General features: G+C 45.4%; 10 protein-coding genes and 3 long non-coding RNA genes across 19 annotated transcripts in view; 6 read left to right on the top strand and 7 right to left on the bottom strand.

Annotated features, from left to right (window-relative positions):
* The window catches only part of ZHX2 (zinc fingers and homeoboxes 2), a 54,755-nt gene extending 16,033 nt beyond the window's left edge, over positions 1-38,722 (top strand). For all 3 annotated transcript variants that reach the window (XM_081012613.1, XM_081012611.1, XM_081012612.1), the window contains 2 exons: positions 32,831-35,388; positions 37,568-38,722. In XM_081012613.1, the coding sequence (XP_080868739.1) occupies positions 32,990-35,383 (2,394 nt within the window). In that variant the 5' untranslated portion in view covers positions 32,831-32,989 and the 3' untranslated portion in view covers positions 35,384-35,388; positions 37,568-38,722. The remainder of the gene's footprint in view (positions 1-32,830; positions 35,389-37,567) is intronic.
* Positions 38,723-42,131: 3,409 nt separating this feature from the next.
* Positions 42,132-59,137, bottom strand: DERL1 (derlin 1). Its single transcript, XM_081012920.1, has 8 exons — positions 58,859-59,137; positions 54,505-54,616; positions 53,163-53,227; positions 51,268-51,294; positions 48,451-48,546; positions 46,795-46,847; positions 45,358-45,468; positions 42,132-43,946 (listed from the first exon to the last, which is right to left on the bottom strand). The coding sequence occupies exons 1-8, from the start codon at positions 59,009-59,011 to the stop codon at positions 43,808-43,810; spliced, it is 756 nt and encodes a 251-aa protein (XP_080869046.1). The 5' UTR covers positions 59,012-59,137; the 3' UTR covers positions 42,132-43,807.
* A 2,442-nt stretch (positions 59,138-61,579) lies between these two features.
* Positions 61,580-97,256, top strand: TBC1D31 (TBC1 domain family member 31). Its single transcript, XM_081012537.1, has 22 exons — positions 61,580-61,735; positions 62,457-62,603; positions 63,134-63,249; positions 64,077-64,255; positions 64,634-64,785; positions 65,987-66,146; positions 67,092-67,292; positions 68,003-68,179; positions 69,339-69,418; positions 69,706-69,852; positions 70,056-70,189; positions 82,647-82,780; positions 82,889-83,068; positions 85,245-85,477; positions 87,057-87,209; positions 89,224-89,359; positions 90,230-90,322; positions 91,008-91,148; positions 91,674-91,868; positions 93,271-93,421; positions 94,991-95,122; positions 96,970-97,256. The coding sequence occupies exons 1-22, from the start codon at positions 61,659-61,661 to the stop codon at positions 97,107-97,109; spliced, it is 3,258 nt and encodes a 1,085-aa protein (XP_080868663.1). The 5' UTR covers positions 61,580-61,658; the 3' UTR covers positions 97,110-97,256.
* Positions 97,257-104,521: 7,265 nt separating this feature from the next.
* On the top strand, positions 104,522-115,207 carry FAM83A (family with sequence similarity 83 member A; the record flags this gene model as incomplete). Its single annotated transcript, XM_081012854.1, has 4 exons — positions 104,522-105,004; positions 107,678-107,845; positions 109,610-109,734; positions 114,376-115,207. 4 exons carry the CDS (start codon positions 104,522-104,524, stop codon positions 114,923-114,925), a joined length of 1,326 nt encoding a protein of 441 aa, XP_080868980.1. The 3' UTR covers positions 114,926-115,207.
* Positions 115,208-117,889: 2,682 nt separating this feature from the next.
* LOC308480835 (uncharacterized protein C8orf76) lies at positions 117,890-129,024 on the bottom strand. 2 transcript variants are annotated; one of them, XM_081012730.1, is made up of 6 exons: positions 128,848-129,020; positions 127,273-127,368; positions 126,136-126,279; positions 121,990-122,501; positions 120,454-120,586; positions 117,890-120,001 (listed from the first exon to the last, which is right to left on the bottom strand). In XM_081012730.1, exons 1-6 carry the CDS (start codon positions 128,962-128,964, stop codon positions 119,828-119,830), a joined length of 1,176 nt encoding a protein of 391 aa, XP_080868856.1. In that variant the 5' UTR covers positions 128,965-129,020; the 3' UTR covers positions 117,890-119,827. The 2 variants fall into 2 exon arrangements, with proteins under 2 accessions (XP_080868856.1, XP_080868857.1); XM_081012731.1 differs by lacking the exon at positions 126,136-126,279 and having other exon boundaries at positions 128,848-129,024.
* A 7,061-nt stretch (positions 129,025-136,085) lies between these two features.
* Positions 136,086-258,658, bottom strand: LOC308480937. The gene is made up of 3 exons (XR_013988325.1): positions 258,641-258,658; positions 136,579-137,823; positions 136,086-136,217 (listed from the first exon to the last, which is right to left on the bottom strand). It is a non-coding gene; the product is annotated as an uncharacterized lncRNA (long non-coding RNA).
* Positions 138,499-149,692, bottom strand: ZHX1 (zinc fingers and homeoboxes 1). Its single transcript, XM_081012573.1, has 2 exons — positions 149,255-149,692; positions 138,499-142,068 (listed from the first exon to the last, which is right to left on the bottom strand). The coding sequence occupies exon 2, from the start codon at positions 141,830-141,832 to the stop codon at positions 139,238-139,240; it is 2,595 nt and encodes an 864-aa protein (XP_080868699.1). The 5' UTR covers positions 141,833-142,068; positions 149,255-149,692; the 3' UTR covers positions 138,499-139,237.
* On the bottom strand, positions 152,093-182,569 carry ATAD2 (ATPase family AAA domain containing 2). 2 transcript variants are annotated; one of them, XM_081012488.1, is made up of 28 exons: positions 182,437-182,569; positions 178,637-178,779; positions 175,457-175,506; positions 174,613-174,781; positions 173,643-173,745; positions 173,297-173,387; positions 172,520-172,624; positions 172,060-172,177; positions 171,521-171,628; positions 170,094-170,202; positions 169,771-169,886; positions 169,182-169,356; positions 169,014-169,102; positions 167,939-168,098; positions 167,007-167,097; positions 165,862-166,170; positions 164,296-164,422; positions 163,391-163,577; positions 162,292-162,477; positions 161,730-161,865; positions 161,406-161,602; positions 159,605-159,764; positions 159,232-159,354; positions 158,368-158,520; positions 156,796-157,176; positions 155,911-156,044; positions 155,276-155,404; positions 152,093-152,744 (listed from the first exon to the last, which is right to left on the bottom strand). In XM_081012488.1, the coding sequence occupies exons 2-28, from the start codon at positions 178,729-178,731 to the stop codon at positions 152,712-152,714; spliced, it is 3,834 nt and encodes a 1,277-aa protein (XP_080868614.1). In that variant the 5' UTR covers positions 178,732-178,779; positions 182,437-182,569; the 3' UTR covers positions 152,093-152,711. The 2 variants fall into 2 exon arrangements, with proteins under 2 accessions (XP_080868614.1, XP_080868613.1); XM_081012487.1 differs by lacking the exon at positions 182,437-182,569 and adding an exon at positions 180,774-181,307.
* NTAQ1 (N-terminal glutamine amidase 1) lies at positions 183,983-194,839 on the top strand. 2 transcript variants are annotated; one of them, XM_081012864.1, is made up of 6 exons: positions 183,990-184,424; positions 187,135-187,234; positions 189,622-189,672; positions 191,069-191,217; positions 192,677-192,801; positions 194,605-194,839. In XM_081012864.1, exons 1-6 carry the CDS (start codon positions 184,318-184,320, stop codon positions 194,709-194,711), a joined length of 639 nt encoding a protein of 212 aa, XP_080868990.1. In that variant the 5' UTR covers positions 183,990-184,317; the 3' UTR covers positions 194,712-194,839. The 2 variants fall into 2 exon arrangements, with proteins under 2 accessions (XP_080868991.1, XP_080868990.1); XM_081012865.1 differs by lacking the exon at positions 189,622-189,672 and having other exon boundaries at positions 183,983-184,424.
* Positions 198,530-203,410, top strand: LOC308480935. The gene is made up of 2 exons (XR_013988318.1): positions 198,530-203,055; positions 203,091-203,410. It is a non-coding gene; the product is annotated as an uncharacterized lncRNA (long non-coding RNA).
* On the bottom strand, positions 205,266-238,569 carry FBXO32 (F-box protein 32). The gene is made up of 9 exons (XM_081012752.1): positions 238,261-238,569; positions 224,808-224,920; positions 223,406-223,455; positions 222,227-222,319; positions 211,997-212,090; positions 210,250-210,434; positions 209,951-210,133; positions 208,598-208,741; positions 205,266-205,746 (listed from the first exon to the last, which is right to left on the bottom strand). The coding sequence occupies exons 1-9, from the start codon at positions 238,383-238,385 to the stop codon at positions 205,657-205,659; spliced, it is 1,077 nt and encodes a 358-aa protein (XP_080868878.1). The 5' UTR covers positions 238,386-238,569; the 3' UTR covers positions 205,266-205,656.
* Positions 213,292-218,106, top strand: LOC308480965. Its single transcript, XR_013988365.1, has 2 exons — positions 213,292-215,667; positions 216,510-218,106. It is a non-coding gene; the product is annotated as an uncharacterized lncRNA (long non-coding RNA).
* Positions 258,659-274,219: 15,561 nt separating the features above from the next.
* Positions 274,220-282,869, bottom strand: KLHL38 (kelch like family member 38). 2 transcript variants are annotated; one of them, XM_081012663.1, is made up of 4 exons: positions 282,638-282,867; positions 279,987-281,448; positions 278,645-278,750; positions 274,220-275,068 (listed from the first exon to the last, which is right to left on the bottom strand). In XM_081012663.1, the coding sequence occupies exons 2-4, from the start codon at positions 281,334-281,336 to the stop codon at positions 274,782-274,784; spliced, it is 1,743 nt and encodes a 580-aa protein (XP_080868789.1). In that variant the 5' UTR covers positions 281,337-281,448; positions 282,638-282,867; the 3' UTR covers positions 274,220-274,781. The 2 variants fall into 2 exon arrangements, with proteins under 2 accessions (XP_080868789.1, XP_080868790.1); XM_081012664.1 differs by lacking the exon at positions 274,220-275,068 and adding an exon at positions 276,524-278,247 and having other exon boundaries at positions 282,638-282,869.
* Between the last annotated feature and the right edge of the window lie 2,168 nt (positions 282,870-285,037).

The following is a 285,037-nucleotide window of genomic DNA, read 5'->3' as shown; positions in this document are numbered from 1 at the left end:
TTAATAAAACTAAAACTATCAATAAAAATCAATAAAACTAAAACTATACAAATATTAAAGTTGTATTAAAAACTACATGTAATTACAATCAAAACAGCATGGCACCTCCCTTTTCGTTAAGAGCCTAATGGAGCAAGATACAGTCGTACCTTGGATCTCAAACGCCTTGGCTCCCAAACAAATCAGCTCCCAAACGATCGAAACCTGGAAGTGAGTGTTCCAAATTTCGAATGATTTTCGGAAGCTGAACATCCGGCACAGCTTCCAGTTGGCTGCAGGAGCTTCCTGCAGCCAATCAGAAGCTGTGCTTTGGTTTTGAAAGTTGAATGGGCTTCCGGAACAGATTCCATTCAACTTCCAAGGTACGACTGTAGTTGGAGGGACAGCAAGGAGGGAGCCAGTCTAGCTTCTCTAGGGAGGGAGTTCCAACTTTTCGTTGATTGGGATGGGCTGTTTAACCTTTGTATCCAGAAGGCCTCTCCACAAGGACTGAGTTTCCACATCAGTCAAAGTAAAGTTAACAGGGTTCAGTCTTTTCAAACCCTTTGCAAGTCCCAGTTCTGTGTCTGCAATCTGAAACTAAATACTGGCCAGTGTTGCACCAGTCTGTCTCTATTTTGTTATCGCTGCACCGAGAGTTGCTTTTGGCTCTGCAATTCTGATTATTGCTTGAATAATAACTGACAAGTCAATTGCAGTGAACTTTGAGAAGACTCTTTATTAAAAATATTTTTTAGAAAAAAGTGTTCTTCAACCCCAACCCAAGTTTATTAAAGGCTTTTGTTCCCTGAACCAAACACCATTGCATTGCATCAGGGCAGGCGTTGCTTGCAGTTGTCATAGCCCCATGAGTTGAAGCACCCAAATACAGCAACAAGGAGCCATAGCTCGGTTTTCCCCAACTGGGTGCCTGTCTTCCAGCTGTTTCAAACTACAACTTTTCTCCACCCCAGACAGCACAGCTGAATACTGTGAACACTAAATTCTCATTCCGCCACTGACTAGCTGACTCACTGGCATATATTTATTTGTTGTTGTTTTTTCGAAAGACTTACAGCGTATCGCTTCTTTGATTTCATAGGCCCGATGTGGATTTTAATTGCAAAGCATAATTACCTTGTGCTGAAAATGTTTTGACTATCATAAATAAGGGGCTCAACTGTCATAACAGAGAGCTATAATCTCATTAAGGGTATAAGAAGCAGAGATTACTTTTTAAGGCAACAAGAGGCAGAATTCCTTTTGTTAAGTTGGCATTTGTACCTGGGTGCTTTAGCCCAGGATTAAGGAACCTGTAGCTCTCTAGACGGCTGCTGTAGCATCAGCTGATTGCTTGTACCGTATGGTTTTTATGGATTTGATATATTAATTGTGCAAATTGCCTTGGAACCAGATTTGGTGAAGGGCGATACATTGAGGTTTTAAATGCAACATTATTGTTTATTCTGTTGGTGAGTTGCCTAACACCGAGCGGTCTCCAGGCAACTCACAACAATTTAGAAACATGCAAAAATCTTAAGGCAACTAATATAAAACGACATTTTAACGTTGCCAAAAACACTACCAACAGCACAAATATGCGGTAATTATAGCATAGCAACTAGGACATCACATGCCATCTAAAAGTAAGCAATATCTTCTCACAATATCTGGATGGGGGTCCTGTGGCTAGCACTCTCATCATTTATTTTAACCTTTAAATCACGAACTTTGTCAAAAGACCACCAGTTCTAGGTTCTGCGTTTACAACATAATAAACTTGATGTGTCAGTACATAACATAACATCCGCAGGATGCAAATTAAAGCATTTATACAAATACAATTCAATAATCTGAACCATACAGCCCAATAAATAATACACAACAGTGCATAATATATATCGAACCTAATAACTAAATACGAAGCAGCAATGACAAATTATGCACAGTATCATCCCAGCAGTAAATTTTACAACCCCGTGAAATAGAGTCTCATAACATGTTATTACCCACTTAAATTGGATGCAACTGTTAAACATAATGCACATGTAATAGCAAAGGCCTCTTGAAAAATGAGGGGGAAATCAGCAGCAGGATATCTGAAATTCAGAAACAGTGCACAAGTGCTTATACGTCTTTCTTCAAAGCTGGGTCAGGGTTGTCGGAGGAACCCTATGCCCCTTCTGAAAACTACAATTCCCAGAGTTCCTTGAGAAGAGGGGTTGATTTGTAGCTCTGTGGGAAGACTAGGCACCTCCTAACAACTCTCAGCACCCTTAACAGGCTACAGTTCCCAGGAATCTTTGGTGAAGCCATAACTGTTGCCAAGGATACCGCTTTGAGCGTGATGGGAGCCTAGATCATAAATGGCCATTGGCCATGCAGCTGATGAGAGTTGGAATTCCAGCAGCATCTGGAGGGCACCAGGTTGGGGAAGACTGTTGTGTAGGGGATTGGGGAACTGTGGGAGAGGAGAAACCCTGCTCCCCTATTGAGTCATTTTGGACTCACAGCTGTCCATGGAGGCGCAGGTCAATTCTGTATCCAGGGCAGCTGTCTACCAGCTCCACCTGGTACGCAGGCTAAGACCCTACCTGGGGTCTTGCCAGAGTGGTGCATGCTCTAGTTATCTCCCGCTTGGACTACTGCAATGCGCTCTACGTGGAGCTACCTTTGAAGGTGACCCGGAAACTACAACTAATCCAGAATGCGGCAGCTAGACTGGTGACTGGGGGCGGCCGCCAAGACCACATAACACCGTCTTGAAAGACCTACATTGGCTCCCAGCACGTATCTGAGCACAAATCAAAGTGTTGGTGTTGCCCTTTAAAGCCCTAAACAGTTTCGGTCCAGTATACCTGAAGGATCATCTCCACTCCCATCGTTCTGCCCGGACACTGAGGTCCAGCGCCAAGGGCCTTCTGGCGGTTCCCTCATTGCGAGAAGCAAAGCTACAGGGAACCAGGCAGAGGGCCTTCTTGGTAGTGGCGCCCACCCTGTGGAACACCCTCCCATCAGATGTCAAAGAGATAAACAACTACCTGACATTCAGAAGACATCTTAAGGCAGCCCTGTTCAGGGAAGTTTTTAATGTGTGACACCTTAATGTATTTTTTGTCTTTGTGGAAGCCGCCCAGAGTGGCTGGGGAGACCCAGCCAGATGGGCAGGGTACAAATAATAAATTATTATTATTATTATTGCTGGAGTAACCCCAAGAGTCTTGCATTACTTTACAGCTGGCATGGGAGAGCCTTTGGTACTTGCTAGAACATCTCCCATCACCCTGGACCATTGGCCATCTGGTTCAGGGCTGATGGGTGTTTGCAGTGCATCATACCCAGACGTTCATCTGCATCCCTGTTGCTTTCTTCAACTACCTGCATTCCCAGTGCCCTTCCTGTCTTGATCCAGAGAGTCTGAGAGAGGGAGCGAGATCATCCAGATAGGAGTTGATTGGCAGTTTAACACGCCGTCATGAGTCAGCAGCTCCATCACAGCCACCTGGCGCTAGTTGAGCTTTCCCTGGTTGCCATGGCAATGTTATTTTAACAAACAGCCTCTTAATATTTAACGGAAGCCCTGCCTCTGGCAAGGCCGCACATGGGCGCTGTATCGCTGCTGCATAAGAGCTAGCGGCAAAGAGCGGTTTGGGAGCCAAATCTTTTGGCATCAAACCCTCTGCTCCCCTGACGAATCGCTGCAATTCATTAGCTGTCTGAAAATGTATGCCTGTCCCATAGCCAGAGACCAAATGCAATTTAAAGGAAAACACAAGTACTCCTCAATTGACGGCAGTTACTTTAAAAACCCCCCAAAAACTAATGCATGAATCCTCTGATAGTATTTACTGAGAACAGCTGAAATTCCCATCCTGCCACTTCCTGTTTTCTAAACTCTGAGCTGGGTTTAGTTCAGGCTTGATTTTCTTCGTTTGCCGCATCGATTTTTCTGCTTGAACATAAAGTGTGGGTTGCTGCGCAGTTGGAGAGAGGGGCAGTGGAGGGCAAGAGGGAGAGCCTCAATCGGCGGACGCGATATTTAGGGAAACGAATCTTTTGCAGGAGACTTAAAAACAGCAGAAAGAGGACTTTGGGCTCGTTCTTGCAGATATTCACGGAGCCTGAATAATTCACTCAGCTTTCATATTTTATGCAGGAACTTTTGCTTCGGAACATTGTGTCTCAGACAATGGGCTCAAAGGCCGCCGGCTCCTTTTCCTCTCCTACGGGAGTCGTGACTTTTGTTGCGGTCGCTGAGTAACAGAGGTGAAGAGCAACGAGCTTTGGCTGGGGGAAGTCCAGCTTGCGATGGACTCTGCAGTCGTTGCTTTGGGGGCAGGGGTGGGGGGCAAGCCGCTAACGCCTAAGCTTGTTTGGACCCAAGGTACTTGATACTCGGGTCCAAATAGTTGGGCAGGCAAGTACTGGACAGGCAGGTAGGCCTGTAATAATAATAATAATAATAATAATAATAATAATAATAATAATAATTTATTATTTATACACTGCCCCTCTGGCTGGGCTTCCCCAACCACTCTGGGCGGCTTCCAACAGAATGTTAAAATACAATAACCTATTAAACATTAAAAGCTTCCCTAAAGAGGGCTGCCTTCAGATGTCTTCTAAAAGTCTGGTAGTTGTTTTTCTCTTTGACATCTGGTGGGAGGGCATTCCACAGGGCGGGTACCACCACCGAGAAGGCCCTCTGCCTGGTTCCCTGTAACTTGGCTTCTCGCAGTGAGGGAACCGCCAGAAGGCCCTCGGCACTGGACCTCAGTGTCCGGGCTGAACGATGGGGGTGGAGACACTCCTTCAGGTATACTGGACCGAGGCCGTTTAGGGCTTTAAAGGTCAGCACGGAGTGTGTTACTTCCGGGTTTCGCCACTCGCGCATGTGCAGATGGTCAAAATTATGTCATGTGCATGCGCAGAAGCGGCAAAACGCAATGCACTGTCGCGTCTTACGTTCTGTTCAGGATGCGAACAGGGCTTCGGAACAGATCCCGTTCGCATCCTGAGGTACCAGGATTTGCAAAACGGACTAGAAATCTATACCTCTCTCCTAAATCGCAAGGAGAAATAGACTTCTTCCAGACGGTTGGTTTGGAGAGTTTCAAGACAAGGCTGTCCTCTGTCTGCATTGGTACTTGATTTATGTTTCGAACCACTGGTATGCACAGTGTGACAGAATAGGTGAATTAGTGGTTTTGTTCACGAGCAAGTAGAATTTAAACAAGCCTCGTATGTGGATGATTTACTGTAAGTTCTTAGTAGGCCCGAGGCATTTGTACCAGAGTTAATAAAAAAATAATTAATAGTTTGGGTAGAATTTTGTGGTATACAATTAATTGGTCAAAATGGGTAATAATGCCAGTGGGCAATAGATTATTTGTATACAAAGAGGTGGTTTGTTGGTGCCCAGAGCTCCTGACAAACTTGGGTGCTTTGATTCCAAGAGATATTTCTCAAAGGATTAAACTGAACTGAAACAAGTTGATAAAGGAGGTTTCTAGCGATTTAGAACAATGCACATTACTTAAATTTAGCATTTGTGGTAAGGTTAACATACTACAGATTAATATTGCCACGGATAATATTAGTGGTATTTTGTTATCTATTCCCCAAATATATTCCCCCCCCAAAAAAAAAATTTGGTTATTTGGGAAGTTAATTCAGGACAATAAGATAATGCAGCCACCAGTAACTGAAGGTGGTTTTGATTTTCCAGATATTAGTATGCATCTTAAGGTGTGTCAGCGTGTACAAATGATTGACAAGTTTCTCCTCCTATCAGTGCCCCAGCTTGAGTGATTCTAGAGATGGTTTATTTCACGCTTGTTCTTGGATGGCTAATAATAGTGTCTAAATATGGTAAAAGGACCTGTAGCACCTTTGAGAGAGAGGGAGGGAGATGGCGTATGTTGGCCTGTCAACTACAATATGATCCACACGCTCACACTAAATTAACTTTATGTGGTAATCTAGTTCTGAAGATAGACAGGCAGTCTTTTTTTCTTTTTTTTTTACGAAAGGAATGGGTGGCATGTGGAATACATATATTAGACCAGCTGATAGACTCAGATACAGGATGTTTATCATTTCTTGTTTTACAGCTTAAGTGTCAATTATCAATGAGTGCGAGAGTGGCAATATTTTCAATTACAACATCTGCTGGTATCTATTTATGGCCCATCTGCTTTGAGTACTTTGGCATTTCCTAAACTGTTAGAGGGAATTATTGACTACTTACAGAAAACCAAACCCATAACCACTGTTTATGAACTCTTAATGGATTTTGGTAAGGTAGACGTTCCGGAACTTAGAGAAACGTGGAAAAGGGAATTGGAAGATAAGCAATGGGAAATTGCTTTAGAATCCATACAGAATGGTTTCCTTGGACCTGAAATTGAGATTGATACAGCACAAATTGATATTTCTAGTACATTGGACTTTACGGCATTTGTATAGGAACTCTTTGTCTAATGCAGATAGATGTTGGAAGGTGTAATGCTGAGAAATGCGCCTTTGAGATATAAGATCCGGGTTTGTCCAGTGATACATTTCTTTGGGACTGAGGTGGTTATTTACATCAATTTTGTGCTGAAAAACTTCTTGATATTTGCAGGAGCTCATGTGCTTTTAAACTATATCCCTGTGGGATGGGAACTATCAGACAGACAACAAAAGTGGGGTTTGTGAACCCTTATGGTGGATAAGAGACTTCAATTTTGAGCCTGGAAAAATAAATACCCACCGTCTATTACACAACAGTCTGAGCACCTGACAGGCCTGGCAACATATTTCATATAAGCATCTATCTCATGTGGAATCTAGGGGGCTTATGTTTGCTTTTAAGATTTGTGTACTGATTGTCATTGTATCCACAATGTGAGCTGGTGGTGGTCTACAGTTATTAGTATTATTCGGATACAGTGGTACCTCGGGTTAAGAACTTAATTCGTTCTGGAGGTCCGTTCTTAACCTGAAACTGTTCTTAACCTGAGGTACCACTTTAGCTAATGGGGCCTCCCACTGCCGCCGCACAATTTCTGTTCTCATCCTGAAGCAAATTTCTTAGCCTGAGGAACTATTTCTGGGTTAGCGGAGTCTGTAACCTGAAGCGTCTGTAACCTGAGGTACCACTGTATTATTATTTAAGTGTTTTTGTTTTATTTTTTCCTTACCTTGTTGGATTTGCAAATAAAAAGTAATAACCTGTTGGGAAAACTGAGGAGTTACCGTATTTTTCGCTCTATAACACGCACCAGACCATAACACGCCCGTAGTTTTTAGAGGAGGAAAACAAGAAAAAAAATATTCTAAACGAAATAGTGGATATATGATTTTTGTGGTTCATGCTGTGGCAGACATGTGATCTGACAGTGAGTTTGGAGTAGCCCAATGCAAAAATCCTGAGGATCCATGCTTTGTAACCACGGAGGAGGGAAGGAAGGGGAACCATGGATCCTCTGCTCACGACTGCAGCAGATCCCCCCCCCCGCCACCCACAAGCATTCACTCCATAACACGCACAGACATTTCCCCTTACTTTCTAGGAGGAAAAAAGTGAGTGTTATGGTGCAAAAAATACGGTACTTTCTTTACTGTCCCCCCCCCCCCATATGTGCCCTGGAGTCTGTTGTGGACCTTTTGTATGAAAGCTATTAGACCTAGCATTCGCTGCGCACGTTTTGACTTTCAACTGTGCATCTCTGTGCCTAGCCAAGGAGACTGTCATCCTCCATGTTTCTTGGGTCTGTTTAAGCCTGGAGATATCCTGCAAGACCTGGACGTGACCCAGTTCCAGAAATGAGGTTCAGTGCACTTCTGATCTCCCAGGAAGCGGGTGGTGGTGGTGATTTTCACAGAGACTGAACTGGAAACTCTCGCCCTGTCATATCGGCCGTGCTTCAACTTCGCCAGTTCAGACCGTGGCCTAATTTGGTGATTTCATTCTGCCTCATTAGCTGTCGCTGCCGTAGCAAGAGGGGACACTTTTTCCTGGAACATTTCCTTCATGCGTGTCTTTCAAAGGTTTCATTGTTTCATGGGTTCAGCGCAAGGGTGGGGAGACACGTGCCCCCTCCCCAATATTGCTGGAATGTAATTCCTATCATCCCTGGCTGTTAGCTGTACTGGCTGAGGCTTATGGGAGTTGGAGTCCCAATTGCATCTTCATGGCCACAGATCCCACATCTCTGGTTTTGTGGAAGAACCACTCCTAATACAGTGGTACCTCAGGTTAAAAACTTAATTTGTTCTGGAAGCTAAGGGACCTCCCGCTGCTGCCGCGCTACCGCCGCACGATTTCTGTTCTCATCCTGAAGCAAAGTTCTTAACCTGAGGTACTATTTCTGGGTTAGCGGAGTCTGTAACCTGAAGCGTCTGTAACCCGAGGTACCACTGTAAGCAGATCTGTAGCAATATAATGTTCTACTCCTGGTTTCTCATATTTCTCCAGGTCGCTCAGATACCTGCATTAGAAGACTATGGAATTAATAGTATTGCGTTTCCATTCCTTTTTAGATGGCAATGTGTATTACTTAAGTTAACTTCAAAATGGTAGCCATGGGTGTTTGATGCAGTAGGGGATAAGTCTCTCCCCCAGAATGAACCATAACCTCCAGATTCCCAGTTTTCATTTTAAAAATAAGACCTAAGTTTCTAGCTTTTGTAGAACCTGAAATATGACGCAAAAGGCACAGGCAAAATTCTGTGTGTGAGAGAGAAACTAGCTTGTCTGCTGCAGCCACCCATTGCTGTGTTTTAATTTGCCCCCTGCTGGAAAAATCTCTGCAGAGGCCCATGATCTTGCTGTTTTTTGGGGGTGCTCCTACTCATCTTCCTAAGCAAGGCCTTGATATTGTTCCCTTGCCAGGTCTTGCCTTGATAGTGCCCTTACCAGAATGTATCACGGCAGTGTGTGCATTTGTAAATCTCTTTTATTAGTTATTGTTTCTAGTTCAGCTGAGATACATGTAGTGAAATTAATTTTGAATCTGATATGAATGCCCAAGTGATAACATGTTGTGAAAGTGGAAAGATATTGATTTTTTATATATATTGTAGCTGCAAAAGGAAGCTTGTAAACGGAACTAAATTACAGTTTCAATCTTGTACACTCTTATTTTGGGAGCACATGCTGCTGATCCCAGTGGCACTTATTTGTCAGTAAACATGCAGAGGATTGAGTAGCGTAGTTTATACGCTAGAAGGGTATTCAGGCTTTTTGTAATTTCTTGCATTAAAATAGTTTTGAAGGTCTTTAAAAGTCCGCTGCCCAGGAGCATCATTTAAATTAGTCAATTGTTTATTTATCTCCTGCCTTCCAAGAGCCTAAGTTGGCATACATGGTCCTAAAGGTAAAGGTAAAGGGACCCCTGACCATTAGGTCCAGTCGTGGCTGACGCTGGGGTTTCGGCACTCATCTCGATTTATTGGCCGAGGGAGCCGGCGTACAGCTTCCAGGTCATGTGGCCAGCATGACTAAGCCACTTCTGGTGAACCAGAGCAGCGCACGGAAACGCCGTTTACCGGTACCTTCCCGCTGGAGCGGTACCTATTTATCTACTTGCACTTTGATGTGCTTTCGAACTGCTAGGTTGGCAGGAGCAGGGTCCGAGCAATGGGAGCTCACCCCGTTGCGGGGATTCGAACCACCAACCTTCTGATCAGCAAGTCCTAGGCTCTGTGGTTTAACCCACAGCACCACCTGCGTCCCTACATGGTCCTAACCTCCAGTAAAATTACAGTATAGCAATCTTTTATAGCACCAAGAATTTCTCATCCCTGATAAGACCACTTAACAGACTGAACATTTTGTGCATTGCAATGCAGTGCGAGGGGTTGGATCCCTGAAATCTCTTCCAGGTCTGTTTGCAAAACCTGCACGTGTGATGATGTTGTTATTGTGCCAAGAGGAAAGGGAATGCAGCTCTCAGACTGAGAAAGGCTCCCTTCTTCTTGCCATAAAACAAATGAAAACACAGTCGGAAGCTTTTGTGATTTGGATGGCTTCCAGGTAAAGTCTAAAGGATGTCTGTTTATGTTGTATGAGACCATGATGGTTCTGTTACAAAGCAGAGATGGAGAACTTGTGACCTTCAGGATGTAGTGGGACTGTCGGTTCCCAAACCCAGCCAGCGTGGCCAGTGGTCAGGCATAATGGGAGATACAACCCACCAACGCCAGGAAGGCTACAAGATCTTCATCCCTTGTCTTAAGGGTAATCAGGCATCAAGCTGTGCTGAATCATAAGAACAGTTTTGCTGAATTAAATCAAGGTCCATTTGGCCCTAGGTTCTGTTTCCAACAGCAGACTCCAAAACTTTATAGATCATAGGGTTGCATCCAAGACTCATCGTCCTCAGAGTAGACTCATTGAACTTATGAGCATGACTACCTGAGATCCATTAATTTCAGTGGCTTTACTGTGAGTAAAACATAGCTGGATACATCCTGGAAAAGGGTTTTCTGACTCTAATGACTCACTCCCAAAGACCCACCATCACCAGAGTCTTCTCCTCAAGATTAATGGGGCATATTGAGAATCTGCTGACTGGCGAATGACTCGTTGGCACCTCTGCCTTCATGGCAACTTGTAACAAATAAAGCTTTTGACATTGCTGTGAGAACAGATAATTATAAATCTCCTTTTAGGGGTAGGGATTATTGAGGCTAGTCATATGTTCATTGGTACAATGTGGTCACATCTCATTGACATTACCATATTAGTTCTACCAGAGTCCAGCCAGGGAGTCTTTGACACATCGTTTTTCCCCCATAACCTGCAATTGGGGTACAGTGGTACCTCTGGTTACGTACTTAACTCGTTCCGGAGGTCCGTTCTTAACCTGAAACTGTTCTTAACCTGAAGCACCACTTTAGCTAATGGGGCCTCCCGCTGCTGTTGCGCTGCTGCTGCGCGATTTCTGTTCTCATCCTGAAGCAAAGTTCTTAACCCGAGGTACTATTTCTGGGTTAGTGGAGCCTGTAACCTGAAGTGTATGTAACCTGAAGCGTATGTAACCTGAGGTACCACTGTATATGCATTTTTTGATGGCCTTGGTAGCCAGCCAAAATTTGTGCTTCGCATGGCCGCCTGGTCAGGTCCTATACTAAACACAGTGGCTCAAGGGTTTGGTCAGTAGGCCTGAGACTGCCATTCACGTGAAGGAGGAAATGTTTTGTATCGGTAAAAAAAGAGTGCACAGATTTGCACGTCCTAAACTGTGGCCAGTTCCACAGTTCCTTCTCGTGGTTCTTGTCTTCAACCCTTGCAAACTGAAAATGGTCTCCTTTAAATTAGGACATGTGGGCACCCGAGGGTAGGCCTCGCAGGAAGAGAAATACAGGTGTCACACGATGGAGACAGACTGAAGGTCCCTGCTAGGGTAATTTTATTAGGAATTGGAAAAGTATCCTCTGGTCCGCAACAATACCGAGGTTCTGATGAAAGTCTGTAGATAAAAGTGCAGAAATTGCATCAATCTTTTTTTCTGAAAAGGAAAGGGGGCAAGGTTTCGCTCTCTCTCTCTCCCTTCTGTTTAAATAACAGCTCTTTGTTCCTCTCCATTTTATTTTATTTTTTTCAAGCGCTTGCCGCTGCGGTACATACAGATCCAAGAGTCTTTCATCCCCAAATTCCCCACCTTTACCTTCTTCTTTTTAGCAAGCCCCAATTACAAGCCATTGATTTTCTTCTGGCTTGCCCACTGAGAAAGATTGACCTGCTGCGGCGCGTCTTCAGAGAGCAGCCCTCTTTGAGCTGCTCTGAGGTCAGCAGCAAAAGCAGGAGGCCAAGTTAAAAGATCGTCTCTTCTTCTTCTTCGCGTCATCCTTCACTTCCCTCCTGCTTGGGGGCTGCGCTTTTTGGAAACGACGATCAGAGGCACTATTATTAGACACCTTCATTTCAACGTTTCTTTTTAACAACCTTGAGGAGCCAAGGGGGAAGCAAGATTCCTTTTGTGAGAAGCCTTTACGATTCCTCGCTTTGTGCCTAGAGGAAATCATGTCCTCCTTGTTCACCTTTCTTTGGTTTAAAATCCTCTGTGTCCTCCTGTTAGCCTCCACCATCCTTTCCTCAGTTTCCTGTGATGGGGCCAAAATCACAGGTGTTTTCATGTCTTGCGGTGGTCCTCCAGGTATTGCTATCAAAGATCCTCCCATGAATGATGTTGTCTTTGGGTTCAAGGAGTCAGGGAATGGTTGTTGCTCAGGGCTAAAGCCTCTGTCCTGCATGCAGAAGGTCCCAGGTTTGAATCTCAGCATCTTCAGGTAGGGCTTGGAAAAACCTCAGTCTGAAATCCTGGAGAGCTCTTTCCATTTTTTAAAAAACTGTGTTAGATGAGCCAATGGTTTGACTTGGTAGAAGGCAGTATCTGGGACTGGGTGGATAAAAATCAATGGTTATTTTTTTTTAAGGATTTTTTTTTAAAAAATCGGATTTTTAAAATAGAATGCTTTTGGAGGAAAATCTTTCTAAAGATCGTTTTCTATTTAAGTTACATTCTAGTCCAAAGACTATTCATCAGTAAATAAGGATTTGTTTTAGGTTTTTCATGTGTGCTAAAATTCAGTCTTAAGGATTTTTGTTTTGATTTTTAAATGTTTAACCACATCAGGTTAACAAACATGGATACATATGCTATAATGTTATTCTTTTACTTAAATAAATTGTTTAAATTGTTATTAAGGAAAATATTGTTTTTCTCCTTCCAACAAAGTACAGCAGAAAAGTTGCCCAATATAAACAGTTAACTTATTAAACCTCACAACAATTTCATAATTATTTGTATGTATAACCAAATCAGTAATTTTTGATATAACTGTAAAAACTACTCTGAAAATTTATTATTCCAAAAATGAAACCTTCATCTGGTTGTAAATATTAAGATTATACCAGCAAGAATGAGTCTTTCTGTAAAAAAATTTGATTTCAATCAAGTCTTACTGACTAGTGATTTAAATCGTGATTTAAATCAAATCCACCCTGGTCTGGGAGTTGCTTCTTTTTGTTCCCCCATCTATTACTTATCAATAAAACAATTTGGTGTGGCATGAAAGTGTGGCCCAGAGAAAAAAGTTGAAGAACCACTGAGATAAGGAAAAACCTTGGAGCAGAACAGACAGGTGCTCGTTCTGAGGCAAAACCTGAGCATATTCGGTCAGACTTGCAGGCCTCTTTTTCTTCATTAGTGCCAACTCTCTGGCGCTTTACTTTCGGATTTTATCATTCCCACCAGGGCTCTTTGGCAGATCGTTAATTTCTCATTCTCTTCAAAGAGAGATGCCCTTTCAGCACACTCTGCAAAAGTGAGTAGTTCGGGTTTTTTGCAGGCATATCCCCTGTGGCTTTCCCTTCCAAAACTATTTAGCTGGCCCAATGCAGGCTTGTCATTTAAAAAAAAACAAAAAACAGAATTCCAAGTATGCTGCATTGAGGAAGATCTTGAAATGCAGGGAAAAAATCCTTTTGTTTATATTTTCACACCAGGCTACACCCCTTCACAGTCCACCCTTCGCTGTATTTTCAACATGGGGTAATTAAAAAGGTATCCCGTCTTGTCTGGAACAGAGGGGCTGTTGGAGTGAAAATGTCAACAGAACCATTGTGCTTGAGTTGCGTTGCAGACTCTCTCGGCCGTTGGTTTTTTGAGAGCTAGCGGTTTATCATGTTGGATTTCAAACTGTTTGTTTATTTGCTCATGATTTATATCCCACTTTTCCTCCTAGGAAGGCAAGGCAGAGTACACAGTTTTCCACCTCCCCATTTCATTCTCACAACAGTCCTGTGAGGTAGGGCAGGCTGAGAGGGGGGATTTGAACCCTGATCTCACCTCAGGGATTCCATGTTAGGTGCAATTTTATGGTACGAGGTAAAAAAAACCAGCAGCTGCCACAAGTCTTGTATTGTTAATGTTTCAAAATGTGAAAGCCAGCCTGTCCTATAAAGCATCTTTTACCAAAGTGATTAATGATTCAAAATCGCTAACACGAGGCCAAGATGTAACTTTAAATATGTACAACTAGCAACAGGAGAGGACTTTCCAATTATGTTTTATGTGACTTCCATCCCACCCTTACCCCTACCCCAATAGTGCCAGTCAGAAATAAGGTGATTTTTTTTAAAAGGGGTTTAGAACATTACATTGTACCATGCAGAGGCTTTGAACTCAATGATGTGATTTTTATTTTTATTTTAAGCACAATTTTTACACCTGCTTCGGTGGAGATGGTGACTTTTGTACAGCTTTGAAATTTAAGTTTGTTTATGATTCTTTCATTTTGTTTCCTCTTAAGTTGCTAGGCTAGCAGTTTGCCAGGCTTGTTTGCAAACTTGAAGCTCCACTTGATTTTCCATTCAATCTCTTGATTTATAATCATCGAGAATTGTGTCTGTAACATTTTTATGTTCTGTTTAATTAGTTCGCTATCCAGATTATTAAATAATTCTTTTTCATTTCTTCCCATATCTCCTTCTTTTTCTTCTCGCTGATTTTCTTTGGGTATGCATTCTGTTGTATAAAGAACCCTCTTATAACAGCTTTACTCGCATCCCATGCAGTTTTAATGTCAGTCCCTTGGTTCAGGTTAAGTTCAAAGAATTCTTTTAGTGTCAACTTTGCTTTTTGTAGGACAGTTTCATCATTTAACAGACTCATTTAGTTGCCATCTTCTTGCTTTTCTTCTCATCTCCTTTCAGCCATGCCCATACCGGGTTATGGTCTGAGATTGTTCTTGGTTGGATTTCGACCTTATTTACATGAATTAGAAGTTCTTTTGAGGCCCAAATGGGGGCTTTGAAATTTAAGTTAGGGGCCACTGCTGCTATCTACTTGCTGTAAAGTGCTTCATGATCATAGAGTTGGGTCACCTAGTCCAACCCCCTGCAGTGCAGGAATCTCAACTGAAGCATCCATGACAAGTGGCCATCCAACCTCTACTTAAGAACTTCCAATGAAGGAGAGTCCACAACCTCTGAAGCAAGTCTGCTCCACTGTCAAACAGCTCTGACACTCAGAAAGTTCTTCCTGAGTTTAATCAGAATCTCCTTTCTTGTAACTTGAATCCATAGCAGGAGAAAACAAGCTTGCTCCATCTTCATGTGACAGCCCATATGAGTATACATGGGCAATGTTCGAAATTAGCCAGGCACCAGGTGCATTTTGTATCTGGATTTCAACTACAGTGGTACCTCAGGTTAAGAACTTAATTTGTTCTGGAGGTCCGTTCTTAACCTGAAACTGTTCTTAACCTGAGGTACCACTTTAGCTAATGGGGCCTCCCACTGCCGCTGTGCCGCCGCTGCACAATTTCTGCTCTCATCCCGAAGCAAAGTTCTTAACCCGAGGTACTATTTCTGGGTTAGCGGAGTCTGTAACCTGAAGCGTCTGTAACACAAGGTACCACTGTACATTATTATTATTATTATTATTTATAACTCGCCCATCTGGCTGGGTTTCCCTAGCCACTCTGGGCGGCTTCCAACAAAATATTAGAATACAAAAGTCCGTCAAACATTAAAAGCTTCCCTAAACAGGACTGCCTTCAGATGTCTTCTAAAAGTCTGGTAGTTGTTTTTCTCTTCGACCTCTGGTGGGAAGGCGTTCCACAAGGCGGGCGCCACTACCAAGAAGGCCCTCTGCCTGGTTCCCTGTAGCTTTGCTTCTTGCAGCGAGGGAACCGCCAGAAGGCCCTTGGCACTGGACCTCAGTGTCCGGGTAGAACGGTGGGGGTGGAGACGCTCCTTCAGGTGCGACCCTACAGCCAACCCAAGTACAGATGTCTGGCTGCCAGGATGGCGCCTGACATCATAATAATAATTATTATTATTATTATTATTATTATTTATTTATAACCCACCCACCTGACTGGGTTTCCCCAGCCACTCTGGGTGGCTTCCAAAAGAATATTAAAATACAATAGTCTATTAAACATTAAAAGCTTCCCTAAACAGGGAGCATTGCATTTGGACTGTTTTCACACACGAACGCCCCATCCTGTAGAATTCTGTCAGTTATATTTTATCTGCACAATTGGAATGAATTTCTGGAACCAAAATGCTTTTTTCTGTGCAGCCTGAGCAGAAGCAGTCGCCATTAAGGAAAAAGGGGTTGGAATAGGCCAATATCTATGAGGACTTTCCCTGGACCAAGTGACTTTCCTTCTTTAAGTTCTCGAAGTCATTAACCGAGCTCAAGGTTGTCATCTGAACTGGCCAGATGTTTAACTGAGAATCAATCACAGTCAGTCCATCATTTGAAAAATAAGACACTAGAGCTGTCTTGCCCCCAAATGGCAACTATATATTTTGTTTTTGCGACTGCAACCTTGGTTTAAGGAGCCATTTGGCACCTAGCTTATATACCTGAGATTCTAACATTGTAGTCAGGCCTTCAGAATTTCAGTTGAATTTGCCTGTTCATTCAGGCCCCTTTTCATTCATGTCTTGCTGAGTCTTACTTTTGCCACGGCCCCAGCCACCACTGGTATATGGCCCTCAAGACGTGGCCCAGAAGCGAATGTGGCCCTTACTGCTGAAAAACATTCCCTACCTCTGAGATTAGGGTCTGAGATTAGGCCCCTTTGTCTAAGGACTGAAGCTGTTCCAACGGGTATGATTTAAGCAAGTGTTCTGAAATCTAACACTTGCTTTTTCATTCTGCTGGATGCCAGGGAGAAAAATGTGCTTTCATGAAAGCTTTCTGCCAATTCAGACATATACTGGGACATACAACAAGGAACAAAGATGTTCAGATGTACATCTGAAATATATGTGGGTGTAGCACAGGGAGAAGTGAGATTCTTACTGCTTTGTAAACAGCTGACAAATGTTGAAGTGTTATTACAGACTCTTAAAGATGATACATTAAGTGAATGAAATTTTTAGATTTTTTTTTTTAATGCTCTTAGTCTTACAGTTATTTTGTCTCTTTCCATTAAGTGCTCTAAACGACATTAGATCTGAATACAAAGGTTCAGGGAGTTGGGCACCAAAATAATTTATTGCTCTTTAATGACAAGAGCTTTAAAAAAAGGCAAGTAGAATCAATGAACTCTCTTCTTTCTTCATGAGTGTCAGGGAACTGACATCGGAGCTAGAGGCGGAGGGAAGGCTCTCAAATGATGCTGGAGAAGGGCCCAGCAGGGAGAGAGGCAGCTCAGCAGATGGGGAAGCAAATCAGCGCAACACCAGGAATAAAGGGGGGCAGATGGGGGAATCGGCGAGAGGGCTCCCAGACTCTTCACCGGACACCAGCAGGGAGAGCACGGGTCCTCCGCTACCCACGCCCTCCCTGCGCAGAAGACTTCCGCGCAGAGAGAGTAGGAGGAGACTGGGTGTCAAACAACTTTTATGTTGGAAAAGGTTTAAGAAACGCCCACTGACGGATGCTGCTAGCGACTGAGGCAGTCACGAAGTGAAGGGCTGTCCAGACTGAGAGGTTTAACAAGTTGCCAGGAGAGGCGGCAACTTACGCACGAGCAACCCATACTCATTACAATGAGCTTAGCGTACAAGTTTAATGTTTTTGTGTGTGTTTGTAATGTATTGTACAACTGTGTCACTAAGTTTGTAGTGAACTCAGGAAATTGTGTACCAGTTTTTCTTACGACTAATCTACAGTGACAAGGAGCTGGAAACTTGATAATCAACTTCTGGTTAGAATTTCTGTCATATTTCATTACAAAAATGCGGGTGGTATATCTGCCCCTCTCTGTTTGTGCCACAACCCAAAGTATGTGCAGCTTTAAGGCATGGGTAGGCAAACTAAAGGACTAAAGGGACTAAACTAAAGGGACGCGGGTGGCGCTGTGGGTTAAACCACAGAGCCTGGGACTTGCCGATCAGAAGTTCAGCGGTTCGAATCCCCGCGACGGGGTGAGCTCCCGCTGCTCAGTCCCTGCTCCTGCCAACCTAGCAGTTCGAAAGCATGTCAGAGTGCAAGTAGATAAATAGGTACCGCTCTGGCGGGAAGGTAAACGGCGTTTCCGTGAGCTGCTCTGGTTCGCCAGAAGTGGCTTAGTCATGCTGGCCACATGACCCGGAAGCTGTACGCCGGCTCCCTCAGCCAATAAAGCGAGATGAGCACCGCAACCCCAGAGTCAGCCACGACTGGACCTAATGGTCAGGGGTCCCTTTACCTTTACCTAGGCAAAGTAAGGCCCGGGGGCCGGATCCGACCCAACCGCCTTCTAAATCCGGCCCACAGACGGTCCGGGAATCAGCGTGTTTTTACATGTGTAGAATGTGTGCTTTTATTTAAAAATGCATCTTTGGGTTATTTGTGGGGAATAGGAATTTGTTCATTATTATTTTTCAAAATATAGTCCAGCCCCCCTCAAGGTCTGAGGGACAGTGGACCGGCCCCCTGCTGAAAAAGTTTGCTGACCCCTGCTTTAAGGAGTCAACATCGGCTGCATACACACCATATATTTCAAGCACGTTTCCCCTCCTCCCCAAAAATAATATTCCTGGGAACTGTAGTTTGTTAAGGGTGCTGGGAAATGGAGCTTTGTGAAGGGTAAACTACGGTTCCCGTGATTATTTGGAGGGGAGAATGCTTTAGATGCATAGTGTGCACATGGCCATTGCCTTACATAGGGGTTGGATTTGAATGGGGCAGTCACTCTTGAGTAGCTGAAGAGCTGTGAGCAACAACCTGAGGACTGGCTCATCCTAAAGCAGGGGTGATCCTCTAAATTTTGTTGGACGCCAGGTTCCATCAGCCCCAGCCAGCATGGCCAGTGGTCAGGAATGATGGGAGCTGTAGTCCAGCAATGTCTACAGAGCCTCAAGGTCCCTACCCCTTGCTGTGTAACGCTGTAGAGGAAGTTAAGTGGTGAAATAGTGGGAGCAGAGTGGGAAATGGCAACGGAGGAAACCGAGAGTGCTGTGGCTTTCCTTGCCATTTCAAAAAGCCCAAGGATTCAGAGAGATTTCATTCTGTGAAATTTGAACATACATCAGAAAAGCCCTACTGGACCGGACCAAAGACCTATCTAATCCAATGTCCTGTTTCCCATAGTGGGTAACCAGATATCCAGCCCTCTCCCACTTGTCGTCTCCTGCCAAGTGGAATTCAGATACGGCAGGTAATATAGGCATCGTGAGTCGTCGTGATCACTTGATGGCTCTTCACTTGGTGACTCACAAGCCACCTTGGATTCCTTTTTGAAGTACGGCTGGATATGATTTTCAAAGGTTGGTGACTCATCAGCTGATGACTCGGCACTGAATGTCTGAACCAGCTCCTTTGGGAAGCAGTCTTTGATGTGAGAGGTTGGGTGAGAGTTCTGTGGAACGTTTAATCCACGGGTGGGCAACCTAAGGCCCATCTTCTCAATCGGCCCACGGACGATCTGGGAATCAGCGTGTTTTTACATGAGTAGAATGTGTGCTTTTATTTAAAAATGCATCTCTGGGTTATTTGTGGGGCATAGGAATTCAGTCATATATTTTTTTCAAAATATAGTCCAGCCCAGCCCACGGCTGAAAAAGGTTGCTGACCCCTGGTTTAATCTGTAACGGCTCACTTCAGGCATACAGGTCACGCAGCTGTCAAGTGACGCATGTCCATCTATGCTAGCAGGTGGGGCACCTGTGGCCCTACAGACTTTACTGGACTGCTGTTCCCACTATCCCTGACCTTTGGCCAATGCCATCTAAAAGGCCACAGATTCCCCGCTCCTGAGTTCACCTTTTCCGCTGTTATTGGCATTCATCTGTCTCAGGAGACAATGGGGGTCTGGCTCTGAGGTGAAGTCCAGTTGCTGCAATAGCAGCACCAATGTGACCTCCCCAGGGCATAAGCCTGGGCAGTGTAACAGTATGGGGGTCCTGGGCTGCCCAGATGACAACAAAATCCATTTCAGCCTCACTGATGTGGTCCAAAGGAAAGCAGAACAAGATGGCGGGCACCAGCTTGGCTGCAGGAGTTGCTGGAAGGAGGTGTACAAGGTGCTATCCAATCACTTTAGGGTTTACTCCTTAGCCTTTTCTTCTCCTGAAGATATCCCACAAGGCAGCAGAGGTTTAGAGTCAAGAGTTCTCCTTCTCTAGATGGGCTGCCTTCCCAGGTGGATGAGCCCCATCTGCCCCTCACTTCCCTCCATAGCAGAAACCACCTTCTTGACTGTTGGACCCACTGTTGGTCTCATCTGTTCAATCCATCAGAGCCTGTCTATTCAGTACCCCACGGAAATACAAAAACTGACAATCTGGGGACATGGTGTATGTAACAGTTTGCTCATTGTTTTCCGGATGCTGTTGACACTGTATGCTTAGGCTGGTGTTTATTGATATATCCCATATTTATTGATATATCTTATTTGTATCCCCTTTTCCTCTCGCCCCAAAAACCCCACCTCAAGGTGCCCTGACTGTTATTGTATTCCACTCCATTTAATAATAATAATAATAATCAATAATTTCCTTAAGATGCACGTCAGTGGCAGTCCCCATGCATCTTTAGGAAGATAGGAAGCTGTGTTATACTGAGTCATAATACCATTGGCCTCTGACCCCATTGTTTCTTGAGATGGACAGATGCCAATGACCATTGGCCCGCCTGACAGGCAGCAGCTTTCCCATGTTTCGGGCATCATTTCTCTTCCAGCTCTCATCTGGAGGTGCCCAGGACTGCACCTGGGACTTCCTGAGTGCACAGCAAATGCTGCCGTGCCACTGAGCTGCAGCCGTTCCCCAATAAAGGAAGCTTTATTTGGGAAAGCCAGGCCTCAATTTAATTAATTATAAAGAAATATATCATTGGTACTTCTCCAAGTACCTTCTGGGTCATAATTAACTAGTGTGGCTTGCGTAAAAGCCACAGTTCAATATTATTATTATTATTATTATTATTATTATTATTATTATTATATAAATTTTTATACCACCTTTCATCTGAAGATCACTGGGTAGTTTACAATATAATACTTCTTGCACTACTGCAGGCAGCAGTTTTAACCAGCCCTCGGGGGTTTGTTTGGTTTTTTTAATGTACATCATTTTATTACAAAATTGTTTAAAAAGTAATACAATGCAATAGCATGCAAGACAAGGTTGACTACCAATTTTACTACCGTTTTTTTAAACTCTGCTCAAAATCAGGCTGTCACTAAATCCAAAGAACCATTAAATATGCCTGAACATTTTACAATATCAGCTTTTAAAAATCTAACAGTAGTGGCATTCAGGTGCTACTTACATTAGAATACAGGTCTCCCTACAATCACATTACCTATACACAATTCTGTACAGTTTTTATACTGAAGCTAACAATGAGCTGCACTCGACTTCACATTCTTAGCTAAATCATTGACTTTTGGGTACAAAATCTTTACAGCAGCTTTATAACTTCACTCTTCATCTTCATCTTCCTCCTCTTCTTAGTCTTCTTCCTCTTCATCATCACCTTCAGGTTCTACTTATTTCAAATGGGGTGGCTTCACCTCCAGGCTCTTGTTAATGCCCTCCAAAAACAAAAGCCCTGCTTCTCAAAGTCAGGTGGAGCTCAGATCCTCCATTTGTCTTTTTTTCACAAATCGTTAAGCCAAGCAGCAGGCGGTGTGTGGTGCCTCATGCTAATAAGCTGGCATCCTTCTTGCGGGCCCCATTTTGCGGGTGACTTTGAAACCTGGGAAGTGCAGCCCTCTCCTGTGGCAAAGGCTCTTTTTCTCCTGATGAAGCTGCCCTTCTCAGGCTTTGATGCCTTGAGAGGATGCTTCCATTCTAAGAGAGAGAGAGAGAGAATGCTGATACAGTGGTGCCTCTCAAGACGAAATTAATTCGTTCCGCGAGTTTTGTCGTCTTGCGATTTTTTTCGTCTTGCGAAGCACGGTGTCGGAAAAGTTTTGGAAAAGCTTCAAAAATCACCAAAGTCTTCAAGAACCTCAAAAAAGGCTACCACACCGCGTGCTATGAGTTGCTCCTCGAAGTCAAGTCGCAACTGTATTAACGGTGTTAAGAAAAAGGAAACAAACTTGCAAGACGTTTCCGTCTTGCAAAGCAAGCCCATAGGGAAAATCGTCTTGCGAAGCAGCTCAAAAAACAAAAAACCCTTTCGTTTTGCGAGTTTTCCGTCTTGCGAGGTACCACTGTATTCTGATATTCACTGGCACCCCCTGCAGAGAGCTCTGGGATTAAATGTGGCATCCACTCCCTAGCCATAAGGTGATTTTCTGGAGATTTGTCATACGGCCCCTTTATCCTTGCTGCCAGCACTGACTGGCACCTTCAGGGCAGCTTGCAAGAGCCACTTTTTTACCATCTTGATATACATTTGCCCTGATAAGATGTGAACTGCAGTATCCCAAAGCTTGACACCTTGACGATCTGGGCATTGGGACTTCTGTAGGCCTTGCAGGGATATGTTTGTGGTGAGGAGGTCAGAAGCACTAGTTTGGTTGTACATCCTGTCAGGGAACTGCCATCGGAAGGAAGGGAAGTGAAAGGGCTCACACAGGTTGGGAGAGACTCAGCAGCTGAAGAGGGAACCAGTAGGGGGAGAGGAGCTGAGCTGAGGGAAAGGGAGCTGGAGGGATGGCTCAGAGACACTTCCAGCGAAAACAGTGGGGAGGTTTCAGGACCTCCTGTAGGGACACCCACTCCTCGCCGGAAACTGTCACGCAGAGAGTCCAGAAGACGTGTTTCCGTTAAGGAGCTTTTATGTTGGAAGCGATTCCGAAAGCAACCACTGTCGGAATCTGCCAGCGACTGACGGAGCCATGTTTAAGGGGCTCCGTTACAGACAGAGGTTTGCAAACTTGACCAAACTCTGAGGGACTAGGATTTTACACACAAGCAGCTCATCGTCCCATCACAGCATTCCGACAGTCTTCGTGAGCAGCTTGTGCAGGAGAAGGCATCATGAGCAACCCAGCCGGAACCGGAGAAGCAGGAGCTGGAGCGGGTCCAAGCCTGGAAGAAAGGTACCGGGTGTTGGAGGTCCAGCTAGCGCTGCAGACGGCGAGGCTTGAGGAGAGGAGGGCTCAGGATGCAGACAAAAAGGGGAAAGACACCCAGCTCGTCAGAAAGGTACCAGGATTGGTGCAGAAGTTTGGGGGGGAGCCCAAAGACTATCATGGCTTTCGGACAGAGATGCAATATGCCCTCAATCTGCAGTTTGATGAATTCCCTGACGAGGAATCACGAGTGGCTTTCGTGATTGGGCATCTTGAAAAGGGGGCGAGAGACTGGGTTAGACCCCTGATGGCAGCGAATAGTGACGTCCTAAAGGACACGATGAAGTTCTTTCGCGCCATGGATCTGATGTTTTCCAGCGATATTGAACAGGGAGTGGTCCGCAGACAGTTAATGGCTTGCAAACAGGGGAGCCGATCTGTCCGTGAGTACTGGACTGAGTTCACCATGTTGATCCATAAATTGGGGTGGGATCTATCGGCGGAACCCATTCAAATGCTCTTTGAAGAAGGGCTTTCTTCGGCTGTGAAAGACGAACTTTCCCGGGCGCCCAGGGCGGAGTCTATGGACCAGCTGACCAAATCAGCGCTGACCATAGGAGCGCGCCAGGAGGCGAGAGCATTGGAGAGGCGGGAAGGGAAGGGGGAACGTTGGAAGGAGTTCCGCATTCCAGACATTCCAGAGCCAACTTTCCCGCCGGCAGAGCCGATGGAAATCGGAACAGCGCGCGCGCGCGCAGTTTCAAAGCCCAGTGAGGGGGGAAAGAAGGAGGGAAAAGGCGCCCGGAAATGCTATCTCTGCCAACAGCCAGGTCACTTTGCCAGAGTCTGCCCCCAGAGGAAGGAATGGCAAGGGATGGTAGGAGCTGTGGAGGGAAGAGAGGAAGAAATACCGAAGCAAGTAAAAGCCAACGCCTGGCTGCCACCGTCGGGGCACAGCAGCCAGGCCAAAGAGCAGTGAAAGTGCCCACGCCAGAACCTCCTAAACCCGCCCTAGTGATAGAAGTGGCGCTAGAGCTGCCAAACGGACACCCTCTAAAGATAAAGGCGCTGTTGGACTCAGGCAGCTCCTGCAATTTCATGAGCAAAGAGTTTGCAGCTGAACACCAGATACAGACGATCCCTTTAAGCAACCCCCTGCAGGTGACCACGATCGATGGCAGGGAGCTGTTGGGAGGAGAAGTCAGCTTGCAGACCGTCCCAATGATAATGAAGGTGGCAAGGCACACCGAACTGATAGCGTTTAATGTGGCCACCTTGGGAGGAGCTCCCATTATATTGGGGATGAGCTGGCTAGCGTTACATGATCCGCTGGTGGGCTGGCATCAGAGAGTGGTTTCTTTTGGTTCAGCACATTGCTTAGAACACTGCAAAGAGGGAAAGGGTTTGGCAGGGGCCCAAGCCACCCTAGCAGGGACTGAAGTAACGGAGAACGTGAAGGTACCACGACAATACGCAGATCTCCGCGACGTCTTCAGCGAAAGGGAAGCTGACCAACTACCCCCGCATAGACCCTTTGACTGTCAAATCAATTTACTCCCTGGGGCACAGCTCCCTGTAGGCAAGCTGTACGCCATGTCAGACAGAGAGATGCAGGAGCTAAGAGAGTTCATTGACAAGAACCTGAAGAGAGGGTTCATCAGAGAGTCCAGGGCGGTGGGGGGCAGCCCAGTGTTTTTTGTGGATAAAAAAAACACGAACAAGCCGAGGCTTGTGTGTGACTTCAGGGCCTTAAATGCAGTGTCAGAACCAGTGGCTTTCCCTATGCCCAGGATTGACGACATTTTGACAAGGGTCAGGAAGGGAAAGATTTTTACTAAACTGGACCTAAGGGGGGCGTACAACCTGATACGAATAAGGAAGGGGGATGAATGGAAAACCACCATGTTCACCCCTTTGGGGGCATTTGAATATTTAGTTATGCCCTTCGGCCTACAAGGAGGCTCCGCGTGCTTTCAATCGTTTATGAACCATGTCCTGGGGCCTTTGCTTTACAAGAATTGTGTGGCCTTCTTAGACGACGTGTTGGTGTATTCTGAGAATGAGGAGCAGCATGTGAGAGACGTCAGAGAAGTGTTGAGCAGGCTGCAAGCCAACCAGCTGTGGGTGAAACTGGAGAAGTGTCAGTTTCATACCAAGGAGGTGGAATTCCTGGGGTATCGCCTGTCAGACAAGGGATTGGCCATGGATCCCGGCAAGGTCCAGGCGGTGCTGGAATGGAAAACACCCAAAACAAGGAAGGATGTGCAGAGGTTCCTAGGATTTGGGAACTTCTATCGTAAGTTCATCCGAAGCTTTGCCCACCTGACGGCGCCCATTACGGACTGTCTCAGCAGTAAGAAGAAGTTCGTTTGGACTGAGGAGGCGGAGCGAGCATTTGAGGAACTAAAAAGGGCCTTCGCCTCGGAACAACAACTCCTGCATGTGGATTTACAAAAACCGATGAGAGTGGAAACTGACGCATCAGACAGAGCTATTGGGGCGGTGCTTCTGCAGCCAGGGAAGGAGGAGTCAGAGTGGAGACCGTGTGCCTTTTTTTCGCGAAAGCTGAACAAATCCGAGAGGAACTACACGGTGTATGACCGAGAACTACTAGCCATTCATGAGGCGTTCCGGAGATGGAGGCACCTGCTAATTGGCGCACAACATAAGGTGCAAGTGTGCACTGACCACAAGAACCTAGAGTATTGGAGGACGGCACGAGTGCTCAACCAACGGCAAGTGAGATGGGCCCAGGAGTTCTCCAAATTTAACTTTGAGATTTGTTACGTGCCAGGCCCAGAGAACATTAGGGCGGACGCTCTCTCACGCAAACCTGAATATTTGGAGGGGGAGGGAGCACCCGAAGAGAGACATGTCATTCCAGAGGACCGCTGGGTGTGTGGGGCGGCATTGGTGGGACAAAGAGAACTGGTAGAGGAAACAGAGAATGATGAATACGCCCAGAATAAGCTCAGAGGTCTTAGGGGTGAGGGAGAGGAACCAGGGGGTTTCGAGGAAAGAAATGGAGCTTTGTATTACAAGGGGGCACTGTATATCCCTGAAGGAGACTTAAGGGGGAGGGTACTCAAGCAGTTGCACGACAGCCCCACGGCGGGGCATTTTGGACAACACAAAACCATGTGGTTGGTCACCAGGGAATTTTGGTGGCCTAAGGTGAGGGAAGATGTACGGGAGTATGTAAGAGGGTGTGAGCAATGCCAGCGAGCCAAAGGGGAGAGGCGGGCACCGGCGGGGCTATTAGAACCCTTACCAACCCCAGAACGACCTTGGGAGGCAGTGTCGATAGATTTTATGACTGATCTGCCGAAGTCCAAGGGGAAAACAGCCATCATGGTGGTGGTAGACCTACTAACAAAGATGTGCCACTTTGTAGCCTGCTCGCATGCAGTCACGGCGGAAGAGACAGCGAAGTTATTTGTAGAACACATTTTTAGGTTGCACGGGGTGCCATTGAGGGTGGTCTCAGACCGAGGAAAACAATTTACTTCCAGGTTCTGGAGGAAGCTCATGAGCTTACTGCAGGTGGAGGTCAACTTTTCGACTGCCCGGCACCCTGAAACCAACGGGCAGGCGGAAAGAGCAAACGGGGTCCTCCAGCAATACCTGAGGTGTTATGTCAATGACAGAGAGAATGACTGGGTAGAAAAGTTGGCGCTGGCGGAATTTGCCTACAACAATGCCGAGAATGTGTCCACAGGGATGAGCCCCTTCTTGGCTAATTATGGGTGTCATCCCAGGGCTTTCCCAGGGGGAGAAGGGGAGAGATGGGGTGTCCCGGCAGCCGAGCATTTTGTAGAAGAAATGGAAGCAATCCATCGCCAGCTCCAACTCAACTTAGAAAGGGCGAAGGAAGAATACAAGAGGCAGGCAGACAAGAACCGAAGGGAAGGTGAAACCATAAGGGTGGGAGATAGGGTGTGGCTGTCAACCCAAGGGTTGCCGTTCAAAGGAGGTTGTAAGAAATTAAGACCCAGGAGATTGGGTCCCTTTGAGGTCATTCAACAGGTCAACCCAGTGGCTTTCAGGCTCCGGTTACCCAACCACATGAAACTGCACCCAGTATTTCACAGGTCGTTACTGTCACCGTATGAGGGGGGACGAGAAGGGATGGCCACTCGGGGACCGGTCATAGAAGAAAGGGAATGCAGCAGCCATGTGGCAGAAATCCTCGACGCCAGATGGAAGGGGGATCAGGTGGAGTATTTGGTAGCGTGGGAAGGAGAACCGGAGTCAGAAAACACTTGGGTAATGGCAGAAGATATCAATGACGAGGTATTGATAGAAACGTTCCATCAAAGGTTCCCAAGGAAACCTCAGCCTGTGGAGAGGTTCCGGAGGGAATACTTTGGGACCACCGATGAGGAGGAGGAGTTGGAAGGATTCTCGGAATCGGAAGGGGAAGGGGAGATGGACTCTGAGGAGGAGGAGTACTTCGAGACCAGGAACCGCAACAGGTGGAGAGAAGTGTTCGGGACATCGGAAGATGAAGGAAGTTCATTCCGGGGTTTTGCCTCCTCACCGCCCGTAGAGGAGGGGGCGAGAGGGGATGAAGGGGGCCCTGGAGGGGAGGTGGATGTCAGGGAACTGCCATCGGAAGGAAGGGAAGTGAAAGGGCTCACACAGGTTGGGAGAGACTCAGCAGCTGAAGAGGGAACCAGTAGGGGGAGAGGAGCTGAGCTGAGGGAAAGGGAGCTGGAGGGATGGCTCAGAGACACTTCCAGCGAAAACAGTGGGGAGGTTTCAGGACCTCCTGTAGGGACACCCACTCCTCGCCGGAAACTGTCACGCAGAGAGTCCAGAAGACGTGTTTCCGTTAAGGAGCTTTTATGTTGGAAGCGATTCCGAAAGCAACCACTGTCGGAATCTGCCAGCGACTGACGGAGCCATGTTTAAGGGGCTCCGTTACAGACAGAGGTTTGCAAACTTGACCAAACTCTGAGGGACTAGGATTTTACACACAAGCAGCTCATCGTCCCATCACACATCCACTGACAGATTAGTGATGCTTTGAAATGCACATCTCCGGAGGCCATAAAGACCTTGTGCGCTATTTATCCCTTCCTCTTGCCAGCAGGAGTCCAGCCAGGCCTGAAAGGATGCAGAGAGGGAAATCCCTTTGTTTTGCAGCGCTACTAAGGCAAGTTCCTTGGCAGCTGTAGAGAAACGTATTTGTGTCTCAATGTATGAAGAGGCAGCCTCCAAGATGTTGCTGGGCTCTGCTCCCATCAGCTGTAGGTGGCATGGCCAGTGGTCAGGGTTCTCCATCACGAATGTCTGTTTCCAGGCACTGTGATCATCTGCAAGGGATTCCCACACAGCAGGGCTGAGGTTGCCAGGCTTCATGTGACGTTTGCAGACATCTTTGTAGCGCAGAGTTGGCCTGCCAACGGGTTCCTGAAGCCAGCTCCCTTGGGGATTCGGTCGTGGAAACGGATCCTGGGATATCTACAGCTTCATGCGTTTCCACAGTGGGAGGCGGGTGGAGCTGTGGGTTAAACCACAGAGCCTAGGACTTGCCGATCAGAAGGTCGGCGGTTCGAATCCCCGCGATGGGGTGAGCTCCCATTGCTGGGTCCCTGCTCCTGCCAACCTAGCAGTTCAAAAACACGTCAAAGTGCAAGTAGATAAATAGGTACCGCTCTAGCAGGAAGGTAAACAGTGTTTCTGTGCACTGCTCTGGTTCGCCAGAAGTGGCTTAGTCATGCTGGCCACATGACGTAGAAGCTGTACACAGGCTCCCTTGGCCAGTAAAGCGAGATGAGCGCAGCAACCCCATAATCAGTCACAACTGGACCTAATAGTCAGGGGTCCCTTTACTTTTTTATGCATTTCCACATGAGTCTGACGAACGCAGTTCCAGCGAATTGCTTCGCTCATCAGCAGAAAGCCTTTTGGGATTTCCTCAGGAGCCCTCAGCACAAGAGAGAACTCCGTAGGTGGCCCAATTATTTTGAGCTCTCTGGGCTCCTCCAGGGAAGTAGCAAACATCTTGTTTCTTTAATATGCAAAGTTAATTAATCCAAAACTGCTACTGTGCAGAACTTTTTGACCAATTACAGTTCTCAATACGTTTCCACAAAGCTGAAAAAAGCAAGTAAAGAAATCACTGGACCGTCCTTAAAGAATTCTTTCTAGGAGTTGGGGAGTTTTCCTTGAGGACTTGTTCTCTCTTAAGCAGCAGTTTCTATCTCACTGATTAGTACGTTGAGGAAAACTACTTAAAACATCATCTGATCATCATCTTTGCTGAATTGGTTTTTGGCAGCTAACTTCAAAGTAGTAGCCGACCGTGCTGTGTTGTTAAAACCCTTAACCACCTTGCACAATTGAAATACTGTAAATAAAACCACCTTTCAGCTGTGCTAAACTCCAGTGGACTGTCCTTGGAGACAGCTCACTATAAAAGTGAAGCTCAGCCAGGCAGATACCGTTTGATATGTTTTGGTGGCCTCCTAAGAAAAAAAAATTTTTTTTAGATTCCTGTGATAAATGAAACTAAAGAATACCACAAGAAGCAAATCACCTTTTAGATCCAACGCATTAAGCTAAGAATATGGTTTTATCAGAAAGTGTCAAAATGGTGGTACATTGATTGACTGCTGCTTGACCATCCCTCAGTTACAAATTGGGAGGAGGGTGGGTGTCCAGAGTATGGGAAATGTTGGTTTTACTCATTTATATTTATTTAAAAGGGACGTGGGTGGCACTGTGGGTTAAACCACAGAGCCTAAGACTTGCTGATCAGAAGGTCGGCGGTTCAAATCCCTGCGACGAGGTGAGCTCCTGTTGCTCAGTCCTTGCTCCTGCCAACCTAGCAGTTCGAAAGCACGTCAAAGTGCAAGTAGATAAATAAGTACTGCTCCAGCGGGAAGGTAAACAGCATTTCTGTGCGCTGCTCTGGTTCTCCAGAAGCGGCTTAGTCATGCTGGCCACGTGACCCAGAAGCTGTATGCCAGCTCCCTCAGCCAATAAAGCGAGATGAGTGCCGCAACCCGAGAGTCGGCCACGACTGGACCTAATGATCAGGGGTCCCTTTACCTTTACCTTTAACAGGCTTTGTATACCAGTTAAGCATCAAAACATCTTAGTCAGGGGAGCTTTAAATCAGAAAACTTATGGAGAATGGAAAATGTTTAAGGAATATATAAGATTATATTGTAAAAATAATACCATCTTAGCAGAACTTGAATGATACTTGTGAACAAAAAGGAATGAAACAAATACTTTAGTGGAATGAATGAAAAAGGATATAGAGTAAAGCTGTGCGACAAAACCATGACAATAGAAACAGTATAATGAGAACAATTGGAAGTTTTATGCAGAAATTTTATTTGATGGATATGATTTTGTATAAATCTTTGATTTTTTTTCCTTTTCTTCCTTTTCTTCATTTTTTTTTAATTTTTATGTCTTGATGGTTTCTTTTTCAGTATTTAACTTTTCTATACTTACCTTCGTTGTACATTTGTATTTTAAAACTAATAAAGATTTACCATGAAAAAACAAAACAACAAAACAAAACATCTTAGTGTTTGATATAAAATATACATTAAAAGTACCAACAAAACCAGATGTTTAAAACAACTTAGCCTACTAACAGAAAGAATTGAAACCCAAACAAGTCACCCTGTTTCATTTTGGAAATAAAATCAGCAGATTTAAAAATACGTACTATAATATGACATATTTAAAATACCTGTCTGGGTAATAATAATAATAATAGTTGTTTATTCAGTATACTCCACACATTCAACTGGGTTGACCCAGTCACTCTGTGCAGCTTCCAACATAATATAAAAACACAAAATGGTTTTATTGTGCAGCAAAAACAGGCAGTTTAGTTGCTGCCACATGGAAGGGTCAATGATTACTTGAAGGTACAGAACAAACACGATGTGGCACTTGTGAAAGTTTGTCAGATTGATGATTATAATATGAGATAACCATGTGTCCAGGCAGACATTTTCAGTAAGGGGCAAAGAGTAGAATTCCTTTCCCCCAAAGCTGTGTTTGACTCCTTGCTTCCTTTAAGACAAGCCTGAAATAATTTTCCTTTCCAATTGTGCTTGGCTGAGATAAGCTGGAGTGGCTGGTATTCTGTGCCAGAAATGAGGGTGATGGCTCCGTTGGTGCTTTTATATGGTTTTCTTATCTGCTTGACTTGTCTAGTTAATCGGCTAAATTATGTATAGAGTTTTAACTCTTGCTTTTGTTGTTCTATTGCAGTCCTTTTACTGTAAGCCAGTTTGGCAGGATCTATGATCCAGAAGAGCAGCATTAAAAACCACTTTAAGTCTATTTACTTAACTAGCATAAAATACATTTAACTAAATAAGCTTATTTAACACAGTCTGAGCCAAGAGAAGGGAAATACCCCCTTTTTCATTAATTTGATTTGAATATGCTAGCAACCTGTTACGTACTGAAGTTCTCACCCTGGGCCAGCAGGGGGATACTGTAGATAGTTTTCACTCAGGTCCACATATGCAGATAAGGAATTGAAAGTGACGTTCAGTGATTGGATAGTTACAGAAAGTTGTTACTGTTGCCTTGTAGTTGAGCTCTGTATAAGCAGGCTGGCTGAACCCTTCAGCTCCGTTCTGTTCTGGCCTGTGAATAAACAAGAGCTGTTTGAAGAATCGCTGTGTCGTCTGATATGTTCACCCACAACTTAACACAACCGTACATAATGGTAGGAATTTTGTAAGAAAGATAATTTAAAGAATGGTGACAGGTGCAAAGCAGGTTTGCTTAACTTGATTTTAACACGCAAAGAGGCAATTTATTCCTTTCTTATTATGCTTGGGATTGAAGATTGGAGAAGATTTGGGCAGGACCCGGGGCATGCATGGGAAGAGGGGAGAGCAAAAATTCTCATGTGCAAGTTGAAATACTTGTGCTTACATAATGTTCAGAGGGCACTTCACTTGCATTTTTGTGTCCTAAAATGAGAAACGTTTCCAATAAATAGCCAGTGTTTAAGCAATGAATGGTTGATCCTCTGTAATAAAAGTTTTTAATGACACAGGGTTCGGGGCCGGCTTTCCTTGGGGAAGAGTTTTGAACAAATCACCGTTTCTAGATTGTATCCAAACTAGAGTATATTTCTTTAGGTTACTGACATCCATTCCAACAAAATTTTAGCTGGCAAATAATCGAGTTAATCCAGTTTATTAGATTTGTATGCACTTGCATAGGAACTAAATGTCAGTTTGCATTTATTGGTGCAGAAAGTATTGATCTGATGTGTAGAGATCTTTCCTATTCTAATTAATTCAAGAGGGTTCTGGAAGCTTCGCTGTGTGAAAGAAACAAGCAGAAGGTTCATGATGTTTGGGTTATTCCTTCAGAGAAGCTGAGTACAACTGGTTTAAACTGGTTCTCTTTCTGTCAAGGTCATGCTGCCTATAAAAGAAGGCCTAGAAGCCTGGGATTCACTTTCTCTATCTCTGTGGTGTTCTGTACATAGTATGCTTAGTGTTAAGGTTTAGACTTACTATAAGTTATGTTAAGTTTAAGTTAAGTCTGCTGCAACTGCATTATGGACCGTGCCAATCCTGAATGTATTGGATTTGTGACCATTAGGCTCATTTGCCTTCAAGTAGCAGTAAAGCTCTGCTGGGTGAAATATTATTTGCCTCTGGTCTATTTTTTGGGAATCCTGCAACATGGTTCAAGTTTTTACTCTGCTAACTATACGTTGGAATCTACTCTGGATCAATATTGAGTAGAATTCCACGACACTAAAAGCATGTATTTAAGATGATGTGTTTTATACTGTATTTTATGCTGTTTTTTGTTGCATCAATTGTTTTAAATTTGTTGTTAGCTGCCCTGAGCCCGATTTTCTGAACTGGGAAGGGCGGGGTATAAATAAAATTTATTATTTTTTATTATTAACAGCGCATGTCTTGTCTTGCAGGTGCCATGCAGCCCGATTGCTGTGGTGGCCAGAGCTGAAGGCCATGGCTAGAATTCTTTAGGACACACATCCTGGACAACATCACACAATAAGCCATCTCGGAGAGCACCTTGCCTGGGAGAAGAAGCTGCTCTTGCCGAGGACAGTTGCCCAGCTGCCATGGCTAGCAAAAGGAAATCGACCACTCCATGTATGGTTCGAGCACCTGAGGCTGAGGAAGCTCTCAAGGACTGTAGTGTGGGAAGGGAAGCAACCGGCACTCCAGAGCAGGATGCAAGCAATGGTTTGGTGGCCGGTAAGGAGAGCTGCGAAAACGACTGTGAGGTGATCGAAGGGAAATCCTCCCCGGCCAACCCGGCCAGGAAACCCCTCGGAGGCTACGAATGTAAGTACTGCCCCTATTCCACGCAGAATCTCAACGAGTTCACGGAGCACATAGACACCCAGCATCCTAACGTCATCCTCAACCCCCTGTACGTGTGCGCCGAGTGCAACTTCACAACCAAAAAGTACGATTCCTTATCCGAACACAACGCCAAACTCCACCCGGGAGAGAACAACTTCAAGCTCAAGTTGATCAAGCTCAACAACCAGACCGTCCTAGAGCAATCCATTGAGGCGGCGAGCAGCTCAGTTGCCGTGGAAACCCCTGAAATCGAGGTGGTTCCTGTCGGGCCTAGTGGTACAAGCAAGACCACCCCAGCGATTAACGTTGGGAAGCCTAAAGTCGAAGCCAGGAAAGTTTCTTTAGAGAACCACCTGGATGGGATCCCTCACCTGATTACGGAGGCCACAGAGCCTATCACATGCATTAACGGAGCAGAGCTCCTCCACGATATCCTGGCCCATGTGATGCCCTCTGTGCAGCTCCCGCCGAACATCAGCCTGGTTCCCAAGGTCCCCGTGCCGCTGAACAGTACCAAATACAATTCCGCGCTGGACACCAACACAACCATGATCAGCTCCTTCAACAAGTTTCCTTACCCGACGCAGGCGGAGTTGTCGTGGTTGACGGCCGCATCCAAGCACCCTGAGGAGCAGATCCGGATTTGGTTTGCCACCCAGCGTCTGAAGCATGGCATCAGCTGGTCTCCGGAAGAGGTGGAGGAGGCAAGGAAGAAGATGTTCAACGGCACTATCCAACCAGCGGCCCAGACCATTGCCGTTCTGCCCGCTCACGTCGCCGCTGCAAAAATGCCACAGCCGATGATCCAGACGGCTGTGCCTTGCCAGATACTTAGCCAGACCGGCCTGGTTTTGACGCAAGTCTCAAACGGGTCCAATGTTTCCCCCATTGCCCTTGCCGTGGCGGCCAACCAAGGGCAGAAACGGAGCATGCAGGCCCAGAAGGCGGTCCCGGAAGTCAAGCGCCCGCACGTCGTCGCCGCGGAGGTCTTGTCCAAACAGATCGCCCCTGCTGCTCCGACGAGCACGACCGCAGTGCCCTTGTCTCCTGCGCTGCTGGCGAATGATCGCAAGAAGACTAAGGAGCAAATAGCAGCCCTGAAGGCGAGTTTTATTGTCAGCCAGTTCCCCGATAACGCGGAAGTGTACAGGCTGATAGAAGTCACGGGCCTCTCGCGAAGCGAGATCAAGAAATGGTTCAGCGACCACCGATACCGGAGCCAGCGAGGGATTGTCCACATCACGAGCGAGTCGCTAGCCAAGGACCAGGTGGCTCTTGTGGCTGCAAGGCAGGCGCGGAACTATAATCCATACCCGGACTTTGCTTTCCAGAAGTTCAAAGGAAAATCCAGAGAACAGCTGGCGGTCCTGGAAGAAAGCTTTATCAAGAGTTCTTTTCCAACCCAAAGCGAGTTGGAAAGGCTCCGGAACGAAGCCTGCATGACTAGTCGAGAGGTTGAGGCCTGGTTCTCCGAGCGCAGAAAGCTCAGGGATAATATGGAACAAGCCGTCTTGGACTCGATGGGGCCGAGCGTAAAGAATAAGGAGGAAGGGGCTTCCAACGGTGCCATCGGTCCAACAGAGCAGTTTGACGTCTCCCAGGCACAGACCTCTTTGTCCAGGTGCTCGACTGCATTTGCCTCAAGTAGCCAAGAGCAGGCGCACTTGTTGAAGAGCACATTTGCAAGGACGCAGTGGCCAACTCCACAGGAGTATGACGAGTTGGCGGCTCAGACGGGGCTCACGAGGACTGAAATAGTGCGTTGGTTCAAAGAGAACAGGAGCTGCCTACGAACCGGGACGCTAAAATGGCTGGACCAATACCAGCAGCAGTATGCAGTCGATGGATATGACGAGGCAAAAGGACCAGCAGCCACCGAGACGGCGGGTAGCAGTAGCGAGGGTGTTCAGCAACCCAGTAAAGAGCATCTGAAGCCAGAGAAGCAGGACATAGAGGGCATGGAGAAGTCTGAATGCAGTGATCGAGGTAGTCAAGGCGAGAACAAGGGAAATGTAAGTTGGGTGGAAGTCACCATCGACGATGACGATGACGCTTCGGACTGTATGGACAGCTGGGGTCAAGCAGCGCCGGGAAGCAAAGCAGGTTTTGATTCTGAAAGTATACCTGGCGATACCTCTCACACCTAAGACAGGTAATGATGGGGATTGTTTGTTGACCTAACACTGGCCATGGTCCTCCTTGGCTCAGCGTTCTAATTCAAGGGTTGCATCCAGCTATAGCAGCTTCCACTTGTGCAGTGGGACTTCCTCCTCCTTACCCCGCACAGTTCCCAAATCTGCTCTGAAGTGTTAGAGGAACATCAACACACTTGCAGACAGTGGTGTGCAGTCAGTGGACATGGGGAACTAGGCTTGCCCCCCAAATGTTCCTGGTAAATTAGAGTACAGTCATATCCCTTGTTACGTTTGCTTCATGTTATGTTTTTTCAGGTTGTGTTCCGCGGCGACCCGGAAGTACTGGAAAGGGTTACTTCCGGGTCATGCGCAGACGCGGCAGATTGTAATCCGTGCGTGCGCAGATGCACCGCTGTGGATTGCGTTCCTTTCATGTTGCGAACGGGCCTCCGGAATGGATCCTGTTCACAACCAGGGGTACCACTGTATTAAAGTGTTAAAGCCTGGCACCTCCTTCCCAAAGCCTGGGAAGCTTCTGTGTGATGGTTCGACGGGGTCGAAGAGCCCTTCCGCCACCTCCCCAAAGCCTGTCCTGCTTTGGGAAGGAGGCAGCCGGGTTGCAGCATCTTGTCAGAGGCCTGGCACCTCTTTCCCAAAGCCCAGGAAGCTCCTGCCCAACTTAGGGAGGGAGCAATGATGCTCACACATGCGATGTCAACACGCCTGGCAACTTTCGAACACCGCATGTATTTGGCTCTAGATTGGAATCGAGAAAAATATTGATCTGTTTTATATGCTTAGGAGACAGCAGCCTCTGCTTTTCAGATCCACCTTAACTGATTAATCATAATCCAAGGAGTCTCCCAATTCTCTGTGTGTATTTTGATTTCATTTATCTGCCCCTGGCTTAGTGTCTTTTTAAACACTCCTCATTGCTGAAAACGCAAGCTTAGGCCCTCTAGTGGGAAAAACATACAAACTCTGACATGCTTATTAACATGGTCTCATCATGCTTTCGGGACACCATCCAGCAAAGAATTGGTAACACTTAAAAGTTAGCAGGTTTGCTATTGAAAATATTGTATTGTATTGTTTGTAAGCTGGGGTCAGGTACTAAAGATTTCTTTTTGATTGTAGGGTATCTTAACGCAGTTGCCACAGGAACTGCACACAGTGGAGCCCTGTAAAGGGCTGCTTAGTACCAGACAGAAATCTGAAAAATTAATTTGGTTAGCTTCAGCATTCTCCTTACTATTTCTGTTAGTAAAATTGGGAGTTTTCTATTCCCAGGTGGGCACAGTATGGCTTAATAAGGCAAGCACAGAATGCAGGGAATGAGAGGTGACGGGTGCGGATCACATGCAATATGCCAGGTGTGTTGCGCAGGTCTATCCTTTGGCAAGCATTTGGCATCCAGGTAACTTACTGGGGGCGAGAAGAGATGTTGTCTCTTACAAATACAGTCATACCTCGGGTTACAGACGCTTCAGGTTATGCTTTTTCAAGTTACGGACGCGCCGAAACCCGCAAGTACCGGAACGGGTTACTTCTGGGTTTCGGCAGTCGCGTATGTGCAGAAGCACTAAATTGTGCTTTGCAGATGCGCCAAATTGCAACCCGCGCATGCACAGACGTGATGCTGCGGGTTGCGAACGTGCCTCCCGCACGGATCACGTTCGCAACCCGAGCGTCCACTGTACGCTCCTCTGCAAGCTTGCTCAGAAATAAGCCTTGCTGAGTCCAACAGGGATTTAATTCCCAGGTAAGTGTGTGTAGGTTTGCAGCCAGGCAGAGCGACCCAGTAAGGGAGAATGAAGATGAGCTGGGGCGACTTCTTTTTACAGTAGCTTTTTATGGGCTCCAGCCCTTGTTTGTTTGTTTTTAAATCCTTACCACTGGTCTTGGTGCAAGGGGAAATTAAGTATGTCACTTCCAGGGCTGGCATACACCCTCCCCTGCAAAAATAAATAAATTTATGGGCATGTCTAAATGAATCCAGCCACTCCAAAGCCTTCCCCTACACACACAGCTATATTTGTTTCAAACCAGGTAAGAAGACCCATTGAATTTCATGCACCAGAATTAGTGCCCCACAGCCAAAAAGCACAAAGGAGGGTTGTTGCTGGTGTGCAAACTATGTTCCGTTTTGCAAAATAATAACCGTATTCCATGCACTCATTTGTTTATCTGTCTTAGGCATATCATTCAGCTTTCTAGACCTATCTTTCCACTCTTTGGGAGTACGCCGTCACTGACCCTGGGAGCAAGCAGGATCTTCGGAAGTAGGGAAATCCGACGGGTTTTGCCTCCCGGTTCAAGGCACGTGGGTACAGTTGCGGTGGAGAAAGGACAGTCCTGTGGAGCATCGCTACAGATCTCACGGTGCCAGATTTCCACCAGGGGGCTTTTCCAACAAGGGTCCTTGTACATAGGTTTTTCCCCGCAGCGTCCAACTTGCTTGCCTCCCATTGTAACTTCCCATTTACAACGTGGAGACGTCTCGCTGCCTTTCCTGGCTGGTGCGTACGCTGTGGATTCTCGTTGCCATCTCTCGGTTTTCTTGAAAATTAGTTACCGCTGCGTCTACATCCATGACGACTTGGAAACCTTTTTGGCCTCCTGCACATGTTTCTAAAGATGTGTTTCTATTTTCGCAGAGAGAGTTTACCCACCTCAACACATTTTTACCTGTTCAGTCTAGGGCTAGCTGCTCGTTGTGACTTTCTCAAGAGCCTTTTATTTGCAATTGGCTCCCTCTTGTTCCTCTGCATGCAGGAAAAGCAGCAAAAACATTTGTCTGGGAGAGACAGCCGATCTCTTTAACACATCCTGCATTTCACCGTTTGCCAAAACATCTGGATTATGGAGCTCCAGAGTTGTTGACAGTACGCCTTTGCTTGTTGCAAGCACCTTTTTCTACTACATGTAGTACAATCCTTTTTTTAAAAAAAAAAGACTTTACAATGGAGGGCTTAAGCTTCTTAATAACTGAACTTGCTCACAATTCTTTGTTTGGTGCAAATACAGAGACTTATTTTTGTCAGCCTTAGGTGCTCTAGTGCACAACGTGGTTTCTTGAACCCTCAGCCACTACATCTTTCATTTGTTTCTAGGTCCTCAGAATGCACTTTTCTTCTCCAAATAACTGCTGAGAGAGGGGACGAACTGTCACATTGGGTACAGGTCAAATGGTGAAGTTGCTTTGGTTTGGAGAGACGGATCCATTTCCTATCCCAACATACACTGCACAAATCTAATTGCTAGGGAGTTTGAATTAAAACAAAACACTTTTCTAACTTTTTGCTTGTTTGTTGTAACTCAGTAAAACAAAGGCTTTAATGTTTTTGGTAAGCTTTTCCTCTTGTCTCTCTTTCTTTCTTTTAAATGCAACATCTTCCTCACGCTGCTAAGTAGCTTTAAATACAGCATAGCATGCCTGCTCTTGAATGCTGAGTGGTAGCTTAAAGGAAGTTATCTGGGAAGAAGCAAGGCCTACTGTCATTCACAGCCATTATTTTGCCAGCTGGATTCAGAGACACTGAAATCCCACTGCTATCATTCTCTATAGTCAGAGGGAAGAACCTTTTTTCCCTCTCTCGGGCTTCCATTGCCTTGGGAGAAAATGGGCAGGGATGGAAAATGGATGTGCCCACACCCTTAAAATAGACACACACACACACTTAAGTGCACAAACACCAAGTTTCCAGTCGGATGATGAATGAGGAAGGACCAATTTTCACCCTCAGTCTAGCATGCAGGGAGGTCTCAACTTCGTCACCCAGCATGCAGCAAGCAGGGTGAAATTTAGGGTGCGGACTGGCGCTTGGACAGGTGATGAGGTCTGGCAAGGCCAGAAGTTTCCCAGGCATGTTTTGCATCGTGGATGGGGAACCTCAGGCAAAAGGGCCAAATGGAGCCTTCCACTCCTGTCTGGCCCTATCTCTGGGCTCTCCCCTTGCCCTGCTTTGCACCCTCTTGAGAGTCTCTGCCTGGTTAGAGTATTTCCTTAAACACTGGTGCTTCTTGCTTGCCTGAATGGAAGGTAGAGGAGCATGTGAAGAAACTAGCCTACTATATGAAGGTACATCCTTCTTTTGCTCCCACCCAGGATTGGGAGCGGGCACAGAAAAGGATCCTGCATTGCACCTGTGGAAGGAATTCTATGGATACTGCCACATGCCCTCTCATCCATAGGCTTGGCACGAGGAAGGGTTTTTCTCACAGCCTACAGATGGAATACAGATGGGACACGGGTGGCGCTGTGGGTTAAACCACAGAGCCTAGGACTTGCCGATCAGAAGGTCAGCGGTTCGAATCCCCGTGACGGGGTGAGCTCTCGTTGTTCAGTCCCTGCTCCTGCCAACCTAGCAGTTCAAAAGCACATCAAAGTGCAAGTAGATAAATAAGTACCGTTCCGGTGGGAAGGTAAACGGCGTTTCCGTGCGCTGCTCTGGTTCACCAGAAGCGGCTTAGTCATGCTGGCCACATGACCCGGAAGCTGTACGCTGGCTCCCTCGGCCAGTAAAGCGAGATGAGCGCCGCAACCCCTGAGTCGGGCACGACTGGACCTAATGGTCAGGGGTCCCTTTATCTTTACAGATGGAGCAATGCCGGAATTGCTCATAGATGGCCTTAGACAATGCATCTTTTAATGACCCGATATTACTACTCTGCTACATAGGACGTTTTGCAAGGTTGACAAAGACACAATGTAGGAAGAGCTCCCTGAGAAGTCGGCAATAATAATCTACTGCCCTGTGGGGAATTTTTACCGCTTTGTGAGAACAGCAGTATTCAATTTACGTCTGGGGGAGCACCTACAAAGCTCTCTTGAGGTTGCACAGTGAAGTCAAAGGCATGCAAAGCAGAAACAAATTCAGTGTCAGACAGGTTTCTAGAGTTTTACATCTTTAATTTAAAACTTTGCCAAGAACCAAAAAAAAAAAAATGGTTACAAAAAGAGAAATTATCTACAAAAAGAAGTACTCATTTCATAACAGAAGCTGCCAGTGGCAGTTTGAGAGGGGGAAGGGGAAAGTGCTTCGGGTGAACAAAAACCAAAGTAGTGCGAAGTGCCCAAAAGTGAGCTTTTAACATCCAGGAAAGGCACATGGTATAGATCTAGGATGGACACCAGGCTTGGATATGCACCAGTTGCATGTGGACGGCTAACATGCTAGTGAGAAGGCAGGCTAGAAGTCTTCCTGCTGTGTTCCCCATGTGCAGAGATGCAGGGACGCATTCTGATAGCCAAATCCAGCTTTGAGAAGAACTGGTCTTCCACGAGACTAGACCACTGCAAAAATCAACATGGGGTCGGGGGGAGGGGGAGGAGAATGTCACTGGCTTAGGTGTTCACTAACCAAGCCACCTCTCACATGCACTGCAACATGGTACAATTGCTGTACCATATGCCCTTCCTGAATATTTGACTTTTGCTTTAAGATTATGGTGCAGACATAAATTTCAGACACCGAATCTGCCCCCTTCTCTGCTCCTCTGGTGTGTTTTCTACTTGTAAAAGGGGTGGAAATCATTGCTCCGTTCAGGATGACCTAGCAGCTTCCTGCAGAACTAGGAGCTTGGGTTGGTAGGACAGCGATCCTCATGGCTTAGAGCCAAGCTACAGGTTCCCTTTAAAAACATGCTTGGTTCTTTGAGCCTCAGCAACCGCTGCAAGCAGATGAGGGGTGTCGATTTCCTCTTTCTGCTACCAGGGTTCAAGTGAGAAGCTGTGCAATGCAGGCTTAATAATGGTCCTTGTTGGCTACACAAGATTGTCAGGTCTCCTGATGCCATTGTCAGATGCCATTCAGCATCGGGGGAATGAATCTGCTAAAACAGTGTAAGAGATCTCTTAAATTAGAGCCAAGCAACACCATACAGAAGTAGTAGTATTTCCAACAGAGGCGGAAAACTGAATGAGTGGATTCCTCCACCTGCACAAGGACCCCAAAATATCCCTGGCTTTGGAATGCTAGCTTGCCAAGGAGCAATTATTAAAGCTATGGAAAGCTATTCTTCCTCCCTCTTCCCCTTCATGGAGTACTTCCTACATAAGAATATATTCAGAGCTGCGATTTCCCACCTACATTATGAAGTTGGCTGCACCTCGGGCTTAAAATGGATGCGTTGATTAGCTCTATGATCAGTATAGCTATGGGGTTGTAGCCAATTAGATTTGACTCAGAGTAGACTCATCAGAATTAATGGACCCAAATTAGTCATGTCTGTTCATGGATTTCAGTTTGGTTGTAATCCAATGTTCCATTCTACAGAATGGTCTTTGGGAGAAACTCAGCTTTTTCTACAGACCAACCACAATACCTCAAGCAATACAGAGACCAATTTCCCCTAGAATGCAGAGAAGACAAAATCCCAATCCTTAGAAGTATTCACAATGAGATCCTGTTTTTAGAACCTGGGTTGGGGTAACATTCAAAATTTACACAGTATGAAAAGAGAACAAGCAGCCTTGGGCAAAGAACTGCATACACAGCTGAAACTCTTGCTTTCTGGTTTCGGTACAACTGTTCCCACTGCTGAAGAGGCAAGCCTAGAGTGCAATGTTAAGAAGCTGCTTGACTCTTTGCCAGTGGAACCTGTTGTGTGAATGAACAGCAAGCAAAGCTGTACTGTCACCGTGCACATGGGGACAGCCAATTCACAAAACCACCAGGATTAATTCATGACAATATGCTATAGGACTTTGGGTTCCCAAGTGCTACAAGCCAGAATTAATGACAAATCTATTCTGGCCTTGGGGAAATGCCATCTTTTTTATTACAAATATGTATTTGTAAAAAAAGCAAGAGCCACCGGAAGGTTTATTACCATGAGGACACTGCTAAATGATTTCTTAATATATACGTTTTCCCACTATCAAGACACATAATTGCAAGGTTTCTGCTTTCCTCAATGAAGACTGCCGCAGTGGGTTCACCCTCTGGGAAAGCGAAATCTGGTGAAAATACCGCTCTCACCAACCCCACCCTACCCCAGTTGAGTATACAAATATACGCAGAGCAAGGCTAGACAACACAGTTCCCTCCAAATGCAGTTGGCCCTGATGATGGTCCGACAACATCTTGAGGGTGCCCCATTGGCTACACCTTTGATGCATGGAGAAATATCAGTAGCAATTGCAACCCAAAGCATTCATAATCACTTCTACAGCACTTTCCATGTTTGCAGTGCTATGGAAAGAGTGCCTACTTTGTGCAGCTGGGTGAAATGTTTTGCAGTCCCATTTTGCAGGTGGGAACACAGGTAAGCACAACCTGGTGTGGTTTGCTTGGGGATGGGGGAGAGAGGAGGAGGAAGAGGAACAAACCAGCGGATTGGGAGGACAAGGTTAGGTCTGCTTTCTCCTCCCTCTATCCAAATATCTCCAGTGTCACCCCACATAAAACAAGTCATCAGTCGTTTGATACCCATTACTCGTATTATAATCGAGCAGCTTAACTTGCAATGAAGGTTACTACTGAACATTCGCAGGTACCCAAATTTTCTTCCAGGATGAGAAATGTTGAAGCACCGGTTGGTCGGGAGTCTTGTTTGAAAACACAAAATCATTTTTGCTAACTCTCCAACTTTGTTTTTCACGGCTTGCCTTCCCCTTTACAAGATACAAACCCAAGCGTGATTACCTTACAGATTCCAAAGAACTGAGTTTTGTCTCGGTCCTATGCATGTTATTTACTCGGAAGTAAGCCCCACCAAGTGAGTGTGTGCACAGGACTGGCATTAAAGTGCCCCCAATCTACAGCTGAAGAGGCAGAGGCATTTAGATGGCCGCAGCAAAAATTTCCCAAGAGAGAGCTAGCGCTCTGCCTCAGTGGCCTAGGTTCGCATCTCCTCCAGTCAAAACACATATCTGATGCCTTACACAGGAAATTTTAGGCTCTGATCCTGCTAAATAAATACCAACATAGTTATCAATACCCGAAGAGCTCCTGCTAGTTAGTATTACAGCAAACTCTGAAGTAACCCTTTTTACCACCAGTTACTGTGTTGGACAATTCTCTGACCCAAGGAGTAGATTCTTACTGGACTGTAGGGCTCTTACGCAAAGAAAGGCGTGAAATTCAGATGCAACAACATAAAATTCACCTGAGGAGAGGTTGGTAAAAGAAAATACACTGTGCTAGACAATATTAAAAATGTGTGTTCTTTTTTTTTTTTTTAATGGCAGCACTGAGTTGAGCACTATTCAACAGCCTGGAGTAAAATCTATCTTGTGCCTTCCGTTGTGTCATCTTCCACCAGGAACGAAAAGAAAAAGTTAAGATTTCTTAATGGGCCAGACCCAATTGCCCTCGAGCAAACCCAGTTCTTGAGTACACTCCTCAGTAGGAGCCATTCCCGTGAATGGTTGAAGATGTCCCGCACACACAAAAAGGAAAAAAAGAAGAAGAGAAAAAGCAGGAAGTTCTTTCACTGATCGCCCAGCCGGAAACCCTGGCCCCAGTTGTGTCTCCCTTCGCCCTGGCGGTTCTCTGCAGGCCTGCGCATGCTGGCGGGGGGCACCCCAAATCCAGAGACTCCTCCTCTCCTGTTCGGCAGCCAGTGGTACCTGGGGGCCAAGGAAAAGAGCCGTTCAAATATGCCTGGTCTTTCTGAAATCAGGACTAGTTCCAGCTTTGTGGCATTGTGCGTGTAGAATCTACACAGTAAGAGCTATAAACTGGCCAAACAGCAAAATGATGGGATGACATATGGCTAAGATACTGTTCAATCCCACCCTGCCCCTTTGAGTGCAGTTTTAACCTAATTGGAACTGTTTTGGCAGACCCCCTAACAAGTCTGAAGTTCTTTTGTCAGTTTTCATTCTTTTATCAAACACTCAGGGATATCTCAAAAGCATTGCCCTTCCTAGCTTAGTGGGAGGGAAAGCATTGCATATTAATACATAAAAGGTAAAGGTAAAGGGACCCCTGACCATTAGGTCCAGTCGTGACTGACTCTGGAGTTGCGGCGCTCATCTCGCTTTATTCGCCGAGGGAGCCGGCGTACAGCTTCCGGGTCATGTGGCCAGCATGACTAAGCCGCTTCTGGCGAACCAGAGCAGCGCACGGAAACACCGTTTACCTTCCCGCCGGAGCGGTACCTATTTATCTACTTGCACTTTGACGTGCTTTCGAACTGCTAGGTTGGCAGGAGCAGGGACCGAGCAACAGGAGCTCACCCCGTCGCGGGGATTCGAATCGCCAACCTTCTGATCGGCAAGTCCTAGGCTCTGTGGTTTAGACCACAGCGCCACCCGTGTCCCTTATTAATACGTTAAGAAGTGTTAAATGCCCCAGTTTAAAAACGGACGATCTGTCACATTTGGCAGGATCTGCAAATGTGTCACCTATGGGTTACAGGAAGTGTTAGGCAGCTCTCTTAAGAGATACAGCAATTATTTCTCCCCTCGAAACGGTGTGGGTGTATCTCACTCTTTGGCTTTGAACTGGGATAGAACCAGTATGTTTTCTGAGAGAGAGAGAGATTGTGAGTATGTGTGCTTGCATCGAGGACTGGGCAAGATCTGGTTTTCAGCATTGTGATATATCAACAGCTAAATATTGATATATGCTGATATATCACGATGTCTGAAATGTATCTCTGCTGCTGCTTCCTCCCCACGTTAATTCAAAAAGGCATTTTTGAGTAAGCATGCGTAAGCCAGTTTAAGTTGAATTACTTGTTTTCAAACTTCATTTTACAAGTCTATTGTCATCTTCCTCTTTGATTCATGGCTTCTAAAAGTTTCAGTTGAAAAGCTCTCCTTATTGGTTTCGCTGTCAGAGATGCATGCTCTGATAAATGTGGAAGACCCCATCATAGATCCAGCAAACTGGAAAAGCTTGCTTGGGTCACCTAAATTCTCTAGTTATCACTGTTATAAACCCTTTTTTTTCAAATAGGATAACTCAAATGTTTCCTAATAAGCAACCTGATTTTCCTTTTAAAAACGGAGAAAACCTTATAAAACAACTTACAGGAACTGAGGCGTTGATAGGAAATTTCTTCCTCCCAAGTCTATTGGATATTTAAACATTAAGAAAAAGTACAGGTGGCCAACCAGGTTGCCAATCAGCTCATTGATGATACTGCAGGGAGAAGAGAATGGGATCAGCGTTGAACAATTCTGTAGTAAAGCATTTTCTGCTGCCGACCTGAAGGCAATCTATGCACACTGAACCTGTGAGGAGAACCTGAGCTTACAGGGTTAAACAGTGTACGCCCTGCCTACTATTTGGGAGGGGGGAGATTCTGCGTCATATCTGAGAGTCTCCAGCCTTTGTTTTTTTCTCTACTTTCGTTTTTGAGGAGAGTGGACGTGTTTTTCACGATGCTGTTCGACAATGGATAGTCTGCTGTAAATAAAACTGCTTTTAGCTGCTAAGATCCTGAGTGGACTTTATTTAAGCACACTGAAGAAAGCACTGAAGTTTGCAGCTTTCTCTTACCGCTGCTTAACTCTGCGTTTGCTCAGAGCATCGGAATGTGGCCCTTCGAAGTGCGGAGGCCTGGCCGGTAGCTGCGCAGCCGAAGCGGGCTGGACGCCAGGACTTATCTGAGCAATAAATCTTCTTGGTGGCCCCAACATACAGCCAAGGAGGCTAAGCTGGGGCTGGAGGGAGGGGCAGCCTTGGGCTCCTATCCCTAAGAGGAGGAGGAGTTTGGATTTGATATCCCACTTTATCACTACCCTAAGGAGTCTCAAAGCGGCTAACAATCTCCTTTCCCTTCCTCCCCCAAAACAAACACTCTGTGAGGTGAGTGGGGCTGAGAGACTTCAGAGAAGTGTGACTAGCCCAAGGTCACCCAGCAGCTGCATGTGGAGGAGCGGGGAAGCGAACCCGGTTCACCAGATTACGAGTCCACCGCTCTTAACCACTACACCACGTTGACTCTCCTGTATAGCAGCAAAATACTCCTATATTGCTATACTCCTATATGGCAGCAAAAAATGTACCATACATGCCCAAAGCTACAACTCCTAGCAGTTACCATGCTCAAAGGACAGGCTAAAAAATAAGGCAGACGGAAGAGTCAAACGGGCACAGGAAGTTCCTTTCCTTCTTGCATTCACTTTTTCTTTTGGAGAGAGAAGAGCACAGGAGCCTGCTGCTCATGCAGGAGCAACTGCAGCTTGAGCAGGGCTGGTACGATGGCTGGGACCTTTCGCCATGGAAATTGCTCACTGAGAAACCCGCCAGTGAAGATCTGGAGGTTGGGTCAGTGGAATTGCTGGGCAATGCAAGGGAAAGAGCGTCTCCTTGCCACTGCAAAAAAAAAGGCTACTGCATTCACACACATTCCTCTTAATTATCCAGATGTTTCAGATGTCCTTCGGGGTATGGAGGTAAGCCACATGTTACTCTAAGGACTGTATTTACTGTAATACAAAACAGGTATTTGGGGATACTTACGAGCCTCCAATGATATAGTTGAATCCCAGGATAACCCACGGTAGATAGCATGCCTAGGACAACAAGAGCACATGCAAACGTGCTGTGAACAAGGAAACTGAAGAGCGCAATTTAGTCTCTACCTGCTTCAGAATTCTCCAAATACAAGTCCCTGACGGAAATATAGCTAGCTAAATACATTATTGAGCATTTAATGTACAGGGGTTGCATCCAATGTTGATGACTTCCACTTGCACAACAGAGCTCATCTCCATCTGCTCATCTCTGAAGCCCACTGCACACCCTGAAAATCTGCTCCAGAGGGTTGGGGTCCATTTTGGAGCATATTTGAGGAGCAGAGAAAGGCAAAGTCAGTGGCTGGCTGGCCCCTGAGAGAGCAGGCTGCTGGACTAGGTGGGCTATTAGGCTGATCCAGCGGGCTCCAGTTGGATCAAACAGAGCTCCGCTCACATCACTGGAAACAACCCCATGGTTATTTCATGACATCATCATCAACATCATCATAATTTATTATTTGTACCCCGCCCAACTGGCTGGGTTTCCCCAGCCACTCTGGGTGGCTTCCAACAAAGATTAAAAATACATTAAAATACCACACATTAAAACTTCCCTGAACAGGGCTGCCTTCGGATGTCTTCTAAATGTTAGGTAGTTGTTTATCTCTTTGACATCTGATGGGAGGGCGTTCCATAGGGCGGGTGCCACTACCGAGAAGGCCCTCTGCCTGGTTCCCTGTAGCTTTGCTTCTCGCAATGAGGGAACCGCCAGAAGGCCCTCGGTGCTGGACCTCAGTTTTCAGGTAGAACGATGGGGGTGAAGACGCTCCTTCAGGTATACTGGGCTGAGGTCATTTAGGGATTTAAAGGTCAAGACCAGTGTTATGTGGTCTCGGCGGCCGCTCCCAGTCTAGCTGATATAGACGTTTCCCCCCCCCCCAACTATGGAGGTTTTGCTCTACCTAGTCGGTGACATGTAATTCACATTTTAGAAGTACAGTACCTCTCCCTGGGTTGCAACATGCTATCAGGACACCCAAGTTGCAGTTAAATCCCCTTCAGCTTTTTTGCTCCATCCCTTGCCTCTGCTGGCATAAAATCTCTCTCCCGACTCTGCCTTTCCCTCCCATCCTGCACTGCCTTTGCCAATATTTTCCTTGTCTGTACACCTCCTCATTGCATACCGGACAAGGATGACAAATCCCCTTCTCCAATCCTAACATTCCATGATAGCATAGACCCCACAACTACGTATCTGGCAGCCAAGAGAAAGCATGGCGATCTGACATGAGGTGGCTAGTAGCATCAGGGAGGTGGGTAAAGGTCAAGGCGCTCTGCTACAGGCCCCTGCCTGGCTGGAGCATCGCAAGGTGTTTCTAGAGCATACAATGTAGTATAAAGACATTGCCATCTCACACATAGGTCGACGTCTATTGTGGCCAAGGCACATGATATCAACTCCGAGGCTACCCTGCAGAAAGGCTTGGAAGTGAAACACCTTCAGAGGCAGCAAAAGAGATCCTCTGATGCCAGTATCCCTTTAAGAATCTGGAAGGGACAAGTAGTCACAGGGGGGAACTGTCTCCCTTCCTCAATGAGCGAGCAGTTCCTTTGATATGGGCAGAAGGCTTGAGGAAAGGGGAAAGCCCTTTGGCCTTACCTTAAACCGTGTCCCAAACCAAAATGTCACTATCATGTCTCTGTTCAGCTGGGCCCAAACGTAAAGTACGGACATGATCAAGGGAATCATCAGCAGCTACAAGGGAAGCAAGAGAATGAAGAGACAAAAAGATTGAGATTCAGTACAGGAGACCTAAGCAACTGCAGAAGGTTCACAATAAAAAAAAACGCAGAGGCCTGTTTAGTGTTCTCTCCAATTTGCACATAACTTCAAACCTGGATTTAGTATTATGGAAACAAGACTCTGGCGCGTGTCTCCTCCCCACTCCTGACATGGTTGCACAGGGGAGTTTGAAATCTCTGCCTTTTGTTTTTGATTAACTGCAGCATGTCACTTGAATCTGAGAACTGGCTATAACCTTGAGTTGTTATCACTAACTATAGTTACAATTATCCATAGCTTAGAGTTCAGCCAACACACTAAGCTGTGGTTCATATAAAACAGATGAAAACGTTTCTGGTCTTCTAACAGCTGTGCCAGAGCAAGCAGGAGAGAGAGCACAGAAGCCCAAAGCTTGCTGTGGCTCTTTAATGGATGCCTGCCACAGAGAGGTCTCTCCACACCTGACAGCACATCGTCATTGAAAAAATGTTTTAGAAAGGCGTTTTCCCTCTTTGCCCCAGGTTCCCTAATTTGAGATCTGCCAAGCAGAAAGCAGCCTATCACCAGACAGGACAGCATGCCGGGGCGCGAGAAATCTGGTTTTGCTGCCTGTCGCAGATAGCAAATACAAAGGCCTGTTGTCAAGATCGGTCAAACCACAATACATGGCTTGTGGGCTGCCTTCAGCTTAGTGGGTCACAAGTGATGAAGGATTGGTGCACAGAGAAATACTTGGTTCCTAGCCTTGTTTATTCCTAGAATTAAGTCCCACTGATTTTGCCACCATCTCACCAAGTGTATTTTCCATGGAAATATACCTCAGATTGCAGCCCTTGAGATTACAGGAGTCTGCTCAAATTATAGAAATAAAAATAGACTTTAAAATTAAGTCCAGCGATCCCCTCCTGATTCTGCACTGACAGAACTGAGCACAAACAGGGGGATTGCAGGTTTTTAGGCCTCCTTATTCATAACATCCGTGTTGGTTCTTGCGTAATGAGTTCCATCGCAAGAAAAAATGGTGTTGATTTACTTTCAACAAGATCTTTTTTAAAAAGCTAATGTGACTGAGAGATGTGATTGTGCGATTGGCAAGGACAGTTTGACAGAGGTGTCAGCACCAGGCTTGCTTAATTACCTGAAAGTTAGATTACACACACACACACATATCTTAAACAATTGGGGCTGACTGGCTATTTTAGATGCAAAGTTAAATACGATTCTTCTCTGCGGTGCAAAATGATGCATGCATTTGGGAGAACTGGGCACGAGTGGCCTAGAAGGCCCTGAGATGGAAACCCTCAGAGAGAGTAGGGAGAGGTTGGGCCCAATGCAGCTGGCAAGGAGTTCACGGATACAATCCCAAGAGGTGCTCTTATGAAACTCCCAGGAAATGGTTTCAGCCTCAAAGTCTCACAGTAGAGACGTAATCAAAAGCAGGAATGTACACCTCTCCCTCTTTCTGGAAATCAAAAGGTCTTATAGCTCCTAGAGCCCAAATATGGGAGTCTGAGTTTGAGAAGAACAGGGTGCAGTTGGAAACTCTGCCTGATGCTCCAGGCACATCTTGGAAGTTATTCCTATAAAGGGCAAAGGCTTTACGGCAGCTTCAGCTGAAATTTGGCTGAAAAGGAATGCACCTACCAAGTCACTGTTGACATTGGTAAGACTGCTTACCGCCTGGCTAACAACAGGCATAGAATGCATTCAAGGGGTATGATGTGGTTTATCATCATTACACCAGCGATGGAAAACTGGTGGTTTCCACATATATTGCTGGAGTGCCCAACTCCCATCAGCCACAGTCAGCATAAGCAATGATCAAGGACAATGTGGGTTGTAGTCATTTGGGTGGCCAGAGGTTCCCCAACCCTACATTACGTGAATAAGTCTTAGGCCTATGTAATTTCTCCTTCCAAAGCATGCCTGTGAGAAGATCAGAAGCCCTGGCCCCTATTTTCACTGTCCAATGCCTACTCTGCGGCCAGCTTCCTAAACCTGCTTCTTTCGGTCACACCACAGAGAAAGCACAATACACCCTGTGTGGACACGATGCAAAATTGCAGTTGGATAAGAACAGAAGGGAAAGCTTCCAATCTCTCCTCCTTGCAGCTGCGTGAGAGGAGCAGGGGAGCCGAAGAGACACGTCCACAAAACAGTATCGACTAATGTAAAATTTACCTTTGCACAGTAGACAAAACACCCACCCACACCCTTTTCTCTGTCCTCCAGGCAAACATGAAACATTATCAGAGTTCAAGGGCACCTTTCAATGCAAAGCAAGGCCAATCGTGTGCGAGACAGACAGACAGACTTGGGGAGGGTGTGGTTGGGGAATGTTCTGAGAGACAGAGAGACATGGAGGGTCGCAGCAAAGTATTGTTAAAACCTGAATGCAGCCATTTTCTCTCAAGGTTATTTCTCCTACAGTTTTGCACTTGGGTATCAGCAGAAAATTCACACCAAACTTGCTGGACAGGAATGCGGAGTGTTTTGCTTGGTGCTTTCAGGTGTTCAGAAACACAAACTGACCCTTTTTCTCCCTGCCAGCACACTGGTTTAGATGGGAGAGTATTGAATACACAGTACACATAATCCACTCTGATCTGAACTGGCCCACATGAATTCTGTACAAGTGGCACGAAAGACCTGGCACTTTAGAAGCCAGATTGCTTTGAAAACAGACATGCTTACCTGCATATTCATTGCCAAACCAGTAATCTTTCATTGTTTCACTAAGGAAAACCAAACTAAAACAGAAGACAAGAAGCGCAACCTTGTGATGAGGCACATTTAACTCAAGGGACTAAAAGAGATGGACAGAATCTGTCTGGAAACCCACAGCATGGCTTTGAAACAGCCTGTGGAAATATTGCTGGTGAGAGAGCAAGTGAATCAGATTCAACACAGTACAGTGCAGAAGAAAAAGTTCTGTTAGCCGGACATACTAGACACTGCCATTACTGTTCTGCAGGCAAGCTTCAATGGACTCAAGTGCAACAAAGGATGTGCCTGCTCCCCTCTCACCTCTCCTCCGGCAGGACCAGGAGGAAGACTTCTGCAAAGTTTAGTTCTGCTTTCAAAGAATCTCATCTTAGCATTAGGTACGAATGAGGTATCCTGGTGTAACACAGTTGCCAAATTTGAAGCTGCCACTGTTAAACCGTTAGTCATTTTAAGCCAGGAGTACTGTTTTTTTACAGAATGCGAAGCCAAGATTCCTCGAAAGCTAAACTCAACTTGGCAGAAGTCCTTCCCCTAGCTACACAAGAAGCAGACAGGCACAGGCCCAACACTTCACTCTGAGCTCATTAAGGCTCAGCCACTCAATCAGGGTTTAGTACAGGGCCAGTGATGCCCTATTCTAAAACTATTTATACAGCATCTTTCTGAGGTTTTTTTACCTGCAATCCTTACAACAATTCCTACACGTACAGTCAAACACAAAGCCACCAGATATCAAGGAGATAAAGAACGACACAACATTTAGAAGACATCTGAAGGCAGCCCTGTATCAGGAGCCTTTTAACGCTTGACATTTTACTATGTTTTATATGTGCTGGAAACTGCCCAGAGTGGCTGTGGAAACCCAGCCAGGTGGATGGGGTATAAATAATAAAATTATTATGAATAATTATTAACAAGACATCATAGTACAAAAGGGGCAGAAAGGAGTGAAGCAGATTAACTTGACTAAATGCTGGCTTTGACCTGTAAAGCCTTAAATGGTTCAGGACCACAACAGCTCAAGAACCGCCTCTCTCCATATGAACCAACCTGTGGTCATCACCTGAGGCCCTTCTTCATGTGCCCCCTCCACAAGAGGTCCACTACACGAGAATGGGCCTTTTCTGCGGTGGCTCCCCATTTGTGGAATGCTCCCCCAAGGGAGGCTCATTTGGCGCTGCCAGGCAAAAATATCACTCTTCAGCTGATTAAACAATGTATGGCCTTTTGAATGTGTTTTTGGGGGGGTATTGGGTTCTGTTTTTGATTATATATTTTGTGTTCTCGTTCTGTATTTTTACGTTATGAACCGCCCTGTGATCTTCAGATGAAGGGTGGTATACAAATTTAATAAATACTACTACAACTACTGGAGGATCGCAGGTGGCGCTGTGGGTTAAACCACAGAGCCTAGGACTTGCCAATTAGAAGGTCGGCGGTTCGAATCCCTGCCACGGGGTGAGCTCCCGTTGCTCAGTCCCAGCTCCTGCCAACCTAGCAGTTTGAAAGCACGTCAAAGTGCAAGTAGATAAATAGGTACCGCTCCGGCGGGAAGGTAAACGGAGTTTCCATGTGCTGCTCTGGTTCGCCAGAAGTGGCTTAGTCATGCTGGCCACATGACCCGGAAGCAGTACGCCAGCTCCCTCGGCCAATAAAGTGAGATGAGCACCGCAACCCCAGAGTCGGTCACGACTGGACCTAATGGTCAGGGGTCCCTTTACCTTTACTTTACTTTACTACAACTACTAAGGCCATGCAGTGGATATGTGACTGAACACAGATGAGGACCACACAACAGACTCTCACCCCTCTGCAGAACTCAAACATGCCAAAACGTTGGTGTAGCAAATAAAAAAGGATACAACTATGCAGATCCAATTAAAGAGAAGCATGAACATATAGTCGGCGGGTCTTCCATCGAAAGCGCCTGTGAACAAAAGAGTGGCGTTAGAGCGAGCTGAAACCTTGGCAGTTGTTTTGCATTGTTCCCCCCAGAGACACTGGGTGGATCTTAAGGGCTATGATTATATTGCACGACACAACTGCGGCTTTCGTTCAGAGGAAGAAACGAGAGGCTGATCCATTTCAGGAGCCCGCAGGAAGAGTCAGGGAAGGTTTTTCTTCCAGTTAAGAAATGCTTGGGGGGGAAACTGGCTGTTTTAATAGATACGACATATATCATCTCCACATTTGGGGAGAGGAAAGCCTCTTTATTTAGTATGGGTACCAGCTTTGGATCTAGCATTATTTTTCTGCAAAAAATACAGGAAACAACGCTGCAGTGCATCTTTGAGGTACGGTCATGCCTTGGAAGTCAAACGGAATCCATTCGACTTCCAAAACGTTCAAAAACCAAATCGAGGCTTCCGGTTGGCTACAGGAAGCTCCTGCAGCCAATTGGAAGCCATGGAAGCCCCGCCGGACGTTTCCAAAAGAACGCTAAAAAACAATCACTTCCAGGTTTGCGGCGTTCGGGAGCCAAAGTTCCAGGGCGTTCGGAATCCAAGGTATGACTGTACCAGTGAATTCAGACCACACAGTCTCAAAACAGCACCTTGATTCAAAATAACCAGCCTCCATTTTCCTCTCATTCCCAAAACCCTCACAGGGCAAGTGTCTGAGCATGCCCCAAAGACTAGCACTGCACACACACAAACACTTGGAATTTTCATTAACCTCCCATGGGTCCAGACTATCATGGGTACTCTGCCCAGGGCCCTCTCCCACTAGAGGAGAGAGGCTGTTTTCACAAATTCTCCCTGCAGCCTCATGCCCCTCAGAAAGCTGCCCCAGAAGGTGGCAGCTAGGAGGCAGCGCTAAGGGCTGCATGAAGAATATGCAGAAGTTTGGATGCAACCCTGCGAGTTCTGCATCCTAGCAAGATGAGATTCTCACAGCTCCATTGACAGAGACCCTGCCTCGCATGCATAGGGTCACAGACTCAATGCCTGGCATCTCCAGGTAGGACTGGGAGAGTCCCTCTGTTTTAAATCCTGGACAGCCACTGCCAGTCAGTGCAGACAGTACTGAGCTTGATGGACTAATGCCTTGACTCAGTATAGGGCAGCTTCTTATGTTCTTATATATGCATCCAAATTAGCATCTATGGCCACAAGAAGATTATAAAAGAAAATGGATGGACGGTAACTAGTGCCATTGAATGTGAAAACTAAATAGTATGTTATATATTCAATGTTACATTACCTGTTTCTAATCGTGATGAATACTGATACAAAAAATATAAGTTCACCAGGTAAAGAAACCCCGTTCCTGGGCCGACCGGAAAATAGAAGGTTGCTGTGATTGGCCTCCAGATCTGTTCAAACATTTTAAAGAGAGAGTATGAATTCAGAGGTTTATTACAGTGAAACAACCGAGAGTCTTGTGGCACCTTAACTACTGACAAATTTATTATGGCATAAGCTTAGCAACTCCACATGATGCATGGTATGTAAGCCTCACTTGACTAGCAGATGGGAGAGAAATGTAGGGGGGTGAAGTCAGAGTAACAATCATTTAAGACAAGAGCTTTCCAAACTGTGTGCTGCAACATGTTAGTATGTCGGCTGCAGTTTGTACATGTGTTGTGCGAATGCTCCCCATGCTCCTCCTGGGGCTGGAAAGAGGTTAGTTAAACCTCCAGCTTGCTTGTAAAACTGAATTACTGTGTCGCAAAATGATGCACGTCTAAAAAGTATGTCAGCGAGATGAAAAGTTTGGAAAGCTCTGATCCAAGAGCACGGCAGTACACAAGTAACTTCTCCTTGGAGGACCCAAATTTATACATGCTATAGAAATGAAGTATAGTGGTGCCTCGGGTTACATACACTTCAGGTTACAGACTCCACTAACCCAGAAATATTACCTCGGGTTAAGAACTTTGCTTCAGGATGAGAACAGAAATCGTGGTCCAGCGGCGCAGCAGCAGCAGCAGCAGGAGGCCCCATTAGCTAAAGTGGTGCTTCAGGTTAAGAAGAGTTTCAGGTTAAGAATGAATTAAGTTCTTAACCTGAGGTACCACTGTAATGTATTTCTATGAGGGTGGTTTATTTCATATATATAACAGCATTTAAATAACACTTAATATTTCAAAAATCTCCAAGCAGTAGGTGGCTACGTCCCCAGTGCTATATTGTAGGACTTGCACAAGCATCGCCTGTCTTTACACAAAAAATAGAGCACATTCCACCTGTTCTAGCGAACTCCCTGCCTATGTCATTTCCAGCCCTGCTAACTCTGAGTAGCAGCAGCCACAAAAAATTGCCTTGCCACAAGGGGCTGATCATGCTTGCATTTCTGACACAGAAAGAAGTCATCCACTTACAGTGAGGGGGGAAAGTATTTGATCCCCTGCTAAATTTGCCCTCTGACGAAGAAATGACCAGTCCATAATTTTAATGGTAGGTTTATTGTAGCTGTGAGAGACAAAATAACAACAGGAAAACCCCCAGAAACCCAGAAGACAAAAGACAGAGATTGATGTGCATTATAATGAGTGAAATAAGTATTTGATCCCTTTGCAAAAGATGACTTAGTACTTGGTGGCAAAGCCCTTGTTGGAAATTACAGAGGTCAGACATTTCTTGTAGGTGGCCACCAGGTTTGCACACATCTCAGGAGGTATTTTGTCCCACTCCTCTTTGCAGATCCTCTCCAAGTCAGTAAGATTTTGAGGCTGATGTGTAGCTACTCGAACATTCAGCTCCCTCCACAGATTTTTGATGGGATTAAGATCTGGAGACTGGCTAGGCCACTCCAGGACCTTAATGTGCTTCTTCTTGAGCCACTCCTTTGTTGCCTTGGCCGTGTGCTTTGGGTCATTGTCATGCTGGAATACCCATCCTCGATCCATTTTCAATGCCCTGGCTGAGGGAAGGAGGTGCTCACCCAAAATTTGATGATACATGGTCCTGTTCATTGTCCCTTTGATGCAGTGAAGGTGTCCTGTCCCCTTAGCAGAAAAACACCCCCAAAGCATAATATGTGCCCCTCCATGTTTGACGGTGGGGGTGGTGTTCTTGGGGTCGTAGGCAGCACTCCTCCTCCTCCAAACACAGCGAGTTGAGTTGATGCCAAAGAGCTCGATTTTGGTCTCATCTGACCACAACACTTTCACCCAGTTCTCCTCTGGGTAATTCAGATGTGCATTGGCAAACTGCAGACGGGCCTGTACATGTGCTGTCTTGAGCAAGGGGACCTTGCGGGCTCTGCAAGATCTCAGTCCTTCATGGCTTAGAGTGTTACCAACTGTTTTCATGGTGAGTATGGTCCCAGCTGCCTTGAGATCACTGACAAGTTCCCCCTTGGACAGCTCTTTGGTCTCGGTCATGGTGGCTACTTTGAAATCTGCTGGATTGATTGCTTCTGTCGACAGGTGTCTTTTGTACAGGTACTGTAACGAGCTGGGATTACAGATAAGACCTCTCCCTTACAGCTGGTACTTCTAATCTCAGCTCGTTACATCCAGTGAAGATACCAGGTAGCCTGACATCTGGCTGGTTGATAGGGGATCAAATACTTATTTCACTCATTATAATGCACATCAATCTCTGACTTTTGTCTTCTGGGTTTCTGGGGGTTTTCCTGTTGTTATCCTGTCTATGACATTCCTTCTTTTGGATGCCTCCTTGAGCTCCTTCTCTTCTCAAGATCTTCCTGAGCATTTTGATCAGGGAGATGATAGAAGGTCCCCAGTACTAAATTATTCTTGGGGTCCAATATCACCACCTAACAATTCTGTGGTGGAGTCTGCCCCTTTTGGGATTTCAATCTCACGGGACTCTGTGTCCTCTTTGACATGCAGAGCAACACCACCTCCAGAACACCCTTCTCTGTCCTTCCTATAGTCCAGATGCGGAGACAACTGTGTGCTACCATTGCCCACTATGCCCAATACATCTACTCTCTCTTTTAAAACCAAGCATTCCAGTTCATCCATTCAGAGGCTTCTATAATTAACAAATGAACATCTATTCATGATCTCTGTTTCCAAACGGATCTGGCACATACATTTTATCCTACTTTACTTTGGCCTCTTTGAATTCCTATAATGTCCCCCTTGCACGATACAACATGTTCATCGTCGCATATTCCAAACCAGCTGTTCCTCCAGTGACCAACTTAAAAGCTGCTCTGTTACAATGCTAATTTTAAGAACCGAGCTCTTCCCTGGTTCAATAAAGCCTGTCCCTTTATTGGAAGCCTATATAGTTCCATAATGTTTCCTCAGTGCCTAACAAATCCAGATTCTTGTCTCACAAACACATTGAGAATGTTTAGCTGGCTATGCATGTAGCATTTCAGAGAACACCACCTTGAAGGTGTTCTATTTATGGCTGCTTTACTGCTTTCTGAAGGTCCTGTAGGCCTAGCAAGGTCCAGAAGGAAACCTATTCTGCCCTGGCCTCCTCACCCTATTAATGGAACTGTTACCTTGACATTTCAATACTAGGGTAAAGACATTTTGTTAGCCCAGGCTCCTCCTCACGTGTAGAGCAAGCGCTGCGCACATGAATAAGCATCACATGCCTGCTTTACTCCTACCATCTTGGAAGGAAAAAACAACAACCTAACAAACAAACCAGAAAGCCTTCCGTCATAGTTCCTTATTATATGCAAACCAGAAAATGATTAAGCATAATGGTTTCTGAACAAACCAAGATGCTGACACAAAGCACTTGGCTTCATATACAGTCATACCTCGGGATATTTATGCTTCAGGATAAGTATTTTTGGGTTGCGCTCCGCGGCAATCCGGAAGTAACGGAGCGCGTTACTTCCGGGTTTCACCGCTCGCGCATGCGCAGACGGTGAAAATGACATCACTCGCATGCGCGAAAGCGGCGAAACGCGACCCATGCACATGCGTCTTACGTTCTATTCAGGATGCAAACGGGGCTCCGGAACGCATCCCGTTCGCATCCTAAGGTACCACTGTACTGTATCATTCACTCATCTGCACAAAAGGAGGGGATAAAGTGGCTGCACACAAAGTAACAATGTTTGATTTTGAGATATCGATGATGATGATGTTCAAGCTTCCAGATGCGGCGAATGAGTTTCAGGACTTACTGTGGGAATTTGAACCCACGATGGTAAAGACCTAAACATTCCCCACTAAAGCGTGGTAGTGTGCTTTGCTTTCAAGAAAGAGGGAGGAAGTCCTGGGCTCAAAACAAGGCACCTTTACAAGGGGTGTCCCGTCCCCCCAACAGGTGGCCATGACACAGCACTGACACTTCCCGCCTGTCTCCCTCGGGTGGCACAACGCGTCAGTGCGCCTGGCTGTCAACCAGAAAGTCGCTGGTTCGAGCCCACCCAGGGACGGCGGTAGGCAGCTGTCCTGCATCGCAGGGAGGGGGCTGGGCGAGATGAACCTTGGGGGTCCCCTTCCAACTCCGTGCGATCCATTGACAACCAGCGCTGCCGAGCCCCACGCCGACTCCCAATAAATCATGAACTACAACTCCCGGCATGCACAGCGCCGCGCCGCGGGTGATTCTTAAGCGCCAGGCTCGCGCCGAGCATGCCGGGAGTTGCAGTCCGCCCACTCGCTTACCTGGAAGCGGTTGATGAAGGCCTCGGGCCACAGGAAGAGGTAGAAGGGGCTGACGAGGCCTAGCTTGCCGACGAGAGGGACCGCGATGGCGCCGGCGAACCAGTAGCGGGTGATGAGCGGGATGCTCCGGAACCACTCCCCGAGGTCCGACATCTCCCCTCCGCCGCCGCTGCGAGGCCTGGGCGCCTGGGGCCTTCCGCTGCCCGACGCGCTCGCCGGAGCCGCTCCTATGACAGCGAAGCCGCGGGAGGTGGGGCGGTGGGAGGGGCCCGCCTTCCTCCGACGTGGCCGCGCCGAATTCGGCCGAGCAACGGCCGCTTCCGGTTTCCGCCTCTCTCTCTCTCTCTCTCTCTCTCTCTCTGAGGAGGGGCGGGGCGGAAGGAGCGTCGCCGGAAGTTCCGGCTCTTAAAGGGACAGCGGGCGCTGTTTCTCACCCCTGTTTACCCATACACGTGGGAGCGCGTTGGGGGGGGGGAGAGTAGAAACGCGGAAGTAAGCATACAGAGGCTTGAATTTATTTTTTTAACTGTTTATCCTGATCCCAACTCATCCCTGTTTGCTGCAAGCCGCGGCTCTAATGTTCAATTTAAATGCCAACTTCAAGCATATAATTTCCCAGACTGGCTTACTAGTATCAGAGGGAACAAAATAAAATAAAATAAAATAATCCTTTCCGTAGCACCTTAGAGACCAACTATCTTAGTTATTGGTATGAGCTTTCGTGTGCATGTTACTTGAAGGAATTTTTAAATTTAATTTAATTTGTTTTTTTTCAACTACGGCAGACCAACACGGCTACCTACCTGTAACTAGTATCAGATGGGTGTGTGACACTTTAGTTGTAGTGCATTAGTTTGTCTCTCTCTTCTCTAAGCCGATCTGGATGAATATAAATATTTAAAACATTTTGAGGGTGTGTGTGTGTGTGTGTGTGTGTGTGTATATATATGCGTGTGTGTGTGTGTGTGTGTATGTATATGTGTGTATATGTATATGTGTATATATATATATATATATATAACACACACACACACACACACATATACATATTATCCAGAGCTTATTATACATATATATATTATACATATGTTATACATATATATATTATACATATATTATACATATTATACATATATATATTATCCAGAGCTTACATGACACTTAACCGCAAATCTAGGGTTGCCATATTTCAAAAGGTGTAATTCCTGACTCCCGCAGAGTTGACCTTTTTTTAAGGAAACCACCAACGTTGTTGAGCTTTTGGGGGGAAACCTCAGTTACAAATACAGTACTGTAGTGGTTTTAAGCTTCTGGAGCTGTTCCCACTGCTTTTTCCACCACATTGTAATACTTCTGGGTTTTCCCTGACATTTTTCCGATTCTGCAACATTTCCCCAACCCCATTTTTACATTTTTACCCCGAAAGGCAGGGAGGGCATGTCAGGATTTTTCCTGACGTGTGGCAAGCCTAGGAAATCTCTACCTCTGCGTGGGTACTGGGAAGCTGCCCCTCTTGAATGTCTACCTACCACAATACATTTTTTTAAAGGCGCATGAACAAACTTCCAAGAGAGATGGTGGACTCTCTTGCTTGGAGGGTTATCGGTTTGCTTTGTTCTTGTTCTCATTATGCATTTTGTGTTTTTGTTTTGTATTTTTTTATGCTGTGAACCGCCCAGAGATCTTTGGATGAAGGGTGGTATACAGATTTAATAAACAAGAATAATTTTAAGCAGGGGTTGCATGGCCATCAGTCATGTATGCATTCGATGATATTCCTGCATTGCCGGGGGGGGGGGTTGGACTAGATGACCGCGGAATCCTTTCCGATCGATTATTCTTGCACCATGAGATGCTTCTAATTACAGTGGGCGGTTATGTCCACTTTATTTTTAAAGCAAATGATATTATTATGTATTTATTTATTATTAATGTTGCAATACATATATGAAATCTTTACTTAATGATACATATACATTATATGTGTAAATTCATATTTTCACATTATGTACCAACATTTATCCATTTCTTATTTCTTGCCCTGTGTCTTCCCTCCACTTGTGCGTGACTTTCTTATTATTTTATAACTTTATTACTGAGATTGTATTTTTGTATCTTAATAATGAAACATTCAGCCTAATGTATCTGCCTAGCTTAACTTAATTTAACTTTGTGAAATCATTCTATACGTATCAATAAGTGATATTATTATTATTATTATTATTATTACTGTATTATTATTTAATAAATTTATACACCGCCCTACACCCGCAGCTCTCCAGGCGGTTCACAGGATAAAATCAGAACATATAAACGCAGAATGCATACAATTAAATCGGTTTCTACCACAAAGAGGAGGAATAATGAGAACCCAAGACAACCTTGCAGCTAAACAATAAAAACAAACTTTAAAGCCTCCTGAATCTAACCCCACAGCCCTGGCCGTTAACACCTGAACCGGCCCGCCTCCTCCCAACGCCTCCCAAGCCAGTTTCCACCTGTGCGGGTGGAAAGAAAAGAAACCACACCTCCCGGCATGCAACGGGGTGGATTGGCCCACCCTGAGAAGAAAGCGGAGGGGGGATCGAGAGATAGAAGCCTCTCCTGCCTTTTGGCGTTCGGGAACCCTCAAAGAAGGGGAGGGAGGCCTAAACCCCCCCCGCGGCGGGATTTTGGTGCCTTCCGAAGTAGGCGGGGCCACGGAAGGCGAGCGGCGGTTGGCAAGGGGCGGGGCCAGGGCGGTTGGAACCTTTTCGAGCGGGAGGCGGCGGCGGCGGCTTCGCCTCAGTTTCCCGTCAGGATGCAGAGCTCGGACCTGGGGAGCCGGGAGGACGGGAAGATTTGGCACCGCAAGCCCTCCCCGGCCACGCAGCAGGGGTAAACCGTGCGGGGAAACGGGCTTTAGGGTGATGTGGGGTTTTTTTTGGGGGGGGGGGACCCTGTCCTTGGGTGTCATCAGTGGAGCTCCCATGTCCAGGAACAGGCTACCCTTTCGGTTCCAATGCAGTCCCTACTGAATTGGCCTTTCCTTCTCTTTTAAAATAATTTTTTATTAATTTTCAGCATATCATTTTCCACAGTGATAAAACATATACAGTGTTACATACGCTTCAGGTTACATACGCTTCAGGTTACAGACTCCGCTAACCCAGAAATAGTACCTCGGGTTAAGAACTTTGCTTCAGGATGAGAACAGAAATTGGCCTCTGGTGGCGCAGCGGCAGCAGGAGGCCCCATTAGCTAAAGTGGTGCTTCAGGTTAAGAACAGTTTCAGGTTAAGAACAGATCTCCAGAACGAATTAAGTACTTAACCCGAGGTACCACTGTATTGACATCTTATACACATTTTTTTGATTTGCAAAAAACGAACATCATGGCCACTGGCAAATAGAAGGGGAAGAAATGGAGGCAGTGAGAGATTTTACTTTCTTGGGCTCCATGATCACTGCAGATGGTGACAGCAGTCACGAAATTAAAAGACGCCTGCTTCTTGGGAGAAAAGCGACGACAAACCTAGACAGCATCTTAAAAAGCAGGGTAGGGGAAGGTGCTCTCACCACTTCTTAACACCATGCTGTTGACACCTTCTTGTTTTCAGAGTCATCGTAAATATTATTCACAGTGCCACAGGCTATCATTCCAAGACCATTCGCTTTTTGAATGTGGCTTTTGACAGTTCCGGAGATGCACTGCTTTCTGGAGATCATCAAGGGAATATCTATGTTTTTGACTTGGTGGGCAACAGGCAAGTGCTGCTTCTTTGTCTCTGATCTTTTGATGTGCTCTGATTAAAAATATATAAACCGTGGGTCAGTAGAGGGATACATACACTAGCACAGTTTTAAGCATGAAGTAGTGAGGTGAGCTCTTTCTAGATTACCCCTCCTGACCCTAGTAAGTTCCTATCCAGTTGTTTATATACTCAAAAAAACTGGGCTGATTTCTCTGTAACTCTAAAACATAGTTTAGTATTGCAAAAGCAAGCCTTAAGGAAGCCTTATCTCAAACACTGCCCACCCTGTTGCCAAGAACAGGCGCAAATAGCAGTTTGGAAGCTTTTGCTTCTGGTTTTTGCTAACCATGGTTTATTGTGTCGTTTCAACCTCACAAACTTTGGTTGATTTTAACAACTGTTATTTTGGCTACTATATAGCCTGTGATATAATCACAAAGGCTGTATTGAGGCATGTGTCTTACTAACAATCACTCTTTGATTTATGGCTGCAATGAGGTTTCCTTGTCCTCTGAAGTAATAATTTTGATTTGTACAAATAGGTTCAAACTGGTGCAACGAACAATGCAAGCTTGTACTGCTCTGGCGTTTAATCTCCGCAGGAAAACAGAATTCCTTGTGGCTTTGGCTGATTATTCCATTAAATGCTTCGATACAGGTACTGAGCACGGTTAACAAAACCTGTGTTCCTTATATATGACTGCGTCTCAGTGTCTATTTCATCTCATGTGTGTGATGATAAAACTAGAGCTGCGGTTTTCAACTTCTTTTTCTCACCGAAAATTCAAAACACTTGTAAATTGTTGAGGATCTTGGTGGACCACTTAATGGCTTTTCTGCCTGTTGTAGCAGTTGTAATGTGGTGATCTAGATGCTGTGTGATTTTTAGTTGTTTTATTTTAAAAACAGCAATCATACAGCAGTTAAAAAGCAATATTAATGTTTAATGCAAGGGGTGTCCAATCTCTTGTCTTCAGTCACAAATCCTCTAATACACCATGGACTCCCAGAATGACCCTCGTAGACCACTGGAGGTCCATGGACTTGTTTAGAAACCTCAGAACTGGAGTATTATTATCTTTGATCAAACCAGGAGTACGGAAGGAACCCTTTTCATCCTGAGGGCAGGATCCAGAACTGACCCAACCTCCACTGCTCTCCTTTTTAAAACAACAACACATTTTTATTAATAAGCCGAAGATAAAGAACATAACAAAATATGTGCTATGATAGTATTTCCACTGGTCGTTTTTGACACTGGGGGGGGTGCACCCGCTTATCATGTGACAGGTGATTTACCTTTCAGGCTGGAAGTAAATCTGGGTGGGAACGCTGTCTTTGAACCATCTCTGCCAGAGTCAACTCTCATATGGCTTCCCCTGTTTGCACCGGACACCGCTGAGACTTCCCCCAGAAGCTTGAATTAGACTGTGTGCTAGAAGGTCCCACCACGGTCTTATCTCTTTGCTCTTCTTCTTTCCTTAGATACCAAAGAACTTGTTAGTTGGATGAGAGGACATGAATCTTCGGTGTCCTCCATCTCCATTCATGGTTCCGGTAGATATGCCATCACGTCGTCTACTGACACAGCCCAGCTTTGGGATCTCGACACTTTTCAGAGGAAAAGAAAGCTGCAAGTCCGGCAGTCTGTGGGCATTCAGAAGGTCAGTCCAAAGAAACATTTCCTTTGCCCAGGTTGCCAACATTTTTGACACTTTCAGAGAGGCTTAGACAGTACCACATGGCCCGCTCCAGCCATAGTTGCGAAGTATTTGCTTTCAGTGATCACTTCCTGCATTTCCTCCTTTTGCCAGAGCTTGATTGTGCTGCACAAATTCAAGCCTGACTTCCCCCATTTCCCAGGTTCTCCTGGAGTCCTAGTGCTTGGGTACCTCAAAGCTCATGTGGTCCTACCCCATTACAGAAGTGTAAGAGATTAAACAGTTGAAATCTGGAAGCACATATTTTAGAATCCTGTACCTTGGAGGTATTTCCTGCTCAATGCATGGACTCTTTCCAAGTCTTCCTCCCTGTGATTTCAGGTTTTCTTTCTTCCACTAAGTAACACCATCCTCAGCTGCTTTAAAGATAACTCTATTTTTGCCTGGGAGTTTGATACCCTTCGCTGCAAGTTTCAGCTGCCTTCGCCTGTTGAAGGATCTTCGTTGAGCTACAAAGTTTTTGCTGTTACAAGGTAATTCACACTACAACCATGCAGAAGTCCTTCTAGGTAATGCTGAGTTATGGTTAGATTATCTGGCATCCATGTGTCTTGAGAGACAATAGATTGTGCCTTTGGTGGTGAAGTCAAACTGTTGGAAGGTTACAGTTCGTACTATGACTGTAGAGACTGATATGGAGAGGGGGAGGCGGCCTATAGGAAGGAAGTTGAGCAGTTGGGGGAGTGGTGCGGGAAAAACAACTTACTCCTTAACTTAAAGGCCTGATGAAGAGAGCACAGTAGAGGTTATATTTTCTGAGAATCATCCAGAAAAATAATCTCTCAGAGGACCTGTTGATGGCATTTTACCATTGTACTGTTGAGAGTGTATTAAGTTATGGTCTGTGTGTGTGGTTTGGGAGTTGAACAGTCAGGGAGAAAACAATGCTGTCCAGGGTTGTAAAGACTGCGGAGAGAATAATTGGGTGCACTCTTCCCACCTTGGATCAAATCTACGCTTCCAGGTCTCATAAGAAAGCTGCAGAGATAGCGCAGGATAGTGCGCTCCCCGGAAATGATCTCTTTCAGCTTCTGCCTTCTGGAAGAAGGTACAGGGTTATAAAGACTAGGACTAGCCGTCTGAGAAACAGTTTTTATCCAAATGTGATTTTTGTTTTAAGTGCAGTGTAAGGTAGTCTCTGTGAGAGTATATTGTATTTAATTATAGGGTATCAGAGTTTTTAGGGGGTTAACCAGGCTGGGATAGCAGGCTTGTTGGTTTTTGAATGATGTAGATTTTTTCAATTTCGTTGTTGTGTATGGGACAATGACAATAAAGATTATCGTATCATATGGGAGAGATCTGTTTTATTCCAGCTGGGGCAGATGAAGGCGTCTGGTTTTGCTGGTACAGGTGTACCATGGGGATTCTTCTCTCTGCACTCTTCCCAGCAGTCATTCCTCCTCTGGTCAGTGTCTCATCCCTTTTGATTTATTTTTCGTCTGCTGTTGGCCAGAGGTGCTTGCCTCCAATCAGCTGGCAGAGCCGGGTGCATTTTACTGAGTCAGACTGTTGGTCCACTTGGCTTGGTATCAGCTACCCAGACTAGCAGCGGTTATCCAGACAGTCAGGTGGAAGACATCCACACCTTCTGGATGCAAAGCAGGTGTTCTACCACTGTGCTGTGACTCTTCCCCGCCATTCACATCAACTATGTCTTGTTTTGGGATGCAGAGACGGCCGTGTCCTTGCAGCGGGGGGCAAATCAAACCACCTTCACTTGTGGTGCTTGGAGTCCAAGCAGCTGCTTCGGATCATCCAGATGCCCACCAAAGTGCGAGCCGTTCGCCACCTCGAATTCCTCCCAGACAGCTTTGACGGTGGTTCGAATCAGGTGGGTGGCAGAGTTCGAAACAGAATGGTGTTCACTAAGCTCCTGATAGCTGGCACATACCATATTTTTCCACGTATAAGACGCCCCCATGTATAAGACAAGCCCTATTTTTTTTAACCCATAATTAAGAAATTAAATTGTTTAGCTTTTGGGGGGGTGGGGGAGGTCACTTCCACCAATCGCTTGCCCTAGCCACTGCCAATCACACAGCTTGCCACAGCCACCAATTGCCTGCCCACCCACTGCCACCAACAGCTCACCCGCCCACTTGCCCCAGCCACCAATCACCCGCCCAATCACCGCTGCCAATCTCCTGCTTGCTGCTGCCATTAATTGCACGTCCCCACTTTGCATTCACTATCTGTGTATAAGACGACGCCCAATTTTTGCATAATTTTTTTTTTAGCAAAAAAGCATCATCTTATACAGTGGTACCTCAGGTTATAGACGCTTCAGATTACACGTTTTCGGGCTGCGCACCCAAGCGTCAAAGCCAGGGCACACTATATCAGCAGAGCGAACTGCACACACAGAATAGGCGTGAGGCTTGTGGAAGCATACTACAACTACAGATTTATTAATCATAAATCAGCACAAAGAAACATGTCGTCTTTCTCTTTGTCTTCTCAGAGAGACGGGGAAAAGCAAAGGCTATACACACAACAGAAGTTCCCAGCAAACTGTGCTGGAATGTAAACAGACATGTGACAACAGTTCCATGTCTGCATAATTTTTTAAAAAAAACTGTTGCATTAGAGTCTGCATATGTAAATGAAAACCATTTTCCTGCCTACAAAATATTACAGCATAATCTTACACATGCCTGCCCAGATAGAAGTCCTACTTAGGATCACAGCATTGTTATGTCAGTTTGCTTAATAAAGCAAATTAAGCTCTTTTTCCGTTCCACATTAGCTGTCTTACACCTTCTTCTTTACCCTCTAGGTTCTTGGAGTGCTGAGTCAAGATAATATCATGAGAGTCATCAACATAAGGACATGCAAGCTACTCTTTGATGTCGGCAGCCACGAGGAGGGAATCAGCCTTGTCGCCGTGAGCCCTAATGGGAGGTACATTGCAGCGGTCATGGAGAACGGCAGCCTTAACATATATAGCATCCAGGCACTGACAAAAGAAGTAAACAAGGTACATCAGAAGGATCCTTTTGAATCAGACCAAAGGCCCATGCAGTCCAGCATTCTGTTCTGACAGATGCCTTTAGGAAGTCCCTGCCGACTGTTGCTTTGGGCCTTCAATTGAATGTGTTTTCCTCTGGTCTGAGTTGCTTCCAGTTCCAATGCTCTGCTGTGGGAGATCTATGGCTTCAGTGTGGGAGGAGGGGGTTGCAGTGGAAAATCAATGGGCCAGGGACCCTTCCTCTCAACCAGTGATTTTTTCTCCCCTGCAAGCAACACCTCATGTGTGTTACTTTAGCAAATATACATCTCAGAGTTCTGACTTCAAACCAGGTGAAGAGTTCTCCCTGGAGGATAATGGCTTTGAGTTGATTTATGATTTAAGGTGGGTAGGAAACTACTTGATTTAGTCTGCACATTGACATACGCCATTCTAATGAATCGAGGGGGAAAATAGCTACCTTAAAAGCTTAAAAACGATCAACCCAGATTTGAGTCTTTGGAAAACTGCCTTATCCACTAATGCCTCTTGTGTGTTATAGGGCAGAATTTAGACAGGCTTCTAGAATTAGATAACCTCTACATTTCTTACTCAGCAGCATATTGGTTTGTATTTAGGTAGTGATCAGGATTATTTAGATTTTTAGCTGGGTTTTACAGAATACATTCTATATTCTGGCGTTGAAAGGTTTTTAATGGATCTCCTTCCTGAATTTTCAGCCTCCCCCACCTCTGTTTAAAGTGATTGAAGAGTCGTCCAAAAGCAAATTTGACACTACCAAGCTGACAGTGAGAGTGACACCCGGCATCTCAGAGAGACCCTGGCAATCGAAAAGGGGAAAGATCCAAACCAAAATGTTAAAACCACAGCCAGATGTGTCACATGAGGATAAAGAGGTAAGAACTTTCGACAGGGCAGGGCCAAGATCTGATTCCTGAAGTAGAAAATCCACACACACTACCGTGAGTTTCTTAGGGTGGAATTAATAAATAAAATAATAAGAAATAGAAGGTTGCCACTACTGTGACTGACTGTATGGAACAGCCTTCCCTACCATTGATGCCCTCTAGATGTGCTGTTGTTTTCCTAAACTACGACTCACGTCTTCCCTCACTATTGGCTATGCTGGTTGGGGCCAATGTGAGTTGGAGTCCAACATCTGGAGGCCACCAGGGTGGAGGAGGCTATTTCCTCCTTGGAAATAGCGCACCCAGGGTTCGAATTTCTGCTACGACCACTAAGGGATGCGGGTGGTGCTGTGGGTTAAACCTCAGAGCCTAGGACTTGCCGATCAGAAGGTCGGCGGTTCGAATCCCCGCGACGGGGTGAGCTCCCGTTGCTCGGTCCCTGCTCCTGCCAACCTAGCAGTTCAAAAGCACATCAAAGTGCAAGTAGATAAATAGGTACCGCTCCGGCGGGAAGGTAAACGGCGTTTCCGTGCACTGCTCTGGTTTGCCAGAAGCGGCTTAGTCATGCTGGCCACATGACCCGGAAGCTGTACGCCGGCTCCCTCAGCCAATAAAGCAAGATGAGCGTCACAACCCCAGGGTTGGCCTCGACTGGACCTAATGGTCAGGGGTCCCTTTACCTTTACTTTACTACCACTAAAGCCAAGGCAGGATCTCCTCCCCAATATGTTTCTGAGCAAAAAAAATTGGAAGATACATGTTTCATTCCACATTTTATTCCTTCCCCATTCCAAGCTCTTTCTCCCTTACAACTTGGCCGAGATGAGTTCTGCCAGAGAGATGCAAACATCCCAGTCTGGGAATACCCCTCTCGCCAAACATCTGGTGATTTTGCACGGTTGACTCAAAAGTTGTGCCTCACAGGGTGGCCACTCTAGGGCAGCACCCAGCTGGTTTTGAAAATCAATAGATGGCATTTCAAGGTGCAAAGGACAGAAAAGAAGGGCAGCTTGGTCATAACGAGGACCTGCAGTAGAGACTGCAAGGTGCAGAATTCAAAACGGAGGAAAGAGGTTAGAGAGGAGAGACAGGAAGTGCAGGAAAAGGCCATCTCGGTGCAAGAAATAATTTGTGATTCCTGTTCCAGAATGAGCTGCCCGATGGATTGAACAAGAAGCGGCTGCGAACCTTGCTGAAAGGATTTGGGGAGTATCCTGCAAAATACAGGTGTGTGGGGTGCAAACCTGATGTCTTTCCTTCTACCAAAAGTTGAGCCACTGCACCAGCCCCACAACAGGGGGGTTGCTGCTGCTTACTGCAAGTGAGGAAGCCATCGTGGTGCATATGCTCTGGTGGAGACACTCCTGCCGAAGCATTTGCACCCTGCTGACTTCTCCACTGCCTCATCCTTCGCAGTAAGCAACTGTGACCACACCTGTTGGGAAGCTAGCATTGTGGCTCTGCTGCTTCTGCACAAACTGGCCTGTGTCTGCAAATCTCCCTTGTCGTTACAGGATGTTTGTTTGGCGGTCCTTACTTCATCTCCCAGAAAACCACTTGGCCTTTAGCAGCCTGTTGGATAAAGGGACCCATTCGGCTTTTGTGCACCTTCAGAATGAATACCCTATTAAAAGCAGGAAACTCTTGAGAGTCCTACAAAGGTAAATATGGACATGTTTTCAGGTGGGAAGGAAGGGAAGATGAGCCCCAGCTAGCTCAGCCACACTGACTAGGGCTGATGGGAGTTATACTCCAACCATCTGAAGGGCGCAAGCTTGGTTAAGGCTGATTTTAACTCTTCACTAAATGAGATTCTTCTTGGCCAACGTTTTTCTGAGCACTTGCTTCTTCTGTCCATGCACAGGACCTTATCTGCTCTAGCTCACTGGTCTGCCATCTTTGGCGAGATGCCCTACGTCCCTCTGTTGGCCTTCCCTTTTGTCAAACTCTTCCAGAACAATCAGCTCATCTGCTTTGAAGTGGTTGCTACTGTAATAGGTAAGGCAGGAGCGCTCTTGAATGATGACACACTTCCTATACTGTGGGCTGTCTTTGAATAATTATATGTTGGTTCCGTTAAGCCAGGGTTTCCCAGACTTGAGTCTCCAGCTGTTTTTAGACTACAACTCCCATCATCCATAACCATCAGGTCTAGTGGTCAGCAATGATGGGTATTGTAGTCCAAAAACAGACGGAGACACAAGTTTGGGAAACACTGCAATTAAGCCAAGCTACGATTGTCCAAGCACAGGCACTGCCTTCCAAGAGACCGCTTGCAAATAGCAGAGAGCTGTGAATTGCTGGCGCAGCTATGGAGTCCAGCATCCACTCGATTTCCACAGTAAAGAATGTGTGAGTCCATTAAAGGGGGAAATTGTTGACTTCCGGGGGCGGCGCGAACGGCAATGGCGGTCCTCTTCTGAACGGGAGAGGAGGCTCCGCAGACAACGGGTCGTCCGCTACGGCGAAGCGGAGACCCATTTCGGAAAACCCCAGGCAGCAAGAGCCTGGGGTCTTGAGGCTCGGTGGGCGCCTTGAGCGACCCTCCAAGCGCTAAAGGAACCCCGTAAGGGGCTCCGGAGCGTGGAGGGGGGTTGCGGCGCTGAGAGCTGCTTCACAGTCTGTGGAGCGAAGCCGCGCTGCTGCTGCCGGTGAGCGCTGATCCCTTTTCCTGTCAAATTACGGATCCGGATGAAAAGCAACTTATTCGTGAGTAAAAGACTGAATCACTTGAAATTAGAGATTTTAAAGGAAAAATCCAAATTGGCTTGAACTTGGCTGAAAGCGGAGAGACGTGGAAACAGGAAGTCCGTCTTCCGCAGCCATTGAACTTGAAAAAAGCAATCAGCTGGAGGAGTGGAGGCTGAAAGAAAGAGATTCTAAACTTTACAGATCTAAGCATCTATTGAACTTGCAATTTAAAGTAAAGACTTTAAGCTAAAGATTTGGGATTATTATTTGCACTTGACTTTCCTCCTTTTATTGGATTACAAATTAGAAGGTGAAACCCAGAGTCAGGAGCTGCCTGAGCATTAAGAGATTGAGCTGTCAGTACTGCAGATTTGGATACTGTATATTGGAACTTGCAACAATCTGAGGGTATTGAGACCTTTTAAATTTGAAACATTCTTTTTGGAGATAAATAAGCACTGTCTGTAACAAAGTGACCATTTATAAACTCTGCTAAACATTTGTATCTGAAGGTTCTTGGACATTAAATTAGACTCTGAAAGACATTCTAAGCTCCCTCCAGAGGATTGGATTAAAACAGTGACTTTACATGTACATTTACTTTCGATTCCCTTGTTGTTTGCTTGCTCTGGGCCTTTCCATTCCCATGGGAATAACTCAGTGTGACCTTGACTGACAGATAACGTTGGAATGAGTGGCACAAGAAAAAGAGGGAGAGTTAGACAAACAACTTTAACAACTCTAACCTCAGCCTCGCAGACACGTAGATCATCTGTACCTACTTTGCCCTCAGAAGTAGAAGTTGAAGAAGTTGCCTTGTCACAGGCAAAAGAGGGAGAGGGTGAAGCAGAGCAGTTACAATTGGAAGATATGGCCTCAGGAGTATCTGTTTCTGTTCTAGACAAAATTTTTGAAAAATTGGAAGCTTTGGACAAGAAAGTAGATGTGCAATCAGCAAAGATTGACAAAAATACAGAATGTCTAAATAAACTAACCATACAAGTGGTACAGAATACACAAGCAATTGGACAGTTAACGGAGGCCTCAGCAGAAAATCGGAAATTGGCTGAGGACACCAGACAAAAATTGGAAAATTTAGAGCAAGAGGTAAGACCACTCACTAAACAAGTTGGGGAATGTCAGGGAACTGCCATCGGAAGGAAGGGAAGTGAAAGGGCTCACACAGGTTGGGAGAGACTCAGCAGCTGAAGAGGGAACCAGTAGGGGGAGAGGAGCTGGGCTGAGGGAAAGGGAGCTGGAGGGATGGCTCAGAGACACTTCCAGCGAAAACAGTGGGGAGGTTTCAGGACCTCCTGTAGGGACACCCACTCCTCGCCGGAAACTGTCACGCAGAGAGTCCAGAAGACGTGTTTCCGTTAAGGAGCTTTTATGTTGGAAGCGATTCCGAAAGCAACCACTGTCGGAATCTGCCAGCGACTGACGGAGCCATGTTTAAGGGGCTCCGTTACAGACAGAGGTTTGCAAACTTGACCAAACTCTGAGGGACTAGGATTTTACACACAAGCAGCTCATCGTCCCATCACAGCATTCCGACAGTCTTCGTGAGCAGCTTGTGCAGGAGAAGGCATCATGAGCAACCCAGCCGGAACCGGAGAAGCAGGAGCTGGAGCGGGTCCAAGCCTGGAAGAAAGGTACCGGGTGTTGGAGGTCCAGCTAGCGCTGCAGACGGCGAGGCTTGAGGAGAGGAGGGCTCAGGATGCAGACAAAAAGGGGAAAGACACCCAGCTCGTCAGAAAGGTACCAGGATTGGTGCAGAAGTTTGGGGGGGAGCCCAAAGACTATCATGGCTTTCGGACAGAGATGCAATATGCCCTCAATCTGCAGTTTGATGAATTCCCTGACGAGGAATCAAGAGTGGCTTTCGTGATTGGGCATCTTGAAAAGGGGGCGAGAGACTGGGTTAGACCCCTGATGGCAGCGAATAGTGACGTCCTAAAGGACACGATGAAGTTCTTTCGCGCCATGGATCTGATGTTTTCCAGCGATATTGAACAGGGAGTGGTCCGCAGACAGTTAATGGCTTGCAAACAGGGGAGCCGATCTGTCCGTGAGTACTGGACTGAATTCACCATGTTGATCCATAAATTGGGGTGGGATCTATCGGCGGAACCCATTCAAATGCTTTTTGAAGAAGGGCTTTCTTCGGCTGTGAAAGACGAACTTTCCCGGGCGCCCAGGGCGGAGTCTATGGACCAGCTGACCAAATCAGCGCTGACCATAGGAGCGCGCCAGGAGGCGAGAGCATTGGAGAGGCGGGAAGGGAAGGGGGAACGTTGGAAGGAGTTCCGCATTCCAGACATTCCAGAGCCAACTTTCCCGCCGGCAGAGCCGATGGAAATCGGAACAGCGCGCGCGCGCGCAGTTTCAAAGCCCAGTGAGGGGGGAAAGAAGGAGGGAAAAGGCGCCCGGAAATGCTATCTCTGCCAACAGCCAGGTCACTTTGCCAGAGTCTGCCCCCAGAGGAAGGAATGGCAAGGGATGGTAGGAGCTGTGGAGGGAAGAGAGGAAGAAATACCGAAGCAAGTAAAAGCCAACGCCTGGCTGCCACCGTCGGGGCACAGCAGTCAGGCCAAAGAGCAGTGAAAGTGCCCACGCCAGAACCTCCTAAACCCGCCCTAGTGATAGAAGTGGCGCTAGAGCTGCCAAACGGACACCCTCTAAAGATAAAGGCGCTGTTGGACTCAGGCAGCTCCTGCAATTTCATGAGCAAAGAGTTTGCAGCTGAACACCAGATACAGACGATCCCTTTAAGCAACCCCCTGCAGGTGACCACGATCGATGGCAGGGAGCTGTTGGGAGGAGAAGTCAGCTTGCAGACCGTCCCAATGATAATGAAGGTGGCAAGGCACACCGAACTGATAGCGTTTAATGTGGCCACCTTGGGAGGAGCTCCCATTATATTGGGGATGAGCTGGCTAGCGTTACATGATCCGCTGGTGGGCTGGCATCAGAGAGTGGTTTCTTTAGGTTCAGCACATTGCTTAGAACACTGCAAAGAGGGAAAGGGTTTGGCAGGGGCCCAAGCCACCCTAGCAGGGACTGAAGTAACGGAGAACGTGAAGGTACCACGACAATACGCAGATCTCCGCGACGTCTTCAGCGAAAGGGAAGCTGACCAATTACCCCCGCATAGACCCTTTGACTGTCAAATCAATTTACTCCCTGGGGCACAGCTCCCTGTAGGCAAGCTGTACGCCATGTCAGACAGAGAGATGCAGGAGCTAAGAGAGTTCATTGACAAGAACCTGAAGAGAGGGTTCATCAGAGAGTCCAGGGCGGTGGGGGGCAGCCCAGTGTTTTTTGTGGATAAAAAAAACACGAACAAGCCGAGGCTTGTGTGTGACTTCAGGGCCTTAAATGCAGTGTCAGAACCAGTGGCTTTCCCTATGCCCAGGATTGACGACATTTTGACAAGGGTCAGGAAGGGAAAGATTTTTACTAAACTGGACCTAAGGGGGGCGTACAACCTGATACGAATAAGGAAGGGGGATGAATGGAAAACCACCATGTTCACCCCTTTGGGGGCATTTGAATATTTAGTTATGCCCTTCGGCCTACAAGGAGGCTCCGCGTGCTTTCAATCGTTTATGAACCACGTCCTGGGGCCTTTGCTTTACAAGAATTGTGTGGCCTTCTTAGACGACGTGTTGGTGTATTCTGAGAATGAGGAGCAGCATGTGAGAGACGTCAGAGAAGTGTTGAGCAGGCTGCAAGCCAACCAGCTGTGGGTGAAACTGGAGAAGTGTCAGTTTCATACCAAGGAGGTGGAATTCCTGGGGTATCGCCTGTCAGACAAGGGATTGGCCATGGATCCCGGCAAGGTCCAGGCGGTGCTGGAATGGAAAACACCCAAAACAAGGAAGGATGTGCAGAGGTTCCTAGGATTTGGGAACTTCTATCGTAAGTTCATCCGAAACTTTGCCCACCTGACGGCGCCCATTACGGACTGTCTCAGCAGTAAGAAGAAGTTCGTTTGGACTGAGGAGGCGGAGCGAGCATTTGAGGAACTAAAAAGGGCCTTCGCCTCGGAACAACAACTCCTGCATGTGGATTTACAAAAACCGATGAGAGTGGAAACTGACGCATCAGACAGAGCGATTGGGGCGGTGCTTCTGCAGCCAGGGAAGGAGGAGTCAGAGTGGAGACCGTGTGCCTTTTTTTCCCGAAAGCTGAACAAATCCGAGAGGAACTACACGGTGTATGACCGAGAACTACTAGCCATTCATGAGGCGTTCCGGAGATGGAGGCACCTGCTAATTGGCGCACAACATAAGGTGCAAGTGTGCACTGACCACAAGAACCTAGAGTATTGGAGGACGGCACGAGTGCTCAACCAACGGCAAGTGAGATGGGCCCAGGAGTTCTCCAAATTTAACTTTGAGATTTGTTACGTGCCAGGCCCAGAGAACATTAGGGCGGACGCTCTCTCACGCAAACCTGAATATTTGGAGGAGGAGGGAGCACCCGAAGAGAGACATGTCATTCCAGAGGACCACTGGGTGTGTGGGGCGGCATTGGTGGGACAAAGAGAACTGGTAGAGGAAACAGAGAATGATGAATACGCCCAGAATAAGCTCAGAGGTCTTAGGGGTGAGGGAGAGGAACCAGGGGGTTTCGAGGAAAGAAATGGAGCTTTGTATTACAAAGGGGCACTGTATATCCCTGAAGGAGACTTAAGGGGGAGGGTACTCAAGCAGTTGCACGACAGCCCCACGGCGGGGCATTTTGGACAACACAAAACCATGTGGTTGGTCACCAGGGAATTTTGGTGGCCTAAGGTGAGGGAAGATGTACGGGAGTATGTAAGAGGGTGTGAGCAATGCCAGCGAGCCAAAGGGGAGAGGCGGGCACCGGCGGGGCTATTAGAACCCTTACCAACCCCAGAACGACCTTGGGAGGCAGTGTCGATAGATTTTATGACTGATCTGCCGAAGTCCAAGGGGAAAACAGCCATCATGGTGGTGGTAGACCTACTAACAAAGATGTGCCACTTTGTAGCCTGCTCGCATGCAGTCACGGCGGAAGAGACAGCGAAGTTATTTGTAGAACACATTTTTAGGTTGCACGGAGTGCCATTGAGGGTGGTCTCAGACCGAGGAAAACAATTTACTTCCAGGTTCTGGAGGAAGCTCATGAGCTTACTGCAGGTGGAGGTCAACTTTTCGACTGCCCGGCACCCTGAAACCAACGGGCAGGCGGAAAGAGCAAACGGGGTCCTCCAGCAATACCTGAGGTGTTATGTCAATGACAGAGAGAATGACTGGGTAGAAAAGTTGGCGCTGGCGGAATTTGCCTACAACAATGCCGAGAATGTGTCCACAGGGATGAGCCCCTTCTTGGCTAATTATGGGTGTCATCCCAGGGCTTTCCCAGGGGGAGAAGGGGAGAGATGGGGTGTCCCGGCAGCCGAGCATTTTGTAGAAGAAATGGAAGCAATCCATCGTCAGCTCCAACTCAACTTAGAAAGGGCGAAGGAAGAATACAAGAGGCAGGCAGACAAGAACCGAAGGGAAGGTGAAACCATAAGGGTGGGAGATAGGGTGTGGCTGTCAACCCAAGGGTTGCCGTTCAAAGGAGGTTGTAAGAAATTAAGACCCAGGAGATTGGGTCCCTTTGAGGTCATTCAACAGGTCAACCCAGTGGCTTTCAGGCTCCGGTTACCCAACCACATGAAACTGCACCCAGTATTTCACAGGTCGTTACTGTCACCGTATGAGGGGGGACGAGAAGGGATGGCCACTCGGGGACCGGTCATAGAAGAAAGGGAATGCAGCAGCCATGTGGCAGAAATCCTCGACGCCAGATGGAAGGGGGATCAGGTGGAGTATTTGGTAGCGTGGGAAGGAGAACCGGAGTCAGAAAACACTTGGGTAATGGCAGAAGATATCAATGACGAGGTATTGATAGAAACGTTCCATCAAAGGTTCCCAAGGAAACCTCAGCCTGTGGAGAGGTTCCGGAGGGAATACTTTGGGACCACCGATGAGGAGGAGGAGTTGGAAGGATTCTCGGAATCGGAAGGGGAAGGGGAGATGGACTCTGAGGAGGAGGAGTACTTCGAGACCAGGAACCGCAACAGGTGGAGAGAAGTGTTCGGGACATCGGAAGATGAAGGAAGTTCATTCCGGGGTTTTGCCTCCTCACCGCCCGTAGAGGAGGGGGCGAGAGGGGATGAAGGGGGCCCTGGAGGGGAGGTGGATGTCAGGGAACTGCCATCGGAAGGAAGGGAAGTGAAAGGGCTCACACAGGTTGGGAGAGACTCAGCAGCTGAAGAGGGAACCAGTAGGGGGAGAGGAGCTGGGCTGAGGGAAAGGGAGCTGGAGGGATGGCTCAGAGACACTTCCAGCGAAAACAGTGGGGAGGTTTCAGGACCTCCTGTAGGGACACCCACTCCTCGCCGGAAACTGTCACGCAGAGAGTCCAGAAGACGTGTTTCCGTTAAGGAGCTTTTATGTTGGAAGCGATTCCGAAAGCAACCACTGTCGGAATCTGCCAGCGACTGACGGAGCCATGTTTAAGGGGCTCCGTTACAGACAGAGGTTTGCAAACTTGACCAAACTCTGAGGGACTAGGATTTTACACACAAGCAGCTCATCGTCCCATCACAGGGAACATCAGATTTATCTTTCTATGATAGAACTGCGAAATCGTGAGAATAATTTGAGGATTAGATCATTACAAGAGGCAGAAGAAGGAAATCTAACTGAGTTTTTGACCAAAGAATTCTCCAAGTTCTGGAATTTGGAAGAAAAGGACTTTAAAATTGTGTCAGCTTTCAGACTTGGAAGATTCATAAAGAAGGAGAGGCCCAGAGACTGTTTGATAACATTGAGATCAAAGGAGGAAAGGGATAAGATTTTGGGCCTACACTACGGAAAGTCACTGGAGGTTTTGGATAGAAGAATTGAAATTTATAAAGATATCCCAAGACAACTGCTGGATCTTAGAGCCGCCTATTCTGAACTTGCTAAACTACTAAGGAGCAACGCAATTCCATTCAGGTGGGAATTTCCCCAAGGAATATCTTTTACCTTTAGAGGGAGAAAGGTCAAAGTTAGAACATTGGAAGAGAGAGACAAATTTTTGGTTGCATACGGAGAGGATCTTCAAAAAGGAATTGAACTACCTTCTGGGCCTGGGGCAACGCCAGCATCAACACCAGCACCTGGGGAACCTGAAGACTCAGAGAAGATACCACCCCTGGAGAAATAACCAGATTGATCCAGGATGTCTCTGCAACTGCTGAGTTGGAATATTAATGGTTGTAACATTCCGGAAAAAAGGAAGAAAATATTTCACATATTAAAAAAAGAACAATTGGACATTATCTGTTTACAAGAAACACATGTGACGAGGCTCCACAGAAAAGTGTTAATAAATAAAAGATTGGGCCAGGAATTTGTATCGTCGGACAAAGTTAAGAAGAGAGGTGTGGTGATATATGCAAAAGAGAGCCTGTCACCTAAATTCCTATTTAAAGATGAACATGGAAGAATCTTGGCTATTGAGATACAATATCAAGGAGAGAAACTGTTGATATTAGGAATCTATGCACCTAATGAAGGGAAATCGGAATTTTACAAGAAGCTGCAGGAGACAATGCTGGACTATCTGGATTACAACAACATCATAATGATGGGAGATATGAATGGGGTCGTATCAACTAACATGGACAAGTCACAAAGTCAAAATGTTACAAAAGACGGCAGACTACCTAAAACCTTTTTCGAAATGACTGACAATATGGATTTGATTGACATTTGGAGGACAAAGAACCCACTAGGAAGAGAGGGAACATTCTTTTCTGAAGCCCAACTGACCTGGACAAGAATCGACCAAATATGGATTTCTAGAGGCCTGGCACCTAAGGTCAGAAAAGTGGAAATCTGCCCAAAGACCTGTTCCGACCATAATGCAGTAAAGATGGATATGACACTATTACCAACTGGATCCTTTAGATGGAAGATGAATGACAATTTGTTCAGAGATCAGGAAATTACCAAGAAGGCCCAAAAAGTTTTGAAGGACTACTTTGAGATAAATATGAATAATATGGTGGAAAAAAGAATAATCTGGGACGCAAGTAAAGCTGTAATGAGGGGATTCTTGATACAACAGAATGCAGTAAAGAAAAGAACACAAAATGAGAAAAAAGATAAGATCTTGGATAAAATAAAAGAATTAGAGAAGAAATTAAGAGTGAATCCGAAGTCACAGCCAACTCTGAGAGAAATTAAACTTTATCAAACACAATATTCTAAATTGATAAATCAGGAAATTGAATGGAAGGTTAAATTAATGAAACAAAAAACGTTTGAGTCGGCGAATAAATGTGGAAAACTGCTAGCTTGGCAGTTGAAGAGAAGACAAAGATTAAATACTGTTACAAACTTATAGGGTTGATGGAAAAAACATTCAGAATCCAGTGGACATCAGAAAGTGTTTCCAGAGATATTTCAAAAAATTATACACCCAAGGGCCGCAAGACGATGTTGAGATTAAACAATTTTTGGCAAAAAACGGACTATCTAAATTGTCACAAGAAAATAGGACAATCCTGAATTCTAAAATAACACGACAGGAGATTGAACAAGCCATCCAGAACATGCAACTCGGCAAATCTCCAGGACCAGATGGGCTGACCTCCAAGTACTATAAGACATTAAAAGACTATTTGATACAACCCTTGATGGAGGTCAGCAATGAAATTATGGAGGGGAAGAGGGCACCGGAGTCGTGGAAGGAAGCGTTTATCACATTAATACCAAAGTCGGAAGCTGAAAAGACACAACTTAAGAACTACCGTCCCATCTCTCTTTTAAATGTGGATTACAAAATATTTGCAGACATTTTGGCAAATAGATTTTAAAAAGTTTTAAATGAAGTAATTCATAAGGACCAGGCCGGCTTTCTCCCAGGTAGACATCTGTTTGCTAATACAAGGAACATTATTGACATTTTGGAACTTTTGCAAACAGATATAAATACAAAAGCAGTTTTAATCTTTATAGACGCGGAGAAGGCCTTTGACAATATCTCCTGGAAATTTATGATGGGAAATTTAAAAGAGATGGGAGTGGGACGGGGTTTTGAGAATGGCATTGAGGCGATATATTCAGAACAGAAAGCTAAATTGATAGTTAATAATGTGGTTACAGAAGAGTTCAAAATTGAAAAAGGGACACGACAAGGTTGCCCTATCTCCCCTTTGTTATTCATTTCGGTTCTGGAAGTGCTATTGAACATGATTAGAGGGGATCGGTTGGTGGAAGGAATTCAGGTCGGTCAGAAACAATATAAATTAAAAGCTTTCGCAGATGACCTGGTTTTGACCTTGCAGAAGCCAGAGCCCAGTACGAAAAGAGTATTACAACTGATTAATGACTTTGGTCGGGTGGCTGGATTTAAACTAAATAAACAGAAAACTAAGGTTTTGGGGAAAAATTTGACTGATACAGAGTCAGAACGGTTTCAGAATGAGACGGAACTTAATGTGGTTAAAAAAGTAAAATACCTAGGGGTAAACATAACAGTAAAAAATCTAAGTCTATTTAAGGACAATTATGAAAAATGCTGGACAGAAATTAAGAGAGACTTAGATAGTTGGTCAAAATTGAAACTTTCTTTGTTAGGCCGAATTGCTGCTATTAAGATGAATGTATTGCCAAGGATGTTGTTTTTATTTCAAACACTTCAGGTTTTGGACAAAACGGAGTGCTTTCAGAAGTGGCAGAGAGACATTTCTAAGTTTGTCTGGCAGGGCAAAAAGCCCAGAATTAAGTTTAAGATATTAACCGATGCAAAACAAAGAGGGGGCTTTGCCCTGCCAGACTTAAAGTTGTATTATGAAGCCGCAGCGTTCTGCTGGCTAAAAGACTGGCTACTTCTTGAAGACACTGATGTGTTAGATTTGGAAGGGTTTAACAACGCTTTTGGATGGCATGCATATTTATGGTATGACAAGGTTAAAGCAAATAAGGCCTTTAAGAACCATATTGTCAGAAAATCACTGTTTAATGTCTGGACAAAATATAAAGACTTGCTGGAAAATAAAACACCAAGGTGGCTTTCACCTCTGGAAGCTAAGGCCCGAAAAAGACCCAATATGGAGGCTAAATGGCCAAAATATTGGGAAATACTAGAAAAGGATGGAGACAATTGGAAATTGCAGAGTTTGGAGAAAATGAAAGACAAAGTGCGAGATTGGTTACATTACGCTCAGATTAAAGAAGTTTTTAAAAATGATAAGAAACTAGGGTTCCAGGTGGAGAAATCGAAATTAGAAACAGAATTGTTAGAACCAAAGATTAAGGTACTTTCAAGGATGTATAACTTGCTGTTGAAATGGAATACACAAGATGAAACGGTTAAATCGGCTATGATAAGGTGGGCACAGGACATTGGGCATAATATCATGTTTGAGGACTGGGAGAGGTTGTGGAGTAATGGATTGAAATTTACTGCATGTAACGCTCTGAAAGAAAATGTAATGAAAATGATTTATAGATGGTATATGACCCCAGTCAAACTTGCCAAAATTTACCACCTGTCTGATAATAAGTGTTGGAAATGTAAAGAGTGTGAGGGAACGTTCTTCCACCTCTGGTGGACTTGCCCTAAAGTGAAGGCGTTCTGGGAAATGATTTATAATGAATTGAAAAAGGTATTTAAATATACCTTCACTAAGAAACCAGAGGCTTTCCTTTTGGGTATTGTCGGCCAAGGGGTGGCAAAGAAGGACCAGACATTTTTTATGTATGCAACAACAGCAGCAAGGATACTTCTCGCAAAACACTGGAAAACTCAAGATCTACCCACACTGGAAGAATGGCAGATGCAACTGATAGACTACATGGAACTGGCTGAAATGACCGGCAGAATTCGTGACCTGGGAGAAGAGAGGATTGAGGAGGATTGGAAGAAATTTAAGAACTATTTACAAAAGCATTGTAATTTGAGTGAATGCTAAATAAGATGCTAGACTAAAATAACTGAGCACCACCAAATTTAGAAGTTTTTAAGAAAATAAGTAAGACTGTGAAAAATTAGCTCCTTTCGAGAATTATAAGATTATGAAATATAGAAGGGATATAAGAATTTAAATAAGATGATAAATTGCTGACAAAATGTTACAACGATGAAAGTGGGAGCGGGAGATGTGAGGAAGTCCAAAGAAAATGTGAAACTATGTTAAGACAAATGTTATATTGTTTATTATGTCTACTTTTATTGTAAAACCCAATAAATTGCTTTAAAAAAAAAAAAAAAAAGGGGGGAAATTGTTTACCAGCTAGCAAAATGCCCCTTGTTGTGATGGCTGGCATGCTGAGGACTTGTGTGGGATGTGCAGCATACCTCTGTGTGCCCCGAACACAGGCACATTCAACCCCCAAGAGCCCCTCTGTCAATAAGGTTTGGGCTACCGAATATTAGGAAGGGGTGGGAGAGGTTTTGCACTGCTCAGAAGTGTCCCCAATCACAGCATGTAGCTTTTCCCAATAAGATTGAATGACGTCTATTCACATGCTAGCAGGAGCTGCATCAAAATGTCACAGCATGTAATGCTGTCATTGAAAAATGTCAAATGGGAGGCACATTTGGGATTCAATATCACTGCCCCCTTGTTGCATCCACCAACTTTTCAAACATGAGTTAGTCATTCGTGGGACCAAAACTGCAGATGAATTTGCATTTGTGTGCTGCTGTTAGGGCAATGAGCTGTTTCTGTTCCTTTTCTTTTTAGTTAATTGGTGTCAGCACTGGTTCGAGTTTTTCCCCAACCCTCCAATCAACATCCTCGGCATGGTGGAAAACATATTAGCACACCATGACAAAGAGCTGCTTCAGCATTTCATGAGCTACAATATAACATCACAGGTTAAAAATAAATACATATTCAACCTTCGCATGGAACAATATTAGCATGAGATTGTTCAATGTGTTGTGCTTAGGTGACCATTAATTGTCTTTGCCACCTGACACCAGGTTTACGCCTGGCCTCTTCTGGAAACCATGTTCTCGGAGGTTCTGACAAGGGAGGAATGGCTGAAAATGTTCGATAACATCTTCTCCAACCACCCTTCCTACTTTCTGATGGTGGTTGCTGGTTACATCATCTCTTCCAGAGCTCCTTTGCTTCACTGCAATCAGAAGGAAGACTTTGAGGTGAGCATCTTGCTGCTGGGTCTGCGTGTCTGTTCATGGGGCCTAACTCTGTTCGCTTGGGAGCCTAGATCTTACTGCACGACCCAGTCCACACTAGTAGATAACTAAGCTCTATATCAGGGTGACTAACCTGTGACCCTCAAGATGTTGTTGAACTACAGTTACTATAATCTCTAGCCAATGGCCATGCTGGTTGGAGCTGATTGGAGGCATAGTGGAGCAACATCTGGAGTAGGGAATGTGGGAGGAATCCACCAAATTGGTACTCAAAAGCATACTCGCCTGACTCAATCTGGGTGGATCACAACCTATATCAGATCGCGGATCCACTTCACAATCTGCAGTCTTGCCAGAGTCTTTACAAGGTAGGTTGACGGCTGCAGCACTGCCTCTGTTCTGATAAAAGGTATTTCGCACATTTTTCAAAAATGAGGTCGCCCAGCCACTCCCAGACTGTAGATAGGCAGATAAACTGTTTTTATAACCTCCTAAAAGGCAAGAAGGGACACGGGTGGCGCTGTGGTCTAAACCACTGAGCCTAGGGCTTGCCGGTCGGAAGGTCAGCGGTTCGAATCCCCACAACGGGGTGAGCTCCCGTTGCTCTGTCCCAGCTCCTGCCCACCTAGCAGTTCGAAAGCACGTCAAAGTACAAATAGATAAATAGGTACCACTCCAGCGGGAAGATAAACGGTGTTTCTGTGCACTGCTCTGGTTTCACCAGAAGCGGCTTAGTCATGCTGGCCACATGACCTGGAAAAACTGTCTGCGGACAAATGTCGGCTCCCTCGGCCAGTAAAGCGAGATGAGCACCGCAACCCCAGAGTCGTTTGCGACTGGACTTAACTGGCTGGGGTCCTTTACCTCTTAAAAGGCAAGAAATAGCTCTGCAGCCCTCAGACCATTATATAAGCCCTATTTGTTCTTTCTTCATTGCCTTTATGTTTCTGTGCAGATTTCTTAAGGATTTTCCTTTCAGAATCTGCTCAGCATTGGAGTGGAACAGGCTCGGTCCCCTCACCAGGCAGAACTGGGACAGACCAGATCCTAATTTGTCTACCCATCCCTAATCTGGAGAGACCCAGGTTAACCACCCTTGCTCTCAACCGGCATTCTTCAGCCTTGGGTCCCCAGATGTTGTAGGGCTAAAACTCCCATCATCCCCAGCCAGCTTAGTCCAGTGGTCAGGGATAATGGGAGTTGTAGTCTAACAATATCTGAGTACCGAGGGCTGAAGATCACTGCTCTAGGTGAAAGTCAGTGCCCCTTGGCATGAAGGGGGTCCCAACTGACAGCAAATCCCGAGCAGAAGAGGTTTCACCTCTTACCCTGTTATTCGCGTCATTGACAGAAGGTGGTAGCCCTGGAGGAAGGATTGAAATCTGCTAAATAAATGTAAATGAGAAGGACAGGACCCCACATGGTGACTCTTTTGAGAGGGAGAGCAGTTTCCCCCCCTCTTCTGTTGATTTGCACCCTCATGCATCTCTTAAAGGCATGGGACAGGGCCTTTGTGAGGGAAAACAGGAAATTTATTGGGACAGTGTGACTTTTGCAGCTGCAAAACAATGAACCAGGGACGGAGTATTGGAGAACTTCTGAAACAACAATGGGACACAAACGCCACCCAAGGCATGCTGGAGAACAGCAACAACTGACAAAAGATAGATATATTACAAGGACAGGAAGAAACACTACGGACAGAATAATTGTCACACACAGGAAAGAGAGAGTTTGAATGCTTCATCTGTAGGCGTAGAAATCCTTTAATGTGTCAATACGAATGGAAGTCGTTGAAATGGCAGTTGCGATATAAGGGATTGGTATTTTGACTGCAGCGTAATTGAAATTTGTAAGATTTTGGAACGCAGAAACAAAATAAATCATCAAACCATCAATTCTAGCACGCACGGGGGGGCAACAAAATTGTATAATTTCTTAATGCCTTTGGTGCAGGTTCTGTCAGGTTCAAGGCAGGGAGACCTTTGGCCCTCCAGATGTTGTTGGACTCCACCTCCCATCAGCCTCGTTGACAGTTGGGGATGGTGGGAGTTGTAGTTCAGCAGCGCCTGGAGGACTGAGGTCCAGTTGCCATAATCTCAGGAAAGTTGAGCCAGCTCTGAATAGGATTCTCCCTGAATTTATTTCTGTCCTAAACCAAAGGCCACCTTCGTTGCAGTATTTCTTCCACCATCGGAACAATCTCGACGTCGGCGCCGTGCTGAAAGAGGCCTACCACCTCATGGAATGCACCCCGGCCGACATCCACCCGCGCCGCATGCTGGAGGACTTTGTGCCGCTGACCAAGGGCCAGTACCCCGTCTTTAACAAGTACCCCAAGTTCATTGTGGATTACCAGGCTCAGGAGCGTGAGCGAATCCGACAGGATGAGATTGAGTACCTGAGAGAGAGGTATTGAACGGGTGGCAGCGGGGAATTAGTTGGGCGGCCTGTTTCGCAGATCCGATGGAAAGATGACTGGCAACTCGGGGGGCGGGATGGGAAACTGGACTGCCCTTCAAGAGGACAATGTAGCCCAATCTTGTAAAGCAGAACTTGGACCATCTTGGTTGGAGATCAGTTGCATTAGAAGATGCTGCGGTCCTATACAGTGGTACCTCCGGTTACGAACTTACTGTATTTTTCCGTGTATAAGACTAGGTTTTTTCCCTTTAAAATGTGGGGGCGTCTTATCACGGAGGCCATCTCCCCCCATTTTCTTAAACTGAAGTCCCCCAAAATAGGGGGCGTCTTATACGGGGGGGGGGGGTGCGTCTTATAGATGGAAAAATACAGTAATTCATTCCGGAGCTCCGTTCTTAAGCCGAAACTGTTCTTAACATGAGACGCGCTTTTGCTAATGGCGCCTCCTGCCGCCAGCGTGTGACTTCCGCTCGCGTCCCGGGGCAAAGTTCGCAACTGGGAGCATCTACTTCCGGGTTAGCGGAGCTCGTAACCCGAAGCGTTCGCAAGGAGGACGGTACGTAACACGAGGTACCACTGTATTTATCTGTGGCTCTGGACTAGAAGCAGTGGGTGGAAATTGCAGGGAAAGCAGATTTTGGCTAAACATTTAGGTGGCGCTTCCTACTGGCAAGAACAGTTTGACCGTGGAACAGCCTGCCCTTTGGAAGTAGTGAGGTCTGCTTTGCAAAGGTCGGGTGGCTATTTGACTGAAAGGGGAGGAGATGCAGGCACCATTGTTGAGTGACACTTGCAAATCACTGTTCCTTAGCCCATGTGGTTTGATTTCTAACTATGTGGGCAATGACATCCTTGTGTCATTTTGACAGGCAGGTGCCCCTGTGAAAGGGAAGAACTGAACATTTGAAGAGAAAAATATCTTGGGTTTTTGGACTTGCCCATCTATTGCCAGTACAGTTGTACCTCAGACGTCAAACGCCTTGCGAGTCGAACATTTTGGCTCCCAAACGCTGCCAACCCGGAAGTGAGTGTTCCGGTTTGCAAACGTTCTTTTGGAACCCAAACGTCTGGCTCGGATTCTGATTGGCTGCAGGAGCTTCCTGGAGCCATTTGGAAGCCGCGCCTTGGTTTCCAAACATTTTGGAAGTCGGGTGGACTTCCGGAATGGATTCCGTTCGATTTCCAAGGTGCAACTGTAGATAAATGTATAGCCTTTGGAACAATGGGGTTGTTTTTTAATGTACAACAAACTTTTTTTTCCTTTTCAGCCTGCATTGCTTTATAATCTAGGCCAGTCTATAGTGATCTATACTGCCTACGTATAGTATTTGAGATTAAAAACTATTTTGTACTTGGAACTGAAAGCATGATGGACTTGCTTGAACTCTTGCTTCATTAAACTGTCAAGTTTGAAATTAATAATAATAATAATAATAGTTTTGTTTTATTTTTTGGATCCTGTTTACTTCACTGTGTTACCCCACACATTGTGGGCGGCTTCCAACAAATGTAACATCAAAATGAAACATCAAACATTTGAAAACTTCCCTGTGATTGTTCTCTGCAGACAATTGGTCCAGGAGATAGAAGCCAAAGCAGCTGAGCGCAGAGTGGAAGATGAAACTTGGTATCGGAAGCAAGAACTGCTTCAGGAGGCTGAGGAGCAAAGGAGGAAGATTCTGCTTAAGGAAGAGGAGAAACTAGCAGAGCAAAGGCGGAGGTATTTTCCATTTTAGCATCCCTGGTACTGACCACAGGAATATTACTAGAAGAACTGCTCTTGTGCAGATGGACTTGTTTTGCAAAAAAAGTAATGTTTTATCTTGCAAAATATCATTTCCCTGTTTAGATTACATCTGTAAAAAGCTCTACGTTATTGGGTCACAGAGCAGGATGGATTTGATTTAAATCAAATCAATTTAAATCACAAGTCAGTAAGACTTGGTTTAAATCATTTTTTTAACAGACAGACTCACTCTTGCTGGTATAATAATATTTACAACCAGATGAAGGTTTCATTTTTGGAATAATAAATTTTCAGAGTAGTTTTTACAGTTACATCAAAAATTACTGATTTGGCTATACTATTAGAAATACACAGATAATTATGAAATTATTGTGAGGTTTAATAAGTTAACTTTATATTTGGACAACTTTTCTGCCATAATTTATTGGAAGGATGAAAATAATCATTTCCTTAATAACAATTCAAACAATTTTTGTAACTAAAACAATAACATTATAGCATATGTATCCATGTTTGTTAACTGATGTGGTTAAACAATTAAAAAAAACAAAAAAACCTTAGAGTTTTAGCACACATGAAAAACTTAAAACAAATCCTTATTTACTGATGCATAGTCTTTGGACTACAGTGGTACCTTGGTTCTTGAACAGCCTAGTTCACAGACAACTTAGAACCTGAACGTCGCAAACTCGGAAGTGAGCATTCTGGTTCTCGATATATTTTTTTGGAAGTCGGATGTGTCCTGAGCTTCTGGTTTTAATGTTTCACTTCCGTTTTAGAGAGATCGCACTGATTGGGCTGGTGAGGAGAAGTGTCCTGGCAGCGCTCTGAAGCCCAGCTGCTTTGACGAGAGAGAGATTGAAAGATCGTGCTGATTGGGGCATTGGGGAAAAGTGTCCCGGCAGCATTCTGCAGCTCAGCTGCTTTGACAAGGGGGCTGGCTGGCTTGGGGGGCAAAGAGAACTTTTGCCTCCCTTTCCTCCCCACCCCACTGAAACTCTCCTCTCCTGCATCCAGTAAGCCACCTCCTTCCCCCCACACACCCATGCGTGCACTTCGTCCCTCCAGTTTGAGTGTTTCCACACACACACACACACACACACCCCTTAAACTCCCCCTTCCCTTCTCATCCCTCCAATGGCAATGGGTAGATCACTACCAGTTTTTGATACTGGGTAGTAGATTGCAGCCTGGTTTATTGCTTTCATTTTCTGGATCAGTGGTCTCATTAGATAGTAAAATTCATGTTGAATTGCTGTTTTAGGGGTTGTTTTTAACTGTCTGGAACGGATTAAACCATTTTGCATTGCTTTCTATGGCAAAGCGCGCCTTGGTTTAAGAACGCTTTGTTTTTGTTGTTTTTTAAATCATTTTTATTGATTTTCCAATAAAAAACATCCAATTAAAATATAAAACTAAAATAAAAAAGACCAAATTATAGTCCAAATTATATTGATTAAATTTTCGGAGCTCCCCACGGTCTGGATCTCTGAAGCATATCTCCACATCTTAGTTTCTCAATCATGTCAAACATCATGTACTTTCATAACTACATTTGTTAATATATAAGAACGCTTTGGTTTTGGAACAGACTTCCAGGACGGGTTAAGTTTGAAAACCAAGGTACCACTGTGCAATGTAACTTAAATAGAAAACTATCTTTAGAAAGATTTTTCCCTCCAGAAGCGTTTTATTTTAAAAATCCGATTTAAATTTTAAAAAATCTGTTGTATTTTTAAAAAACTCTTTGATTTTCATCCCTGTCATAGAGTGAGAATTGCTACAGTAGGCAGCTGGAAGCTGCTTCCAGAATTTCACACTGCGTCAGTTTTTGGGCTACGCTTCCCATTATCCCTGGCACTGGTAGCTGGGGCTGATGGCCAGCTGCTTAGAAAAGGCTACTAATGCCCAGTGTCACTTCTGTATCACAAGAGGGTCACTTGTTCCTGTCCCCCTTGATTCCTGTCTCTTTGTTTGCATTTTGAAGACTCGCGGCTGTGAAGCGAGAGCTGAAAGTGAAGGAGCTGCAGTTACTGGAAGCCGCAAGGAGGCGTTTCCTGAAGTACCAGCAAGATCAGCGGGAAATGGAGCTCAAACGGCTTGATGATGAAATTGCAAGAAAGGTAAAGCTCTGTCCAGCAGCAACACTGGGAAGGGCCAAAGGCTCCCCATCTCAGCTTTACTCTTCTGCCTTTAAATGCCTCTCCTGCATCTTTCTCCTGCTTGGGTGTGGACCAAGCCGAAAGTGGATTGCAGAAGCCAGCAGGTGTCGCTACTTTGAGGGCTTTTGGAGCACTCTCTCATTTCCCAGGGCCAACTAACAGCTTTCTTGAGTTGGGTGAGCTGGTCTCTCTATGGCCAAGTAGCTATCGTTTGAGTGTGTGGATCCAGCCCCAAACAACTTCACTATGGGGTTGGGTTCACCAAGACCTGAAAAGTTAGACCCTGCTGGTCTAGATCCAAGTAGGAAAACTGTAAGGCAGCGGTTCTCAACCTGTGGGTCCCCAGTTGTTGTTGGACTACAACTCCCATCATCCCCGAGCTCTGGCCTTGCTAGCTAGGGGTGATGGGAGTTGTAGTTCAACAACATCTGGGGACCCACAGGGTGAGAAAGGCTGCTGTAAGGGGAGGCTGAGAGGTGGAAGATGCCTTTTTACAAGAAGCTGTATTGGTTAATGATACCGCTTCCCTCCACCCTGGTGTGTGGGTGGGTGTGTTGTTGTTATTTATTTATATATACAGTTGTACCTTGGTACTCGACCGTTTTGGCTCCCAAATGCCACAAATGGTCTGGTTTGCAAACGTTTTTTGGAAGCCAAACATCCGACGCGGCTTCCAATTGAGTGCAGGAAGCTCCTGCAGCCAATCGGAAGCCACGCCTTGGTTTTTGAACCGTTTAGTTCGAGAACCAAGGTACCACTGTATACGGAGATGCTGGCAACAAAAGGAGGACATCCTTGCTCTTCTGGGCTAACAATCTCTTTCTGTCCTAGGCGTCTATGAGAGAGCAAGAAACTGCTGCAACAGTTCAGGATGTAGAAGTGCGGCAGATGGAGCTCACTGCACAAAGGCGGCTTTTTGAGCAGGTTTGTGCGCTTCACTTGCTGGGACCCTGCAGTCGTATCTCATCTGAAGGCAGCCCTGTTTAGGGAGGTTTTTAATGTTTGAGGTTTTATTGTGCTTTTAATTCTGTTGGGAGCCACTCAGAGTGGAAGGGGAAACCCAGCCAGATGGGCAGGGTATAAGTAAATTATTATTATTATTATAAATTGTTGTTGTTGGTTGGACTATGCCTTGCCCTTGTTATTTCACTGTGGTTCGGTAGACATTTGATGCATCTCTACAATTGGTTAGAGCTTTATCCTCTTCACTGTCAAAGCTGAGATTGGATGCAGATGGAAATCTGAGTGGCTTGGAAAGTTTACTATGTTGGAGAGGGACCAAAGAGGTTGGATGGCCATCTGTTATGTATGATTTAGTTGAGATTCCTGCATTGCAGGGGGCCAGACACAATGACCCTCAGGGATTGCTTCCAACTCTGTGATTCTGTGCTGCCCGATCTGATTTTCAAATTGGCAACAGGCTAGAAATCCGGCTGCTCTAACCTGCAGAATCACTCCGGCTCCTCTTGTTCGGCATGGCAGTTCAGTACTTTCTGTACCTTTTGAAGATGCATCCCTGTTAGTGCTTCTGATACAAAACAAACTCCAGCTGATAAAAAACACTCTTCCACACCATCCTTGTTTCTAACCAAAGTTTCTACCTCGGCAGAAACTACTCAAAGAGCAGGAAAGTGTGGCTCAGGAAGTGAAAGGGGAGCTGGACGTGAGCCGGGCAAAAGCTGATCACGAAGACCTTTTCCTTCAGAGGCTGATTGAAATTGAGCAGGACGGAGAATCGAATGCAAAGCAAGTAAGAGCAGAAATCGTGGTAGCTCCTGATTTTTAACCTTGTGTTGAAACATAATTTCCCATAATTCATAATCAATATTGTGACCCGCATCTTGTGCCCACCCTGCCCCACACTATCTCAGTGAATGGTAGTGACGCTACTGTTGGGGAGTGTGACTCTGTGCCCCCAAACCAGGCCAGTCTCTCCTGGCTTCACATGCCTATTCATCTCTAGATGTCTTTTAAGCAAAGCAAGCTACTGTACTTTCAGGGTTACACAGAAAGTTCATGAAAGGTCTGTTCCACTTACCCAAATACCGTATACCCATTTATTATTGATTTGCGGATAATGGCGGGAGGGGGGGATTCCTTTTTGCAAAGCCTCCTTTTTTGATCGCCTGCCGGCAATTGTCACCCTTCATAGGCAAGCAATGAGGCTCTTCTTACAAACCTGGTGCATTCCTCGAGGGAACGGACTCAAAGCCTGTCTCCCTGATGCAAATGGTATCTTTTCTTTTTTTTTTTCTTTTTTCTTTTTTTTTTTGAGGTGGTTGAAGAATGCTTGGCCAAAGCCGATCAAGAGCACATTAACACGGACTGGCGGACTCAGGTCCTGCGCAAGCAACGAAGCGGCGACCTGGATCGTGACCTGCGATATCGAGAGCTGGCCAGGCACCTCCATAACAACAGAATGGCGGAGTCAGAGCTGTTTGGGGCAATGAAAGAGGAGGAAGCCAGAAAAGTGAGTGCTGAGAGGTTGGCCAGAGTTGTTTGTGCCTCTGGTGGTGGACGCGGTTGGGTCACAGGGCACGGGGAGGAACCACTTCTGTGACTGATGAACCGCACATTCAGTTCACCTCTTGCGTGGCTCTGGTTGGGCGACTTACGGTGTGTTGCTTCCTGTTTCTTCAAAATGCAGCAGCCCGTTTGCTCCCTCGCTGCAGTCCCAACTGTTGCATTCCAAAGGCAAGGAAGGATTGGACCCTGATTAATAAAATACACACGAGGCTTGGCCAGCAAGACTCTGGGAGGAAGTGCGTATAATAATCTGTCACACCCTGGCCCAGGTCCCTTTTATTAACAAAAGAACTTATAACCCAGTGCTGTAAAAACCAATCAGATGTCCTCTGAGCATTTCAAAAACATCCCCATGTGGGACAAAGTTAGATCAGAGAAATCCTTTTAACTACAAAGAAACTATTTCCTACTTGAGCATGCATACATAGTTCAGAGTAAATAAAATAGGAATCAAGGAGGAATGCTTTTAGCAAACCCCGGAGGTCATAAATAGCAGTAAACAGGAGAGGAAGGACAGGTAGTATTTACCATCTCTTCCTGAACTCTCTTCCTGGCCCTAAGATTAACAAAACTAACAAAAGCTATATCAAAAGCTGCCTTCTATATTTATGGCCCAGGATGCCTGGTGAAGCAACTGGCCTGTGTAATATGCTATACATGACTGTCAGGTAGAGAGAATGGACAGTAGAGAAAATGGGCAGAGATGCAGAGGCTCGTGGGATTTGATCAGAAATTATTGTCAGTGAATCAAGCCCAGGCAAAGCAATGCTTTCATCGCTGACCCAATGGCGTGCTCCATTTTTCATAATTCCTCATAGCAATCCCACCTGACCCCCACACCAACTGGGATCCCTGCACTTATGCCTCTTTCCATCGCCTTCGTAGAAAGCTCTGCAGGAATTCGAGGCCGGGGTAGGAGACGCGGGTGGCACTGTGGGTTAAACCACAGAGCCTAGGACTTGCCGATCCGAAGGTCGGCGGTTCGAATCCCCGCAACGGGGTGAGCTCCCATTGCCCGGTCCCTGCTCCTGCCAACCTAGCAGTTCAAAAGCACACCAGTGCAAGTAGAGAAATAGGTACCACTCCAGCGGGAAGGTAAATGGTGTTTCCGTGCGCTGCTCTGGTTCGTCATTCTGGCCACATGACCCATAAGCTGTCCGCCGGCTCCCTCGGCCAATAAAGCGAGATGAGCATCGCAACCCCAGAGTCGGTCACGACTGGACCTAATAGTCAGGGGTCCCTTTACCTTTACCTGAGTGCTGGTCCCTGATGCTGCTGCTTCCTTCTTCAACTGCTCTCTCTCCCTTTTTCAATACAGCATCTTCTCTGTGCCTGTTTTCTTTCAGTGGGAGGAACTCCTGGAAAAGCAAGAGCAGCTAGCAGCAGAGCAGGCTGTGACTGCTGCTTTGGATGCCAACAGGAAGCGCTTTCTAGAACGGGAAATGAACGATGCTGTAGAATTGGCTGAGAAGCTCCAAGACGAAGACAGCTATTTTGGTGAGTGCTTAAGCCTCCTGCATGCAGTCCACGTGTTTTGTTCATTTACTTCAGGCATTTCTGTAAAACGCACACACACACCCCTTAATACTACCTCAAACATCAAAGTTGAAGCACATGGTAACATTTGTGGTCCATTTGAAAGCTAGTGTGCTTATATCGTGGATACGATAAGTGTGAGCATCCTGTGGCTGTCCAAATCTCCTTGGGCAACAGATCGCATAATCCCTGACCATTGGCAGTGCTAGCTGAGGCTGATGGGAGCCGATTTTTAACATTTATATGCCACCTGTATCTTCCAAGGATCTCAAGGTGGCGTTTATGGTTCCCCTCCTCCCCCTTTCATCCTCGCAAAGAACCCTGCAAGGTAGGTCAGACTAAGAGATGGTGACTGGCCCAAGGGACACCCAGTGAGCTTCATAGCTGAGTGGGGATTTGAACCCTGAACTCCCAGATCGTAGTCCAGCTGTCTTAACTACAGTGGTACCTCGGTTTAAGAACAGTCCTGTTTACGAACGATTCGGTTTATGAACTCCGCAAAACCGGAAGCAGTGTCCCAGTTTGCAAACTTTACCTCGGTCTAAGAACGGAATCCGAACAGTGGAAGGGCACCGGCGGTGGGAGGCCTCATTAGGGAAAGTGTGCCTCGATTTAAGATTGGTTTCAGTTTAAGAACGGACTTCTGGAACGGATTAAGTTCATAAACCGAGGTACCACTGTATTACACAACATCAGGATAGTCACAAGTTTTGACCTTGGTCCAGGCACTAGTGATCCCCTCTGTCCTAAGTTACCTTGAGCCCAGATTCAAACTTCCTAAATGATTCTGTCAGGGTTAGAATGAAAATAAAATGGGATAACCCCCATTCACACCACCTTGAGGTCCTTGGAGAACGAAGGGGATTTCATAACAGTAGTACACTGGAATCATGCTGATAATATGTTCAGTGTGTTCAGTTTATCAATCTCTCCATCATTACTTCATTGTGTACAGACTAGGGGCTGGATAATCCTTGTGGACTGTCCTTCCCTGGAGGATTTTAAGCAGAGGTTGGGTGGCTATCTACCATGGATGCTTTAGTTGAGATTCCTGCATTGCAGAAGGTTGGACGAGATGACCCTTCGTGTCCCTTTCAGTTCGTATGATTTGATGATTCCTGGGTCATCCTGCTTCACAGATAACCTAGACTAGCTCTGTATTTCTGTGAGCCTTGAGGCTAGACTGACATGATGGAGTTGCTCTTGAAGATTGTTCTAAGGTCTTGGCTAGTGTAGGAATGAACCAAGGCGGCATATGAAAGCCTGTATTCAGTGTCCTGATAGTGTTCAAAACACAATTCCGGATAACACATGGGCAGGGTATAAAATTATTATTATTATTCAGATAATACGTTCCATGAATAAAAGAAGTGCTTTTGTATGACAGCTCCAAGAATGGCATCGTTTTCATCATGATTCAGGGTATAACGCTGAGGTGGCTTTGGTGTAAAATTGATAAAATACATTGGCTCAAAGTGTGCCTGTAACTTAGCAAGAACTTCCTGGGTCCCGCCTGTCCCCTTTCTGCAGAGAGACTGCGCGACTTGAGAGCCTCCCAGACCCGAAAGAGTTCAGAATCCCTCATGTCACCCAGCAAGACTCAATCACAGCCTGGCAACGTCTGCTTAAACGATTCGCCGGCAGGAGAAGCATCAAAACACTGTAAGTGGCTAGGCAAAGTCTTTTGGGCTCCTTCCGAACAAACAAATAGCTTGTTCTCCATCCTATGGATGAGATTAGCTGGGGACGAAATGGTTTGTTCTGATCGATCCCCCAGCAATAAAGATGTGGCGATCCAGCTTGATTTGCAGGAGCTTGGCCAGTTTGTTTTATGAACTTTGTGCACCTTCTGTGTCATCACTCTTGAGGCCAAAGGCGGGAGACGGATCCAAGCAGTTAGAACTTTTTCTGTCTAGTCCTGGATTCTCTATAGGATAATAAGAGGACACTCAGCACAACATCTCTTGTCAGGTTTCATTCATAGCCTTTGGCAAGGGACTTTGTCAAAACATTTTGAGGATTCAGTTGTATAATGTTTTCCCTCTACTTACCTGCTTACTGGCAGAATAAGTTTGTTAAGGGGTGGCTTATTTTCAAGAAGCCAAGTGATTTAAACTTTTAAAATCAGGGCCGGAGGAACCCTTGGCTAACTAGCTGTTGCTGGTCTGAAACTCATGCATACGTAATTTCATTTGTATCTTGCCTTTCTGCAATTCAAACCATGTTCAAGGAGGCTCACATCATGAAGAAAAGACCTAACTACAACATAACAAAAGTAGTCGTAAACAATGAATGAAACATGCAAAACCAAACTTAACAATTTTCACATAAATCACAACGAAATCTAAAATAAAGATACAAAAAAGCAACAGCAACACACACCCACACACCCCGAGCAGCAAATTGGGATAGCTCAGTCGGTAGCGTGTAAGATTCTGAATCTCAGGGTTGTGGGTTCGAATCCACTGTTGCAGGGAGATGAACTAGATGACTCTCATGGTCCCTTCTAACTCTACAATTATACGAACCCCAGCCCCAACACCATTGGCCATAGTGGTTGGGGTAGGTGAGGACTACAGGTTCCCATGCCTCTGTTAAAATACAGTAGTACCTCGGGTTACAGACACTTCAGGTTACATTCGCTTCAGGTTACAGACTCTGCTAACCCAGAAATAGTACCTTGGGTTAAGAACTTTGCTTCAGGATGAGAACAGAAATTGTGCAGTAGTGGTGTGGCAGCAGCAGGAGGCCCCATTAGCTAAAATGGTGCTTCAGGTTAAGAACAGACCTCCGGAACGAATTAAGTTCTTAACCCGAAGTACCACTGTATAATCTTCTACCTCCACTGTTGGAGGCATTATGCCTCTGAATACCAGTTACCAGGAATCACCAGTGGGGAGAGAGCTGTGGGTACTCGGGTTCTGCTTGCATCTGGCTGGCCACTGAGAGAGGTAGAAAGGTAAAGGACCCCTGGACGGTTAACTCCAGTCAAAGGCGACTATGGGGTTGCGGTCATCTTGCTTGCAGGTCAAGGGAGCCGGCGTTTGTCCACAGACAGCTTTCCGGGTCACGTGGCCAGCATGACTAGACTGCTTCTGGTGCAATGAAATACCATGATGGAAGCCAGAACGCACAGAAACGCCATTTACCTTCCTGCCACAGCTGTACCTATTTATCTACTTGCACTAGTGTGCTTTCAAACTGCTAGGTTGGCAGGAGCTGGGACCGAGCAACGGGAGCACACTCCGTCGCGGGGATTAGAACCACCAACCTTCTGATCGGCAAGCCCAAGAGGCTCAGTGGTTTAGACCACAGCGCCACCCGCATCCCGTCCACTGAGAGAACACAATGCTGGACTAGGTGCCCGATCCTGCACACTTGTCTTATGTTCTTTTCACTTTCCAGATAAAACATGAGTTTGTGCTGCTTTGATCTCCAAAAACTTGCTGTTCCACACTCGTAATCGGAGGAGGAGGGCTCTTAATTCTCATCTTTCCTTTTTTTGTTAGTTTCTTTAGACAGAGGACGGCAAGAGCTGGAATCCAGAGAGCAGGAGTTGCTGGTGGAAGTTAGACAGCTCAGGCGAAAGGTCATGTCACAGGCTCGTGGAAAGCAAGCCCCACCAACAGATGCACAGTGGAGCAGCTGAAGGGACAACATCTGCCTGCAGATGGACTTTTTCCACTTAGGAGCTGCATTTAAGAGATCAAAGGGACTGATTTTTTTAGACCATTTTTATTCTCAATGCCTTTAGAAATATTTTTGTACATAAAAATAAAATACCAAACGAAAGGTGTAGCTGTTTTCTAAAGCAAATCTCTAAAGTAAAGACACAAGTATTTTCAAATAAAACATCAGCAATACATGGTGCATAAAAGCATGCCGCTCGGTGTCCCTATCAGAAATAGGTCTGGTGACATATTTCGACCAAATCGTCAATACTGTAGTGCTTAGATACAAGCTTATTTGGCCCCATTGATTGTATAAAGAGGACTAAATCTACACAAATTCCAGTAACCCACCTTAATGGAATCTATGTGCAATCTCTTATATTACTGACAAAAATTGATGTTCACTGATGCCAAACAGAAGCATGTCACATAATGAGAAAACACATTGTTTCAGCCCCATAACACGTGGGGCGGGGTGTGGGTGGGTGTGGTTTGAATGTTCTCAAGTTCTCTCTTCCTCTAGAAACTTGCATGCCATAGAAGATAAAACCAGATCGGAAAATACAATACTCTCTGCTTAAAAACAAGAAATATAGACTGCACCGCCGCCATACAAAGCCATTTATAAATTTATTTGCTGGCCAGCTTTTAAGGCACAGCCTACCTAAGAGGGGCAGATTTAGGGCTGCCATATTTCAAACAGTGAAAATCCGGACAGAAAAGTTGTTGAGCTGCTTTTTTTTCTTTTTAAAAAACAGAACATGGGCTGCCATGCATCCGGACTGTCCTGATTTCCACCTGGACACTGCTGCCAATTGCAGTTTTCCAAATCTACAGTATGGCAACCCTAGGCAGCTTGCATCTCATAAAAGCAAACTGATTTTGAAAACCAACCATTTAAAACCCAGCAATGCCACAAGCGTATTAAAACAGAAAAGCCAGCTTAAAAATGACTGGGAACTGCAAATAGATGGGTTCAAAGAACAGGTTAACAGAGGTGGCTCAAACTTTAAAAGTTTTCTGGGTTTGTTCTTTTAACCTCACTTAAAATTTTGAAGAGTTTGGGCCAGCCACACCTCCATAGGGAGGGGATTCCTTAATCTTGAAGGAGGGAGGGGGACACAGCAGAAAAGGCCCCGTTTCTCCTGCCCATCAACATACAGTGGGGTGGGGGGGAGGAAATTCCTAAATGTATGGCTTGGTTTTGTGTTTTGAGAGGGTAAGTGCAAGGATGTGTGGGAGGCGAATGAGAAAAGTTTAGGAGCTGCTTGTCTGAAGGACTGATGAGCACTGGGTGCTTAAACAGTGGGCAGTGGCATTTTAAATTATGCTGATTTCTCCAAAGCAAAAGAAGACAGTATCCAATAAACATAGGAAACAGCAGGCTTCTTATCCATCAGATGCATGGGGCTTACTTTTGAGCAGGGTGGATAAAAATCAATGATTTTTAATATATCTGTCTATCTGATATTTTAAATTTAAATTGGGTTTTTTAAAATTAAAATTGGATTTTTAAAATAAAGTGCCTTTGGAGGGAAAATCTTTCTAAAGATAGTTTTCTATTTGTTACATTATAGTCCAAAGGTATTAATCAGTTATTTGTTTTAAGTTTTTCATGTGTGCTAAAACTCAGTCTAAGGTGTGTTGTTTTTTTAAAAAAATGTTTAACCAGATCAGTTAACAAACATGGATACATATGCTATAATGTAATTGTTTTAGTTACAAAAATTGTTTAAATTGTTATTAAGGAAATGATTATTTTTCTCCTTCCAATAAGGTACAGCAGAAAAGTTGTCCAAATATAAACAGTGAACTTATTAAGCCTCACAATAATTTCATAATTATCTGTATATATTTCTAATAGTATGACCAAATCAGTAATTTTTGACATAACTGTAAAAACAACTCTGAAAATTTATTATTCCAAAAATGAAACCTTCATCTGGTTGTAAATATTAAGATCATACCAGCAAGAAGGAGTCTTTCTGTAAAAATAAATAAAAATGAGTTAAATCAAGCCTTACTGACTAGCGATTTAAATCGATTTGATTTAAATCAAATCCACCCTGCTTTTGAGTGAGCATGCATAAAGCGGCTGACATATTGCAAGAGAGGATCCTGCACATGTCTACTCGGAAGTAAGCCGCATCGCTCCCAGGCAAAAGGGGTGCAGAGGTGTTGCAAACGTCAATTTTAAATGCATCCTCCATAATGAATACTTTCTGGGGAGTCCCTTTGATCTCAGTGGGATTTCTTCCGTGCACGTGCCCAGGATCCGGCCTGCAGGGATCCAACCAAATGTGAATTGATTAAATAAACGAATGAAAAAAAAACATGCTCTCGCCTAAAACCGTCCAAGCAGTTTGCTTGGATTTCCGCCCCTGTAGTTTGCATACCGTGCAATCTAGGTCAGTTTTGGTGCAGGCGAGGAGCTTCACGGGCGACCCTAAAAAAGGAAATTTGGGGGGCAAAGTGCGGCAGCGAAAGCGTTGCAAGGGTTGGGGTTTTGTGTGTGTTTTTTAAGGGTTCAGAAAAAAGTGCCGCCGTTGCCCCGTGTGAGGCTCGAACTCACGACCTTCAGATTATGAGACTGACGCGCTGCCTACTGCGCTAACGAGGCGCTCAGAGCGGTGTTTCTGCAAATCTCCATGTGAAACGGGGAAACACCCACGACGTCAGCTGATCCTTCCTGCCCTGTAAGGTGGGGAGGGGGCGGAGAGAGTGAGGTTTGCAGCTCCTGATCTTTGCAAGCTACAAAGAGTAGGGCTCTCTCCCTTCCCAGCCCCAAACCCTCTCTCTCCCCCACTGGTTTCAGATAAAATAAAATGCAAAACTAAAAGGATGGCCCTGAAATAAACAAATGCATTATGTTGCAAAAGAGCTGCCAATTCCTTGCTGTTCCAAATCGTTGCTTAGCAAAAATAGTTCCAGATCAGGCAGATCTGCAAAGGAGCATGCTGTTGTTGTTGTTTAGTTGTGTCCCACTCTTTGTGACCCCAGGCACTTCTGTCTTCCACTGCCTCCCGCAGTTTGGTCAAACTCATGCTGGTAGCTTTGATAGCACTGTCCAACCATCTCATCCTCTGTCGTCCCCTTCTCCTTGTGTCCTCCTTCTTTCCCAACATCAGGGTCTTTTCCAGAGAGTCTTCTCTTCTCATGAGGTGGCCAAAGTATTGGAGCCTCAGCTTCAGGATCTGTCCTTCCAGTGAGCACTCAGGGCCGATTTCCTTCAGAATGGATAGGTTTGATCTTCTTGCAGTCCATGGGACTCTCAAGAGTCTCCTCCAGCACCATAATTCAAAAGCATCAATTCTTCGGCGATCAGCCTTCTTTATGGTCCAGCTCTCACTTCCATACATCACTACTGGGAAAACCATAGCTTTAACTGTACAGCAAGGTGCAACCATAGCTTTGTCAGCAAGGTGATGTTAGCATACCTAATGGCTTTGTATCCATGACCAGAAGCTGCCAGGGAGTCCAGGAGCCAGGACGTGCTTGTCCTCCCTCCCATTGGAACCCGGAGGTTGACTGCTCCTGAGCGGGAGGCTCCATTGAGCCAAGAATCAGGGACAACCTTCTCTTCCACGGCTTTGCTCTTAGCCTCCCCCTCCTCCCTTTTAAAGTCAGCTACATACCTTGTGAGAATGAGCGACTTGCACCTTGTGTGGAATATTTTATTTTGCTGGTTCTGAATGCATAGTGGATGGAGCCCAGTTCTTGTAGGATATATGCAAGAGGGAGAAAAATGATTCCACTATCCAATTATGTCAAATGCTTTCAGAAGATCTCAATGATTTGCATGGCTTTAGATGTCCTTAATGTTTTAAAAATTAAGGGGGGGTAATTGCATTTTTAAATTTCGTTTTTGTTTAATTGCATTTTTAATTTTTTTGTTCCTTTGGGAAGAAGGGCTAGGATAGAAACTTAATATAACTACATCAGCAATAATACATCAGCAATTATTATTAATGGCTGCTGGCCATTAATGCTGAGAGGAACTTTTGAAAAGCTTTTGTAGGATCTGTGGGGGACACTCAGTGCTGGATTTATGTATAACTAAATAAGCTATAGCTTAGGGCCCCACTCTCTTGGGGGCCCCAAAAAAATTTAAAGGGGGGGGGGACTGGATGTACATTTCCAAAATATAAGATAAAAAACAAATAAAATAAAACCTACATACAGCAACAGTGTTTTGTGTTGTGTAGGCTCCTATGATGTAAGTAATGGGCCCCGCCTGCTAGCCTGCTCCCTAAAACATCACTGGTTTGTTCATATCTATATATAGGGTGCCTACATTCTGCATGGACTGGTTGCATGGCAACATGCGCAAATGGCTTTAGATACCTATTAGGTCCATAAATTACCATATAGCATATATTCAACGCAAAAAACAGCAACGATTTGTTCTTGACAAAGGACAGCTGGACATATAAAGGGCCCCATTCCCTTCAGTAGCTTAGGGCCTCATCAAACCTAAATCCGATCCTGGTGACTCTAATTGGAAAAGGACCACCCCCAGACCTTCAAGCAAGGGAAGGGGGAATTCAAATGTTCCTGAACGCAGAGCTCTATCAGGGGAAAGATTATGGGTCAGGGTGTGTGTGGAGAGCCTGTTTATAACAGTGCTAAGTTTTTGTTGTTGCTGCTGTTTTACTAACGTTAAAATTGTTTAATAGATTATCAATGCTGTATCGATTAGTTAATATGATATTTGCTTTAATTGTGATGTTTAGCTTATTTTTTTAATTGCTGCTTTGTTAGAAGTGTCTTATAGATTGAAATTGCTTCATTGGTGATTTATTGATTATTTTGTATTATTTATGTTGTACTGAAACTAAGTTAAGGTAAAAGTAAAGGTACCCCTGCCCGTATGGGCCAGGGTCACGTGGCCAGCGTGACGAAGCTGCTCTGGCGAGCCAGAGCCGCACACAGAAACGCCGTTTACCTTCCCGCTAGTAAGCGGTCCCTATTTATCTACTTGCACTTTGACGTGCTTTCGAACTCCTAGGTTGGCAGGCGCTGGGACCGAGCAACAGGAGCGCACCCCGCCGCGGGGATTCGAACCGCCGACCTGACGATCGGCAAGTCCTAGGCACTGAGGTTTTACCCACAGCGCCACCCGCGTCCCTACTGAAACTAAGTTAGCATTATACTATTGTCGACCATTTCCACACACTCAACTTTTCGTTCTTCTTCAGGACAAAATTCCATTTTCTATGCAGCTGGGGGTGGGGAGAAGCATTTGCTAACACAGCTGCTTTCTAGTCTCATGTCTTTTTTCCAATAGGTTTGCAACCTTCGAAGCATTTCTATGTATTTATCACAGACAGAGCCTCTAGGCTTTCCTTCAACAGCTGCATTACAGACAGCAATTGAACAGGCAAAGCATTTCCACCCCTGCCTTTCCATGCTGGGAAAATATTTAGCATTTGAATATTTGCCTTCCAGGCTCCTCTTAGGTGTAGGAAATGGGGGGAGCACACCTAGAAATTCATATCTACTTATGGCTTTTCATTGCTGAGCAATGCATGATAATACAGCCTGCATAATACAAAAGCATTTTAAAAGACCAAACAAGAAAAGGCCCCAGTAATTTAGGCATATGTCATACACTTTCACATTTCAGCTGGTCTGATACGAGCCGACAGGCCGCTATTTACCCATCCAGTTAATGATGCCAAATGACTCTCTCCCATGTAATTGCCTTTAGGAGGCTGCTGGCTAATTGCTTTTTTTGTTGTTCCTGGTGCAGCTGCAAGCAGATGTTGAGGGCAAAACTGTGGTTTGTTAATGTCAAGTTAACTAACTGGACCTCAAAGGCTGGTGCATGATTGAAAATGGCAGGGAAAGGATCTTTGTATATTGCTCCTTACATACACTTCTGCACTGGGACTTTCTGCTCAACCGTTTACAGCAGGCTGTGATAATTAGAATTGCTAAATGCCTTTCCTGTTTAAAATTGGCCTGCACAGCCCACCCCCATGTTGCTATTAATTACAATAACAATAAACTACTGACATATGTCAAACATAAATGCTCTTCATTAGAGAATAGACACATTTTCCTATAGTTTTATCCCTCCATGTGGTATAAAGGTAAAGGTAAAGGGACCCCTGACCATTAAGTCCAGTCGTGGCCGACTCTGGGGTCGCGGCGCTCATCTCGCTTTATTGGCCGAGGGAGCCAGCGTACAGCTTCCGGGTCATGTGGCCAGCATGACTAAGCTGCTTCTGGCGAACCAGAGCAGCGCACGGAAACGCCGTTTACCTTCCCGCCACTGTTTATCTACTTGCACTTTGACGTGCTTTCGAACTGCTAGGTTGGCAGGAGCAGGGACCGAGCAACGGGAGCTCACCCTGTCGCGGGGATTCGAACCGCCGACCTTCTGATCGGCAAGTCCTAGGCTCTGTGGTTTAACCCACAGCGCCACCCGTGTCCCTTCCATGTGGTATAACCTGGTTTAAAAAATAAAATCAAACCAGATCCCCTGTAACCTTAATACCAAGCTTTTATGCAGACATGGGTATGTGTGGAATAAACTTGCAACCTTCGGTGATTTAGTCTGGGCGTGCCCTCCAGATATTTTGGATGACATTGCTGTTGGATCCCTGGCAATTGGTTATGCTGACTGAGCGAGCTGTTATGGTCCAACACATCTGAAGAGCAGAAAGGCAAACACTGGATGAATCGAGAAGGCAGTAAGGGGTCTTCAAACTTTTCAGGAAACAAGTTTCCACATCCCTTGGTGATTCTCTAGCTGTGAACATCTTGCAAGGGAGCTGGACTAAACATGACCTGCACCACACCTCTTTAAATCTGTAGGTGTCTGTCAAGTCTGAGCTATTCTAATGTTATTCAGAAATGCTGCTTCTGCTTTCGCCTGAGCTCTGCCTTGCCTGACTGAATGACAGGAGAAAAGGAAATCAGTTGATGAAATCATAATTGGATAATGATCATCTGGTGGGTTGTGGTTTTCCCCCCTCCTTTCTTTCTTGGTCCACCCACCACCCACTTTCTTGGGCCCTGAGGAGAAGGTGTAGCTTTCTCAGATGAGCAGACGCATCAGCTTGGGACACCTGGAGCATAATTGTTACTGAAGTGCATCTGCTAAGCTTGCTCGACTTCTTCTCTTTAGAGAAACACCCGCACTGTGGAATCGAGAAGAGAGGCGGTTAGGACAATTCGCCTTAGGCGCTGAGGGTTTGTGGGTTTCTTCGCTAACAAATTATGCTCTTGACAAAAGAGAGTTTGCAACCCGGCACCTCCAGGTGTTGGATGTGGGACCCTACGCAGCTTGCAAGTGGTGTGTTGTTGTTTGCCTAAGCCAGTACCACGCCAGGCCAGACCGGATCCAGCCCTCTGTTCGAGCGCATGGGCCTGGTGAAGAACCATGAATCGATCAAGACACATGGGCAAGATCCGGAGGAGGCTGGAGGACGTCAAAAACTGGTCCTTCCGGCTGGCGAAACTGGATTTCAGTCACAACGAAAGTGTCCGGCTGGCCACGGACGCCCTCTTAGATGGCGGTCTCCAGTCTTATCTCAAGGCCTTGGACGAAGAAGGAGAAGTGGACTTCTTGTCCACAGTGGAAGCTCAGTACATCAAGAGGAACGCGAGGGAGCCTTACTACGCCAGCGACACGCACCCAGATGGCGAACCCGGGCCGAGGCAGAATAATGACACCAGGTCCCTCCAGTCAGGGACGTACTTCCCTCTCGTCTCAGAGAGCAGCGAACCGGCTCTTCTCCACACGTGGAGTGCGTCCGAGAAGCCCTACCTGAAGGAGAAGTCCAGCGCCACGGTGTATTTCCAGACGGATAAGAACAGCAATATCCGGGACCTCATCCGCCGCTGCATCAACAAGACCAGTCAGGTATGGCGGATGGGATTTGGGTGGGCAAATGGGCAAGCTTCAATATGCAGGCAGGCTAGGCCTGGAGAGGCAAGGCTCAAGGGCTGTGGTGGGTCAGGCAAGGAGACCCGGGTTCAAAGGTGCACTCAAGCTGTGAAGCTCACTAGGTGGCCTTGGGCCAGCCACAAACTCTAAGCCCAAGCTGGTTGTTGGGAAGATTATATGGAGAAAGGGAGAGCCATGTACGCAATCTCAGAGGAAAGGTGGGATAGGAATGCAATAATAAAACATTAAATGAGCCAAACGAAATAATAATAAATAAGCCAGAAGCTGTGTCAGAGTCCAGAGCTATTGTATGGTTTCTGATGTGGTGAGAAGGATGGTAGATAGTTCAGTCGGTAGAGCACGAGACTCTTAATCTCAGGCCTGTGGGTTTGAGCCCCATGCTGGGTGAAAGAATCCTGCATTGCAGGGGGTTGGACTAGATGACCCTCAGGGGTCCCTTCCAACTCTACAATTTTTATGAGCACAACATGTCAGCAGCACAGTGGACATTGTACCCTCTGCAATGCCGCAGGTCATTTGGGATATTAACTTATGGTCTCTGTGTGTGGTTTGGGAGCTGCATGGTCAGGGAAAATACAATGTTGTCCAGGGTTGTAAAGACTGCGGAGAGAATAATTGGGTGCACTCTTCCCACCTTGGATCAAATCTATGCTTCCAGGTGTCATAAGAAAGCTGCAGAGATAGTGCGCACCCTGGAAATGATCTCTTTCAGCTTCTGCCTTTTGGAAGAAGGTACAGGGTTATAAAGACTAGGACTAGCCACCTGAGAAACAGTTTCTATCCAAATGCGATTTTGGTTTTAAACGCAGTGTAAGGTAGTCTCTATGGCATAGCTGTCAACTTTTCCCTTTTCTTGCGAGGAATCCTATTTGGAATAAGGGAATTTCCCTTAAAAAAAGGGAAACGTTGACAGCTATGCTCTATGGGAGTACAGTGGCACCTCAGGTCAAGTACTTAATTCATTCCGGAGGTCCATACTTAACCTGAAACTGTTCTTAACCTGAAGCACCACTTTAGCTAATGGGGCCCTCTGCTGCTGCTGCTGCGCCGCCGGAGCACGATTTCTGTTCTCATCCTGGAGCAAAGTTCTTAACCTGAAGCACTATTTCTGGGTTAACAGAGTCTGTAACCTGAAGCGTATGTAACCCGAAGCATATGTAAGCCGAGGTACCACTGTATATTGTATTTAATTATGGGGTGTCAGAGTTTTTAGGGGGTTAACCAGGCTGGGATAGCTGGGATAGCCGGCGTGCTGGTTTTTGAATGTCTGATGTAGATTTTTCAATTTCGTTGTTCTCTATGGGACAGTGACAATAAAGATTATCGTGTTGTATATAGGAAGAACCTTAAAATGAATCATTGTCTTCTCTGATGGGCAGCAGCTCTCCAGGGTTTAAGGGAGGGGAAAGTCCCAGCTGCACCTAGAGATGTTGGGGATTGAATTTGGGACCTTCAGCTGCAAGGCAGATGTTCTACCTCTGAACTACGGTGTGCTCCGTTTGCATGGAAGCAGCGAAGTCCCCATCCTTCCTTGCTTAATATGTGGCTGGAGGGGACGGGTGGCGATAATCTTTGAGAAAACCTTGCTTTCAGATTTATGGTTATCTCCTCTTACATTTTAACCTGAATGAATACAGAGCTTCCTTTTGGCAGGGAAGGACCTGGTATTTGCCTTTTCAGGAGCTAGCTAGAAAGGCGGTGGGGAGAGCATTCTCTACAGCATTTTGCAAGGATTCCCGGGAGAAGGTTGTTTGCAAAGAATACGCATGATACCTTTGAAGCATACTTTGCAGGGCTGCTGGGAGGATGGCTAAGTTAAAGCTTGCTTTGAACGCTCAGCAAGTTCTGAATAAATACAGTGGTACCTTGGTTCTCAAATGCCTTGGAACCCAAACACTGCAAACCCAGAAATAAGTGTTCTGGTTTGCGAACTTTTTCCGAAAGCCAAGCATGCTCTGTTTTGAGTGTTATGCTTCTGATCTGAGTACAGTGGTACCTTGGGTTAAGTATATAATTCGTTCTGGAGGTCCGTATTTAACCTGAAACTGTTCTTAACATGAAGCACCACTTTAGCTAATGGGGCCTCCTGCTGCCGCCGCGCCGCTGGAACACAATTTCTGTTCTCATCCTGAAGCAAAGTTCTTAACCTGAAGCACTATTCTGGGTTAGCGGAGTATGTAAACTGAAGCGTATGTAACCCGAGGTACCACTGTACCACACTTCCATTTTGAGTGTTACCCTGAGATCTGTCTGTTTTTGCTTATTTATTTAATTTACGTTTCTGTTTTTGCGGCTCTTTTTTGTGTGAATGTGCGGAACCCAGTTCAGCTACTGATTGATTGATTGTGTGACTGCAGTACATTGCTCATTGCTTTCATTTTCTGTATCAATGGTCTTGTTAGATAGTAAAATTCATTTTGCATTACTTTCTATGGGAAAGCACGCCTTGGCTTTGGAAACGCTTTGGTTTTGGAACGGACTTCCAGAACGGATTAAGTTTGAGAACCAAAGTACCACTGTACTGCCATCGGTCTGCTTGGCAGGTACGATGCTCCCAGGTCCTCAGAGTGTATTTCGGCTTGGCCTTCATCTGCCTCCCTCCCTTCCTCCTTCTGGACCCCATCCCAGGTACTGGCTATCCTGATGGATGTGTTCACTGACGCTGAGATATTCTGCGACGTCTTGGAAGCCGCAAACAAGCGGAGGGTGTTTGTCTACCTGCTGCTTGACCACAGCAACCTAAAGCTCTTCACCGAAATGTGCGACAAGCTCCATGTGGCTGAGGGTCACTTCAAGGTACTATTGCAGTCTCTTGTCCATCCTCCTCCCCAAGCCCCAACCAGCTTGAATCAAAACACAGCAATAGAAAGGTTGTTTTGGTGCATGTGTGTTGTCTTGGCTTAGCTTGTTTTAAGTAAAGGAGTGGGGGGAAACCTCGTGCTCGTTATTTTCTGACGGCCACCAGCTTAGATGTCTTTAAAAGAAGAAGAGTTTGGATTTGATATCCCGCTTTATCACTACCCAAAGGAGTCTCAAAGCGCCTAACATTCTCCTTTCCCTTCCTCGCCCACAACAAACACTCTGTGAGGTGAGTGGGGCTGAGAGACTTCAGAGAAGTGTGACTAGCCCAAGATCACCCAGCAGCTGCATGTGGAGGAGCGGAGACGCGAACCCAGTTCACCAGATTACGAGTCTACAGCTCCTAACCACGCTGGCTCTCAGTGGACTTTCCCCCTCTAATTAATGGATAATCGGTGCAGGTCCACACCATGCTTTTAAAAGCACTTCGAACACATGTTTAAAGCCAAATAATCCTGGGAACCACAGTTTCCCCCTCGCCGAACTGCAATTCCCAGCACCCTTAGCAAACTGCAGTTCCCAGGTTTCTCTGGGGGTTGCCATGTGCTGGCAAACATTTCTGACAGTAAGAGCTGTTTGACAGTTGAACGTACTCCCTCAGTAGGTTGTGGACTTCATTGGAGGTTTTTTGACGGAGGTTGGATGTCTACCTGTCGGGGATGCTTTGGTTGAGATTCCTGCATTGCAGGGGGTTGGACTAGATGATCCTTGAGGTCCCTTCCAATTCTACAATTCTATGTGCTTTAAAAGTGACGCGGGTGGTGCTGTGGGTTAAACCACAGAGCCTAGGGTTTGCCAATCAGAAGGTCGACGGTTCGAATCCCCGTGACGGGGTGAGCTCCCGTTTCTCGGTCCCTGCTCCTGCCAACCTAGCAGTTCGAAAGCACGTCAAAGTGCAAGTGGATAAATAGGTACCGCTCCAGAGGGAAGGTAAACGGCATTTCCATGTGCTGCTCTGGTTCGCCAGAAGCGGCTTAGTCATGCTGGCCACATGACCCGGAAGCTGTACACCGGCTCCCTCGGCCAATAAAGCGAGATGAGCGCTGCAACCCCAGAGTCGTCCGCAACTGGACCTAATGGTCAGGGGTCCCTTTACCTTTACCTTAGCTTATATTACAAACCCATCATATGTGTGCCGAAAGCCTGGGATAACCTGGCATTTTGCTGCAGATCCCACTTGAAGGATAAAGCGTCAGGAGCTGGAATTTCACCTTCATACACCTGAAGGAACCTCAGATTTGTCGGGGAGATGGACGGTAGTGAGGTAGCAGAGGCAACTGGGAAAGCAACTTGGAAAATATCTGAGGGGCTCCACGTACTTTCATAATCCTCTGGCTGGAATGGGGCAGGTTTCTAGGGGAACTCAATGCATCAGAATGCAAGTGGTATTATTTACAAGTATCTATACAAGAGCACAAATAAATAATGGAAAACAATTAATAACAGCTTCCAGAGAAACAGGCACACTAGTCCTTTCGTAGCAAAACCAACCCAGAATCTTGTGGCACCTTAACAATTTTTTTTAAAAAATGGACTTTAGTCTGATTCGTGAGATGCACAGTAACCATCAATATTTATATGTCAACATTTTCCTCCAAGGAGCTGGTGGCTTTGCGTCATTTTAACCACGCAAAAACCCTGTGTGGTAGATCAGGCCAAGAGATTGTGACTAACTTGTAGCATTCTTTGATAACTTCCCAGAATATTTCCGTGAGGAGCGTCACAGGGGAGGTTTACTGTGCCAAATCGGGCCGAAAATTCTCCGGGCAAATCCAAGAAAAATTCATCATCTCAGACTGGAGATACGTTCTGTCTGGATCGTACAGGTAAGCTCACCTGCTACACCCATTCACCCCATTGCAAGAGGGTTGTTCTCACAGCTGTCTTCTGCGCTGAAGCTTGTAGGATAGAATAACTTGACAGTTTATTTGCGCCGCTTGGCTGGTGAGAGGAACAATTTAAGCAGATGAGCAGCAGCAACTGCTGCCAGGTTACTACACCTCCCTTGCTGCTATATACATTTTTTTAAAAAAAATCTTCTATGTGACTATATCTGAAGCATAAATATCTCTAATAAACATTAACTTACTAGGCTGCCAAATGCAAAAGTTGACCTGAGTGCTTCTGCGTATTTGGGTTGCCAACTTACTAAAATAATGTTTGAAGTTACAAGATGCATTTTAATCATGACGGGGACAACAGTTTTGAGTCCACTTCATGGGCAACCTTTCAGGAGAGCCCCCCCCCCCCAAAGCATATGCTGTATCAAACAAGTAGCCCCATCATATTCCTAAATGCATACTTGAAGCAACAGCACAGTTTAACAACATGTGTTGTTGTTTAGTCATTTAGTCGTGTTTGACTCTTCGTGACCCCATGGACCAGAGCACGCCAGGCACTCCTGTCTCCCACTGCCTCCCGCAGTTTGGTCAAGCTCATGCTGGTAGCTTCGAGAACACTGTCCAACCATCTCGTCCTCTGTCGTCCCCTTCTCCTTGTGCCCTCCATCTTTCCCAACATCAGGGTTTTTTCCAGGGAGTCTTCTCTTCTCATGAGGTGGCCAAAGTATTGGAGCCTCAGCTTCAGGATCTGTCCTTCCAGTGAGCACTCAGGGCTGATTTCCTTCAGAATGGGTAGGTTTGATCTTCTTGCAGTCCATGGGATTCTCAAGAGTCTCCTCCAGCACCATAATTCAAAAGCATCAATTCTTCGGCGATCAGCCTTCTTTATGGTCCAGCTCTCACTTCCATACATCACTACTGGGAAAACCATAGCTTTAGCTATACGGACCTTTGTCGGCAAGAAGATGCCTCTGCTTTTTAAGATGCTGTTTAACATCATACAGTATTAAATTTGAACAGTTAACCCGGTGTTCCAACAGCCTTCATACAGGTGTCATTGTTTGTGCCTGAACTTTTGCAATCACTGCTCTTTTTGGGTAAAATAATAATGCAGTGCCAGTACTCATGAGAGAGGTACTGGTACTCTATACCAGTGAGCACTGATGATAATAATAATAATAATAATAATTGTCAGGGGTTCAGGAGCAGAGGCAAGGGCAAGGGAGGAAACAGAGAGCGAGGGGGAGGAGGCAGAAGAAAAGATGAGTGATGACGACGACCCGAGATCTCCGAGTCTTTCCAGTGAATCAGAAGATTCACAGAAAGGAGCACCAGTGGCCAGGGCAAGGGGGGAGCCTAGGGGGACACCCCAGGAAGATAGAGCCAGAGGGGACTCAGAGGGGAGCAGTTGGAAATCGGGACCGGCGTCACCGCCAGAGAGCAGGGAAGAGGAAGGGCGCCAGGGATCAAGCGCTGGCAGCTCACAACAGGAGGGAGGGCACGAGTCAGGAGTGGCCACACCTCCATCGGGGAGCGAAGAAACGGTCAGACGGAAGGTGGAAGGTTGGGCGCGCGCGCCAAGTTCAAATGCACAGGAAGGTGGCGCAGTAGGCAGCCCGGAAAGGGAGCCAGGTCCTAAAGCCCGCCGAAAGGAGGGAGAAGAGTCAGGGGGGTCAGCGTCAGAGGAATCCCGGAAGGAAGAGACTCCGGGGGGCAGAGGGACCCAGAGAAGAACAGTCAGGCGGAAAAGGTGGAGCAGGGCTAGGATATTAAGTTGGTGTACAAGGGGCGGAGACTCAGATGGAGCTTCGCCGATCTAACCATTAGACGTAGGGTTGCACGCAGCAGCTTGAGAATGGAAACTGTAACTCAATAAAGACTTTTATTTAATGATCGCTGGCTAGCGTGATCCTCTGTGAGCTAGGATCGGGAAGCAACTCTGACAATAATAATAATAATAATAATAATAATAATAACAACAACAATAATCCCTGATTGCAATCATAGGGGATTGAGGAATGTGATTTAGAGGTGTACTATCCGAAACAAAGTCCCGCCTTATGCTGGTTCTTCTTTTCCCCATAAACCAACTTTAAACAGAACTATGCTAGCTTTGGGCTAGAAGAGATCTTCACACCCAATTAATTTTCGTACAAACACCCACAAATGCATCTGCCTCGTCATGACATTGATATGCAGCATTAAGCAATATCTGGCACACCTGCCTGTGTTTTAGCTATGCAAAGCTAAATTATGCAGAAACCTAAAATCTCCCCTCAAGCCCCCAAACGATGCATGTTGAAAAACAGCTGGTGACAGTAAGAAAACAAGCTGAAATCGGGATTTTCCTCCTTTGGTTAAGAATGGGCAGAGCCGGTTAGGGGATGGGAAGCAGGCGGGGAAAACCCCCTCAAGCTCTTGGGGATATTCCAGATCCCTTACAATTCTAGCCAGTTTTACTTGCAGAGGGGTAAAGAAAGCAACATTTATAAACCCATGCAAGCCATTTTTCCACCCAGTTGCTCAGCAAGAAGAAAACCTGGACACTTGGAACTTCTTTAGTCTAGTCAAAACACTTTTTCTTATATAGCCTGGGCTAGCTCAACCGGTAGAGCATGAGACTCTTGATCTCAGGGCCGTGGGTTTGAGCCCCGCCTTGGGCAAAAGATTCCTGCATTTCAGGGGGTTGGACTAGATGAACCTCGCGGTCCCTCCCAAAATCTACGAGTCTATGACTGGACCGCTTTCCTACAGGCATCTGGTTGGCCACGGTGAAAGTAGAATGCTGAACTAGATGGGCTTACGTTCTTAAGTCCACATCAGTCCCTTGAGTTATGTGTAGAAGAGGCTATGTGTTGGTGCGGACCATTAAAGTGTTGGTAAGGTAAAGGGACCCCTGACCATTAGGTCCAGTCATGACCGATTCTGGGGTTGCGGCGCTCATCTCACTTTATTGGCCGAGGGAGCCAGCATACAGCTTTTGTGTCATGTGGCCAGCATGACTAAGTTGCTTCTGGCGAACCAGAGCAGCGTACGGAAACGCCGTTTATCCTCCCGCCAGAGCAGTACCTGTTTATCTACTTGCACTTTGACGTGCTTTTGAACTGCTAGGTTGGCAGGAGCAGAGACTGAGCAACAGGAGCTCACCCCGTCGTAGGGATTCGAACCGCCGACTTTCTGATTGGCAAGCCCTAGTCTCTGTGGTTTAACCCACAGTGCCACCCGCGTCCCTAAAGTGTTGGTATTGACCTGTAAAACCCTAAATGACAACGGCCCAGTATACCTGAAGGAGCTTCTCCACCCCCATCATTCTGCCTAGACACCGAGGTCCAGCTCCGAGGGCCTTCTGGCTGTTCCCTCACTGCGAGAAGTGAGGTTACAGGGAACCTGACAGAGGGCCTTATCGGTAGTGGCGCCGGCCCTGTGGAACGCCCTCCCATCAAATGTCAAGGAATAAACAACTACAGTGGTACCTCTGGCTGCGAACGGGACCCGTTCTGGAGGCCCGTTCACAATATGAAAAGAACGCAACCCGTAGCGGCACATCTGCACATGCGCAGGTTGCCATTCGCCACTTTTTGCACTTCTGTGCATGTACGAGTGGCAAAACCTGGAAGTAACCCTTTCCGGTACTTCCGGGATGCCGCGGGACGTAACCTGAAAGAATGTAACATGAAACGGACGTAACAAGAGGTATGACTGTATCTGACTTTTAGAAGACATCTGAAGGCAGCCCTGTTTAGGGAAGTTTTTAATGTTTGATGTTTTATCATGTTTTTAATATTCTGTTGGGAGCTGCCCAGAGCTGCCCAGAGTGACTGGGGAAACCCAGCCGGATGAGCGGGGTATAAATAATAATCATAGAATCATAGAATCATAGAGTTGGAAGAGACCACAAGGGCCATCGAGTCCAACCCCCTGCCAAGCAGGAAACACCATCAGAGCACTCCTGACATATGGTTGTCAAGCCTCTGCTTAAAGACCTCCAAAGAAGGAGACTCCACCACACTCCTTGGCAGCAAATTCCACTGTCAAACAGCTCTTACTGTCAGGAAGTTCTTCCTAATGTTTAGGTGGAATCTTCTTTCTTGTAGTTTGGATCCATTGCTCCGTGTCCGCTTCTCTGGAGCAGCAGAAAACAACCTTTCTCCCTCCTCTATGTGACATCCTTTTATATATTTGAACATGGCTATCATATCACCCCTTAACCTCCTCTTCTCCAGGCTAAACATGCCCAGCTCCCTTAGCCGTTCCTCATAAGGCATCGTTTCCAGGCCTTTGACCATTTTGGTTGCCCTCCTCTGGACACGTTCCAGTTTGTCAGTGTCCTTCTTGAATTGTGGTGCCCAGAACTGGACACAGTACTCCAGGTGAGGTCTGACCAGAGCAGAATACAGTGGCACTATTACTTCCCTTGATCTAGATGCTATACTCCTATTAATGAAGCCCAGAATTGCATTGGCTTTTTTAGCTGCCGTGTCACACTGTTGGCTCATGTCAAGTTTGTGGTCAACCAAGACTCCTAAATAATTATTATTACTATGCCTTTCCAAGTTGTTAACCTGGATATTTTCCCCATCTTTCCCCCGCTTTGCACCCAACCACCCACCTCCTCTTGCCTCCCAGCTTCACGTGGTTGTGCGGCCAAGTCCACCGCAACTTCCTCTCCAAGTTCACGGGCCAAGTGGTGGAGCTGTTCGACGAGGAGTTCCGGCACCTCTATGCCTTATCCAAGCCTGTGGCTGGGTTGAGACCTCCGTCGCACACGTCCCTCTTCCTGCTGAACAAGAGCACGGCAGCCACCCAAGGCAGCCTCACCAACAGCAGCAACCAGGGCAGCCTCCACACCCCGTCTGACCCCTTCAGCTGCCCGTCGAACCACAGCGGCTCGCGAAGCAGGCAACCTCCCAAGGCTCCAGTCCGCAGCAGCCACCCAGCATCTCCGTCGCCTCTCAGCAGGGTCCATTCTTTCCACGGTTACACCACCTACATGAACCCGCAGCCAAACGGCATCCAGGTCAACTACTACCACCGGCAATACATCAGCGACTCGCCAGCGGTCCTTTACAACAAAGTCAACATCTACAGGCCTATGAGGATGAGGCAAGAGGATGTCAAAAGGGCACAGATGAACCCAGTCTGGAGGTGCCTTCACAATGCCAAGCTGATTGGATGACTTGACTGGGGCCAGGGGTTTGGTGTCTTTGTGGGAATGTTTAGGGGAGCGGGGGAGGATATATTGTCTAGGATATCCTATCCCAACTTGTCTTTACAAGTTCAACAAAATCAGCAGAGTTAACATTCCCCTTTTTTTAAACACACGCACAGCAGATAGCTTGCTCAGACTCGTTAGAGTCTCTGTAAATATTTCCTGGTATTTTCCCCGTTTAATCCCTCCTAAAATAAGACGCTACACAGTCTTCGGTAAAGTATAAAACGTTTACTCAAAAGTAATCATCTGTTCCCATCCCAGAAGGCAGACTTAAAAGGTTAGAACATAGTTTAAATGTGGTGACTATCTCCTTATGGGAGAAAGCTCCCCCTTTCTTCTCTTGGACTGGAGCTAAGGGTGCATCTTAGTAGTGCTGTTGTTAAGATGGCATTGATAGAGACAAGATGGTCGCCAGCCTGTGGTTCTGGTTCTTTCTACTTCAGGAGAGGCCACACCCATCTCAAATTACACATAGGAAGTTTCGTCTCAGTCCTGGAAAGCAGGAAGATCCAGCTGGAGGACTGAGACAACCTTCATGTCTACTCTAGCAATGTTGTGTTTGACTGCACCTGATTTTTACATTCCACAGTCTTTTCATCGCGATGAGCGTGAATGGTTTGAGTACGGTGAAACAGTAGCCCGAAATTGTGACCCGGTTGCTCTTTCCGCAGGTTGAGAACCTCAGTTGTCTTTTTTTCCTTTAAGGTGAAAAGTGTCAATCTCCAGGGTGGCTAAGCACCATGAGAAATACATTAGATGCAATGCTGTGATGGATAAAAATAATCCTAAAACTATACAGTGGTACCTCGGTTCTCAAACGTCTCCGTTGACGAATGTTTCGGAACCCGAACACTGAAAACCCGAAAGTAAATGCTTCTGTTTTTGAATGTGCCTCAGAAGTCAAACGACTTCCGCCGCATGTTTTTCAATTTTCTCAACTGAATTTGTAGACAGCCCTTTGCGCCTCAATTTCCGAACTCAAATGGTCTTCCAGAATGGATTACGTTTGAGAACCGAGGTACCACTTTAGTAGAAAGCTGATCAGGAAGAGTATGCAGTTCATGATTTTGAGGAGTCTGTGAAACCAAACGCTGAGTTCAGTTAGATGTAAACAGACTCCATATTCGTCAGTGGAGAATGAAATGCACCCTAAGAAAAAACCCAGAGGAGACCTTGTTCTTGCCAAACCCCGAAGATCAGTGTACAGGTCGAATTCATGTACACACAAACAACTCCGTGCATGTGTGTGTGAGAAAGAATACAAGACCTTAAGATTGCATTTGAAAATAATCTTGAAGTCTGAAGTTTGTATCAAAGTTATATTCAGAGCGGAGCTATTTAAAATTAACGGATCCAAGTTTGTTGTGCCCACCACTTTCAATGGGTCTACTCTGAGTAGGACTAACACTGGGTGCAAATCACGGAGAACACATGAAATCTTAGAACTGCTCATGGACTGTACCACTTCAGATCAATGATGAGAGAATCAAATGAACGAATGCTCCTCAGTTTAAATTTTTTAAATTAAAAATCCGTCTTTATAAACCAGTTGCCAGGGAGGAGTTCTAAACCTAGTCCTCTCCTGAATGTGTTAGCTTTGTAAAGGCCCCAGCCACCCCCAGCTCTGGTTACCCAGAGAAACATTTCAGAACCTCTTTGGACATCTGTGTGAACTAGGCCAGATCACTGTAAATACAATCAGATGCCTTTTAATTCAGAAGTCCTACACCTGGGTAAATACGCTTAGGGTTGCAGGATTAAGACTTCTTTACACAAAACTTAGGCTGAAGATGGTGCATTTTCTGCCCCTACGTATTCATCTATTCTGGGGGCTAGAGAAAAACATTGGGGAGGGGAAGCAGAGAGAACCTTGTTGCATTTCTAAGTGATGCTAATTTAGGCAAAACACCCACTCGCAAGATCTTTTTTCACCCACTCAAAAACCTGCAATCCCTGGTGCCGTATCCTTCTAGGTCGCTGGGGCTACGTATCCATGGCCTCTTCCTCATGTATATTGCTTTCGTGTATATCTGCTCATTTGTACTTCGTGTTTCAGCATATGCAAAATTAAAAAACCTTGCAGGAAACATTTCCGCCCAGCAAGCTGGAAATTTTTGCTCAGATGGAACATTCGGCATTGAATTCCACCCTATATATGTTGTCGGCAGCAGTCTGTCTTGAGAGACAATGGAGTGCACCTCTGGGGGTGAGGTCAAACTGCTGTATTAGCAGCCCTGAAGTGACCTCCTGGAGCGCAAGCCTAGGCATGTGTGTGTATAGAGGTCCTGGGCTGCCCAGACGACAAGACTCCCCTCTCCTTCTTGCTGATGTGGTCCAAAGATGTCTGGCACCAGCTTGGCTGCAGGAGCTGGAAGGCATACACGGTGCCATCCAACCAGCTTAAGCAGGGGTCAGCAACTTAAGGGCCATGGGAGGTTGTTTGACTGGCCCACAAGCCGCCCCCAAACCAAGCCGTCCGCTCGTGCGCTGTGCTAAACTGGCACAGTGCAGCGACTTGCTTCCGCGACGCCGGAAATCACGTCTCCGATCTGGCCCAGGGAAGATAAACCTTGCTGACCCCTGGTCTTAAGAGACTCCATTCCAGATTTGTGTAGGGTTTAATTCTTAGCCGTTTCTTCTCCCAAATATATCCCACAAAGGCAGCGGAGGTTTAGGATCAGAGTTTTCTTTCTCCTAAATGGGCTCCTTTTCCAGGTTGACAAGCCCCAGCTGCCCCACACTTCCCTCTGCATTTATGTAATAACAATAGAAAATCATTAAAAACAGTGTCCACTAGCTGATAGGGAAACATTTTGGAAGGCAGCCTTTTGAGCCGCAGCCCTCAACCCGCCTGTTTTTACACTTCAGCTACACCCATGTTGGCACACGGCCCCGCACCTACCCTGAAAAAAAAGTGAGCCACCCCCATTATTTTATTAGTATTATTTATTAAATTTGTATACCGCCCCTATACCTGTAGATCTCAGGGTGGTTACGACATAAAATCACAATATAAAAACACAAAATACATAATAAAAACAAAAACAACCCAATAATCCCCTTTTCCACAACACATTTAAAAGGGCATTAGATGTCAATCAGCCAAAAGCCTGGTTAAAGAGGAACGTTTTTGCCCGATGCCTAATATATGAAAAGTTGTGATGTAGAATGTCAAGGTAACTGGATCTCCCCGTCACCTGTTACCTGACTGTTTAGCTGGAAAATAGGAGGGACTGAACTATTAACTATCTGGAATGTGGACTATTCTGAGGTGGGAAGCATAATACCGTATTGGCCCAGATATAAGCTGCACCTGAATATAAGCCGCACCTTTAAAATTGGGGAGAGAGAAATTAACAGAATATAAGCCACTCGCTTTCCTTGCTCTCTCCCTTCCCAGCCTTGGGGGAGAGGACAGGGGAATACGCATGGGGAGGGCACCACTTTGCTGTGCTCTTGGCTACTTACCATAAGGTTGCAAATATAAACCGCACCTTAATTTTTCATGATCAGAATTTGGGGAGAAAGTGAGGCTTATATTCAGGCCAATACGGTAGATGTTGTTTTTCCCCTGCTCTGATCTGGGGAATGACATGAAGCAGCTCACAAGAAGTTATACTTACAGAGAACCAACCTCTAAGAAGAGGATCGTAGCACATGCAAGAGACAAATGGGAGACATGCCCCTGTTCAAGATCCCCCAGGGTTACTTTCCCACATGGACATCCCTTTTGCAAATGGGCAGGGAAGTTTGTCAAACCTTATTTGAGGCCCGCGCTGCTCTGCTATCATTTCACGAAGCAGATCCATGCACTGGGAGACACAAAAGTGAATGGGTCATGAACCAGCAGCAGGGAAATGGCTTGCTATGTTAGAATTCCTGCTCCATGATTGCAGTCATGGGACTTTTGTCTATCACATGACGGTGTATGTTTTGACTCCACAGAGTGGGAAGTGACAGAGACAGGATGTTTGTGTCACTGTGTTCCATGAAGTGGGACTATTGTCCTTTGTTCTTTTCTCTCTTTGCTGTCTGATGCTAGAGAGAGAGGGAGCCATGTTGCAGTGCTCCATGTGTGTTTATATGTAAATAAAGTAGATTAGCCAAAATGCTGAGTTGCTGAGGTCTGTCACGCAAGTTGTGCAAACTCTGCGGATCCCTAAGTGTGCTGATGTCTGTTGGCATCACTCGCTGTGGTGTTCGGGCTGAAGAAAGCTTATGAAGCTCCCGAACGAAAGACCAGGAGGGAGAGAACATGCCAGTCGGGCAAGTGTAGGCTGAACTCCTGACATGCCATTCATCAATCGCCTTGCCAAAAACAAGTTCATAACCTTCCCCATGCTGGCCAAGCCACTCTCATGTAACATTGAAGAGGGCAACCATCCCAGGCTCAGACAGATGGAATCAGTTTCAGAAGTGGAATTCTTCTCTGGCCAGCACAATCCTCTAGGCCAGGGGTCTGCAACCTTTAAGACAAAAAGAGCCACTTGGACCCGTTTCCGAAGAAAAAACAACTGGGAGCCGCAAAACCATTGCAACATTTAAAACAAATATATCTCCGGAGCCGCGATCTGACAGCGGGCGGGAAGGTGACGTCGGGGCGGTGCGTGACTAACGCACGCACCGCCCCCATGCAACGTCACAGCCAGTACAGCGCCCGCCACAGTGGGGAGTGTCGGGGCGCACAATGCACCTCCTCCCCTCGCTAGCATCCGCCCCGGAGCCGTGGCAAAGGTGTAAAAGAGCCACATGCGGCTCCGGAGCCGCGGGTTGCAGACCCCTGCTCTAGGCACTTACATACAAATCATCTTGATAACCAGGAAAAACCAAAAATGCATCCAAGAGTCTCCGTGCAGGCACACTGTGCTATGTGTGACAGTCCAAGTGTGGCAACTGGTCTCTGAGCTTCTGAAACCACTTCCTTTCAAATTCCACGGCAGTCACAGTCATCATGGATGCCAAGGTTGAAGCACCTAAGCATTTCACCTCTCCCTGAGCATCCTCCTTGAGCTTTTCTGGGACAAGGTCCTCTCCCATGACCTGCAGGGAAGGGGGGAAAAGGCGGGGTACATTAGCATGTAAGAAGAACCTGCTAGATCAGGCCAATGGTCCATCTAGTCTTCACAGTGGACAACTAGGTGTCCGTCAGAAACCTGCAAGCAGGACCTGAACACAAGAGCGCCCTCCCCTCCTGTGGTTTCCAGCAACTGGTATTCAGAAGGAAATTTGGCCCTCAGGCTGAAAAGGGGAAACCCAGCCAGATGGGTAGGTTATAAATAATAAATTATTATTATTATTATTCTATACATTCAGAGTGGCTTCTGACATTTTCTGGCAGGGGTGGGGAACCTGTGGCTCTCCAGATCTTGTTAGATCTTGAAGTCCTATCCGTTCCAGCTACCATGGCCAACGATCAGGGGTTATAGAGGCTGCAGTCTAGCCATAGCTGGAGGGCCACAGGTTGCCTAACCTGGCACAGAACTTCCACTCACCTCAGTCATCAAAAACAAGGCGTCGCCTTTCACGCCGAAGGATGTGATTTTGTCTTCAATTTCCTGCTGAGCCTTCAAGTTACGCTCTAACGCAAAGGAAGACTGATTCGACTGCATGAGCTGCAGCAAGAGCCTGGAGGAAAAGGAAAACTAAAGCTGAGTGAACACAGCGGAGTCGTAAGAGTTTTGACAGCCAAAATGAATATATGACAACGTTGTTGAATTTAAAGATTTCACAGGATGAGTTCCCAATATGGGAAGTTTGAGTGTTTTGCAGCTGAGCTATTTCTTTACAAATGTCCAAGTTGAAAAGAGTGTTAAAGAAAAGGTTCAAATGTAACACCCAAACACGGTTTAACACAATATCAAAACCATAAAAGAAAGATAAAAGATTTCCAGGGTCATGTCTCTTTCACCCCTAAGATAGCAATATGGATGATTTCTCCTGTGAACAATGTAGAAACCTGGACCAAAATTTATCAGCCAGGGTCATATGTATCCCAGTATCATAAGGTGCTCTTGCTAATACTACATGATTTTGAGCCAGTTGAGGCTTTGATTTTTATTTTTTTTAACTAATCACGTAAACCTTGTGTCTGTCGCAGAAGAAGTCAAGAGATGGCTTCACTCAACATCAACTTTTTTAAAAAGTAGGTAACCTTTAGAAATCTTTCAGCTGATTGCAGTGCCCCTCTTGGTTTCAAGCGTAGCTTGTTTCTAGGGTGTGCGATTTCCAGTGTGTATTTTAATAGGTTTTAGTTTCTAGTCTGACGTGTTTTCCTTTTATTGTGAGCCACCCTGAGCAATCTTCTGTTGGGAAGGTGGGATATAAATATTATTAATAAATATATGTCAAGAGGAGAACTGTATGTATTCTGCTAGAATGGGAAACAAAAGACGAGGAGGTCAAATCAGTCATGATCAAATGGGCACAAGATATAGGACATAATATACAATTTGAGGACTGGGAAAAACTGTGGAAGGTAGGTCTGAAATTTACAGAATGTTCTTTTTTGAAAGAAAATTACATGAAAATGATGTACAGATGGTATACTACACCAGTACAAATAGCAAAAATGTACAAAACCGGGTCAAACACATGTTGGAAATGTAAAGAAAAAGAAGGTACTTTTTATCATATGTGATGGGAATGTAGAGAAGTTAACAATTTTTGGGAAATGATACATAACAAACTGGAAAAAATGTTTAAAATGACTTTTGTAAAAAAAACCAGAAGTATTTCTATTAGGGATTGTAAGACAAGACCTGCCAAAAAAAAAACAAAGAACTTACTTATAACATGCAGAGAATAATATGTGCAAAGAAACCAGAGAGGGGAGCTGAGGGAAGTCCTGGGTGGGGCGGAGAGGGAGGGGGGGAAAGGGGGAAAAAATAATGTAACTGATTATTTGGATTGATAATTTGCTATGTTGAAATTGTCTAATTTTATTTTTTTTTTAAAAAAAAAAGAGGAGAACTGTATGGAATATTTTGTACACACACAGTGATAATTTTATAGACAGTGTTGCACATTACCTTGCTCTGATGAAGGAAGCACATGCATATATCCAAAGATCTTTAGACCCTTCTTGTCCCGAGGAATCAGGTACAGCCGCCTTGGTCGCATGCAAAGGTGCCTTCGTCCTTCCCAAGGCACCAAAATGCCCCTTTTCTGTTTGGCGTTCCTCACAAGATCCAAAGCTGTTGTTTGTCCAGGGAGAAAACTGCAAAGAGGAACCCTTCCTCGAGCTGTCTTTTTGGCAGCACTGGGATCTGCATTCCTCTGCCGAAGCTTTGAGACAGTTGCCTGCAGTCAAGCGATCGGGTTGCAAGAGATCCGCCTCCGACAGAGACAATGGGGCTGGAAACTCCAAGAGTTTCGCATAAGCTTCAGCAAGCAGCTTCCAGTTCCCTGGGTGAAAGGGGTGCAACAAAATCAGCGGCTGTAAGCACCCAATTATTTCTTCGACACGCTCCAGAGTCTGGTAAATGGCCAGCTGCAGCCCTAGTACTGTTGTTATGTGGTCAGTGTTTGTTGCTCCTAGTCTCTGGCAAGAAAGAAAAGAAATTCGAGGATTAAAAGGATGCAGTATTGACTTTTTTTATTAGAATCTGGAAAGGTGGGGGGACACATTTTCTTGAATAAAGATGCACCCACTCAGATGGCTGAAAAATAATATCCAAATTTAACAGGGCAAGAAGCAGCAATAGAGCTAACACCATGGCCATGATAGCACATAACGAAAAGCCAAAATTACTGCCTGAACAAGCTATTAGCTCACAGTGCCTCCTATTTCACTTGTTGCCTGGCAGAAGCATGGAAAGTGGAGACCTTAGGGTTATGTCCAAACCCAGCAAAGGCAAGATTTTGGCTTTTCTTTGCCTGAACAAACCATACCTGCGAACCAGCCTGAAACAATGGTTTGTAGTTGGCTTACCAATTGTGATTTGTTAGGGAGAAACGAACCACAACCCAGGCTTTGGGCACTGATGCTCAGCTATCCCTTTTCAGGCTTGTTTACCCATCTCCGCCAGGGGAGAGCGAAGTGGGATTGATCAAGGTAGAGATACCAGCACACAGCATACTGTTACATACAGATGTGGCCTTAAAGGTAAAGGTAAAGGGACCCCTGACCATTAGGTCCAGTCGTGACCGACTCTGGGGTTGCAGCACTCATCTCGCTTTATTGGCCAAGGGAGCCGGCCAACAGCTTCCGGATCATGTGGCCAGCATGACTAAACTGCTTCTGGCGAACCAGAGCAGCGCACGGAAACGCCATTTACCTTCCCACCGGAGCGGTACCTATTTATCTTTTGAACTGGTAGGTTGGCAGGAGCAGGGACCGAGGAGTGGGAGCTCACCCTGTCGCAGGGATTCGAACCGCCGACCTTCTGATCGGCAAGTCCTAGGTTCTGTGGTTTAACCCACAGCGCCACCTGCATCCCGATGTGGCCTTAGAAACCAGCTAAACCATCTTAAAACTGTTCCAGAGGACAGGTGCTATGCCCCATGTGTTAGGCACATGGAGCATGTGGTTTCCTCTACATGCCCGCAAACATATATGGCATAGCACCAGTGGAAACACTTCTGGAGAAACAATGGGTGGGGAATAATGGCATTCTTCTGCAAACTAAGTGACAGTCATGAAACTCAGTAAGGGGCCTTGGCCTATAGGAACTTAAGAGCCGGCAGGATCAGGCCAGTGACCCACCCAGTCCAGTATCCTGCTCTCACAGTGGTCAAGCAGATGCCGGTGGGAAACCAGCAAGCAGGATTCGAGCCCAAGAGCACTCATCATCATCATCATTGTCATCATCATCATCATCATCACTTTTAATCTGTTGTCTTTCTATCTTACAATACCCAAGGTGGTTTACAAGCTAAAGAAACAAAGAATATACACCTTATAACAATCTAATGCAATACAAAAATAATGATAAGACATAACTTTAAAATAAGCAACCTGTCAGTATGACTTTCAACCGATGTCAGCGACTGGGCTCAATAAATGGTTCTGCCCCGACTGGGCTAGGCGACTAAAGAACTTTCAGAGGCCTTCCAATTCTGGAAAACAGGTCCCAGTGCACTGGACCCACAAATGTGCATTGTGAGCACCAGACTCACTTAGAGTATAAATAACGCGGAAGCTAGCTGTGAAGCATAATTCCTTTTATTTCTACAAACTAACGAACTACTGGCTTGCATGAGTGTTACAGCCCATTCAACAATCATTAGAATAATATAGAATAATATTAAATATCAGCATATAAAAATTAAACAGAAATCTACTCTTAACAATTACAATAAATAATTTCTAAATGACAACAATGGCAAGCCACGGTGCATAAACTATTACAATATAAATTGAGAAGCAGAGACTGGAGGGTGGGGCAAGGCAGATGGAAGAAGGCCTTGCCTGATGAAGTCTCTCCCCTCACACTCCCCCTCCTGTGGTTTTCAGCAACACTGCTGCCTCCAGCTGTGGAGGCAAGAGCACAGCCATCATGGCTAGTAGCCACTGATAGCTTTTACCTCCATGAATGTGTCCAATCCTCTTTTAAAGCCACCCAGGTTAGTGGCCATAACTGTTAGAATTCCAGCTCCATGATTGCAGTCATGGGACTTTTGTCTATCACATGACGGTGTATGTTTTGACTCCACAGAGTGGGAAGTGACGGAGACAGGATGTTTGTGTTACCGTGTTCCATGAAGTGGGACTATTGTCCTTGGTTCTTTCTCTCTTTGCTGTCTAATGCTAGAGAGAGAGGGAGCCATGTTGCAGTACCCCGTGTGTGTTTATATGTAAATAAAGTAGATTAGCCAAAATGCTGAGTTGCTGAGGTCTGTTACGCATGATGTGCAAACTCTGCGGATCCCTAAGTGTGCTGGTGTCGGTTGGCATCGGTCGCTGTGATGTTCAGGCTGAAGAAAGCTTATGAAGCTCCCGAACGATCGACCAGGAGGGAGAGAACATGCCAGTCGGGCATGTGTCTCTGCTAGGGTCCTACTCGAGTGTAGGCTGAACTCCTGACAACTGCCTCTTGTGGGAGTGAGTTCCAGAGTTTAATTATACCCTGCATGAAGAAGTACTTTCTTCAGTTTGCCCTGTACCTTCCAATATTCAGCTTCATTGGGCGTCCACAAGTTGTGGTGTTATGAGAGAGGGAGAAAAGCTGTTTTCTATACACTTTCCTCCATGCTATGCATAAATGTCTCACCTTTTCTCTAGGCTAAAAAGTTCCAAATGCTGCAACCTTTCCTCACAGTGAAGTCACTCCTTTTTGAGGTAAGATGACTAGCACTGTACACAGTATTCCAAACGCAGTCACACCACAGCATTACGATATTGGTAATCATATTTTCAGTTCCTTTCCTAATGATCCCCCAACAAGGATTTTGCCTTTTTCACACACTGGGCCGACGTCTTCATTGAACTGGCACTCCCCTAATGAGTACATGCCATAAATCTGAAGCAGATTATTACCCCCAAAGAATACCAGGAAGTTTAGTTTACCCCTCAGAGAGCTACAACCTCCAAGCTACACTTCCCACAGTTCTTTCAGGGAAGTCATGAGCTTTAAATACATTGTGTGTATACCGCCTCAGTCTCCCTCGCAGCCTAACCTACCTCACAGGGTCGCTGTGATGATGAAAGCAGGGAGAGGGATAACAAGGTAGACCACCTTGAGCTCATTGGAGGAAAGATGGAATAGAATATATAATAATTTATAATTTATACCCTGCCCATCTGGCTGGGTTTCCCCAGCCACTCTGGGCAGCTTCCAACAGAACATTAAAATACAATAAAACAATTAAAAGGTAAACATTAAAAGCTTCCCTAAACAGGGCTGCCTTCAGATGTCTTTTAAAAGTATGCTAGTTGTTTATTTCCTTAACATCTGCTGTTCCACAGGGCAGGTGCCACTACCAAGAAGGCCCTCTGCCTGGTTCCCTGTAACTTGGCTTCTCGCAGGGAGGATGGACCTCAGTGTCCGGGCAGAACGATGGGGGTGGAGACAATCCTTCAGGTATACTGGGCTGAGGCCGTTTAGGGCTTTAAAGGTCAACACCAACACCTTGAATTCTGCTCGGAAACGTACTGGGAGCCAGTGTAGGTATTTCAAGACCGGTGTTATGTGCAACAATAAAAAAAAGAGGGGGGAAATGAGGAAACTACCAACCAGTGTTTCTGCGATCTCCAAGGCTTCCTTGTGTCTCCCCAGGTGAGCAAAGCAACGAGCCTGGCTCTCCTGCACATCTCTCCGCATGGCAGCGTTGCTGGGAGGCAGCAGCGCGAGGCAGCCGGAATATTCACACAGAGCCTTCTGAAATGAGATTTTGCAAATACCGAGCTTGAACTTAGTGCGACTCAGGAAGACTGAGTGGCCTGAGATCTGTGCGCAATCATTAGGCATAAAGCAAGATCAAGGCCCAAGCTCTAGAGTAAGAAATACAACTTCAAAACCAGCCTTGAATATATGTGTTCCTCGTCGCACCTTCCATGTGCACCGACCATAATTAAACACAGTTAACCAGGTTTCAGGTGGCGCTGTGGGTTAAACCACAGAGCCTAGGACTTGCCAATCAGAAGGTCGGCAGTTTGAATCCCCACAAAGGGGTGAGCTCCCATTGCTCAGTCCCTGCTCCTGCCAGCCTAGCAGTTCGAAAGCACGTCAAAGTGCAAGTAGATAAATAGGTACCGCTCCGGCGGGAAGGTAAACTGCGTTTCTGTGCGCTGCTCTGGTTCGCCAGAAGAGGCTTAGTCGTACTGGCCACATGAAGCTGTATGTCGGCTCCCTCGGCCGATAAAGCGAGATGAGCGCTGCAACCCCAGAGTCAGTCACGACTGGACCTAACGGTCAGGGGTCCCTTTACCCTTTACCTTTAAGACTTGAGGGTTAGACAGAAAAGTGTGGAGTGTGGCATTTGGCCTCTGAGGTTCCTTGTTTAAATTCTAAAGTGTGCAGTCCTATACACCCTTACTTAGGTGCAGGTCCCACTGATGCGCACAGGATGTTGCTGTAGCACCAGGCTAGCACCCAGCAGGCATTCTGACATCTCCCTGTCACCTTGCCCTTTACCAAATTCCTGACACCAAAATATAAAAATGAAAGTGGGCAAGATGCAAAATTTAAACGTACAATTAAAAAAAATCAAAGAAAAAACAGTGAGGGGAACCCTCTGATTTGAGTCATTATTTATTTAATTTTACGTTCAAAAAAACTGTCATCGGGATAAACGATATAAGCATGCTCTCATGTGCAAGATTCTATCATGTGCCTGAAAGATACACATGCAAATAATAGTATCCAGAATACCTTAAATTCTCGCTGCTTGTATGCCAAATCTCCTCTGAATTTTTTAATGTTGACACATTCGGCATCATCATCCCAGTCTGTTTCCTCACAAAACCACTGAGGGAGGAAAAGGGGAGAAAATCAGTTGTGTTGCTTGGGTTACCAATCGATTCCATAAATATCAATTGATTCTTGTATGCTGGATATACCCATCCATCAGACTGACAAAGCAGGCTCTTAGTTATGAAAACTCATGCCAAAAGAATAAACTGCCTACATTTTCAAAGTGGGGATTGGGAGACTGTGGTCTTCATTCCCATCAACTCCAGCCAGCAATAATCTGGTGAGCCACAGGTTCCACCATTCCTGCTGCAAAGAATTACAAGACTCTGATTTTACTCCCCCGCCCCCTACAACAGGCATACAAGGCTCTTTAAACAATTAGGAAGAGTCGAACGTTTTGCAAGAACTTTCTGAAGGTAAGAGCCGTTTGATGGACTGTTAGACTCTCCTTCATTTTTAAACAGAGTCATCTCTTGGGGATTCTTTGGCTACAATTCCTGCATTGCAGGGGGTTGGACTAGATAACTCTTGGGGGTCCCTTTACAATTTTGTGATACTGAGTTCCCCTCTACCTCATAAATCAGCCTTCCCCAACCTGGTCCTCTCCAGACAGGATTGCCACCTGTCCTGTATAATACAGCATTGTCCCGTATTTCAATGTAAAATGCTATGTCCTGTATTGATACAGTTTTGACCTGTATTTCAGGTCGTCTTTTTCTCTCTCATTCTCTCTCTCGCTCTTCCTACCCCCCCCCCAAAAAAAAGGTTTGGGATCCTTTCCACATGCATATGTTTGAAAGGATGTGTGAAAGATCACATACTTAAGCTCTGGGTAGCCACAGGCAGGTTTACAAATTTGTGTGTGCATGTGACAAATTCCAGAGGGGACATCCTGTTAGGCTGCAATAAGTTGTAATGGATTGCTTCGAAGTCCCTTTGTTTTTAATATTTTGTTGGGAGCTGCCCACAGTGGCTGGGGCAACCAGTCAGATGGGTAGCATAGTAATAATATTTACAATAATGATAATAATAAAATTTCAATAATAATAGCAACAATAATAATAGCAACAATAATAATAGCAATTATAATAATAGCAATTATAATAATAGCAATAATAATAATAGCAATAATAATAATAATAATGTAATATTAATAATAAAATAAAATTTGAAAAACACCAAATGGGGGAAAAACCACCCCCCAACCGCCTTGCCCCACATTTTGCCAGAACAAAGGCTGCAATCCCCAGATGTTTTGGATTACAATTCCAACCAGCTTCAGTCTGTTGGGAGTTTCAGTCCAAAGCATCTGGTGGACACCAGGTCAGGGAAGGCAGAAGCATGGACAGAACCTGCCCTGGGAGCTGCGTGGTTGGACCAACACCCATTTAAAGCCCATTTACAGCTTCCCCCAATGAATCCTGGGAAATGTATCTCTGTGGGGGAGGGGTTAAAAACTACACTTCCCAGGATTCTATGGGGCCTCCTCCCATCCCACGCCCAGCCTTTGCTCTCTCTCTCTCTCTCCCTCACCTCGGGCTCACAGCACCGGGGGCTGTAGCCGAGGGAAGGAGAGGCGGAGCCTCGTCCCTTCCCCTCCCGGCAGCGCCCCTCGAAGACCGACTCCTCGAAGTCGAAAGGCAGCGCCATGCCGCCTTGGGAAGAGAGGCGAGCGAGCGCGCCGGAAGCCCACGCTCCTAGAGAGGGTCCCGTTTCCGGATCACAGAGGACGCCGCTGCGCCGCAAACTAGACAGGCCTGAGTCACGGGGCGGGCTTACGGAGACAACTCATAGACTTGTAAATGAAGTAGAGCCGTACGCAAGGTGCAAGCTTCCGGGTCGGCTTGGGAAGGCATTCCTCGTCCACTGGCGCTTGGAACGCGGTGCGGGCAAACGGAGGCGCGGCTTGCGCAGCATCGATTGCACAGCATCTGTGACGTCCTCGCCGCACTTACACCCCACTCCCTTTTTGGTGTATCAGCAGTTCAAACGTCAAGTGCGGATGGAGGAAGCCGGCTTGCATGCAAAGCTAAACTCTGGATTTAGTCCTCGCTGCCATCTGGAGGGTGCTTTGCATCTCCTCCTCTGCTCTCTTGGGGTAGCCTCGACTTTCCTTGATATGGCTGGGCTGTTGTGAACTGTGGTCCACCCTAATCTGGAATATAGGGAGAAGAGCATTAGGATAGCATTGTTTACCAGTGGCCCATTTATTCCGGCATCCTGTTCACATCGGCTGACCAGATGCTTGTAGGAAGCATTCTGCAAGCAGCGCATGAGTGCCAAACCACTCTGCTGTGGGGGGTTTTAAGATGTTTCGTACACTGCCCTGACCCTTTATGACACGAGGGTAGAGAAATAGTTTTACAACTTGTTGTTGTTTAGTCGTTTAGTCATGTCCGGCTCTTCGTGACCCCATGGACCAGTGCACGCCAGGAACTCCTGTCTTCCACTGCCTCCCGCAGTTTGGTCAAACTCATGCTGGTAGCTTCGAGAACACTGTCCAACCATCTCATCCTCTGTTGTCCCCTTCTCCTTGTGCCCTCCATCTTTCCCAACATCAGGGTCTTTTCCAGGGAGTCTTCTCTTCTCATGAGGTGGCCAAAGTATTGGAGCCTCAGCTTCAGGATCTGTCCTTCCAGTGAGCACTCAGGGCTGATTTCCTTCAGAATGGATAGGTTTGATCTTCTTGCAGTCCGTGGGACTCTCAAGAGTCTCCTCCAGCACCATAATTCAAAAGCATCAATTCTTCGGCGATCAGCCTTCTTTATGGTCCAGCTCTCACTTCCATACATCACTACTGGGAAAACCATCGCTTTAACTATACGGACCTTTGTTGGCAAGGGGATGGCTCTGCTTTTTAAGATGCTGTCTAGGTTTTTCATTGCTTTTTACAACTGATATATATTAAATTGAAATACTGAAATTGAAATACTTTATTGTCACTTGTTCAACTTGTATACAGTGAGATTACACGTGCACCCCCCCACTCAGCTCTTTTAGTCTTAATTCCCCTCGTTTACTGACGCACACCCACCAAACCCGAAAGTCAGTTGCCCTGTTGTTATCTTTTCTTTCAGCAGCCTAACAGCCCACAGACAGAAGCTGTTCTTTACCCTGTTGGTGCGACTAATCATGCTTCTATATCTTCTGCCCGAGGGCAGGAGATCAAGAAAGTGCCGGCCAGGGTGTGAATCATCCCTGAGAATTTTCCTCACTCTCCTGAGGCAACATTCTTCCGCTATTTCATCCAGTGGATTCACAGGACAGCCCATAATATCTTGTGCTGTGTTAACCACCCTCTGTAGGCACTTCCTGTCAGTTGATGCCAAACCAGCCCAAGGTCACCCAGCAGCTGCATGTGGAGGAGCGGAGACGCAAACCCAGTTCACCAGATTACGAGTCTACCACTCTTAACCACTACACCAGGTAACAAAAGCTAAGTGCCTGCTGTGAGTTCTTTTATACCAGGCTTCCTCAACCTCGGCCTTCCAGATGTTTTTGGCCTACAACTCCCATGATCCCTAACTAGCAGGACCAGTGGTCAGGGATGATGGGAATTGTAGTCTCAAAACATCTGAAGGACCGAGGTTGAGGAAGCTTGTCTTATACAGTGAGACACACAAGCTGGCCTTCAAAAAAATAATACCACCAACCTATCACCCATATAGCTGTTTCAGGAACATCACAGGTACTGACTCCATACTGTGATGTGCATCAAAAGTGTAAAGGCAGTTCCTGATAGTGAAAATGCCAGCAGGGATCCATAGCTAAGGAATGTCCAAAGCTACAGATTTGGATGGTAATGATGTTATCTTCTGAGGACTGGCCACTTTAGATTTCATTTGCATGGGAAGTAAGGAGCAGATGGGGCTCGTCCACCTGAGAAGGTAGCCCATCTAGGAGAAGGTAAATTCTGATCCTAAATATTATGTACTGAGTTGAATAGGATTCAGAATGCAGCAGTCTGATTGGTCCACAGGAGCCACCCAATCCAGCTCCAGGTGAATCTGCAACCTGATTGGCCTACAGGAGAATCCCGGAATTAGCCAAGCAGGTGGGGCCCGGTGTGTAAATAATGTATATAAAGCAGACATTCTGGGGGAACTTCCATTCCTCCTGAACACTATGAGCTGAGTAAAGAGCATGAAATCCACTCTCGACTCCCAGTATATTTCACTAAACCTCCACAGCCTTGAGGGATAACTTCGGGAAAAGAAAAGGCGAAGGAGTAAACCCTACACCAACCCAGAGTGGAGTCCCTTAGATGGTTGGATGGTGCCTTGTACCAGCCTCCTTCTGACAGCTCCTACAGCCAAGCTGGTGCCAAACGTATTGCTCTGCTTTCCTTTGGACCACATTAGCAAGGCCGAAAGGGAGTCTTCTCAGGTGCGCATCCCAGGACCTCCATACACACTACCCAGGCTTGCACCCCAAGGAGGTCACTTTGGGGCTAACAGATTTTTGACTTCACCCCTGGAGGTGCACTCCATTGTCTCTGGAGACAGACAGATGCCTACAAAGTTTTGCATCAACCGACCCACAGAATTGCCGCCTGAAGTCTTTAATACAATGTGTTCCCTTCTGGATAGGCAATGTGATTTTGCTGGTCTATGAAGGCATTCGTTGCCGCAATGAAGTGTGATTTTTCACTTAGAAATCAGTGGAACAGAATTGCTACGGGATGCTCACCTTTATTATGAAAAGGCGCAAATCAAATATGGGCTGATTCCCCTCCCCAATTATCTCATAGCTAGCAAACGTCAGCTCAGCACCCTGTAGAAAGAAATGTAGATGCAAAACTCTTTACAATGGCAGGTAGTTATTACAGCAGTGGAAATGGGTAATAATATATAAATGTGTTAAAGGGCCTCATTTTGCAGTATATGAAAACATGTCAAACAAACTTTTGAAGTACTGAAAATGTTGAGAATTGCAGACTGATCGAAGATCACAATTGGCCAAAAGAAAAAAGAAAATCCAAACACATTAAGATTATAAGAGGAACCATCATAGCGCATGGTGGAGTTTTTGTTTTAATTACAAGTATTCAATAGAATCTACCTGCCACCCTGTTGTAAACATACACAAAAACCAACTCAACCACCGAAGAACAATTCAGTAGATAGCCTGATCCTTAAAACATGTTGCTGAAACATATTCCCATTGTTGAAACAATGGGGCCAGCATTAAACATATGAACAGTTTAGGGGGTGAAGCTTAACTTGGGAGGTGCTGGACTGTCACTTCCAACAAGACTTGTGGCAATTCTGGCTGAGGCTGATGGGCAGTTGAAGTCTCACAACATCTGGGCAGTTACAGGTCTTTCCCCCTGATTTAGTGGCAGAATTTAGAGAAAATGCTGGTTAATGTTACAATGAAAGAAGGTATTCAGTGCGCCTTGCTAGGAAGACCATTCAATGGGCCACCAGCCCTTAGGCAATGGCTCCATTAAGAAACACATACCCCCAGTTAAAAATCAGTTGGCTGCAAGGTATGTACGAGTTTGTACATCCCAAGAACATGGTGGGAGGAATGCAAGGCTATCTGTTTGTATGAACATGCTTTCTGGCTCTGTCCTGCTTCCATCCTGGAGGGGACACACCACCAGCAAGCAGATATTATTTCTCTTTGTCAACGTATTTGGCGCAGACTTTTTATTATTCCTGTGGCTGCCTTTGGGCACTTCTTCCTGTGTTCTGAGCTGCCAGCCATGTCGTGTCTTCTTCAGCTGTGTGGATCAAGGGAGGGTCCGGGTCTTTCCAAAATAATACAAATCTCTTAAAGCGACAGACATCCACTCTAGAAAACAGGCCGCACCTACATAATTCATCGCACTGCAGATGCTTGTGTATGAAAGTCCACTGCAACTTCCACCATTTTAAAAAACACACAAAAAACTGTATGTACGTACCTCTGTGCAAATCCTGATAAATAAGACACAGAAAATAGCCATTAAGTTTACTTGTTTCTAAGAACTTTTACTCTGTAAAATGTTTGGTCACTCAAAGCTATAAGCTTAAATCACATTATCAAAGAACACAGGCAGTTAAAGCCCATCTTTATATACCAAGAACATAGTTATCGGTACAAGCCAGATGAAAAATGGGTCACCAACTCTCCTTTCAATTAAATGTCTTCAAAACATTAAACTTCCCCTCCGCGTAGCAGAATAAAAACGGTCTGTATTAAAACCAGATTTTCCCCACCCTCCTTTGTACAAGTTGTCATTGAACCAGTCATATTACAGTGCAGAACTTTTGCCGTCTGAAGAAGTGTTTATTTTTAAAAAACTTTGGCACATCGTGGACAATCCAATCCTTGTGGCGTATTCCAGTCCTGGGGTTAGGTCTGTCCAGTTCTTTTCTTGCTTTCACAAAAGGTCAGGTAACTGACCACCGTCATTCACAGTAAACCATAGATGAGCAAGCCTGCCTCTCCCCCTCCCGCCCGCCCCCCCCAACGTGTTTACCCCTTCATCACTTTGGGAAGCAAGGAAGGGTGAAAACTGTGCACCAGTCAAGTAAAAATCCCAAAACTTTTGTAACAGCAGTGGGTCACCTGCTATTACGATAAACCAGGAAAAACAGATTTAGCAACTTGCTCAAACCTTTACTGGCAATTACCAAAGCACCATTCTCGTATCCCGAATAAATCGCAACACAGTAATTGCAAACTGCAAATCAGGATAAATAATATGCTTAGTGTACGTACAGGAAAAGCGGCAGCAGTTTCATGGAAGGAAAATCTGGGGACCCTTGAAGGGCTCAGTGCAATTCTCTCACCCTGTATTATACCCCAAAACACTTCCTAGGAAAAATAGCAAATTGCTGAGAAGCTTTTTTCCAGAAATTAGGAAGGAAGCCACTCTGAAAAAGAGCAACATAACAGGCAGCCCCACGCTTCATCTCATCACAGTGCTGGTCGTCACCTCGCAACCTTGTGCTTGCAACGCTATCATTTTTCAATATTTTCCTTTTTAAGCAGAGTTGGGGAAAGCTGGGCTGTAAACATATGCAAGCTGAAACAACATCCTATGGGTATCGTCAGGCCAAAGAAGCTTTGCAAAACAAAACAAAACAAAACGTCACCCCCATTTAAAAAACAGGAATGCAAACAGAAACGGCATCACTACATCGGAGGGCTTATTTAATCAGTGCTAAAATGCTTTTGCTGCTGGAAAGGGAAGCTGCTTGGGTCCCACACAACACACTTGAACAAAAATAGCAAACAAAAGAGATCTAGTATGAGCAGCCTCAGGCAACAGATCTCAAATATGGAGTTGATCTCTCTAGAGCAGAGTGGACAGTTCTTTGCAAGTTCCCCGTTGACCTCCAAACCCTCTCCAGTTTTGGTTGATGAAAGAAGTGAAGACATGGCATTTTTTAATCCATGTGCCCCTTGCTCTTAAATTGGTGGTGATGCTTGGGGGACAGACATACATTGTCTCCTAATTTTCAAAAGCACCCAAAATGTCTTAATAGGTGGCCTGTAGTCTGTCTTGCCAACCAAGAGAGAGATTTTGACTCAACCCGCTTTCTGAACTGACTGACTACATTTTAAATACATGGGCCTATTCCCAACAGCTCAATACAGGTCCCTCCCTCTCTCTCTCGAGATGGCGAAGTGTGAAACAGCCTGCAATTTAACAAACAAAAATTGCCACTCATAAAGAAATGCCACCCCCGAGAGGATTTATTTCCTATGGCATGCTGCCAGAACCAAAATAGCTTCAAAAACAAGTGCCAGTATCGATGTTCGCTTCCACTGAACTGGAATCATAGAGTTGGAAGGGACCCAAAGTCTCATCTTTAAGTCCCACCCCCTTAAAAGATGGCAAAATCCTTGTGACGGTTTGTTTTAACTGCATCATTTTCACAATACTCTTTTTGCAGATACTCATCATTTTCACAATACTCTTTTTGGAGACAGCAGGTTTTTTTAACCATGCTGGGGGGAGAGACCGAAGATCAAACCACCTGCTTCTGCTGTGAGGAGGGGAAATGTTTGTCACATGAAAGACTAAGGGGAAAATAGTTTTGTGATTACTTTCCCACATTAAAAGCACAAAACACAGGAACCATGCCCTCTTGTGCACTCTCCACAAATACTGCCCAAGTCAGCATCCTGAACAGTGTCAAAATCACAACCACCAGCCCTTGCGCATAAAGCATTGAGAGAAGGGATTGGATGTTGGAAACAAGTGAAAATGAAACACTGGCTCCCTGTAAACCATGGTTTACACATCAGCAGCATAGTGGCCAACTTACAGATTTGAAAATAAGGGATCAGAAGCCAAAATAAGGGATTTTCAGGGCACAGGTATGTTCAACTTCTGAGCCCCTCCGAGCCAAAAGCAGAAAGCCCAGCCAGCAGCCAAATGAAGCCTCAAGTGGTGGTTCCCACAGCGCAGCAACCCGGCAAAGGGGATGCAGCAAGGAAAACCACTGTCACCTCTCCGCTGGGAAGCGCTGAGCAAAGGCGAGTCCCCAGGCAACGCGGTCAATTTGATTGGCACAAGGCAGCAGGCTCCACCCCCCCAGTCGTTCTTAGACTCCTTATTGGGTGAGCAACGCAGCCAAGCAACACAGTTAGAGCCTCCCTCCTCCCTGGCCGGCAGAGAGGGAGGGAGAGGAGCTGCTTCCTTTGAAACCCGGGAAATTTAAGGGACATCATCAATAAGGGACAGCAGCGGGACACGGCGCTGGGATAAGGGACTTTCCCGCCAAATAAGGGACGGTTGACAGCTATGATCAGCAGTCAGTCTTTCTGAAGCAACTCTCCATCTCCCTTCCCTGACCGGCTTTAACCATGACTTAGCATTTCATATGTGCAGATACAAAACAACAGTCCTCTCATAAACCAGTTTGAAATGATAGTTTGGAATGAGTCTGTCCTAAGAAAACCTGGTTAAAGGTAAAGGTAAATGGACCCCTGACCTTTAGGTCCAGTCGTGGCGGACTCTGGAGTTTCAGCGCTTATCTTGCTTTATTGGCCGAGGGAGCCGGCGTACAGCTTCCGGGTCATGTGGCCAGCATGACTAAGCTGCTTCTGGCGAACCAGAGCAGCGCACGGAAACACCGTTTACCTTCCTGCCGGAGCGGTACCTATTTATCTACTTGCACTTTGATGTGCTTTTGAACTGCTAGGTTGGCAGGAGCAGCGACTGAGCAACGGGAGCTCACCCCGTTGCAGGGATTCGAACCGCCGACCTTCTGATCGGCAAGTCCTATGCTCTGTGGTTTAACCCACAGCGCCACCTGAAACCTGGTTAACTGTGTTTAACTATGGTCGGTGCACATGGAAGTGCGAGGAGGAACACATATATTCAAGGCTGGTTTTGAAGTTGTAAACCATGGTTTGCAGGACGTTAGCACTGCCTCTGCATTGGACCAGGGTCGTTTGAAAGCTGGCTAATTTTGACAAATAATTCCAGTGCATGGTTTTTAAGTTGGCCTGTCAAAGGTTTGGGGAAAGGGAGCTTTCTGGAGGCTAATACTGAACGCCACAAAGGATTTCCCCCCCGGCAAGTTAAAGGAAATAAATAAGGTAAAGAACTGAACTGGAAAGAAGAATGCTTGGCTGCGCTGCAAAGCTGCAGAAGTAATTGGCTGCCTGAATTAGTTACCATGAAGTCTGGTTCAACTAGCTGTGCAAATTCATCTGCTCGAGCTACAACTGCAAAGGAAGACAAATGAGGCAATGTTGAACCACACAGGCGATTTAGCCACACACCCAGTGCTGGAAAGGCAGGAAATGTCACAATTTTAAACCGTGTATGAATTCCAACACTGGCAAAGCAAAAAGGCTGTAAAAATAAACCCGAAGTGTTCTTGTATGGATCTTAGGCTGCGCTTTCTCTCCAGCTTGCAAAACTGTTTCGAGGTCCCTAAACTGGAGGGGTTGGAGATCTGCTGGGACACTGCAAGCTCCCCTGTCAACTCATCTCCATTTCTGACAGCCTGCATGGTCTACAACCAACTCCCAATCTGTATGTGGCTTGCGGGCAGCCACAGAATTTGCAGGGCAATGTTGCTGGACCACAAGAAGGGAAAAGGAGACAGGCCGCCGGTTCCTCTGTTGTGTTCTTTTTGCTCTATGCCGCTTAAAGCACAGCACACAAGCCAAGACACCTGGGGTTCCAGCTGTCCTTGTCTGCTCAGTTTGCCTGGTTGCAGGATTACAGACCCAGAGCAAGTTCCGCTAGCTGAGCTGCTTTGCTTGGTGTTATATTATACTGGGCGGGGGACTTCAAATCCACAAGTTCCTTGATAGGGGAATTTGGGAACCACTGTTCTTCTCAACCAAGAATTGGCAGTTCCCATCCAACTCTTGTCATTATTCCCATTCAACCCCTTACACCCATTTTGTGCCTGGAAGAAAGCAAATGGTGCCCCTTCTAAGCTGGCAAATGGCCTTCCGCCAGAGAGGTTAACCTCAAAATGGTGGCATATCTTGAATTACTGGAGTTGGAAGGGACCCGGAGGACCATCTAGTTCAGCCTTTCTCAACCTGTGGGTCCCCAGATGTTGAACTACAACTCCCATCACCCCTAGCTAGCAAGGCCAGAGCTCAGGGATGATGGGAGTTGTAGTCCAACAACATCTGGGGACCCACAGGTGGAGAAAGGCCGAACCCCCTGCAATGCAGGAATATGCAGGCATTCCTTACAAAGGATCAGACCTGCAAACTTGGTGTTATCAGCACCACGTTCTAACCACTGAGCTACCGTGACCAGGAGGATGCTTTTTGGTGTATTTCCCACGATAGACAGGATGCCAGCTGCGGCTTTCCAGTTGTTGCTGAACTACAACTCCCATCATCCCTGACCATTGGTCATGCTGCCTGGGGCTGATGGGACTGGAGTCCCAACAGTATCTGTTCTACAGGTTGGGCAGGCAGATTCTCCCCAGTCCAAGTTGCTTGATGGTGTGATGGGTGGGAAGAGTCACAATGGAGAAGAGAAGTAGAGGAGATGATGTCTAGGTTGGGAACTGTCAGGTTCCCCCAGGCTAAAGTATTTGGCCATTGCTCTTTAAAAACCAAGACGGCTGTTGTGTTGTTGTTTTTTAAGCTTTGCTCTTTTCCTTAAAGAAGCCTGCTATACATATTTTTAGGGAACCTTTCTGTACGGAGGCAAGCCATTATTGTTAGCGATTTCAAAAGAACTGCACGGTCAAAGACAAGTTTTGGTATTGGCTGCATTAATCGTATCTAGTATTTAAATATGATATACACTGATTAGTTTTAATATAAAAGCATACTTCCAACCCAAGCTCCCTGAACACAGCTAGAGAGACACATTCAATAGGACTTCTGTAAACCTAGCACACAGGCTTCGGATGTAACAAAGGTACTCCTTTTCCTCTATTGTCCTAAGAAAACACACAAAAACTGCAAGCCATCCTCACAGGCTTTTGCTGCTATTTGCCCTTTGGTATCCTTTACCCCCAACCCATCTTGTTTTTCTCTGGAAAATAAAATAAAATTGTCCTTCTGCTCAGAGGAAGGAAAATAGACATGCAGTTTTGCAACACGAAGCACGTTTTTCAAACATCGTTTTGCAGTTAATTTTCCTACTGTGGTTAAGAGGATTCTTTATTTTATTTTATTTTTTAAAAAAATCATCTGCACCCCTAAAGGATTTTTGGAATCAAACATAAGGCCATTAAACCAACAGTCCCTTATGTGGTGCAGCCTCGCCAGCAGAGATGTGGAGGAGAGCCAAATTTGTAAATTCCAAATCCCGGAACTGCTTGTTCACTTCGGCCAACCAAGGAGCAAATAGGCGATTGCTACAGGAGTCAATGACTCATTTCCCCCCTTCCAAAAGTGGAGAGAATCTATAGGGGCCACCAGGACTGGAGGGACAGCGTCAGTCATTTGGCACTGCACAGCCACGTCCCATGACCAAAGAACTGGAACCTCAGTCCGATTTTGAGAGCTTACGTCGAACGTGTCGAGGAGGCTCCCAGTTGTCGCTGTCGTCTGTTTCTTCGTCCTCCTCAGCCTCACCTTCGTCTTCGTCGTCCTGCTCTTCCAATGTCTCCTCCTCGTCGTCTTCCTCCTCAAACAACTCAAGGCCTAAGTCGGCTCTCCTCTGCTTTTCCGCAAACCACTCCCTGACCTGCTCGTATCCCATGTGCGATTTGGCCACCAGCTCGTCAAGGTCCTGCTCGTTAAGGAATTTGTGTTTCAGGTAATAATCCTTCAGGATGGCTTTTCCAGTTTTAAATTTGATGATCGGCGTCCTGTCCCAAGGCCTGATCCGTTTGTTGGCCCTCGGCCGCCCACGGGGCCTTCCCCTCCCTCTGCCTTTTGGCCGTCCTCTCCCCCTCCGCCTCGAATAGCCTTGGCCATTCATACCGCTTGCGTTGGCCCCTTGGTAGTAGTAGTACCATTTCAAGCCGCCATTTTTCCAGGCGTAACGCGTGTCTCCAAACCAGCTAACAATTTCTGTCCGGGGGAGCTTGGTCTCTTCTGCCAACTTGTCGTATTCTTCAGCGGATGGCCACTGCGTCCGGACGAAGGACATTTTGAGCATGTGCAGTTGTTCCGGCGACTTCTTAGACAGCTTCCCCGACTTCTGGGCTCCAGCTCCTTCCGCACCACATGCCTCAGCAGATGCTTCCTTCAAGCTTCCTGAATTACTTTCGGCCAATTCCTCGCTTTCGTCCTGCGGAACGTTAGGTTTCTTCTGTTCCGAAAACCAAGCGTCAATCTCCCGCCTGGTCAGCTTGGTCTCCGACCGTATCCTGTTCAGTTCATCATCTGTAAGAGCAGGGTTGTTGTGGAAACTGTCTTGGAGGACCTGAAGCTGCTCGGCAGTCTTCTCCTTAAATTTCTGGGGGCTGAGGTCAGAGGCATTCCATGACTGTTTCTGCTGCGGCTGCACCAGCGCTGAGGGCTCGTTCGTCTCATCGCTCGAGTCAATCACAATGGTGCAGGAGTCGTTGTTGAGATGGTTATAGTGGTTGTGCTTCGAGTTCCTCTGGTTGTACCGGGTGTCACTGAACCACTTCTTGATCTCCCCTTTGGTCAGGCCCGTCGCTTTCATGAGCCGAATGATCTCGGAATCGAGAGGGAAGTGGCTTTTCAGGTAGCTGATCTTCAGCGCCGTCAGCTGCTCCTTGGTCTTCTTCGTACGTCCCCCGACCACGTCCACGTTTGCCGCCGCCACCACCTCCGATTTGGTAAGCTGAGGGGCCGGGATGGCAGCCACCTGCTTGGTTTCGGTAACGGGCTGAGTCGCTTGCACCTGCGCTTTCTGCAACTGGGCCGGGTTCGGGACTCCGGCCACCGTCAACGCGATCGGGGCAGTCACCGGAAGCGTGCCGGCGCCCGTGACTTGCGTGAGCACCAGGCCCGGCTGGCCAACTATTTGGCAGGTCTGCAGAATGGACGGCAGGCCGTTGCCGGCTGCCGAAATGTGTGCTGGGATGACCGTAATGGTCTGAGGGACAGTGTGCACGGTGCCATTGAACTGCTTCCTCCTTGCTTCCTCCACCTCCTCCGGCGTCCAGCTGACGCCGTGCTTCAGGCGCTGGGCAGAGAACCAGATTTTGATCTGCTCCTCGGTGTATTTCGCTTGCGTGGCTAGAAGTGCGATTTCAGACACGGTTGGGTACGGGAACTTGTTGTAGGTGTTGAGCAAGAGGGGGTTGTTATCTAAAGCAGTGTTATAGGTCGGAATGCTATTGATAGGGATCAAGACTTTAGAAATCAAGTTTGAGTTCTGCGGAGACGTGATGGTAGTAATCACCTGCGCAGGCTGGATCACTGTGGTGGGGTTCACAACCGTGCTAATGGTTTCTGCCGCCAGTGAATTACTTGGGTTGGGGTCCAAAACGGCAGGAGCCGGTTTCTCTACGATTTCCTCACACTCCGGGTCCGAATCGGCGTCTTTCTCCTCCGCGGCACCATCCTCCGCCGCGTTGTGGAACACGGCGATCCGCTTCGATTCGTTCTTATTCTTCATCCTTTTCATAATTGGGGTTTTGCTGATCGAGATGCCCGACAGATGGCCCTCGGAAGCTTCCGACTCCTCCGCTTTCTCCTCCTGGACAAAACTCCCATCGAAAGTGAGATCGTTCACTGTCTGCTCAAAGATGGTCTGGTTGTTACGCTTCACCATGGTGAGCTTAAAGTTCTCCTCTCCGGGGTGGTATTTCATATTGTGTTCCGAAAGGGCGTCATACCTCTTGGTGACGAATTTGCACTCAAGACAGACGTAGGAGGAGCTCAGTACGATGGTCGGGTGCTCAGAATCCACGTGGAAAGTAAACATATTGAGATCAGGAGTCTGGAACGTACAGTATTTGCATTCATAACCCCCTTCGACTTTTTTTTTTTGCTGATTGTCCGAGTCCGCATATTCTTGAGAGTCTTCGTCACTCGAGACGCTCCCCACTGGCGTGATCGCAGCCGGTCCTTCCTCCACGTCAGAGACCACCTCCAAGTCTGGGTCTGTCTCACTCGCTAAGACCATGCAGGGCGTAGTGGATTTCCGTTTACTTGCCATTCTGCTGCGGCAAAGAGACTTGGCAGGTTTGAGTTGACGCGGCTCCCGCTCCGAGTCAAGCTTCCTGGAGGATTGTGTTACGATAATGGCTTTTGGTTCTCCGTCATCGCATGGCAGGTTCTCAGCATTATTCAGCCCGTTAGCAGCATCTCTGTAGTGCAACAAGGCAAGACGGCGACTTGCAGTGCAAAGGATAAAAGGACAAGCAGCAGCTTCTTAACTTCGGCGTCTACCACCTGCATTTAGAAAGAAAGAAAGAAAGAAAGAAAGAAAGATTTTAAAATGCATTGCTTCCGTTGTGTGAAACCAAATACCCTTGCACCTCTGGAATTATATCTTCCTGCTGACCCTTTCAATCCATTTCGGTTCATCCCTAACATTACAATTTGTTGTATTTGTTTTATGGATTTTGCATTGGAGCCCAACGTGGCCATACTTAGAGCAGACCCACTGAAATGAATGGGGCTTCAGGGATGACTCAACGGGACTAATGTAAGGTTACCAGATGTCCCTGTTTCCCAGGGACAGTCCCTGGATTTACAGATCAGCCCCCATGCAAAATCTATTGAAGTTGAAAAGTGTCCCCGGATTCATTGAAAAAAATATGGTAACCGTAGACTAACGCCCCCTTGATTTCAACAGACCTACTTCCAAGTATGCCTAATGTATTTTTATTTAATTTATTTATTACATTTGTACAGTCGTACCTCGGAATGCATTCCGGAAGCCCATTCAACTTCCAAAATGTTTGGAAACCAAAGTACGGCTTCTGATTGGGTGCAGGAAGCTCCTGCAGCTAATTGGAAGCCCTGTCGGATGTTCAGCTTCCAGAAAAACGTTTGGAAACCGGAACACTCACTTCTGGGTTTTGATCATTTGGGAGCTGAGGCATTCGAGATCCAAGGTACAACCGTATACCGAACTTAGTCCGAAGATCTCAGGGCGGTTTGTAGTATAAAAATACAAAACAAAAACCAACCAAACCAATAACCCCTCCTCACACAAACACATTTAAAAGGACATAGAATGTGAACTCATTGAAATAAAAATCCAGGCATAGATTATGCTTCAGATACCACCCCACCCCTTTCGACCATTTGTTTAGCATAATTTTCAGCTAGATTATTTCTCTCATCAGTACTCGTAAGTCCAGATCCAACTCTTTAGCTACTGTTTCATTAATATTAGCAGCACAGAAAGCTGCCTTATGCAGAGTCCAGATCAATGGGCCATTTAGGCCAGTATTGTCTGCACTGACTGGCAGCAGCTCTCTAAGATTTCAGACACATAGTCCTTCCCAGTCCTACCTGGAGATGCTGCAGACTGACCCAGTGCAAATGATGTGTTCTACCATTAAGCAACGGCTCTGTTATGCTCTGCATCCTCCTTGAATGCTTTGTCTGGCTGGAATCTGCCCTTGACACAATGATAAGACCTCTTGGGTTGCCAGGAGAGCCGATAGTGAGCAGTGTGCGAGTGGGTGTAGAAGCCAGCCTTGTGCACAAGGATAAATCTTACATTAATTATTTTCCCCCACTTCTGCTCTGGCCCAAGCCCCTGCTGGCAAGTTTGCTTAGAAAGTAACGTAGTCCTTGGACTAAATAAATAATTTAGGGCCATGTTTCCCAAACTTGGGTCTCTTTCTCCTTTTGGACTACAATTCCCATCATCCCTGACCACTGCTCTTGCTAGCTAGGGGTGATGGGAGTTGTAGTCCAAAAACAGCTGGAGACCCCAAATTTGGGAAACACTGATTTAGGGCATTTTCCCCAAACCACACTGCTGTACCGCTCAACATCCTGCAAACTCCTTCTTCTTCACAAATGCTCCAGGCCAAGTATGTATAGGAATCAGAACAGGAAAGTAAAAAAAAAAATACCCTGTGGGTTCATAACTTTTTCAGGCTTGTTTGCAAGAACCAGTCACCAATTTTTCATCTAAAGCCTTACTCCTCTACCGCTACCAAATGGTTGATATGCAAGATAAAGTGACCAAACTCCTAACTGTCACAATTTCAACTTATGCAGAAAGTGATGCTTAGTACTTTTCAATATGAATCTGTATCGACTAGACGCTGTTTGCAGGTCAGTTTTTGGACCGATGTATGCATGAAACCAGGGATGCGGGTGGTGCTGTGGGTTAAACCACAGAGCCTAGGACTTGCCAATCAGAAGGTCGGCGGTTCGAATCCCCGTGACGGGGTGAACTCCCGCTGCTCGGTCCCTGCTCCTGCCAACCTAGCAGTTCAAAAGCGCGTCAAAGTGAAAGTACATATATAGGTACTGCTCCGGCAGGAAGGTAAACGGCATTTCCATGCGCTGCTCTGGTTCGCCAGAAGCAGCTTAGTCATGCTGGCCACATGACCTGGAAGCTGTACGCCGGTTCCCTCGGCCAATAAAGCGAGATGAGCGCCGCAACCCCAGAGTTGGTCATGACTGGACCTAATGGTCAGGGGTCCCTTTACCTATGCATGAAACCAAGGCTCTGATTTTAGACATTTGGAATCTGTGTATCTGAAGAAGTCTGCATGCACACAAAAGCTCATACCAACAACAAACTTAGCTGGTCTCTAAGATGCTACTGTAAGAAATTTGGAAGTTGGGGGTGGGAGGAGGAGGAAGAGGGGAAACGGTTTCAAGAAACTCACTATATAAGCTAGGAGCCAAATGGCTCCTTAAACTAAGGTTACAGTCACCAAAACTGGTTGTCTAGTTGCCATTTGGGGGCTAGATGGCTCTAAAGTCTTATTTTTCAAATGGTGGACTGACTGTGATGGATTCTCAGCTAAACATCTGGCCAGTTCAGACGACAACCTTGAGCTAAGTTAATAACTTTGAGAACTTAAGGAAGAAAAGTCACTTGATCCAGGGACAGTCCTCATAGATACTGGCCTATTCCGACCTCTTTTTCTTAATGGTGACACAGATCATTCATAACCTAAGAATATTCTTCACAACCGTGAGCAGGGCAGTAGGATGGCGTAAGTGAAGACAAGAAACAACAATTAACTACGATGTTGTTCACTGCTCCTGCTTAGGCTGCACAGAAAAAGCTTATTGGTTCCTGAAATTCATTCTGACTGTGCAGATAAAACATAACTTCTACAGGATGATGTAAGGTAAAGGTAAAGGAACCCCTGACCGTTAGGTCCAGTCGTGGCCGACTCTGGGGTTGCGGCGCTCATCTCGCTTTATTGGCCAAGGGAGCCGGCGTACAGCTTCTGGGTCATGCGGCCAGCAGGACTAAGCCGCTTCTGGCGAACCAGAGCAGCGCACGAAAACGCCATTTACCTTCCCGCCGGAGCGGTACCTATTTATCTACTTGCACTTTGACGTGCTTTCGAACTGCTAGGTTGGCAGGAGCAGGGACAGAGCAACAGGAGCTCACCCCGTCGCGGGGATTCGAACTGCCGACCTTCCGACCGGCAAGTCCTAGGCTCTGTGGTTTAACCCACAGCGCCACCCGCGTCCCTGCCACAGGATGAGGTATTGGTGTGTAAAAACAGTAAAGATCCAAGGATCACCTCCAGATGGTGGAGATGTCAGGCCCATCCTGACACCCAGGCATCTTTACTTGGTCACAAGTGGCCGACAAACAGATGCAAAATGAGTGCTCTAACGCCAAGTTATTGTTCCTTCCCTAACAGGAGGAAGGGCATAAATTTGGGCAACGTGATGGCTCTGAACCCACCATCCATATCTCTCTTCCAACCTTCCGCCAAGAGAAGTGGTTCAGGATAATTCCACAAACAGATGAGCAAAGCATTCTCATTAGATTTCTGTTGTGGGGCAGGAGACGGATGTCACAGAACAGTGGTTCCCAATGAGTTTTGTACTGCGAACCCCGTTTTCCAAAAGCCAAGCCACGGATCCCCCCTGCTTTGGAAAACATTGGTAGTTTTTGTTATGTGAATGGTGCCACCATCCCTGCCAACCTGTCCCAGTGCAATACTAGGCTGTGCGTTTTCCAGACCGCATGCCTGCCTTAGTCATATAACACATGTGGTTTTTGGGCACCGCGATCTCGCACAAGATGCATGTCTGGCTGCGATTTTGCACGTTTGGGCGTGCTGTGATTGTCCCCCAAAATAGGATGTCCCAGACAGTTGACAGGTATGTGCCATGTGGTTCCCCTGGGTGGGTTACACGCCGTGTTAGAAACTCAGCTATATAGGCTCATCACCAAATGGCAGCTGAAAAACCTAGGTTGTGGTTGCCACACACAATGGTATGACTAGGTGCCATTCCTGCCCTCCGCCCACCAAAGTGTTTCTTATTATTTTTATTAATTTCATTTCTATACCACTTGATATTTTAAAGACTAAAATCTAAAAAAAAACAAATCCTTAGGGTCCGCACCATCAATTGGGAACCATTGTCATAAGTTCATCTAATCAGGACCTGCAGGTTAGATAATTTCACTGTACCACTTTAGAGATACCAAACTGCAAAGCTCGCACTCAGTTTTATATGTAAAAAACCAACTAAGTTTGTTCTTGGTATAAGCTTTTGCGTGCATGCACACTTCTTCAGATGCACACTTCTTCAGATGCACACTTCTTCAGATACACACTTCTTGCATGCACACGAAAGCTTATACCAAGAACAAACCTAGTAAAGGTAAAGGGACCCCTGAACATTAGGTCCAGAGTCGTGACCGACTCTGGGGTTGCGGCACTCATCTCGCTTTACTGGCTGAGGGAGCCGGCGTACAGCATGACTAAGCTGCTTCTGGTGAACCAGAGCAGTGCACAGAAATGTCATTTACCTTCCCGCCAGAGCGGTACCTATTTATCTACTTGCACTTTGACGTGCTTTCGAACTGCTAGGTTGGCAGGAGCAGGGACCGAGCAACGGGAGCTCACCCCGTCGCGGGGATTTGAACTATGCTCTGTGGTTTAACCCACAGCGCCACCCGCGTCCCTAAGAACAAACTTAGTTGGTCTCTAAGGTACTACTGGACAATTTTTAATTTTTTAAAATATATTTCAACTGCGTCAGACCAACACGGCTACCTACCCGACTCTGTTTTATTTCACTGGATGCATCTGAGAACACAATGGTTGGTTGAAATGTGTGAGACCCATTAGGAAATGTAGGTGGGTCTCAATGGGAGGTGGGGTGGGTGGGTGTTTTCCCCATCAAGTTCCATGTCCAGCGTAGCCCCAGAGGTCAAGCAAAGCCCAATATTCAATCTGTGTTCCTTCCTCTATACAGGGGAAACCTGTGGTCCTTCAGATGTCAATGAACCACAACACCCAGCTGCTCCAGCCAGCATGGCCAATGCTCAGGGATGCTGGGAGAGGGAGTCCGCCAACATCTGCAAGGCCAAAGGTTCTCCATCCCTGATCTAGAGCCTACCCACTTATATCAAAGCAAAGTAGAGCATTTCATTCAAACAGTGATTAAGGATGCCCAGTGATTTGAGGCTATTGGGTACATTGAATGTGCTCATTTTTAACACCTCCCTTTAGAAGCATCCACAATTCCTAAGATTCCCTGTGGAGACTCTTACACTCTGGGACCTGTAGCTTTGTGGTGGTGGGGGAACAGGGGTCTCCTAACAATTCTCAGCACCCATAACTACAGCTCCCAGAATTCTTGGGGGGGGGGGGGAGCCCTGACTATTTAAAATGATACCATAGTGCTTTGAATTGTATGGCGTCAATGTAACCTTGGAGTAAACAATAGTCAGATGGACCAATGGGTCTGACTCCTATGTTGTTGTGTTTTTTTAAGGGGGTTCCTGTGTTGCTTGAAGAAGGGGACAGGAAGGCAGAATGGGGTGTCAGGAGAGGGTTAGGCAAGAGAATCTGACAGTAGAGTTCTGGGAAGAAGTGGCAAATGCACAACAAGGGAAGAGGAAAAAAATCAAGGCGAGAGATGATAAAAGGTTTTAGCTGACTGGGCAGGCAGCTAAGGAACCCCAAAAGCTAAACCAGCCCTAGCAGCAAAGCGCTTATTGCTGAGTTCAGGTGTTCTTTCGGAAGCCTAGGGGATTGTCTGCAATTATAAACTTATTTTAAGTCTCCTTAGAGACTCCAGCGCTACATCCATCTGTTCTTGGGGGCAGGAGGAGGAGCATCATCATCTAGCACAACGACAAGGGCAGAGATGTTAGGCAGCCTGAAAAATAAAAATTTTCATGTGTTCGCCGTGCAAATGGTGCTGTAGTGTAGATTTAATTCAAGTCAAAAGGAAAGAGAACTCTGCAGGCTTGCACACAATTCCACAAACCTCCAAGTAGTTAACCAAAGAGGGTAACTTGTTCATGCAAACTGGGCCTCTAAATCCTACGATTCCTGTACACTTTTGTACAGTGGCTAGATGCTGGGAGGTCAGATTTAGAGGTTCAAATCCTTGCTTACTTACCCATAAAGCTGAATACGCTTGAGCAAGCCAGGCTTACCTCACCCTCAAGGGGGTTGTTGCAAGATCACCCCAGATTCCACCCCGGAGGAACGGTGCAGCACAAATGTGACACATTTAATTTGGCTGGTTTAATTTCCCCCGTAGCCTGTTGGTGAACACACACATACAGCTATGCTCCCCCCTCCATGAGCCACTCCCTCCTCAATGTATGTTGTAAGGGGCAAGTAAAAAACACAAAAAGCTCCCTTACTCCCAACCTAAAATATACACACGCACACGGTTATCTGTACAATCTGTGCTAGATAAAATAATTGTACCCTGTGTTTTTTCAGGGCAAATGCAGAGAGAAATGGAACTGCCAAGGATCATTACAGGATTTGGGGGTTTTGTTTTGTTTTTTTAAGTTAAGAAGCTCTCTCTTTTTCACCACAGGGCCCAAATTTTGACTACCACCTTCACCTCTCCGCTACCCAGTTTCCTAACTCCTTCAGAAGCACCATACAGCCCAAACACCACATGCACCCCTCAAACAATAGAGGCCAAGAGTACTGACCAGAAAGCCACAACAAATATCGAAAGATTGCCACCAACAATATTATTTACTTTCCATTTGCGATGAGAGCCATCCCTTTAATGTGGTTTTCTTTTATTATTATTTCTAGTTACATTTCCCCAAATGAATTATCCTCCTAATTAGAGCAATCCTCGTTTTCTCAGTGCCACACACAAAAATTAAAATAACATAGAGGGCCACCAAGCAGAAAACAGGGTTTCTCATTTCCTCGCCCCACGACTCCAAAAGAGTGTTTTTTGAAGATCTGAGGGACAGGAGAGGCCAGCTTGCATCTCTTAAATGCTAGCTTCGAAGGCGATGACTGTGGGACTGCTTCATGGAAGAAGAAAACGCTTTTGTAACTTAGCCCATCATTTATTTCTTTTTAAAGTCTGCTGGCCATTTCACGCCTGTAGGGACAGCCACCCCCACCCTCACCCCTCTCGCCATCCCGCAACACTCACCCGGAAGATTATTAAAGAACGAACAAATCCCTACCTTGCAATATTTTGCAAGCAGCTTTTAGAGACCTCTGCATTTCTGCTTCTTCAGTGCAAGTCCGCCATCTTGCATTTTAAAAAAAGAGAAAAACCTACTGCACTTTTTAGGGGGAGGAGGGGTAAGCGATGCTTTGTGAACTTTGAACTGGAAGCCAGCACTTTAAAGAATAAGACTTTAAAAATAAAATAAAAACAGAGAAGAGAAGCCCACCGCCCTCGTTCACTTTCCCCCCATGCAGCATGAAAATTAGAGATTCGTTCCTCTCCCTCCCTCTACACCCGATGACATCAATGAATATTTTCTATTTAAAAAAACAATAAAAGTGGAGGGGGGGAGGGAAGCGCCGCAGCAAACTGCGAATGTGTGCAAAAAGTCTCACATTCGCCCATAGGCAACCCAGAGAAAGGAGCCGGAAGGAACGGCGGAGAAAGGGCGGAGCCAATGGAAACCCTGCAAGAGGGCTTCTCTCCCCCACGCCTTCAACTCCTCCCCCCCGGACTGTGGGAAACGAGGGAGTGGGTGGGGTCACAGCCCCAAGTTGCAAGCAGCGGACCCAACAGAAAGCAACCCTCTGATTGGCCCCGGAGAGACTTGGCGCTGGCCATAGGGAATCGCGCCGCGAGGGCAGGGGAGGGTGAAAAGCAGAACAACACGTGACATTTTATTTTTTACTTAATGCACCTGCGTTATTTGCGCCACCTTCTTACGCACATGCACGAGGATCTGCCTTTTAAGTTTCTGAAAAGGAGGAGTGCAGCGGCTCAGGCTTTTCTGGGAATTCGCGAGCTGTTGTCTAGGGTGGTTAAAAAACAACAAACTGGTGGTGGGAAAGCGCTCTGCTCCCGCTGGCTGGCGATGAGCGCCCTGTTTTTTCTATATTCCATAGAATTGCAGAATGCAGGACTGTTGGTTGTCAGCCGCAGCAAAAATCAGGTCGGGTTTTGTTGCAGGTTCTAGTATTGTTGCTCAAGAGAAAAACACTACTGGCTTTCCCCACACCATGCATGTTATATACCTTTCATGGCTCCTTTTTTCTCTACTAAAAAGTCCCCAGTGTAGCCTTTCTCCAGCTGCTTTTTTTCTATTGCATCCCCAGTGTAAATAAAAACCCAGGCAGAAATACTAAGAGTAGTATCCATTAGCAATTATCAGCTGACACCAAGGAATTTGGCTGCAGAACAGGGGAGGCAATATTTGGAGATCCCTCCCTGCTGTGCCCCACACCCCTTCTAAATCTGTGGAGAGTCGTCCCCCCATCTCAAGAAGGTATAGGGCCCCCACAGGATGATTTGCTAAAAATCACTTCTCCCCATTCCACTGATAGGATTATTTTCCATCAGCTCATAGGCATCACATCTGAAGTTTAAAGCTTAACTGTGGCAGATGAAACTGATGGACTATATGGAACGGGCGGAGATGACTGGTAGAATCCGTGACCAGGGAGAGGAGTCGGTGGAGGAAGATTGGAAGAAATTCAAAGATTATCTACAGAAACACTGTAAAATTAAAGAATGTTAGAGTGATGTTGGATTGAAAATAAGTGGTTTCCAGCTGTACAGGATTTAAAGTTATAGACTAAGATTAAGGATTAGGATTAAAGAAGTTTAAGGAAATGGAAATTTGGCTTTTAAGAGGTAAAATTTTAATGTTATATTATATTAAGATTAAAGATTGGGATTAAAAAAGAGGGAAAGAAATTGCTGGACAAACAATTTGAACTGGAATACAAAAGAGGGAGGTATGAGGAGGTCCAGAAAACAAGTAAATTTAAAGATGGAAACGAAAAGGTGATATTGTTTTTAATTGTTCTTTTTTTTCTTGTATTTTGTTTTTTCTTTGTTCTTTTTGTTCGTTCTTTTTTGGACTATGTATTGTGCTTTTTTGAATTGTGTATTTTTCGTTTATGTTTTTCTGTTTAATCTTTTATTGAAACCTTAATAAATATCATTAAAAAAAAAAAAAAGTTTAAAGCTTAACTGTTAGGCCTACATCTGATTTCTTTTTCAAGGAAGTGTAAGATCTGAACTTGTAAGACAGGAAACAATGCCTTAAGATACGCCTGTCTTCCTATGCTTTCTACGTATTTTCTCAAACTAGGACTGATTTTTCATGTGGTGCTCAGACACAGCACAAGTACAGCATATACAGAGAGTGTATTATATACGAGTGGCACAAAACTGCCATTTATCCCTTTGGCTAATGTGTTACCATAAACCGATCAGGCAAGGACACATACGCAAGTGGGATGAGTTTAAATTTCACCCCCCCCCCCGTCTTCTTCATTCAAAAACAGCAACTGCTTCCACCGGACTCATGGGGAAAGCTGGGGGGGGGGGGGAGAGGAGATGACAAGCATCTGCCTAGCAGGGTTTTTTTTTGTGGCTACCACTAAGCTCCATCACTGCTGCTTGAGCTGTCCCTGCCAAAACCCAAAGCTCCCTCAAACAGGTGCTCTGGAGAGAATTGTCTTATCTAGTCTGCCAAGCAGATGTTGTTAGAACAATGTCCCCCACCCAAATTCAAAGGTACTTCCGTCGTAACATAATCATGGAGAGAAGAGCAACTGACGGTGCTGCCTGTCACTGAGGCAACTAGCTTGTCTAGCAGGAGCTTTAAAGCATGTGGGACTCGAGGTCTTTCCCAGAAGAAAAAGACTTAATCGATCCTGACTAAGGCTATTCACAACAGTAAAAGCAAGGTGGGCAAGGGAAGGGGGGAAGCTGATAAGAGCTGGGATTTATGAAAAAAGAGAAACTACAAACAGGAGAAAACAAAGAAGGGATTAATCCATGTCGTAAGCTGTAATAGTAACTTTAAAAAGGTATGCCAGCCAACTTTTTTAAAGAGTACAGAAATTTATTTTGTCCATTAAGATTTAACATATTCATATATTATACAACAAAGAGATTACAGATTGTATTAACACGAGAATTAGTGCAGTGATAGAAATATAGATTGTGTTAAAAACTTGAGGAAATAAGAATACTAGAATGTCCCATCACTCATTTTAAACCCATGTGAGATTTTAGAACACCAACTATATATTTTTTTAATAGAGGTTCAACATATATACATGATTTAATTGAAAAACATTTTGACATAAATTAGCATGTATTCATTTTACAGAGAAAAGTGGTGTAATGTGTGTAAATATTTTCAAAACTTTAATGAAAACTTCCACCAAACTTCTTTCTTTAAAGAACACACATTAGCACCACAAAGTTACAAACTTATTTTCAAAGAGAAGAAAAAAACCCCAAGCATACTGTATGAAAACTGTTAGGATGGACAGATCACTTGCATTATTTAGTTCTTTCATCCAGCTTGTTCAATGTCTATGGCTTTTACATCCATATTGAGTTGAATCACGAACATTTAGGCTTGTTATATGCAGGTATTTGATCCCAAATTAATAGGGGATAACATTTCAAACTAGATGATTTCATTAGCAGATTTAAGTAAAGGCTGCAATTTCTCTTGTCATTTCCTGAAAATGAATAATAGCATCAGTGACAAAACCGAACAGCATTTTATTAGGTACTTTTCTCCAAAATGAATTTGTAACCTAATTATATTCTCCAGATGTGATGTTTGCAGATTTACATTGTAAGCCTTCAGTGGAAAGAGCAGTCTCATCTATTGTATTTTAATTTAAGGTGAGGAACAATAATCATTGGGAGAGCTCTTATTTTAGGTATTTTAGGCTTCATTCACATATCAAAATAAAACATTGTTAATAGCTTACTGTGAATGCACAGATTTGAGTCACTTTCCCCCCACATGCTAGGGGTGGGGGGAGCAACAAATACAGTGGTGCCCCGCAAGACGAATGCCTCGCAAGACGGAAAACCCGCAAGACGAAAGGGTTTTCTGTTTTGGAGGCGCTTCGCAAGACGAATTTCCCTATGGGCTTGCATCGCAAGACGAAAGCCCATAGGGAAATGCTGGCGGTCGGGAGCAAAGACTTTCGCCCACAGCCGGCCTTCAGAAGAGGACCTCTTCTGAAGGCCGGCGGGGGGCAAAAGTCTTTGCTCCCCCCCGCCTGCCTTCCCCCCGCCTGCCCCGGGCGATCTTAAAATGCTGGCGGGCGGGAGCGAAGCGTTCGCTGCCGACCCCCAGCATTTTAAAATCTCCCCGGGACAGCAGAGAAGTCTCTGCTGTCCCGGGGAGATTTTAAAATGCTGGGCGTTCGCTGCCGACCCCCAGCATTTTAAAATCTCCCCGGGACAGCAGAGAAGTCTCTGCTGTCCCGGGGAGATTTTAAAATGCTGGGGGTCGGGAGCGAAGCGTTCACTGCCGACCCCCAGCATTTTAAAATCTCCCCGGGACAGCAGAGAAGTCTCTGCTGTCCCGGGGAGATTTTAAAATGCTGGGGGTCGGGAGCGAAGCGTTCACTGCCGACCCCCAGCATTTTAAAATCTCCCCGGGACAGCAGAGACTTCTCTGCTGTCCCGGGGAGATTTTTAAATGCTGGGGGTCGGCAGCGAACGCTTCGCTCCCGACCCCCAGCATTTTAAAACGCTGTTCCGAAGCGGGGCGGGGGGCGGGAACACCTGCCCCAGCCGCCCCACTTCGGAACGCTGTTCCGAAGCGGGGCGGGGGGCCGGGAACACCTGCCCCAGCCGCCCCACTTCGGAACGTGTTCCGAAGCGGGGCGGGGGGGGGGCGGGAACACCTGCCCCAGCCGCCCCACTTCGTAACGCTGTTCCGAAGCGGGGCGGGGGGCGGGAACACCTTCTGAAGGCGGGCGGGGGGCGAAAGTCTTTGTCCCCCCTGCCTGCCTTCCCAGGGGCTTTTAAATCGCCCCGGACAGCGGAGAAGTCCTCCGCTGTCCGGGGCGATTTAAAAATGCCGCCCGCCAGCATTTTAAGATCGCCCGGACAGCGGAGAAGTCCTCCGCTGTCCTGGGGTTTTTTAAAATGCTGGGGGTGGGAAGAAAAGCCCTTGTCGTCCCCCCCCCCAGCCTTCAGAAGAGGTCCGGGGACAGACTGTCCCCGGACCTGGTCTGAAGGCGGTTTCCCTAGGAACGCATTGATTGATTTTCAATGCATTCCTATGGGAAACCGTGCATCGCAAGACGAAAAACTTGCAAGACGAAGAGACTTGCGGAACGAATTAATTTCGTCTTGCGAGGCACCACTGTACTAGGGATTGTGTTTCATTTATCACACAAGCTAGCAGGCAGGAGCAAAGTAGGCTAGATCACTGGACTTTAGTAGTTATGTTGTGCTTTACATTATGTTTGAACTAATTGCTCTTTTATAATACATTAAGGCCTAACACATTTCATCAAGAGAAGAAACGCCATGGTGCATCTGTAGCAGCACAACTGGACGCCTTAACCTGCCCCACCTATGACAAAAGATGTCTCTCTCACATTGGTCTCTACAGCCACAGCAGGTGCTTCAACCTTCCAACAGCTTGACCTCACCCCCCAAAGGCACACTCCTTCACTGTCACAAGACAGATGAATGCCAACGCCAATTTTACACCCCCGCATTCAAAATCTTTGGTCCATATTGTCTAGATCAGGATACTTAACAGGGTCACAGTGGTGTGTCTGTGCATATGAAATACAAAATGCTTATTTAAAAAGCAGTCGTATCTCCAGTTCTCAGTGATGCTTTAAAACTGAGGAGAATCTGTGGTAATGGAAAGGCATCCACAGGGAAAACTCAACTGCTATGGAATAACCCATCACATAAGGACACGATATATGCTAATCTGAAAGGTACTATAGAAGCCAACAGTTTGACATACGTAGATTGTAAGTAACACAAACATCTTAAGAAAAAACTGGCATGAATGACTATGACCTCAATTGAAAATTGCAACATGGAGTCAAATGCTTCAGTATATTTGTGAAGTTTGACTTACTCAGTCTGCATACAAAAAGGACATTAAAACAGACTAATGGAACAGTAGCAAACTTAATGTAAAACACAACAAACTGAAGTGTCTTGATATCTATAAAGCAATGCAATTGGATCACAAGAAAACACCCGTAACATATCATACCTGCAACAATTTGGTTTTGTCATAGTCCTTGCGATGTCGATAAATACACTGGCTGAGCAAGGCATAAAGTTTTTCCAACTGAAGTATAGTGTAGTTCCTACTTTTCTCAGTAACAGTTTTCAGCAATTCCTGGAAAAGATGAGTTTAAAACAATAACAATCCTTTTTCTTTATTCTATTAACCACTGATTGTACAGTGTTGTAAAGAACACATTGAGACATGAGGTACAATGCAGAAGTCTAAGTGGCTGGTGCATATAAGCATTAAGTATCTGAATTTCTCTATTCCCATACACACTGCTACAAGCTCTTTAAAATTTAATTCCAATTTGGGTCCAAGAAATACTAAGCATGCATGAATTTCAGTTCACTAGACTAGCAAGAATGCCTTAACAAATGAGTTACAGCATTTATTTTCCAGCTGGGAATTGGAGCTCATTAGCAACAAAATACTACTTGAAGATAATTTAAAATAAGTTAATTGCTCAACTCATAGAAAGGAATTTTCTGCCAGTTTTTGCCATATTACCTGCCCCAAAGCATGCACCCATGACATCTGAAGCCACACATTAACCTAATTTTTAGATGCATTTAATCTCTTATTTAGTATTCAGTAGGAAGAGAATGTGTACGTACATTAAGTTTTCCATGGTCAACAATGAGTGGTGGTGTCTGCTCTGAAAGAATCTCCATAGCTTTCTCAACACTAATGAGATGTTGCTGTTCCACTTGAGAACGCCTTGCACGAGTCATGCGAAGCATACATACATCTAGAATAACAAAAATGAATCTAGAATAAGAACAACCAAATAATCTAAGAAAAATGAAAACCATGCAGCGGAAGCTGTTTGACAACGGAAGCAATATTTCCGGGTTTTTTGCGTTCAAAAACTAAAATGTTCGGCTTCTGAGACACTCAAAACCGAGCCCAAGTTCTTTCTCGCTAAAGAATATCATTTCCATGGAGTAGCAGAAACAGATTCAAACCAGACGATTTTTTTAATACAACTGTTTCGTTTTGTAATTTGATCTATCTATATAATATGTTGGCCTTGCTCTAAGTTCTCTATTAGGTCACAACAGCTAAGATTTTGCCAGGTAATTATGAAACCCATTAGTTATATAACAGGATCAACCCTGTGCCCATTTACTTGAATGCAATTCCCACTGAGTACAATAGGATTTACTCTCAGCTAAATGAGAAAATGTGTCATGCAAATCTAAGGCTAGGGAGTCTGTATCTGCAAAGTCGCAAGAAAGGTAACTTAAAAAACACAAGAATTCAAACATAAGGTTTTGAACAAAAGTCAAATTTGATACATTTGAAATGTCTGCTCCAATTAGCCGGGCATGATCAAAATTTCACTGAAATTTTCACCTTGCGTAACTGTTTTGAAAATATTTCCAGAGTTTTGGTGTGGTCATCTCTCAGAATTGCATGTATGTGGGGATGGGAGAATAATTAAGTAACTAAAGGAAATTATGTATTCAGATAATGCCAACAGATGACTCTCCACTTACCATTAATATCCTTATTTAAAGAATTCTCTGTTAGATCTCCATTACATCCTCTGTTTTGCTCTGAACAGTTAGTATCCTTGTTCTCCTCAGACCTACACTTAGCACCATTACTGGCAGATTGGTCACTCCCATTCTCTGCATCAGATTTGTTTTCAGAGCTATTTGTGTGCTGGTCTGGAAGCACAGCTTCAGATTCTTCCACTTCAGTTTGTTCCATGCTGGAGTCATGATTTCCAATGCATTCTTCTCCTTCACTCTCTACTTCATCTTGCTCTTCTCCCGGAGCTTTGTTCTCTTTATTGAAATGAGAAGTCTTTTTCCGCTTTGCTAGGTTACCCTGGCACCATCGGCTCTTTCTTCTGAGTTTTCTCTTTGATAAGGCTACAGCAAAGGTATAAATCAAAATTTAAAAACATATTCAAGATATTAAAAATAGTTTCATGTTTCCTAAATAAACACAACAATGCTGTTTATGAGGACCAAAGTCTTCCTGTGGAGAAATGGGAGAGAGGGTCAGGAGGTGGGCAAGTATGGGGGATACCCTGTGTCCTGAATGGGGTAACTGTGCCCCTAAAGGACCAGTTGCCCAGCCTGGGAGTCATTTGGGGCTCACAGCTGTCCATGGAGGCACAGATTAATTCTGTGTCCAGGGTGGCTGTCTACCAGCTCTATCTGGTACATTGGCTGAGACCTGCCTGCGCAGTGTCTCGCCATAGTGGTACATGCTCTGGTTATCTTCTGCTTGGACTACTGCAATGCGTTCTACATGGGGATACCATTGAAGGTGACTTGGAAACTTAATAATCTAGAATGCAGCAGCTAGACTCATGAATGGCAGCAGATGCCGAGACTACATAACACCAGTCCTGAAGGATCTGGCTCCCGGTATGTTTCTGAGCACAATTCAAAGTGTTGGTGTTGACCTCTAAAGCCACAAACAGCCTCAGCCTTGTATACCTGAAGGAGCATCTCCACGGACCAGCCTGGACACTGAGGTCCAACTTCAAGAGCCTTCTGGCAGTTCCCTCATTGTAAGACACGAAGCTACAGGGAACCAGGCAGAGGGCCTTCTCAGCAGTGACATCCGCCCTGTGGAATGCCCTCCCGTCAGATGTCAGACAGATAAACAACTATTTGACTTTTAGAAGACATCTGAAAGCAGCCTTGTTCAGGGAAGTTTTTAATGGTTGATGTTTTATTGTGCATTTAATACTTTGTTGGGAGCTGCTCAGAGTGGCTGGAGCAACCCAGTCAGATGGGTGGAATAATAATAGGAGATGGCACTTGATACAGTGGCATAAAGTAAAGATATTCTGAGATCAGCATTGCTTTACACAATTAAAATTCCAAATTATGTGTGTTGTCCTTGCATTGGGCTACTATCCAGTTAAATTTTACTCAGAGTAAATCCACTGAAATTTATGGATCTAAGTCATGTCTATTAATCCCAATAGGTCTACTCTGATTCACACTGGATACACCCCACTATCTCTCGTTTAAAGACAAGACTGACAACTTGAAATCAGTTCACAAATTGCTCGTTAAGTAAGAAATAATGTAAGTAACACTTACCATTAGAAGGGCAAGGAGAGCTAGAATCCAGAGGCACTGGTTGGATTTTCAGTTTCTCACCAAATTCAGAATCCAGTTTCTTGTATTCCAAGGAGGTATTCTGCTTTGGCATTACATAATAGTAAGAAGGAGCATATTTTGAGGAGCTGCAACCTTTAAAAAGAAATGAATTTTTGTAGGCATCTTTTATTAAACGTTACTGAACTATAATTATATTTTATGTTTGAAGATGAGGGGGTGTCATGGGACTTCCAGAGAATGCCGGGGAGGAGCAGGAACAGTCAGAGGGAGGTGGGCAGGAAGTGACGGATGGGGATGGGGGGAGAGCCAGGAGGTGCAAAGGCTCTCCGATGCTGAAGCAGAGCCCCAGCACCGCACCGGAAGTTCCGGCACTCATGGTGAGGCGGTGCCTGTTCCATCTGCTAAGGAGAGGAGAGAGTTAAAGAGGATGGGGGAGAGGTGTCACATGAAACTTCCCCGCCTTTTCTGTTGGAGGAAAAGCCTGCGAAGGCCACTCCCGGAGGATTCAGACGCATGATTGTAATGTGCTGCCTGTACAGATGTAAAATAAAGAACTGTAAATATCTCTGAGTCAGCAGATGTGCTTATTGCGAAGAGCATACACAAGCAATCACAGGGGGGATGGAGAATGTGGAATCCAAAGGGCTGCATTTAGACTTTTTAGATCTCCCCCAGCCCTTTGTGTGCACATTGCACACACAGCACTGGCTCCTAAAGAATATGGGATCCTGGAAAGGGGAATTTGAAACAGTCTAAGGGGCTGCAGCAGGAAATGGAAATTTGGCACATTCTTCTTAGATAAACTATAATGTAGTTGCTTTTTGAGTAAATATTATAACACACCTCTTTTTTTGCGAGATTCTTGAATTTCTTCACAAAGTTGTTCAAAGTCTTCATCCATTTCGTCCTTAATTATTGCATATGCTGTATCTCTGAGAGAACAGGCTCTGTGTCTGATAAGGCGATCTAACAATGCACACACAATAAAAATACTTTGTAGCAGCTTCATCAGTAATTTCCATTATACTGTAAAATTTATACTCCTTGCTGAACTACTGTGATTTATCGAAATAGAAGTATGTTACAACAAAAGAGTTCTGTAAAAAGAAAATACAGCTTATAAAACATTAACTGTCATTTAACATTTCTGATTTGGATATCATAGTAAGTTAACATTTTTTTCCTATAACAAATACAGTAGTATTTTTGTACTCACCTCCAGGGTCTCTGTCTGGATTATATTCTAATGCATTGCTACAGATCAAATCAATATCTTTTAGATAGTCTTTGGCAGAGAGATATTGATGAAGGTCAATTTTTGAAATAACTGTTGAAAGATCCATTGGTTGTTTGATAACAGTAACATAGTCTGGTACCTACAAATGTAACAAAAAACTTAGAAATCTCTCACTTAAACTAGAAAACAGAAATCTTGATGTTTTTAAGAATGTTTGACATCTCATTATGTTGTTCTTAATGTTAATAAATTTGCCTTAAAACTGTAACTTAAGTATCAGGATACTGGCAGGAAGCAGCAGCAAATAATTTGTCGATCAACTGGACTGCTTGTGACATGTTAAAATTCTCTCAATAAGATCAGATGAGGTTTAGTTCCTGTTATGTATGTTACAATGCTGCAGCAAGACTCCTTACGGGGTCTTCGCTGCGAGATCACATTCACCCGGTGCTATACCAGCTGCACTGGCTCCCGGTGGAGTACAGGATCAGGTTTAAGGTGCTGGTTTTAACCTTTAAAGCCCTATACGGCCTAGGACCCTCGTACCTACGGGACCGCCTCTCCTGGTATGCCCCACAGAGGAACTTACGGTCTTCAAATAAAAACATCTTGAAGGTCCCAGGCCACAGAGAAGTTAGGCTGGCCTCAACTAGAGCCAGGGCTTTTTCGGCTGTGGCTCCGATCTGGTGCTTAGCTGAGGATCTCTGTCACAAGAGACTAGGGCCCTGCGGGACTTGACATCTTTCCGCAGGGCCTGCAAGACAGAGCTGTTCCACCAGGCCTTTGGCCAGGGTACAGCCTGATTCCCTCCTTTGGCAATCTTCGCGGAGCTCTGGCCCAATGGTTGCCAGTGGCTTGAATTAATTAATTTTATAATGAATGATTTTAGAGTGTTGTTTATGCTGTACTTTTGTACTGTTTTATTGTTGTTAGCCGCCCTGAGCCCGGCTTCGGCTGGGGAGGGCGGGATATAAATAAAATTTATTATTATTATTATTATTATTATTATTATTATTATTATTGTTGTCAGCTATAGGAACTTGGGTGCCTCCTACATGCCACTCAAGGAAAATGCTTTCCCTGTGCTCCTTTCCCTTTTGAGCATTGAAAATACTCTTTATATTTTGAAGAGATACAGACAAAACACCCACACCCACACCCAGTATTATAAGCTGTGCATACAAACAACTCCTTTTCACTCACACATACACTTTAAAAGCCAAGAGGCACTTTAAACGCAATGGGAGTGAACCATGGGCTAAATATTATTTTTTCACTGGAAGTGTTAAACCAAGTCCTCAGGGGCCAGCGACAGAGAGAAGTAGGCATGCGAAGGAGGGTAAATGGAAGAGCTAGATGGGACAATGAAGGAGTGGTACAAAGGAAATTCACAGTGCAGGTAAATAAGAGCTTGGACAGCATTTGTAAGTTATTTATGGCACCTTCCTGTCACTGAACATAAGAGATTTCTAAATCTGAAGTTTTTCAAATAGGCTTTGCCTTCCATTGCAATTTTATTTAATTCCTAGAAAAGGCAGTATCAGCTTTGGATGGCATTTAGGATGCCATTTTGTGTCAGTTTTTGATTGCACTTGTACAGCCTGTTAGATCCACATTAGACAAAATGATAACTACCTTACTACATCACAGAACATGTTAATTATTGCAACATAAAACATATATGTTCCAAATAAAGTGGCAGGAACATACAGAGATAATTACTTTGGGCCACGTCATTGTTTACTTATTTGATGAGCAGAGATAAAATCCTAAGCATTACCTCATGTAAGTCAACTGGTTTTGTAAAAGCTCTGAAACGTTTGTCAACAGCAAGCCTGTGAGTAACGTTTCTTAAGAAAATTCTGAGTTCACGTAAAGTATCTTCTTCTTGCCCCTCAAGTTGTTTGACCTCCTCTTCTGTTAGCTGTCGTGGTTCAGGTGCTGCTGCTACTGGTAGCACTTCTAGAGCCTGCAAAACTGTGGGGGGGACGGGGCGAAAGAAAACATTTTGATGAGTTAAAGCGCAGATATTTTGACTGCAGTTATTTTCAACATCCCATCACCTTTACAGGGCTTTCTAGTTTTATGTGTTGCACATACTAACCTGCTTTCTTTTTTGATGCAGGTTGTTTAGCAGCTTGGTGAAGAATTAAATTCTCAAAAAACTTTCTTCTCTCGTCAGCACTAGGCAAGCAGACATCAAAAACTTCTCCATACGCTTTGTCAAACAATTCTTGTACCTTAAATAAATGAATAATATTGAAATGTACAAGTTCTTGTGAGAAGTAAATAAGAGAATCGAAAGTGACAGAAAAGATCTGAGTTCCAGGGCTATTAAACTACTAATACTGAATACTGAGGATCTGGACAAAAAAACTTTAGCTCAAAACTTGGCAGATATAAATAAATCTAATTTAAATTTATTTTACCTGAAAATTTACTAGAGTTGTGTTGGAATGCTTCTGTTCTGTAAGCAGTAATGGAGCACTGCAATTTTCTTGATAGCCTAAGTATTCCCTAATTGCTTCCATGTTTAGAAATATTTGGCAAACATTAAATACTCATTCATCTTTATTTATTATTTATAAAAGAAATCAAATGCTTAAGTTAGAAAAAGAAAACCCTGGATCAAAGAGATACCCTATGAATTCAATGACATAAAGTACCTCATTTGGCAAAGAAGCATGATGTACATCTGATGTTGCAAGGAGCAAAATTGGAGCAAAAGATGGAATGTTCTGTAGCAGCGCAGTAAATGTAGCTTGCAGCGTTTGCCCAATTGTCTCCCACCACAAATGAATATTTGGAATGTATATTATACTTGGAGCTGTTCGCTTGGCTTCACATATTAACTAGTAAAATACAAGAAAAATGATCAGCTGACAGGTCATTAGCACATTTGTCCTTTAATCATGACTTTTTTGCCTGAAAGACACCAAAATCAAAATCATTAACCGCTCCCATTCCCCAAATTTGTTAATTTTGGGACCAGCCCCCACCAGATTTTCTCAGATTCTCAAAATCAAAAAGGTACTTTTAGTTTGGGTAGTTATTTCCTGCCTATCTGCACTAAGTCCCAAAAATGGCTGATAGAACAGAAAAAAACATAAAAGTACAAGCTAAAACAAAAATCTATAAAAACAGGAAGGAACAATCAGCATAATGCCAAATGTTAACAAATTTGCTTTAGCAATACACATTTTCTCAGGGGTATTTTCTGAAAGTGAGGAATAGTCACTTGTCCATACCCCTTTTCTTGACTCTCTCATTAATCTTTATTTTAATTCATCACTATTTTCTGGAAGGCACTTTAAATCAAATATACTAGTCATCTGTTAAGCAGATTAATTATAAACAATTCAGATGCAAACAGTACAACACTAAAAGATATGAGGCATTGTCTGAAGGAATATGTAGCAACCCTGAAGTACTGTTAAGTTTTTCTGGGTCTGCTGGGATGGAAATACTGCCTTGAATTCCATCATGATAGAAGCATGATATGAATGAGCTAAAAAAAACCCCAATGAAGCATGACTGAAGAAAAGCAGCATTCATATTGTCAACCATAATTATAATTCTCAAACCTTAGCCAAACTTAAAAAAAAAATTTCCTCTGGGGCAAACCCACCCACACATGGAAGATGATCTGACATTCCAGTTCTCTAGAATTGTCTTCCACCAGAAAGTGGAAATGTTTTCAGCATTTGCTGAAAAATTCTGTTCTGTTAGCCTCACTTAAGTAGCACTACTACAAAGCTGAAATACCTGCGCACATGTTTCTTCAGGTGTTTTGGCACTGATTCCAAAGAGAATGGAAAGGTCTAGTGTATACACAGTGAACTTTTCCAAAGCATGTATCACTGCTGGAGCCAAATGAGAGGCTTGTCCAAATCCTGGTTCTCCTGCTATTAAAAGTCTTGGTCGGCAAGAGGTTGGCTGGTGATAAGCATTTCTATAAGAAGTGAGAAAATTGAATTTTCCTATCATGAGATTTTCTTCCTTTGGGTTTCCTGGAAGGCACCTCACTTCCTCATGAGGACACAGCCTATTGGAACCCACAGCCAGAGCCAACAAATTTGTATTTCCCTAGATTGGGGGGGGGGGGCGCTGCTCCAAAACCCCTGAACCAACACCCCCCAACTACAATACAAAAACACACTAAGCCACAGCTTAATATAAATTAGCACAAGTAAAATAAATCAAGTGATATGCAGCATGGGAGGAAATAGGCAGGGATTTAGGGAGCTGTCTCCCCCACACGTATGCCATTAGCAGAAGCTACAAAGCTATGGCAAAACAGAATCACCAGAGCTGATCCCAGAAATGGCACATGGAATGACTTGTGTAACAGAAATTCATAGTAAGGAACTTCCATTTTCTCCAGAACTTTCAGGAGGGCATTCAACATTCCCCTTGGCACCTGCCAAGCCCCCCCCCCCCCCCCCGGGCAGGCAGAAGGAGAGACAAGGAGAAAGAGCCCAACCTGCCACCCCACTTTAAGGTAAGCACTGAAGGGAGGTCAATACTGAATGACAGCCCACCTTTCAAGCCTCAGTACTGCTCATCAGGGAGAATGAGGGAGCAAGCATAAGACACCAACCACCTCAAGTGTGAAAATAATGAAGCTTCTTTTAAAGACCAACCAACAACAGCAACCTTTTATCACTTACCTGCTAAAAATCAGGAACATTTCTTTTCGTTTATCATATATTTTCTGAGAAGGTCCAGTTTCAGAAACTGGTAGTTCCTCTTCATCACTGTACAGCAAGTCACTGTCAAATACCTGACCAGCAAAATCTTAAAAATAAAACAAAACTCTACATTATTTCCTTTGGAATATTGTGTCTGATTTCTAAGGCCTGGTACTAATTTAAACATTCCTGTCCTTGATAACATTTTATGTGCACTGAATCCAAGTGATTCAACTCTGCATAAATGCAGTAACCTAAAATGCTTAAGGAAACTTTACTAATAATGTCAAGAAGCCAAGTGATATTAAACAAACAGAGTAACTCTGTGAATGAAGAGCAAATACTCCCTGATAGCTCAGTCAGTAAACAATTAGACTCTTAATCTTAGGGTCAAGGGTTTGAGCCCCATGTTGTGCAAAAAAAACCTGCATTACAACTCTGATTCTATGAAATGCTGGCAGTGCCCAGATTCTGGAATGCCCTCCCCAACAAGGAAGTACAACACCAATACAACAACTATTTCAGCAACTTCCCATTTGCCCAGGAATTTTGGATTATATTTTAGTTGGAATTTTGGTTTACTGTGCTTTTTAAGTTTATGGGTTTTTATCTATTTTTATTTTGTTGTATTTTGTTGCACTGAATTGTTTACTTATTTTGTAGTTGTATATTGTATGAACAAGTATTTTCATACTATTGAACCTATTATTGATGAAGAAACATTTTAAATAAAGTATGCTATGATTCATGACAAAATGAAGCTCAATCCAGGTAAGACTGAGGGTGGTTCCCTAGACTGGATGGATGGGAGACTGCTCTTGATGCGGTCACACTGCCTCTGAAGGCGCAGGTGGTACTCCTGGATCCTTTACTGTTGCTTGAGGTTCAATGGCCCTGCTGGCACAGAGTGCCTTCCACCAGCTTTGGTTGTTGGCCCAGCTGTGCCCCTATCTGAACAGAGATAGTATATTTTCTGTCTTCTGGGGAGTGGCAGAAATTGTTCTGCACCTTCCAAAGCCACCTCTATGTGTTCTGAGGTATACAACTGCTGTTCTTGCTCTTCTGGCCCAGAATCAGAAAATTTCTTGCAGGGTAGGAGTTTTGGGCCTCTAACCTGGGCATATTTCTTCCAGTCTCCGCATTTGAGCCAGTTATCATGAATCTTCACTTGTTATCAGTTGGCGCTTATATATTATTAGGATAGGTTACATAAACAAGAGTCATGGTTTGAGAACTTACTATTCTTTCTAGACTGCAGTTCCCTTTCTAAGAGATCATTTTCTCGAATGGTAGCATATTAGAGAAAATGTATTTGGCACAGAAAACAAATTTATGTATGGGTGAATTTATTTGCTAAATAATCAATCTGAAGCTTCAGTTCCTCACAAGTTTTAGTAGTTTTCTGTTTTTGGCTTGCAAAAGAGTAATTCTTAAAGGAGAGGACAATTTCAAGTTTCAGTTCTGTACTGTATACCACATCAGATTAATTAGATACGATATTCACTCATTCCCCCCCCCCATTAATGTAAATAAATGTGCACATACCTGACTTCCCTTTCTGTGCCAGTTCTGCATGTGGAAAGACATTCTGTAAGACTTCCAGGATTCTCTGAAGTGTATTTTCAAGGAGTGGTTTGGAAATGTTGGAGAGTCCTTGGCCGGGTGAGGTTACTGCCCTCTGAGAAGCAGGTATGGTCTTTTGCATAGCCACCACAAAATCCTTAGCTGTTATGTTAATAGACGAGATATCCAACTGCAACTTGACACTGCTGGTGTAAATCTGAGGATAACGTCGGCGCAAGGCACACAAAGCTGCTTCAGCACATATGGACTTAATGTCAGCTCCACAATACCCTACAAAAGGAAAAGCACATCTGTATGAAATTATAGGGCCTGCAAATAGTCTTATAAGCCACACAAAGATCTAATCATGATTTATACAAAAATAATTCTTCCTTTCTCAAAACTAGGTTATTTAGGCCAATTCCATGCAATATAAGAAACACAGATCATAAGTTGGCTATTTTAAGCCGTATTTTAATTAATTATTTTTCTTTTTTCCTATTACGTTTTATTGTAATTTATATTCAGTGTTAGCTGCCCTGAGCACGGCCCTGGCCGGGGAGGGCAGGGTATAAATAATTTTTTTTTCTTTTTATTATTATTATTAGCTATATTTTATAGAAGTTTCATATAGTGCTGATGTAAAACTGATGCCTACCATGCATTTGTAACATTAGCCTACTAGGTGTGCTACAATATAAAAGCAATCCCCAAAGAATGGATGTGTTACTTTGCATGGCAGACATTGTTATATGTAGCAGTTGTATTCTTTGATTAAATAGTATTCAACAACATTCTGTACATGACGTATTCCATGGCCACCGAGCACGCTCAGTCCTCACTGGACTGTTTCCAGGTTGTTGTTGTTCAGGGGGGGGGGTGTCCTAAAGACTGACTGTACTCAATATTGAGACCTATGTTCTCCACTGGGAGTAAAACGCTGTTATACTTCATCAGAAATAGAGGAACGATGGCATAAATTGCAAATTTCAAGGTATTTTTAAAAAATGCTCAAACCAGTGTTTTGGCTAATAAGCAGGTAAATAAAAAATATTGTTAAGAGGGTTCTACAGAGATGGCAGAAGTCTATTTTCAAACTGTCAAAAGTCTTATCATCATCATCTTACCAACACTTTTTTCAGCTAACTCTTCAAGGAACATCTCCGATGGCTTAGGTGACCATTCTCGGGTGTGAATCTTAAGGATCTCTCTCCTTGCCTAAAAACACAAACATGTATTTCAAATACATCTAGTTTCAAAAGAATACCATATATTTCCCTTTCAAATACTGTATCTTCCTTTCTAGTTACAGTAACCAACATTTTCAATATTACACTATTTACAAATGTTCTGGGGTGGGGAGTTTTTAAATTTGGTTTAAAAAGGAAAACACAGAAAACAAGCAAAACAACATTAAAAGTAGCAAGGAATTTGGAGATGGCAAGGAAAAAATGAACAACTATGAGGGAGTAAGGAGGATTCAGAAATGCTCAGTCACAAGACAAAGCAAGGAGGGAACTAGAGGCAGACTGAAGAGCTGGCTGATGCAATCATTTTGCATCTTCTGACCCCAACCTGCCTGTCCTAAGCAGTGGGATGTTATCCCACTATTTACTGCATGCTCCCATATATAATTCCAGGAAAAAAAGGTTAGTGTTCAAGCTTTTCAGGTTTGAGAAAGTTATTAAGGGGAAGTAACTGACAGAGGTTTATAAAACCATGCATGGTGTAAATAGTGGATGGAGCAGAGATAGCGAACCTGTGGCCCTCCAGATGTTGTTGGATTCATTTTTACTATCATAAGATTCATTCATTCATTCATTTTTGTTATAGAAAACCAAATTCCCAGTTGCTACAGCAGAACCTATATCATCTGGATGCATTTGGGATTTGTGAAGTGGCATCAGCTGTCTATGCCCACACTTTTCACATGTTAGTGTTCTCCACTCCTTTCACGTTACCCTACCAGAACAATTTTCAGTAGAAATCAACTTCCACCCCCTGCCATAGACTCTGGGTAGGTTAAAGCTAAATATGCATGAACAAAATTGAGTCTTACATCTTTATCTGGCAAGGTGAAAAGGAACTCTCTGTCGAAACGTCCGGGCCTTCGCAAAGCAGGATCTATAGAATCCAATCTATTGGTAGCTCCAATCACCACAATCTCACCTCTGTTGTCTAAGCCATCCATCAGTGCAAGCAATGTAGACACGATTGAACTTTCAAAAACAAAACAAAAATATTTTATTTTATCCACTGTGGCTTGGGCAAGATTCTGCTGGCACAACCAGAAGGAAGAAACCATGGTCCTTAGCCCCACCTGCAATCCCTGTTGCTCTAGAAAATTGACTCTTGGGTCAGGGGACACTCAACTTTTTCATGTCTAAGGGGCAGCATACAGATGAGGACTGTTTGTGAGAAATAAGCAACCCTCATATTTAATCTGAAAGTGGAAGGCATTTCGGCTTGTGCAGCAGTAACTTCGGGTCCAAGCCTGTATCATTTTCTACCCACTGAAGAGATCCGGTTAAAAGGAAACATAACTTTACTTTGTAATAGAAAGCTGTTCCCAACCTATAAACACTCACTGAAATTTCAAATGAAGTTTTGACTCATCAAAGATAAAATATCTTATGTGAGAGTCAATTAGTTACATGGGACAAATATTTCAAACACAACAAAATCATGCCAAAGCTGCACTTCCTCAAGACCTGGCAACACGGTCAAAATGTTGCACATTAGCAGATCTTATATTTCTGTCATGACGCCACATAAGTAACACATAAACCAGTTCTGAGAACTGGTATGAGAAACAGGAGAGTGTTGCTGAACCTCAAATTTGTGCTCTAACACAACTCACAGAGTGTGTATGTGTGTACTAAACCAATGTTGCAGTACACACGCAAAAGTTTGCCTGCATACCTGGAGGTTTATGTATCATTTGCCAGGAAGAACTGTTACTAACTTTAGGCAATTGGTTAAATACAAAGGTGCTTTAAGCACATCACAAATTTAAAGCTTACAAATCTACAATGGAAACAGTGACTTGTCATAAGAGTATCTGTACAAGAAGTAATGTATTCAGGGAAAAGGTTCAGGAGATTTGAAGACAAATATAGAAAACAAAGTTGTACCTGTGAATTTGATCTTGCCTACTGGATCGTACAGGAGCAAGACCATCTATTTCATCGAAGAATATAATTGAAGGACGCATCTGAAAGGCCTAAAACAAAAGCTCAAATGTAGAAATTCTGAAGGCGCTATACAGAATACACTATAGAGTAAGATAAAAGTATAATTACCTGATCAAATAATAAACGAAGCTGTCGTTCAGATTCTCCCACCCATTTACTGAGGCAGTCAGCACCTTTTCTCATGAAAAATGCTACTCTTCTATCACCTTTACTACACTCATTAGCAAGTGCCCTGGCAACAAGTGTTTTTCCAGTACCCGGCGGACCATAGAAGAGGCAGCCCCTATTAAAAGTATGAAATTGCAGTATTTTGGTTAGTAGAATGTTTCATAATTTTCAAAAGTATATCATACTTTACCTAATCATAATATAATTTAAGCTAACCTCATTAAATATGCTTATGAGTTTCTGTCTGCCTAAGAGAGATTTCATCCCCTCCCCCTCTTCTGGGTCCCACCAACAATTCATTTCAATATTCCTCTCTCCCCATTTAAAAAAGCAACTTGCATTCTGCTGGCATTGTGTTGAAAAAAATGTATGAACATGCTACATCTATGCAAAAGGCATTAACTATGCAAAAAGTAATCTTGTGTGGAGGGCAGGCTAAAAAAACCCCTAGCAATCATGAAGAGAAGATGAACGTTTACGATTGGGGTAAGTTCACTGTCATCCTGCAAACAAAATGTTTGCTTCCTACCTTGGAGGCTGAATTTTGAATCTCTCAAACACTTCTGGATAAAGTAGTGGGAAAACCACCATCTCCTTTAAAGCTGAAATATGGCTAGATAGTCCACCCACACTATCAAACTGGATCTAAGAAGGAGAAGCAGAATTAACAAATGAAGGTCAACAAAACACAGAAGTGAATAATTAAACCTTCTTACTTAAGTCTTTTAAAAAAATTAAATGAACAAAATAGCTACACAGCTCTCATTCAGGTTAATCAGCAAAACTTGAAAAGATGTGCTTATTTTAAGAGAGTGGTCAATAACAAAATGTACTAGGAAATTAAACACTCACTGAAGAATCTATTTGCATTGGATCAACATCAGCCAGGCTTGCTCCAATTTTCATTCGATCCTTGTGGATTCCCTTCAACTCATCTTTCCTAAAGTTTAGTGGAAGGCACCTAATTTGAGAATGAAGAGTTGTTTTAAGTAATAGAGAAGGAACAAGTTCATATTGAAACATGGAAATGGGGTTGCCTTTAAATTAGCAAAAGTACCACGAGATGTAATTTCAAATTAGAAATCTACTCCATACGATCTGTAAAATAGTGTAGAATCTACATTAGCTAAACATAAAACAGTTGTTGTGAATATTGTGGGTGAAATTCAATGCTGTACAATCATTCTGTCCGTGAAAGCATTTCTGCTTGCCAGACGGAACAATCTCTCTTCTCCTTCCCCCACACTTTATTCTGCCCCCCCAAACACTGATTTCAAAGGGTGCAGGGGAGGGGGGGGGAAAGCCCAGTTGAACTAGCATGACTCATTGTCCTGCCTCATGCTAGTGCAATTATTAAGTCAAATCCAGTCCTGTGTCTCCTCTGAACAAATTATTTAATCTGAGGAACCAGAATTCTCTAGGTTTCTCATTAACAATGTTTTAATCATCTAGTATCCAGATCAGGGACTCCCGAACTGTGATTTTAAGTTAAATTCAGGTGGTTTGTGGTGTGCCTGTAAAAGTAACATTAAAAATCATGCAGCATCTAGTACACGGGTTCCCAAATTTGCACCTCCGGTATGCCCCACAGAGAGCATCAAGGTCCATAAATAGCAACACCCTAGTGGTCCCGGGCCCAAAGGAAGTTAATTAGCTTCAACCAGAGCCAGGGCCTTTTCAACACTGGCTCCGGCCTGGTGGAACGCTCTGCCTCATGAGACCAGGGCCCTGCAGGATCTGATTTCTTTCCGCAGGGCCTGTAAGACAGAGTTGTTCCGCCTGGCCTTTGGCTTGGAGCCAATTTGATTCCCTCCCCGCCCCCTCTTTCTTTTTCCTTTTTCCTCCTGTGATGAGGCTGCATTTTAATATTTGAATGTTTCAATATTTTAATGTTGTATTTTAATCTTGTTTTTAAGTTGTATTCATTCAACTTTTTTTTATTATTGCTTGTTAGCCGCCCTCAGCCCGGCCTTGGCTGGGGAGGGTGGGGTATAAATAAAAAAAATATTATTATTACAGTTCCTATCATCCTGACCATTGGTCCTGCTAGCTAGGAATGATGGGAGTTGTAGTACAAAAAAAACAGCTGAAGGTCAAAGTTTGGGAAACCCTGATCTAGCACAACACATTACAACTGCCACAATAGGCAGAAAAAGTAGTCTGCCAAGACCCTCAGCAATTTTTAGGTGGTCTACTGAGAAAATGTTTGGGAACCACTGAGCTAGATAATAACGTATAATATGTACATTGTTATTCTGAGTCCAAAAGTTGCAGGATACCTGCTTAATGCTTTGCTCCGACTTCGTTTCCTACGCCTTTCAAAGCGTTGCTCGTCATCAGAAGAAGATGAAGATGTAGAATCACTATTGTGAATTGCATGTTTTCGTCTGTTTTAATTGGAAGACAAAACCTGTTAAGTAGTCACTGTGAAAAATTGCAGAATTAATTTACATGGCCAGTTAAGGAATCCAAATTATTCCATGTATCAGCAAAGTGGGTAAGCTGCATGCAGATGTGTTTGGTAGTAGATCACAGGCTCCCCCCCCCAAAGAAGCTCAACAACTTTGACATGAACCCCCCCAAAAGGGGGTAGATCACTGCCAGTTTTTAACTCTGTGAGTAGATCGCACTCTCTTGGGAGTTGGCCACCCTTGCTCTACACAATTTGCTATAGATGAAGAAGTCAACAGCAAGTACAACTGAAGGAAAGTGCAGCTGATTTGAAACCATATAGCCAGGTTGTTGAGTAAGTCAGGAGGAGAGAAAACATTCATGCACTGATAATGCTGGAGCACTAATACACAACAAATCAACAAACCTGTTAATCTTCTTACAATAAGGACTCCTTGATCCCGCAGGGCTGAAGGAAAATCTTCGTCTCACTGGAGAAGCAGCATCTGGATAAAACAATTTGGGCTTCCTCTGGTGCCTTGGTTCTATTAACAAACACCAAAGTAAGAACAGTTACATGTTTTCCCTTACATATTAATTGATGAGAATATAAAATGTCAGAATTTGGGAATATCATGGACTTATATGTTAAGTTTAGTTCTAACATGAACTAAGTTTGTGTTTTCATTTTTGGGACAAGACTTCTCAATCATTCAAACTGGAAGATTTTCTGGTAGTCACCTAGTGAAAACATGTATAATTGTGTGGCAAAACGTAAAGACAGCAAAAACAAAACAGAGGTTTATATACCAAAATAACGATGTTTTCCAAATATAATAAGCAAGGGTAAATAAACTCCAGGGAAAGATGGTATAGTGGACACCTACTTTCTGGTGAGGCCTGATAATGCACAACTGTTTTCCGCTGTCTAAGGTCGTAACGCTTTTGATTATCTTCTCCATCTTCATGGTCTTCACCTTCTTCTGAAGATTCTAAATAACAGAATTCTCTTTAGCTTAAAGAAAGAAACTTACTTGACTTACAACAGATTCTGGGGCTGTAAGTGCAGTTAGACACTGCCAGTCTTGGATTAGGAATAACAGCTTCACTACAGTAAAAGCTATTACAATTTGTTATTTTAAGAGACTGTAATACAGGCATCCCCAACCTTCGGCTCTCCAGAGGTTTTGGCCTACAATTCCCATGATCCCTTGCTAACAGGACCAGTGGTCAGGGATGATGGGAATTGTAGTCCAAAAAATCTGGAGGGCCGAAGGGTGAGGATGCTTGCTGTAATAGCATCTCCTCAGAAATCCCAATAAATTTTGTGAGTTTAGGACTACAAACTAAATGGATTTTTGGAGTAATTAACTACCATCTCCACATGTCATTTTCTAAATGTCTAAGGTGAAGGATGTTTCTATAAACAAAAAGGTTCCCCATTGTGTATACAAGTTACATTGGTCTAATTTGTATTTTGTTTTACTGAAAAACAATAAAAACATTTGGGGGGGGAAAGGTTTCAAAATGAAGCATAATTTTTATCCTATTGAAGTATACTAATTCACCCACTCAAAACCTAAAAGTATGCTGAAATTGTACTGCATTGTATTAAAATAATAAAACAGAATATAGCTCTAAAAAGTTAAAAGTAGCACAATAACCTGCACTTCCATCTTGGTTATCAGTGGTTTCTTCATCAATCCTTTGGATTGCTCTTTTTGGTTTTCCTCTTGAGTACACATTAAGGTTTTCCTAATAATAACAAGTGAAAACATGTAATTCAAGTCCTCCCATGACACGTATCATACATGCAATGAATCTATCAACTTTAAGGCCAGCTCAATAAAAGTAGCAAAACACTATGGAATAAATGTTTAAGCTTTCTATCTCCATCCCTCTTGCTCAGGGTGTAAGCAAAGCTGAAGTTAAAATTGCAAAATACATATTTAACAAAGAAAGAATAATAGCAATAAATTATTCTTTTACACAATCTGTATATACATGTACCTCTTCTCCATCATTAAACACTCCAAGATCCTCCAAATCCAGCATTCGTCGCCGACGCATCTTCTTCATATCATCCATTTTTTGTAGTACAGCTTCTGCAGTGCTTGACAAAGTGCAAGATGTAATCAAACACAACATGAAAAATATTTTAAAACACAAATCAGTTAAACAGAGCAAGCTATATATATATGCAAGGTTTGAAATGAATGGCAGCAAGATAAAAGAATTTCACTACAGTCCCACCTGAAAGTGAAATAGCAGAACTTTCTATTATTCAAGCACAAATCACAAAGATAACACCCTATCTTACAACAAAACTAAGAAACCATTGAAGCAGTTGCTGGTTGAGTGGGAAATCAGAGCATGAATCCATAGGTGTTAATGAATGTTTATTTTTATTTAGCATTAAGGTTGAACTAAAAGATTTACTCATATTTTGAGTGCTTCTATACTATTTTTCATCATATTTGGCATCAGGACATTTCACATCAATAAAAATATATGGTAATAATGGAACATGACAACATCAAAATAGTAAAATTCAATAAAAATTCCCACCCAGTTTCGTCTGCCATGTTTATATTGTAAGCTTACTGATAACAACAGTAATATTGAACTTACAATATAAACCTGGTTGGTTGACAGCGGGCAGGATCTTTTAAACTGAGTTTTAGCAACAAGTTTTATGACTGTAGTAACAATATAAACACTCCAGTAAACAACATAAACAGGCTACTATGCAGAGCCACATGTACACTCAACATAACTATTAAGTCCCATCTTTCCACTACAGAACATTTTAATCCCTGAAGTTACTCCTGTAGTTATAGAGCTATCCAGTATAATACAAGAAGCTGCAATCAGAAATTAAAAGTGGGGAAATACCATGTTTCACAAAATTTTCATTTCCACCACAGTTGTTCAAGAAAATGCTTTCTCAAGGCATTTTGACACTATAAAAAGTCCTTACTTTGTAATAAGCTTGTCAAACAAAACGGACTGGTTCATAGTACTAAAGCGGCTTCGCCTAATTCTGCAACTGCGGCGGACTTCAACATCCCCATTTTCTTCTGCAACATGTTCACCAGACTTCGAATTTATTCCTGTTTTCAAAGACCTAGTGACACGAACTACAGTTCCTATGTTTTCAAACAAACAAACAAACAAACAAACATTCTTTTCATTAGTCTGTTGCCTTACATAAAGAACAGATTTTTACGCATTATTCTTTGGCGTTGAGAATTGTTTCACAAATAAGTTTAGTATTTATGCAGTAGTCCTAGGTACTTCTTATGATGTCAATCATGTATTTCTGTGAGGTTTTTCAAAACTGATGTTTGGATGCAGTATTTCTGGGAGCAAAGTAAAATCAAATCCAGGAGCAATTGGCTCTCATTACCAAAAGAAAACATTATAATTTAGCATCAACTCTAAAATATCTGAAACTCCCCTTGTTCAAAAGTGTTATCCTGGCCCATTCACCTTGTTACAGCTGCCCTGTCACCTCTGCAAGCCACCCTCTACCAATGGTAGAGGGGTCCTCTGAAATGGTGCCTGGCGGGACACATTCATTTACCCTATCTCTAAAAATACAAAAGGAGCAATAGGTATTGATAAGTGGCATAGTTTTAGGTCAGATCGTTCTTGCTACAGCAGAACACAGTGCCTATGAAAGCTATGGAATGTCCTTCCACTGCAAAGGTACACAAATGTCAACCTTCCCCAGGCTAGGAGGTTGAATGGTATCAGTGGTGCACTGGATCATTTTACAACTCTACATTTCTATAATTCACAAGATTTGTATTTAGATTTACCATATTCACAATCTTCATTCTTTTTATCTGCTTGTTGTCTAGCCAGCTGCCTGCACAGAAACAAATAGATTCAAAGTTAAGACTTCACCAATTTTCATTTGGCTCAGCACTGGAACTGAGTTGAACTCTGGGACCTGCAACTCTTTAGGGTTCCAAATATGTTCTTTTTCCAGAATACTCCCATTTTCACCCATCCACCAGCTCAGTTCTCACTAGGATATTTTTGTTCTCTCCCACCACCCAAAAGGAAAATTTGTACTTATGCAAAGCTTGAGGGAATGTTTTAGCTTCATAAGGACTGGCGCTCTTGAGAATTTGAATTTGCTTAGTTTATGAAATCCTTTTTATTTGTTCAATTTTCAGTTATAAAAAGATCAATTCTAAAAGCTCAAGTTAACAAAAGGTAGTGCCAAAATCATTTTAAAATGTAATGTTGCTTGGACACTAAGCCTTTCTTTTTTTAAAAAAAAAAGTGAGTTTTAAAAATTGCTTATAACCATAGATCTCTACATTAGTAGAAAAGCGAACATTAAAAACACAGAATATTAAAATTAATCAGATAAAATTAACACCCCAGAAATGCTTCAAATAAAAATGTTTTTATGGTATGCCAAAACCCAGTGTCAGAATCTTCTCACCTCCACCAATGAGTCTTGCCTCTGCTAGAAGAGTAGCATAATGCATGGGCTACTATGCTAAATGCTATCTTCTGAGTAAAAATAAATCTGATATCTAGAGCGGGATCCACCACCAAAAGGTCAGCCCTGAAGCTCTATGACCTAGGCAGCCTATAGGGAGTGAGGTGCTCTTTAAGATACCCTGGTCCTAAGATGTTTAGGGCTTTGCACACTAGTACCAAATTTATTTGTATTTTTCCAGTCTTACTACATTTCTGTGTTAACTGTGGAGATTGCCCTCCACAAGCTGCAGTATAATTCTGGGGTATTTAGTACATAAATAATGCATTTTAAATGTAAAACATTTTAATAGTTTTCACTGATATAATAGCTACACTGCAATTTCTTTTCAATGAAGTTCTATTCTGCCAAGGTGTAGGAACTATTGGTGGCTGGTTCATATGTTCAGAGAGACTGTGTTCATTCAGTTCTAGAGTGGGTTGCCCTATTCCACTAGAATCAGGTGTGTAGTTTGAGGATGATTATAAATCCATTATTGCCATCCAATGCTCCAGTGGCATGTAAAGTACAGTATTTTGGACAGCACCAGTTACAGACTCTCCAGAGTAGATACATCTTGGCCTCAGTTATTAATTCTCCAGTAAATTCCAGATATGATTTACTGCAACATGCTCTTTTATGGGGCCTTTGAAGACATCTGAAAGTTCCAGTTAGTGGAGGACACAGCTGTTAAAGACTGCTAAAAGAAACCAGGAGGTAGGATAATAATCACACAGTTTGAATTTGCTCCCTATTACATAAAACTTCAGTTCAAAGTGCAAGGTACTTATTTAAAAGCTCTTCCCAACTAACAAACCAGTATCTACTAAGAAGTCTATTCCTGGATCCATCTGCCTGTGTGTCAAGAATTAGACCTGATACCTTTCTCCAGATACCCTCACCACTGGAAGCAAGGTGAGTGGCAAACAGGAGATAACCTGAAGCTTGCCTAGCTCCTACTTTGCTGTAAGTTTAGTACCAGACAACAACCTCCCCTTCCTTCAGGCTTTTAAACCTAATTTTTTATTTCTTCTAAGATGCGACAAGTTTTTATCCTGTGCTCTTATGTTTTATTTCTTTCACATTTGCACTTTTTACTATTTAGTAAACTACTTGGAAAATATTGATTGGCCACTGAAAAGTGAAATATTTAAAATAAATACATGTTCTAGTTCATATTGCTTACAGTCAATTTGCTTGGCATTGGTCAAATTCTCATGTGATAGTCATAAACCATTGCTTACCGCATGAATGAATCAAGTCAATCGCTTCTCCTGGCTTTACGAAACAAACCACCATCTCTGGCTTAGAATTATGTTTGAACACATTCTGTAGCAAAGATTTGTTCTTGGGCTTACTGAATGTGGTTTGTTGCATTGAAACAAACTACAATCCTAACTTCACCATGGATTGTGGTTACTTTTCAGTGCTAGCTGGGAGGAGCAAAATGGGGCACAATTCACTGGTGCATCATAAGCCAAGGCCCACCATATGTCAATGGAGTGGCTGCCTGTCCAGATATGTATGTCATATACACAATACTTAGTTAACAGGAAACCCTAAAAGAGATAATCTTTTCACATGATGGTAGTAGAAACGTATGATCATTCAAGAAGTCCAAGTTGTGAACACCTTATTTTTCACCCCATAGGACGCACCTAGTTTTTTTTTTTGGGGGGGGGGGGAAATAAAGAGAAAAAAATTATTTTCCCCCCAGGTGCGGGGCTGGGGAAGCCCGAGCTTCCCCCGACCCCCGAACAGGCTGCAAGCCGTGGGAGAGCTGTGCGACTTCATGCAGCTCTCCCACGGCTAGCGGAGAGCTACGCGAAGCTGGAAGCCTGGGGCGTGCTGAGCTCAGCGCGCACCAAGCTTCTGGGTGCCGGCAAGCTCTCCGCTAGCCGTGGGAGAGCTGCGCGACTTCGCGCAGCTCTCCCACGGCTTGCGGATAGCTTTCTGAAGCCTGGAGAGCGAGAGGGGTCGGTGCGGACCGACCCCTCTCGCTCGCCAGGCTTCAGCGAAACCCTGCACTCGCCCCATAGGACACACACACATTTCCCCTTCATTTTTGGAGGGGAAAAAGTGCGTCCTATAGGGCGAAAAATATGATATTTAAATCTTAAAGTATATAAGCCTGTGCCACCATCCTCAAGCAATTCAACCAAGAACTTTAGTTGAAATCCACCTCAGAAAAGCTGTAGTTTCTACACCACAATTTTCTCTAACAATGACCAAAGGACAAATTCACTCAAGAAGACAATTTCCAAGGCATGGAATACAAATAGCAATCAGCATAACTGGGCCCACTTAAGTTCTGGCAATGTGAGGTGCTCTACATGCAGTCAGATTTGTAAGCACTAATTTACTCTGCGGGGAGCACAGCACGTGTATAAAAAAACTCTGGTACTTAAGAGTGTAGGACTTAATAAACTAGGCTACAAGTAATACAGGTAGAACATAAAATGATCTTACAAACATATCTGCAAGAAGTAGAAAAAGTTATTACCTTGTAAAATGTTTCCTGTTAATACCATTCTCACTCAGCATTGTCACGCTTTTGTCAAAACTAGAGTCTGAATAATGTTGATTATTTTTCCTCATAGATCTTAAGGAATGTAAATGTTCACATTCTTTATCTGAAGAAAACTCCTGAAGAAGTAAAAACCAATTAGGAACATGCACATTGTACTATTTGCTTTTAATTTTTTGTATTATTGTATATTTTAATTAAGGATGCTTTAATATTATTGTGTATTTTAAATAATTATGGATGTTTGAATAGTTGTAAGCCACTTAAAAGCCAATTTGACATGTAAGTGGTATATAAATTAACAACTGACAAAAACCTCTCCATATTTTGTGATTAGTAGTTGCATATCAGCTCCTCATTTACATTAACTGAAAAGGATGTGACTGGCACTCCAAAGATAACATCAACTGAAAATTAAGAGATGAAAGCATTCAACAAATGCTCTTCAACTGTACACAAATAGTAAAAAGCCATGTTTACAAGTAGTTAGATATATAGTTAGATACACACATACATCCCGAAGTTCCAATGAAAAATTGGGTCTGTTCTCCACTATAGTCATGGCATGACCCACACAGTTCTATTCTGTCCCTTATGATATCTACATTAAAATACAAGTGTGTGATAGTTTGGAGGTTTAAAGTCAAGAACTATTTATCCATTACATCTGAGCCAAGATACCCAGGAAATGCAAAACCACCAGGCAGGATGAAGTCAAATAAGCAGATTCAATTCAGACAAGGCAGGTTGTTGGTAGGTAGGTACTCACTGGTACTCAAGACCACTCCTGCCTGAATGCTAGGACATGGGCTGTATTATGTTCTACTCAGAATAAGGTTACCAAATTTTTTTCAATGAATCCGGAGACACTTTTCAACTTCATTAGGAATGATAGGATTTTGTCAGGGGACTGATTTGTAAATCCGGGAAACGGGGACATCTGGTAACCTTAACTCACAATAGACCCACTAAAAGTAATAGGCATTACCAACTTACATTCATTGATTTCAGGTACGTCTGCTCACAGTGGAACTGACTTGGCTACACTCCCAACCAACAGCCACATTAGCATCACCAAGAAAAAAGCTATTGTCATCTACCTCACTCGTAGTTTGATCAATGTGAGCAACCATGCTGGATGGGGGTGTGTGTGTGTTTGCATGTTTGAAAGACTCTAAAGGAGCAATTGAGTGCCAAGGTGAGTAAAAGCAATGAAAGATAGCTAGAATCAGAGAAAGGGGGGAGGGACAGGGCCACTGCCCAACTTGGAGAGATGTTTAGAAAGGCACTCTGCATGACAAAGGAAACGAACAGGGCAATGATATACCCTCTGGGCAAGTCAAGCCCACAGCCTGCTGTTAAAAAAACCGCTTCCAAGACAAGCTCGAGGGGGCGGATTGCTCAATTTGCTGGAAGGCATTGTCATGCAACGGAGCTGAATCTTAGGGCGAGTTTCGGGACACATCGTTCCAAACTCGTGGCACTCGCTACCATGCAATATGGGCGATTGAGGCGGGCAAAAGGGGAATTATTAAGCTTGCCCGCCCCCACAAACCCCGTCTAACTAATGGCTGTGCGCTTTGGGTTCCCTGTGCCTATCAACATCAGGCTGAGTGGGGACAAGGATGACGAACTAGAATGGGCAACTTCGGTTTCTAATCCAGAGCCGTTCTCCCTACGCTTAAGACTTCGTAGCTTCTGGTGTGTGGAAAAAGCAATAAATAGTATTTACAAAACAACGACTTCCCAGCTTCTGGGTCACCCTACGGGGTCCCACCCCCCAACCCACATACAAAATGGTTGTTTTGTTTTTGGCCGCAACTTTCAAGATTTTCACGCAGCGTTTCGCCGCTTGTTATGAAACTTTTGCTGCCCAGCTGCGTTGTTTTGGAGTTGGTTTTATCGCGCGCTCCGGTTTTTCTGGGCAGCTGCTTCCAAAGCCTCTAGTGGCAAGGAGCAGCAGCCAGCAACTTTAAAAAATAGTAATAATAATGAATTCATTACACATAAAACAGACTCTGCCGCCTGGGGGAGGAGCCTGAATCTCCCTAAGGGACTTAATAAAAGTAAAAGGTGAGCCTTCCCCCCCCCCCGCCGCCGGTTTTCTCCTCACCGCGACGGCTCTCCGGGCCTTGTCTCCGCCGGCCGCTGCCGAGGAAGCCGACGGGAGCTCCAATGAGAGAAACTCGGAGCTCGTCTCCATCGCGTCGTAAGGCGACGCCGGCGTTGCGCCCCGTCGGCCGCCGCCTGAGTTGCTGCCGCCGGCGGGAGCGCCGCCCGGGCCTGGACGGCTAGGGCCGCCCGAGCCGCTTCGGAGCATCACCATGGCCCTCCCGTCGCGTCGCCCTGACAGCTGGACGAGGCCTTGGCCGCCACAGACGAGGCTCCTTCGCCGCCGCCGAATTCTGGCGCCACAAACCGGGAGGAGCCACTTCACCCAACCGCCATTCGAAACCCTCCGCACCTCAGCGCTTGCTTCTCAACCACACGGCAGGAAAGGAAAATACAAGACCCCTGCCAAATCTCATAGGCTCTGAACTACTTCCCCTTCCTTCCCTATTTTTACTACAGAACACTTTTTAAGAAAAAGCCTAAGGGTTAGTGAGTTCGCCGCTGGACAAGTAGTCCCAAACCGGCGGAGGGACACAGCGCTGTGTTTTTCCTCCGCAGTTTTGGCGCGCGCGAAGTTGTTTTGAGCAGCTTGTCCTGCTGCTGCTTCTGCGCAGCGATTGGCTGGCGGGGCCCGGCGCGCGCGGCTCTGCCTCACAGGCTCCTCCCACCCCCACCCCCCCCCGCTTCAAATCCCGCGCCTTCCCGAGGCCAGTTTGCAGAGGCGGTGCAGTGTGTGGGTTTGGAGGGGCCAAACTTGAAAAAATATTAACAAAATAAACATTGTGCAATAACTAGGAGGGCGCGCAGCCCTTGTTGCAAATGCAACGCGTTGCCCGATTTTTTATTTTTATTTTTTTTATATTGCATGTTATATCTGTACTCGCCACTAAACAGTTTTTGCTGGAAGGGTATCTATCCTGCAGCAACGCAAACACCGGCCCAAAGTATTGCATATCCTAATTAAGTGCATTGCGACGTAAAGCCTTAAAGCGGTCGCCTCGGTGGGCAGGAACCGCACATTGGAGAGACAGAGCAGAGCAAAGACGGGTGATATTTTTTCACAGCCAGCAGGCTCCTTTTTAAAAGATCCCGTCCGTGTGGGAGCGATCCGCCGCCAACTACTACGAAGTAAGCTGCTGGCAAACGAGGGAGTGCAAGAAAACAAACGCTTTTCTGTAAATAAGAGGCGGTTGCTTTTCTGCAGAGAAAACCCTGCCTGGCAGCACAACTAGCGCCCTTTCCCCCCCTATTCCGCTTACCCGCGAGTAAGCTCCTTGGAGCAAAGCGGGACTTGCTTCCAAGCCAACAACATGCACGCACATAGGAAAAAAGCATGTGCAATGCATGCTCGCCGTCATAAAACATGCAGGCCTATAAGAGGGGCACCAACTTGGGTGGCTTTTAAAAGGTGAGACAAATTCTTGGAGAACAAGTTGCCCTAACGCTTATTACCAGTGGCTGGAAACCGCAGGAGAGGCTCATGGGCTCAGGCCTTGTTTTGAGTTTCTCATGGGCATCGGATTGTGATGGGCCATTGGCCTGATCCTGCAGGCTCTTCCAAACGTGGCTCTTCCCAGGAATCTTGCATTTCCTTCATCCCTGTTGCCCTAGACTTTAACACGAAGGACGCCCTGCCCAAAAGCGTATTAAAAGACTTTTCTCACCGGTAAGATCCCAGGTAACTTTCGGAGCAGATCCCAAATGGAGATGCTCGCCTCTCCTGGATGGAAAACCAGCCTCTTCTCTCCAGCCCCGAGTCAGGTCTCAGGTCACGTCCCCAGACAAGACCTGCAAGATTTTCGCTCCCTTAAGGAAGAGGGCGGGGTTTTCCTCACCTCTTTATCGACTAAGAATTTGACCTCTTATCTATTAAAGCACTTAAGGGTACTGACATGCTCTGCATATTCCCCCCTTCCAGAATGGGCTACATCCGCGCTGATTGGATCTTATGCATTTAACTGGATTAATTTGTGCTGTTCATTCCTGCAGTTTTGGCCCCGCTTCCTAAAAATACTAGGACACAACACACACTTCCCTTTATTCATGATAAAAAGTTTGCTCTCCATTAATAGTCTCGTGCCTATTGGATAAAGTGGGTCTTTACCTCCCCCCCCACCCATGAAACCTGGCACCACAATACAAATGTATATGTTATTATTTATTAAAATATTGATATCCTGCCTTGCAGTGCAAGTTTTCTCATAAGGCAGCGTACAAAACAGCAATAGGAAATCACATCCACAGTTGAAGATGTACAACTCCAGCCCTCTAAAATTAGCAGTAAAAGCACCAATAAGACTCAGCGATTAATAAAATGAGACGGTGGAAAAGCAAGCATACTGAATGCCCTTTTAGCCAGGCGTACTTAAACGAAGGATCATGCATTGTGAATAAACATTGGGTGCACATCTGAAAATGGCAAAAATGAGAACAGCCCAGTTGAATCTTAAAAGCTGGCAAATTCACGACGGAATCGGGTTTCCTGGATTGGACTACAGGACATTCAGAATCACAGCATTGTAGAGGAGGAAGGAATCCCTTGGGTCCAACCCCCTGCAATGTAGAGGCAAGGGCCACATAAGGCTTTTCTGTTGTTTCTGCAGCCGCTGACCCGCACACAGCCTTGAGTTCCCATGGTGCGTCGTTGCGCTTCTCAACAGGTCCGCGGAGGACCTTAAGGTCCACAAATGACAACGTTTTGGAGGTCCCAAGTCCCAGGGTGGTTAGGTTGGTCTCAACTAGGGCCAGGGCCTTTTCAGTACTGGCCCCAACTTGGAGGAATGCTCTGTCACAAAAGACTATAGCCCTGTGGGACTTGACATCTTTCCGCAGGGCGTGCAAGACAGACCTTTGCTTTGGACTCAGTCTGACCCTTATGCTTCCGTCCCCTTGTGGTTTTGACTTTTAAAATGAGACTGCATTTTAAATTGCATTTTAACCTTTATTTTAAATTATACCCCCCCCATTATGTTTTTACTTAAATTTTATTGGTGTTAGCCGCCCTGAGCCCGGCTCTGGCCGGGGAATGAATGAATGAATAAATAAATAAATACATTTTGGGGGGGAAACATTGCATCGGAAGCGAGACTTGCTTTGTGCAATTGTGCAGGATTGCAGCCCTGCATCCGGAGCTGGTGTTCTCACTAGACTGGCTAGGCAGCAGCCTGGGGCGCAGTACTGTATCTTTGAGAGGCAGTTTCATACAGATTACGGTAGTTTTGGTGACGAATTTATTTGGGGCGGGCCCCCAAGCAACAGCATGCATGCAAAGCAAGGCTCGGGGTTAGCAAGGCCAAGGTGGTTTTGCTGAAACCTCCCACCAGCTTTTGCTTGAGGCTTCCCCCTTCCGTGCACAGCTTCGCTTCCCTGGGATTTCCAGTCTTTGCAACGCTGCCGCGTTTCCCGGGGAAGGACTTGCTTGCAACACAAGCCGCGCGGTGCTTCCCGGGTCTAAGCAGCTGCAGCGGCGCCGAAATGCACCAAGCCTTTCTTCTGGAAATGAGCCCCGCACAACCTTCCCCCTTGCTAGCTGAGTGAGGGTCCGAATGGATCAGGCAGAGCCGGGTCTTGCAGATGCGGCAGCTGCAGCGCCGGCTGGCTATGAGCCCGCGGTGCCTGCTCGGCCCGGTTGCGTCTACACCGGCTGCTACTGGTAAGAAAGCATGCAACACGGGGGGAGAGGAGGCGATTGCTGCAATGCTCCTAATAGAATAGGACATAAGGACCACTTAATTCTAGAGCATCGCAGCTCTGGAGAGGATCGCAGCAGCTGCTGCAACCTTTTCCAGAATATCGGGAGCTCTCCAAAATATTAGAAGCCCCTCCGAAGTTGATTCCTGGAGAATTGCTTCCGCAGAAATCTTCCCCTTAACGCCAGTGCAGGAAGTTGAGACAGCTAGTGGCCGGAGGTTGTGGAAATTGTAGTTGATTGATGCTGGCATCTGTCTATCTTGAGAGACAAAGGAGGACGCCGCTGGGGGTGAAGTCAAACTGCTGCATTAATAGCACCGAAATTACCTCTCCAGATGACAAGACCTGCCTTGCTGACATAGGTTCACTCTCCTTGAGGTTACCTGATCACTGCATGCAAACACCCCACATTTCATTGGGAAGTTATGAACTTCCATCAGCATTGTTGTTGTTTAGTCGTTTAGTCGTGTCCGACTCTTCGTGACCCCATGGACCAGAGCACACCAGGCACTCCTGTCTTCCACTGCCTCCCGCAGTTTGGTCAGATTCATGTTTGTAGCTTCGAGAACACTGTCCAACCACCTCGTCCTCTGTCGTCCCCTTCTCCTTGTGCCCTCCATCTTTCCCAACATCAGGGTCTTTTCCAGGGAGTCTTCTCTTCTCATGAGGTGGCCAAAGTATTGGAGCCTCAGCTTCAGGATCTGTCCTTCCAGTGAGCACTCAGGGCTGATTTCCTTCAGAATGGAGAGGTTGGATCTTCTTGCAGTTCATGGGACTCTCAAGAGTCTCCTCCAGCACCATGATTCAAAAGCATCAATTCTTCGGTGATCAGCCTTCTTTATGGTCCAGCTCTCACCTCCATACATCACTACTGGGAAAACCATAGCTTTTACCATACGGACCTTTGTTGGCAAGGTGATGTCTCTGCTTTTTAAGATGCTGTCTAGGTTTGTCACTGCTTTTCTCCCAAGAAGCAGTTGTCCATCAGCATACCTGGGATCAAAGGTGTGTGTTTGGAGTGGGCATAGATTCTGGGAGAAATAAGAAGGTCTCCAGAAAAAAATCTGCTGATTACATTAAACACATGCTTTTAAAAGTGATTGGATCAAGCTTTTCAGAGTGGGACATGAAAGTGGAATGAGGAATAAACCCTGTAAAGAATGGGTGGAGAATCCCAAGAACCCTGGGGCAATTGGGGCTCTCGATTGCCCTGAGGGGACAATTGCTGTCCTCAGTCTGATCCCTGAAACTCTCCCTCACTGCCCATGCTTCTCATCCCAAATGTTTTGGCCTGGTCAGAATGTTTCTTTGAACCCTGATAGTGCATCTTGCTTGCCTGAATGGAGGATAGAGGTGGGGGTTTATATGTGGAAACTAGCCTACTGTATAAAAGAAAATCTTACATTCATTGCTTAGACCACTTTTGCCTCTGTTGTTTTTTTAATAACTTTTTATTCAAAATTAAAACAAAACATATTATCCAGAAATATATCATCCTTATTTCCCCCCCCCATTTTTCCTCCCTCCTCCTCCCTTCCCCCACAGAACCCACCCACCCCCCGACTTCCCTCAGTTCCAGTCTTTCTCTAAAAATGCTGTTTTCTGCATGTTACACAGTTGTATAGATCCTCAAACTATTTAGCTGATTATTATCAATAAAAGGTTTGTGAATGTTTATTCAAAGCCAGCCAAGGAGTCCAATTCGCTTTGTTGCGTCTTCAAATACTTTGTAAAGGCTTCCCATTCATCTTTAAAGTCACAGTTATCCTTGTCCCATAGCTTATATGTCAGTTTTGCCAGTTCTGTATCGTCCATCAATTTTTCTTGCCATGATTCTTTAGTTGGGGTTTCTTCAGTCTTCCATCCTTGTGCTATTGAAACTCTCGCAGGGTGGTTAGATAGAAGAAGTTTCCAGGAAGCGAATTTTCGTTTAAGTTATTGTAAGTCAAATCAAGAACCTCCAGAGCTGGCAAGGAGCCAAATCCTCGTGGCAAGGAGTTAAGCCTGTTCATCCCCAGGTTCAAGTGCTTCAGCTTCTGAAGGCTGCTAATCTGAATTGGCAGCTCCTCAATCTATTGTTGAAAAAGTTGAGCACTTCTAAATTCCGGAGGTCTGCAATGTTTGCAGGCACAGTTGTCAGCTTGTTGTGACTGAGGACCAGCTGTGTGATATGGGACAGAGTGAACAAGCCAGATATGTCCAGCATGCAAGAGATCCCTCGATCACACATGTCCACCTCCAATATGTTCTTCTCCCTACTCTCCTCCACAATTTTTTTCAGTGATTTGGACATGGTTAATCGACGGGACGGGACCGGGGCGCTGCTGGCTGCTCAACTCCGGCCGGCCGGGCTCCCCGCTTCACGGCACACGCCCTGCTCTGAGGCGCCGCCTCCGTCGGCTCCCGGGGCGAGTGCCTCCCTTCTCAGTGCGCAGGCGCCCTCTCGCGGCTGTTGTCGCATACACTTTTGCCTCTGAACCCAAACTCCCCACTAGCAAGTGGACCTCAGAATGTTGTCCGGAAGCGAGTGTGGGTCTCTCAGGCTGGGAAAGGTTCCCTATTTAAAAAACAACATAAAGTCAGTGAATGCATGCAATATTGAAATTTTATTACTGGGGAGAACGTGGAATGGAAATGTAGTAGGTTGTGTTTCTCTGTTTTCTCTGCTACAGTGAGGAAAATGTGTGGAAGCTTTGTGAATACATCCAAAACCAGAATCTATACCCTTTAGAAGAATTTTATGCGGTTTTCATTTCCAATGACAGGAGGATGGTGAGTTGTAGCATTTTGAACTGATTCTGAAATGCGAAATGACATTTGCCACGGCAGCATCAGAAGCTGGGTTCTATGGAATATATGTGATAGCTTAAGTGGCTTATTTGCTACTGCATGCAGAATAGGATCCTGGTAGTTGTTTTAGGTTGCAATCCTATACCTACTTCTCTTGGGGGTAAGCCTACCTGAAATCAAGGGGACTTTCTTCTGAGTAGACAGGCCGAGTGGAAATAGGGTTTGAAAGACAATGAAGATCAGGCCCATGACCATTACTCCTGCCTCCTGTTTTCTTAGTGGCCAACCGGATAGAATCATAGAATTGTAGACTTGGATGGGACCCCAAGCCCTATGCGGCCTAGGACCCACGTACCTATGAGACCGCCTCTCCTGGTATGCCCCGTGGAGGACCTTAAGGTCCACAAATGACAACATTTTGGAGTTCCCAAGTCACAAGGTGGTTAGGTTGGTCTCAACTAAGGCCAGGGCCTTTTCAGTACTGGCCCCGACTTGGTGGAACGCTCTATCACGAGAGACTAGGGCCCTGCGGGACTTGACATCTTTCCGCAGGGCCTGTAAGACAGAGCTGTTCCGCCTGGCCTTTGGTTTGGACTTGGACTTGGTTGTTGGGATACTGCCAGGGAGACAAAGGCCATCATGCCTCCACGTCGATTCCAGACGATCCATCGATCTCCCGTAGATACAGTATCAGTCAATTAGCTACACGAGCCTCAGAAATACAGTGGTGCCTCGCAAGACGAAATTAATCCGTTCCGCGAGTCTCTTCGTCTTGCGAAGCACGGCTATTAGCGGCTTAGCGGCTATTAACGGCTTAGCGGCTTTAAGAAAAAGGAAACAAACTCGCAAGAACTCGCAAGACGTTTCGTCTTGCGAAGCAAGCCCATAGGGAAATTCGTCTTGCGGAACGACTCAAAAAACGCAAAACCCTTTCGTCTAGCGAGTTTTTCGTCTTGCGAGGCATTCGTCTTGCGGGGCACCACTGTAGCTTGCCACAATCCAGGGCTCGTGCACGCCCTTTCAGCAGAGTTTGCACAACAAAAGATGCACCCAGGAGAGCATTATTTACAACTTTATTCAGCGTTGGTCAGAACAAACGAAAAACATGACTGTCTGCCTGCGTGTGGAGGCACAGAGAGAGACAACAACAGCTATATACAAAAAACAGAAACATCCTGTGAACAGGAAATACGCAGACTGTGACACAACAACCTGCTCCCTTTTTAAGGTGGAACGGAAATATCCTAACATCCCTCCCCTTATGGTTTTGACTTTTAAAATGAGGCTGCATTTTAAATTGCATTTTAACCCGTATTTTAAATTGTTTCTTTCTCTCCCCCCACCCCATTATGTTTTTACTGAAATTTTATTGGTGTTAGCCACCCTGAGCCCGGCTCTGGCCGGGGAGGGCGGGGTATGAATTATTATTATTATTATTATTATTATTATCATCATCATTATTATTATTATCATCTAGTCCAACCCCCTGGAATGCACGTATCTCAGCTAAAGCACCTATGACAGATGCAAACAGGATCTGAACGGAATAGCATTCTCCAGACCTGTGGGTTTCCCAGCAAGTGGTATTCAGGAGCATCTATGCCATGAAAACAGAATACATCCATCAGGATTAGTAGTCATGGATAGCCTTCTCCTTCATGAATTTGTCCAGTTCTCTTTTTAAAGCCACCCAAGTTGGTATCAATCGCTCCCATCTTGTGGGAGCAATAGTTTACCTATGCGCCCTATGTTCAAACCAAGTCAGTGTTTTAGTTGATATTGACTATGATTTGTTCAGGTCAGCCAGTTTCATAGCATGGATGATGAAACCAGCTTGCTTGAACGTACAAACCACAGTTTAGGGTTTTGGACAACATGCTAAAATGAGCTCAATCTAAGTGGGAGCAGAAAATTTTAGAAGACATCTGAAGGCAGCCCTGTTTAGGGAAGCTTTTAATGTTTAATAGGTTACTTTATTTTAGTGTTCTGTTGGAAGCCGCCCAGAGTGGCTGGGGAAACCCAGCCGGATGGGCGGGGTATAAATAAATTATGATGATTAGCTTTCGATCGGCTCATCACGGCCACCCCAGAGGTGGAGAGGGGAGGGCGTGAGTCTGAGGTTCGCCGCGAAATGCTAAACTTGAAATGGCTAAACTACGTTCATGTTAGGAGCAAATCTTCCATGGGTCTTCAAGAGCTTTTCAGGCACTCGGCATGGGGATATTTGGGTCTCATCCTGTATTCCGATGAAAAAAAATCTTAGCTGCATCAGATAATATTTTTTTAAAGCCTAACTCAATGGCAATCTGAACTCTTTTATCTTGGTTTACCGTACTGAAATGCAGTCACCTGTTCTCTGTAATCCACAGGTGCCCCTTTGGGAGCAGCAAGCAGGCATGGTTGGTCAACCTGTGATTTGGGTGAGGAAATTCAGAGCTTCCTTTCTTAGTTTAATGTTACAATTGCCCCTTCCACTGTTGCTGGAAATGGAGTTTTGAAGGAGTTTCCCCCCTGTGTAAGCCTGACCTAAGAAGGACAAATGTCCCTTTCTTCTCATATGCTGTTTTTGTACCATTTACCTCAGTAAAGTATTACCTGTTTCTTCTCTCTCTCTGGACTCCGTCTGCTTTATCCTGGTCCCTCTGCTAACGACTGTTACTGCTACTTTTATTTTCTTTTTAAATGCACCCATTGCGTTAAAAAAAGGTGTCGCTCTAGAGAAAGTGAATTCTGTGACCCCATTTCAACCTCCCTGCATAACCCACAGTTAAAAAGCTGTAGATATGTCTAGATTTTACCCAGTATTAGGCTAGAGGCCTGTTTTAAAGCACTTAATTCTAATGCAATTCGCCCAGTCTAAAGATGGCTGCGCCTCATTCAAATATGTGACATGCGCTAGGCCAGTCAATGAAATATAGCCTTGCCAGGAATTTAAATATATGTCTTGTGTGTCCATGTCCAACACACAAGCCAATGTAGTATGATATGAATCCTAATTTATGCTCCTTGAGCCAGAGGTGGGAAACTTGTGGACCTTCGGATGTTGCTAAGACTACAACTCCCATCATGCCTGGCCATAGCTGGGACTGATGGGAGCTGGAGTTCGACAGCGTCCGGTAATATTTCTAGGTAAATGTATATTCTGACACCACTGGGTGGTATTCAATAGCTGAGATTCCTGCATTGCAGGGGGTTGGAATGGATGACCCTTGGAGTCCCTTCTGACTACTGCCTTTCATCCTAACCTACCTGTCAGGGTTGTTGTGAGGATAAAATGAAGAGAGGGAGAAGGTAAAGGACTCCTGGACGGTTAAGTCCAGTCAAAGGTGACTATGGGGTTGCGGCGCTCATCTCGCTTTTCAGGCCGAGGGAGCCGGCGTTTGTCCACAGCCAGCTTTCTGGGTCATGTGGCCAGCATGACTAAAAACTGCTGACCATGACGAGGGCCAGAGCGCACGGAAACGGCGTTTACCTTCCTGCCACAGTGGTACCTATTTATCTACTTGTGCTGGTATGCTTTCGAACTGCTAGGTTGGCAGAAGCTCACCCCGTCATGCGGCTTCGAACCGCCGACCTTCCAATTGGCAAACCCAAGAGGCTTGGTGGTTTAGACCACAGGGCTCAAAGTGTGTACTACACCAACTCAATTTCTTGGAGGGAAAAAAATGCAATAAGTTTTTTTTTCCATATAAAAAATATTTTTAAAAAAGTTGATTGTGTATGTTTTTGAATTGTTTTATTCCTAGATGAAGACTTCTCTCAGCCATTTGTCACAGATTCTTACAGTTAAGAAGTTGTAATACTGTCTACTTACAGGACTACCATGTTGTTTTGCTTCATGTGGCCAGCGGAAACCAGAATTTCATTTACGACCTCGATACTTTGCTGCCTTTCCCTTGCCCCATCGACACCTATATTGAAAAGGCTTTTAAATCAGACAGCGTTATTCATCCAGAATTTCAAAGGTGAGGGCAGACATTGCCTGTGCAACTGTAGTAACAACCAAGATTTTGGCCTACTCAAAACTGGCATGGCACATTACAGGTTTAGTTGGCCTCTGCTGAACTTCTGCACTTTGTATTTCAGGCAGTATCATACCACTCTAAATCATCATGGCTTCCCCCCAAAAAAACCCTGGGAACTAGTCTGTTAAGGGTGCCCATGGTTATTAGGCACCCCCTATTCTCCTCCCGATCCTACAGTTCCCAGGTTTTTAACAGCCTCTTCTTAGGGAACTCTGGGAATTATAGCTCTGTGGAGAGAACAGGGGGTCTCCTAACAACTCTCAGCTCCCCTTCGCAAACTACAGTTTGCACAAATGCTAACAGGTAAGTGGAATTGTCATAAAGTGTTTTTGTTTTTCCTCTTTTTATATTTCTGTTCATCATTTTTGTAGATCGTGGATGTAAACAATTTGGTGGCAAAGGAAGAATGGGATACCTTCCATAACCATAAAGCAGGCATAGGCAAACTCCGGCCCTCCAGATGTTTGGGACTACAGTTCCCATCATCCCTGACCACTGGTCCTGTTAGCTAGGGATAATGGGAATTGTAGTCCCAAACATCTGGAGGGCTGGAGTTTGCCTATGCCTACCATAAAACATTCTAAGGCACCAACAGATTTAGATGCTCCTGTTTTGACAGTAAAATAAAATAATAATAATAATAATAATATATTATTTATACCCCACCCACTGTGGGCAGCTTCAAACACGATATTAAAAGCATGATAAAACACCAAACATTAAAAACTTCCCTAAACAGGTCTGCCTTCAGATGTCTTCTAAAAGTCAGGTAGTTGTTTATTTCCTTGACATCTGATGGGAGGGCGTTCCACAGGGTGAGCGCCACTAATGAGAAGGCCCTCTGCCTGGTTCCCTGTAACTTGGCTTGTCACAGGGAGGGAACCTCCAGAAGGCCCTTGGAGGTGGACTTCAGTGTCCGGGCTGAACGGTGTGAGTGGAGATGCTCCTTCAGGAACTATACAATGATAAAGCAGGCTTTTGCCTACAAAAACATTTGCAGCAGTGCACTTGTTAGTCTTTTAAAGTGCCACAGAGAGAGAGTCTCATGGTTTCTTTTGCTTCCAGGTCAATTCTATGATTTCTACTTGGACGTAAGCCCAACAGTGATCAGTGGGGCTTTATTCTCATATAGGGCTCTGCGGCCCTAGGGTGCACTCCCTTAACCTGAAAGTTAAGCCCCATTGCATTGCGATTTAAACCATACTTCAAAAATGTAATTTGCGTGTTTAAAGTGGATTTCCTTTTAAAACAGTTCACGGTTAACTACATTTGAGGAGTTTGATGCCTAACGATCCATGTTTGGTCCAGCTGTAGCTGAAAATACTAGGAGCAGAGTCAGCCCTGATGTTTCCATTGCGGACTATGCAATCCCCGTCACATAAGTGTTTGGCTTGTTTAGAAAAGTCCGATTGGTTCGAGCCGACGTGTACCTGAAGACGTTTGCTTCTGACCGATCCCACATGAAAGATGCCAGCGGGAACTGGCAAAAGCCGCCTCCATTATACCCGTGCATCGAGACCGCAGGTAAGAAGTTGTTTTAGACACCCGCTACATCTGCTGTCTTAACATTCCCTTTGCAGGCTCAAAGCATTTCATATATTTGACAGCATGGACGCATCTGCATTACACATCCAGAGCAGTATCACACCAGTTTAAACAGTCCTGGCTCCCACCAAAGTATCCTGAGAACCGTAGTCTTAGACACTGTTAGGACACTCTCAGTCCCGTTTGTTGTTGTTGTTTAGTTGTGTCCAGCTCTTCGTGACCCCATGGACCAGAAAACAAATGGACAATGCTACTTAAAACTGCTTTCAGATGGAGCCATACTTTGAGGGGGATTTTATATTGAGATAGGGGTGATTATTAAGATATGCCATAAAGTTCCATCAAATACCCCTGCAAAATCTTCAAGAGCTCTTCAGTTTCCTGCCGCACGTAGAGATGATTGAGTTTTCCCATGGCTGCAACATGCACAACCTTTTTTGAGTCAGTTATTGCTGAAATTTCCCTCTTAAGTCTTCCCTTCTTTTTAACAGCCCACCCTCTTTGCCTCCAGATTTGCTGGTTTAAGCCTGTCCAGAACATAGACCCGATGCCTGCCGGCGCACCTGTCCGTGTCTACCTGTAGACCATTGGTCATACCTAGCTCAGCATTTTCTACAATGAATGGCAGTGTCTCTCCAGGTGTGCAGACAAGGGTCTTGAGCATGGACAGATGCTCTTGTCGGATGCCGAATTGCCTAGAGGTGTTTTAGGGGTCTGTTTAGGAACCTCCACCACTCAAATATACTATTTATTTATTTATTTTTTAAATCATTTTTATTGGTTTTACAAATACAAAGTACAAATAAACACAAACTAGTAAAGATATATCTGTATAAAGAGATTCTCTGAATCTCGGGACTCCCCCCCCCCCATGGGGTCTCATTTTAAGAATCTGCAACTGCATATTCATATATAACTCCAATTTTTATATCAAACCATATTGTCCGTTGTATTTTTTTATACTACAAGTGAGTCAAAATCCTGCTCTTGTTTCCATCTGCTTACACTGGTCTCCTAGATAGCTTATAAGTTTTTTCCATTCTTTTATTAAGTTTTTACCCTCTTGGTTCCTGAGTTTTCCTGTCAGCTTTGCCATCTCGGCATAGTCCATCATCTTAGTTTGCCATTCTTCTCTGGTAGGGACTTTATCTTCTTTTCAACTCTGAGCTAATAAGACCTGGGTAGCTGCTGTTCCAGACATAAAAAAGTCTTTTCTGCTCCTTTGGTAGATCGGTACCTGTAATTACTAATAAAAAGGCTTCAGGTTTCTTAACAAAAGTTATTTTCAACATTTTCCCCCCATTTCATTATGTATCATCTCCCAGACAACTTTCTGGGACACTCAAATGTACTCTTGACATCATTGGTGTTGACCTTTAAAGCCCTAAATGGCCTCAGTCCAGTATACCTGAAGGAGCGTCTCCACCTCCATCGTTCTGCCTGGACACTGAGGTCCAGCGCTGAGGGCCTTCTGGCGGTTCCCTCCTGAGAGAAGCAAAGCTACAGGGAACCAGGCAGAGGGCCTTCTCAGTAGTGGCGCCCGCCCTGTGGAACGCCCTCCCATCAGATGTCAAAGAGATAAACAACTACCTGACATTTAGAAGCCATCTGAAGGCAGCCCTGGAAGTTTTTAATGTGTGACATTTTGATGTATTTTTAATCTTTGTTGGAAGCCGCCCAGAGTGGCTGGGGAAACCCATTCAGATGGGCAGGGCACTAATAATAATAATAATAATAATAATAATAATTTATTTCTCTCTCTCTCTCTTTTTTGAAAAAAAGACTTCAAGATGAACCTGGATGACTTCATCAGTATGAATCCAGATGTTGGATGGGGATCTGTGCTGTCTCTCCCTGAATTTGTGCAAGGGTTCGGCAGCCAGAACTGATTTTTGACTCACGGCGAAGAAATCCTTTTGATGAGCGCCATTCCTATTTATTGTATTCAGATGTTTAAAGTTGGACTAATCGTACTGGTTGCATTTAGGCGGGGGGAAATAAAAGAAAATGTACTGAACGGAATAAAACCTTTTTTAAAAAAAATAAAATTAAATATATTTATATATATTGAGAGGAGCCAAAATAACATAGGAAGACTAGATTGTTGGTCCATTTAACTCAGTATTGTCTACCCTGACTGGCAACAACTCTCCAGGGTTTCAGACTAGGAGCTCTCAGACAGGCCAGTGTTTGACTCCGGGAACCTCTGCATACTCTACTGGTACGTTATGCCATTTTTCTTGTGAAATCCTTCATGTTCTAGATTGTTCTATCTTCTACCGGCAGTGGAGCCCCCTGCAGGACACAAATGAAGCCGCTCAGGGGTGGGCAATAGGTAGATGGGTAAGAATGCTTTGAGAGGCGTGTGAGAAGGGGGAGATATAAAACAACTGCTTAGAACACCCAGATCAGCAGATTCTGCCTAAAATTGGGAGGCAAGTACAGTGGTACCTCGGGTTAAGAACTTAATTCGTTTCAGAGGTCCGTTCTTAACCTGAAACTGTTCTTAACCTGAGGTACCACTTTAGCTAATGGGGCCTCCAGCTGCTGCTGCTGTGAGATTTCTGTTCTCATCCTGAAGCAAAGTTCTTAACCCGAGGTACTATTTCTGGCTTCTGTAACCTGAAGCGTCTGTAACCCGAGGTACCACTGTATGTGGAAAGCTGAGCTACGAAGCTCCTTTCTATGAAGGCAAATGCTGTGGCAAAGAATTTGTTGTTGTTTAGTCGTTTAGTCGTGTCCGACGCTTCGTGACCCCATGGACCAGAGCACGCCAGGCACTTCTGTCTTCCACTGTCTCCCGCAGTTTGGTCAGACTCATGTTTGTGGCAAAGAATTTAGCAAATTGCAAAAAAATAATGGGTCAAGATATCGGTAGAAAAACGATGCCAGTAATTCCAAACTGCACCCACCGGCTGCCTTGTTTAGTGGGATAAATGATCTCACCTAAGCCAGCACAAATTGATAATAGCCAAATGATATTCTCATTTAGATCTGAATGTTCTTAACCAGAACCCGGGAGCTCTTTTATTACCATTTACACCCCAAAGCTGGAAAAGAGGCTGTTTATTTTCATACATACGTAAAATGTGTTGCGTATTGAGCTGCACCATGAATTGGATGTCTGTAGAGGTAATAATTGTTTTATTATTATTGAATGCAATTAACATTTTGAATGCAACTTGGAATTTTCTCTGGGTGCAGATCTACCTTTAGCCAGCAGAGTGTGCTTTTAGCATTGGACAAAGGGCAGCGCAGTTTCTAAGATTTTCAGAGGCTTGGATGGCCTGCCGGTCAATTTAATCCGGCCCCCAAGGCAGTATATGTCCTGGGGTAAAATCCTAAAAAATGCTCAACAACTTTGGGGTAAAATTTTAAAAAAAGCTTAGCAACTTAAGCTCAACAACTCCAATCCTAAAAAACGCTCAACAACATTTGGGTTAAATCCCTAAAAAGGTCAACAACTTTGGGGTAAACTTGTAAAAAAAAAAAGCTTTGGTCGGCCCTCATGCATGTTCACTTCATCAAATCTGGCCCTCTTTTTAAAAAGTTCGGACACCCCGGTTAAGCGGTGTTGCAGTACACCTCTGAAGACTAGAAGTGTTGGATTCATAGAATTTTAGAGTTGGAAAGGACCTCGAGGATCATCTAGTCCAGTACAGGAATATGTAGCTGTCCCATACAGGGATCGAACCTGCAACCTTGGCATTATCCGCACTAGGCACTAACCAACTGAGCTATCCAGTGCTGCTCCAGCTTAAAGGGTTCCAGGGGCAACTGATTGGCATGTGGCCCCCAGAGGGTTGGTTTAGGGTGAATGCAACCCTCAAGCAAAAAACACACACAAAAAAACCCAGACTCCCTGCCATAGATAATTCTGGGAAGTGGCTGTTTTTGAAGGTCTCCTGTAGCTTCTTGATGGGAAGACTAATACTGTGTTCTGTCACTAGGTGTCACTGTTTGCAGTTTGTCTCCTATTGAAAGAACAAAGGTCTAAGCCAGGCATGTCCAAAGTCTGTTTCGGGGGCTTGATCCGGCCCGTGTGGCAGTTTATTTCCTGGAAGAAAATCCTAAAAAAACCTCAACAACTTCAATCCTAAAAGCTCAACAACTTTGGTCGGCCCCCACAGCCCTTCACTTCATCAAATCTGGCCCTCTTTGAAAAACGTTTGGACACCAGTGGGACTCTTAAGCATAAAGCTGTCCATTCCTCACGTACATGATTTGAGCACTGTCATGGCAGTGGATAAAATCCATGAATTATTACATGCAGAAAAATAAATGAGTGGTGTACGTTCAATCTACAAAGAAAATTGTATGCAAATTAAACAGAATATTCAATTTGTTTATTAACAATAAGTAATACCAGCAACAAACCATCATCTTCCCTTTTTTATTGTTTTACTGGAATCTGCTTAGTGGGTGCCTGGAACTCCCATGCGACAATACCATATCCTGCGTTTGGACATTTCGGTTATCAAAAACTGAATAAAATTAAGTGAAGTGGAGCTTTCCCACGGGGACCAGAGTACAGGAATTAGCATGTGGGAGCAGCAGTAGAAAACAGAAATGTGTGTTCGTATGTGAAATCCCTCTGTGCATTGCAGAAATGTCATTATTTTGGCAGCAGCAACCCACTTACTCTTCCCTTTAGGGAGCCCTTTCTTAAGTAAACATGTTGCAGACTGCATTCCTTTGGTGTGTGTGTGTGTTTGATATTTCCTGCAACTTCCAAATACAACTCAAAAACAAAACGCTGCTCAAGTCGGCTGTGGACTCAGCAGAAAGAGAAGGTTTATATCTCCACTCATTCTACAATGCTGGGTATTTCCTGTAATTCCCTCGATCTCCCCCACTCCATCACAACTGTCTAGACGCATCTCCAAACTACCATTAACCCTGAGTCCCGTCGTCGTGTTAAAAATAGCGGATGTATAAGCATAAAGCTTGCGGTGACGGGAAAATGGCAGGTTGCGCTTCGGTACCCCACAAGCCAGTTATTTTGAGGAAAGAAACATTTAATTTGTAAAAAAAAAAAAAAAGGGACTTGAGGAAATTCTGAAATGAGTGCAGCAAAGCATGCCTCGTTGACACTGAGGTTGCAAAATGAGATATTTCAGCAGGAGAGCGATTAGAATTGTGGAATAAAGTTGCTGTTGTTTAGTCGTGTCTGACTCTGCGTGACCCCAGGGACCAGATCATGCCAGGCACTCCTGTCTTCCACTGCCTCCCGCAGCTTGGTCAGCCTCATGTTAGTAGCCTCGAGAACACTGTCCAACCATCTCGTCCTCTGTCGTCCTCTTCTCCTTGTGCCCTCCATCTTTCCCAGCATCAGGGTCTTTTCCAGGGAGTCTTCTCTTCTCATGAGGTGGCCAAAGTATTGGAGCCTCAGCTTCACGATCTGTCGTTCCAGTGAGCACTCAGGGCTGATTTCCTTCAGAATGGATAGGTTTGATCTTCTTGCAGTCCATGGGACTCTCAAGAATCTCCTCCAGCACCATAATTCAAAAGCATCAATTCTTTGGCTATCAGCCTTCCTTATGGTCCAATATAGTTACTCTGGATTAAATCACATCTGCACCAAAAGTCTTGATTCAGTTGACACTTTTCAGGGTGGGGCAATTCATCTTAGGCATTGGTTTGGACAACGATTAAAACACTCTCTCTCTCTCTCTCTCTCTCTCTCTCTCTCTCTCTCTCTCTCCAACTCCCAAGAGTGCACTTCACATCTGACACAATGCATATGCATTTTGTACAAGTGCAGAAATATCGCATATAACACAGCCCCAACTCTGACTTAAGGGTTGCAGAATGTGAAATGCAGTTGGCAAATGCCGATAGGTTACCTTTGAAGCTACAGAGCTTCTATCCTAATTTCTCTTCCTAATTAGGGCTTCCAATCTCTGCTTTTCACTCTGTAGCCCCCACAAATTCATAGGAGTTGCGGACTGCTGAAGGATGGGGAAATTGACAGAAATCCCTCCCCTCTTGCAAGAATAAAAGAGCTGGTAAAACTTGTATTGAAAACAAGTAATTTTAGGGAGGAAATCCCAGAGGGAATTGTTAGATGTTTAAAAATACAGTGGTACCTCAGGTTAAGAACTTAATTCGTTCTGGAGGTCCGTTCTTAACCTGAAACTGTTCTTAACCTGAGGTACCACTACAGCTAATGGGGCCTCCCGCTGCCGCCACTCGATTTCTGTTCTCATCCTGAAGCAAAGTTCTTAACCTGAGGTACTATTTCTGGGTTAGCAGAATCTGTAACCTGAAGCGTCTGTAGCCCGAGGTACCACTGTAATCAATTAAATAATTAATAATAATAATAATGCATGTTTTTAGTGTTTCACACATTTGGGGACAGATCTAGCTCTTCAAACATTTCTTTATAAGCATGAAAGCAAGCAGCTTAACAGCAAAAAGGGTTTTGTTTTTTTTTAAAAAAAATGCAGAAGAGCAACATTAAGAGATTTTCATCTTATCTAAAACTGTAAAATGTTTGGACTGTTATGTAAGAACATGAGAAGACCCTTGGCGGATCATGTCAAAGGCCCATCTAGTCCAGCATCCTGTTCTCACAGTGGCCAATCAGATTCCTATGGATATTGTGATTGGGGAGGAATGACTTAAATAAAATTCGGAAGAATGGAGAGACACAATACATTTAAGTTGTCCCCATAGCTGGGTGAGCATGGCAGGGGGGAGAACAGAGAGAGATAAAAGGGACTGAAGCAAAAGGGCAAGTTTGAGTCAAACAAAGACAGGGGGAAAATACAACATTAATAATTTCTGAACATTTTATTTATAATTCAGTGTCAAAAAAGTTTACAAAAAATCTTTTTACATCGCTGCTTGTTCCAAACAGTTGTAAAAATCAAAAACGGCTGAACATGCAAGAAAAGAATGTGCGACATTTATATGAAAAGATTTTCAAGCACCCCATTATACACAAAAAGGGTTTCAATTACACAACAAGGTATGCTTTTCAACCTCTGAACCACCCTATTGAGCTACATGAAAGTAAACCTCCTTTAAACAAGTAAAGTTTCCACTTTTAGACAAATATAGGCAGCTATATATTATTAATGGCAATGGAGTTCTTAAAAAAAAACTTGATTTTCTTTTTTTTTTAAAAAAGAAAATAATTCATTCTTGAGCTGGCCTATTGGCATGATGTAGAGTGAAATATAACTTTTTTCTGTCAAGACAGTACGTGAGAGGGAAAAGGGCTGAAGGAGCCGGAGGGCCAAACGGATGCCTCTCCCTTTCCCCCAGTTTCCAAACAATGAACGATTCTGAATGAATGGAACGATTCTCATTTCTACAAGGCAACGGCGGAGAGCTTTTACCACCACTGCTTTACAGAGGCTGCAGCTGAACTCCGCTGATGCCAACATACTTTGTCATGGCATCTTTGGTGCAGCGCAAAGATGGACAACCAGTGGTCCTTCAGGACATTTTGGATCATCCTTGACATGCTGAAAGACAACAGGTTCCTCATCTCTGGTGTACAGCCACAAATCCCAGCCAAAGTACTCTGGAGAAGATCTGATGGTAACCAACAAGGTCATTCTGGAGTAAAGGGTTCTGAAGGCTTTCCCCAATGTGGCACATACTACTAATCCCAAACTCAGAGATCCATTGAACGTAAGGATGGAGGCCCCTGGATGTAGGAAGGGTCTTATGGCTGTATCTTCAGGTTGTTGTTCTCCATCCTGTCAGGGATGGAGAAATCTATCCATTTCGGTTCTCCCAAGTTTTTTTTTTTTTTTTTTAAAAACCCCTCAAATTCAGTTCTCCGCCCTTCCACAACATTTTGCAATTCTTTTTTTAAAAAACCCTCATGAAAACTCACCAGCATTTCCATGCTAATTTCTCCTAATAGATGCATACACCCCAACCCCCGAAAATCAATTTCCTCTTAGAGAATGTATTTTCGCACACCTCGCTTGACTGGAGAATCGAGCTGCAAAATTTCAGAAAAGTGCAAATTTCCAAAGATGGCTTTTTTCCGGTTCACGTATTGCTTCAAGATATGGGGCAAATTTGCCTTTAAATGCTAACTGGATCGAATTGCTCCCCAATTCCTGGCTGCAATTAATTGGGGGGGGACGGAAATGCCTGGAAAATATGTCTGGAACAGGGAGAGAATTCTTTTGGGAGCGATTTGTGGAAGTGTACTGAGATTGTCATTCTATTTGCTGGATGTTCTACAGAAGGGAAACCTATGGTTTTATCCTCTCAAAGAGAACAAACCCTATCCATTGATTCCAATAAGAAGAAAAGCCAGTTAAGGGCCAGTGAACATTCATCACCGTCCCAAGGTCATGTCAGGAAAATGACCCATGGCACCCCTCCTCTAATTCGCCTCTGCCTTTTCATCCTCTTCACCATCAGAGCTCCAATTTGGGGGAAGGGGAAGCAATAGCACAGGCATAGGCAAACCCGGCCCTCCAGATGTTCTGAGACTACAACTCCCATCATCCTTGACCACTGGTGCCATTAACTAGGGATGATGGGAGTTGTAGTCCCAAAACATCGGGAGGGCCGAGTTTGCCTATGCCCGCAATAGCACCAGTTCTTTCCACGGTGGCTGGGAGGAAACCCACCCCCCCATACGAGAGCAGATTTCCCTCTCTGCCCACAGAATACAAGATCAGCCATATTGTATGGCCCTTGGGATACTACGAGGAACCATAGGATTGTGCACCCAAGTTTGTTAACCCTGAAATCAACGGGCCTTTAGTTCATCAGGATCAAGCCCATTGCCTTCAAGAGGTTTTCCCTACACTACATCACATTTTGCAGCAGTACTCCTCCAAGTGCAAATTCCCAGAGTTAAGACGCTATAGATAGAGATTGTTCAATGGGTGAAAATCCAGCAATTGTATGTTCGTTGGACATAAAACCTGTACAAATGACATAAGACTGGGTTCTGACGATGGAATGAGAAGGGGGCATTTTCCAGACACATGAGGATCTGAAAGCTAAAGGAGCTCTTTGTCACTTCCAGTTGGAAAACGTCTTTATGACTGCAGTTACATTTTAAAAAAAGGGTTCAAAAAACAACCTGGTCAGTATTTTGCCTCACGTATGTCACAGGCAGAACTCCAGGATGCTTAACAATTTTTCTAAAATAGGGGTGGAGGGGGAAAGAGCTAACCTCATCTTTAAAAAAAAAAAGGGGGGGGAGCGTGACTTTAAGTCATAAAGGCATCACATTGACAGCAACTCATTGTTTTCGCCAACGAGTCAGCTAGCGAGAGGAGTGGTTTCAATTAAATAGACGGGTTTATGGCAAGATGCAAGAAGGGTCGTTAAAATGAGCCTTGCGACAGGTTGCACGGAAATCTGTGCCAACATCTCCCCCTTCGCCCGCCTGTACAACAAGTGGATGGTTTCAAGCCCAGGAACATCTCGTCAGTTTTAGGAGAGACTTAACTGCACTTGGAAGGATCCTGGTTTGTTTCAGCTTAAGCCATCCAGGGTCAGATAAATCTGGTAAGGAGCCAAAGTTAGTTAACTGTTGGGATGCCCTCAAGGAGGAGTTTGGTGTCTGAAGTTGTACAGTACTACATATCCACAGGTATCCATCCTACAGGTGCCCCAGCATCTGATTTTATGTCATACAAAGAGTCCATACTTGCCAACCAAACTGCTCCCAAAATGACCTGAGGCACCATTGAGGGTTTTTGGTCACCTGTATGCATGTTTTTCGACACATGAAAGAGATTCTGATTCATCCAATAGCTAAACAATAATATATACAAGGTGCATACAAAACTCCCCCTAACAACGGGTGGAATAAGTGCTTCTCTAGTATAAAACTCACACATTTCGTAAAAATCAAAAAAAGTCCTATCCTAATATAAACCAGGAGAATTTGCTTGCCAGAGGCTAGTTTGGATGTAGGAAATGCTCGATAGGTCCAGAAATGTTACCCTACCATTTTTATTTTTATTTTAATGGGCTTCATAATAAAAACGAGTCGGCACATACATGTAAGCAGTCCCTTTAGTGGTCGCTGGCGCCCATTGGTACTGGTAGGGCAGAAGGCAGGGAGGCCAAGAGTAGGTGGCGGCAGAGCCCATGATAGGCACAGCCAACTCATTCTAGGTTTGCCCCCATCCTCCCAGCTACCAAGTTCTATCATGGCAGTGCTGAGACCATGGAGGAGGAAGCCGATAGCCAGTGGATGCAAGTAAGAAAGGAGTTGGAATTGGCAGAGGGAAGACAGTTTGTTGGTGGGACAACATCCCATTCAATCTAAGGGACCACTGAATCTCCTCCCTCTTTCATTCACGCATCGTCTAAACACCAAAAGCCACTTTCTGCTTACACTCAGACCCATCATCTACTCTCCTAAACTATATAGGCTGCTAAATTCATTTCCTGAAAGACACAACCACATGGCAAATACATCAGTTCGATAACAAGTTATACCAACTCCTCACGTCAACCACCACCAACGCCTCTGCTCTCACTTCCCTGTTCCAACTTCACTTCATTTCCGCAACTTGCTGGCTCCAGCAATGCCCCTAAACGACCCTTAGCGTCGTTGAAAACCTGTGCTTCTATATTAAATCTTAGCCCCCCAAAAAGGGTATTTTATGCACGTACCCTGCTGTCAGACTGTACCTTTGTTTTGGTTTACTGCTTTGAATAATACCAATAAAATGATCGTGATTATTTGAAATCTTTTACATCCCTGTGCGTTGAATTTCTGTGTTTCAGCACCAAACCCGATGCAGTATATAGGAGCAGCAGCTCCAAAGGAGAAACGTTTTCACACGACACAGGGCAACTTTCATCATGTTGGTTCTTTGGATAATGTAGCTTGTTTGAGTGTAGCTGTACCCTTTATTAGACCATGTGTGGTACCAACATAGGCTAAGCACAGATACATGTGCCTCATGGGGGTTTAGACATTCTTAATGCACACACCTGCCTGTGGTCTTATTCAAGCAAAAGGTAATAGCTCTTCTACAGTTCTCTAGGCCACACACTTCTCAGAATCCAACACTGACACTTATTTAGGGGACAGAAGCGAGTCCTCCACCTTTGGTGGAGTTTTAGTGTTTCCCCTGCAATTAATTTAATACTGGGCCGGTTCTGCAAGGAAGGAGAAAGGCAGCGGTAGGAGCATCCACTTTGCAAACAGAAAGCCTCAGGTTTAATCCCATCCCAGCGGGTTCTACAGTTTGAGAGCGGGTGATGTGGAAGTTGCAAAATTGTTCTGGGGGTGTGTGGGAAGGAGGAGGTGGGTTCATGTCACACAGGCACCGGCCAAAGAGTGGATCTTCCACATTCAAGCTCCACAGAGCTTAAAGCCTACATAGCAGAATGTATTGCACATTAGAGCTTGCCCGAGAACAGACAAGCGACGTCTCTTTGCAAAAAGCAAGGCTTGCTACACCACTTTCACAGCACAATGTATTTGTACGTATGCAAAGTCAACCAGTCCTGGAGGCAACATTGCAGCTCCTTCGTTCCTCCCTGGTCATTCTGCTGCTCCATCGCGCTGAGAACTAAGCCATGGCTTGCTTGCGCATGTTGCTTGAACCCGGGCTTGTGGTATAAATCTTCCACACGACCCGTAAACTGTAAACCACAGGGCAGACCTTAGGGTACAGCTTGTGGTTAGTCTGGACTAACCACAGGCAAACTCAGCGCTCCAGATGTTTTGGGACTACAAATCCCATCACCCCTGACCACTGGTCCTGTTAGCTAGGGATGATGGGAGTTGTAGTCCGAAAACATCTGGCGGGCGAATTTGCCTATGCCTGGTCTGGACAGAGCTTAGCCATAAGACTAGGTTTGGAAGACATGCTAATCTAAACTATGTTTAGTTCAGCACAGTAGCTGAATGACTCCAGAGGAGCAATGTGGCTGCGATCTCCGCTCCCACACCCAAGCATTCATGCTAAGCCAGTTTGGGCTCAGTGTGACATGTGAATTTGGGCACTGTATTGGAGAGAGACTGACAGCAACAACAACAGCAGGCCTCTAGAAAATATGCAGGGCCGATGTGATGTGACACACCAACTAGAATCTCCATCATTAATTCTTCTTCGTGTTTGTTGTTTTACCAGCAATCACAACAGGCCCACTGTTCTGCTGGAGCCTTTCCAAATTTCTGAGAACCAGGCTTTTCGAACAAAAGAGCAAGCAGACTCTTAAGCAGTAACAAAAAGGAGTTAAGTCTACTTTTGCCATCAACTTCCCCCTTTAAATCTCTACAAAGTACAAACACTTCACATTGCATATCGGGTTGGCTGCAAAGCTTTTCAGAGGTAGAAAATGGTGTGGTGTGTACATTTTACATTGATTTTCATTTTATCTTAAAGGATAAAGGGCTATGCCCTTGTAAGCTACCGATTCTAAAAATGTCTTCTGTATAAATATCTATTGTAAACAAAACCCAGAGCGGGAAGTAGTTCAACAGCTTTAGCCTAATCATGGTGTTTTAATTTCTCTAGGCTTTGGAACCAGAGACATTTCAAACGGATGCAAAAAAACAAAAACAAAACAAATTTGAATTTCCTAAGCAGAATAAGGATTCTCCCCAGTTGCTTGCACTCAGATTCTTACAAAGCATCATATATTTACAGTGTTTACACATTTATCAGTTCAGTTGGAAGGCCATATTCTCAAAAAGAGTTCAATGCCACTGAATAATGACTCCCTTCGCCTCCTAAAATCCTCTTGTCCTCTTGACTCAGGAACTCCAAAGCCGTAATATTTACACACAATATACAGGTTGAGCGAGCCTGTTTGGCAGTATAAAGTGTCCCATCAGAGTAGCAAAATATTTACACAGTGAAATTACTTGGGGATTCAAAATCTGAACAAGTTGATGAAGTCCTGGGGTGAAAGAGAAGTCAAGCAGCCCTCCGGGTTGTTAGCCGTGCATGGATGATCGGTGCCCTGAAAAGGAAGAAAATCTGGTTGTATAGAGATGGTACCAATGTTGATGGCATATCTGCAGGTAGCTTAGCAACAATAAAACAGCTTACTTGCAGCAAGGGGAGTTTTGCTGCTGCTGCTGCTGGAGGCACAAGCTGCAAGCTCAGCCAAGTCACTCATGCCGTCAACGTAGTACAAGTGGCTGTTGGGCCACATGCATCAGATATGGGGAACTTGGAACCTTGGAGCTACAATTAGGACCCTCGTACCTATGGGACCACCTCTCCTGGTATGCCCCGCGGAGGACCTTAAGGTCCATAAACACCACCACTTTGGAGGTCCCAAGCCTCAAGGAGGTTAGATTGGTTTCAACTAGGGCCAGGGCCTTTTCAGCACTGGCCCCGACTTGGTGGAACGCTCTGTCACAAGAGACTAGGGCCCTGCAGGATTTGACATCTTTCCGCAGGGCCTGCAAGACGGAGCTGTTCCGCCTGGCCTTCAGCTTAGACTCACTCTGACCCCTTACATGGGATTTGGTATACAAATTTTCCCTTGGCTTTTTTGCTGGCCCATGTAGGACCAGCATGGATAGCTGGCTTGGGTGAATATCTGATGTTTCTTCCCTTTATTTTCCCGATTTATGGGCTACTACTAAAATGAGGCTGCATTTTAAGCTGTATTTTAAGCCGTATTTTAATTAACTGTTTGTTTGTTTTTCTTTTCTATTATGTTTTATTGTAATTTATATTTGGTGTTAGCCGCCCTGAGCCCGGCCCTGGCCAGGGCGAGCGGGATATAAATAAATTTTTAATTTATTTATATCATCATCATCATCCCAGACTATTGGCCATGTTGACCAGGGCTGATGGGACATGGAGTCCAACCACAGCTTCCCTTTTCCCCACCATGGTCTTTAAGTTTTAGGAAGTGCACCAAAACTTGTCATTGTGGGCTATTCCACTCACATCACAGCAACAAACATGGGTTTAAGGATGCTGAGAGGAGTCAGGAAACCCCTCGCAAAGCTACAATTCCCAGCACCCCTAATTAACTACAGTTCTCAGGATTCCTTGGAGGATGCCATGACTGTTAAAGTGTTATAAGACTGCTTAAATGTATGGTGGGGACGGTCAGTTTGCATTTCCTAGTGCAGAAAGTATTGATTTGATGTGTGGCGATCTTTCCTATTCTACTTCATTCAAGAGGGTTCTGGAAGCTTTTCTGTCTGAGAGAAACCAGCAGAAGGTTCATGATGTTTGGGTTATTCCTTCAGAGAAGCTCAGCACAGCTGCCTTAAACTACAGTCATACCTCATGCTACGTCCGCTTCAGGTTGCGTGTTTTCGTCCTGCATCCCGTGGCAACCCAGAAGTACCAGAATGGGTTACTTCCAGGTTTGCCGCTTGCGCATGTGCAGAAGCGCTAAATCTCGCCGCGTGCCTGCACAGACATGGCGCTTCGAGTTGCGGGCTTTTCACGTTACGGGCGGGCCTCTGGAACGGATCCTGTCTGTAACACGAGGTACCACTGTAGTTCTCTTATCTCTTTCTGTCAAGGTCATGCTGACTATCAAAGTAAGGCCAGAAGGAGCCTGCGTTTCCTTTCTCTTTCCCTTCTGGTGTGGTGTTCTGTACATAGTATGCTTAGCATTAAGGTTTAGACTTACTATAAGTTATTGTAAGTTTAACTTAAGTCTGCTGCAACTGGATTTCTTATGGACAGTGCCAATCCTGAATGTATTGGATTTGTGACCATGATGTTCATTTGCCTTCAGTAGCAGTAAAGCTCTGCTGGATGAAATATTAATTGTCTATTTTTTGGGAGTCCTGCAACGTGTTTAAGTTTTTACTCTGCTAACTATACATTGGAATCTACTCTGGATCAATATGGAGTAGAATTTCAAGGCAGGGATTGCTAGCTCACGCTGATCTGTCAAGCTTTCAGTTTATTGCATGGCTGAGATCTCCACTCAGCAGAAACGCTTCCACCGTTGTAACACCAAGGAGTGGTTCGTGAAAGCGACTGACATCTTGCGGACTAGGCAAAGAAACCAGAGGACAGGAGTCACCTAACCAGCCCCTGTGCAAGGACTTATGCTCATGCAGTGGGGCTCTTGCACCTCCATGAAACTCTGGCGGAAGTCAAGAGAACCTTCAGAACAATGCATGGGGGAGGAGAGGGGAGATTGTGTCATCTAGCAAGCAGAACAGCTGGGAGAGTGTAGCACTGAATTCCACCCAGAGTCCAAGAGCTCAAGCTTTAAGACCCTTCAAGCAAGATGCTGCAATTGCAGTCCATGCAACAAATCCTCTGCCCCAAGCTTAAATCTCCAGCCATCAAGAGTACTGTGGAGTACTGTGTCCAGTTCTGGGCACCACAGTTCAAGAAGGACACTGACAAACTGGAACGTGTCCAGAGGGGGGCAACCAAAATGGTCAAAGGCCTGGAAACGATGCCTTATGAGGAACGGCTAAGGGAGCTGGGCATGTTTAGCCTGGAGAAGAGGAGGTTAAGGGGTGATATGATAGCCATGTTCAAATATATAAAAGGATGTCACATAGAGGAGGGAGAAAGGTTGTTTGCTGCTGCTCCAGAGAAGCGGACACGGAGCAATGGATCCAAAGTACAAGAAAGAAGATTCCACCTAAACATTAGGAAGAACTTCCTGACAGTAAGAGCTGTTCGACAGTGGAATTTGCTGCCAAGGAGTGTGGTGGAGTCTCCTTCTTTGGAGGTCTTTAAGCAGAGGCTTGACAACCATATGTCAGGAGTGCTCTGATGGTGTTTCCTGCTTGGCAGGGGGTTGGACTCGATGGCCCTTGTGGTCTCTTCCAACTCTATGATTCTAAGAGGATTTGGGACTGGCCACCTACCTTCCAAGACAAGATATGGCAGTGTCTACAGAGCTGCAAAGAATCGCCGTACTGCTCCTTCCTTGGGTAGCACCTCACAAGCTTGAAATACATCTTCTTCCAATCCAAATGCCCCTTCTCTGACATGATTAGCCGTTTACGAATCTGAAACGTAAGAAATGGAATCACAGGCCTGGGAAATTTGTCCAAGGACTGGCTAGTTTAGGGCAGCTGCCACAGCTCAGTGAGAGAGCCCCTGCTATGCATGCGGAAAGTCCCAGGTTCAAATCCTTGGCTGGGGGAGACCCTGAATGAAGCCCCGAAGAGCTGTTGGCAATCCGCATAGGCAATACAGAGGTGGGTGGATCCCAATGATCTGACTCTATATGGCAGCTTCCTATTCTCCTATGAGCCACACAACAGTGAAATGAGGATCAGGCAAATCCAAGACCCCCCCCCCCAAGACAGAATATACACCACAGCCAAGCAAATTAAACACCCAAGTGTGGCATAAGTAGGAGACAGGACTAGTAGTGAAATTTACATAAATTCAGATCGATAAAACTAGGACTGCTGCCTGCTCAATGGTGAGAATTGTTCGGCATAGGATATAAACTAGGATCTGAAGCAGATCCTACGCAGGAGGGGGGAAATTCAGGAGCTTTTCGTGGCGAGTTTTGCAGCAAGCCGCTTTTTCAAATGAGGGGGGCAGTCTTGTCTCTTTGGGGGCAGAAAATGCAGATATCTTGTTTCTTTGGATCCCCACCGTAGGACTTAAGAATGGTACAGGCATGCTCTCAGGAATTTTGCAGAAAGCTGGCAAGTACCTTCAAGACCCAAGACTGGTCTATGCAGTATGGATAGACTAATCTGTCAAGTTAGGTTGCTCATATTTCCAGTCTTAAATTTAGTTATTCACATCAAAGTTTACGTGTGTGTGTGTGTGTGTGTGTGTGTGTGTTTCAAAGTCCGCCTGAAAATCCATCAGCATGTAGGTGCTAATTCCATCTAACACACACACTTTTATCTGCAATTTTGACTCATTTACACTTTTTTTGCAAAGCAGTCTTTTACTAATGCAGTGCAACTCTGCATGTTACCATCACTAACATATTCATTTCTGCGAACATTTGTTTGGTTGAAGAGCTGAACAGCAAACTTCAGAACAGTGTGATTTTTGAAAGATGGTTAATGTATTGTTTCAGAAACTGAGTTACACAGGTTCGCCTTTAAACGCCTAATTTATCCTGCTTCACGACTGGGCAGTAAAACTAAACAAAACCCTGGTCTTATTTTCAGTATTTCTGCTGCTTCTGTGACCATCACTTTCCCCACAGTTTCAAGATTACAGCAGCCTATTATTATTATTATTACCTGTCTGTCTGTGAAATGGTAGTGGCAAAGCTTTTTCCACAGCAGCCGGTCCTCACTGAGCACCTGAAGACTTGGAGCTACTTGCCCAAGGCTCACCAGGTCTCTCCCATCTGTCAGGCGTTGCATGATGTTCAGTTGCAAACACAAGGGCAGGTCTGTAAAAGTCAAGCCCTTAAAGGCAGGCTGGGAGGGAAAAGACAGAGCGTGCAAAAAAAATAAGGTGTGAAAAGAGCTTCGTGAAAGAGCAAAGAAGCAACATTTTCGACACAAAAACAAACAAGACAGGATACGCCACTCACCCTGGTGATTTGGATATTGTTCAGCTGCTGCTGCCAGTGAAGAATCGTCTCCATCCTATGGACCCACATGTTGATGTTGCCAACCAGGACAGACTTGCCAACGCTTTGGACCAAAGTGCACAGAGACAGATACAGAGTCTGCAGCAATTCCCTGATTAGCCGGATATTCTGCTGATCCTCCAAGACTTTTTGAATAGGAAAAGAAAAGAGGAGTGAAATGAGACACAAAGATGACAAAAAATGCTAAAGAAGCATGCATTCTATTCTTAGCAGTGAGACCATGTTTGCTTATTGCAGGGGTAGGCAACCTAAGGCCCGTGGGCAGAAGCGGCCCACGAAGACCGTTTAACCAGCCATGAGCCGCCCGCTTGGTGAGTCCCCGCGCGCTGCGCTAAACCGGCGCAGCACAGCACAGGGACTCTCTTCCGCGGCTCTGGAAATTGCTTCTGCACATGCCCAGATACTGGAAATCACATCTGTGCATGTCCGCGGTGCTGGAAATTGCTTCTGCGAATGCCCAGACACCCAAAATCGCTTCTGCACAGGCGAGATTTTTGGCATCTGGGCATGTGCAAAAGCAATTTGCGGCGCCACAGACATGCACAGACGTGATTTCTGGCCTTGCGCTGCGCTGGTCCGGCCCACGGAGGATCTCTGCGGGAGTGATCCACCCCATGCCCAGTAAGCCTTGCCAACCCTTGGCTTATTGTCCTTTGACTCCAGCAAGATGTGGCTCCACCTCAGACAGCAGGGGATAGCTATTCCAAAGCCATTCCTCCTAAACTCTCTTGTCCATGAAAAACACGAGTTGTGCATCCCACACTTCTGGCCCTGAACATCCTAAGTGAGCCTGTAGTGCAGGTACCAGCACTAAGTAAGGACCCCATCTGCACTATACATTTAAAGCGCTAGCATAGCACTTTAAACCGTCATGGCTTCCCCCAGAGAATCCTGGGAACTGTGGTTTAATGGTACTGAGAGCTGTTAAAAGGTAAAGGGACCCGACTGTTAGGTCCAATTGCGGACGACTCTGGGGTTGCGGCGCTCATCTCGCTTTATTGGCCAAGGGAGCCGGCGTACAACTTCCGGGTCATGTGGCCAGCATGACTAAGCCGCTTCTGGCGAACCAGAGCAGCCATTTACCTTCCCGCCAGAGCGGTACCTATTTATCTACTTGCACTTTGACGTGCTTTCGAACTGCTAGGTGGGCAGGAGCTGGGATGGAGCAACGGGAGCTCACCCTGTCGCAGGGATTCGAACCGCTGACCTTCTGATCGGCAAGTCCTAGGCTCTGTGGTTTTAAACCACATTAAAACATCAAACAAAACCAGACAAAACAAACTCAAGCTTCAAGGAAAATATTTCAGATCCCTCTCTGACATTTTGCTTTCCCCAGTCGCCAACCAGGCATCCCAAGATCGCCACATGGTCGCAAACTGGACCCGCGCCAGTTGCAAAACACGCCTGGCTCCTGGCTAATTTCTAACACTGCCAATGGGGATTTGAACCGTGGTCTCTCAGGTCATCACCCAACACTCTGGCTCTGCGGAAATGCACTGAGAAGTGTGGGATGAATAAGGGAAGACATAGCCATTGCACGAAGAAACCAGGACGAATGTTCATCATTGAATGACCTCTATTTGAACAAATCAAATGTTCAACAAACAGCTTATCTGGAGGAACCCACAGCCTACTGCTTGCAAAGTTGGTAACCTTAGATTTTCACCTCCCCACCTGTTGCCTTTACCTTTCTGCACTACTTTTTCCAAGATGTTCATAAAGTTTTTCTGGGCAATTCCGCTCAGTGACGTTAGCTGAGACTTTGCTATCAGCTCCAACAGCTGTGGATAAAAATAAAGACATTCAGCCTTAAAGAGCACAAAGGCAGTTTTCTAATCTTAGCTTCCTGGTCATGTGATGCACAGTAAAACAGTTCAGAAGCTTGTTTGTTGCTTGACACTCTCTCTCTCTCTCTCTCTCTCTCTCTCTCTCTCTCTCTTTGGAGGAGGGAGGGTGGGAATGGATAGACAAGAGAGTCAGAAAGGAAAGACAGATGCAGCAGCTTAAGCGATAGCAATCTTTCTGCCTCTTCTCGTTGGCTTAATTACTAAGCCAAGTCATTAAAACTGACAGCAGAGGAGAAAAATAGATTGTGGTCATCTAAGCTGCTTTGCTGAACATGGGAGCATCTTAACCACAAAGAGCGATGTGGGCAATTCGGTGCTTTTGCTACAGTAAGCAACTATATTTTGAGGTTCAGCTGCAGCCTCCAAGGGCAGCTACATAAAAAAAACTTGGGGGACACACTCGTTTCCGAAACATCCTTTCATATTTGCTACAGCACTAAGCATAACTTCATGCAGACGAGGGTCCCTGCCCCTGGGAGCTTGCAATCTGAATTTCACAGTAGGAAATGCAACAGGATGTGGAGGGAGTAAAAGTGTAGCAATGGATTGTTATGAGCAAATGCGGTGACATAATATGTAAAAACAGTTGGAGGACTAAGGGGGTAGTCAGTCTTCCAAGGCAATGGAAGTTACTGGTCCTGATTCAGCAGGGCATGCACACATTGCCAGCACGGATCAGATGCAGATACGTTGCTGGTGTCTGCCGTCCCCATTCAGGTCTGCACAACATAGATGGTGATAGGTCCTCTCATTTGTCTTGCGACACAGGGAGTGTGCAATAATGTGTGTATTGGCCCAAACTGCATTAAAAAGTGTGCCCATTGGGAGAAATCCACAACGTTAACAACAACAACATTTATACACCACCTTTTAATAAAATATTTCAGGGTGGTGTACAACATTAAAAACATTTTATGGAACATAACAAAAACATAAAACAAAGCATAGTAATGGACAGCAATATGATAAAATAAAATAAAATAAAATAAAATAAAATAAAATAAAATAAAATAAAATAAAATAAAATAAAATAAAATAAAATAAAATAAAATAAAATAAAATAAAATAAAATAAAAATAATAATTTATTTATACCCCACCCATCTGGCTGGGTTTTCTCAGCCACTCTGGGCGGCTTCCAACAGAACACTAAAATACAATAACCTATTAAACATTAAAAGCTTCCCTAAACAGGGCTGCCTTCAGATGTCTTCTAAAAGTTTGGTAGTTATTTTTCTCTTTGACATCTGATGGGAGAGTGTTCCACAGAGTGGGTGCCACTACTGAGAAGGCCCTCTGCCTGGTTCCCTGTAACTTGGCTTCTCGTAGTGAGAGAACTGCCAGAAGGCCCTCGGAGCTGGACCTCAGTGTCCGGGCAGAACGATGGAGGTGGAGATGCTCCTTCAGGTATACAGGACCAAGGCCGTTTAGGGCTTTAAAGGTCAGCACCAACACTTTGAAAATAACAGCCCCTCCCAACACCTTCAACCTGGCCATAGGTTATTCAATGGCTAAAGGCCTAGGTAGAGAGAAATGTTTTTGCCTGGCACCTGAATGTAACAATGGCACCAGGCAGGCCTCTCTGGGGAGAGCATTCCACTGATGGGGAGCCACCACAGAAAAGGCCCATTCTCATGTTGTCACCCTCTGAACCCCTCGGGGAGGGGCCTTGGATGAGAAGAGCAGGGCCTGGGTCAGTTTGTATAGAGAGAGGCAGTCCTTAAGGTACTGAGATCCTGAACTGTGTAAGGCACTAACAATGCTGGTGAATTTCCACAAGGACCTTTTAAAGGAAAGGAAAACAAAACTCACAAACTGGTTTGGAAGTGTGGAGATATGAACCTACGATTAGAAAAATGAGAAAATGTACTTGACTGATTCACTTATCCCTAGTGAGAAGGGATTTCCCCTCTTTTCTAACCCTCTAGAGATGCTACTGCAGGCACAGGTACTTGCAGTGGAAAACAGAGAACAGGTAAGTTTCCTTCCTTGAACCTCCCCATGTTAACGTAACTCAGGATTTGAGCCAGTGTCAAACATGCAAGATCTCTGCTGCAAGAGCTAAAAGGAACCTGCATGTACAGATGCAATATACCTTCACGCCCCCCAAAACCCCATGTTCTGTTCATGAATTGTCACCTTGCTCTCCGTCGTTGGAACAACAACACCACCACCAGGCAGTTTGGACTCGTCATGAACCCGGCCAGGAAATTCTGACCATGTTATAATGATAAAACACATCAAGTCATGGGTTGAAAAGTGCTTTGCCCAGTGGGAAGAATGATAAGAATTTGTTTGCACTTATCAACGCCTTTCTATAAAGCCAGAACACATGGGACAAGGAGGAAAAGGGGGGTGAGGGGAAGAACAGGAGAAAGAGATGGCTTCAGCTGCTCTCTCCTCTTACACAGCGCTGTCACCACCGTGTGACTATCAGCTCAAGGCGGGGAAGTGGCCGAGGGTGACTGATCCACCCATCTGTTTATCTCCCCGGCCAACTTTGAACGCCAACAGATGGCTCTCCTACGTGAGCGTTCTATTAATACCTTGCGTGTGGCCACATGACTGGTAGAAAAACCAAGGGAGACCGGGGTGGGGAAGGAGCCCTGGCTAATTTGCTAAGCCGTCTAACCCCAGCTAATCGCCTTCATTTCTATGACTCACCATTCAGGGGAAGTTAAAAATAAAAAAAACACATGAATACGCACACAGGTGTGCATTTTTCAAATAGCTCCTGATGTGCCAACTAATCGTACACACAGACACGACAAGCGGAGTGATACACAAGCGCATGACATTGAGAGGCTTTCAAACACGAAGTCACATTTTCGTGTGGTACAGCCCTTCACAACTTGGGGCCTGTTTACCTGCGAGACTGCCTCACCCCATGCATGCCCAATCAACTTCCTTGGTCAGAGGAATCCGCACTATTACAGGTGCCACACAACACCTGTTCTGCGGCTGTAAGGAGCTGATGCGGCAGCTACGCTTTTACACCCTGCCTATTGATATCATTTGTATTGCCTTCATTTGTGTGCACTGCCTCAAAACATTTTGAAAACAAGACTACCTGGATGTTTAGAAAGCTGATGAGAATCTTAATCTGTTTCTTAAGTCTATTGCCATTTTTACTTTTCGAATGTTTTAAATTGTTGTTAATTTTGCTTAGCCATTAATTTTATTGCTTAGCCTTCTTTTGTAAACTGAGGATTTTTGACAATCTGGCGGTGTATACGTTTTATGAAATCAACAAAAAGTCCTGGGGAACTGTGGTACATGGCCTGCTTGGGATTTGAAGCTGCTCCAAGAATGGTGGTGTTGTTAATTAAGCTTTGAGACCTTAAGATTGTGGGGTGGGGAAATGTCCTATATGGCTTGGTACCGGGATATCCTGACCCCACACAAACATGCCTGGGTTTCTAAGAGCTTATTCACACTTACATTTTCTCTGCTCTTTCCAGGCCTAGTTGACGCTTCTTGTCCCAAGTGCTCACTCTTTTTTTCTGTTTTTTGTTGAGCAAATTGAGCAGAATGGTTAAAGGCCACAAAAGAAGAAGCCAGGTAGAGGGGGAATTCCACAAATATGGAACCACCACTGGAAAGGTCTTTGCTTGGAATTTACTATCCTGATCAACCTTAGTGTCAGGCCAGACAGCAGACTCTCTGCAGCTGACCTTAGTTCCCAGGCAAGTGGGTTTTGGTAGTCTTTCGGCTAACCTGGTCCCCAACTGTTCAAGATTTTGAAAGTAAGTATCATCAAAATCATCGCACCTTAGATTAAGCCCAGAAAACAGTGCAGCTGGTGGTAAAGTGTTGTAATATGATCAAACCAATGAGCCCCACACAAACATTCTGACTGTTGAATTTTGCACCAGATGAAGCTTCCAGAATGAGTTTAAAAGGTAGCCCTATACAGAGAACATTGCAGTAGTTGGGTCTGGTTGTGACAAGAGCTCATATAATGATGTCTGAGTCTGCTTTTTTCAGCTTTCTCGGGTCACCTCTGCCTCCACTGGCTCCAAGTGAATCCCTTGCTCCTTACTCAATTTCTCAGAGAGAATGCAGGTCAGCAGTCTTCCCAACTAACAGTCTTTCTGCCTTATTCAGATTAATTTTCCATTTGCTTCCCTTTCCATGAGTCGAGTGCAGTTGTGACAGGTGGAAGTCAGGGAGAAGAGCAGTAGGTGGAGCCAAGAGGCAATGGCAGAGCTTACTGATTCTAGCTACGCCTCTTCCTCCTCCTCCCCGATTTTCTTACAAGGAACAGAACAACGAAGGGGGAAGAGGAGGCAGTGCCCCCCTGCCTGGATGTAAGCAAGAAGGTAGGCAGGTGGGGGCTGGCTGATGGGAAGAGCTCCAGAGCTTTCCCTGTGAAAATCCCCTCTTTACACCTGAATCGGAGGAAACGGCAAGTCATGGAAAAACCAAATTGCTGTTTGCTCCGATTCAGCTTTAAAGAGCAGTTTTTTTGTGGGGAAAGCTCCGGAGCAAAAAGGGAAAAAAAGGGGGCGGTGCTCAGACAAGGAGATTTAAAGCACAGACCTGTGCCTAGAAAGATTACTGCAAAAGGGAGGTGTAGATAAGCCCCAAGATCACCACCTGAGGTCCTTCTCCAGGTACACAGCTATCAGAAGTTAGGTGAGCAGTAAAACAAGAGCGAGCTTTTTTTAGCCATGGCAGCCTGCCTTTGAAGGGGAGCCTTCCAGATTACTTTTGCATATCACACAAAGATCTCTAAATTTGCTCAGACCTTTTAATGTTTTTTTCTGCTGCTACTCGCGGATATTTTACGAATAATTTTTTTAGGTTTATTTTTTTTTAAAAAAAATTTACTTTCTTAAGACACCAAGACTTCCAAGTTCACCGAATCCCAAGAGAGGATAAAGGGTTACCTTAAACAAAAGTCAGTAGAGCATGAGTCTCTTAATCACAGGGTTGTGAGTTCGAGTTCCACACTGGGCAAATGATTCCTGCATTGCGGGGGGGGGGGGGGTTGTACTAGATGACCTTCGTGGTCCCTTCCAACTATCATTCTTTGATTCTATGAAAACAACATTTTTATTCCATCTTATATCCTGTATGGGGACGCGGGCGGCACTGTGGGTTAAACCACAGAGCCTAGGACTTGCCGATCAGAAGGTCGGCGGTTTGAATCCCCACGACGGAGTGAGCTCCCGTTGCTCGGTCCCAGCTCCTGCCAAACTAGCAGTTCGAAAGCAGACAGTGCAAGTAGATAAATAGGTACCGCTCCGGCGGGAAGGTAAACGGCGTTTCTGTGCGCTGCTCTGGTTCGCCAGAAGCGGCTTAGTCATGCTGGCCACATGACCCGGAAGCTGTATGCCGGCTCCCTCAGCCAATAAAGCGAGATGAGCGCCGCAACCCCAGAGTCGGCCGCAACTGGACCTAATGGTCAGGGGTCCCTTTACCTTTTTATATCCTGTATGATCATTGTAGAAAATATTGTGTTCTGCTAGATAAAGACCCCATACATTGTCTTCTCATGCCTCTGGCCCCACTGGTACATGGTGCCCAGAAAGTTGTCCAGATGGGAATGTGAGCCTTGTTATGGAAAAGGCTCTCTGCCACTGTTGTCCTAAAACTGTAGAAGCCTATTTGGCCCACAGGATCCCAGGATATGTGGCTGGAGCCTCCAGCGAATGGTGTTAGCCTGCGTGTAAACAAAAAGAGAGCCAGGACTTTCTCCCCGTAACACAACTCCTCTGGAATAAGTTCCGTTGGATTTCCCCTTGTAAATTAAGACACACATTCTTTCTCCTGCTTTTGCGGTGCGGGCGAGTGAGCGCTTGCAGAACATTGCTTAAGAGCGCATCACACGGCAAATTCTTCTGGAGTAAGGAATCTGTCACTGTCATCTGCCTGTACATAACACCCCAGACAGCGAGCAAAGCTGTCTGAAATGGGACAGTTTTGCAGGGCAGGGGGTGGGGGGAGGAAAGAAAAAGATACACTCGGGCTCAGGTTCAAATAAAGTGGCTTCCATTCTAGCTAACTGGCTTTATTTCTAGGACTCAAAACAGGAGAGGCACCTATGGAGGTGTGATTACCTCGCTAAACAGGCTTTCATCTTATAGTCCGGCCTGTTAAGTATAATTGCTCAATTCATACTGAAATGGAGCATGACTGTGTGTATTACTGAAGGCTTCAACATGTGGATTTTCCATTAAGCTCTCTGAGCTCCTAGATAGTTTGATAATTAACTACTGTTGTTCTCTGCTAGCTAACACGTGAGTGTTTAACCTTAGATCACATGAGAGGCATTGAATTGCAAATCACCATCTTGGGGAGCTGGTTTTTGTCTTTTGTTCCCGGGCTCCGTGGGAAAAGGAGGTGCAAATGAATCACTCCAGGAGCTCAACAGCCTTGGGGCTGTAATGTAGGCTAATGGCACCTGTGTGAAAGAGAGCTATGTTTCTCAGCTCTGATTATACGTTATTTTATTCCTAGGAAGATGCTGAACCTGTGCCTTGGAAGGCACGTGTCCAATGGAATTATTTGCAAATATCTTTGATTGCTTTTGTTCTCTTTTGAAGAAAGTTCTGCAAGTAAAGCTTTGAGTAATATCTAATGGGTCTGGACAAAGTTTTATTCCAAAAGGAGTCAGTTTTCATGCATCCAGCTGCTTCAAGCTGCACAATATTAACACCTGCAATATGGCCTTTTAAGCTATACGTTTGCTATTAATGCACAGGGAAATTGTGTAAGAATGCTTTTAAGCATGCAACTTGACGGACACATGTTTGAAGTGGTAAAATCTTGTATGGACTGTTCTCTATTGCCCTGCTCAACAAACATGAACTCTAAGTATGCAGATATAGATATAGATACAGATATAGATATATAGAAGCAGCTTCTAGTTGTGGGGTGGGTGGGGAATGTATTTCATAAAATTTATGCATTACTTGATAGTTTAAAAAGAAAAGAGAAAAAAATTTCAAAGTGCTTTGCAAAAAGATAAACCCACCAACCATTTGCATTCCTCCAAATTATACTCCTTATCCAAATTGCACCAGAAGCACTGGAAAAGTGCCAGAACTTTGCTCTTTTTTAAACTTTGCCTCCTCCCCACCCCCCGGCCAAAAAAACCCCCTCTGGCCCAACAGCTAAAGCCAGCCTGCCAGTCCCATAGACACGGCTTGAGCCATAGGAGGGTTAGTCACAAAACAGCAGTCATTTGCTTCTTCTTCTGCCTTGTAAGTGAATGACTTCAGGCATAGCAGAGGTTTTCCACCCCCCCCCCCCTGCTCAGCCATTTATGTGGTATCTATGACGTGAGCTATTATTCACCAGGGACTTGGCTGATAGGATCAATTCATTTTTAACACAGTGTTCTTGTTTGAGTTGCGGTGCTGGGATGGAAGGTTTCGTTTTCTCTCTGCCAAACCGACAGCCAGTTTGAATTAGAGAGTTTTCAACTTCTAGGTACCACTCAGTATCCGAGGCTCCAGGAAGTTAGAGGATTGGCTGGAGAAACACACACTTTTGTGAATTCTTAAATGCTGCAATTTCTACATGTATTAATCTTAGTGCGGAGAAAAATAAAGGACTTCGGAAATGGCCTAAAGAACGAAGATCCATTCCACACATTACATGCCACTAATCTTGTCCTCCATTTTATTTTTTAATGTTGTTTTAACTTTCCCCTGCAGCTTAATTTTTATCTATTGCTATATTATTCTGTTTCTTATGACTGCTGCTGATCTAATATTTTTTAAAAATTGTTTTCTAAGCCATTTTGAGGGCTCTTTGGGGCAGCCTATACATTTGAATACGGTGGTACCTTGGTACTCGAACGGCTTGGCACCCAAACACCTCAAACCCGGAAGTAAGTGTTCCAGTTTGTGAACGTTTTTCAGAAGCCGAACTTCGGACGCGGCTTCCGCTTGTGTGCAGGAAGCTCCTGCAGCCAATCGGAAGCCATGCCTTGGTTTTTGAACGGTTTCAGGAGTCGAACGGACTCCCAGAACAGATTAAGTTCAAGAACCAAGGTACCACTGTACAGAGAAATTAATTTTCTGGAGAATTAAGAAACTGGATTTCTGGACTGTACCTTTTCAAACCGCAGTGGAAGTAGTGTTTGTGTGTGTGTGTGTGTGTGTGTGTGTGTGTTAGAGAGAGAGAGAGAGAGAGAGAGAGAAAGAAAGAAAGAGACAGAGACAGTGTTGGTGCTGACCTTTAAAGCCCTAAACGGCCTCAGTCCTGTATACCTGAAGGAATGTCTCCACCCCCATCATCCAGCCCAGACACTGATGTCCAGCGCCAAGGGCCTTCTAGCGGTTCCCTTGCTGCAAGAAGTGAGGTTACAGGGAACCAGGCAGAGGGCCTTCTCGGTAGTGGTGCCTGCCCTGTGGAACGCCCCCCTACCAGATAGATGTCAAGGAGATAAGCAACTATTTTACTTTTAAAAGACAACTGAAGGCAGCCCTGTTTAGGAAAGTTTTTAATGTCTGACACTGTATTGTTTTTAATATTCGGTTGGAAGCTGCCCAGAGTGGCTGGGGAAACTCAACCAGATGGCGGGGTATAAATAATTATTAATTATTATTATTACAGTGGTACCTCGGGTTACATACGCTTCAGGTTACATACGCTTCAGGTTACACACTCCGCTAACCCAGAAATAGTGCTTCAGGTTAAGAACTTTGCTTCAGGATAAGAACAGAAATCGGGCTCTGGCGGCGCGGTGGCAGCAGGAGGCCCCATTAGCTAAAGTGGTGCTTCAGGTTAAGAACAGTTTCAGCTTAAGAACGGACCTCCGGAATGAATTAAGTACTTAACCCGAGGTACCACGGTATTGCAGAGACAGAGACAGACAGACATGTAAGGGAAGATTATTGCTTTGCTGGCTGATAGGAGTTGCAGTCCAACACATCCAGAGGGCACCAGGTTGGGAAAGGCTGGTGTGTTCCCTTATTACACCAAAGCCAATCTTCTCTGCTCAATTCTGATCTGAAAACCAGGTGGAGGGCAGGCTGTTTCCTAAAACGCCATGCCCTTCCTGTTGTTCTGCCAACTCCATTTTTAAAAAGATCACATGTCAGTGAAAAAGGGCAGTAGTTGAACTGAAGAGTTAGGAGTCAGAGTGACACCAAGATGGATCGTGGCAAGTTTCCAGGCGGTGAGTCAGACGAGGGGGGAGCAAATTGCCTGCTTGGTATATATTGTGCAGTTCTCCACTGTAAGCAACTTTGTTGTGTTCACGCAACACACAAAAAGAAAGGAATATTTTTTAAAAATTCCAGGAGGTAGCCATGTTAAGTTTGTTGCAGCAAAAGGCGAGAGAGAGTCTTGTGGACCTTAAGGAGTAACACAGTTTCTTACGGGCAAAAACTTTTGTTAACTAGAACCTACTTCATGAGATGCATGGAGTTTGACCCTCAGCTACTAAGTACATACTAAGGTAAAGGGACCCCTGACCATTAGGTCAAGTCGTGACCGACTCTGGGGTTGCGGCGCTCATCTCGCTTTATTGGCCAAGGGAGCCGACGTACAGCTTCCGGGTCATGTGGCCAGCATGATTAAGTCGCTTCTGGCGAACCAGAGCAGCACACGGAAACACCGTTTACCTTCCCACCGGAGGGGTACCTATTTATCTACTTGCACTTTGATGTGCTTTCGAACTGCTAGGTTGGCAGGAGCTGGGACCGAGCAACGGGAGCTCACCCTGTCACGGGGATTCAAACCGCCAACCTTCTGATCAGCAAGTCCTAGGCTCTGTGGTTTAACCCACAGGGTAAAAAAGCAGTGGCTCTGTGGTTTAACCCCCAGTGTAAAAAAGGGTGGAGTTAAGTGGCAATGGATTTTTTTTTTATTGTAGCCTGTGGCAATTCAGTTAAGACTCAACACATGCGAAGTTTGTCTGAAGCGCACACGGTGATCTTAAATCGAGGATGATGTCCACAAAAATCAAAGAGACTACTCTTAAAAAGAAAAACACAATTTAAAAGGCTATGCTATGCAGACACAGGTTGTTTTCTGTCTCACCCCTGGATTACCTGAAAGCCGCAGCTAGATTTAACAATTCAGCAGTGCAAGCCGTTGGTGAACACTCACCCGTACGACGTAGTTGAATCTCCTCGAGTCTAAGATGGCGCTTGAGAAATCCAGCCTATTGAACGCTTCTCCAAGAGTGCAATAGCCATGTCGCTGAGAGGAGGGTGGGTGGGGAAAGAGAGGAATAACACAAGTGATTCATTTGTACTCAGGATCTGGAACAGAGGCAGTAGCGGCATGCTCTTAAAACTACAGGCCGAGTTTGGATTCCAAAGGAACTGGATTCCTTGCTTGCCCTCACCAGAGATTGACCAAGCGCTTGTGATTCCCTTTCCCGCCTCCCAACACCTTAATATGGTTCAAGAATTCCTAGGGCAGAGATATTCTTTCAAGCTCCACATCTGGAGCAATCGGATATAAACCAGCAGGCTTATCTTCTCTCTGAGTCAAACCAGAAATAGAAGCTACCTTATAACGGGTGACATTATTTGTTCTCTTAGCCCAGTATCTTTCATTCTGATTGGAAACGGCCCCCCAGGATCTCAGATACTGAATCTTTTGCATAACCTTCTACACATTCATTTAACTGGAGACTGCAGGATTTGAACCCATGGCCTTCTGCAAGCAGATCACGTGGCTCTTCAACTGAGCTACGGTGCCATCGCATCAGCCTCTAGCGTCCATGAACTTAAGGCATATCCACACTTCCTCTTGTTCCTCTGCTCCCTTCCTGGGGAAACCACTCTTTAGTGCTCAATTGGAGCAAACAGCAATTTGGGGTTTCTCTGGATTGACGATTGCTCCGATATAGAGCTCAAGAGCGGGTTTTCACTGGGAAAGGAGCATGACAGGGAGGAAACCCCTTGCATGGGTCAAGCAGGAGGTGCAGACGAACCCTTAAATTATCTATAATTTTAGCAAATAGGATAAAAAAAAGGCAATCCAGAGGCACCAAGAGAATAATGCGTTTCTGGGCTGAACTGGTAAAGTTGCGATCTTCTTGCAGTGGGTAGTTCTCTAGATATGCCAAGTCAAAAGTCAAAATACGATGCAACAGGCCACATTCACTTCTACCTTTACTCATACTTAGGTTGGTTGAGAAATGACCCAGAACATGCCAAGAATGATTGTTGACTCAGCCCTAAGCCATTTTGGTTATGGTAAATGGGCTATTTTAGGCAGTTTTAAATAACAATTTTGAGCAAAGCTACTATGTTTCACGTAATAAGGGATACTCACCTCTTTTGTGCTTCCTTTGTGCACATAAATCCACTTTTCTTGGTGAAAATCTGTGGAAATGAAACCACATTTTCTTGATTTAAAACCATGCAAATTATGACCCTCGCCCCAATTTGCTTCAGTCTGTCATTGGTTGCCAACAGCCACCACCATCCTGGTTTGCATCAGGCCTCATGGACGAATGAGTTTAATACACCACCACATACTTCCACACAGACCCTCTCGGGTGTTTAGATTGGCAGAGGGCCTTCTTGATAGTTCCCCTGCCCTCAAAATTTGGAGAGGAGCGGTGGCCTGGAATTCCCTGTGGCAACACCTTAGCTGCAGAATTTCCATCGGTGCTTACATTTTAACAAGAACAAAATAATAATAATAATGAACAGGAGAGGTGGCGGGGCTTTGGGATTCCTCAAGGGCAGACCATGAGCCTTTGGAAGCACTTTTTCTTTGGGCATGGTGTGTTGGGAACCCACTCTGGGTTGTAGGCGCAAAAGCTTTGACCTCCATGGTGAGTCAACCCTCCCTAAGCCAAGCTCAAAGCTGGAAGATATTTAGCTCTCTCAGGAATTGCAGAGACACTGGCGCATATCCAACACAGCACTAAATAATCATACCACCAGCACAAGGATTCCCGCTTCCACAAGAGGCCATCTCGTCTCTTCTCCTCAAATACACCCCCCACCATATTTTCTGGAATTCCCCCAACCCCTGGGAGATTTGGGGAGGATGTGGGGGCAAGGAGAGTGGGAGTAAAGTCCCATTGCGCAAGTGGGGATCCTTGCACAGCACTGCAACTGGATACGAGCCATTAAATAAGACTCTAGGACAGCGGTTCGCAACCTGTGGGTCCCCAGATGTTGTTGGACTATAACTCCCATCATCCCTGAGCTCTGGTATTGCTAGCTAGGGGTGATGGGAGTTGTAGTTCAACAACATCTGGGGACCCACAGGTTGAGAAAGGCTGCTCTAGGCAGTCTGATTAGACAGGGAGTCCCCCACTTTGAAAGGGTTCAAGTGAATGGTTTTATTCCCTCTCCCCCATCTGGGTTTAGACACCATCTTGTGGTTTCGGGGGTGCATGTTTAAAGAACATTGGGGAAGGGGACTGGTTCAAGCTGTGGGGTTATGTACCTGCCAAGTGGGCGGGGGGGAGGGAGAAGTTGGAAACAGATTGCTTCCCCCTCTGCCAAATACAAGTGATAAACACAGAGCAAAGATCCCAGGCATAAGATGCTACATTGCAACGGATCCAAGTTCTCCGGCTAAGGGTCAAAGCATAAGTGAAAAGCCTCTCCAGGGTCAGAGGTCAATTCACAGAGCGAGAAATTTGGGTTTTCTCCCGCCCCCTCTCCAAACACAGCTGTTTATTGTTATTAAAATAAAAGTATCTACCCAGCCTTACACTGAATCTTTGTCTTGTTGTTCAGCTGGTCCTTCTTTCTCTTCTTCACAGCAACATCACAGTTCATGCTATTCAAAATATTCTCCTTATTGTAGTCGTCTTTTCGGCAGTAACTGGGGATGACACCAGAAAATGAAGGAGAAAGGTTTAATCTCTTCTGCAATCGGACTAATCTCTTCCCCAGCTCCATTAAGAGGAGTCTGGAATACAAACACCAACAGTTAAGTCAATATATGAGACAAGATTGCCTCAGCAGCCTATTAACTTTTGGGTCCGTTTCAAAGAGATCTAGTTTCTAAAAGCTGGGATGGGGAACCTGCGGGAGGGATGGAGGAGAAATTCGATCCAGTTCACATTGAAAGCTGGCTCTACCTAATTCACATTTTCTGAAACAATACGAGAAGCACAACAGAACCAGTTTCCAAGATTCACAGTTCTCTGAATTTTGCAGCGTGGTTTTCCAGCAAAGTAATGTGTGCAATAATGCATATGCTGGGGAGGGGGGGGGGAGTGTACATCAAAATGCACACATAAGTGCAATTTAACATACAAAAATGTATTACGTTCGGGGAAATGGCTTTTGCCAAAATGTGTCTAGTAGGCAAAATTGCACACAAACCTGCCTATGTGAAGGAGAGAGTCACTCTAAAACACTGGTGAATTTTCAAACAGGTTTCTTTTTTTAAAAAAAAGTGCAAGTTGATGCAGAAATGTGAAGAACCGAATTTAAGACTGGGAAAAATGAGGAAACCCAGAGAAACCAAAATGGACAAATTCGACCACTTCTCCAGGTAGCTGTCCAGAAATTTCTGGACCACTGCTCCTATATTGCTGGCGGGAGTTGCAGTCCAGCAACACCAGGAAGAACAGATCCTTTCCCTAAAACTTGGGTTTTGAATACTCGAGGAAACACGTCCTCCTTCATGAACACTCCCACACCTTAAGAATATCACGTGAGGCTCTGTTTGTGGTCAAGCCACTTATGTGGGTGAGATCATCAAAGGCAGTGAGCAGCAGCAGCCTTGTAATGACCGACGTCAACTGCTCTCTGGGAATTCCCCACTTAGAACACCCAGAGAGGCTACCTTCCCCTATGCTTCCCTCTGCCAGTTTGATATTTTATTATTATTATTATTATTTATTTATTGAGTTTATATACCGCCCTAGACCTGGAGGTCTCAGGGTGGTTCATAGAAAAGATCACAACATATACAATCAGAATAACAACAACCCAATAACACCCCTCCCCAGAAAAAAAGACACATTTTAAAAGGGTATAGGATGCCAAACAGATCAACCAAAGGCCTGGTTAAAAAGAAATGTTTTTGCCTAGCGCCTAAAGGTGTGTAATGAAGGCGCCAGGCGAACTTCCCTAGGGAGAGCATTCCACAGGTGGGGAGCCACTGCAGAGAAGGCCCATTCTCGTGTTGTCACCCTCTGCACCTCTCAAGGAGGAGGCACATGAAGCAGGGCCTCAGAAGATGATCTTAGGGTCCGGGGAGGTTCATATGGAAAGAGGCAGTGCTTGAGGTATTGCGGTCCTGAGCCATTATCCTGAGATAATGGATTGGACCCTGTCCAAGTTAACTGAACTTCTGTCCTTTTGAAATCAGTAGGTTGAGTTAACCACAACTTAGGCCACTAACTTCTTAAGTTCTACTCCTGTGTAAAAGCAACATGCAAATAGGAAGAAGGGCAAGAAGGACACTCTGCGCTGCTCTCCGCTCCCTCGCCCACAAAAAGTTCAGTCTCTCTGTGTGATTTAGGACTAGGTCCTTTCAGGGTTCACACCAATAGTACCTCCATTGAGTGCAAGAGGCTCCCCACTTCAGAAGACCACCCTCCAATTCAAGGAAGCTTCCCACCAAATGTTTAGAAGTTGTTGTTGCTGTTGTTGATAGTTATCCATCCCTCACCCTATGCTCACAACATTAAAATACAGTACTAAAAGCAGTTTAAAACAACTTACAATCATGGAAATAAGGTGGGTCCTACTATATACACATTGAGGGTCAAAAAAACAAAAAAGAGGGTCTGGGTATAGTACAGAAGATACTGGATGAATCTGTTGGAAGAGCTTTCCACAAGACTGGGCCACAAGGCAGAAGGCTCAATTTTGTATTACCATTAGGCAAGTCTCACCAATCCAGGAAGACACCCAAAGATGTTCCTAGAGATTATCTCAAAAACTTATTGTTAGAATTCCTGTTCCGTGATTGCAATCATGGGATTGTTGAGTATCACATGATGGTGTATGTTTTGACTCCACAGAGTGGGAAGTGACGGAGAAAGGATGTTTGTGTCACTGTGTTCCATGAAGTGGGACTATTGTCCTTTGTTCTCACTCTTTGCTGTCTGATGCTAGAGAGAGAGGGAGCCATGTTGCAGTGCTCCATGTGTGTTTATATGTAAATAAAGTAGATTACAGAGAACCAACCTCTAAGAAGAGGATCGTAGCACATGCAAGAGACAAATGGGAGACATGCCCCTGTTCAAGATCCCCCAGGGTTACTTTCCCACATGGACATCCCTTTTGCAAATGGGCAGGGAAGTTTGTCAAACCTTATTTGAGGCCCGTGCTGCTCTGCTATCGTTTCACGAAGCAGATCCATGCACTGGGAGACACAAAAGTGAATGGGTCATGAACCAGCAGCATGGGAAATGGCTTGCTATGTTAGAATTCCTGCTCCATGATTGCAGTCATGGGATTGTTGTCTATCACATGACGGTGTATGTTTTGACTCCACAAAGTGGGAAGTGACGGAGACAGGATGTTTGTGTCACTGTGTTCCATGAAGTGGGACTATTGTCCTTTGTTCTTTTCTCTCTTTGCTGTCTGATGCTAGAGAGAGAGGGAGCCATGTTGCAGTGCTCCATGTGTGTTTATATGTAAATAAAGTAAATTAGCCAAAATGCTGAGTTGCTGAGGTCTGTATGTGAACTGTGCACACTCTGCGGATCCCTAAGTGTGCCAATGTCTGTTGGCATCGGTTGCTGTGATGTTTGGGCAGAAGAAAGCTTGTGAAGCTCCCAAACGAATGACCAGGAGGGAGAGAACATGCCAGTCAGGCATGTGTCTCCGCCAGGGTCCTACTCAAGTGTAGGACAAGCTCCTGACGCTTAGTTGGTAAGTAAATGTTATTGGGATAGGATGGGAAGAAGAGAAATGGCTTCTGGCCAGCTACTGCAACATACAGTAGAACCTCATGTTACGGACGGGATCCGTTCCAGAGGCCCGTCCATAACAAGGAACTGACGCAAGCTGAATAGCTGCATCTGTGCACACGCGCGACATGATTTATCGGTTCTCACATGCGTGAGCAGTGAAACCCTGAAGTAACCCATTCCGGTACTTGCCATGGGACACAACACGAAAACACATAACCTGACGCGGACGCAACATGAGGTATGACTGTACACAGTTTTTAAGTTGGCACATTGGACCTCAAGGGACCAAATAGATTTCTATAGGAAATTAAGTCTGCTCCAAATCTGATTCAGTCTACTAGGTGTTGGCACCAACCGTGTCCTACACATCTGAAAGAATTTTATTTAAATGCTCTTTTATATAAACAAGATGAACCGTAGAGCAAACTTCCTTTCCTGTACACACCCTTGCACGTTCAGGAAATGTAACAGGAATTCTCACTTTCAGGACAAGCTCCAGTGACACTTTTATAGACTGTCCTGATGAAAAATGGAACGAGGAGGCAATTACACCCATAATTAAGTAGCAGTTGCATAACGAACCTCGTGACCTGGGTGCAACATCAGTGCCCTTTCTTTAACCTCCTCCTGCTCACCTGATGTCATCGCTTCCTGCTTGTGCCATGAGATGTCCTCAGACAGGGACACACGCAGGTTACAGGCATCTGTCTATTGTCAGACCTATTTTGCAAGGCCTGCAAATAATACTGTGTCGGGAGAGGAGCTTCAGCAGGTCAAGGATAGCTAAGGAGAGCAATGTGGGAATATGAAAAGTTCTATACACTGCAAGGGATATGAAGATAAAAAATGCTCAACGCCCAAACGGAACTTGGATGCGAGGAAGAAATGTTCTGGTGTAGTCTTCTACCCGCTGTGCTACTTTTTTCTAATCGCAGGGAGTTTATTCCCTATGGGAAACACTAAAAACATACTATTTCCATTTTCAGCCTAAAGTGATTCTGACACAGATCTCTGTACTACAAGCTGAACTGCACTTGTAGAACAACTTTAAGGCTGCAGTTTCCAAACCATTTTTCTATACAGGTCTATCTCACTTGGCCACAAGGCAATTTAGGAATGGTCCTCTCCATTCACAAGTCTGTTGTGGGGTTGAATTGCCCCTTTGAATCTAGCCTAGCATGGTTGTCTTAAACATCCTGCCAAGCTCACACCCTGAGGGTCAATGCGAGTCAGGAGCAAAAGCAAGGTTGTAGACAGGTGAGCCAAATGCAAAATGGAGGTTCACAGTACAAATCTACATCTTGGAGACTACAGATAAGGATTTCCAGAAGTTGTTTCCCAGAGGGTAGTGGGGCAGGAAGATTTTGTTCGTTGCTGCTAAATGTTGAACTGAAGTCTGGGAGTCTGGGAGAACTGGGAGTCTGGGAGAACTGAAACGTTGGGAGTCTGAAATCTTTCCCAATCTGTGGCTGATCATCTATTGGGGGGGGGGGATTATTGATTAGTAGATCTCAATCTAATGTCCTTTTCTTAGACCTCCACACCCTTCGGAGTCCCCATAAATCAGGCATAGGCAAACTCAGCCCTCCAGATGTTTTGGGACTACAGCTCCCAACATCCCTGACCACCGGTCCTGTCAGCTAGGGGTGATGGGAGTTGTAGTCCCGAAACATCTGGAGGGCCGAGTTTGCCTATGCCTGCCGTAGATTCATGTTACAAGGGGGCAGAGAGTCGCCCATAGTTCACATCGCTCTTCCATTACAATTTATTACTTTATACTACAAAGCCAGTGAAGAATTGCTCTGAAATGGAAGTTAAAGTAAAGGTAAAGGGGCCCCTGACCATTAGGTCCAGTCATGACCAACTCTGGCGTTGCGGCGCTCATCTCGCTTTATTGGCCGAGGGAGCCGGCGTACAGCTTCTGGGTCATGTGGCCAGCATGACTAAGCCGCTTCTGGCGAACCAGAGCAGCACACGGAAACGCCGTTTACCTTCCTGCCAGAGCGGTACCTATTTATCTACTTGCACTTTGACGTGTTTTCGAACTGCTAGGTTGGCAGGAGCCGGGACCGAGTAACGGGAGCTCACCCCGTAACGGGGATTTGAACCGCCGACCTTCTGATTGGCAAGTCCTAGGCTCTGTGGTTTAACCCACAGTGCCACCCGCGTCCCTGAAATGGAAGTTGGGTTCAGCCAATAAAGTGACAGAACTGAAAGTTTCAACACACCCTTGACTGCAGCATTGCTCCCAAGGATTTCAGTAAACCACCTGCAAAATGTGTGTCCATGTACACACACACCCCCAGCACCCCCACAATGGCTTTTCTTTCCAGTGGAGTGGAATAATTGCATCAGGGTAACCACATTGCAGTTCTATCTACAATTCTACAACTACATGCACAAGTTGTACTTATTTACATAGCAATCTGTTTCATTACAGCATGCTTAATGCTTGGGTCGTAAACTATTTTAAAACTTGTCTAAACGGAGAAGGGGGAGCGGGAAGTACAACAAAATAATGCTCTGCTGCAGAAAGATATCACATTCCTTCTTGTATTTGTAACAAGATCCTGTTCAGAGTCATCTTTAGACAGCTGCCTCTACTGCAGAATCTCCTGGCCAGAGCTGAAGTTTTATATTAAATTTCATTCTTGACTGCCTCAAAGTAATACAAACAAATACCCAAAGAAAACGACTTGGTCCTTTACTAACGTACAGCATAACAGAGATCAGTCACCTAATACTGAAGATCTTGCTTGTTTTGGCAACAACTGAATAATCTTAATTTCACATATGCGCTCATGGGGTCTGAAGTGTACAGCAACTCACCAGGAACAAGACCTTGGGGTCGTAGTAGTGAATATATTGACCCAGTGTGTGGCAGCTGTGAAAAAGGTGAATGCTCTGCTAGGGATCAATAGGAAGGGAACTATAAATAAAGCTACCAATTTCATAATGCTGTTATACAAACCTATGGCGCAACTAGATTTTCAGCCACGCTCTTTTTAAGGCAGAGGTGTGCAACCTGTGGCTGTGCAGATTTTGTGGACTTCAACTCCCACCATTCCAGAGTACTAGCCATTCTGGCTGGGGCTGACCGGAGTTGGGGCCCAACACTATCGAGAAGGCCACAGGTTGTCCACTTCTGCATTAAACTAGTGAAGCTCTGAACTTCATGGGATCAGCACTTTTGGTACTGGCTTCCAGTGAAGCATGGGATTCAAACTTGTGTTGACGCAGCCATGTGCACATTAAAATGACACTGTGGGACACAATGTGGTCAGCAGGATGCCTTGAAGCTCCGTAACTGCAAGGTGTAAATTCAGAAGCAGGTATACTCTGTAAAATCCAGCTCCTCACCCCCACCCTGCCCAGTTGCTTCTAGTCCCTTAAGGCTGAATAAGAAGAAAAAAGGCATGGAATGTAAATCTCAGAAGACATTCCTGGTTGGGAAGGAGGGCTGAGCTGGATTTCTAGTGGTCAGAAAAAACGTTTTGGCTCCTAAACGCTGCAAACCCAGAAGTGACTGTTCTGGTTTGTGAACTATTTTTGGAAGCCGAACGTGCGATGGGGCTTCCGTGGCTTCCGATTGGCTGCAGGAGCTTCCTGCAGCCAATCAGAAGCCGCACTTTGGTTTTCAGACATTTTGGAAGTTGAACGGATTCCGTTCAACTTCCAAGGTACGACTTTATATAATTTGGTTGTAGCTCAACTGTTCTGCTGGAAGGCGGAACTGTGGGTTTATAGCAGAGATCCCTGACCCTTGGACCCAACTAGATGCGCACCTCTGTTCTTAGGTGCCAGAGACCAATATATTTTCATGGGCTCTAATTCCACAAAAGTTTATGTCACAATAAACCCACTGGTCTTTCAAATCAAGACTCTGTTATTCTTGTAGTAACAGACTTAAGATGGCTTCCTTACTAGAAAGAACCTGATCTGCAAATCACAGTACAGTGGTACCTTGGTTTAAGAACAGCTTAGTTTATGAACAACTTGGATTAAGAACGCTGCAACCCCGGAAGTAGGTGTTTTGGTTTGTGAAATTTGCCTTGGAAGCAGAACATGTTTCGCTTCCTGTTGAGTATGTTCCATTTGTAAATTGAGTCCCCTGCTGCTATGGGAAAGCAAGCCTTGGTTTAAGAACGGACTTCTGGAATGGATTAAGTTCATAAACCAAGGTACCACTGTATAAAGTGTTTAGGGTTATTTCCAGCCCTTCATTTATGCAATCGCAGGAGGAATCAAATTATCGGATCAAATACAGAACAGAAAATACCTAACGCCACAGGTGTGGGGAATTGACCAGGTCTATGCGTATGCACAGGGAAATTCCTAACACCACAGGTGTGAAGAATTGATTCTGGCTAATCCAGAAAGGCACTGTTTTCAGACAGGCTCCTCAGAAAATGCCCAGAAAGCAGAGGTATTTATGGAAGTGTCCAGTAATATACTGTTTGGCTTGGCTTATAAACTGATGGTGCAGCAATAGAGAACAATTGAAGAGAACAGATGCTATTTGAAACCCGAAGGAGCTACAGTTCTGCTGCGTTGTCCAAGGAACCCTCACCCTTCCCCCATCCCCTTCTCATCTCTTTGTGTTTTCCCCAAAGCAAACGTCACCCACTCCTTATCTTCAGTAGAAACTGTATCTCTGTTTACTGGGCTACGTTACTAGGACATAGAAATGTCACCGGATCAGATGATTCAACAGCGCTTTATTGCCCAATGTCATGTGATGTGACCTGGAACTTGTTAACAGTCCCATCTTGAGGTGCCAGGGGCAAATTTATGCCGCAGAGGTTATGGAGAAGGTTTCTACAGAGATTTCAACGCGCAGGGAAGCAACTTGAATCACGAGAAGCAGACTGAGCAGTGTCTATCAATTACCCCAGGGTTGCTTACTTGGGTCTGCAGCAACTCTGGAGAGCTCTTTCCCAATAAATGTCACCTGATTCCTTGAGCTGCAGATGCCAGGCTTTGAAACTGTGGTTTTCTGCATGCAGTATGTGCTCTAGCCACCCCACAAGCCACAGTTCCTTCCCCTATATTTCCAAAGTGGCAATCCTGCCTCTCAGGGCCGGGCAGGCGAGGAAGACCCCCCCTCCAGGGGCACAGACAAGGAGGGGGTGCAATATCTGCTGAAAATATTTCCCTAAATATGTCTATAAATAAAAATATCAATTATTGCCTCATAAGAAAAAGGTTTTAAATAGAGGGTCTTCACAGTATATGTTGGGACACGGGTGGCGCTGTGGGTTAAACCACTGAGCCTAGGACTTGCCAATCAGAAGGTTGGCGGTTCGAATCCCCGCGATGGGGTGAGCTCCCGTTGCTCGGTCCCTGCTCCTGCCAACCTAGCAGTTCGAAAGCACGTCAAAGTGCAAGTAGATAAATAGGTATCGCTCTGGCGGGAAGGTAAACACTGTTTCTGTGTGCTGCTCTGATTCACCAGAAGCGGCTTAGTCATGCTGGCCACATGACCCGGCCAGTAAACCGAGATGAGCGCCGCAACCCCAGAGTTGTCCACGACTGGACCTAATCGTCAGGGGTCCCTTTACCTTACAGTATATGTTATGCAGGGGCCCTGTTTTCCCCTATTTTTTTTCTGTGCCGCATTACCTAGGGGCGCAATCTGGACGGTTCTGCCAGGGGCGCAAGATCACCTAGCTACGGTTCTGCTGCCTCTTCCCACAGGAGGGTTAGAACCAGGGCCAAGCAGTGGTCTCTCCAAACAGCCAGCCAGAATTCCTTCCTCATCCCTAGCAATGCCCCCGCAATGTACTCTAACTTTGATATAGAGATTTAATACTCTGGCAGCTGTGCACCTAACTTCTCTTGTTGTGCAAGAGCCCACATCTAGCCAGTTTTCTTTTTCAAACTGTGAAAATCAGCACAGCCCCAAGGCAAGGCTTTTCCTTCCAGTCTATTTCATATGGATGAGCTACTGTTGCACAAGGAGTCGGTGGAGCATCACACAAGGGCTCAAAGACTGGTGTGTCAAGGCATGCTTTGACAGATGGCATGTTTAAGCAGTGAAAGATGCCAAGCGAATGACAAAGAAATGATCAGGGCACCGTTCCCATGTGCTATGTCATACTGTTGCCACTCACGTCTAATCCAAAAGTGGTTGCTTTTAGTTTTGCCTTTGCAGTTTCAAAAGCCAGGAATTAAAAACAAAAAACCTGGGTTCACTTTCTCAGTAGAGGTAGTAATATTTAGCAATGCAAACTTTTAGCAAAATGAGCAGCCTAGACAAAAAAGTTTGGGCTACAGCTTACTAACAGTAGAATTGTTTTTAATTTGGTTGTGAAATCCCCTGCAAGCTGCACAAGCAAAGTGAAAGATCCTGAAACCAATAGTTGGTCCAACCAAATCTATCATGAATCTTGTTCACAGTTGCCACTAGTTTCGTGGGAGAATGTAAACAGCTGCTCTGTGGCATTTCAGTATCGGTCCCTGCTGAAGACAGGATACCGGAACTCGATGGCCCATTGCTTAACAACATTTCATTTTTTCGGGCAGAAGCCTTTAATATGCAATGAATACAGGCCTCTGCTTATGTGGCCAACATTCTGTTAGATGCCAAACAAAATAAACCAGAATGCCCTGCCATAGCCAAGGCTTTTGTTAACTAAACACAGTAAACCAAGAGAGCTCCGAGTTTAAAAATAGACTCAACCCATTTTGTTAAGTTCCACATCTTAACTAATGCATGCTCTGAAGCCACTTGAACTGTCAGTATTGATTTCTTGTAATTAAACAGATACCCGTCTGAGCGAAAGTTTTGAAGCACAACTCCGCTAATGGGGACGCAGTGTTCCCGCTGCCACAAATTTATGTTTCAACAAAAGAACCACCCACCGAGGATTTTGCAAAACTAACCCATACATTACTCAAACTGATGTTTTCCTGGAAAGCATAAACAGAAGTTACAGGAAACAAGCCTTCCAAAATTATCAGGCAGGAGTCTCAATCTATATTGCCTAGTTAGATCTGACATACTTCCTTCCCAGATAATGTAATGCTAATTTGAAAGTCCGACTAAATTCAGGGCTTGCATTTAGTTTTGCAACTCTGTTTCCAAAAAGCAGGTATTCCAAAATAAATTCAGCAAGCCTAGCTACCCGAATGAGCAACTTTGGCAGTCCAATTCTATCCCTTACTCAGAAGTAAACTCCACTGTGTTCAGTGGGATCTACAGGCAGGTTGGCGTGCAAAGGATTGCAACCCCATTAAATGGAAGGGGATTTGTGTCAGTTTAAATCCAAACATTGTGGCCTAACTAGGCTGCAGACTGGGTTGTATCTGTTTTCTCTTCATTTTCTTGCTTGCTCAGCGAACCCATCCAAGAAGCTCCAAAACCCTAATAACAAAAAAATCTCATACAGAAACCATCCATCTAAAATCCTGGTTTGCTGCGCATTTTAGGCAGAAGCAGGGGGGAAATATCTGTGTGCCAAGCAAAATTCTCACCGTGAACTGCATAATGTAACATGCACATGCTTCCATCAAAAGAATCCTCACTGATGGGCTATGGGGGCTGGTGGGTGTTTTAATTCATGAATAAAATTCATACAAATCGTAGAATTGTAGAGCTGGAAGGGACCACGGGGGTCATCTACTCCAACCCCCTACATTGCAGGAACCTTCTGCCCAATGTGGGGCTCGAACCCAGGAGCCTGAAATTCCTGAGAGTCTAATGCTTTACCAACTGAGCTATCCAGCATTCACGCTTAGCAGATAACCTGCTTCCTCAGTAACTGACATACTATCTGCTGCTGTTCCAACTCCTCTGTTCTTTGGTGTGCCAATTTATTATTTAAGTTTCTCATTAAGTTCTAGGAGGAGTTGGTTTTCGAGGAAAACAATTTGCAGGATTGCTTGCTTCCCTGAACCAAAGCAACAACATTTTGAGAATATTAGATTTTCAAGCACTTTTGCCCAGCTGTATGCTGTGACTGAGGGACTTTGGGTAGGGATGGAGGCAGAGCAGCACAAACTGTGTGTGTGTGTGTGTGTGTGTGTGTGTGTGCGCGCGCTGCATCAGACCAAACAGTCTCCAGGAACATGGAGAGACTTAGTAGCATCCTGGACAAAACCTGGGGGAGAAGACAAAGGTTGGATAGAGTATGAGAGGTGGGGAAATGGGTGGAGGTGGGACAGAACTGGTACTTATTTTTAAAAGGCACTTTATGGCTGAGTGTCTCTGAACATGCACAGAATTATTTTCCCAAAGGGAATACTTCCTTGCCTGTTCAGAAACAGTCTGTCCTGCTGTGCTTTGGAATCTGGTGTTGCACCATCTGCTGGTAGTGGTCCCATGAGATCCCTGTTGCAAAGCAGCCTGGAAACCTCCAGGTATCATTGGACACCAACTCCCATCAGCCCCAGCCAGCCTTGCCAATGGTCAGGCATAATGTGAGTTGTAGTCCAGCAACATCCAGAGACCAGAAGATTGGGGATGCCTGCTCTAGGTCATCTCAAACTCGGCCCTCCAGATGTTTGGGACTACAACTCCCAACATCGCTAGCTAATAGGACCAGTGGTCAGGGATGATGGGAATTGTAGTCCCAAAACATCTGGAGGGCTGAGTTTGGGGATGCCTGACCTAGCGCACAAGGGCAAGCAGGTGGTGTCTGATACCCACTGCGACTGATAGAGTGGAGGGAAGGGAGACGAACATTAGGTGGCGCCAGAGCCAATGAGTGGCAATGTAGTTCACTCTAGTTCTTCTGTCCCCATCCTCCTCCCTGCTGAGTTCTGCAAGGACAACCTGAGGCTGAGGAGGAGGAAATTGATGCTCGTAAGAAGGTAGGCAGATGAGGGCTGGCAGAAGGCCATGGGGGAGAGAGGCCGAGGTTCTGGGGTGGCTGGTGTGTCTGCACAGCAGCTAGGAGAAACACACACACACACACACACACACACACACACACAATGACAGAGCCACAGCATGCAAACCAACTGCAATCAACCACCTCCATCATCCTCTTATCAAGGGGCAGAGTTCGAAACAGCAACAGAGGACATATGCATGCACTTAGGTTCACAACACACCTGCTTTGGAAGGCACAAAGGTTGCAACATGGTGCCAAAGATACGACCAGAACAGGTGACACCTAAGATCACTAACAACAATAACTGTCCGGCAAGGGCTTATTGTCCAGCTTTGAGTCTCACATTTCCGATGATCAAATTCAAACTGGCCCAATAAAAATTCTGGGTGGGTGGCAACCTCATGGAAAGAATGGGAGAAGATGAGAGAAGAGGGCCCAAACAGAACTGATGAAGGTTTATGCCTGCTTTTTAAAGAGCCATTGTTGCTTTTGCCAGAATATGCCTCTAGGACAACTGAAGATTTCTGGAGACTTTTTAGGGCTCGGGATTTTTGGAAACACCTGGTCCTACTGCTTATCACTTAATGTCAAATTGTTCTTGGGGACATATATGAACAACCCTTACACACACACACACACACACACACACACACAGAGTTCCATCCAACTATACTCAGAGAAGCCCAATGAAGTTAATGGACCCAAGGTTAGTAATGCCCATTATTTTTAATAGGTCTGCTCCGAGTAGGACCAACCTTAAGATACAGCCCTCCACTCCCTCCATATCGCGATAATAAAATGGTGGTTCTCCGACCCACAATCCCACAGATTTGCTTCCACTCTCCAACCAACCCCAAATATAATAGACGGGTGGGCAAGACGGACATTTCGCTTTTAAGAAATCCGGAGCAAATGCGCGAACGCATTTAACGGGCCGAGAGTCACATCTGGAGAGCTGGAAGCGGCACGTTCCTGGTAGCGCCGCAGGAGGTGGGCGCTGCGCTCTCGCTCCTGCCTCCGCCTCCGGGTTCCTGGAGAGGGTTTAGCTCGCCAGATGATCCTCCTTCCCGCAATGACGCCACAACCCCAAGAACAACACAAACCGAGGCGTTGCAGCCTCGCACGGGCAGAGATGCACTCGGGGAAACAACGGCCTCGTTAAGAAAACAACCGCCATGTCTGCGCGTTCTTTGCAAAAAGCAAGGCTTGCCAAATTATTATTTTTTTGCAAAGATGCAAACTGGTGTGTGTGTGTGTGATACGCCACGTATCTCTCTGCCTGCTACCACTCGGCAGCCCCAAGAACAACAACAACAACAGCGGCGGCAGCATTTGCTAGCAACTATGTCCGGGGTTGGGGGGACGACACCCCACCTGCAAGTGGGGCAAGCCTCTCCAAAGGCGCACGCAGCGCGCAAGGCACCCGGGTCTCTCCGCGCCGGTCTCACCTGTTCCGCTCGCTGGCGAAGCTGCCGCTGCTGTTCTCCCTCTCGGCCAGAAACCTCGTCCAACCATCCGCCGTCTTCACCCAGTTCTGCCCCGGGGAACGCCAGTCCTGGCCCAGAAAAGGCATCCTCGCCAGCCAAAGAAATCCAGCAACCAAAGTTGTCCTTGCGCTCCCTTTCGCCTTCTTCTCCCAAGCGAAGATACCTAGGAAGCGAAATGTCCCTAGCCAAAGGACTACACAGAAATTATTACTATTATTCTTTGCTCTCCCCCTCCTCTACTATGATCTCCTTCGCCCTTGCTCCACCACTCCGATCCTTGTCTCTGCCCTCGCTCCGGCCGCCTCCGTATTTATCTGCGGGCTGCAGGGGCTCTTTGTTGCCGGAAGAGCGCCTGCAAGCTCCGCCTCTCGCCTGGGGAGGGAGGAGAGACACGTGGCTTTGTTTATTGCTGCGCTCTTTCCTCGGGAGGAGCGGCGGTTGTTGCTCGGGTTGCCTCTTGCCTGTTGCGCAATCCCTGGAAATGGAAACTTGTGCTCTGGCGTCGGGGTCCCCTCTCTCAGCTGCCCGGCTTCGGTTTATTTATAGGGTCCCCGAGCCAAGTAAAAAACACCACACAGAACAACAGCAAAGGCCCCCAGCAGAAGTAAAGGGTAGGAATATGCATTAATTGTGCTTGTTGTGTTCGACCTTTTTCCTCCAAGGAGGGCAAGGCAGGGCTCTGTTCCACCTCGTTTTTGGTCCTCCACAACAACCCTGTGACGTAGGGTAGGCCGAGAGGCTGGCCCAAGGCCACCCAGTGAGCTTCATGGCTCAGTGGGGATTTGAACCCACGGCTCCCAGGTATCCAGTAAGACACTCCATCACAGGCTGAGTTGTTGGTGCAGCTGTTACTCAACTGTAACTAAGGGGTGGGTAACCTGAGGCCTGGGAGCCAAATGCGGCCCTCAAAGCCTTTCTGTCTGGCCCTTGTAAGTCTTCCCAGGCCGCACCTGCTACTGACCTTGCTTTTCTGCCGCTCGGAGTGTTTTTGACTGTCTGGAGTGTGTCCTTCAAGCTCTCATAAATGCCTCTTGCTTCCCTGGAAGGAGATTTAGGTGGGTGCATGGGAGGGAGTGCATGCAGAGCAGCAAATTTAAAATTTGCTTTTGTGGGATAATTTCTGCATGTGCTCATAAACTCCTCTCTACTCTCCATTGTAGCAAGCAATAGCCAGGAACACACTCCAGACAGGCAAAAGCATGTTGAGGCTTCTGAGGAAACATTGAAATACCTGTGGGGTGGACACCTTTTGCTCCCAATGCCTGAGGTTCCCCATCCCTGATTCTCCATGGAACTGTGGACTCCCTCCACCAACAATAGCTTCGTGTACTCAAGAACAGTTATGTACATAGAATCATAGAATTGTAAGGGACCGCAAGGGCCATCTAGTCCAACCCTCTGCAGTTCAGGGATCTTCTGCCCAGTATGGGGCGCGAACCCTTAAACCTGAGATTAAGAGTCTCATGCCCTATCGCAGGCATAGGTAAACTCGGCTCCCAAGACGTTTAGGGACTACAACTCCCATCATCCCTGACCACTGGTCCTGTTAACTAGGGATGATGGGAGTTGTAGTCCCAAAACATCTGGAGGGCCGAGTTTGCCTACGCCTGCTCTACCGACTGAGCTATCAGCAGCACATCTGTGAAAGTAGCTATTGAGATTTCCCCACAGATGGAGGGACCTGAAAACTACTCCTAAGCCAGGCATAGGCAAACTCGGACCTCCAGATGTTTTGGGACTACAATTTCCATCACCCCTGACCACTGGTTCTGTTAGTTAGGAATGATGAAAGTTGTAGCCCCAAAACTTCTGGAGGGCCAAGTTTGCCTATGCCTGTCCTAAACATACTAAGAGAAAACCCTGCTTAGGAAATACAGGTGTTCCAATCATAAACTTGTAGATTTGGGACCATGAGGGTCATCTAGTCCAGGGATTTTTGCCCAACATGGGTCTTGAATCCACAACCCTGAGTTTGATGCTCTGCGCATGAATTTTGCACTTAAGCACCTGCACATTACCCTCGTAAACTAAAAGCACAAATTAGCCCCTGTTCCTTTAATTTGCTTTCCATTGATTATTTACCAAGGATGGTATGAAACTAAGTTATACTCAGAGTAGACCTGCTGAGCCTAGTTTAGTCAAGGTCATTCATTTCACTGGGTCTGTTCTGAGTAAAGCTTAGTTGAATGCCACCCTTCTCCCCCCAAAATAATAATAATAAAAATGTATACCCATGTTCTTCTCTTCCACAAAGGGCTTGCTCAAAGCAACTTACAAATAAAAAGCAAACATAAAAACAGTTCTACATGCAGGCCATGGGGTGTCTGCATGGCAGAACAGGACACCCCCTCGACATGCGTGAGTGATGTTGGCATGCTCTGGGCACCCTCTGTTGCAGGGGCAAGGCAGCGCTCCAGCACACAGTCGTTCTAGAGTCTAGAACATCCCTCAGGATCCCCTGCTATGCACAGGGAATATGCAGCAGGCGCTCAAATTCTTTGGCAGGCAACCAACATGGAAAGAATTTCCTGAAGGTAGAAAGTCTGCAAATCACTGTCTTAGGGCGAGTGATCGTGTAACAACAGACCTTCTCCTCCTCTCCCAACTTGCTTCACAGGGCTGCTGAGAAGGTTAGCTGAGGTAAGGTTAATCAGTCACATTGCACCCTGAAAAACATCTAACAATAACACCACCATAACTTTTGAAATACCTAACAATGTAAGTGCTTCTAATGTTTATAATTTCCCTTTGTCCTTTCTGTTTCTTAATGCTTTAGGTATGCAAGAAGGAACCCGGTCTGTATTTCTCAAAACTTTCAAAGATCACACACTTTTGGGTTCTCTCCCCTAAGCAGTCACCAACCGCTTATATTTATTTCTGTCAATCAAGCGTCTTGCTTTTTGTTTGAGCTAGCTGTCAAAATGAGAGCTTGGTTTTGTACACGCTGTGCAGCAAAGCATAAATCAGCTACAAAGTCCTCAAGTGCCTGCTCAGAGCATTCCTGGAGCAAACCTTTACTTGCCACAGAGTTGAACTATGCGTTATAGGCATATGTGTTCAACAAAATCCCATCGGGCATTTGGAATCCACTGGTGGAAAAGTGGCTGGGCATAAGAACATAGGAAGAGGCCTGCTAGATCAGTCCAAAGGTCCATCTAAGGTAAAGGTAAAGAACCCCTGGACAACTAAGTCCAGTCAAAGACAACTATGGGGTTGCGGCACTCATCTCGCTTTCAGGCCAAGGGAGCTGGTGTTTGTCCACAGACAGCTTTCTGGGTCATGTGGCCAGCATGACTAAACCGCTTCTGGTGCAACGGGACACTGTGACGAGTGCAACAGCGCACAGAAACACCACTTACCTTCCCACTGCAGTGGCACCTATTTATCTACTTGCACTGGCATGCTTTCGAACTGCTAGGTTGGCAGAAGCTGAGACAGAGCAACGGGCACTCACCCCGTCGCATGGATTCGAACCGCCGACCTTCCGATCAGCAAGCCCAAGAGGCTCAGCGGTTTAGACCACAGCGCCACCCACTCCTCTGAAAGGTCCATCTACTCTTATCGTGGCCAATCAATATGCCCATGGGAAGCTTGCAAGCAGGAACTGGGCACAACACCACTCTCTCCAGCTGTGATTCTCAGTGATTGACATTCAGAGGCACGCTGCCTGTGACAGGGTTAGTAGCCATGGGTAGCCTTCCATGAATTTGTCTAATTCTCTTCTTAAGCCATCCAAGCTGGTGGCCATCACTGCCTCCTGTGGGAGCCTGTTCCATAATTTAGTTATGCCTTGTCCTGGCCATCCTGAATCTTCCAACATTCAGGTTCATCAGATGTCCTTAAGTTCCAGTGTTAAGAGAGGGAGAAAAACTTTCCTCTTTCCACTTTCTCCAACCCATGCATAGTTTTATTCTATCGTGTCTTCTCTTGCTCGCCCATCCTCTAAATCAGGCATAGACAAACTCAGCCCACCAGATGTTTTGGGACTACAACTCCCATCACCCCTAGCTATCAGGACCAGTGGTCAGGGATGATGGGAGTTGTAGTCCCAAAGCATCTGGAGGGCCGAGTTTGCCTATGCCGGCTCTAAATGAAAAAGCCCCAAATGTATTCCTCATAGGGAAGTTGCTCTATTCCAGCGCTTTTCAACCTTCAACCTTTTTGAGTCCATTGCTCCCTTGACCAAGCACATTCTTTCTGTGGCCCCCCTGTTCTGCCCCTGTCCCATTCCACCCTGCCCCTTTTTTGAGTGGGCTCAAGGAAGGAAGGCTGCCAGGGAGAGAGAAAGAGAGAGATGCAGGAAGATATTGGACTGTAGGTTAAAGCCACAGGCTCCCCTTAATGAGGAGAGAAAGAGACAGAGAGATAATGTAGAAAGATTTGGGCCGCAAGTTATTGAAAGATGGCTCCCTGGGGTTCCCATGAACATTCCTCAAGTCTTCCCAAGGTGCCACAGCATCCTGGTTGACAACCAAGGCTCTATTCCCTTGAGTAATTGGGCAGTGGAAAGGGTTAAGCAACCCCTAACAACAACACGATGGACACGGGTGGCGCTGTGGTCTAAACCACAGAGCCTAGGGCTTGCTGATCAGAAGGTCGGCGGTTCGAATCCCCACAATGGGGTGAGCTCTCGTTCCGGCAGCTCCTGCCCACATAGCAGTTCAAAAGCACGTCAAAGTGCAAGTAGATAAATAGGTACCGCTCCGGCGGGAAGGTAAACAGCGTTTCCATGCGCCACTCTGGTTTCGCCAGAAGCGGCTTAGTCATGCTGGCCACATGACTCGGAAGCTGTATGCGCCCTCGGCCAATAAAGCGAGATGAGCGCCGCAACCCCAGAGTCGTCTGTGACTGGACCTAACGGTCAGGGGTACCTTTACCTTTAACAACAACACACCCACATGGATTTCAGCTGCATTTTGTCTCCTCCCAAACCTGCCTTTCCCCTAGAAGAAGCAGGTGCTGGGTTATTGCAACCTGAATATGCATGTATAGTTAGCTCTTTAGCATCATTCACAAGCCCTGTGGGCGGGTTTGGGAAGATTGCCTGCACGAGAATCTAAGCAAATGTAATTTTGATTATGTGATTAGCAGCTACACCTGCTTTTTAAAAGAAGTCAACACTAGAGACATAGTAGATGGAGGGGAGCAAGCGGGATGGTTAACCCTTCCTTCTCCAGCCATGATCCCAGCACAAATGTTTGCTTATTGGCAAAGAGAGACCAATGGGAGCTTCCCCCCTTAAGTTTAACTGCAATGTGAGGGACAGGATCCCAGGTGAGGAGGGAAGGGGTTACAGCTTCCCACATGCAGAGGTCCTGATGATGGGAGGTGGAGGGGAAAACCTATTATTAAACGGTTCCTTTTAAACCCAAGCATGGTTGCCAATCATGCAATTAAAATACTAATGCAATTAAAGAATCCCAAGAACAAAAGGCAAAACGCAGTTTGGTAAGGAGGAGTTTGGATTTGATAGCCCATTTTATCACTACCCTAAGGAGTCTCAAAGCGGCTAACATTCTCCTTTCCCTTCCTCCCCCACAACAAACACTCTGTGAGGTGAGTGGGGCTGAGAGACTTCAGAGAAGTGTGACTGGCCCATAGTCACCCAGCAGCTGCATGTGGAGGACCGGAGACGCGAACCCGGTTCACCAGATTACAAGTCTACCACTCTTAACCACTACACCACACTGGCTCTCTGGTAACCCTGAAGTTGGCTGCGCACAGTGTTGGTTGGCCTTAGAGGAATGTAAGGCTCTTCTGCAGCAGACCACAGACACCTCATGCCCAGCTATCTATTCTCATAGTGGCCAATCAGATGCCTATGGGAAGCTCTACCGGCCCTTACCAGCAACAGAGGCATTCTGCCTTCAACAGCAGAGGCAAGACATAGCCATTGTGGCTACTAGCCATTGACAGTGGCATAGCGTGGAGAGCGGCACAGGGCGGTTGCCCCGGGTGCAAAATTGTTAGCAGAGCAAAATTTCAACACCTGGTGCTGCCTCAATATAACTGCATGCTTCTGTTGCTGGGCTCTGTGGGAAATGACTTCTCCGTGTGAAACAGGAAGTGACCTCTCCAGACAATGGAATGACTCTTCTTTTCTTATTTCTGTGGTTGCAATCTCCTGGGTGACGCAGATGCCATTAGGCAGTTGAATGCACATACGTACTCTGTCGGTTTCCTTTATTCTGTGCAGCCCCGGCTGCTTGCAACCCACGCTATGCCACTGGCCATTAATACTCTTTATCCTTCATGAAGCCTCCCTCTTTCAATTGTGAGAACAATTTTGCTCTTCTCCTTTTTCAAAAAAAAGTCTCATGGTTACCCTTTTAAAAACAGCAAGGCAGCAAAGAAACAGGTATGTGTCTTTTTAAAATTAAAAAATGAAGAGCAGACAGCTTACATGAAGCGTAGGACTTTCATTTTTTCATATTCTGGGGTGTGTGTGTTTTGGAATCACACAATGTTCATGTTGTCAGCTGCCTTGGGTGCTTAACTGAAGAAAAGCAAGGTATAAAATGAACGGAACAAGGCTGATTTCCAGGCATCGATTTGCTGTTATTTATGTCCACAGTTATAGAGTTATAGAGGACCTGCTGTGAGGTATCTGCAATTCTTGTTGTCGTCTTTGCCTTCCGTGTTTTTCCTGAGGATGCTGGTTTTACACAACTGGTCTAAATAGATAAGCCCTCCCTTTGCTACTAATGGAGGAAGAGGAGGGAAGGTGGCCTGAGTTTGCTTATATAAGAGTGCTTGAGAGATAAACACCCCCACAGAAGTCTCGCTGCCCTAATCCCAGTCACGCTGTCACCTCTTCTCCTGGGGGTTGATAGATCTGCTGACTTGCAGAGTTACAACAACAGCTGGCATTTGATGTACAAGGTGATATGTGCTCTTTCAAAACAACGTCTGGAAAGCCAAGTACTCAAGGTTGTAAACATAAATCTCTCGAGTTTTATCTCTCCCTCGGGGTGGGGCAATGGCCTCGTGGGCCCCAGCGCCAAGTAATTGAGAATGGGAGAGCAACATCTTGTAGTTGACTAGAACGGACTGTTGAAGTCCTTCAGGCCTATTGGAATAGACTGGGAACAGAATTGTGACTTTTTAGAGAGTTGAAGATGGTTTGAAAGAGGGATCGTTGCTTTTGTTGTGTTGTGTTCAGGCATCTGAAGGCAGCTCTGTATCAGGAAGTTCTGAATGGCTGGTGTTTTATTACCGTATAGTAAAATATGCAGCTAATCTGGAATGGGAACAGGACCAACAGGTGTGTCAGCATCAGGGGGCAAGTGCATTCATGCTTCCAGCAAACATAGAAGTTGGAAGGGACCCTGAGGGTCATCTATTCCAACCCCCTGCAATGCAGGAATCTCAGGTAAAGCATCCATGACAGATGGCCATCCAACCAGTGCTTAAAAACCTTCAAGGAAAGAGAGTCTATGCAAGGGAGAAGCTCTGAACTGGCCTATAGCATACTTGAAAATTTTCCTAGTCCTCTGGAATCATCATCATCATGAGATGTCATTATAGATACCACAGCTGTCATTTGACAAACTTTGTTGTTGTTTAGTCGTGTCCAACTCTTCATGACCCCATGGAACAGAGCACGCTAGGCACTCCTGTCTTCCACTGCCTCCCGCAGTTTGGTCAAACTCATGCTGGTAGCTTTGAGAACACTGTCCAACCACCTCGTCCTCTGTCGTCCCCTTCTCCTTGTGCCCTCAATCTTTCCCAACATCAGGGTCTTTTCCAGGGAGTCTTCTCTTCTCATGAGGTGGCCAAAGTCTTGGAGCCTCAGCTTCAGGATCTGTCCTTCCAGTGAGCACTCAGGGTTGATTTCCTTCAGAATGGAGAGGTTTGATCTTCTTGCAGTCCATGGGACTCTCAAGAGTCTCCTCCAGCACCATAATTCAAAAGCATCAATTCTTCGGTGATCGGCATTCTTTATGGTCTAGCTCTCACTTCCATACATCACTACTGGGAAAACCATAGCTTTAACTATACGGACCTTTGTTGGCAAGGTGATGTCTCTGCTTTTTAAGATGCTGTCTAGGTTTGTCATTGCTTTTCTCCCAAGAACGATGAACTACCTGCCATTTAAACACACACATATGTAGAGAGTTGGGCCATGTTAAGGAGGCACATGACAGGCCTGATTTCTGCAACCCACTCATCCTCTCCCATTCTCTGATTCACGAAGTGGTGGTTTGTGGCAACACAGGAGAGGCAGACCAATTTTCATTCAGAAGGTAACCCTAGCCCTGCTATATATAAACACGGCAAGCATGTGTTTGGATCATGCTATTGCCCACACCTGTTAGCTGCTGAGTCACTGTCTCACTTGCCACCTCTTCTGCCATGTGGTTCGTTGACACATAAACCACTTGGTTCTTTCCAAAAGGTTGCTGACTAAATCCTCATCAGAGCTATTCCCCTGCAGTCAAAGTCAATCTTCATCAAAGCTATTCCCCTGTACCATAGGTACATACCATGGGAAATACAGGAAGCCTTGAAATATCTGCACCCGAAACAATCTAAGGTTGAAATAGAGACAGCAGAATCTGTCAGTTTTGGTTTCTTCTTCCCTGTTTAGGGAAGGTTTTAATGCTTTATGTTTTAATGTGTTTTTAATATTCTGTTGGGAGCTGCCCAGAGTGGCTGGGGCAACCCAGACAGATGGACGGCTTACAAATATAATACAGTGGTACCTCTGGTTAAGTACTTAATTCGTTCCAGAGGTCCGTTCCTAACCTGAAACTGTTCTTAACCTGAAGCACCACTTTAGCTAAAGGGGCCTCCTGCTGCTGCTGCGCCGCCGGAGCACGATTTCTGTTCTCATCCTAGGGCAAAGTTCTTAACCTGAGGTACTATTTCTGGGTTAGAGGAGTCTGTAACCTGAAGCGTATGTAACCCGAGGTACCACTGTAATAACAATAACAAGAATAATAACAAGAATATCCTCATTTTTCCAATCTCCACATTTCTGCATCAAGTTTGTGATTATTATTTTTTAAACAAAAAAGTCTTCATGAAAATTCACCAGCATTTTAGTGTGAATTTCTTCTGAGGCACACATTTGTCTGTACAATTTTCCCCGACATTCACATTTCTGCAAGCAATTTCCCCTCACATAGTGCATTTTTACCATGTTATTTTCGCTCTGTTATGGACCTGTGGCTTTTTGTCCGATATACGGGCACACCACGATAAATGTCATTCACAGCAGTGGGTGTGCTGTAACCCAGCAATGAACATCAACATTGGACAGCATTGCTTCTGTTTCCACCATGAGTACAGCTGGAAAAAGCTGTGTGCCAGAAGAGCACCTCACAGGCATCTGGTCCAGAAGAATGGACTAGGTGGGACGTTGACCTGATCCAGCAGGCCCTTCTTGTGTTTCTGCCAGTGGGTTTGCAATAATAATAATAATAATAATAATAATAATAATAATAATAATAATTAATAATAATTTATTTATGCCCCGTCCATCTGGCTGGGCTTCCCCAGCCACTCTGGGCGGCTTCCAACAAAATATTAAAATACTGTAATACATCAAACATTAAAAGCTTCCCTAAACAGGGCTGCCTTCAGATGTCTTCTAAAAGTCTGGTAGTTGTTCTCTTTGACATCTGGTGGGAGGGCGTTCCACAGGGAGGGCGCCACTACCGAGAAGGCCCTCTGCCTGGTTCCCTGTAACTTGGCTTCTCGCAGTGAGGGAACCGCCAGAAGACCCTCGGTGTTGGACCTCAGTGTCCGGGTAGAATGATGGGGGTGGAGACGCTCCTTCAGATATACTGGGCCGAGGCCGTTTAGGGCTTTAAAGGTCAGCACCAACACTTTGAATTGTGCTCGGAAACGTATTGGGAGCCAATGTAGGTCTTTCAAGACCGGTGTTATGTGGTCTCGGTGGCCACTCCCAGTCCCAGTCTAGCTGCCATGTTCTGGATTAGTTGTAGTTTCCGGGTCACCTTCAAAGATAGCCCCACATAGAGCGCATGGCAGTAGTCCAAGCGGGAGATAACTAGAGCATGCACCATTCTAGCGAGGCAGTCCACAGGCAGATAAGGTCTCAGCCTGCGTACCAGATGGAGCTGGTAAACAGCTGCCATGGACACGGATTTGACCTGTGCCTCCATGGACAGCTGTGAGCCCAAAATGACACAGTTACCCCATTCAGGACCAGGTAATCCTCCACACCTGCCCACCTCCTGTCCCCCCAAAACAGTACTTCTGTCTTGTCAGGATTCAACCTCAATCTGTTAGCCGCCATCCATCCTCCAACCGCCTCCAGGCACTCACACAGGACCTTCACCGCCTTCACTGGTTCTGATTTGAAAGAGAGGTAGAGCTGGGTATCATCCGCATACCTTCCCTGCTGCCTTGCCCCCTCCTTCTGGTAAGATGCAGCAATGCTAGTCAGGTGAGCGCTGCTGCCTGATTCCTGCCTTATCTTTCCGGGTAATCAAAGCTGGGTAAACCATATCACAGGTACACATCCTGGATACTTCCCAGTAATCATAATTCAGCATTACTTGAATCAAAAATCTGCCTGGCTGTGATGGAAGCAGAAAACATACCGTAATTGAATCTGGGGACAATCCAGCCTCTATTGAGCTTTTGATCTCCCCAGAGGTAAGCCCATTCCCAATGCTCTCTCTCTCCAGCTGAAATCAGCAGGTCTTTAAAATGGCCCATGGGTCTTAAGCATGACCAATAGTCAAGTGGTGATGGATCTTGCAGTCCAACAATGTCTAGAGGGCACCATGTAGACATAGGATGTTCTAGAGCAGTGTTTCCCAAACTTGGGTCTCCAGCTGTTTTTGGACTACAACTCCCATCATCCCTACCTAGCAAGACCAGTGGTCAGGGATGATGGGAACTGTAGCCTGAAAAACCACTGGAGGCCCAAATTTGGGAAGCACTGTTCTAGAGCTATATGTGCACTGTGATATGAATTATCTGTGACAGAAAGCGCTCCCTGCCAAGAACAGGCACGTTCCAACAATGTGCCTCACTCAGAACGTCTTTCTTCCTCAACAATACGGTGAGCTTACCGTCGGCTTCACTTCCAGGTGCTTGCAAGGTGATGTCATTATAGTCACAGTTCTTGGAAGTGTGCAGGTGAACCTGTCCGTACAGGTTATACACATGGGCTGTTGAAACACTGCAGCCCGGAGGGTAGATGAAGTCATCTCATATCATCCTTCCTGCACCACAAAGGTCACAGAATGATGGAAGGACATGCAGATTATTGCAAGCCAAGAAAAGTGAGGATATGGCTTGACCTTTCATTGTTTTCACTCCAGGAAGGCAGCCCCTGTGTATTATAGGGGTGGAATCCCATTCCTGTTGTCTGTCTCTCCTCTGTCAACTTTGGAGCTGGAGTCTTGAGGTCAGTATTGCTTAGGCACCTGCCAAGGCCCACACCCCAACAGGGGTTCTGTTGCTGATCCCTGGGCCAGTTTCTCCTTCCTGTTGCTGCCTGTTCTTCTATCACCTTCAAGTGTTTGAGTGGTGAGAAGTATTGTCCACTTACCTTGCTTATTCCTCCTTGGCAGTGGTGAGATTGGGCATAGAGGGCAATGGACAGACAGTGGTGACAGTAGCAAGGAGGTGGGCCGCTTAGATCTGGGAGCTAATACTGGTCAGTTTATAAATTATAAGACCTTTGTGGGCAGGTGCCATCAAGCCACAATCCAGGCACAGATTGGGAAGCTGCACAGGAACCAGCTAAGAACCCAGATCAAGTTTAGGGCTCGGAACTGATTGCTGGAGACCAGGAAGTCAGTGTTCCCGAGGCTGGCAGACTGGAACCCTCCCAAAATCACGCCAGGCCACCAGGACCTCATGGACCCCCACAGACACCTTCCCCTGAGGAACCAGGTGCTTTCAATCACACATCACCTATCCAGCAGCATAGAGAGTACACCAGGAAGGAGTCTATGGAATGGAGGAAGGTTGGGGGGGTTGGCCCTTTAAGACTCTGAAGTTCATCACAAGAGGGTGGAGCCTGGAGGGGGAAGTCTGGAGACAGCAGCTTAAAAGGCTGTAGGCTGCTCTTGGCCTCTGCTAGAGCAAGTGGCTCACTTGGAGCTGTCCGTGGTCCTGCAACTTCTAGCCAGCCTTTGCCTTGCTTCCATGGGATCCAGCATTGGACCAGAACATGAGGTCAGGTTACTGTCCACATGTTCACTTTGATGCACCATGTTCACGGGTGGCGCTATCACACCCTCTAATAGTGAACTCGGTGCCTGCTGTGCCAACATGGCTGGAGCCAGACTGGGGCCACCAACAAGTAGGAAAGAGGGTATCATTATCAATCCCTACTTTGTAGCAGAAGTACAAAACTGCCCGCCCTTCAAATCGAACAAACCTAAAAGAGGGCACTCTCCCCAAAATGGAAAAGAATAGGTATACTACACATGCACGAGCATTTTCAGTTTTGTATTTTGTTATATGTCCTTGACATCGCTGTAATTGATGTTTTTGAGGTCTGCATGACATAAATCAGGGTATAAGACTTCTAAAGAAGCAATCAACAAGAATGCATGGCCGACAAGCTGGAACCTGTATAGGTGCTGTTGGGAGGGGAAATACGCTGCAACATTTTGCTGCAGGTTCCACTTGTAATAGAAGCAGTAACTCTGCTGCTGACAACACAGTCACTCAGCTCTTCTAGACAAGGCCGCCTTTTCTGGAACCTTATCAAAAAGAGACTGCTGTCCCTTTAAAAGGAATCCGTCCATTTCCATCTTTGTTGAAGAGCCTAGAATCAATATTTCAGGAGCCAGAGCTTGTCAGGGTTACCTGTACTTTGCCCAGCTTCAGGTAATCGACTTCCTCCAGACCCTGTGAAGTCCAGCCAACATCAGAGCATCCTTTTGATGCTATACAAGCGAAAAATACTCCAGTAACAACTGTGAGTGTAACTCTCTGTGTTAGCTGTGCCTATTCACAGGTGAACACAGACTGTTTAATCACAGAGGTCCCTGCACCATTTGTGTAACTCTTTGAGGCTTACAAGTAATTTGGGCACGCATTAATCAGCTCCAAACTCACTTTAGGAAGATGAGGGAGAGTCACCCTCTTCATTCCACAGAAAGAGAATGAATACCTGCCCAAACTATGATTCAGCGTCCTCAAAATAAATGGAATGCAGGACATACATGCATTGACTCACCATGTGGCTTAGCTCATGAACCAATGAAAAATTACAGGAGGACATTATGGGAAGCACCATAACTCTGTGATAGAGCATCTGCCAGTTTCAAGCTTGCAAACAGTCCTGGTTTTCCAACCAAGACACCCTGGGAAATGTAGTTCTGAAGGGACCTCAAAGGCAAGACAGAACTATCAAAACTACAACTCACAAAGTCCACCAAGAGTGGTGAATGGAGTCCCCGTGTTTTGAAACTGGTTTAACTTTGCAATATACAGTATTAGGTATATACCCAGTTTGAAAAGTTTTCAGAGCGTGTTTGACACTGCTGAATCTAAAACATTCCACAATTATCAGCTAATTAGTATTAGCGGGTTCCGATTCTCGATGCGGTCAGAATGTTTTGGCTTTTGCAAATATTTTCCAGCCAGTCTGCATTCCCAAAATATACATTCTTTGCTTGCATAGCTGACAAAAAGCTGGGCCAGGAATGTGACATCAAAGTGGAGTTTATGAGGCTTTTTGCTAACCAACCACAGCGCAGCTTGCAAAGTTTGCCTTCAAGTAAAAGAAAGGGAAACTCTAGTCAGGGGTTGACAGTGGTGACATTTTTAAGATTTTATCCATTCTTGATTTCGCCCCCAGCCCCAATCTGTCGCTTTAAATATTACTCATCTGCTGCCAGTTTCACGATTCGTATGCTTTAAATTCCAAAGCACAAAGCACACATGCATAAATATATATGTAGAGGAACTGCAAAACAATGCAGTGGGTTATTACTGCATAACTTTGTAATATGCATATTATGGAGACAAACAAGCACGTATATAAATGCCGGGTGGGGAGGTTTCAATTTTGCAAGCAAGGAAATCCACCCTTCTTCATTCAGAGATCATTAAAGGAGGACGTTCCACAGCCCCTTATTATGTTCTTGCCATGAGCTTGTTTTGTGTTGGAATGCTTGTGGTTGTTTCGAAGCAATCTTCATGTTCCTCTGCTAAGCCCTTCTAAGTCTCCCTTTTGTAAAGCAAAGTGAGGAATCTTCCCTGAGGATTCTAGAAGGCTTCTTTCGCCATCCTCTCCTCTGGCTGGAACAGGGCAGCTGAACTTTTCATACCGAGTGGACCGCAAGAATACTTCGATGTGGAAGCCGCGAGCCGCACACCACCTTGTCTCACGGGGGGGGGGGGAGGCCAAAATTTGACACCCCTCCAGGTTGCATGCTGCCTTCCCAAAGCTGGCTAAGCAAAGCATTGGGCTTTGGAAAGGAGGTGTAATAATAATAATAATAAAATAATAATACAATTTTATTTATATCCCGCCCTCCCCAGCCAAAGCCGGGCTCAGAGCAGCTAACAACAATAAAATGACACACATTCTAAAATCATTTCATTATAAAATTAATTCAAATCAGATTAATGGCAACCAATTGGGCTAGGGTTCTCTGAGGATTGCCAAAGGAGGGAGTCAGGCTGTGCCCTGGCCAAAGGCCTGGTGGAACAGCTCTGTCTTGCAGGCCCTGCGGAAAGATGTCAAATCCCGCAGGGCCCTAGTCTCTTGTGACAGAGCGTTCCACCAGATCGGAGCCACAGCCGAAAAAGCCCTGGCTCTGGTTGAGGCCAGCCTAACCGCTCTGTAGGCTGGGACCTTCAAGATGTTTTTGGTTGAAGATCATAAGTTCCTCTGTGGGGCATACCAGGAGAGGCGGTCCCATAGGTACGAGGGTCCTAAGCCGTATAGGGCTTTAAAGGTTAAAACCAGCACCTTAAACCTGATCCTATACTCCACCGGAAGCCAGTGCCACTGGTATAGCACTGGGTGAATGTGATCTCGCAGCGAGGATCCCATAAGGAGTCTTGCCACAGCATTCTGCACCCGCTGGAGTTTCTGGGTCAGTCCCAAGGGCAGCCCCACATAGAGCGAGTTACAATAATCCAGTCTGGAGGTGACCGTCGCGTGAATCGCAGTGTAAGGCTCTGGCCAGGCCCTAGATCCATCCTACCTCCTTCCCAAAGCCGGGAAAGTGCTAACTAGGCTTTAGGAAGAAGGGAGGAAGACTCTAGGAACCCAGCCAGAGCCCTCCTGCCTCCTTTCCAAAGCCCAGCGCCTCGCTTACCCATCTTTGGGAAGGCAGCACGAGGGCTGGTGGGGTGGTGGCTTGAAATGTTGCTGAGGGCCACCAAAAAGGTATTGAGGGCCGCATTCATGTGTGTTGGACCACCTGCTCTGGAACATGGGAAAGTGGCTTATGATTAGCCAGAGCATCACTTCATCTAGCTGAGTGCTGTCGACATTGGCTGGCTTAATATCTTGAGGGTTTCAGGCAGGAGAAGGTTTCCAACCTTACATGGAGATGCCAGGGATTGAACTTGCAACCTTCTGCATGCAAGGCAGGTGTTCTGCCACTGAGCTATGGCCCTGACCTTAAGCTACGGTGCTTTCCCATCTCTCTCCACTTGGCTGCATATCTGAAAATTAGCCATAGAAGTAGGTTGGAGCATGGATTCGTTCTGCTTTACAGGGCCCACAAGCTGCCTCTGATCATTTCCTATCTCATTTCGGGGAAACTTTTAGAAATTTTAAATGTTGTCAGTGTTTGTGCAATGTCTATTAGATGTACTAACCCATTGCCTATCCCAAGAGTAAACATTGATTAATGCATTTGTGTGTCGAGGTCCCCAAGCCACCCAATAAATCACAATTCACACAGAATTTTTGTTTAAGGTTTTTGGCATAATTTTGGCCACAACTCTATTAAAATACAAAAAATGTGAGTGGTTGCTTAGGCATTGGTTGCGACTATCTGTCCCCGCCCAGGGACAGACTGACATTCGCACGCCCACGAAAGTCAGAAAGGGAAAACATTTGGGGGAGAAAGATGGAGCTGGGAACCATGCCCTCACCTCTCCCCAAATGCTCCCAGGGGCTCCTGCGTGGCCCTAGCCCCTTGACAGGGGTTTGGACAAAAGCATGGCAAGCCCCTGGATTCCTTTAACGGAATACCCTTGCAGCCACATTGGAGGGGCAGGCACAGCCAATCCATTCCCCTCCACCAACCAATTCATAAAAACCAATGCCTAACCGCAACCTTACAAGTTCTGATGATTTGCTACGTAGTAGGCAAAAACCAAATGGCCCCAGCCAATCAGCCAAAAGGACAAAATTCCTACCAGGCCCCTGCCCCAAAAGCAGATGACCCCATGACAGGCATAGCAAGGTCAAAGCGAACAACCCTAAATATAGGGAGGGTGGGCTGGTAATCCGATGCATGCAGCGAAAAGAGGAAGCTCAACGCTGCGCGCAGGGAATATAAAACTTCTTGGCTGTCAATCAAAAAATGGCAACATCAAATTCTCCCCAATGACAAGGGGAGCCCAATTGCAATGGTGGCCAACTACCTTTACCTGCCCAGCAACAGTGGGATGTCTTGTAAGACCCCACCACAACACGTGCTCTCCATGAAGGAGAACACGCTTTCATAAAATCAAAGAACCGTAGAGTTGGAAGGGACCCTAAGGGTCATCTAGTCCTACCCCCTGCAATGCAGGAATCTCAACTAAAGCCTCCATGGCAGCTATTTCCATGGCAGCTATTTTATAGTGCAGCCAGATCCATTGTGAGATGGGCAAAGTATGTGGGACCTCACATACACTAACTTCATGTCTGCTGCTAGTCTATGCCGCCCCCTAACACTGATCAGATGGCATAATGGCAGAATAGAATTGTGTCCTAAACATCTACTAAACCTTATTTGTTTTTTTGCTTTTATTGAAGTACACTGTGACGTTGGTTTATTAACACACCTGCTTTGACAGCCGATACAAGACAGGCTGCTGTTTAGAAGAAACTGAATTTGGGGTGAATTAGGCACAGTGAATCTCTAGCAAATGTTTTATCGGGTGTTATAAGAACCCAAAGTTCAATTCTCCACATTTCCACACAAGTTTTCCAATCTTCTTAAAGTAATGAACATTCACCAGGATTTTTTGCAAATTTCTTCTAATACAAACATTTTTTAAAAATGCAATGCTCCCTAATACAAAACATTTTTGTATGTTCTTTTCGCAAATATATTCATTTAATGCACACTTCATCTAGTATATGCATTTTTGGGGGGAGAGGGTACACATTACTTAGAGAACTGCACTGCAAAGTTCAGAAAAGTGCACATTTTGAAGGATGGCTGTGTGTTGGTCCTCATTTTTGCAAAGCACAAATTAGGGAGCTTCGCCTTTAAATGCAAACTGAATTGAATTTGACTCCCCCATCCCCATGCTAAATGCAAACCCTCCCCTTACTTAAGGGCATCTGCAAATTTTGTGAATTGCTGCACAAGATAATTAGTCCCAGATAAACAGAGCCCATCTTTTGTGCACTGGAAAGTTGGGAGGGGTGGGTGGGATCCTGTTCCAGGAAATTCAACCCAAAGCTTTGGTAGGGTGGGGGATGAATGGTGTCAATCAGAGGAGGCTTAAATGAAGCTCTGGCACATATGTTTGCGGAAAATAACTCTCAACCAAGGTAACACTTGAGAATTACGAAACCACAAATAGATCGCAGCTGAGCGAACAGCTGAATTGTTAAGCTCCCGAGTTCATGGTAACAGCAGATAGGTGTCACAACACAGCAGTGTGGCTTACAACTGTGGAAGCCATGTGTATTTTGTCTCTGAGCTTGGGTAACAGTTTGTTGCCCGTTTAGTTCATACAGTTCCAGTTCAGTCCTGGTTCGAGAAACTCCAAGCTCTGATTCCCAGAGGTGTTGGCTCCTAAAAGTCTGTTTTGATAGCTGCCCTTCCACGGGATGGTTGAGAACATTTGTAGAATGAATGCTCCTTAATATCAAGGGAAGAGGTTTAGTGGGTAGAGCCCACCCTTTGCATGTAAAAGGTTCCAGGTTCAGTCTTCTCCTGGAGGATGCTCCAGGAGAGCTGGGAAAAGCTTCTACCTGAAACCTTGGACAGCTGCCAACAGTCAGTTTGGACCTGATGCTCTTGGACTCCAAATCCCATGAGCCTCAGCTGGCATACTAGATGGTCAGGGATGATGGGAGGTGCATGAAACATCTGTTGGGTTACAGATGCCCTATTCCGCACCAACAAGAACTAAGCACTGTTCATAAACCCAATGCGAAGCATGGTCCAAATATGACCGGGCACACAAGGGAAGGGAATGGGTGGGGGAAAGTAATAATAATGGTCTGAGGGCACATTTTGCAGCCACCTTGCTGAAGCTAAATCCTCCTGGAGGCTGTCATCCATCTCAGGTTCCTCATCCCCAGTGTAGACAGTACTGAGCTAGAGGGATTGGTATTTCTGACTCTCTGCAAGGGAGCTTTGGGAAAGATGGAGGACACAAGGAGAAGGGGACGACAGAGGACGAGATGGTTGGACAGTGTTCTCGAAGCTACCAGCATGAGTTTGACCAAGCTGCGGGAGGCAGTGGAAGACAGGAGTGCCTGGCGTGCTCTTGCCCATGGGGTCACGAAGAGTCGGACACAACTAAATGACTAAACAACAACAAGGGAGCTTCCTGTGTCCATTTGCTTGGAATATAGTCTCTCTTTCACACACACACGGCTGATTTGTAAAGTTAATCTCCACAGTGCAGAATCATATCTCAAGGGCTGTCACATGGAAGAGGGAACATGATTGTTTTCTCCTGCTCTGGAGGGTAAGACTCAAACCAATGGCTTCAAGTTACAAGAAAGGAAATGCCAACTAAACATCAGGGGAAAATTCCTGAGAGTAAGAGCTGTTCAGCAGTGGAACTGTCTCCCTCAGGAGGTTGTGGGCTCCCCTTCCTTGGAGGTTTTTAAGCAGAGGTTGGATGGCCATCTGTCATGGATGCTTTAGCTCAGGCTTCCTCAAACTTGGGCCTCCAGATGTTTTTGGCCTACAACTCCCATGATCCCTAGCTAGCAGGACCAGTGGTCAGGGATGATGGGAACTGTAGTCTGTAAACATCTGGAGGGCCAAGTTTGAGGAAGCCTGCTTTAGCTGCATATTCACTGCATTCATCACTGTCACCGCAGCAGTGGCAGCAGCAATGGGCAATGCATTTCTTGGAGTCAGGATCTACTGTCCCTGTGGATTCTGCCGCCTGAGGTGGTCTCTTAACCTTGCCTCAAGGGTGGGCCAGTGCTAGCTTTGCCTGCATGCAATTATCCACACAACAGACTTAACTGGTTGTTCCCCCATTCCAAAGCATTGTAAGTTAGATCTGAATCATTGTTGTGAATCAAAGATGTAACTGGCTGATAGCTTGTGCAAGCAAGCCATTCCCCCGCTTTTTATTGATCTATCAAGAAGATCCACAAACCTGCTTTCCATTCAGGACACTTATCCACAACAGAAAAATATACAATTTTCATTCACTCTTTGGCTAGGGAGGTACACATGAATACATTACATTATCTAAATGTGGGTGCAACACATTGCTGCAACTACAGATGGGAGGGTATAGATTTTTGCAGAGGGCAGGTATTCTGGTATGTAGCTCCTCAACCCCCATCCCTGCTTGTCTGCCCGGCCCATGTAAAGTGTAAGGTTGTCTGGTCCGCTGAGAACACGGGTGACAATAAAACGCTCAGAGCATTGACACCTAAATACCAAGTACAGCTGCAGATCTCTCTGTCCAGTTCTTCTTGTGGTCCTCAAGATTTGTGCAAGAACGCTGTGTTCCAGACCAAGAAAGACACCTGGCAATGTCTTTCTTGGAGGAAGATAAGAGGAGTCCATTACAATTAGCAATAAGACCAGACATCAAAGCTCCCATCTGAGCCAAGCTGCCCCCAAATGTCAAGGGTACTTGGATCTTGGGTGGTTATTCTAAATGCCATGGATTGCTCCTGCCTATCATGTCCCATGTGTGCTGTTCCAAACACTGGGAAATAATCTGAAGGCAAAGGCTTGATTAACATCTAAACAAAATATGGAGATGAATGGGTGTGCCCCCCAGTGCGACGATACTTCATCCAACTATATTTCTGATGGATTTGTCTTGGATTTGGGGGGAAGGGCTGTAGCTCAGTGGTAGAGAATCTGTTTTGCATGCAGGAGGCATAAGGTTCAATACCCGACATCTCTAAGCAGGGCTAGGAGAGACCCTGGAAAAGCCACTGAAGCCTTGGACAGTCACTGCCGGTCAGTGTAGACAATATTGAGCTACACCAGCCTTTCTCAACCTGTGAGTCCCCAGATGTTGTTGAACTACAACTCCCATCACCCCTAGCTAGCAAGGCCAGAGCTCAGGGATGATGGGAGTTGTAGTCCAACAACTTTTGGGGACCCACAGGTTGAGAACCGCCAAGCTAGACGGACCAATCTTGTGACTCAGACTAAGGCACTGTCTTGTGCTGCCATGGCTTCTCTGACTGGCAGCTCACCTCTGAGGTCTCAGCCAGAGATCATTCCCAGTTCTGATTTCTGAAACTCTTTAACTGGAGATGCCAGGAATGAGCTTGGGACCGTTTGCATGCCGAGCACGTACTTCCCCACTGAGCTACGCCCCCCCCTCCTTTGCACAGATGTATAATGGGGTTAGATTCTGCACCCAAGCGGTACCTTGCAATGGGAGTGCTGTACTAAATCCCGCTTTCTTTCGGCCAAGCCACAATGTTGTCCCAAACATCCAAACCAAGTGATGCGAATCTAGTGGAAAAGAATGCTTCCCATATGTAGAAAGGGAATGACTCCCCTTCCCCCCCCACCAACCCCAGGGTTGTCCATTGCACTTCTCAGCCAAGGAAAAACAAAAATCTGCAGCAGCTAAAGTGATTTTCCAGGATCAGCTCTACTGATCTCACGGAAGAGCCTGCCTCTGAGTACAGCAAAGCTTTGTAATTTATGCCAGAGGTGATTTCCCAAAATAGAAAGCAAAACGAGAAATCAGAGACTTGTTTTGCTTGCTTCTCCTTGGAGCAGGGGTACCCAACCCCTGGCACAGGAGCCTGATGCAACCCCCCCACGGTCTTTTCTGCCCCTCACAGACCCCAACAGTTTGAGCGGCAGTGGTCAGGTGGGTGGGAAGTTTAAACCTCTCTGCCCAGCCCAGTGTCTTGATGGACATTCAGTTGTCTGATGAGCAGGGAGTTGGTGATTTTGCACCCTCAACTGCACAGCTTAGCTGAGGAGCAAGGGTTTGTGTGTGTCTGTATGTTTGTCCTCTCTCTGTGTGTGACGACATGTTCATTGAGCATTTTGTCCCGATTTGCTTGCACCAAGCTTATGCGGTCATCAGATTACAGGCACTTCCAGACTGTTGCAATTTTGGAGTCAGATTCAATCACATACTGGTAGATTCAGATTGCAAGGCTGTAGTTGACTGGGAGGTCCTGTGTTACAAACCCGCTTCTCCAAAAGATTAAGTAATTAAGGAAAGGATGAGGAAATGCACTGGAAAATCTGGGATAACATTTGCTTTAATGCAACGTCTTCTGATCTCCCTGCAAACAAATCAGGATGAACGTTCGATAAACAAGGCCTCTGAACCACCAGTGCGAGAAAAAGATGCAGAAGTAGGTGGGCTTTCCATCTGATCTAGCAGACCTCTTTTTAATTTCTTAGGCTTTGTACACACCATACCTTCAAAGCACCCCCAACCCAGAATCCTGGGAACTATAGTTTATCTCTCATGGAGCTACAGCTCCAACCTTCCTTAATTAACTCCCTGGATTCTTTGGGGTGGGAAAATAGGCTTTAAAGGTGTGGTGTGGGGAGTGGCCGCCGGGACCACATAACACCGGTCCTGAGGAATCTGCATTGGCTCCCAGTACATTTCCGAGCACAATTCAAAGTGTTGGTGCTGACCTTTAAAGCCCTAAACGGCCTTGGTCCTGTATACCTGAAGGAGCATCTCCACCCCCATCATTCAGCTCAGACACTGAGGTCCAGCGCCGAGGGCCTTCTGGTGGTTCCCTCATTGCGAGAAGTGAGGTTACAGGGAAACACAGGGCCTTCTCGGTAGTGGCGCCCACCCTGTGGAACGCCCTCCCACCAGATGTGAAGGAAATAAGCAGCCATCTTCTCTTTAAAAGACATCTGAAGGCAGCCCTGTTTAGGGAAGTTTTTAATATTTAATGCTGTATTGTTTTTAACACTTGATTTGAAGCTGCCCAGAGTGGCTGGGGAAACTCAGCCAGATGGGCGGGGTATAAATAATAAATTATTATAATATTATTATTATGGTGTGTATGTTGGGAGTAAGACCCATTGAACTTGTTATGAGAAACAACTGCTCCTTTTCCCTATCCAAAAGCCCGTATAGAGTCCCTAAGTGGGTTGCCTATGTCAGGAGCTTGTCCTACTCTCGAGTAGGACCCTGACAGAGACACTTGCCCGGCTGGCATGTTCCTTCCCTCCTGGTCAATCGCTCGGGAGCTTCAAAAGCTTTCTTCTGCCCGAACATCGCAGCGACCGATGCCAACAGACATCGTCACACTTAGGGATCAGCAGAGTCTTCGCAGCTTGCATAACAGCAACTCAGCATTTTGGCTAATCTACTTTATTTACATATAAACACACACGGAGCTCTGCAACATGGCTGCCTCTCTCTCTAGCATCAGACAGCAAAGAGAGAAAAGAACAAAGGACAATAGTCCCACTTCATGGAACACAGTGACACAAACATCCTGTCTCCGTCACTTCCCACTCTGTGGAGTCAAAACATACACCGTCATGTGATAGACAAAAATCCCATGACTGCAATCACGGAGCAGGAATTCTAACAGCCTATTGGTAGGAGAAAATAACAGAGGCCAACCAGAGAATATTGAGAAGCAAAGCAGCTAGTAAGCCTGATCTTTATTAACTGTTGCAACAGGGTCCCCGCTCACCACACGCAGGAGGGAGGAGAAACCTGAACAATGGTGCACAAGCCCTTATATAGACTTCTGAAATTGTCCACCCTGTAGCCCAAGACCATCTCCCAAAACATCATACATACATCACAGAAGGAGGCGGTCTATAGCAGAAATCCCATCTGGCAGGATAGCTGATGATGGTCACTGTTTTCATTACCTGGGCAGTCTGGCCATTCTTTTGTGATGGTTAATGCTTTAGTTCCTGAATCCAGGTCACAGGTTCACCCTATTCATACACAAATACACCCTTAAGATAGGATTTGTAAGTGAAAAGACAATGGGAAGGCTTTGTCAAAATGGCTTCAGGGTTGTTCTCCTGTACTATTTCAGACACATGGTTTATATACTTACGTGTGTGTTTGAACTCAACAGGACTTGCGTTTGAACAGACTATCAGATTCCTTTATGAGTCAATTAAATAACTTCCATGTTTCAAAACCTCAATGAAAGAACATATTTCTAGCAGCAAAAATAAGCACCAAGTAAATTTATAAATAAAAGCTGAAGCAAAGGCCATATTCCATAGAGACTTTGGAAATATTCTTATATTCAGGAACAGTTCAGCATCAAAATGCTTCCAAAAACCTCATTGGCATTGTGGATGATCCAGATTTAAAGGACCTGTTGGCAATTGTTTCACTTTCATATGCCTGCGGTTCTATTGCTGGAGGGAAAGACATTGCACATTGCACGGCAAATGTTATCTACTAACTGAAACAATCTCTCCTTTCATTTCTGCTTTCACAAGCACAAGCTGCATGATTGTATCCAAGAGCAATTTTCCCTCTGTGAGAGTTTGACACTGGGTTTCAGACTACTATCTCTGCAGGTGTAGTTTCATAAAAAAACTAAAATATATAGATTTGCCTTTGTTTTGGAGAATTGCACTCAGGATTTGCTTGAGCTCCACAAATGAGTGCGACTCGCACACACTATCTTAACGGATGCAGAACTCAACGTACCGTATTGAATTCTGGTTCTGATGATTTCTGCTGGTAATTCAGAATGCAGCATCTAAGTTGACTTGAATGCCTGATTGCATTTTGGAGGGCGGTATACATAGCACTCATGAGGTTCAAAGGTAACTTGAAGCTTTGCTCAAGAAGTTTTGTGGCAACAAATGTTCCACTCCCCACCTTCCAGGTTTATGACCCTTCAGTCTCTAAGGGCAAACTCCTCCTTTCCTTGATTTTTGGTGGCAGGTCAACATGTCTCTGCTCTGCTAGGTCTTTCAGCAGTGGGAGTATACTATTGCTGTCTTATTTTCAGATAGAAGAAATACGTATCGCTATATTATATTGGATGAAGTGCTCTTTCAAACACTTTCAAAGTTATATTAAGTAAATGAAAAACTTGCGAGAAGACGACATAAATCAGTTGCCGGAGTCTTCATCTTTGCAAAGGGCCATAAGCTGCAATAGCAGATCATGACTTGTTGCCCCTTCAGACAACCTGTTGATTAAGCAGGAGCACCCAAAGCCGCCTCATATCAACTCAGACCATTGGTCCACCTAGCTCAATACTGCCTACACGGACTGGCAACAGCTCTTTGGAGTTCCGGGCAGGGGACCTCCATACTTGGAAATGCTGGAGATTGAACCTGCAACTTTCTGTATGGAAGGCAGACACTCTGCCCCCAAGCTATGACTCCCCAAGAGGAGCTGTGGCTTTGAGGGCTCAGTCCCCTCTGAGCACTGTGAAGGTCCATGATTTCAACACCATCACCCCACTACTGACACTGACAAAACGCATGGCTGAAAATCCAAAGTTAGGCAAGTCATTTGCAACGAGCGGCTTCCTTTGTCTAATAAGAATGGGCTGGGTGAAAACATTGTGTTCCAGACTTTGTTCCTGGATTTGGAGTTGTTTGAAACCCAGATCTGCAACCTCTCATCTCTGTGACTGATGAGAGGCTGAGTGTTTAATTCTAATCTATACGTGAAATTAACTTTCTTTATGAGTTCTTGTGGGTTCTTCATCTCCAGCCGCTGAGCTTTGTGCAGGCAGCTGTTGGATGAATTCCATGATCTTTGCTGGCCTCGGCTTGCTCATGTCTCAACAGTCATGTGGTCCTGTAACGTTCTGTACTTGAGCGCTGTTTGTGTATAACCAGATTGCTCTTGATGCCCTTTGTTTTCAGATGGTTGCAGATGCAGGATGGAGGGCATTGTTGCTGATATGAAAAGGCTTTTTATACTTTCTGGGTGGATGCGATGCTGATTTCAGATTTACCCTTTTGTGCCTGATTCCAGTGGCTGGTATTTAACATGTCATAGTCAACACAGGAAGCTGCATTGTTGTTGTTAACATTTGTTATATAAATAATACACCACTTTATCTTACCCAAGACAACCCAAAGTGACTTACAACCAACCAACCAACCAACCAACCAAAGAAAACAACCCATATATATATATATATATATATACACACTTAGGGTTGCCATATTCCCAAACCTAAAAATCCGGACAAAGTTGTTGAGCTTTTTAAATATATTAACATTATGTATTTTGATACCTAAATACCTACTTCTAAAAGGTCACAGATAAAGGCCAAAGGCATAGTTTTAGAGGAAAGTTTTTGCCTGGCACCTAGGTATATAATGTTGGCACCAGGTAGGCCTCTCTAGGGAGACGCTGCAGAGAAGGCCTGTTCTTGTGTCGCTACCCTCTGGACCTCTCATGAAGGAGTAACATGAAGAAGGTTCCTATGCGGCCTAGCACCCACGTACCTACAGAACCGCCTCTCCTGGTATGCCCCGCGGAGGACCTTAAGGTCCACAAATGACAATACTTGGGAGGTCCCAAGTCACAAGGTGGTTAGGTTGGTCTCAACTAGGGCCAGGGCCTTTTCAGTACTGGCCCCAACTTGGTGGAACGCTCTGTCACAAGAGACTAGGGCCCTGCAGGACTTGACATTTTCTCGCAGGGCCTGCAAGACAGAGCTGTTCCACCTGGCCTTTGGTTTGGACTCAGTCTGACCCTTATGTTTTCCCTCCCCTTATCGTTTTGATCTATGGGCTACTTTTAAAAGGAGGCTGCATTTTAAACTGTATTTTAAGCCGTATTTTAAATTGTTTTTTTCTTTTTCTTTTATCCCCCCCCCATTATGTTTTTATTGTAATTTTACTGGTGTTAGCCACCCTGAGCCCGGCTCTGGCTGAAGAGGGCAGGGTATAAATAAAAATTTATTATTATCATAGATGGATGATCACAAGGGTCCAAGTTCATTCATATAAGGAGAGGCGCTCTTTGAGGCATTTAAGGTTTTATAGGTAAAAACCAGCCCTTTGAATTGGGCCTTGATACTAAATGGCAGCCAGTGCAGTCGGGCCGGAATTATGTTCCAACTCTCTTGCTCTGATGAGCAAACTGGCCGCCGAATTCTGCACCGGCTGAAGTTTCTGAACCATCTTTGGAGGCAGCCCCATGTTTAATGTATTGAAGTAATCTAACCTAGACAGGGACGTGGGTGGCGCTGTGGGTTAAACCACAGAACCTAGGGCTTGCTGATCAGAAGGTTGGCGGTTCGAATCCCCGTGACGGGGTGAGCTCCCATTGCTCGGTCCCAGCTCCTGCCCACCTAGCAGTTCAAAAGCACATTAAAGTGCAAGTAGATAAATAGGTACCACTCCGGCGGGAAGGTAAATGGCGTTTCCGTGCGCTGCTCTGGTTTGCCAGAAGTGGCTTAGTCATGCTGGCCACATGACCCGGAAGCTGTACGCTGGCTCCCTCAGCCAGTAAAGCGAGATGAGCACTGCAACCCCAGAGTTGTCTGTGACTGGACCTAAAGGTCAGGGGTCCCTTTACCTAATCTAATCTAGAGGTTACCAGACCATAGATAGCAGTGGTTAGGCTATCCAGATAGGGGCTCAGCTGGGTCACAAGCTGAAGCAGATGGAAAATATGCCATGCCACCAAGACCACTTGAGCCTCAAGCAACAGCCAGAAGTACCCCCAAGCTGTGTACCTGCTACTTCAGAGAGTGTGTGTAACCCTGCCAAGAGCCTGGTTCTGGCAGATCACCCACTAACAGTACCTCAGCCTTATCTGTTTCCCTGGAACAGCATAAGAACAGAAGAGCAACCCTGTTGGATTAAAAGCTTCTCCAGTCTAGCACTTTCTTTTCTGCAGTGGCCAACCAGATGCCTATAGGAAACTTGAAGGCAGAACTTGCATACTGGGAGAAGGAGGGGCAAAGCAGCTGTGCAGTCGGTCAAGGCTACATGAACACACTGGCAGATCTGATCTGAGAGGCTGTTTCTGTTGCTCTACTCCACTGAGTGAGCTGCTCCTGGCCACCCCTGGGGACCAAGCTAAATGTGACATTAGTTACACTAATGTAATTAAGTTTCAGGGACGCGGGTGGTGCTGTGCGTTAAACCACAGAGCCTAGGACTTGCTGATCAGAAGGTCGGCGGTTCGAATCCCCGCGACTGGGTGAATTCCTGTTGCTCAGTCCCTGCTCCTGCCAACCTAGCAGTTCGAAAGCACGTCAAAGTGCAAGTCGATAAATAGGTACCACTCTGGCAGGAAGGTAAACAGCGTTTCCGTGTGCTGCTCTGGTTCGCCAGAAGCGGCTTAGTCATGCTGGCCACATGACCCGGAAGCTGTACACCGGCTCCCTTGGCCAATAAAGCGAGATGAGCGCCGCAACCCCAGAGTCGGTCACGACTGGACCTAATGGTCAGGGGTCCTTTTACCTTTTTAATTATGTTGCACTCTTTTTGTCATGCAAATAGCATCTGAGGGAAAGCTGGAGAGGTAGGGAAGCTTAACTCTTTCTTTCCCTGCTATACAAAAATAAATAAATCACCTCTCTGAAGCTGCTATTTGCATAAAAAAACCCCCCATTGGTACTGGTGGAGTTTCTTAAAATGCAAATAGAAGCTTTGGAGAGGAGTTGTTTTTTTTATGGGGGCAGGGAGGGGAGGGTGAAACTTCCCATCCTTCATGGTCTCAAGCCCGCTAAGCTTCCCGCCTCCCCAGATTTTCTTATTTACCTAACCAAAAAAATGCAAGTTAATTGCATTCATCTAGTTAGTCCCTGATGCTTCACTGCTTTAGGGAAAGAGAAGCGAATGAGATTCCTAGTCCCGCTGCTCCTTGCTGGAAGCTGTGCACCATTGTGTCCTCTACACTGGAATTACGAGTACTGAGCTCCTTCCAGGAGTGCCAGAGAGAAAGGCTGACGATGTGATTTACTGTCAAAGTTATTTCCAAGAGCAGATCGTTTCCCAAGCTGTTTACATTCCGGATTGAAGCACGCTTCCCATGAACTGACATGATCACCCAGCTCAAGAGACTCAGATATTCTCTCCTGTGAGTTTGACCGGGGACGTGGGCAACAAGGGCACCTGTTGCTGTAAGTCCAACTGCGCTTCATAACATTTTCCATTCCTCCCTGTGCAATGTCTTTCTTCATCGCTGTAACTACATGCGAGGGATCTGTCACCTTCCCTCCCCACTGGTCCCCTCCATCCTGCACAATCTCTCACAGTCACATGAGAGGCATGTGATGACTCCTGCGCTGCTCTGATCCTGCACATATAAACAAATCGGTTTAATTCCAGAAACTGCGGGTTGCATAGGAAACTGTTCCCGTTAATTACTATTGACTGAGGATGTTATGCTTCACCCAGACAGAGGCCTAAAAAACTGGCAGCCAACAGCTAGCAAGTAGAACCGTCTGATAAACAGAAGCATAAAACAGGTTAAAGCAAAGTGCTGGTATGCAGACTGATGCTGGACCATGAGCCAGTGGTGTAGCTGGCGGGGCACAGGAGCAGTTGCCCGGGTGCAAAATTGTCAGGGGTCCAAAATTTTGGCACTTGGTGCTGCCTCAATACAGCTGCTTGGCTCCATTGAAAACGGCTTCTCCATGCGAACCAGACAACAGAACAACTCTTCTTTTCTTATCTTTGCAGCTATGATCTCCTGGGTGATGCAACACCATTAGGCAGTTGAATGCGCATGTGTACTCTGTCCGTTTCCCCCCACCCCTGTGCATCTCTGGATGCTAGCAACCCATGCTACACCACTGCCGCGAACTATTGGCTTCAAGTCTGTGGTGACTCCACCATAGCCCAGATTGGATGGGACACTTTAGGGACCAAAGTTATGGTCCCTGGCAAAATCGCTGGTCCACCATGTCAGATAGTCTGTGAAGCATTGGGTTAGTTAAAGAGATACTCAGAACTGCCATTTGCTTTAGGAAAAGTTGCAGCATTGCATTCATGAATCACAGGTCACGTAGACATCACAGTGGAGCAAGAGAAGAGATTTCTTTGAATGTTTTGCCTGGTGTTTTTGGACTACAATTCCCCTAAGCCCTGACAATCGCCCACGCTAACTGGGGCTGATGGGAGTTGTAGTTCAACAACAATTGGAGGTTACAGTGATGGCTACTCTTGCTTGAAGACACCCAAATGCACTTGCTAAGCTGGCCAGAAAACCACATGCATATTCCTCCGTGTTTACGCGTGCAATTAATTTATTATTAAGAGCCTAACCAACTGCCCCCGGCGACACATTGCCAAGTCTTTATTCTTTGAGAGGCCCGCCAAGATGGCTTGCATCATCTCACAGGGTTTATATTTATTGCTGTGAACATAAGCATGACATTTTGAATGCCCCGGTCAGGCCAGCCCAACTGCCAATCAAAGGCTGAGTTCTGAAACATCTGTGTGGTCTGCAAAACATTGATGGGGGGGAGCTGCAAATTGTGTCTCAGCGGTCCTTTGGCCACTTTAACAAAGCAAGCTGGAGACTTGAACTTTAGGCAAAGGGCTGTAGATCAGTGGTAGAGCAACTCTTGAGCCTGCAGAAAGTCCCAGGTTTCATTCTCAGCATCTCCAAGTAGGAGTAGAAAGGAGAAAAGTCCCCTTTCTGGAACCCTGGAGAGCTGCTGCTGATTAATGTAGCCCACAATGAACTAGATCAGTGTTTCCCAAACCTGGGTCTCCAGCTGTTTTTGGACTACAACTCCCATCATCCCTAGTTAGCAGGACCAGTGGTCAGGGATGATGGGAACTGTTGTCCAAAACCAGCTGGAGACCCAAGTTTGGGAAACACTGAGCTAGATGGACCAATGGGGGGCTTCCTTTGTTTCTATGTTAGGCACGGTGGTGTTGCATAGTGGTTAAAGTGTCAGATTAGGGCCTGGGACACCAGGTTCAAGTCCCCACTCAGCCATGAAGCTCAATGGGTGACTTTGAGCTAGTCACTCACTCTCAGCCTAACCTACCTCAAAGGGTTGTTGTGGAGATTAAATGGGAATGGGGAGAACCACGTACGCCACCCTGAGCTGTTTTTTGGGGGGAAGGTGGGATTTAAATGCAATAAATAAAATTAATAATAGTAATAGGTTGTCCTCATAACTTTGTCATGCACGTGATCTGGCTCTTGGTAAGGGCATTTCAGCTGTCAAACTTCAGTCATTAAAGTACATTCCATCCCTTGGCACTTTTGCTGCAAATATAGCTCAGTTGGCTAGAGCGTGGTGCTGATAATGCCAAGGTTGCAGTTTCAATCCTCGTAAGGGACAGCTGCATATTCCTGCATTGTGGGGGTTGGACTAGATGATCCTCAGGGTCCCTTCCAATTCTATGATTCTATAAAATTGATGCTTAGTTCAGGAAAAGCAAAGTTCTAACAAAGAATTGGTCTTTTGCTTGCCTACTTTATTGGTAAAACCTATTTGGTGTTTCGCAACTTTCTGACTAGTTGCAGGACCTTAGCCAGACCTAGCAGAGTCAACGCAGAATCCATGGAAGCAATTGGCGACTTGGCTGCAGACAGGATAGATGAAGCAGGAATCAGGAACTTGTAGTTAGGTGTTTATTATATACAGTGGACTATTTACAGGAACAGAACACGGATCTTTGTCTAGCTCTCTCTGACACGACTCACAACCCCTACACTCACTGACACACTGAACCACTGAACTCACGAACTCCAAACTAACACATTCCAGTTAGTAGGCCATTAGTTATCACTCCCTTGACAGAGCTTGGCCAATCAGGGAGAGGTCTCCATGTCTCTGTTATCACCAGGCAGACTTACTCCTTCAGATTGCCTTCTGGCTGTCTGCCAAACCTTAATTGACTCTGTGTGAGTAGCTGCACGTACACAGTTTCCCAACATACTTGCACCCACCCAGGCTTTGCCACCTGACCCCTGGCCAAAGCGCCAAGACTTTTTGATATCAGCTGTTAGCTACTGTCCCACTGGAACATCAAACAACAAAATGTTGCAGCATACTCCTAACACAAGGGCTCCTGGTCAGGGCTTCAACCTCAGGAGGTTGTGGACTCTCCTTCCTTGGAGGTTTTTAAGCAGAGGTTGGCTGGTCATCTGTCATGGATGCTTTTGTTGAGATTCCTGCATTGAAGAGGGTCGGACCAGATGACCAACAGGCGCTGGGGACCCAAGTTTGAGAAACACTGTGCTAGAGTGTGACAAAGGGACAAATTCAAGTAGCAGGCATAGCGTGGTGTAGTGGTTAAGAGCGGTGGACTTGTAATCTGGTGAACCAGGTTCGCTTCCCCGTTCCTCCACATGCAACTGCTGGGTGACCTTGGGCCAGTCACACTTCTCTGAAGTCTCTCAGCCCCACTCACCTCACAGAGTGTTTGTTGTGGAAGAGGAAGGGAAAGGAGACTGTTAGCCGCTTTGAGACTCCTTAGGGTAGTGATAAAGCGGGATATCAAGTCCAAACTCCTCCTCCTCCTCCTCTTCTTTTTCTTCTTCCCCATCCATCTAAACTAAACACATTTCACTGTGGATGTTGCCCTTGATTCCTTGGCTACACTTGGCTCATCCTGGCTTGTGGGGTTAAGACTGATGCTCTTATTTCCTTCAGATTGCAGCATCTGTATCCCATGATGTTTTGTTACTTAGCCTCTTGGAACTTGAGCCTCGGCTGGTAAATATTCCCATACCCAACAGCATAACACTCGCTGTGCTTTTAAATGTTTTCAGGGCCCTGTAGACATGTGTCATAACAACACAAAGCAGCCGTGTTTCTCTCCCCCACCCTGTTTCTTCCCACTCAGTGGAGGTGGCTAAGGGAGAGTCGGTCTAATTCAGCACCCAAGCTGGCCTGATTAAGTCCACCGCTTCCTTGCCCCCCCCACCCCCAAGCACCCACTAGGTAGGTACTAGTAATGGGCGAATCTGCTAGTTTTGGTTTCTCTCGGTTTCTCATTTGTCCAGCCTTAAGTTCAGTTCTCTGCATCAGTTTGCATTTAAAACAAACAAACAGCATTTTAGTGCCCAATATGTCCATTTTTGTATGCATTTCTTGCCTAAAATGCACATTTTTGCAAAGCATTTCTCCCTCCAAAATAATGCATTTTTGTATGTAACATTCACCAAAATATGAATTTTGGTGCATGTTTTACCCTAGTTTTTTGTTATACATTACTGGGCTGGAGAATTGCACTGCAAAACTTTCAGATTTCAAAGTGCAAATTTCAAAGGGTGCAAATTTCAAAGGATGGCTGTTTTTCAGTTCATGTAGTTTCAGGAAGTGCAGAGGTTTGCTTTTAAATGTGAACAGAGTTACCTTTCTGCCCCTTCCCTAGTGTTACTGGATATTGACAAGATCCCTCACAGCACCCATTCACCAGTGATGCCCACGGTCTACTCTAGTGTAGGATTCTAGCCCACCTTATTCTCATATTTTGAGCATCTTTCCCCAGAACCTTCTTTTTTTGCTTTACCTTTAATGGCTTTCCACAAGTTCTGGCCCTGGCCTTGGCCTGTATATGAATCAAAGGACAGAGGCGGTTAGCCTCAAACTGCTGGCAAGGTTTCCTCGCCTGTCATTTGCCTGGGCAGTTTCCCAAGCACTGCCTTCCCACAGAACAAATTTTGCACAGCTTCTTCTGCCTATGTTAGTCCATGGGAGAGGCAGTGGAACTTATTCCCAGAAATTAAATGGGCACAGAATTGCAACCTGTCAGTGGTCTCTTTCCCTGCTTGTCCTCACGCCTATCTTTACGAACACCAACCTGGCTTTTCAATAAGTGAAGAAATGATTGCAGAATAAATAAATACGGAAGACAAAGTGGTGTTTTCAGAAATGCAGCCTTTGGTTTGGGAAGAGGCATGCTAGAATGCAAAGTAGGTCCCCTGTTTCATCTGCAGAATCTATTATTACTATTATTATTATTATTATTTTAAGAAACTTATTGGTTGACTTTTAAAATAGAAATAAAAATACCCTCCCAAGGTGATGCACAATAATTTTTTTAAAACAAACAGCAATATTCACAATTAAACTATTCACAAGTATCAGTAAACCATTTACCGTATTTTTCGCACCATAGGGCGCACCGGACAATAGGACGCACCTTGTTTTAGAGTGGGGAGAACAAGAAAAAAAAAATCTCCCCCTCTCTGCCCAGCGCCCCTTCAGCAAAGCGGCAGGAGGCGCTGCGCAGAGAGGGGGAGAACTTTCCCCCTCTTGTTTTCCCGCTCTAAAACAAGGTGCTGTTTAAGGTGCGTTCAGGCGGCTACCTTGGAAGCCTGGAGAGCGAGAGGGGTCGGTGTGCACTGACCCCTCTCGCTCTCCAGGCTTCAGGTTTCTTTCGACCTGCTCTTTGGGGCTGGCGGGGGGAAGCCCACCACCAGCCCCAAAGAGCAGGTCAGGGAGCAGCGGAAAGGCGCAGCAGAGAGGCTCCTGCCATAGCCGTGCGTCACCTCTCCAGCCGGGAGAGGGTCGCGGGGCTATGGCGTCTTCGCTCCATAGGACGCACACACATTTCCCCTTCATTTTTGAAGGGGGAAAAGTGCATCCTATAGAGCGAAAAATACGATAATTTCAACCCATCTCTCTCTCTCCTCTCTCTCATATCCAGGCCTGAAGGGCACGTTCTTCATGGTAAAGGCTGAGCTTTATGCATAGCAAGTGTTATGTATTCATTGGTCTGTGTTTGCCTGAGATTGAGCCTGGACTAAGGATTCTGAGCCCCTGTGCTCTGATTCGATACATGACATCCAATCACAGAACATTTTAGGATTTGGGCCTCTGCCATTGGCCCTTGAACTCTGAGTCGTGATTCGCAGCTTGGAAGTTTAGACAGCCAATCACACAGGGAGTGGGAGTGGCCCAGGCTTTCAGGAATGCATATAAGCAGTTTCCCAGTTATGTACAGTGGTACCTCTGGTTGAGAACGGGATCCGTTCCAGAGGCCCATTCGCAACATGAAATGAGCGGGTTGCGATTCACCACTTCTGCGCATGCGTGTAACGTCATTTTGCACTTCTGCACATGCGTGAGCAGCGAAACCCAGAAGTAACCCTTTCTGGTACTTCCGGGTCGCCGCGGGATGTAACCTGAAAGTACGTAACATGAAGCGGACATAACATGAGGTATGACTGGAGTTCAATAAAGGTTCTTGCTGTTATCACACACCCATCTACACTTCAGCAAGGTACTATACTGTTACTATAGATAGGTATACTAACTAAAGAAGGGCAAAGCAAGTATTGCGCCCCTAATTGGCACCTCCATGTGGCGCTGCTGCTGCTGCAAGACAGAGCTGTAGCGCAGTGGTTGGACGTGTATGCCCGCCTCCTGAGGCTGGGGCACTGCCACGACTCTCACTGTCCGCCTGCCTCCCCCATGGATGAGGGACGCCGCATGGCCAATGGATGCAAGCGCCCTCCGTCTCTCAACTCCTGCTTGGCATGCTGCTCAGGTGAGCTGGGCAGGTAGGATAGCAAGTGCCTCCATTTGGAATGGCAACTGAAGAGGTGAGTCCCTAATTTTTTTTGTCCAGGGCAATTGCCCCGGATGCCCCCCGCCATGCTATGCCCCTGTATATTTATACTAGGTCTGGCCAATCCAGAGGCTTCATGTGGGCAGGGGCCAATGGTGCATTCTGCACCTCCAAAGACCTCCAGGGGTTGAGTGGAAACCACCCGTGACGTCTTGTCAGGCTAGAACTTCGCGCTCTAGGAACTGAATGCTAAGCAAAAGTGACAGATCAGCTGACTGTCCCATTCATACTTGTTTTTCCTCAAAAAATAAAAAATGGCGCGGCACACAAATCCCTTCCTGTTGAACCGGGTAAGTTTTGAAACCAGACGAGGAGAGAGGGGAACAGGCAAAAAACTGGGGCACTTATTTATCTTTGCACCGGTTTCTTTTGTAATCTTGTCATGTCTGTTTAATCAAAAGGAAATGAGAAATGCATTAAAATAATACAAAGGGGGAAACGCTGCCCTTGGAACCATCCTCACTCCTGAAGTTAAAAGAACACAGGCGTAACACACACACACACACACACACCCCACCGCCAAAAGCTCCTGGCGAGGATTACAGTGAAAATCTTGAACAACGCACAAAAGGGTTCACGGGACAGAAAGAGATAGAAGTGTGAGGAAATAGAATGGGAAGAAGACTAAAATGCCTTCCGTGGGGTTAATGAGGCCCTGATGTGACAGCATATCCCAACCGGTTCCTGACACCCTCCAACTTCATTTCTCTAAGCTTAGGTGTCCTTCCGCCATTTTTTTGAGGCTGATCTCAAGCTATCATCCCATTCCCACCTGGGGCTTGCTTCCTACTTTGGGAAAGGGCTGCAGTTCAGTAGTAGAGCATCTGCTTTGGTTCAATCCTCAGCATCTTCTGGTAGGACTGCCTGAAACACTGGAGAACTGCTGCCAGTCAGTGTAGGAAATGCTAAGCTATATAGGCTAACGGTCTGACCCGGCCTGAGGCAGCTTCTTCCTGCGTTTCATGCCATGGCCCACTAGCACCTTCTACCCCTTTGGAGTTCATCCATGGTTTGCAGTCGTCCAACCATAATGCCTGACTTCTGGGTGCCACTAAGCCCTGCCAAACAGTGCGGAGCCTTCCCACAATCCATTGCTGCTTTTATGAAGCACCATAGAATTGGACAGATTCTTTAATTGTCAAGAGACACAGCTTCTAAGAAAACAGGAACAGTGAACACTTTAGATATACACATGAAAACCATAAAAAAGAATCAACAGTCGCTGTTGTCTGGATGGGGTTGCTTGGAAGACCTGTTAGAAGCCAATGCTTGATCTTGATCTGCGTCACAACTTCCCTCAAGGGCCCGTTGAGGTTGTGAGGAAAGTCCCTCAGAGGGCAGGAAAGAGGAGATGGGACATTCTGGTGTTTTAGGCAAAAAAATCCAAATTATATCCCTCATGGTAAACCAACCAACCACCCACCCACAAGAAGCTCCGAACATTATGCACAACAGACATTTCATCACACTCAAAATCTGCCACTATGTCACTTTTACCTCAAGATATAGTGGGGAATGGGAGTCCAAAGCAGGAACTGAAACCCTAAGGTCTCCACCTTATTTGTTTGTCCGTTTTGGTGGTTTTCCTGGCAAGAGTCTACCAGCCTTCTCTACGCAGAGAGCAACATGGGCCTTTCAAGTTGAAGAGGACAATGCCCGTTTCCCTCAGCCCTCCTCTCACAAGAGGTTGGCATAAGGCACACACTGGAGTGCCAGACACCCATGGTCAAAGAGCCTGTGGGGCAGGTGCCCCTTTGAAGCCCAGGTGTCTGTCTTGGGGTCGTAGCACTCGAGCGAATCGGAGTCTTTGATTTCATTGTCAAAGGTAAGGCAGCGACCACCGGTCAGATACAGCTTCTCATTTATTGCCGCAGCGCCATGATGCATCCGCCTGTCCTTCATGTCTGCACATTTCACAAATTTATTAGCCTTGGTATCATAAGCAATCACTCGTCTGGTGTACCCTGGAGGGGGGGTGGGGGGAGAGAGAGAAACACACCAGACAATTATGAATTTTGCAAAAATCCTTTGCATCGAATGCGTAAAGAAGGGGTTTCAGAGTTAGAAGTGCTGGTGATTGTTAATTCCAAAATATTTGAAACGCAGGCCTGGAACACGCTTGTGGCACAGATACTGCAGCGCTGTCAGAGCTGCTCCACATGGCAAAACATTTGTGTGAATAGCTCTGTCCCTTTTGACTATGGTCACATGCACGCCAGACATTTAAAACGCTGTTAGTGGCAAGGATTCTCTGTGCACGGAAATGGAAGGAGAAAATGCCCTCAAAGGAAAAATGGTTGATGAGATGGCAAAGCGTGTTCTCCTTCATGGAGAGCACGTGTTGCGGTGGGGTCTAACAGGACACCCCCTCTTGGTTACTGGGCGGGACCATTTGGATGGCCATGACTGTGATTGGGCCAATTTGGGTTGTTGGGGAGATTTTGATGTTACCATTTAGAGGGTTGGCCCAAAGGTTATATATTCTTGGCACGCAGCTTTTTCCAGTCTCTTTTGCTGCGTGCATTGGATCACCCGCCCACCCTCCCTAATTTAGGGCTGTTGCATTTGACATTGCTATGCCTGTCATGGGGTGGCCTGCTTTTGGGGCAGGGGCCTGGTAGAAATTTTGTCCATTTGGCAGATTGCCATTTGGTTTTTGCCTACTGCATAGCAAATCGTCACAGCTTGTAAGGTTGTGGTTTTTTTGGGAGCAGGAAGTAGGCAAAAGCATGGAGGAACTTCCCTTTCCTACCCTGACGATCACAGAAATCTAATAAATATTAAGGTGTTGTTGGTAAATCTGAGTTGCCAGACAGCTCAGTTCTGAGGACTTGCAAACGAGCTTTGGAAAGCTATATTGTTCTCCTTTCAAACAACTATGTTTTATCACTTAGTGGTTCAACTCAGAACCAATGTAGGTTTGGACACAACGGCAGTAGGCGATAACATCAAAAAAGAAAGCACCATTTAATTAAAAGCAAGAATCCCATTACTTGAGCCAATGAACCCAACTTTGTTTGATGTGTATTGTGCAATGAAGAATTGAAATATACTGGCTCCCCCCCCCCCCCATTTAAAGAATGTGTTTGTTATCATTGTGATTTCTCAGTTCCAGCTGCTGATAAGCCAAGAACAACTAGATGATGTTATGGCATACTTACTTGGTAAATGAAAACTTATCGGTAGTAAATCTCTCCACTTTAAAAGAGAATGAATTATGTTTGAAATTAGATGAAATGTTTGTGTACTTTGTTAAGTAACCCCCCCCCCAAAAGCTTACGGCTTAAGCTTGTCAGTTGAATTATTGGCACAAAGATTCAGAATAAATACATTTGAAAGCGTTATTTTTTTGAAAAATCTTCTTTTTCTCATCTCTGCTGCGTTCACATTTTGAGCTCCTCGTTTTCTCTCATACCAAGCTGTTTCATACGTTTTTGTTTTCCAACACAGACATAAATTTCATAAAGGAAAAAACATGCACAAAAAAGCCTTATTCAGGCAGTCAAGGTGTGGGAGGCCTAGGGTAGAGAGGGCAATCGTTCAAAATCAGACCAGCCGACAACTGATTAGAGGGTGGTTTCCTCTTCTTTCAGCAGCCCCCTCTATCATTCCCATATTGTTCAGAAGGGACCCACAATCCTCCGGAAAGGCTTTTTCCTCAGGGTTAGGCAGCTAGGGTTGAATCTCAAGGCCGAAGTCCAAGCTATGCACCACAGGCAGTGGTGGAGCAAGCCAATCGGGCACCTGGTGCGGCGCATGTGCCCTACACCAAGGGGTGGGGCCAGCCGGGACAGGACGCTCCACAGGGTCTGCCTGCCTCTCCCCACTCAGACACCCTACAGCTGAGGGGGAGGCAGCGGGTGGACCGTATGGGGCAGCGTTGAGCCTGTGCACGCCAAAGCCACTGCGTCACTCCCAGGAGAGACGTGTGGCTTGGGTGCGCTGCAGGCCCTGTGGTGAGTGCCACCCAGCATTTTGTCACCCCCCTCAGTGGTGACACCTGGGGCAGCCTGCGCCCACCACACCCCCTTCCTTCTGCAGCCCCTGACCACAGGACCCCTGCAAAATGACCACACAGAGTTTTGGATGGGTGAATCTGTCAATTCCGGTTTCTCCCTGTTTCTCAATCTTAAATTCTGTTCTCCACATTTCCACGCTACAGTGGTACCTCGGGTTAAGAACTAAATTTGTTCTGGAGGTCCGTTCTTAACCTGAAACTGTTCTTAACCTGAGGTAATGGGTTTAGCTAATGGGGCCTCCTGCTGTCGCCGCCGCCGCGCAATTTCTGTTCTCATCCTGAAGCAAAGTTCTTAACCCGAGGTACTATTTCTGGGTTAGCGGAGTCTTTAACCTGAAGTGTCTGTAACCTGAAGTGTCTGTAACCCGAGGTACCACTGTAGTTTTCAATTTTGTATACCTGAAGGAGCGTCTCCACCCCCATCGTTCAGCCCGGACACTGAGATCCAGCGCCGAGGGCCTTCTGGCAGTTCCCTCACTGCAAGAAGTGAGGTTACAGGGAACCAGACAGAGGGCCTTCTCGGTAGTGGCACCCTCCCTGTGGAACACCCTCCCTTCTGATGTGAAGGAAATAAGCAGCTATCCTATCTTTAAAAGACATCTGAAGGCAGCACTGTTCAGGGAAGGTTTTAATATTTAACGCTGTACTGTTTTTAACACTTGATTGGGAGCCGCCCAGAGTGGCTGGGGAAACTCAGCCAGATGGGCGGGGTATAAATAAATTGTTGTTGTTGTTGTTGTTGTTGTTGTTGTTGTTGTTGTTAAATTCTTTAGCATTTCAGTGTAAATTTATCCTAATGTGCACATACTTTTGTCTGCAGTTTTGCCCTAATATGCACATTTGTGCAAAGCAATTGCCAGGGGAGGGAGAGGAGGACACATAAACTTTCCTTCCATAAACTTCCTACCTTCCACTTATCTTCAGATCCATGCAGTTAATAACAACTAGGGTCTACCTCTGAATGGAATTACGGGTGGAATATAAAACTAGTTTTTGTACGTGGACAAAAACATCAAGTTCATAAGTCTATGGAAGCATGCAGGAAAATCTAGTGTGGGGTTGGTTTTTCCATGACGTGTTCTGCTTTATTCCTTCTTGGCATGTTTATAATCCCGACACAGAAGACTGTAAAAATAAGGAGAGGATAGACTTTACTTCTACTATGGCAGAAGCCAAGGGAGAGTGACTTTGGCACCAACCACTGAAATAGCCCTTTTTCTGCCTTGAAGGTTTTAAGCAATAAGCTCCAAGGCACTGCACAATGTCCACACACAGACTTGGCTGCGTGACCAGTTGTGGAAAGGAATTGCACACCGCAATGGCATGCAGTAAAGAAGAAATAGAGCAGTGTTGGGGCCAGCGGTGGGATACAGTCAGACTCTAAATCCCATCAGCCTCAGCCAGCAGGGCCAATGGCCAGGGCGTTGTGGTCATCAGCATCGTTTAGGACCTTAGGTTACCCGCTCTCATCCTTGAGCACCTGCGTTGTGAAAACAGTCGTAAGAGCACTTAAACAAATTACCTCCAACAATAAAAATCCGGTCTCCAATCACAACTGCTGGTGCGCAGACGTTCTTCACCATTCTGGTCTCCATCCGGAACCACATGTTCCTGGACACATGATATACCTGGAACACCCAACACATAAATGAGATTGCTGGGATTAGATGTAAAAAGAGCACAACCCGATTGCATTTCTGAAAGGGAGGCTGACTGCTCACAACCCTTACAGCAACCACAACCATTGAACATTGAACAGTCCTTGGAAGAACCATTCCATTGGGGATGTGGAGCAAATCACACTGTGTGGGGATCCCATTGCCTTCATCTCCCTCTGCTATCCCTCCTGCTATGGTGGCAATGGTGGCATTCCCTCTTGCTCCTCCTCCTCCCGGCTTACATTTTGTCGCTGGTAGAGACATCCTTCTCCATACACGGAAAAACAGGAAGCTGCCTTTTACTGAGTCAGATGATTGGTTCATCTAACTCAGATTTCTTTATACATTCTCTCCAGGATTTCATACAGGGGGCGTTCCCAGACTTCCCTGGAGATGCCAGGAAGTGAACCTGAGACCTTCTGCATGGTAAAGATGCATTAGAGCTTCCTCTAATGTCTGAGATTCAGGTTTGCCTTGCTAAAAGTGGCCAGAGGACTTCTGAGACACATGTGCAATTTGCATGGCCTGCCATGTCTAGCAATGTTTTGCGGACTGCACTGAAGTCTTTGGACTCGAGCCTTTGATTGGCAGTTGGCCTGGCCTGCCTGGGACATTCAAAATGTCAGGCTTATATTCACATCAACAAATATACACCCTAAACTACATGCTGCTAAATGATGCAAGCCTTCTTGGTGGGCCTCTTTAAGAACAAAGACTTTGCAAAGTGTCGTTGTGGAAGTTCATTAAATTCCTATTAATGAATTAATTGCATGTGTAAACAGAAATGAATATGCATGTAGTTTTCTAGAGAAGACAGTTTCTGCTTAGCAAGTGCATTTGAGTGTTTACAGCAGCGGTACCCTCCAAATTCTGTTGGACAACAGCTCCTAAAGCAAGCATGACCCAAAGTGGTCAGGGGATGATGGGAGTTGTATTCCTACAGTATCTAGAGGACACTGTATTGGCCGCTCCTGAACTACAGCATGGAATTCATGATAAATCATCAAGGTAACAGATAGAATTTTCTATTGACAGCTGAGTCTGGGCACAAGTCATTCATTACTTTGGAGAACATAAGAGCAGCCACGTGTGGTCAGATCCAATGGTCTCACAAGCCTGAAATCATGTCTCTGTGTATGCTCAACATTGTCTCTAAAGAGGACAACTGGCATCTTGAAGGTGAGATGGTTGAAGATTGGGAGTTACCTGTATTAGCCGGACAGGGTTTTGCATCGTGTCCTCCCCTCCAAAGAGATAGATTCTTTGGTCTTTGGAAGACACAGCAGGATGAAGAACGGCAACTGGCATGTTTGCCATGTGCTCCCAAACATTGTAGATACTGTCATATCTTTCCATGGAATTTAGGATCTCCTGGTTTTCTCCAATGCCCCCAATGGCAAAGATATAGTTTTTATAGGCAATGCTCCTGTGGGAATAGCGCCGAACTAACATGGGCTCCATTAGCCTCCATTGGTTAAGTTTGAGTGAGAAGATATAAACATTGTCACTGACTTGGTTCTTCCCATTGCCAATGGGAATGCCTCCAAGGAGATAAACATTACTGTGGACGCTCACTACAGAGGCCTTGTAGAGCCGTGTTGGGTATTTGGCAAGGCTCAACCATTGGTTTGTCTTCTCATCGTACAGCAAGACATCCCTCGTCGTCTGTTGGTTGTCTTTCCGGCCACCAACCAGGAGGAGGAATTCCCGGCATGAATATCGCCGAGGAACGTGCCACATAGGTTTGATATCTGGAGCATTGGTGCTATACAGAGAAAACATCTGCTTTTGGGCCAGTTCCAGGATATTTCTACATGCTGGGGACGACTGAATGAGAGAATCATTGGCAATGAAGTGGAAGAAAAATGTTGGATGGACGTACTGAAGCCTTACTTTCTTGAACAAGTCTTGTATATAGCTTTGCCGTGCCTGGGGATCATGCCTCACCCAAACCATGAGAGCTTCAAAAACTTGTTCCTCCTCTCCACAAAGCTCATCATCTCCAAGATAGTCTATCAGCTCCAAAACACAGAGTTCTTTCAGGTCTTCGGAGATGGCTACTTCAGGGAAACACTTCAGAGCCATTGCTTTGGCTTTCTTCTTGAGTTTATCACAGTGCAAGATCTCCGAGAGCCGAATCAGACTGAGGCAGTTATCCGGAGCAAGTTGCTCCTGGAGGTAGGCTGAGCAGGCCTCAAATAGTTTCATGTACTGGAGCATGGAAGCAGTTTCCATTAGATACAAAATATTCTCCACAGTCATTAGAATCTCTCCTGTGTAAACGTAGACAATGATGCAATGAAGAATGTTTGAGTCGATGTCTCTGAGGCTGACTTTTTCCTGGCCACTCTCTTTGAAGTTGTTGCAGAACATTGCCTTGAAGTAGGGGCTGCTTGAGGCAAGTACATTCCTATGGCAAGGGATTTCTGTGTCACCCGTACACAGGACAACGTCAGTTAGGATTCGGTTCTTCCGTAAAACATTGAGCTGCTTTAGCAGCTCAGAGGAGAAATCCTGATCTTTGAAGAGGCGGTCTTGTGTGCATTTCTCTTCCATAGTGGAATCAGAGAGATATCAGCACTGGCCAAACAAGAATTCTCATTGGTGGTTCATCAGCCTCCTTGACTTGATAGATCACAGTCAAATGGTCCGTTTAAACATTGTCCACCTAGAGAAGAAATGGAAAAGCTAGCTTCATTCACCAGTATAAGGCCAAGTAGGTGAAGGAAACATCACAGAACATCTTGTTTTATAAAACCAAGCAGGCAGGTTGGAAGTCTGGGGTTACCTGGGGGTATTTCTGACAGAGTAGAATAATAATAATAATAATACAAAAAATAAACATGCATTACAAGACAATAGGGACAATTAGTGGCTCAAGCACAAAGCCTGAATCAAACAATTTCTTCATGATAAGTATCTCTTAACAAATGCATGTTTGCCTATCATTCCCATGAAGCACTTACAGTTTAGTATCTTCCATCTCAAACCCCTCAGCCCCATGTCAATATTAGTCATTCCTAAAGAATGCAGTTCTGGCAGCACACCATAACAAACTAAACTCCTCGAGTCTAGAAATCTGTGGGGGGCGGGGGGAATGATATATTTATTTATTCCCCAGTTGCTTTTGCTTTCATATCCACCAAGAATAAGAGCAGTAGATTCTGCCCGCTTTACTTGGTGTATGCAAAAGTCTGCTGGAACATTTCCCCCTGCTCCCACAGCATTACATATTTGTACACAAGCAAGACATCACTGGAAAAAAAATGGATGCAACATTTTGTCTCTTTTTAAGAAAGAGCCACTGTTTTAGCTTATAGTGCTGGGGGGTGGGGGGAAGCGGGGGTAAATAATATAAGTTATCTGCTGTCCTAGGGAGAGGAGGATAGCTGGCAGATAACTTTGCAAACCATCACTGCAGCCTCCTTCTAAAGCAACAGAGGAAGCTGTTTTATACCCAGTCGGACCTTAGATCAGTTCTATGATCCTAGTATTGCCTGGGCCAGTACTGCCTACATTGACTGCTGGTGGCTTTCCGGAGTTTCAGGTAGATCTCTGTCCAAGTCGTACCTGGAGGTGCTTGAGGCTGAACTTGAGAGCTTCTACAATGCAGAGCAGATGCTGTATGATTAAACTATGACCATTCCCCACAAATGCAACATGAATCCAACATACATGCAACATACGAGCATCACAAACAAAGCAATTGGGGTCCTTCCCCACAAATGCAATATATATAAGCCATATACTTTGCATGGCCGGTTAAGGCCTAAATGCAGGAGCAAAAACACACAGCAGGCAAAACTATCTCCCAGATCTCTCACATCTGTAGTGAAAATCATGGCAGAGCTGTTTACCTTATTCCTTCCCTGCTTTGGCTTGTTTATTCTCTGCTGAAACTTTCCATGGCTAGGCTCATGAATATGAAGACTTTTTAAAATTTGTTTTTGGTTTTTTTTAAAAAAGGAGCTTGAGATTGTTCTTTCTCTGGTGAAAGATTCATAGGGGGAGGTTTCTGGGTTTGTTTAGTATCAAGGCACTGTCACGGCTCTCTGAAGGTTGGCTCATGAGGTACCGCAATGAGGCACTGTATACATTCCTCGACTAAGAATAGTTGCCCATGTACTTTTTACTGTGTTGTGACATGTGACTTTCCAGTTGCCTGCTGCAACGGCGAGGTGAACGGAACACAGCGCTACTGAGCATGCCCAGAGGGTGTTTTTCTGGCAAGTGTTTACATACGAAAATAGACATGGATGAAGGATGGGGCATTTGCAGAAGCCCTGCTGGAATCAGCAACAGGGACCTGAAGTCAACTAGTAACTCTAAAAACTTGTAAACAATCTGTAACTTCTACAAGCTTTTTCGCTTCTTTGTTCACCCCCGTTTAGCTATTAGGTTATGTGGAGATGTAAAGTCAAATGCTATGCTTCTGAATTTTTTTGATGCATCCACTGGAGGGAAGTTCTAATAGTATGGAAATGATATTGTAAAGAAATGGGAGGGGTAAAGGGTAAAGGGACCCCTGACCATTAGGTCCAGTCATGGCCAACTCTGGGGTTGCGGCGCTCATCTCGCTTTATTGCCCGAGGGAGCCGGCGTACAGCTTCTGGGTCATGTGGCCAGCATGACTAAGCCGCTTCTGGCGAACCAGAGCAGCACACGGAAACGCCGTTTACCTTCCCGCCAGATTTATCTACTTGCACTTTGACGTGCTTTCGAACTGCTAGGTTGGCAGGAGCAGGGACCGAGCAACGGGAGCTCATCCCATCGCGGGGATTCGAGCCGCCGACCTTCTGATCGGCAAGTCTTAGACTCTGTGGTCTAACCCACAGCGCCACCCACATCCCAAATGGGAAGGGTGGATTGGGCTAAATGACTCGCGGGGTCTCTCCCCCAACTCTGAGATTCCAGTTGTGAAGAGAGACTGCTGAAGACGTCAAACCAGTTGGAGAAGCATAGCTTGGCAGATCTCCTTTTGCTGGTGGGGAGGAGCCTTGGTGTAATTAAAGAGATGGCCAAGCACTGGCAATCGGTTGCCCTTGGAGCTAACAGTTGGAAATCCTTCTGGAAGGAGGCATGAGCAGTGACATTATTACATGAGCACTGTTCCACAGCATTTGATATTTCCATTTACATACATTCCTTCAAAATAGATGGGTTTATGAAGCAATTCTATCTCCTCCCACCATGCTGACGAAGAATTCTACGAAACAGTAGTCAATATCCGGAATCCCTGTTCAGTGTTGGGCATCAGATTTGCTGAATACACAAAGCTTCACAGCTTGTCTTTCGTCATACAAAGTCTGGTACCTCGCTTCATTTAAAGATTTTCAGAGACTTTGAGACTAAAGATTTCGTTTTGTACTTGTTATGGTTTGAAGGAATTCTATAAAGATTGTCTATTGTGTACGTACATGGTCATCGTGTTGCCTAGACATTGGTGACTTTTATTCCTCCATTGGCTGGAGGTGATGTCATCAGTGCGTCAACAGATTGGTCCTTGAAAAGCCAGAGGATTCTTCTCTTTTGTGAGAATCCAGTGTTATGACATTGGGGGTTCCTTAGAAATTTAACGGGGGAGCAGCATCAGCTAGACTGTTATTGCTGTGGATGGTCCACCTGATGCTAAGCTTGTACATGTGTGTGTATATAAGAAATACCTTAAACCTTCAGTGGCTTTCATTCCAGGAAAGGGATGTAATGTGTCAACTGAGTCCACTGAAAAAAATTCTGTGTTTGAGTTGATGGGATGGCTCTGTAGCCCGTTGCAGTCACCATCAAATGACGAAAACACACCTTTTCTCTCTTCTTTTCTATCTGCTTTCACATGGACTAGGCGTGATACCAAAAACTTCTGTAAGACAGGTAATCTGGGCTCTGGGGTGATCCAGCTTCTATCTGGGGCTTCATCCCACTGGCATGCTCACCCAAAGGACTTCACCCAGCAGAGACTTTGGTGAGCTAGGCTAGATGCAGTAGACAGGCTAGATGAACCCAGGGTCTGAAGTGATGCCAGACATCCCTATAGGAACTTCATATTGCCACTGTGGCTTCAGGAGGAACCACAAAGTGCATAGGCGCCTAACTGTTAGAAATGCCTCTCAATTCAGAGTAGGCAGTTTGTAAGTTGTGTTCTTATGGTTCAGGTGATAGCCATCTCCTCCAGCCAATCCAACTTCAAGGTGCAATCTATCCCCGTGTCACTTCCATGCATTTTAAAACATGGGTTTGTAACTTTACGAAGTCTTGTGGCA

This window comes from Podarcis pityusensis (assembly GCF_964106645.2).
Source record: "Podarcis pityusensis genome assembly, chromosome: 7".
Lineage (NCBI taxonomy): Eukaryota > Metazoa > Chordata > Lepidosauria > Squamata > Lacertidae > Podarcis > Podarcis pityusensis.
The sequence above is the reverse complement of the archived record's forward strand: the minus strand, read 5'-3'. Positions and strand labels throughout refer to the sequence as shown.

What these genes read in the sequence shown, in the direction of transcription:
- DERL1 (XM_081012920.1), bottom strand. Translation starts at nt 59,011, where the DNA reads ATGTCGGACCTCGGGGAGTGGTTCCGGAGCATCCCGCTCATCACCCGC. An exon ending in TTCATCACGATTAGAAACAG is followed by an intron (nt 53,228 to 54,504) that starts GTAATGTAACAT and finishes TTTTGTTCACAG; the next exon opens with GCGCTTTCGATGGAAGACCC. An exon ending in CTATCAACGCCTCAGTTCCT is followed by an intron (nt 43,947 to 45,357) that starts GTAAGTTGTTTT and finishes CTTGGCCCCCAG; the next exon opens with GTACCACTGGCTGCCGAACA.
- TBC1D31 (XM_081012537.1), top strand. Translation starts at nt 61,659, where the DNA reads ATGCAGAGCTCGGACCTGGGGAGCCGGGAGGACGGGAAGATTTGGCAC. An exon ending in AAAGTTTTTGCTGTTACAAG is followed by an intron (nt 64,786 to 65,986) that starts GTAATTCACACT and finishes TTTGGGATGCAG; the next exon opens with AGACGGCCGTGTCCTTGCAG. An exon ending in ATGATGAAATTGCAAGAAAG is followed by an intron (nt 89,360 to 90,229) that starts GTAAAGCTCTGT and finishes TTTCTGTCCTAG; the next exon opens with GCGTCTATGAGAGAGCAAGA.
- LOC308480835 (XM_081012730.1), bottom strand. Translation starts at nt 128,964, where the DNA reads ATGGCGCTGCCTTTCGACTTCGAGGAGTCGGTCTTCGAGGGGCGCTGC. An exon ending in ACAAGCAGCGAGAATTTAAG is followed by an intron (nt 126,280 to 127,272) that starts GTATTCTGGATA and finishes ATCTCATTTCAG; the next exon opens with AAGGCTCTGTGTGAATATTC. An exon ending in TGGAGATCGCAGAAACACTG is followed by an intron (nt 122,502 to 126,135) that starts GTTGGTAGTTTC and finishes CTTTCTTGCCAG; the next exon opens with AGACTAGGAGCAACAAACAC.
- ZHX1 (XM_081012573.1), bottom strand. Translation starts at nt 141,832, where the DNA reads ATGGCAAGTAAACGGAAATCCACTACGCCCTGCATGGTCTTAGCGAGT.
- ATAD2 (XM_081012487.1), bottom strand. Translation starts at nt 180,986, where the DNA reads ATGGTGATGCTCCGAAGCGGCTCGGGCGGCCCTAGCCGTCCAGGCCCG. An exon ending in AGGCAAGATCAAATTCACAG is followed by an intron (nt 168,099 to 169,013) that starts GTACAACTTTGT and finishes TGTTTTTGAAAG; the next exon opens with TTCAATCGTGTCTACATTGC. An exon ending in AACCAGTTGACTTACATGAG is followed by an intron (nt 159,765 to 161,405) that starts GTAATGCTTAGG and finishes TTACATTTGTAG; the next exon opens with GTACCAGACTATGTTACTGT.
- NTAQ1 (XM_081012864.1), top strand. Translation starts at nt 184,318, where the DNA reads ATGGATCAGGCAGAGCCGGGTCTTGCAGATGCGGCAGCTGCAGCGCCG. An exon ending in TTTCCAATGACAGGAGGATG is followed by an intron (nt 187,235 to 189,621) that starts GTGAGTTGTAGC and finishes TGTAATCCACAG; the next exon opens with GTGCCCCTTTGGGAGCAGCA. An exon ending in TTGGTCAACCTGTGATTTGG is followed by an intron (nt 189,673 to 191,068) that starts GTGAGGAAATTC and finishes GTCTACTTACAG; the next exon opens with GACTACCATGTTGTTTTGCT.
- FBXO32 (XM_081012752.1), bottom strand. Translation starts at nt 238,385, where the DNA reads ATGCCTTTTCTGGGCCAGGACTGGCGTTCCCCGGGGCAGAACTGGGTG. An exon ending in CAACAAGACAAAGATTCAGT is followed by an intron (nt 223,456 to 224,807) that starts GTAAGGCTGGGT and finishes TCATTTCCACAG; the next exon opens with ATTTTCACCAAGAAAAGTGG. An exon ending in ACCATTTCACAGACAGACAG is followed by an intron (nt 208,742 to 209,950) that starts GTAATAATAATA and finishes CTTACGTTTCAG; the next exon opens with ATTCGTAAACGGCTAATCAT.
- KLHL38 (XM_081012663.1), bottom strand. Translation starts at nt 281,336, where the DNA reads ATGGAAGAGAAATGCACACAAGACCGCCTCTTCAAAGATCAGGATTTC. An exon ending in ACCCTGTCCGGCTAATACAG is followed by an intron (nt 278,751 to 279,986) that starts GTAACTCCCAAT and finishes TGGGTGTTCCAG; the next exon opens with GTATATCATGTGTCCAGGAA. An exon ending in CCGGATTTTTATTGTTGGAG is followed by an intron (nt 275,069 to 278,644) that starts GTAATTTGTTTA and finishes CCCCCCCTCCAG; the next exon opens with GGTACACCAGACGAGTGATT.